Source organism: Aulonocara stuartgranti (assembly GCF_965226115.1).
Source record: "Aulonocara stuartgranti genome assembly, chromosome: 23".
NCBI lineage: Eukaryota > Metazoa > Chordata > Actinopteri > Cichliformes > Cichlidae > Aulonocara > Aulonocara stuartgranti.
Genome location: NC_138958.1, coordinates 40,816,601 through 41,104,958, shown reverse-complemented (window position 1 = coordinate 41,104,958; position 288,358 = coordinate 40,816,601). Strand labels below are relative to the sequence as shown.

At 41.5% G+C, this 288,358-nt stretch overlaps 11 protein-coding genes and 4 long non-coding RNA genes across 23 annotated transcripts; 6 read left to right on the top strand and 9 right to left on the bottom strand.

Annotated features, from left to right (window-relative positions):
* Positions 1–15,879: 15,879 nt before the first annotated feature.
* Positions 15,880–23,096, top strand: LOC309701273 (copper-transporting ATPase 2-like; the record flags this gene model as incomplete). The annotated part of the gene is made up of 6 exons (XM_082525365.1): positions 15,880–16,024; positions 17,770–19,945; positions 22,245–22,466; positions 22,543–22,706; positions 22,777–22,938; positions 23,028–23,096. The coding sequence occupies exons 2-6, from the start codon at positions 19,495–19,497 to the stop codon at positions 23,094–23,096; spliced, it is 1,068 nt and encodes a 355-aa protein (XP_082381491.1). The 5' UTR covers positions 15,880–16,024; positions 17,770–19,494.
* A 5,891-nt stretch (positions 23,097–28,987) lies between these two features.
* Positions 28,988–30,382, bottom strand: LOC309699836 (interferon-induced protein 44-like). Its single transcript, XM_082523024.1, has 4 exons — positions 30,138–30,382; positions 29,874–30,045; positions 29,642–29,742; positions 28,988–29,446 (listed from the first exon to the last, which is right to left on the bottom strand). The coding sequence occupies exons 1-4, from the start codon at positions 30,219–30,221 to the stop codon at positions 29,270–29,272; spliced, it is 534 nt and encodes a 177-aa protein (XP_082379150.1). The 5' UTR covers positions 30,222–30,382; the 3' UTR covers positions 28,988–29,269.
* On the bottom strand, positions 30,253–35,524 carry LOC309699837 (interferon-induced protein 44-like). Its single transcript, XM_082523025.1, has 6 exons — positions 34,811–35,524; positions 34,664–34,718; positions 33,985–34,023; positions 33,832–33,865; positions 32,106–32,301; positions 30,253–30,287 (listed from the first exon to the last, which is right to left on the bottom strand). The coding sequence occupies exons 2-6, from the start codon at positions 34,698–34,700 to the stop codon at positions 30,264–30,266; spliced, it is 330 nt and encodes a 109-aa protein (XP_082379151.1). The 5' UTR covers positions 34,701–34,718; positions 34,811–35,524; the 3' UTR covers positions 30,253–30,263.
* Positions 35,525–48,489: 12,965 nt separating this feature from the next.
* On the bottom strand, positions 48,490–233,940 carry LOC309700748 (interferon-induced protein 44-like). The gene is made up of 13 exons (XM_082524539.1): positions 233,903–233,940; positions 151,912–151,957; positions 151,542–151,562; positions 150,977–151,010; positions 53,601–53,697; positions 53,372–53,414; positions 53,187–53,207; positions 52,366–52,399; positions 50,012–50,213; positions 49,635–49,787; positions 49,366–49,537; positions 49,177–49,277; positions 48,490–49,017 (listed from the first exon to the last, which is right to left on the bottom strand). The coding sequence occupies exons 2-13, from the start codon at positions 151,937–151,939 to the stop codon at positions 48,844–48,846; spliced, it is 1,080 nt and encodes a 359-aa protein (XP_082380665.1). The 5' UTR covers positions 151,940–151,957; positions 233,903–233,940; the 3' UTR covers positions 48,490–48,843.
* LOC309700755 (interferon-induced protein 44-like) lies at positions 94,812–152,170 on the bottom strand. Of its 4 annotated transcripts, none has more exons than XM_082524553.1 (9): positions 152,143–152,170; positions 97,728–97,771; positions 97,539–97,559; positions 96,973–97,006; positions 96,266–96,461; positions 95,887–96,039; positions 95,619–95,790; positions 95,449–95,549; positions 94,812–95,240 (listed from the first exon to the last, which is right to left on the bottom strand). In XM_082524553.1, the coding sequence occupies exons 2-9, from the start codon at positions 97,753–97,755 to the stop codon at positions 95,073–95,075; spliced, it is 873 nt and encodes a 290-aa protein (XP_082380679.1). In that variant the 5' UTR covers positions 97,756–97,771; positions 152,143–152,170; the 3' UTR covers positions 94,812–95,072. The 4 variants fall into 4 exon arrangements, with proteins under 4 accessions (XP_082380679.1, XP_082380677.1, XP_082380676.1 ...); XM_082524551.1 differs by lacking the exon at positions 97,728–97,771 and adding an exon at positions 120,276–120,318 and having other exon boundaries at positions 152,143–152,163; XM_082524550.1 differs by lacking the exons at positions 97,728–97,771; positions 152,143–152,170 and adding exons at positions 120,276–120,322; positions 120,508–120,529.
* On the bottom strand, positions 128,287–131,875 carry LOC309701217 (zinc finger CCHC domain-containing protein 12-like). Its single transcript, XM_082525313.1, has 2 exons — positions 131,371–131,875; positions 128,287–131,067 (listed from the first exon to the last, which is right to left on the bottom strand). The coding sequence occupies exon 2, from the start codon at positions 130,082–130,084 to the stop codon at positions 128,363–128,365; it is 1,722 nt and encodes a 573-aa protein (XP_082381439.1). The 5' UTR covers positions 130,085–131,067; positions 131,371–131,875; the 3' UTR covers positions 128,287–128,362.
* On the top strand, positions 132,501–137,228 carry LOC309700772. 2 transcript variants are annotated; one of them, XR_014274743.1, is made up of 4 exons: positions 132,501–132,904; positions 134,726–134,907; positions 135,020–135,484; positions 137,147–137,228. It is a non-coding gene; the product is annotated as an uncharacterized lncRNA (long non-coding RNA). The 2 variants fall into 2 exon arrangements; XR_014274744.1 differs by having other exon boundaries at positions 134,992–135,484.
* On the top strand, positions 137,240–138,553 carry LOC309700768. Of its 2 annotated transcripts, XR_014274738.1 has the most exons (4): positions 137,240–137,264; positions 137,516–137,624; positions 137,730–137,851; positions 137,994–138,553. It is a non-coding gene; the product is annotated as an uncharacterized lncRNA (long non-coding RNA). The 2 variants fall into 2 exon arrangements; XR_014274739.1 differs by lacking the exon at positions 137,240–137,264 and having other exon boundaries at positions 137,346–137,624.
* LOC309700535 lies at positions 174,876–177,246 on the bottom strand. Of its 2 annotated transcripts, XR_014274691.1 has the most exons (3): positions 177,157–177,246; positions 176,042–176,872; positions 174,876–175,583 (listed from the first exon to the last, which is right to left on the bottom strand). It is a non-coding gene; the product is annotated as an uncharacterized lncRNA (long non-coding RNA). The 2 variants fall into 2 exon arrangements; XR_014274690.1 differs by having other exon boundaries at positions 174,876–176,872.
* LOC309700184 (interferon-induced protein 44-like) lies at positions 183,536–188,923 on the top strand (the record flags this gene model as incomplete). Its single annotated transcript, XM_082523632.1, has 6 exons — positions 183,536–183,738; positions 184,348–184,513; positions 184,608–184,773; positions 184,866–184,913; positions 186,711–186,763; positions 188,632–188,923. The coding sequence occupies 6 exons, from the start codon at positions 183,536–183,538 to the stop codon at positions 188,797–188,799; spliced, it is 804 nt and encodes a 267-aa protein (XP_082379758.1). The 3' UTR covers positions 188,800–188,923.
* On the top strand, positions 213,208–220,015 carry LOC309701228 (interferon-induced protein 44-like). The gene is made up of 9 exons (XM_082525328.1): positions 213,208–213,282; positions 213,843–213,889; positions 217,620–217,649; positions 217,763–217,796; positions 218,436–218,631; positions 218,883–219,035; positions 219,112–219,283; positions 219,383–219,483; positions 219,683–220,015. The coding sequence occupies exons 2-9, from the start codon at positions 213,862–213,864 to the stop codon at positions 219,845–219,847; spliced, it is 879 nt and encodes a 292-aa protein (XP_082381454.1). The 5' UTR covers positions 213,208–213,282; positions 213,843–213,861; the 3' UTR covers positions 219,848–220,015.
* On the top strand, positions 222,120–223,784 carry LOC309699746. Of its 2 annotated transcripts, none has more exons than XR_014274458.1 (4): positions 222,120–222,691; positions 222,758–223,010; positions 223,155–223,437; positions 223,565–223,784. It is a non-coding gene; the product is annotated as an uncharacterized lncRNA (long non-coding RNA). The 2 variants fall into 2 exon arrangements; XR_014274459.1 differs by having other exon boundaries at positions 222,120–222,736; positions 222,821–223,010.
* On the bottom strand, positions 229,576–233,727 carry LOC309700756 (interferon-induced protein 44-like). 2 transcript variants are annotated; one of them, XM_082524554.1, is made up of 7 exons: positions 233,673–233,727; positions 233,290–233,310; positions 232,724–232,757; positions 230,536–230,688; positions 230,271–230,442; positions 230,081–230,181; positions 229,576–229,833 (listed from the first exon to the last, which is right to left on the bottom strand). In XM_082524554.1, the coding sequence occupies exons 3-7, from the start codon at positions 232,727–232,729 to the stop codon at positions 229,666–229,668; spliced, it is 600 nt and encodes a 199-aa protein (XP_082380680.1). In that variant the 5' UTR covers positions 232,730–232,757; positions 233,290–233,310; positions 233,673–233,727; the 3' UTR covers positions 229,576–229,665. The 2 variants fall into 2 exon arrangements, with proteins under 2 accessions (XP_082380680.1, XP_082380681.1); XM_082524555.1 differs by lacking the exons at positions 233,290–233,310; positions 233,673–233,727 and having other exon boundaries at positions 232,724–233,023.
* A 2,094-nt stretch (positions 233,941–236,034) lies between the features above and the next one.
* On the bottom strand, positions 236,035–241,363 carry LOC309700754 (interferon-induced protein 44-like). The gene is made up of 9 exons (XM_082524549.1): positions 241,289–241,363; positions 241,109–241,144; positions 240,332–240,364; positions 239,491–239,524; positions 237,609–237,804; positions 237,216–237,368; positions 236,965–237,136; positions 236,765–236,865; positions 236,035–236,552 (listed from the first exon to the last, which is right to left on the bottom strand). Exons 2-9 carry the CDS (start codon positions 241,122–241,124, stop codon positions 236,373–236,375), a joined length of 885 nt encoding a protein of 294 aa, XP_082380675.1. The 5' UTR covers positions 241,125–241,144; positions 241,289–241,363; the 3' UTR covers positions 236,035–236,372.
* A 14,499-nt stretch (positions 241,364–255,862) lies between these two features.
* Positions 255,863–258,746, bottom strand: LOC309701272 (interferon-induced protein 44-like; the record flags this gene model as incomplete). The annotated part of the gene is made up of 7 exons (XM_082525364.1): positions 258,715–258,746; positions 258,334–258,351; positions 257,505–257,538; positions 257,047–257,242; positions 256,692–256,844; positions 256,420–256,591; positions 255,863–255,927 (listed from the first exon to the last, which is right to left on the bottom strand). Exons 1-7 carry the CDS (start codon positions 258,740–258,742, stop codon positions 255,863–255,865), a joined length of 666 nt encoding a protein of 221 aa, XP_082381490.1. The 5' UTR covers positions 258,743–258,746.
* Between the last annotated feature and the right edge of the window lie 29,612 nt (positions 258,747–288,358).

The following is a 288,358-nucleotide window of genomic DNA, read 5'->3' as shown; positions in this document are numbered from 1 at the left end:
TTCTGACACACCTGAATCAAATGAATGGCTTGTTGTCAGGCCTTTGCCAAACTTGATGCCATGCTGAAGAGCTAATTCAAGCATTTGATCCAGCTGTGTTTGAGCACGTCACACATGCTCCTGCTACTCCCCCTCTTTTAGTGGAACTAGATTCAGTGATTCAAATCGTTGGTACTCTCTGGTCTTCATGTGGTTTCACAAGTCTCAACAGACAACATAAACGCCCCCAAATAAAGTGGAGCAATAAGTACAGCGTGTTGGCTGGCCATAGTTCTGGACACTGAGTTGCCCAGAGTGTAATTTATTTTCTCAGCGTTTCTCAAATGTTCTTAAATACAGCTTCATCTTTGAACTAAAAACCAGCTTGAAACCATGGCTCTCACTCGAACCCCGAAACAACCTCCAAAGAAAGGAAGTCAAGCACTCATCTGCCCCGGTGTCCTAATGGATAAGGCACTGGCCTCCTAAGCCAGGGATTGTGGGTTCGAGTCCCATCTGGGGTGCTGTCCAGCAGAGTGGCGCAGCGGAAGCGTGCTGGGCCCATAACCCAGAGGTCGATGGATCGAAACCATCCTCTGCTATGTGCTTTGGATGGCCCGATTCTCTGAACTGTGTCCAAAAACAGACAACACTCAGGTCCTGTTCCCCAAAAATGCAGACAAGTAACCCTGTAGTACAGGCACCGAGTGAGTCAGTCATGTACCATAACTGCCCCCGATCATCAAAGGCCACTTCTTATGTCTACATAGAGCCTAGCACAGGGATTCCAAGTCCAGTCCTGAAGAGGCACTGTTCTTTTTTTCTTTAGCTTTTAGATGCATCCTTGTTCTGACACACCTGAATCAAATGAATGGCTTGTTGTCAGGCCTTTGCCAAACTTGATGCCATGCTGAAGAGATAATTCAGGCATTTGATCCAGCTGTGTTTGAGCACGTCACACATGCTCCTGCTACTCCCCCTCTTTTAGTGGAACTAGATTCAGTGATTCAAATCGTTGGTACTCTCTGGTCTTCATGTGGTTTCACAAGTCTCAACAGACAACATAAACGCCCCCAAATAAAGTGGAGCAATAAGTACAGCGTGTTGGCTGGCCAGAGTTCTGGACACTGAGTTGCCCAGAGTGTAATTTATTTTCTCAGCGTTTCTCAAATGTTCTTAAATACAGCTTCATCTTTGAACTAAAAACCAGCTTGAAACCATGGCTCTCACTCGAACCCCGAAACAACCTCCAAAGAAAGGAAGTCAAGCACTCATCTGCCCCGGTGTCCTAATGGATAAGGCACTGGCCTCCTAAGCCAGGGATTGTGGGTTCGAGTCCCATCTGGGGTGCTGTCCAGCAGAGTGGCGCAGCGGAAGTGTGCTGGGCCCATAACCCAGAGGTCGATGGATCGAAACCATCCTCTGCTATGTGTTTTGGATGGCCCGATTCTCTGAACTGTGTCCAAAAACAGACAACACTCAGGTCCTGTTCCCCAAAAATGCAGACAAGTAACCCTGTAGTACAGGCACCGAGTGAGTCAGTCATGTACCATAACTGCCCCCGATCACCAAAGGCAACTCCTTATGTGTACATAGAGCCTAGCACAGGGACTCCAACTCCAGTCCTGGAGAACTACTTTTTTTCTTTAGCTTTTAGACGCATCCTTGTTCTGACACACCTGAATCAAATGAATGGCTTGTTGTCAGGCCTTTGCCAAACTTGATGCCATGCTGAAGAGCTAATTCAGGCATTTGATCCAGCTGTGTTTGAGCACGTCACACATGCTCCTGCTACTCCCCCTCTTTTAGTGGAACTAGATTCAGTGATTCAAATCGTTGGTACTCTCTGGTCTTCATGTGGTTTCACAAGTCTCAACAGACAACATAAACGTCCCCAAATAAAGTGGAGCAATAAGCACAGCGTGTTGGCTGGCCAGCGTTCTGGACACTGAGTTGCCCAGAGTGTAATTTATTTTCTCAGCGTTTCTCAAATGTTCTTAAATACAGCTTCATCTTTGAACTAAAAACCAGCTTGAAACCATGGCTCTCACTCGAACCCCGAAACAACCTCCAAAGAAAGGAAGTTAAGGAATCATCTGCCCCGGTGGCCTAATGGATAAGGCACTGGCCTCCTAAGCCAGGGATTGTGGGTTCGAGTCCCATCTGGGGTGCTGTCCAGCAGAGTGGCGCAGCGGAAGCGTGCTGGGCCCATAACCCAGAGGTCGATGGATCGAAACCATCCTCTGCTATGTGTTTTGGATGGCCCGATTCTCTGAACTGTGTCCAAAAACAGACAACACTCAGGTCCTGTTCCCCCCAAAAATGCAGACAAGTAACCCTGTAGTACAGGCACCGAGTGAGTCAGTCATGTACCATAACTGCCCCCGATCACCAAAGGCCACTTCTTATGTCTACATAGAGCCTAGCACAGGGATTCCAAGTCCAGTCCTGGAGAGGCACTGTTCTTTTTTTCTTTAGCTTTTAGACGCATCCTTGTTCTGACACACCTGAATCAAATGAATGGCTTGTTGTCAGGCCTTTGCCAAACTTGATGCCATGCTGAAGAGCTAATTCAGGCATTTGAGCCAGCTGTGTTTGAGCACGTCACACATGCTCCTGCTACTCCCCCTCTTTTAGTGGAACTAGATTCAGTGATTCAAATCGTTGGTACTCTCTGGTCTTCATGTGGTTTCACAAGTCTCAACAGACAACATAAACGCCCCCAAATAAAGTGGAGCAATAAGTACAGCGTGTTGGCTGGCCAGCGTTCTGGACACTGAGTTGCCCAGAGTGTAATTTATTTTCTCAGCGTTTCTCAAATGTTCTTAAATACAGCTTCATCTTTGAACTAAAAACCAGCTTGAAACCATGGCTCTCACTCGAACCCCGAAACAACCTCCAAAGAAAGGAAGTCAAGCACTCATCTGCCCCGGTGTCCTAATGGATAAGGCACTGGCCTCCTAAGCCAGGGATTGTGGGTTCGAGTCCCATCTGGGGTGCTGTCCAGCAGAGTGGCGCAGCGGAAGCGTGCTGGGCCCATAACCCAGAGGTCGATGGATCGAAACCATCCTCTGCTATGTGTTTTGGATGGCCCGATTCTCTGAACTGTGTCCAAAAACAGACAACACTCAGGTCCTGTTCCCCAAAAATGCAGACAAGTAACCCTGTAGTACAGGCACCGAATGAGTCAGTCATGTACCATAACTGCCCCCGATCACCAAAGGCCACTTCTTATGTCTACATAGAGCCTAGCACAGGGATTCCAAGTCCAGTCCTGAAGAGGCACTGTTCTTTTTTTCTTTAGCTTTTAGATGCATCCTTGTTCTGACACACCTGAATCAAATGAATGGCTTGTTGTCAGGCCTTTGCCAAACTTGATGCCATGCTGAAGAGATAATTCAGGCATTTGATCCAGCTGTGTTTGAGCACGTCACACATGCTCCTGCTACTCCCCCTCTTTTAGTGGAACTAGATTCAGTGATTCAAATCGTTGGTACTCTCTGGTCTTCATGTGGTTTCACAAGTCTCAACAGACAACATAAACGCCCCCAAATAAAGTGGAGCAATAAGTACAGCGTGTTGGCTGGCCAGAGTTCTGGACACTGAGTTGCCCAGAGTGTAATTTATTTTCTCAGCGTTTCTCAAATGTTCTTAAATACAGCTTCATCTTTGAACTAAAAACCAGCTTGAAACCATGGCTCTCACTCGAACCCCGAAACAACCTCCAAAGAAAGGAAGTCAAGCACTCATCTGCCCCGGTGTCCTAATGGATAAGGCACTGGCCTCCTAAGCCAGGGATTGTGGGTTCGAGTCCCATCTGGGGTGCTGTCCAGCAGAGTGGCGCAGCGGAAGCGTGCTGGGCCCATAACCCAGAGGTCGATGGATCGAAACCATCCTCTGCTATGTGTTTTGGATGGCCCGATTCGCTGAACTGTGTCCAAAAACAGACAACACTCAGGTCCTGTTCCCCAAAAATGCAGACAAGTAACCCTGTAGTACAGGCACCGAGTGAGTCAGTCATGTACCATAACTGCCCCCGATCACCAAAGGCAACTCCTTATGTGTACATAGAGCCTAGCACAGGGACTCCAACTCCAGTCCTGGAGAACTACTTTTTTTCTTTAGCTTTTAGACGCATCCTTGTTCTGACACACCTGAATCAAATGAATGGCTTGTTGTCAGGCCTTTGCCAAACTTGATGCCATGCTGAAGAGCTAATTCAGGCATTTGATCCAGCTGTGTTTGAGCACGTCACACATGCTCCTGCTACTCCCCCTCTTTTAGTGGAACTAGATTCAGTGATTCAAATCGTTGGTACTCTCTGGTCTTCATGTGGTTTCACAAGTCTCAACAGACAACATAAACGTCCCCAAATAAAGTGGAGCAATAAGCACAGCGTGTTGGCTGGCCAGCGTTCTGGACACTGAGTTGCCCAGAGTGTAATTTATTTTCTCAGCGTTTCTCAAATGTTCTTAAATACAGCTTCATCTTTGAACTAAAAACCAGCTTGAAACCATGGCTCTCACTCGAACCCCGAAACAACCTCCAAAGAAAGGAAGTTAAGGAATCATCTTCCCCGGTGGCCTAATGGATAAGGCACTGGCCTCCTAAGCCAGGGATTGTGGGTTCGAGTCCCATCTGGGGTGCTGTCCAGCAGAGTGGCGCAGCGGAAGCGTGCTGGGCCCATAACCCAGAGGTCGATGGATCGAAACCATCCTCTGCTATGTGTTTTGGATGGCCCGATTCTCTGAACTGTGTCCAAAAACAGACAACACTCAGGTCCTGTTCCCCCCAAAAATGCAGACAAGTAACCCTGTAGTACAGGCACCGAGTGAGTCAGTCATGTACCATAACTGCCCCCGATCACCAAAGGCCACTTCTTATGTCTACATAGAGCCTAGCACAGGGATTCCAAGTCCAGTCCTGGAGAGGCACTGTTCTTTTTTTCTTTAGCTTTTAGACGCATCCTTGTTCTGACACACCTGAATCAAATGAATGGCTTGTTGTCAGGCCTTTGCCAAACTTGATGCCATGCTGAAGAGCTAATTCAGGCATTTGATCCAGCTGTGTTTGAGCACGTCACACATGCTCCTGCTACTCCCCCTCTTTTAGTGGAACTAGATTCAGTGATTCAAATCGTTGGTACTCTCTGGTCTTCATGTGGTTTCACAAGTCTCAACAGACAACATAAACGCCCCCAAATAAAGTGGAGCAATAAGTACAGCGTGTTGGCTGGCCAGCGTTCTGGACACTGAGTTGCCCAGAGTGTAATTTATTTTCTCAGCGTTTCTCAAATGTTCTTAAATACAGCTTCATCTTTGAACTAAAAACCAGCTTGAAACCATGGCTCTCACTCGAACCCCGAAACAACCTCCAAAGAAAGGAAGTCAAGCACTCATCTGCCCCGGTGTCCTAATGGATAAGGCACTGGCCTCCTAAGCCAGGGATTGTGGGTTCGAGTCCCATCTGGGGTGCTGTCCAGCAGAGTGGCGCAGCGGAAGCGTGCTGGGCCCATAACCCAGAGGTCGATGGATTGAAACCATCCTCTGCTATGTGTTTTGGATGGCCCGATTCTCTGAACTGTGTCCAAAAACAGACAACACTCAGGTCCTGTTCCCCAAAAATGCAGACAAGTAACCCTGTAGTACAGGCACCGAATGAGTCAGTCATGTACCATAACTGCCCCCGATCACCAAAGGCGACTCCTTATGTGTACATAGAGCCTAGCACAGGGACTCCAACTCCAGTCCTGGAGAACTACTTTTTTTCTTTAGCTTTTAGACGCATCCTTGTTCTGACACACCTGAATCAAATGAATGGCTTGTTGTCAGGCCTTTGTCAAACTTGATGCCATGCTGAAGAGCTAATTCAAGCATTTGATCCAGCTGTGTTTGAGCACGTCACACATGCTCCTGCTACTCCCCCTCTTTTAGTGGAACTAGATTCAGTGATTCAAATCGTTGGTACTCTCTGGTCTTCATGTGGTTTCACAAGTCTCAACAGACAACATAAACGCCCCCAAATAAAGTGGAGCAATAAGTACAGCGTGTTGGCTGGCCAGAGTTCTGGACACTGAGTTGCCCAGAGTGTAATTTATTTTCTCAGCGTTTCTCAAATGTTCTTAAATACAGCTTCATCTTTGAACTAAAAACCAGCTTGAAACCATGGCTCTCACTCGAACCCTGAAACAACCTCCAAAGAAAGGAAGTCAAGCACTCATCTGCCCCGGTGTCCTAATGGATAAGGCACTGGCCTCCTAAGCCAGGGATTGTGGGTTCGAGTCCCATCTGGGGTGCTGTCCAGCAGAGTGGCGCAGCGGAAGTGTGCTGGGCCCATAACCCAGAGGTCGATGGATCGAAACCATCCTCTGCTATGTGTTTTGGATGGCCCGATTCTCTGAACTGTGTCCAAAAACAGACAACACTCAGGTCCTGTTCCCCAAAAATGCAGACAAGTAACCCTGTAGTACAGGCACCGAGTGAGTCAGTCATGTACGATAACTGCCCCCGATCACCAAAGTCCACTTCTTATGTCTACATAGAGCCTAGCACAGGGATTCCAAGTCCAGTCCTGGAGAGGCACTGTTCTTTTTTTCTTTAGCTTTTAGACGCATCCTTGTTCTGACACACAGAATCAGAATCAGAAACTTTATTGTCATTGTCATGAGAACAACGAAATTAAGAATGGTCCCCGATCATTGCATCATCCCTAGCAATATCAAAATATAAATAAAACAATAAAATTCAATAAATAAAATAGATAGAATACTTAAAATACTAATAAGATATAACAGTAAAACATTCACATACATTCCCACACACATGCTTCAGACCGTGCATAGATTAACACAAGAGTGGCGTGATGGACATTTTTTTGTAGTATTCAGATGTGTTATTGCAGTTGGATAACAGCTGTGTTTGAGTCTATTAGTCCTTGCTCTGATTGCCCTGTACCGTCTGCCTGAGGGCAACAGTTCGAACAGGGAGTGGCCAGGATGTGAGGTGTCTTTTATGATGTTTTGGGCCTTTTTAAAACAGTGGGCGTTGTGTAGAACTTCCAGTGTGGGGAGAGGGCAGCCAGTGATCTTTTGGGCGGTGTTAATGATCCCTTGGAGTGCTTTCCTCTGAGCCCCTGTGCAGCTAGTGTACCAGATGCATATGCAGTAAGTTAGAACACTCTCAATGGTGGCTCTGTAGAAGGACACCAGCAGTCTCTGTGTGATGTTATTCCTCCTGAGAATTCTCAGGAAGTACAGTCTCTGTTGGGCCTTTTTCAGCAGCTCGGAGGTGTTCACACTCCAGGAAAGGTTCTCCTCTATATTGACTCCCAGGAAGCGGAAGCTTGCCACCCTTTCTACACAGTCCCCATTTATGAATAGTGGTTGGATCTCTGCCTTTTTCCTTCTGAAGTCTATTATGAGTTCTTTGGTTTTTGAAGTGTTGAGGAGGAGGTTATTGGCCTTACACCATGACGTCAGCTGCTCCACCTCGTCTCTGTACGTAGACTCGTCTCCCTTGGAAATGAGCCCCACCACTTTGGTGTCATCTGCAAATTTCACAAAGATGTTGCTGTGGTGGCGAGGAGTGCAGTCGTGTGTGTAGAGAGAGTAGAGCAGTGGACTGAGCACACAGCCCTGGGGTGAGCCAGTGCTGAGACTCAGGGCTGAGGATGTGTGATGGCCAACTCTGACTCTCTGTCTACGGCCCGAGAGGAAGCCATTGATCCACATGCAGGTGCTGTATGGAAGCCCCAGGTCTTGTAGCTTGGCCACCAGTTTGTGTGGAAGGATGGTGTTAAAAGCTGAGCAGTAATCCACGAAGAGCATCCGCACATAGCTACCATGCTCTTCCAGGTGAGTTAATGCAGCATGGAGTGCTGTGGCTACAGCGTCTTCCGTGGATCGGTTTGCTCTGTAGGCAAACTGGTGTGGATCCAGGCTGCGGGGCAGGGCTGCTGTGATGTGTCTGCGGACCAGCTTCTCAAAGCATTTCATTACCACTGGGGTGAGTGCCACCGGTCTGTAGTCATTCAGGCCGGTGATGTGGGGCTTCTTAGGCAAGGGGACTATGGTGGAGGACTTCAGGCAGAGTGGGACAGTCGCCTGTGCGAGGGATTTGTTGAAAATCCTGGTGAAGATCCCAGCCAGCTGTCCTGCACAATCCCTCAATATTCGACCTGGCACACCATCAGGACCCGCCGCCTTCCTCGGGTTAACAGCCTGCAGCATGCGCCTCACCTCGTGCTCTTCCAGGGTGAGGGTGGTGCTGCTATGGGTGGCGTGTTGCTGCTGTGGCTCCAATACCTCCGGTACCCTGGTCTCAAAGCGGGCAAAGAAGATATTCAGCTCCTCTGCCAGCTCCAGGTCACCGTCCGCAGCTCCGAGATTGATCTTATAGTTGGTTAGGTGCTGGATGCCTTGCCACACCTGCCGGCTGGTATTACTCTTCAAATGGTCCTCGATCCTCCTCCTATAGTCCCCCTTTGCCTCTCTGATGCCTCTCTTCAGGTTGGATCGGGCTGTGGTGTAGTAATCCCTGTTGCCAGACCTGAACGCAATGTTCCTCTCCTTCAGCAGCTGCCTGACCTCCCGGGTCATCCAGGGCTTTTGGTTGGGATAAGCCCGGATCCGTTTGACTGCTGTAACAGTGTCTATGCAGTGTTTTATATAGCAGAGGACACCGTCTGTGAACATTTCCAAGTCCTGATGTTCAAAGATATCCCAGTTAGTCCTGTCAAAACAGTCCTGCAGCTGCTGAGAGGCACCCTCTGGCCATATGGTAATATTCTTTGTGATGGTAAGAGCAGTTTTCTTGAGGGGGGCATATGCAGGGATTAGAAACAGTGACAAGTGGTCAGACTGACCCAGATGTGGCAAAGGTCTGGCCCTGTAGCCCATTTTGATGTTGGAATAAACTTTGTCCAGAATCTTGTCACCCCTAGTGGCACACTTGACGTGCTGGTGGAATTTGGGGATTGCTCTTTTTAAGTCTGCGTGATTGAAGTCCCCTGCTACGATATGTACAGCGTCAGGGTAAGTGCTCTGTTTATTATTGATGTTTGTATGCAGGAGTGCGATCGCAGAGTTAGCATTAGCATCTGGTGGTATGTAAACAGCTGTTATTATGACAACGGTGAACTCCCTAGGTAGGTAGATGGGCCTGCATTTAACAGTCAGATATTCAATGTCCGGTGAACAGTGACGGTCTATTATCACTGTGTTGGTACACCAGCTGTTGTTCACATACATACAGAGCCCCCCTCCTTTGCGCTTACCGGAGTCCACGGTTCGGTCATGTCGCTGTGTGGTATAGCCTGCTAGCTCAATAGCAGAGTCTGGAATGGATTGATGTAGCCAGGATTCAGTGATAAGAAGGATGCATGAGTCTTTGATGAAGTTATTTGCTGCTATTTGCAATCTCAATTCGTCCAACTTGTTCGCGAGGGATCTGGCATTTGTGATGAATAGGCTGGGGAGCGGTGGTTTGAGTGGCTGCCTCCGTAGCCTGGCTAGCGTGCCGGCCCTGCAGCCTCGCCGTCTCCTTCTCTCTCGACGCCGCCTGCGCCTCCACCCCGAAGGGATAACAATCCATGGGGAGCCCGGACTCCTCGCTATTTCCACCGGTATCTTGTGTAAGCGGACAAATTTGCTAGTCACGCTCTCGCGGTAGCTTACTCCAATCTTGAGGAGATCATGTCGGCTATAGATGTTATTCGCTTGGCTGGTAGAACACAAAAACAAACATAAGGCGTACAAAATTATCCAAACATAGCATCGATCGGTAGAACACTGAGCTGCTGCAACTACGTGCGCCGCCATCTTGAAAGCCTGTTAACCACCTGAATCAAATGAATGGCTTGTTGTCAGGCCTTTGCCAAACTTGATGCCATGCTGAAGAGCTAATTCAGGCATTTGATCCAGCTGTGTTTGAGCACGTCACACATGCTCCTGCTACTCCCCCTCTTTTAGTGGAACTAGATTCAGTGATTCAAATCGTTGGTACTCTCTGGTCTTCATGTGTTTTCACAAGTCTCAACAGACAACATAAACGCCCCCAAATAAAGTGGAGCAATGAGCACAGCGTGTTGGCTGGCCATAGTTCTGGACACTGAGTTGCCCAGAGTGTAATTTATTTTCTCAGCGTTTCTCAAATGTTCTTAAATACAGCTTCATCTTTGAACTAAAAACCAGCTTGAAACCATGGCTCTCACTCGAACCCCGAAACAACCTCCAAAGAAAGGAAGTCAAGCACTCATCTGCCCCGGTGGCCTAATGGATAAGGCACTGGCCTCCTAAGCCAGGGATTGTGGGTTCGAGTACCATCTGGGGTGCTGTCCAGCAGAGTGGCGCAGCGGAAGCGTGCTGGGCCCATAACCCAGAGGTCGATGGATCGAAACCATCCTCTGCTATGTGTTTTGGATGGCCCGATTCTCTGAACTGTGTCCAAAAACAGACAACACTCAGGTCCTGTTCCCCAAAAATGCAGACAAGTAACCCTGTAGTACAGGCACCGAATGAGTCAGTCATGTACCATAACTGCCCCCGATCACCAAAGGCAACTCCTTATGTTTACATAGAGCCTAGCACAGGGACTCCAGCTCCAGTCCTGGAGAACTACTTTTTTTCTTTAGCTTTTAGACGCATCCTTGTTCTGACACACCTGAATCAAATGAATGGCTTGTTGTCAGGCCTTTGTCAAACTTGATGCCATGCTGAAGAGCTAATTCAGGCATTTGATCCAGCTGTGTTTGAGCACGTCACACATGCTCCTGCTACTCCCCCTCTTTTAGTGGAACTAGATTCAGTGATTCAAATCGTTGGTACTCTCTGGTCTTCATGTGGTTTCACAAGTCTCAACAGACAACATAAACGCCCCCAAATAAAGTGGAGCAATAAGTACAGCGTGTTGGCTGGCCATAGTTCTGGACACTGAGTTGCCCAGAGTGTAATTTATTTTCTCAGCGTTTCTCAAATGTTCTTAAATACAGCTTCATCTTTGAACTAAAAACCAGCTTGAAACCATGGCTCTCACTCGAACCCCGAAACAACCGCCAAAGAAAGGAAGTCAAGCGCTCATCTGCCCCGGTGTCCTAATGGATAAGGCACTGGCCTCCTAAGCCAGGGATTGTGGGTTCGAGTCCCATCTAGGGTGCTGTCCAGCAGAGTGGCGCAGCGAAAGCGTGCTGGGCCCATAACCCAGAGGTCGATGGATCGAAACCATCCTCTGCTATGTGTTTTGGATGGCCCGATTCTCTGAACTGTGTCCAAAAACAGACGACAGTCAGGTCCTGTTCCCCCCAAAAATGCAGACAAGTAACCCTGTAGTACAGGCACCGAGTGAGTCAGTCATGTACCATAACTGCCCCCGATCACCAAAGGCCACTTCTTATGTCTACATAGAGCCTAGCACAGGGATTCCAAGTCCAGTCCTGGAGAGGCACTGTTCTTTTTTTCTTTAGCTTTTAGACGCATCCTTGTTCTGACACACCTGAATCAAATGAATGGCTTGTTGTCAGGCCTTTGCCAAACTTGATGCCATGCTGAAGAGCTAATTCAGGCATTTGATCCAGCTGTGTTTGAGCACGTCACACATGCTCCTGCTACTCCCCCTCTTTTAGTGGAACTAGATTCAGTGATTCAAATCGTTGGTACTCTCTGGTCTTCATGTGGTTTCACAAGTCTCAACAGACAACATAAACGCCCCCAAATAAAGTGGAGCAATAAGTACAGCGTGTTGGCTGGCCAGAGTTCTGGACACTGAGTTGCCCAGAATGTAATTTATTTTCTCAGCGTTTCTCAAATGTTCTTAAATACAGCTTCATCTTTGAACTAAAAACCAGCTTGAAACCATGGCTCTCACTCGAACCCCGAAACAACCTCCAAAGAAAGGAAGTCAAGCACTCATCTGCCCCGGTGTCCTAATGGATAAGGCACTGGCCTCCTAAGCCAGGGATTGTGGGTTCGAGTCCCATCTGGGGTGCTGTCCAGCAGAGTGGCGCAGCGGAAGCGTGCTTGACCCATAACCCAGAGGTCGATGGATCGAAACCATCCTCTGCTATGTGTTTTGGATGGCCCGATTCTCTGAACTGTGTCCAAAAACAGACGACACTCAGGTCCTGTTCCCCAAAAATGCAGACAAGTAACCCTGTAGTACAGGCACCGAATGAGTCAGTCATGTACGATAACTGCCCCCGATCACCAAAGGCAACTCCTTATGTGTACATAGAGCCTAGCACAGGGACTCCAGCTCCAGTCCTGGAGAACTACTTTTTTTCTTTAGCTTTTAGACGCATCCTTGTTCTGACACACCTGAATCAAATGAATGGCTTGTTGTCAGGCCTTTGTCAAACTTGATGCCATGCTGAAGAGCTAATTCAGGCATTTGATCCAGCTGTGTTTGAGCACGTCACACATGCTCCTGCTACTCCCCCTCTTTTAGTGGAACTAGATTCAGTGATTCAAATCGTTGGTACTCTCTGGTCTTCATGTGTTTTCACAAGTCTCAACAGACAACATAAACGCCCCCAAATAAAGTGGAGCAATAAGCACAGCGTGTTGGCTGGCCAGAGTTCTGGACACTGAGTTGCCCAGAGTGTAATTTATTTTCTCAGCGTTTCTCAAATGTTCATAAATACAGCTTCATCTTTGAACTAAAAACCAGCTTGAAACCATGGCTCTCACTCGAACCCCGAAACAACCTCCAAAGAAAGGAAGTCAAGCGCTCATCTTCCCCGGTGGCCTAATGGATAAGGCACTGGCCTCCTAAGCCAGGGATTGTGGGTTCGAGTCCCATCTAGGGTGCTGTCCAGCAGAGTGGCGCAGCGGAAGTGTGCTGGGCCCATAACCCAGAGGTCGATGGATCGAAACCATCCTCTGCTATGTGTTTTGGATGGCCCGATTCTCTGAACTGTGTCCAAAAACAGGCGACAGTCAGGTCCTTTTCCCCAAAAACGCAGACAAGTTACCCTGTAGTACAGGCACCGAGTGAGTCAGTCATGTACGATAACTGCGCCCGATCACCAAAGGCGACTCCTTATGTGTACATAGAGCCTAGCACAGGGACTCCAGCTCCAGTCCTGGAGAACTTCTTTTTTTTCTTTAGCTTTTAGACGCATCCTTGTTCTGACACACCTGAATCAAATGAATGGCTTGTTGTCAGGCCTTTGCCAAACTTGATGCCATGCTGAAGAGCTAATTCAGGCATTTGATCCAGCTGTGTTTGAGCACGTCACACATGCTCCTGCTACTCCCCCTCTTTTAGTGGAACTAAAAGTAATTAAAATAACAGAACTGTAGATAAATAAACATACCTTTATCCTGTCAGCTAGATACTTGTCATGCTTAATGGCAACAATGTTGCGTTTTTCATTTCTCAAATGGTAATGGTGTTATATGTTTGATGGACATGAGCTTTATGAATTTCAAACTGAAGTATTAATTAAATTACTAAAAAAAATAAATAAAAAAGAAACCAATGCTCCTCTTGCATTCTTGTTAATAACTGCAATATATTAATCACTTTCTACTAAACTGGCCCTTTTGATTACTGCACTAACAAACATTTCCAGTCCCCGTACCTTAATATTAAACCTAAAACCAATCAATGACATGAGCCTGATGTTAACAGGTAGATTACCTCAGTTGATGGATCTGATTGGTGCAACATCTACCGAGTCAATAGTGCCTGTTAAAAAAAAAACCAAAAAAAAAAAAGTCTGGTATAAGACCATGACACCTGAAAGAACATATTTACATAACATGCAGTTACGGCGTGACGCAGGTGCTCATGATGCAGGTAGGCAGCAGATTGTGCATTTTGGAATGTTAGTTTATTTAAGCTTATTCACTTAAATAAGGGTAAAATGCTTGCCTTTTCCCAAAGGGTAGAATCACCTATTTATTTATTTTTGATTAAAGATTTTTTAAAAATTGTCATTTGACAAATAACACAGTTTAACAGGTACTTGGAGGTTCTTATTTCTGCTTGAATGTACTTACATCTGATTATTGTTTATTAACTTCTCATTTAAATATCACAGAATCAAGGTTAACATGGGAATAACATTTTCCAATCCTCAGTGTCAACGTTCAAATAGTCTTCCGTATGATGCAGTTAGTATGTAGGCCTATTTACAAAGAGTAGTTATGTAGCATGTGAAAAGGATGACAACATGTCAGTTTAGTCAGTTAAATTCTCTATATTTACCAGGCAGTGAGCTTTGCATTGAGCTTAAGTAGACTGTGATACAAATGCACTTGTATATTTTTTGCAGCATGTATACAGTAATGGACTGGTATGAGAACACTGGAAATGTAAAAGATGGTGTGAAATTTGTAAAATTTCTCCTGTGTGATTTATTTCAGTGCTGTTGCACTTTGATCATGAGTCAACATTGCAGTGTTTGCTTTTGCTTTAACACAAAATAGAAGTTGAACTCAATGCACAGATTCCCACTGATTATTCTCTAAATCAGAGACATCTGTTGTGTTGTAATAGAAATTGTTGTGCATTGTGTTTGTGATGAAATGGATAAAATGATGTTAATGCAAGTGCAACTCTGCTTAATTTTCTTTTTTATAAGGGTTGGCTTTTCCCCTCAGTTCAATGAGATGTCTTTAAGCAGAGTCATGCTGGGAGGCTTAGGTGAAGGGCCAATCATGTGGTCTCCTGACATGACAGCCTTATAGTGGATTTAAAGTGTCCAGTAGTGTCTGAGCCATCTATCTAGCATCTCATTTTTCAATCCATAAATGTCTTAGATTGCACTTGAGAGGTACCAAAAACTTGTATTTTAAAGCAGTTTTCTGTGTAAAGAAGAAGCCAATTCACCCAGGATTAAACATTGACTCACATATTTGCTTTTGGAAAGTTGTTGACTCTTTTCTGACATGGCCACAATCTGAATGCACAACGTGACTAACAATAGGACTACAAATTAATTCTGTGGTTGTTGGTTTTCACTACAATGTTAAGATTGTAGTTAAAAAAGTACAAAATACACCAGGTCAGGGTCCAAGGCTTTTAGTCAAACTCATATAAATAAAACTTTGCTTTTAGGGTCTTACCCTGTAAATAATTTCTGTTAGCTTACTGGGGTCAGACAGGGGCTTTTCATTGGATTAAACAGTGGCTGGCTTTAGGAACTGTAAAGCTAAGTAAAAATTCATGTTGTTTCTCAGCTGAGGACTTAAAAGACTAGCAGAAACAGGGTTGTCATACTTACAAGTGTATTTGAGGTCTTGTGAAGTCTTTGTTCTTGAGCCACTAATACAGTCACAACAGCAACATGAATATGCAACATGAAGCACCAAGGAATTTAACATAAATGTGGCATGTCAACAAACCAAATGCAAAATGCAGCTTAATATAATGTGGTTAATACTTATTAAATACTTGATGAGTTCACTTTATCTGAGAAAATCTATATCCCAAGAAAGAACAACAAGACAAGTTCCAACAAGAATCTCATGACAGTTGGAAAACAGTTGGTATTTCCCCACATTCTGCAATGTATAAGCTGTGTACTGAACAATGCCCAGCAATGTGGCTTAATGTGTGGCCCCAGTGATCTAATGGACAAAGTAAGCCAGGGATTGTGGGTTTGTGGTTATTTGCAGTAGCATTAAAAGTAGAAGTGGTCCATGGATGGATGGATGGATATATATATATATATATATATATATATATATATATATATATATATATATATATATATATATATATATATATATTAGGGGTGCAACGATATTCGTATCGATATTGAACCGTTCGATACAGTGCTTTCGGTTCGGTACGCATATGTATCGAACAATACAACATTTGTAATTTATTTTATCAACTTTCCTTCTGACGATGCTGTCTGTGTTGAGCGCTCAGTGAATCTGCGTTCGACTACTCCGCCTAGGCTGCACTGTCGAGCGCAGATCCACTGAGTGCTCCACACAGACAGCATAGTCAGAAGGAAGAGCGCAGGGCACCTCCCCCACCCTCATTCAGATCTGGCGTTTGGAATTATTTTGGTTTTCATGTGACGTATGACCCTGAAGGTAAGCGAGTCATGGACTAAAGTAAAACAGTATGTTGGATGTGCCATGCAATGCTCAATTACATGGGTGGGAACTAGTGTGTTAGCGCAGTTAGCTCGTTAACGTGTTGGCCGTCTAGCCCCATGCACGGGGCGATCGGCGGTAGCTCGTTAACGGAGATTTGCCGTGTTGTGGTGTTAAGGTCATTTCAACGAGATTAACCTGAAAGCACTAGTGGGAACACAACGAATATGACTGCACATTTACGCCGACATCATCCTAGTGCAAAGACAAAAACAACAAGCATGCTACTAACTTTAGCCGAGTCATTTAGACAGCTGTTAGCACATGATTCTCCTTATGCTGCTGAGAATATAGCCCAGAAGAAGCGGATAGTATAGCTTTTATTTTGGAAAGAGACATTTCTCTGTAATAAACTCTCTTTTCCAAAGATGAGTGATTCCTCAATCAGATACAGGGCTTGCAATATCGCTAGCCTGACATCCTGGGGCTAGCGATTTTTTTCAGTCGGGCTACCAAAATCTTTCTCTTCCCTGCCCGTCGGGCTATTGTAGGAAAAATATATGTCAATGCTTTTGCATTCTTTCAGAAATGTAGCTGGGTAATTATGTCATTGGCATCGGTGAGCCACTGTCAATATGTGACATATTGAAATCGCGTTTGAATTTGCGCTTGTTTTTTTGCTTTCACTTTGCAATCGTGCGAACTGTGTATAGAGAGCGACAGCACTGATCTGTGAGTGATGATAATTTGTGCACCAATTCCTCTGACATCGTCTTATTAATCGTTAGCTTACTATGCAAACATGACAAGTGAAATCTCCCGCAGCAAGCTTAAACATGTGAGAGGTTGATCGCGCAGAGAATCGCTGAGCTTATGTGAGTGAGTGTGTAAAAGCATTTCAGTTCTGCTGAGCCAAACAAGACAGGTCAGGGTGAAGAAGTGACAGCCAAAGAAAAGCTTACCACAAAACGGAGAAGTTATGACAAATCAGACTATAAGGCAAAAAGAAAGTGCAGCTTTATGGTTTCATGGACAAAATAATTTCTGTGGCTGCAATATGACGAGCTAAATAACCAGGGCTGCACATAAGTGGTCCGCAGGTGCGCATTCGCTGTCAAAATAAAAAACACGCACAAGGGTTAGGGTTAAATTTAAAAACTGTACTTTTGAGTTAAAATATATATTTATAATTTTAATAAATGACAAATTAAAAATGCACGAACATTTTTTTTGTATCGAAAAAATATCGAACCGTGACACCAAAGTATCGAACCGAACCGAACCGTGAATTTTGTGTATCGTTGCACCCCTAATAAATATATATATATATATATATATATATATATATATATGTATATATATATATATATATATATATGTATATACATAACTGATATGTGCAAAGCACTTTTTAGGGGCTTTTAAATGTGTGGTGACGCTTATATGTAGAGCTTTGTGTCATCTGAATAATTTAGGTCAGAGTTGCTGTGATGTTCCAGTTCTGATGCTCACAGACGTCAAATAGCAGAAGCCTGGTAGAATTACCTTACACTACGGTTTCTGGATCTTATCCTTCTGTCTTACTACATATCTTAATAATAGCATTCTGTAAAGACGGCCTTTATTCTTAAAATATGACCTAAGATATTGTAATTTTAAGATAAATTGTAATAATTATTTTCCCTACATTTCCAAAAATAAAAAAAATGCTGAATTGATATGCTCTTCTGTTGTCCTTCCAGGAGAATGACCATGACATTGAGAAACAAGGCTTTGAAAACCTGGCCTACGAGTATGGGAGCCAAACTGAGCTCTGCCCTCCACCTAAAGCTGCCTCAAGAGCATCTTTTAAACTTCAGCGGATCACCTCTGAGCATGAGGTCCACATCATCCAAACCAGAATCTGCAGCCTGAATGGAATAATTGCTGTCACATAGAGCTGGGCGATATGAGATTTTTTCATATCACGATATGTTTTTTTCATTTCAGGCGATAACGATATCTATCACGATATAAGCCAAATAACTATATTTGTAAGATTTAAATGTGCCGTTGCTCACAAGTAAAATGGGAAATAATCAGCAGCTTGTTTTTAAATATTTATTTCCCATAATAAGTTCAACAGGGTAGATGTACTTAAGGAACATGAGACTTTTTCAGATAAATAAAGGCAAATATTGCAAACTACACAAAAGGCAGCCGCTAAAGCGTTTAAGTTTCAAAATAGAACAAACGAAACAGACTAAATTGTCAATTCCACTTAGAAACAAAATATAAATTCTAAAAATAAATCTTAGTTTGTTTTACAGAAGAACAGACAAAACTGACTAACTTTTGTCAATATCAAATAAACTGAGAACTAAAAGGAAATTCTCAATCTCTCCTTGTTGTATAGCTTAGCTTTTCAAACAGTTTTAACAGTTACTTTAGTCTGACAAAAGCCGAATGACGAATTAGCGCTTCCAGTCAGAGACTGAGGCTACGTCCACGCGTACACGGGTATTTTTGAAAACTGAGATTTTCCGTTTTCGTTTTAAAAAATAATCCCGTCCACACATAAAGGCAGAAATGAAGGAAAACGCTGCTATGAACATGCCAAAGCAGCAGGTGGCGCTAGATTCCTAACCGTGCAGAAATGTTGGCCAATCAGAAGTCTAGAAGCCTCGGTGGGAAAAAGTAAACAAAGCTGGGGCATAGAAGCAGAACCGAGTCGTATGTGTGGAGGGACAGTAACTGTGTGTATATGTAAGCATTTAAACACTGCAGAGAGTAGAATTAACAGTAACAGTATTGTAGAAATTCATTTCACCGAAACAATAACGTGGCGCACAGTGTGACGCATGCACTAGTTTATTGTATTTCCAGACTTGCTTTCAGCACAATTTACAGTGCACGCTACTCTGTTTTTTGTCAGACTTGAAATAGCCGAAATACCTTCACACTACGGAACTTCTTTGGCTCTTCCGTTCGACAATCTCTCCGGCATTGGAACCATCATCTGTTTTCTCTTCGGTCACGCTCGGTTGATTTTTCTAGTCGGCACACTCATTTCCTCCATTATGCGCTGGCTCCATTACCCGCTGGCTGCTTCCCAAACAAACACACGTGCGGCTTGGCACTTGTGCTGTACGTAGCAAGTCACGCGACGTGACGATGCGGCTGTGATTGGTTCAGCTCTGCGCTACTGAATTTGGATCGGCTGACCTTTTTTTTTTTTTTTTTTTTTTTAAGAGGACAAGAGCGGCGAGGTCTATCACGATAGCTTAATTTCTCTATCGAGTAAAAGTTATATCGCGATACATATCGTTATCGTTCTATCGCCCAGCTCTACTGTCACATGGTCTGTACCCAACAGTTTGGCCAAGGTGGACTATGATGCTTCAGTTATTCCAACCAAAGAGATTGCCCTGGAACTACAGACCTTGGGATACAGCGTGGAGTCTGTGGTGCAGATCAGGGTGGATGGTATGCACTGCCAGTCCTGTGTGCAGTCCATTCAGGGACAGATCGGAGAGCTGCAGGGGGTTTCACATATTCAGGTGTCTCTTCAGGACAAAGCAGCGCTGATTGTTTTTCAGCCTCTTCTAGTCACACATGAAGAGCTGAGAGACAAAATTGAGGACATGGGCTTTGATACTGCTTTGTTATCTGAGGACCCATCAGTAGAAGATTTAAGTTTCTGGCAGAAAAAGGAGGTGGATGCCTCCACCCAGACTGTAACCATTTTGATTGGAGGGATGACTTGCAGCTCTTGTGTGCAGACAATAGAAGGGAGGATCTCTCAGATGACTGGAGTGCGGTTCATAGCGGTGTCCCTGGAGGCGGAAAAGGGAACAATAACCTTTGATCCCTATTTGACAGAGCCAGAGCAGCTCAGGGCAGCTATTGAGGACATGGGCTTTGACGCCTCACTTAAAGGTAGGTAACAAAAATAAATGTTTGCTTAATGAAGCTTTTAAAAAATATATTATTTTAGGATTATTTCAGTTTTCTTTTTCAGTGTGTCAAATCTTAATAAATAGTGAGGGTGACAACTGACTGAACATCCAGGGAACAGTTAGCATTTGTTTTTGCCATCCTGTTTTTCTTTAACATCTTACTTGAGCTCCGCAGCACTTGGTCCAGATCACAACCTAAAGATCCCAAAACTTCTCCAACATAAAGGGACACAAACACTCAGGAATTAGATACCTTACCCATTAGTTCACATGGTAGCAGGTGTTAGCTTGACTCCAGCTGATCAGGTTTGGACAAGAAGTTGTGCATTTTAATTTATTTTGGGTAGAATTTGGCACAGGTTGGTGCATTTTTTCCCTATCCCTATCTTTCCATTTCTGAGTTTGTACATCATTTCCCCAAATCCTCTCATCTGGTCTCAGTGCCTCTCACCAGAGATGCAAGAACAGTAGCACAGCTGGATCATCTGACCAATTTTTAATTTGTTATGGCCCACTGCTGTATTGGCTGATCTCAGGTGTCAGGGCAAGACAGAAACAAGAGGTAAAAAGTAAAAAAGTAAAGTCTACATTTTATGCAATATAATAATAATAATAATAATAATAATAATAATTATAATTATTATTATTATTAAAGGCATACACAGACCAATGGGATGAACATGAAAAACAACTCTCATGCCTCAGTGGCACCTCATCTCTTCATCTGGTATTTCTGTCAGGCAAGGAGTGAGTTGGGAACTCAAGTATCTTTGAACTAGTTTTTACACCCGAGGTATAAAAGCACTCATTGTTTGATGTCCTTGGAGGGGTTTGCTTTCATTTAGGAAATGTCTGCCATTAACCGTAAAATCGTGTACATGCTATCTAAAGGGTTTCTTAGAAGAGGTATGTTGTTTAGAGTAAACCAGAAACTCAACGGTTACTCTGGGAACCAGACAACTGTACTCCTCAGTGAAACTCTGAGAGCCCTTATCCTTACCAGGGCTTTAATTGCAGAAACAGCCTGCCAAGATGAGGGATTAATGCAGGCAGATTATGAACAAATTCTTTAATTTCTCTTTATCTTGCTCAGCTCTCAGTGTCAGGTTTTATTGGCCTCTATTGGCCTCTTATTGGGATAGAAGTTATATATCATGTGGTTGTATATCATATGCCAGTGAGCTGTAAAAAAGTCTATCCAAATTTCTCAAACTAAGCAAATGCTTGGTTATTTTCTCTTCTGCATTATCTGTTTAGCAGAAGGTGTGGGAGAAGATTGTGGACTTAAAGTAAAAAAAATAAAATAAATCCAGCTTGCTTTAGAAATGCCATTCATGCTCGTTTCCAATTCTGTGCTTTGAAGCTATATGAGAATTAAACAATCAAAAATCATTCCTGTTTACTTTGTGCGCCTTATATTTCCAGTACAACAGGGAATCATGCCACCTGCAGATGTTCTCTGACGACCGAGTTGTTAGTTCCTACCATGTTATCCAATCCATTAATCCATTTGTTTCACTGTGAAGGCATACAATGTTTTAAAGAGTTCAAGCAAACAAGTAACTTATGTTCCTATTGCTTTAAAGTTTGGAGATGACCCATGGAAAATAAGGCTTTTTCCTAATTTGTGTGAACCTGACCGTTGACCTTGAAGCATTACATACTAAAGTTTTATATCTTTACCCTTGTCTTCTATAAGTTGTGAAAGTTTGACATTTTAAGATATATTCATGCATGCGTGATTTTGCAAAACTTTATGGCGTCACTGTGATGCCTCTCCAGGCCTTTTCACAGGATATATTACTTGATATTATTCCTTGAAGTGTTTTTTCCAAGGTCAACTTTGACCTTAAACAATAAATGTCAATGTTAAATACTTAGCCAACCTAGGTACTCATGTCCCACAGGGCCTAGTATATTGCTGTGAAATCTGAAAAATTATGGGTGATATAAAGATTTTACTAACTTTCACATCTGGTATGACCTTGACTTTGACCGATTTTCTTGAAAATTTAATCACCTTGAGCTGTTATTGGTATCTATTGGTTATTGCTATCTACCATCACACAAAATTCGAAAACTCTGGTTGCCACACTGCTAACAAACAGACAAAAAAAATGAATGAAAGAGATTATATCCTCCCTCCCTTCAGGAAGAGAATAGGATGAGTTTTTAAAATTTCTAGTTGGACTATGGTGATTGAAGATTCTAAGTTGAGCCTCATAAATCTGTAGAGCTACAAACTTATATGGCGCCTCCATATTTTTTTGTCCTTTCAGAACCTATAAAGAGTGTTCAGAGTCATGAAAAGTCCCAGCCTGTAAGCTTTGGACTTTCTGACATGTCGACAAACAGGCCTGTAGTCAGCAATGGGACGGGTTCACAGGCACCATCTGCAAGTTCGCCTGAGATAAAAGCACAGAAATGCTTCATCTGCGTTACGGGGATGACCTGTGCCTCCTGTGTGTCCAACATCGAGAGGAACCTGCTCAAACACAGAGGTGAGCGACTTCCAGGGATGAGGCATTTGAACTGAGATGAAGATTGTTGATAAAGTGTACTGTGTTTGTTAACCAGGAATCTTCTCAGTGTTGGTGTCGCTAATGGCCGGTAAGGCAGAGGTGAAGTATGATTCACATGTCCTGGATGCTACTGCAGTGACTGAGCTCATCAAAGACTTGGGCTTTGGTGCCAAAGTGATTGAGGATAATGCAGTAGCACATGGAAAGCTGGACCTCACTGTAAGTCTGCGGGACACCATATAATGCAGAATTTTGTGCAAATTCCACATCACATGTATTTCACATGCAGATAACAGGCATGACGTGCGCATCATGTGTCCACAACATCGAGTCCAAGCTCAACTTAACCAGAGGGATCCTCATGGCTTCGGTCACACTGGCAACCAACAAAGCTCAGGTTGAGTTTGACCCAGAGGTGCTTGGACCTCGGGATATTATCAAGCTCATCCAGGTGTTTATCACAGGACTTTTAAAAGCTATCTTAAACCTACAATTTTTTACACATGCAATTTCACACCTTGGAGTTTCTCCTCATTTCAGGGTCTTGGATTTGAGGCCAGGCTGGCTACATGGCAGCGTCCCCAGCAAACCATGTGGAAGTCAACCTGACCGCGTAGCTACTCATGCAGCAAGGTGGTTCCCCTCTCTTCCTAATCTGTCTTGGGTGTGTGAGGGCTCAGAGAAGCACTTCCAGTTCATTAAATGCCTCTCACTTCATACCCCATCATTCAAAGTTGTTAAGAATACATCACACTAAGTGTGCATTTATGTCTCATAGTGATGCATTGTACATACTAGGAGTACACTGCTGCTGCTTAGTGTAGTCTAGACCGCGGTCAGCTCCTCGACTAGATGGATGAGGTCCCGATGATACTGAGATTTTTAATTTTGATCATTTAGAGACAAAAAACCTCCACGAGGCTTGCATATTTCTGGTTCATGCTCCAAGTCACGCACATATAAAATTAAAATAAATAAGATGTAATGTTAATGGAACACCTTGAAAACCCATCAAATGTCAATGAGAAAGAAATCATGCTGGAACAAGAAGATGTCACAGCGTTAGACAGAAATGAAAATGATCATCCTACATCCCAAAAATCAAAGTAAAAAAATTACTATTAAATTTTACTTGATAACTAAATCAAAACTAATGCACGAGGACAAAAACTGCACTGACACTTTTATTAGCAAATAAAAAAACAAAAACAATCATTTTCACTTAGTTATTGGATGTGTATATGATCTGTTTTAATAAGTTATTTATTTTCATATTGTGAAATAGCCTAAAAAACAGACTAAGCATTCTAACTTTGTGCTATTCAGTCAGTCCCATACATGAACATGGACACACACTTGATCTTGTTTTATCTCATGGTTCTTCTGTTTGTTTCTGTTTTTAACGTAGAGATTTGTGATGCTGTGTTTTCTGACCACAGTCCTGTGATGCTTCAAGTTCCTCTTGCCCGTACCTCAGTTAAACCGCGCTGCTGCTCGCCGCTGTCGTATTTTTGACCCGTCCACTGCTGAGCAGTTTTTAACAGTTTTTAACCAGAACTGTAAAATCCCGGAGCTTTTGTGCAGCCAGACTGAGGAACTGAGCTCATGGTTTTATTCCACCTACCAGATTGCTTTGGACACTGTGGCTCCGTTAAGAACCAGGCAGCCTAAAACTAAATCTGACCCCTGGCTGAAGGCTGTCAGTGCAAGTGCTGTCGAGCTGAGCGTGAATGGAAACAAGCTACAAGTGTCATTCCAGATGCTAAAGGACTGTTGGCATCAATATCAAAAAACTGTAAAAGATACCAAAAGACAACACTTATCTGACATTATTTCATCAAACTGTCGCAACCTGCATGTTTTATTTAAAACCATTAACTCTGTTCTTAGTGCACCACATACTGACTGCAGCCTGTAAACGTTTTTTTAAACACTTTTTTATTGAGAAGGTCTCCTCCACCAGGGTTCAAATCTCTTGGCAGCCCTACTGAGACCCCCAATGTGTATTTAGATACCTTGACACAGTACGTTAAACCAGCTGTGACAAACATGGAGGTCAAAGTGAACTCTGACCTGAAGCTTGTCAGCCAGATTAAGGCAGTGGTAAAATCAAGCTTCTTTCAGCTCAGGCAGCTGATAAAATAAAGACATTTATTTCACAGCAGCACTTTGAGACAGTTATCCACGCCTTTGTTAGCACTCGGCTGGATTACTGTAATGCACTTTATATAGGGATCAGTGCTTCATACGTTACTCGTTTACAGTGGCGTGTCCAGCGGAGTGGCCTTGGGGGGCAGAGGCCACCCCCCCAACCAGACTGGCCACCCCAGGTGCCACCCCGAAGCTAAAACAATAAAATTTAATGAAATATCAAATGTACGATTATGGCTTCACAGTGAAGCTCAGATGTCTGAGGGTAAGTGAATGCAGCACCGGCTTCTGCACTATGAGCATCATGTTAGCAAAGGTAGGAGAGCCAAGCACGAAAGACGGCACCACAGAAAACGTTTTTTCAGCGAAAGATTAACAAGTTAACATAGCTGGACTAGCCATCGGACATTTGCACAGTGGGCTGATGACTTTTTTTTTTTTTTTTTTTTTGTAACGGCATGAACAATGAGAGGTGGTGGATTGGCCAGATGCTGGCCGATGTGTAAAAATAACTCAGTTGTTTGGTGGTGGCTATGGCGGGGCTTCCACAGAGGCAACAGATGGATGAGGGAAGGGGAGGCAGGAGGAGCAGAGACCTGAGGCGGCCGCCGGTTCGAGTATCAGGTGAACTGAACTTGAGGTAAGAAGTTATGACCTGCAGTCTATCTGGGTCAGATATAAACCAAGTTTAGGTGGAGTTTATTTTCGTTGTGCTGACTTTTTACAGTCAGTTACAATAACTCGTACTGCGTGAGCTAGCATGACGGAGTTTCTATACAGCTGGGTGGGTGCTATGATGTTACTGATAGTGAACTTTATTTTATTCATAAGGTTAGTTAGTAGAGTTGCCAACGGCTCCTTAAAAAGTGGAATGGTCCCTCATTCAGAGAAAATATTACGGGTTTCGTATTGAGCTGAGAAGAGACGCAGTTTGTCCCGGACTTTAGCTAGAATGGGAAAAGACACAAAGCTGGATTTATTCTGTCTTTACGCTGCACAGCTGCCTCTTCTCTTATCCCCCCCCCTCCCTCCCTCCCTCCCTCGTCTGTTACTACTTTAATCATGAAACTGATCAATGATCAGCTGATCGTCTCTCTTGTTTATTTATCTCCCACTTTGCGCCAGAAACAGGAAACCAGCGGATGTCGCGCTAAACAACAGCAGCACGTTTAAGCTTGATCAGCTGTTGTTAGAATTTATTTAATATTAATTTCTAGTATCAGCTGATGTTTGCTGGAGCCACAGCTGTAAAGCTGCTGGTCATGATATCGGTTTGTATCAGAATCAGAATCAGAATACTTTATTGATCCCTGGGGGAAATTATTTTTTGTTACAGTGCTCCATTTTAAACCAACATTAAGACAAGACAGACAATACGCTAACTAAGAATAGTACAATATATACATATATATACATACATACATACATAAGTCACTTATAAATAAATAGTTGGAAAAGAAACATGTGTAGCTGTAGCAGCAAACAGTGTGTTAAGTGGATGCGTTGTACAGGGAGATGGCCACAGGCAGGAATGATTTCCTGTGTCGTTCAGTGGTGCTTTTCGGTAATCTCAGTCTCTCACTGAACGAGCTCCTGTGACTGACCAACATGTCATGGAGTGGGTGGGAGGTGTTATCCAACATTGTCTTTATCTTGGACAGCATCCGCCTCTCCGACACCACCTTGAGGGAGTCCAGCTCCATCCCCACAACATTGCTGGCCTTACGGATCAGTTTATTAAGTCTGTTGGCATCTGCGACCCTCAGCCTGCTCCCCCAGCATGCAATAGCATAGAGGATCGCACTGGCCACAACAGACTCATAGAAAATCCTCAGCATTTTCTGGCAGATGTTGAAGGACCTCAGTCGCCTCAAAAAATAGAGACGACTCTGGCCCTTCCTGTAAAGTGCTGTGGTGTTTTTAGCCCAGTCCAGTTTATTGTCAATGTGTACTCCAAGGTATTTATAGTCCTCCACAATGTCAACACTGACCCCCTGGATTGAAACAGGGGTCAAGTGTTTCCTGGTCTTCCTGAAGTCCACGATCAGTTCCTTGGTCTTTGCCACGTTGAGCTGCAGATGATTCTGCTCACACCACGTGACAAAGGAGTCGACCACAGCCCGGTACTCTGTCTCATCATCCCTGCTGATGCATCCAACCACCGCAGAGTCATCAGAAAACTTCTGAAGATGGCAGGTCTCTGTGCAGTGGCTGAAGTCTGTGGTGAAGAGGGTGAAGAGGAAGGGGGAGAGGACAGTCCCCTGTGGTGCCCCTGTGTTGCTAATCACCTTGTCAGACACACACTGTGGGAGACGTACATATTGTGGTCTTCCTGTCAGGTAATCAACAATCCAGGACACCAGAGAAGCATCCACCTGCATCGCTGCTAACTTATCACCCAGGAGGGTCGGCCTGATGGTGTTGAAAGCACTAGAAAAGTCAAAAAACATGACCCTCACAGTGCTCGCCGGCTGGTCCAGATGGGTGTAGACACGATTGAGCAGGTAGATGATGGCGTCCTCAGTTCCGAGACGAGGCTGATAAGCGAACTGAAGGGGATCCAGATGTGGTCTTACTATGGGTCGTATATGTGGTGAGAGGGAAACATGAAGATGAAACCAGGAGATGTCCTTACTGAATCATCAGAGCTGAACAGTGATGGAGAAACAGGTTTACCTTTTAGGTGACATGAATGAGTTGAAGGGAAGTTATGAACTGTTTCTGAGAGACAAATAACACCAGCATCCTTTTTCTAAGTAGCTGACAGCTGGTAACTGTGCAGGGGCGGATCTAGCAAAGTGTTGCCAGGGGGCCAGGTAGGGCATTAACAGGGAGAGGGGGGCACAAAGAAATACTTTTCTTTCTTATTCTCATTTCAAATATTTAGCTTTTATTAAATAATTATCTGAATCTTGCGAACAAAGTTTTTATCTGACGTAAAATGTATAGAGATCATACATATACCAAAAAGACAGTGTACATCGCTGTCACAACAGCGTTTGTTTTCATTCAAAGGCTTTATGGCTTTAATACCTGGTGGGCTGGTCTGTAGTGAAAATGCCCAATTTTTTGTCCCAGTCCAGCCCTGCAGGTTAATACTGGCAGTGTCACCATGCCAGCTGACTGTATTTCATCATCAGCCAGTGTTGTTCTTTATACATCAATATTACCAAAGTTTACCATAAGGCAGCATAGAAAGTATTTACTTGCTTTCAGGTGTTATTCAAATGTTAGTCTTTTCATTTGTTTCCACACTTTTTTCCTGTTTCAAAATCAAACACCAGTTTGTGAGAAGATTATCTTCTTTTTTTAATAGGCATTGGTTTTGCATTGGCATTGGCTAATTTGCCAATTGTATGTTAAAATGTTCGTATTTTAATATTAAAAAATGTTTTTGCCCAAAACATATGTGCACTACATGTCAGTAAAAATACTATGCAAATATTGATGTCCTTGACTGCTGAATAAACACTGACTGATTGTATCTCTTGTACTTTATCAACGCAGTATCTAAAAACTTTGCACCGTAGTGGTTAAAATCTCATTCTAATAAGAGTTAAAAGCGCATTTGGTTATTAGGTTTATAGGGTTATTGAATTATGGTTAACGGTTGGTAGAATTTTTTTTAAACATTATCTGACAATTACATCTGCCACCCTTCTCCAAATCTGTGCCCCTACCTGGCCCCCCCAACAAAAATTTTCTAGACACGCCACTGCAGAGTGACAGAAAACAAGAAGCTCAAACATGCAAAGACACAGACGTACACAGAACAGAGGGGGCACAGAGAAACATGAAGGGCAAGGGATCAAAGCTAGAAACCATAGAATAAATCACACAAGTACAAAATACAAGAATCACAAAGAACTAAAAACGCTGGGTCAGGAGACCCAGGCTCCTGACAGCAGTGAAGTTTTCCAGCTGTGGTTAAAGAGTGTGTACTGCAAGATGTGTTTTGATTAACCCCTTCAAGTTAATGCAGCATGCAATTTGTATTTTATATGTTGTTAGAAAAGTAAGATGTTTATTTGTGACACAACTGTTGCGTTTATGTTAGTCACGTGTAATATGTCAACATTTGTAAAGGTCCCAGATTTTAAGCCAACAGACCCCTTATTGATCCTCTACCTAATCACACGAGCCAAGGTGTGAAAATGGGTGTGGATGCAGAAGATGCAGATGTAATTACAGTTCAGAAAACAAGAAATCAACTCAACAGATCACAGTCACCACCACCAAAATCAGCACACCTCCATTTACCTTCCATCTGTGCATGTGTATCTTTTTAGCTTTTTAATTTTCTTAGCAAAATTAGGATTCACTGTGTTAATGCACTGATTCACAGAGGACAGCCTTACAATGATTTATTTGAGTTACACAGCAGACAACAGGTTACATGCATATATCTGTCATTCTTCCTGCAGTTAACATTTTTGATTATACAGTAAAGAACAAAAAGTAGATGTATTGATTTTCCAGGAAGGTTATTTGGATTTAATTTGCAAAAGAAAATAAGTTAAAGAAAACAAGAACAAGACAAAAATTCAGTAGGATTAGATTTCTCATGAAATTAACTTTTTGTGTGACTTTTTTGTATAACATTTTCATTTTCTATCCCCCTCACACACTGATTATAGGTCAGGATCATCCTGGTCATTCAGGTAGTCCTCTCCATAGTCAATGATCTTTTTCAGTACACTCAGTATCAGTGAATCCACATCGTTCTCCGTCTCAATCTCTGTGTGGTAGTTCTTCACGAGGAAGATGCAGTTCAGTGGAATACCCAGGTTCATGCTCACTGTTTCCATCTAAGTTTAAACAAAATTACATTTTAAAAACTGAAACTGTATTGTTGCACTAGTGACATAATTATAAATTACTTCTTGAATTATTTGTACTGATTCCAGCTGAGGTTTCTGTACAAATATACTGAAATGTACAGCTAAATTAGAGATGTTATATTCATGTGTAAACTGTCTACATATGCATGAAAGTTACTTCACCTGCTTATTCAAGTACTTGCTCTTGTAGACGTTCTTTATGTCTTTTTTGACTTCAGGACAGGCTTCATCAATTTTAGTCATGAGAGCTATTTGTGGGATCCCTGCCAATACAGAAACCAATGCAATCAATTACATAATTTCTTAGGGATTAATAAAGTATGTTGATTAATTCTTATCTCATGTTTTTCAGGTATTTGAAATTGTACATCATATGAACGACAACTGCTCTCACCTTTGTCACGAGCTGCTGATCTGACATCTTTCATCTTCCTGACAGTTTCATCATTCATTATGCTCACTGTGTCAGCAGGAATAACTAAAACCAGAATGTGGACTTTGTCATCTAAAGTGGGAAAACTGTTGTAGCTGGAATTTGTTTCAGGCAACGGAGATGTGGGATTGAACTGGAAAAAAGCAAAGTCACTGAAACCTTTTTGCATGATACAGTTTCTGTATCACAGCACTGTGTACAAGCATCTGAATGAAGATTTCATACCCTGTAATCTTCGTTTACATGTCCTCTAATGGCAAGTTTGATGTCTTCCACATGAATTCCTTTGTCACTGGACTGAAGGCCCATGGTGTCATTGAAGACAAAAGGGTAAAACGTTCCTGGCTCTCCTTACTGAATTTTATATGTCCTGAACTGTAAATAAAAAATGTAGTGTTGTTACATTAGTTCAGGATACTAGAGACCCTAAAAAGTTTACCAAATAATTTACAGTCTAGTTGTACCTACTATCTTACTTTTTCTAGTTCAGTGTCTATATGGCAGTTACCACTGCAGTGTGTAGTGCTAGAAAATCTGTTTTTTCATGTAATGCTCTAACAGCAAATGCCATAAGAATAGATACTGTGGCTTGCAAAAGTATTCAGCCCCCTTGAACTTTCCCACATTTTGTCACATTACAGCCACAAACATGAATTCATTTTATTGGAATTCCACGTGAAAGACCAACACAAAGTGGTGCACACGTGAGAAGTGGAACAAAAATCATACATGATTCCAAACATTTTTACAAATAAATAACTGCAAAGTGGGGTGTGTGTAATTATTCAGCCCCCTTTGGTCTGAGTGCAGTCAGTTGCCCATAGACATGCCTGATGAGTGCTAATGACTAAATAGAGTGCACCTGTGTGTAATCTAATGTCAGTACAAATACAGCTGCTCTGTGATGGCCTCAGAGGTTGTCTAAGAGAATATTGGGAGCAACAACACCATGAAGTCCAAAGAACACACCAGACAGGTCAGGGATAAAGTTATTGAGAAATTTAAAGCAGGCTTAGGCTGCAAAAAGATTTCCCAAGCCTTGAACATCCCACGGAGCGCTGTTCAAGCGCTCATTCAGAAATGGAAGGAGTATGGCACAACTGTAAACCTACCAAGACAAGGCCGTCCACCTCAACTCACAGGCCGAACAAGGAGAGCGCTGATCAGAAATGCAGCCAAGAGGCCCATGGTGACTCTGGACGAGCTGCAGAGATCTACAGCTCAGGTGGGGGAATCTGTCCATAGGACAACTATTAGTGGTGCACTGCACAACGTTGGCCTTTATGGAAGAGTGGCAAGAAGAAAGCCATTGTTAACAGAAAACCATAAGAAGTCCCGTTTGCAGTTTGCCACAAGCCATGTGGGGGACACAGCAAACATGTGGAAGAAGGTGCTCTGGTCAGATGACACCAAATTGGAACCTTTTGGCCAAAATGCAAAACGCTATGTGTGGAAAACTAACACTGCACATCAGTCTGAACACACCATCCCCACTGTCAAATATGGTGGTGGCAGCATCATGCTCTGGGGGGGCTTCTCTTCAGCAGGGACAGGGAAGCTGGTCAGAGTTGATGGGAAGCTGGATGGAGCCAAATACAGGGCAATCTTGGAAGAAAACCTCTTGGAGTCTGCAAAAGACTTGAGACTGGGGCAGAGGTTCACCTTCCAGCAGGACAATGACCCTAAACATAAAGCCAGGGCAACAATGGGATGGTTTAAAACAAAACATATCCATGTGTTAGAACGGCCCAGTCAAAGTCCAGATCTAAATCCAGTCGAGAATCTGTGGGAAAATCTGAAAACTTCACAAATGCTGTCCATCTAATCTGACTGAGCTGGAGTTGTTTTACAAAGAAGAATGGGCAAGGATTTCAGTCTGTAGATGTGCAAAGCTGGTAGAGACAGACCCTAAAAGACTGGCAGCTGTAATTGCAGCAAAAGGTGGTTCTACAAAGTATTGACTCAGGGGGCTGAATAATTACACACACCCCACTTTGCAGTTATTTATTTGTAAAAAATGTTTGGAATCATGTATGATTTTCGTTCCACTTCTCACGTGTGCACCACTTTGTATTGGTCTTTCACGTGGAATTCCAATAAAATTGATTCATGTTTGTGGCTGTAATGTGACTAAATGTGAGAAGCCCTGGGGACCGAATACTTTTGCAAGCCACTGTACATCCTCATACATACTGCAATGGTGAAGCTGTCACCAGAGGTTGCTGCTGCCAAAGCTCGAGTTGCGATTTTGCCTCTTAAAACACTGTCGACAGAGTTGATGAAGCTGGACTTTCCAGCACCTGGTGGTCCATAAAGCATAATTCTGAGATGCTGGACATCTTTGTGAGGCTTGTAATCTCTGACAAGCTGCAGGTCTCGCTCTCTTTCACTGTTCATTAAGAAAATTACAATAGGATTTAGTGTGCACTTACAGTTTAACATTATACAACAGTAATATAAACAAACACAAAATAACACAATAAACTGATAACTCAAGCGTTCTGCCTCAGTGTGCGAAGTTACATAAATGAGGCATTTGATGTTTCATGTAACTCATTGGTCTGATTGTAAGAGGCGGAAGAGGAAAATGTGATGCTGATTTCTAAAGATTATAATAAGTATAACAGCAAGAGACAAACAAGTAGCAGAAAATGATTAATCTTTTGAATTCCTAATTTAATACATTTATTTTAGCACTCAGTGCACACTCAGCACCAGTGTTGGTCAAGTTACTTGAAAAAAGTAATCAGTAACTAATTACTGATTACTCCCCCCAAAAAGTAATCCCGTTACTTTACTGATTACTTATTTTCAAAAGTAATTAATTACTTAGTTACTTAGTTACTTTTTAAAAACACGATTTACAACCTGAAGAGGTGATAAAGCGATAGATCTTTCAGCCCAATTCTACTTTTTCTACATAATCCATCATACAAAATGTAATCAAATGGAAAAGTCTCTTTTTTTAACTTGTTTTATCAGTTTTAATCTTTTAACTTTATGCATCAAGCAAAACATTTAATTATATGCAACATTCTCTGACTTGAATAAATTAGTTTAACATTTAAACCTATTTTCTACACATTCCAGCACATAAAATAAAATATTTTTTGTGTTTTCACTCACTCTTTCAAACAGATGCAAGTAAAACACAGCAGAAAATAAATAAAGTCAAAGACTCAGCGGTCCTTTTGCTCTATTTTCACCTGTAAAGCAGGAGCAGGGTAGGCGGAGGGTTACCCTGGTGTAGGTGTGCTGCGGTCAGTTGAAGAATCCGCGCGAGTGTCTCTGTGAGTTTCCCATCACGTCGTAGCTACTCGGTGCTTGCTCGGAAGTTTAGGGGTTTTTTTCGCTGTAAAAAGAAGTTTTCTTCCCACGCACGATGGACGCTAATGTTTTTGTCACTTTTTATGGAATCAAACTCAAAGTAAGGTCAGTACTTCCACACTTTAAACGCTGCACGCTCATACTCTCTCCCGCACTCGATATATTATCCATTGTTGATCTGCACACAGCTGCTGTCACCAACGTCGCACTTGCTTACGTCACTGTCATGAGACATTCTCGCAAAAAAAATCACGGTTTTAGTAACGCAGTAACGCAGCGTTCCTACGGGAAAGTAACGGTAATCTAATTACCGATTTTGCAATAGTAATCCCTTACTTTACTCGTTACTTGAAAAAAGTAATCAGATTACAGTAACGCGTTACAAGTAACGCGTTACTGCCCATCTCTGCTCAGCACTGTGATTCATTGCCAACAGAACAGCTGCACATTGGAGGTCTGAAACTCTCTACCGATACATTTATACATTATATAATCTGGTCTGACATTTACATCTAATAACAAGCATGTGTAAAAAACACGAGTCACATCAAAGTTCTGGAACACAAAAAAGAACCACGCCCATAATACTCACATCCATGGTATGTTCCTTTCTTCTTTCTGTAAAACTGTAAAGTGAACATGTTAATTTTGTGAATAACAACACAAGGGAATTTTAAAAAAATAATCATGTGATGATTTAATCTTAATATTTAAACAATTTTGTATTATATTTGAAATATCTTACGAGGAGATAAAGGTGGAGGGGGAGGGGGAGGTGGAGTACCTGCAATTAAAATATGACAATGTAGCAACATTTTTGCAACACTTTTCCATATTCAGTGTTACTTATATAATTTACTTATTTCATTTTCTTATGTCAAATTAAATGTTACCATTTTCCGCGTTCAGAACAAAAGTACATGATGGTATCTTTTGCATTATAAATTCACTCTGCAAACATCTATGACTAATCCAGATCAAGATAACACGAGAATCGAGGATTTTCTTATTTTAGCAGCTTTGATTTACACACCTCAAAAAGCTATTTGGTAGGTAGGTAGGTATGTAGGTATGTAGGTATGTAGATAGATAGATAGACAGACAGATAGATAGATATAATTTTATTTCGAACATGCAAATATAATTGAAATAACAACAGAAAAAAAAAACCCAAAACGTAAATATCATCAAGCTATTTGGTAAGTCAAGTCAAGCAAGTTTTATCTGTAAAGAGCAATAATATATGAAAAAGCCCAAAGAGCTTAATATGCATGAAAACATACTGGGAGTAAATGAAAAACAGAAAACAAACAAACAAAAAAACTCAAAATTTAAGAACTTATTAAAGCAGAGCTACAAACAAACAAGCAAACCATCACAAATATTTAAGCCATAAAAATGTTACCCAAAAAAAATCTGCTTACCCCGAATAAATTTTATAAGTTTCCTAATGAAGCTCATGTTTTTTGCACTGACTACCTGTGAATAAAACAGGTAGTTGATTAAATGCCAGTTGCATTTAATAATTGTTTTTCTTACAGTACTGAAATGATAACACAATGTTAGCATACCTGAGTATCCAATTGTGATGGAAAAATAGTGGTTCTCTGGTGTTGCCTTCACTGATGTAGGCTGAGTATGACTTTGTTTTATATAAGCATGCTTTCAGTTTTATTTGAGTCATGTGACTTCTGTGAATTCCCTCCTCACTTGTCCACACTAGTCCGTTATAGCTTCTTTGTTTGTATGTGTCATACACACGTATTTCTTAGAATGGAATTATTGATTCAAAAGTAGCTTCTTAGTGTGTGGTAATTAATGACTAATGCTAATAATTACCACAGTGTACACAATACCTGGTTCTAAATGTAAGTTTTTAACCTTTGGTTGTGGAAGAAAAAAAGTATCAAAGCATCAGCTTTTTCTGGATCAGAGTTTGCATATCAGCCACTCAATCAGTTTGCTCTACATGTATTCTACAGAATCTCCATGTATTCCAAGTTCTGAACTCAAAGTAAGTACAACTTAAAATAATCCAAACTTCCAATTTACAAATAAAAAAATTGCAGAAATAAAATGTGAAGCTAAATTAACTCACATTAAAAAAAAGGCCAGAGCAAAATGACAGACCAGCAGTCATTGTTTTTCCTACAATATTGACACATTAGCATACCTGAATATCCATTATGCTATAAAAAAGTGGTTCTCTTACGTTTCCTCCACTGATATAGACCAAGTTTGTTTTATATAAGCATGCTTTCAGTTTTATTTGGGTCACTTTGATGAATTCCTTCCTCTCTTGTCCACACTAGTCTAGACCACATTAAAAAAAAAAGGCCAGAGCAAAATGACAGACCAGCAAGGTCAACATCATCAGACGTAAAACCAGGGCCAGATTTGGACAAGTTTTCCACAGCTTCACCTCCACCCTACTCTGACCGTGAAAAACAAGCTTCAAGAGCAACCAATCCCAATCTATCCCAGGCCAAACCAAAAATTGCTGGATCAATTGCACCATGTCTTTCTCCTCAAATCACCAGATTGGGAAAAGAGTTTAACCTAAGAAGGAGTGTGCACTAAAAACTGTAAAAATAAATTCAATTGAAAAAAAGAAAATGTCCTGTTAGTTTTTTGCCAGGAGATTTTTTTTTTTTTTTATCGGACTTTCACAGACTTTTCCAAAACTAGTAAAACAGAAAATTCTATAGATTGACAGTAGATCATCTGCACTATTTACTGACATTTCCTTCAAAGCCTCATTTTAAAAGTACAGATGGTATCTTTCTCCCTTTTCAGTGAGTTATTAGGATATCCTGATAATAACGAATTACAGTAGTCCAGACTAGAAGCAATAAATGCATGAACTAGTTTTTCAGCGTCACCCTGAGACAGGATTTAATTTTAGATATCCTGGTCAAAAATGACTCCAAGTTTTTTCACAGTGTTGCTGGAGGCCAAGGTAATGCCATCCAGAGTACTCAACTGATTAGATACCATATTTCAAAGATTTTTGGGGTCAAGTACAATTACATCAATTTTCTGGGCCGGTTCTAGACAGGCATAAATGAGGGGGCAGACAGAAATGTAAAGATGGCACATGGTGGCAATGGAGGCGGGAAAGGGGTGGTGTGCTCGATAACAGTATCTCACAAAAGTGAAATTTCTCACAAAGAGATACTCGATATCAGATATATTAAAACCCAACAATAACACTTCTCAGTATTGCTCATATTAACAAAATTAAAAAGGGTTGGGCTGAGTTATAAAAAAACTCAGTTCACCAAGTCTTGAAAAAACAAACAAACAGAAAAATAGAATAAAAAAATAAAATAAAATACAGAATAAAATAAAATATCCATCTAGATCTTTAAAACCAAGAACATAAAATTTATCTTAACTGGATGACCTAATTCTCAAATAAATTTGCAAAATAAAGTAAGAATAAAATAAGACTTCTCAATATAGCCAATATTTACAGGGTTGGCAATTTAAAAAAAACACAGTTCACCATGTTTCCCTACAACTGTAAAACTATTTTGTAGAATACAACAGATTTTTGCAACTGAACAGCTCCACTGTCCTTTCTCCTCAGTCCACTCTACAACAACAGTCTCCTGTTTCCCTTTCCAAAAACTCTTACAAATTCATCCAAAGTTATTCATTATGGACTTCTTATGGATCAAGATCACCAATTCCTCTTCCTTTTATGTAACATGGTGTGACAGGTTAGGACCTGTGACAAAGTTGAGAAGGAACTCTCACATGATGCTGAAGACACACCAATCACCAGGGCTGTTACACACAAGTTATGCAACTCAGGAAAGGTTTCCTTGTACTCCTGTAGGACTTTACACACAGTGGACAGGTCTGTTTCCTTTGATCATTGTTTGAGCAGCATCTGTTTTGCCACAAGAACTTCATTTTTCAGATTTACAACATCTGCTACAGTGCCAGCCATCACAGCCAGAGGGTGCAACAGGGTGGGGTCTAGAAATGTGCTAGATTTGGGTGCAAGACTAGATATGGCTCTCATCAGGTCATTATTCTTATGGTAAAATCTAGTTTCCATTTCTGAAATGGCCCCAGTCAAGGATGATGAGCAGGGATCTTTTCAGAGACTTATGGGGAGAAATGGTAAGTTCACCAGAGTCTGTATGGCCCAAAGTTCAGAGCACAATACTTTGATCCAGGTGTTTGCTCACTGTTTTCCTTCTCTTTGTTGGATGTGACTCATCCTCATCAGGAGAAGACACTCCCCAGCAGTCATCCTCACGGAAAAACCTCACGTTTCTTTAAGGTGCTGCACTAAGAGCCTCAGAAACACTGCACAGACCAACTGACTGAGAGGTCATATTTTTTCCTGACCTCTCCAGCCACTGATTGGATAATTTCATTTCGGACGTCCTTATCCAAAATTGTGTATTTTGCTTTTTTTTTGGGATACCCTTAGTAATGCTTGCCAGCTCCTCATCCTTCTCTAAGGTATATTCCATCACTTTAAGAAAAATACCTTAAGCAATGTCATTATCATTAACCCCTGCATCATATCTCAAGGGTTCTGCAGTCCCACAGAGCCCCAACTCATTTACACAGAGAAACGTTATAGCACTACCAATACTCAAGACATAGTAATGTTTTTTTTCCTCCAGGTTATAGTTTACCAACCAACACTGAATCCAAAGCAGCCCCTGTGGCCTCTCTGCTTTTATGCTCAGTCCAGATGGTTGAAGCATGCACATAGTTGTGGCTGGACACATGACTCAGCAGCCCCTTGTCTCAATCAAGTGCTGCTTTCCAGTTGTTAAAACCAGTTAAGGTAAAAACTAAATCCCTCTCATTAACAGTGCTGCCTTATTTCCGACAGGCAAAACAGAAGCATGCATCCCGCACAACAGAGTACTCCAGCCATGGTCATGTGCGGTACCAGGCAGGATTGAATGATCTTAATGTTGTACTACCAAATACACGCTTGTATTTGGTAGTACAAATGTCACAGCGTGCCGAAGCAGACTGTGTGAATAGTGGACCCAGTATGCAGACACGAAGGAACAAAACTTGAATTAGCAAAAAGCAAGCCGTTTAATGTGGCTGATGGAGAAATGCAGAGTAATGCATAAGGTAAACAAAGACAAGAAAAAACAATAACCTAAACTGGGGAAACTAAAAATAAACATGAAACTTGGCGTGGATACAAAGATACTTTGCAATTGGAGCCATGGCGCAAAAGACAAGAGAAAACCTGACCCTGAACAAAGGAGGACAGAAGACTTCAGTACACAGAAAGATAATGAGAGGACGGGGAACAGGTGGGAACACAGCTGGGACAAATTAGGGGCCTGGGCTGGCACCACCTGATCGTGCACCTAATTGTGCATGTAGGCATGTAGGAGTGGTGATTTTGGTGGTGGTGATTGTGATCTGCTAATTTCTTCTTTCTAGAACTGTAATTAAATCTGTTCAGTAATCAACTTATTGTATTAATAAAACGGACAAAACATTGCTAATATTAGCAATTTATGGTATTTCAAGTTCTTTCTAACTCCAATGTGTTCAGCTAAATACATTCACAACAAATAATCAGATTACATACAGCTCATCATTTTGATGTTTAAGGTGTGCTTCGAAGTCACATTTATTTTATAAATTATCCTCAATGACGTCTTAGCCCTGCAATCAGCTTGTGACCTGTCCATCCTGTGACAACTGGGTGAGACTCCAGTCCTCTGTGACCCTGAGTTGGATAAGCAGAAGAGGATGGATGGATGAATCAGGCTAATCTTTCATCATTCAAAGTTTACTTTCTTAGGTGATGGCAGAATGTAACAACCACAGCCTCTTAGCATGTAAAATGAAACTGAAATATAGAATGTATGAATTGTTAAAAACCCTCCTGTCAGCACATGCTTTGTCTCTGTGGGATAAGTGTGATCCCCACACAGACCAATCGGAATCGACCAATCAAAGTACTTAGCCGCCCCTTTCTTTGTCTTGGCAATTGAGAGCTATTTTCTTTTGACTTTCAGAAAGAGCCAGACTGTTACTCATGAAACTAGTAAGTTTACCCTTACGGGTCGTAACATGTAGTATTTCTCTTTGTAGCATCTCCTGTAGCTCTTTCATTTCTGAATGGAAGCTTTTTAAACCTAGGATCCAGTAATGCAGTTTCTGAGAGGACAGTGTTGAACTCCATACGCAGATATTTTCGATCCATGGTTGAACAAAGATCCGCAACCAATTCCTTTACTTTCTGCACGGTTACTGTCAGTTGGTGTTGGGCTGTCACTGGCTGAAGACCTTTGCTAAGCAGGAGCATTTTGGAGGCTGTGACATAGCTGAAGGAGAGAAAACAGCAACTTTTAAAATTAGTTTTGTTTTTTAATTATGTGGCATATTTAATTTTTCAATTTAGTTTTGTCAATCATATGTGTTGTTTCTGCAATGTATATTAGTGACCGAATAGTAGAGAAAAAAAAACTGTGCAAGGTACCTGTCTGTACTTATCTCAACGGTCACTTCCTCAAATGGTTGCAGGACGGTGCAGACGTCTTTCACCAGCTCCCATTCCTCTTGACTTAACGTATCAACAGGTGCACTGATCAGGGCCATGGTGGAGATACTGGCATCTTTTGTTTCAAGAATGCCTCAGTTCAGGTAACTCCATCTGGCGCTGTGTGGACTTTAGCCTCTTTGCAGCTACTGTGCTTCTGTGGAAAAACTCCACATTAGCCTTTACCTTGTCCACGGTTGTTTTCACCACCTTCAGGGAATCTCTTATCAACAGGTTTAATGTATGTGCTAAACATGGGTGGTGGGTCCACTTCAGAATTTTTATGGCCTTGGTGATGTTTGCAGCATTATCACTCACACATCACACCACTTTGTCCTGTACTTGCCACTCATTTGCCACTTTTAATAGCTCCTCTACCAACATTTCTGTAGTGTGTCTGTCAGTGATGTCAAAGCAGTCCAGCAGACAAAGATGTCATCTTGTAATTTTCAATAAAGTGGCAAGTGACAGACTCGAAAGAGCAGGTGGTTCAAGAGGTCCAGCAGTGAGTTGTCAGGCAAACCGATGGAGCTTTTTTTCACCCTGTCTTGCCATAATGCATGTTCTGTGCCATATACTTTTGGGATTATTGTTAGGGACCGTGTTTTCCTACTAGGTAGAGTGTATGTGAGATTTAAGGCTTTGACAAAACCTTTAAAACCTTTATCCTCCATAATGGAAAAGGGCTGGAAATCAGTGACAATCATGTTAGCCAACCCCTCATCAATACTGTGCTGTTTGGCTGAGGTCATCTGCTTTGGTATAAACTGACTTATTGTGCTTTGAGTTGCAGTAAGATGGGCTGATGCACTAGTAGCTTCTGCAGCAGTTGTTGTTGGTTTGGGACCAGACACCACAGGGTCAGTAGACGTTGAGCCAGCTTGCCCTCTATCCTCCAACTGCACTGTGGGATGGACAGTTCTGATCTGTCTGTGCAGGTTTGTGGTGGAACCTGCTCTTACTGTTATTTTCATTTTACAGTAAAAGCACTCTGCTCTGCTATTCACAATATCTTTAAACTGCAGCCAGATGCTGCTTCATTTACGGGTGTCAGTCATATTTAACCAAGTTAACCAAGCCAGACAGTTCTTTTGTAATGAAAATGTAAACACTCATTTCGCCGGTAAGTTACTGCAGTGCCAGCTGTTTAATTCACAGGACCTTATGCAGTAACTATGGTAACCACGGACACTGAGCAGCTGGATCGATGCAGGTCAGACTCTGGGAAGTATCCCTCATGTCCCTTTGAAACTAAAAAGTGGTCATTCATCAGCTGTGCAGATAGTTTTCCAGCAGGGTCCTGCTGATAAACTGCAAAACAAATGGAAACGTGTTGATGATGAAAATAGCGTGTCTGCCTCTACAGTCTTTGTGTTTCCCTGATGGGCATCAGTAATAAAATCATAGGCACAAGTTTATTTAATTTTCTCATGTTGGCTGAAAACAATTTTACATACATTTTACATCGATCTTAAAACAGGACACAGACACTGTAATTACTGACCTCATGACTTGGTAGGTCAGATCATAACCTGATTCACCTCACCCCCCGCTATGTGCCAATTGTGAGGAGGGAACCTGTGACCACCAGGACTGTTAGGAGGTGGTCAGAGGAGGCCTTAGCAGAACTACAGGGCTGTTTCGAGGTGACCGACTGGGAAACACTCTGTGAGCCTCACGCCGAGGACATCAATGGGCTTACTGAGTGTATCACAGGCTACATAACTTTCTGCACCGACTCCATTGTTCCAGCTCAGACTGTTCATTGTTACCCAAATAACAAGCCGTGGGTGACTAAGGACATCAAAGCCCTCCTCAACAACAAGAAGAGGGCTTTCAGAGGGGGCAACAAAGAGGAGGTGAGGAAGGTCCAGGTGTTACTAAAGGACAAGATCAGAGAGGCTAAGGACAATTACAGGAGGAAGCTGGAGTGGAAACTCCAGCAGAACAGCATGAGAGAGGTGTGGAGGGGCATGAAGACCATCACTGGATTCAGGCCAACCAACAGCAGGGGAGCTGAGGGAGGTGAGAATAGAGCTGACGAGTTGAATCTGTTTTTCAATAGATTCGACACCACAGTGTCTGCTCCCACCCCCACAACCTCACCTGCAGTCAGCCTGGAATCCAGAGCCACACCACTGTGCCAGCCTCTCTCTTCACATGTTGCCTCCTGTGAGATTCCTGACACCCCTCCCCCACCCATCACCTTCACTCAATACCAGGTTGAGATGCAAATGAGGAGACTTCACTCAGGCAAGTCTGCTGGACCAGACGGAGTGAGTCCCCTTGTCCTCAAGGCCTGTGCCCCCCAGCTGTGTGGAGTCTTTCATAAACTGTTTATGCTGAGTCAGAGTCTGCAGAGGGTCCCGGTGATGTGGAAGACATCATGCCTCGTCCCTGTACCAAAGACGCCTCGTCCCAGTGGCCCCCAGGATTATAGGCCCGTGGCACTGACCTCCCACATCATGAAGACCCTGGAAAGGCTCATCCTGGACCAGCTGCGACCCATAGTAAGACCACATCTGGATCCCCTTCAGTTCGCTTATCAGCCTCGTCTCGGAACAGAGGACGCCATCATCTACCTGCTCAATCGTGTCTACACCCATCTGGACCAGCCGGCGAGCACTGTGAGGGTCATGTTTTTTGACTTTTCCAGTGCTTTCAACACCATCAGGCCGACCCTCCTGGGTGATAAGTTAGCAGCGATGCAGGTGGATGCTTCTCTGGTGTCCTGGATTGTTGATTACCTGACAGGAAGACCACAATATGTACGTCTCCCACAGTGTGTGTCTGACAAGGTGATTAGCAACACAGGGGCACCACAGGGGACTGTCCTCTCCCCCTTCCTCTTCACCCTCTACACCACAGACTTCAGCCACTGCACAGAGACCTGCCATCTTCAGAAGTTTTCTGATGACTCTGCGGTGGTTGGATGCATCAGCAGGGATGATGAGACAGAGTACCGGGCTGTGGTCGACTCCTTTGTCACGTGGTGTGAGCAGAATCATCTGCAGCTCAACGTGGCAAAGACCAAGGAACTGATCGTGGACTTCAGGAAGACCAGGAAACACTTGACCCCTGTTTCAATCCAGGGGGTCAGTGTTGACATTGTGGAGGACTATAAATACCTTGGAGTACACATTGACAATAAACTGGACTGGGCTAAAAACACCACAGCACTTTACAGGAAGGGCCAGAGTCGTCTCTATTTTTTGAGGCGACTGAGGTCCTTCAACATCTGCCAGAAAATGCTGAGGATTTTCTATGAGTCTGTGGTGGCCAGTGCGATCCTCTATGCTGTTGCATGCTGGGGGAGCAGGCTGAGGGTCGCAGATGCCAACAGACTTAATAAACTGATCCGTAAGGCCAGCAATGTTGTGGGGATGGAGCTGGACTCCCTCAAGGTGGTGTCGGAGAGGCGGATGCTGTCCAAGATAAAGACAATGTTGGATAACACCTCCCACCCACTCCATGACATGTTGGTCAGTCACAGGAGCTCGTTCAGTGAGAGACTGAGATTACCGAAAAGCACCACTGAACGACACAGGAAATCATTCCTGCCTGTGGCCATCTCCCTGTACAACGCATCCACTTAACACACTGTTTGCTGCTACAACTACACATGTTTCTTTTCCAACTATTTATTTATAAGTGACTTATGTATGTATGTATGTATATATATGTATATATTGTACTATTCTTAGTTAGCGTATTGTCTGTCTTGTCTTAATGTTGGTTTAAAATGGAGCACTGTAACAAAAAATAATTTCCCCCAGGGATCAATAAAGTATTCTGATTCTGATTCTGATATCCTGAGCCCATGTTTGACGTTTCTTTTTATGTCTAAACTTTGCTCTCAAATCTTTAAACAGCAGCGAGTCTGCAGCTGAGAGAATACAAACTCAAACTTTCGGAGCAGGTTTGATCATTTCCATTATAAGCAGTGTTGGGGAGTAACGGAATACATGTACCGCCGTTACGTATTTAAAATACAAAATATGAGTAACTGTATTCCATTACAGTTACTGTTTTAAAAAAGTGGTATTCAGAATACAGTTACTTTGTTGAAATAAAGGGATTACACGCGGTCTCTTCCTGTTTCAGGAGAGGCTATCCCCTCTCTATTTTGGTAATTCCACGTCGGTGGAAACCCAAACAAAACACGCATTAAGAGGCTCAAATGCCTGTGTCTCAATCTCGTGTCTCATAATGACTTGAAGAAATATTTTTTAAAAATTATTTAATATGAAGGCAATAGGCAGAGTGTTACAGGCATCGCCCTAAAGAATGTAGCCTTATGGGCAGAGTAGTGCTGCAGGGAGAATGGACTGCCATACCTGTTATGTGTCTGTGAGCGCCAGGGAGGAACAAAAAGGAGAGTCGAAAAGTATGAGCTGTCACCGAGCAGAAACAGGAGCTGGAAGCATGTAAATAATAACCACTGCAGCTAAAAAGAGTGCCTGACGAGCCCAGTTGTAAGTAAGCTATTAAGACTCGGCATTTTTCGTGTTTTCTTCCAAAACAATAAGTTCCGTTGGAGCAGCTTTTCAATGCCTCTGTCTGTCTCTCGCTAGCAAAATTGACCCAGACAACAAAGTAAAGCTAGTTTTTGGCTACGAGCCCAACATATTAGCCAGAGGTCCCTTTACTACGGTTCGGAGCCGTGGACCTGTTTTAAAAACGAGCGAAATAGTTTGCAATACGAGATCACTGCAAAACGTGCAGCCTTACCTAATGTCCTCCTTACTGTTACTCATTTTATATTAAGATTTAAATATCTAGTTGGTATTGGTATGGCGAGTAACCTTCAGTAATACTAATAAATCACACGGTAATAGTACATTCATATAGTTGTAAAAAAGCATGATAATATGTTAAGTAATCCAAAGTATTCAGAATACGTTACTCTCATTGAGTAACCTAATGGAATACGTTACACAATACATTTTGGGGCATGTATTCTGTAATCTGTAGTGGAATACATTTTAAAAGTAATCTTCCCAACACTGATTATAAGTCAGCTGGAAGTGCCATGTTTTCACTCAGCCTTTTATTTACCGCATGTTTTGAGTGTTTAAAACTTGGGAATGTGTTTAAAATGAGCAGCATGCAGCCTGCTGTACTAAAATCACTGATTGAAGGGCAAACAGTGCGTAGCATTGTCACAGATGCATGTATTAATTTGGTGATTTATTAAATGTGGCCAATAGATGTTCTGTTTGATTCTAATCTGCTGCTGAGTTTTTTACGCTGATGGAAGTGCAGATAACTCAGAACAGACATCATGAACACCGGTTCAACCAATCACTTTCATTCCACTTTAGAGTAGGAACATACACCTTATGTCAAACCAGTAATTTATGATAAAAAAAAAGTTTACTTTTTTGACCAAACATTCCACCTTTTTAGTTTTTGGGGGGACTGTGTGTGTGTGTGTGTGTGTGTGTGTGTGTGTGTGTGTGTGTCTGCGTGCATGTGAAAATGGGTCAAGCCATAATAAAATTCTTAGTTGAACTGTTGCTTTTGTAACAGTGAAAATGGGGAGATTTGGAGGCTGCTTGCCCTGATGGACAGCTTTATTACATTGTATTTACTTTTGTTTAGGCCAGAAAAAGGAAATCAGAATCAAAGTTGGCCTTACAAACGAGTAAAAATGCGTCTTCACACATTGGGCCGTGCAGATAAATTGACATTCGCTCTGACCCCATGTTGGGTTTGTGGATTTGACACTTAAAGGTTTTGAAAGTGGGATTACATGCTTCTGGTGAGCATAAGATTTCTGATAAGAGCTTGCCATCTCAGTTATAAATGAAATTGAAAAGTTTTTTCAAAGTCTGGCAAATGTATAATTTGACTTCTAAAGTACACACAACAAGGCCAAGAAGACAAAGGGATAGTTTACTACATCCTATAAAAACACAGTCCTTAATCTTTGATCTTCCAACTGTATCTTTCTGTTCTGGCTTTAGAGTCTTTTTTTATTGAGTCATACTTTCGGAATCATCCTGCTGTGGTGCTGGGAGACATACAGCATTATACAAGCAGTATGTTTTGGCTGTATCATTAGATCTAAGAAACAAACCTGTTATTAATTATTAAAAAAAGAGTTAACTGAAGTGCAGCTTTAATTTATAATTACTGCATGAACTGACCAGGAATTACATTCAGCTTTATAGAGGAAGGGGCTGTGTGCTAAAATGCTAAAATTCTCTGAGCGTATTTGCTGTATATAACCACCATTTGTAGATCAGTAGTAATTACTCACATAGGTTTTTTACTCATTTTAAATTTGTGCAGTATTTATTTATTTATTTTTGTATTTTTCTAATATATCTCGGATTCAATTTTTCTTGCTGACCCTTGTGTTGCTGTAACATGTGAATTTCCCCAGAGTGGGACTAATAAAGTCTGTGTCTATGCCAAACCTAAAGTTTAAACCCCTTTTATAATTTACCTAGCAGCATTTCTGATTTGCAGTTAAGATTGTGACATGTGTATGTGATATGTTTTCACCATTTGCAAGCCAGAAGAGTGACCGCTCTTGAAGCCTGGTTGTTGCACAATACTAGTACTACTACTGCTACTGCAACTGCTACTGCACAAGTGCCTCAGAGGGCCATATGCCAGCAAGGGTTAGAGGTCAGACACAATGCCGCTTTGTAAAAGATTCTAACATCCAGGTGCTACGTGGTGTTGCGGCTGATAAAGAGCCATAAACTAACCCCATTGTTTAGAAGTGATTACCAGTTTGCTGCGGTTTTTAGAGACACAGAGTGAGAGAAATCATGTTCTACATTACTTTTTTAAAAACAAAAGGGATTTTCAGAGCTGTTGATATATGAAGTGGTCTTCATAGAAACATGGATCAACCCTGTTTTCGGCATTGAGTGTTAAATTATGACAGTTTTAATAAAGCCTGCAGGTTCCTGCATTTATACTGGAGAGCAAAGAAAAGTTAGATGATGTTTGTACTATTGAAAATCACTTTATCCATAAAAACCACATAGACAGACATGAAAAAGAATGTGTTTGTAAAACTAGTGGTAACGTCCAAGAACTATAAGACTATGTTTCTGCTATTAGAACAGTTTGTGTTGTTAATCCTGAATGATTCTTGGTCATGACATTTGCATCATCAGAGAAAGTTCATTTTACTCCACACACATTTGGAAAATCACATAGTTTGACCATCAAATCCCAGAATAATTAATATTTGACACTGATGCAGCAACATCACTGTGCTTTCATTTGAAAATATAAAATGTTGAAGTTTAAAGTGTAAAGCATAAAAACAAAACAGCTTAAGTTGTTAAAGTTGGAGATTATGTATCGGAATTTCAGGAGCAGGACCACACCTCCTAACACGCTCCTTCCGGTTGTCATCTATATTGGTTCCCCCAGTTCTGCAAGCTGTTCATTCTCGTTTACGTGCCCCACCCTCCCTCCCTCCTTGTTCTCAATTCTAGTACATGGGGATCTGCCAGGCCCGGGAACCGTCAACAGTCCTTCCCCAAATCATAGCTCAATTCATGTCCAATCATTCATCTTTACCTACTAAAAAGCTGTCAAACATAAAATGAGGATGTGAGCCCAGCTAGTGAAATGAAATTTGTGAATATCTAGCATTAGCGTTTTCCGTGGGAAAAATGTTTCGTCACTCATCCAAGTGATTTCTTCAGTCTCAGCTGACTGCAGGTTTCCCCAATCTTATAAACAGTACATTTGCATAATGACTGAAACCAGCCCACTGAAGGAACAATGGGCTGGGAGGTTGTTTCTCCTACGGAAAACGCTACGCCCAGATGAACAGAATCGACTTTTGGAGATTTACTCACCTGGATGACTGAGAATGCATCAAGAAGACATTACAATTGTTGCACATTACTCTAAAATCACTTTTATGAGAGTGACTTTTAGATAACAACCTGATTTAAAACAGAATCTAGCATAAACATTCTTTCCCTTGGAAATAACTCTAAGATATTAAGAGAATATAGCAAATGAGATCACAGGATGGCCAAAAATGTACTTTCAAATGAGATCTTCTTGTTTCATTGGAACAGCAAAGCACCATAAGAAAGAATAAGTAGCCCACACCTATGTATGAACAAGTATCACTGCTATGGAGTTTTCATGTTTTGCATGCAGACTCGGGGCTCCAAGTCTCCTCTTGGCATTTTCTTATTTAAACACTGATGACTTATAACCTCAAAGTTTAGCAGCACAACACAGTGTTTCCTTTTCCATCAGACATTTCTTTCAGTCTTTATTTCCTCAAATCAAAGGGCTTGTGTTTTGGTATTTTTGCTACTGAAAAGCATACAAGTAATCTAAGAAAAGCATGAGTCAGAAACTTTACGTCCTGCAGAAGTGGCAAAGAAGGATGTGCCGCTACACCGGAGACTGAATGGAAATAACTAAACAAAAAGCTGAGAAGGTAAACTTACGAGTTTCATGAATAGTAGTCCGACTCTAACTAGAAGCCAAATAATCTGCAACATCTGATTAAGCTCTCAAATGCATAGCCAAGGGGGAGACTAAGGACATATACAAGTCCTAATTTGGACTTGTATAATTACCTGGATGCTCGTATGGGTTGATAACCTAAGTCATTAAATATCTATCCATCCTCTTCCGCTTCTAAACTCTCATTACAGTTTAGAAAACAAGAAATCACTGATTCACAGAGGACAGTCTCACATCAAGGGTTGAACTGATTTATTTGAGTTACACAGCAGGCAACAGGTTACAAGCATATATGTGTCATTCTTTATGCCATTACCATTTTGAATATACAGTAAATAAAAAGTACATATTGATTTTCTGTGAAGGTTATTTGGATTTAATTTACGAAAGAAAAAAAGTGAAATAAAATAAGAACAAGACAAAAATCAGTACAATAAAGTTTCTGATGAAATTCACTTTTTGTGTGACTGTGATTGTAATGATAGCAAAGCAAAATAACCTGAAGAGTAACTGAGCATTTTCATTTTCTATCCCCCTCAAACATTTGTTACAGGCCAGGATTATTCAACCCAACAATATACAACCATTCATTCAATCATTTATATCCTGGTCATTCAGGTAGTCCTCTCCATAGTCAATGATCTTTTTCAGTGCACACAGTATCAGTGAATCTATGTTGTCATTCGTGTCAGTTTCTTTGTGGTAGTTCTTCACGAGGAAGATGCAGTTCAGTAGAATACCCAGGTTCCTGTTTAGTGTTTGCATCTAAGTTTAAAAAATATTGCATTTAAAAACTGAAACTGTATTGTTGCACTAGTGACATGATTATAAATTATTTATTGAATTATTTGTACTGATTCCAGCTGAGGTTTCTGTTCAAATATACTGAAATGTACAGCATGAAAGTTACTTCCTGGAACATACCTGGTCATTCAAGTACTTGCTCTTGTAGGTGTTCTTTATGTTTTTTTTGACTTCGGGACAGGCTTCATCAATTTTGGTCATGATGGCTATTTGTGGGATCCCTGCCAATACAGAAAGCAATGCAATCACTTTATCTCATGTTTTTCTAGTATTTGAAATCGTGACATCATGTAGAACATCTGCTCTCACCTTTGTCACGAGCATGTAGTCTGACTTCTTTCATCTTCCTCCAAGTTTCATCACTGATCATGCTCACTGTGTCAGCTGGAATAACAAAAGCCAGAATGTGGACTTTGTCATCTAAAGTAGGAGAACTGTTGTAGTTAGGATCCGATTCACGCAAGAGAGCTGTGGGTTTGAACTGGGGAAAAAAAACCCAAAGTCACTTAAACCTTTTTGCACGATACAGTTTCTGTATCACAGACTGTGTACAAGCATCTGGATGAAAAACATCATACCGTGTAACCTTCTTTGACATGTCCACTAATGGCAAGTTTGATGTCTTCCACATGTATTCCTTTCTCAGCGCCCCTCTCAAGCCCCATGGTGTCAGTGAAGACAAAAGGGTAAAACGTTTCTGGATTTCCTTTCTGAATTTTAAATGTCCTGTACTGTAAATAAAAAATGTGGTGTTGTTATATTAGTGCCAAATACTAAAGATCCTAAACAGTTTTCAGAATAATTGACACACTAGTTGTGCTGACTATTTTTCACTCTTTTTATAGTTTAATGCTCATAAAGCAGCTACCACTGCAGTATGCTCCTGTAGTCATAGAAAACCTCAAAGGAAATGAGTGTGCAACTATGATAAGGATAGATACATCCTCATACATACTGCATTAGTGAAACTATCACCAGAGGTTGCATCTGCCAATGCTCGAGTTGCGATTTTGCCTCTTAAAGCACTGTCCACAGAGTTGATGAAGCTGGACTTTCCAGCACCTGGTGGTCCATGAAGCATAATTCTGAGATGCTGGACATCTTTGTGAGGCTTGTAAGCTCTGACAAGCTGCAGGTCTCGCTCTCTTTCACTGTTTCTAAAGAAAATTACAATAGGATTTAGTGTGCACTTACAGTTTACACAACAGTGTTATGAACAAACACAAAATAACAACAAACAAGCAAAACACTTGAGGGGTGTACTACTGAGACAGGTTGACATCTGTTTTCTACTACCTGCAATGTCAGAAGCCTGAAATAACCAAATAAGCATTTCTGTGTCACCATGTGAAACTACACTGAACAAAAATATAAACGCAACACTTTTGTTTTTGCTCCCATTCCCCATGGGATGGACGTAGAGACCTAAAATTCATTCCAGATACACAATATAACCATCCCTCCCAAACAGTGGTCACAAATCAGTCCAAATGTGTGGTAGTGGGCACATCTGCCATATTGAGATAATCCATCCCACCTCACAGGTGTGCCACATCAGGATGCTGATCTGACATCATGAGTAGTGCACAGGTGTACCTCAGACTGCCCACAACAAAAGGCCACCCTGGAATGTGCAGTTTTTTGCGCTATTGGGGGTCTGGGGACCCAGAACCGGTCAGTATCTGGTGTGACCACCATTTGCCTCATGCAGTGCAACACATCATCGCATGGAGTCTATCAGATTGTCAATTGTGGCCTGTGGAATGTTGGTCCACTCCACTTCAATGGCTGTGCGAGGTTGTTGGATATTCGTGGGAACTGGTACACGCTGTCGTATACGCCGGTCAAGCACATCCCGAACATGCTCAATGGGTGACATGTCCAGTGAGTATGCTGGCCATGCAAGAACTGGGACATTCTCAGCTGCCATCTGCCCTGAACAATGTGAACCATGATTCATCCGTGAAGCGCACACCTCTCCAACGTGCCAGACGCCATCGAATGTGAGCATTTGCCCACACAAGTCTGTTACGGCGACGAGCTGGAGTCAGGTCAAGACCCTGATGAGGATGACGGGCATGCAGTTGAGCGTCCCTCAGACGGTTTCTGACAGTTTGTGCAGAAATTGTTTGGTTGTGCAAACCAATTGTTCCAGCAGCTGTCTGGGTGGCTGGTCTCAGACGATCTTGGAGGTGAACCTGCTGGATGTGGAGGTCCTGGGCTGGTGTGGTTACACGAGGTCTGCGGTTGTGAGGCCGGTTGGATGTGCTGCCATATTCTCTGAAACGCCTGTGGAGACGGCTTATGGTTGAGAAATGAACATTCAATGCACGGGCGACAGATCTGGTTGACATTCCTGCTGTCAGCATGCCAATTGCATGCTCCCTCATTGCTTGTGGCATCTGTGGCATTTTGCTGTGAGACAAAACTGCACATTCCAGGGTGGCCTTTTGTTGTGGGCAGTCTGAGGTACACCTGTGCACTACTCATGATGTCAGATCAGCATCCTGATGTGGCACACCTGTGAGGTGGGATGGATTATCTCAATATAGCAGATGTGCCCACTACCACACATTTGGACTGATTTGTGACCACTGTTTGGGAGGGATGGTTATATTGTGTATCTGGAATGAATTTTAGGTCTCTACGTCCATCCCATGGGGAATGGGAGCAAAAACAAAAGTGTTGCGTTTATATTTTTGTTCAGTGTATGTGAATTCCACATTGTGACTCAGAGGTTTGTGCTGCTGTAACAATTTGAATGTATAAAATTTATTCAGCAGAGAATCACTTCAGAATCAAAATGTAAATGTGAGAGCCACAGATGGGTTTAAAGTAAAATTGAATGGACATTAAACATAAGTTAACAAAATGATCAAACAAGTCAAAAGACTTTGATTTTCCATCCATCCATCTTCATCCGCTTTATCCGAGGCCGGGTCGCGGGGGCAGCAGCCTAAGCAAAGAGGCCCAGACCTCCCTCTCCCCAGCCACCTCCTCCAGCTTATCCGGGGGAATACCAAGGCGTTCCCAGGCCAGCCGAGAGATATAATCTCTCCAGCGTGTCCTGGGTCTGCCCCGGGGCCTCCTCCCGGTGGGACATGCCTGGAACACCTCACCCAGGAGGCGCCCAGGGGGCATCCTTGTCAGATGCCCGAACCACCTCAGCTGGCTCCTTTCGATGTGGAGCAGCACTTTGATTTTGTGATATAAAATTGTGACTCTAGGATTAACACAGAGTTGGTGAAAAGGGTTATTTCTTATTAATTCTAGTACACCTCTCTAATTAACCACACTTTTAACACTCACCCCCATGGTATGATCCTCTCTTCTGCCTTTAACACTATAAAGTAAAAATGTAAATTCTATGAGTCACATTGGAAGCATAACATTTTAAATTAATTACACATTATGTATTAAGGCTGTTACACACTGAACGCGTTGTGTTTTTGAGGACAATTCCTCCTCAATAAACGCACTGTGAAAACTAAAATTGAAGCCGACGTCAAACTATGACGAGCTGAGAAAAGTAAGAAACTAAGAAAACAGCAGCAGGGAGAATTTAACGGTTGGATCCATGAGCTGAAGCTGTGTGTTTGTACAGTTCAGGATGTCAGTGGGACAGTTTGAGGCGAGGCAGGAAATTATTTTACTGAGCCGCATTGTGTAGCTGTGTTTTTGAGGTAATTAGTATTACGTGACTATTTCCATTTGATTGTGTATTCAGTAGGCGTGCCGTGTGAGTTTAGAGGGCACTCGTTGTCTGACGCAGTTATTATATGTTATTCAGGTCATTTTATTCAGATCCAAAAAATCTGACAAATCGATCTTGAATTGCAAAAATAAATAAATAAATAATTTCATCAATTCTGCTTTTTACTCATGGATTTCAGTAACGTTGCTCTGCCTGTAACCAATCGTGCCTCGCCCAAAGTTCCAGTCCAGGAATTTTGTTTACATTTCCTGGAATTGTTCAGCTCAAACGGTCAGTGTGAACATCTGCAAAAAGAACAGATGAGTCTGAACAATATTTTTAAGATAGGAAATATTTTCACAGATTTTACACGTCCGGTGTGTAAAAGCCTCAAGTTTTGTCTTCGAGATTTTGTATCATATTTTAAATATCTTACGAGGAGGTGGTGAGCGATTTCCTGCAATTGAAATATGACAAAGTAAAAACATGTTAGCAACATTTTTCCATATTCAGTTCAGTTCTATTAGATTTTAAGTTAAATTAAATGTTTTTTTGACTTTTAAATCAAAGGACGTTATGAACAATGAACAACAATGAATATAATATGAAAAAAAAGCTTACCTGACAAGATATTTATAATTTTTTCCATTTTTTTTGTCATCAACTAATTGTGAATTAAACAAACAGAAAAGATAGTAAATTAAAAAATAGTAAATTCGTTAAATTCTTCAAGAAACTACATTCTTTTAACTTAATCTGAACCAAATGGCAGAGATGACTCAGTCCGGTCAATTTAATAATTTAATAACTGGATTTCTTGCATTGGATTATTAACACAAAGTTACCGTACCTGAATGTCCAACTGTGCTGTGAAGTTGTCGTCCCTTGGTTTATTGTTCACACTGGTGTAGATGACGTGTGACTTTGGATTTATAAATGTCCTTTCACTTTCTTTTTGGGTCATGTGACTTCTATTATTCTCTCTATCTGATGGCAGTCTAATGTAGTTGTAGCTGCATAGCTTCTTAATTTGCATGTGTCACTAACATCTATTTCTTAAAATCTAAAACTTGCTTCTGTCATAATCCTGGGATTTTTACCCAGCGTTTTCAGTTTTAGCCTTTGTTGCAGTTTTCAGTTTGAATATTACCTTTTATCATCTGCTCCAGATATATTTTCATTCTGATTTAGTATTTATAGTTTTCTTTGTTAGTTATTCTCAAGTTTTTCCTTTTCGTCTACTGGATGTTCCTGATGTTTTTGAGAATCTATTGTGTTTGAGTTTGGCTTTTTGTATATTAGGTTTGTTTAGTTTCCTTTAGAATTGATTATATCATCTGTAGTTTCTCTTTATAATGCAGTTTATCTACTTGGTTTTTATTTTTCCAACTTACCTTCTTTTATGATTCTTTTCTGTTTCCTATTTGTGTCCCTGTATCTGTCTTGTCTCTTTGTGCTCTGGTTGTCTGTTTCCCTATTTATTTGTCTCCCATTCAGTCATTTCCCCCTTCCTGTTGACTGTATGTGTGTTTGTGTTACTTCCTGCTTTACTTTGATAGTCCAAGTGCTTGATATTGAATTTTACTCCCCTCATCTAGTTAATCCTGATTTGTTCCTTGGTGTTTCGGTTTCATCTGCATTTATCGCCCTCCCCTGTCTAGTACTCCTGTTCTCCTCTATGTAAGTTAACCCCATTGTCTTGTTATTCATTCTGCAGTTATTGTCTCCATCTTCCACTGTCCTTTGTCATGTCCTATCGTCATAATTTTACGTTACTTGTTTCCAATTTTTTGCACTCCGCAATTTTCCCTAGAACAAAAACTTGGGAACACAGAGCAAGGAGTGCAAAACTATTCCTGGCTCCAGTGTTCCTCTGATTTTGCATCTGTGTTTTGATGAAACATTCAAGCTGTTAAGTTCATCTCCGGTTTCTCAAGTTCTGCAACCATTTCTGTACACAGGACTAAATGATAAACATTCAACTGTACTCCATATGGTATATAATGTATGTGAAAAGTAAAAAACATCATGTTGGCAAGTTTGTGTTAATAGGAATGAACAAAAAAAGTTATTGATTGAAATAAAATGAACTGATCTTCAAAACTGGAAAGGAACATTGTGATAAGGAATATTAATAAACTTTTTAGCAGAATGATATAATGAAATTAGCATAATTGTTTTTTATTTTCTAAAGAATATTGCAGCGGTTTGAGATGACAATTTTTAAGCTTGTAGTGTGAGTCACAAAAAAGAGAAATTCATTGAGAATTTCATATCATTATGATAACAGAATTTCATATCTGTTATCATATGTGATATCAGATATGATTGTTTTGTAATTTTTTGTTTATTAAGTTATCACATTCCTTTCAAATTATTCAATTTGAGCAGAGTTGTGCTTTAATTTCTCAAGAGTATGGCAGCAGTTTGACATTAAACAGATGAACATCTGCACAAATGTTTAGTAGGTGAGGAAGAAGAAGAAACACTTAGATTTTCATGAGAACACAAAGATTTTCACTGAATTTTTGATATGTCATCGCATTCTATTGAACCTGTTTCATTTGAGCATAAAGGTCATTTAAGTTCTCTGGAATCATGCAGTCGTTTGAGATAAAACTGCACAGATATAGTGTGGAGCACCTGGGACCCTGTTCTTGACACATACGTAGCAGGGTCTAGCAGTCTGGCATACCAGGCTTCTCATTGCCTCTTGTAAATGCTGTTAAACAATGTTCTATTTAGAGCTCATGATGTGGATGACTGATTTATCATGGATTGTGTAATTTCATGAATATGTAATTTCATGTTAAAAATGTCTTCATTTAAAATGTATATGTGTAATGTGTAAGGGCTAATGTCTCATGAGAACACCCTTAGCGAGATTATACAAGAGAGAGTACAATGAGAGAGTATATTTCTTTCTTGGACTGCGGGCGAGCAGATGTCACTCATGAAGCTCTGCTAAGCTAAACTAAAGGTTTATTGAAATCAAGGCAAAGTAACACAAAGACATCAGGACCTCTTTTCAGGACAAGCGGTCAACGAGGTATTTCTGTCTTTATTTTATGTTTGGACTAAATATATGTACTGTAAAATTGCTAATGTGTGTGTACCGTTCACTCAATTTAAACAGTTCTCACTGTGTATTGGCATAATGGTGTACTGGGGTTAAGGCCTGAAGACTCGATGGTATAACTAAAGAGCAGAGAAAGCCCAAGTAATAAACCCCTGTTTCAAAGAACCGACCTGTGTCTGTGTTGTAGTGAAGAGAGCTACACCTCTCGGCCTTTGGGACTCCTGAGAGATGTTATTGCAGTTTCCGACCCTCATTATCAAGTACATTTTGTGACAAAAACACTTGCTGCTCATGGTGGTGCTGTGTGGCAAGCAGAGGTAGGACCCAAATGCAGGACTCGGAAACAAAAGGTAGTAAACTAAAGATTCAAGAGTCAAGAAGCTTATTGTGATGTACACTGCAAAATACAGATGGTTATGCAGAGCAATGTAATTCTTACCTTGCAGGTTCCCTTCACACAACAGATTTACAGTTATGGATAATTACAGTTCGACAGTAAGTCAGAGATTTAGTAGCCTGATGGCCTGTGGATAGAAACAGTTTTTTAGTCTCGTGCTCCTCGCTTTCACATTTAGGCAGCATCTGCCAGATGGCAGGAGTGTGAACAATGTGTGCTGTGGGTGGGTGCGGTCCTTGATGAACCCCTTTTCCTGACCCAAGTGTTGTAAATGTCCTGTAGTGATGGGAGGGGTACTCCACAGATGAGTTGTGCCATTTTAATGACACGCTGGAAAGCCTTTCTGTCCTGAGTGGTGCAGTTCCCGTACCACACTGTGATGGAGTTTGACAGGATACTCTCCGTGTGGAGGATTTTTGTATGATATGTATAACTATGTAACTATATACTCTATATCTCTATGTGCACTGAACATATATATTTTAACTTTCACATAGAGTCTTAAGCACAAGACATTTTGCTTCACCGTGGTTTATTAAGGTTTTACAGTAACAGGGCAGTTGGCAAGCGGACTGAGGTATGTGATGAGAGGTGATCTGTTGTTATATTTTATTTAACTGAACTGTGTAACCCCTTGATGCTGTTTGAAGTAACCCCTTTTGTTTTATTTAATCTGTGACTGTATATCTCAGAATTACTTGTTTTGAACTTACCTGAATTAACTTAAGCTCATTGTTGTTATTGCTCATTGTTATTAGTTCAAAAAGTACTGTACGGTATCAACTTTTTCTTATTTTATAGTTTTCACGGTGCTGAATGTCAAGAGAATCAGCCGTGTGTGGAGAGGAAATAAATGGCTGCACCCGTTAGAGACTCTTCTGTCGTTCTTGATGCCAAGGCTGCTACAATCTATACCAGGGGTCGGCAACCTGCGGCTCTGGAGCCGCATGCGACTCTTTTGTCCTTATACTGCGGCGCTCCGCGTGGTTTGGGAAAATAAATTAGAAGTATTTCGCTGAAGTGTATTTTATTTGTGTTTAGTTCTTTTTTTAACTTGTAGTTCTAAATCGGAAGATTATTGTGATTTTGAAATATAAAAATAAAATTATATCTTATTATTTTTTCACTGCTCAAAATAAGTGTCACACTCGCGGAAGCCGGTGTACCCGCCGAAACGCCGTGTATTTATCGAGACTTTCGACCCCAGGTAGGCCAGTTATGGATCTTCGGATCCACATTATGTCAGCAGCTCCACCATGAACTATGTTAAAACAAACACCACTCACGCCTCACAGATGACAGCTTACAGTCCTGCGTAAAGATGAAAGTGACTTCGTACAACCCCGATTTGCAGCCGCTGTGCGCAGAGGTTCAGGAGCAGAAGTCCCGTTGTAAACATATCACGGCAGACCCGACGATGTTTGCATGAACAGGCTTTTCAGCATCTCTTTATTGACCACTTTTCACACACGGTTGCTGTACGCACACAGCCGGCTGTAGCTTTTCAGCTCACAGCCCGACAACACAACAGTATGGAACGCCAGGACTGCCATAATGAATTAATTAAATACACCATTAAATAATTAATTAAATGTGGCAATAATTAATTAAAATTGGAATTAATTAATTAAATAAATAGTTATGACACATGTAATTAATTAATTATTGACACATTTAATTAATTATTTATGTATTTCCCATTTTAATTAATTATTGACACATGTAATTAATTAATTATTGACACATTTAATTAATTATTTATGTATTTCACATTTTAATTAATTATTGACACATTTAATTAATTATTGACACATTTAATTAATTATTTAATGATATATTTATTTATTTCATTTTGGCAGTCCTGGCGCCTGGCTCTCGTCATGAAATAATTTTATCTGTCAGCCTCACCCATCAAACTCAGGGGGCGGGGTTAACGCTGCCCATGCAGCTTCTCTAACATTTGATTGGTTGCCGTGCAAAGTAAGTCAAAACAGGTCGATCCTAGATAATCGATTGCTTGTGTAGACTTGGGGCAGGCAGGTATCCCAGAATGCAGATCAAATCACAAGCAGCAATGGTGGTGGTGTAGTTTTAAAATACCCCGTTTTTCTGTCACCAGCTACACTTTTAACAGTGTTTTAGCCGCGAATGTCGCGCCGTATGTCTGGTCAGGTTGTCAACATAGAACATGTTTGCAAAAGTGCTCAGATGTTTTCAGAGATTTCACTAGCTCTGCTAACAGTTAGCATGCAGAGTGCACCGAGGGGGTTACGTTAACCGGTTTGTTTACATATTCCACTCTCCGTGTTCCACATGTTGCATTCGCAGATTCTCATTTTCACCGAACGATCGTCTCTTTCCGCCTGGTCTTGTGTCTCTGTGCTTCTGTAACATAAAGAACGAGCTGACATTTTTCTCACGAAACCAGCGATCAGCTCAGCAGACCCTCAGTTTACCTGCATGCATCCTCCTCCTCATCTGTCAGCTGTTTAACACCTGCTGCTAATTCAAGAAACACGCCTAGTTACCTGGTGATAGTCACAGTTTAACTGGGCAGCCGGTGCTCGATATAACGCAATGTCAGCGCATTTTTCTGCACAAGATAAGTAAATATAGTATTTTCCCCGAGCGCAGAGCTGCTGGAGCTTGTTTCCTTACAGAGCACTTTATAGGCGAGCCAGCTTTATCAGCGGCTGATGTCCAATCACCGGCACACAGCTTTCAAACCTCAGCTGAGTTTTAGCTCTCAGTGGTTAAACGCTGGACTTCATTCACTCAGGTTCTGTCTGTCGGGTCACGTTTACTTCGCTGTTTTATTTACAACTGAGCAAATCGGTTTGGCTGAGGTTAAAGTTACGTTTCATAACTGCATAGTTTCACAGACGTTTAATGGTTCACTGGCACATGTGTTAGACTGAACTATCATCTAAATATCATCTGTTTTTTAATAGTTATTCAACTGTATTCTAAGCACCAGCTGTCTGTTAGAATGTGATTTTTTTTCTCTCTCTGTTGGCAGAGGTATAAAAATGCGCAGGAAAATCTGACATGCATGGCAAACTTCACCGACGATATTTAGGGAGGAATAATCACATCAGACATAAATGAACCACTCTCTCTTTTTTTTGCTTTTTTTTTGCTTTTTCGGTCATGTTATGTTTACCTGTCAAAGGCTTGTTACAAACTATGAAACACATCGTGCAGACTTCTGGATGTTAGAAGAAAACTAATACTGCTCATGAATGAGACTAAAGGCAGGAAGGTGTCCTTTAAAACTAAACATGTTAATAGGACCTCCCTATTTATATCATAGTTTATGATATAGCACGTGTATTTCAGTAATAGCCTGCTGAGGCCACTATACGTGCTGGCCTCATATCAAATGTGAAGGCAGACTGAGTCTATGTTTGACGTTTTTTATATCTAATCTTCCTTTTCAAACATTTAAACAGCAGCGAGTCTGCAGCTGAGGGAATACAAATTCAAATTGTCGGAACAGGTTTGCTCGTTTCTTGGATTCATTTGGTGATTTATTAAATGTATAACTGTTATTCTAATCTGCTGCTGAGTCTCTTACACTTTTCTTTATGCTGTATATTTTCACGTCTCTGGAATAGTTGGCAGTTAGATAGTCAGCTGGGAAACTTTGTGTTAACTCATGGAGCTGAGGATATCGTGGATATGCTGACCTCGCTGCGTGGTGTACAGAGCGAGGTCAGCATGATTAATATTCACAATAAAAATATTAGCCGAACATCATGAAGTCTGTATGTGTTTCATAGTGTCGAACAACCTTTGTACAGTTAAAGCCAGCAGTTACTACATGACGGAAACACCAACGTTATCTCTTTTATGCGTTTATACACAGGTCACGCTGATTACTGAACAAAAACCCAAAGATCAGATGTTAAACAGATTTATTTGCTCTCTCTCCTCCTTAAACATGTTTTTAATGTTAGTTATAATTCAGAATTGGCGACTGAAACACGTAGGACACATAAGAACATCAGGAAATAAAACATCGATAAATATAACCTCAGTAAAAGAAGTCAGCGGGGGTTACTACAGCTGTGTACCGGGGCCTGCGCTTTGTCGGTGGGATTGCTTGCGAGGCGAGCGGGTCTATCCCACGCTTTGCCGTGAGACTGGGCAGACATCTCCGAAATCATCGAAACACTTTTGCAAAGAGGCTGTATCTTGACAAACCGACCAGACACATGAAGATTAAACCACTACATTCTCGGCTAAAAAAATATTAAAACGGTATTTGGTAACACACAAACAGGGTTTTTCAAAGCTCAGTTCTGTTAGCTTCCACATGCCGGTTGTTGTGTGCTAGAAACAATGGCCACCAGGCCAAAGCAATGGTTTTGACTCGATCAGCGTTAACCCCGCCCCCTGAGTTTGATGGGTGAGGCTGACAGATAAAATTATTTCATGATGAGAGCCAGGCGTCAGGACTGCCAAAATGAAATAAATAAATATATCATTAAATAATTAATTAAATGTGTCAATAATTAATGAAATGTGTCAATAATTAATTAAAATGTGAAATACATAAATAATTAATTAAATGTGTCAATAATTAATTAATTACATGTGTCAATAATTAATTAAAATGTGAAATACATAAATAATTAATTAAATGTGTCAATAATTAATTAATTACATGTGTCATAACTATTTATTTAATTAATTAATTCCAATTTTAATTAATTATTGCCACATTTAATTAATTATTTAATGGTGTATTTAATTAATTCATTATGGCAGTCCTGGCGTTCCATACAACAGCAGAGAGAGCACAGACTTTAAGGCGGCGAGGCGTGATCGCGGGTGCCGCTCAGGTGCGTCGCCTCCCCTGCAGCGGCGCTGCAGACCACGCCCCGCCACACACATTAACCAGGTAAAATACATATTTAGGCAGAATTTTGCAAATATATATATATATATTTGTTAGCAGCATAGAGCTTTTTTTCCAATTACTTTTTAAAAGTCAGGTCAAGGCTCCAAAAGCCCAAAGGCGATATAAGGGTGGCACACAACAGTTTTTGTTTGCTGGATCATTTTAGTTCAGCTGGGTGTCTTTCCTTTTTGTTATATTTCTTTAAGAGTTCAAAATGTGTTAATTACATAAATAAAATGTAATTTTCTCTGCAGCACTTCATGGATTTCATAAGTAACACACCTTATTTGCTCTATGGATTCTTTTAAAAAGCAGTTAAAAACTTTTCTGTTCAAACAAGCCTTTTGTTGATCTACGTATTTTATATTCTTTACATTATTTACATTTGATCTTTTACATTGTGTATAATGTCTATTGATTGTATTGTTTATTTTAATATTTGTGTACAGCGCTTTGTGACTGCCTGTCTGTGAAAAGCGCTTAATAAATAAACTTTACTTACTTACTTTAGTTGTTCACACAAAGCATAAAAGTAAAAAACAATATATACAGTGTTATCTTCATTTTAGATTTCAAAAAGTATTTGCGGCTCCCAGTGTTTTCTTTTGCGTGGAAACCGGGTCCAAGTGGCTCTTTGGGTGTTAAAGGTTGCAGACCCCTGATCTATACCATCTAGGAAAATCCCTGTATTCAATGGTGATCCTCTTCAGTACATCTCTTTCATCGGCGCGTTTGAACAAGGAGTGGAAAAAATTGTATTGTATTGTACTGTATTGTTTGGAACAGTTTACAACATGACAGCCAAGAGAGCTAGTACACAGTTGCCAATATATGGCTGCAGGAAAAGGCTATATACAAGCAAAGCAAATGCTCAAAGAACACTGGAAATGAATATAAACTCGCAACTGCGTACATTGAAAAGACATTATCCTGGCCTGCCATTAAAAAAGAAGATGTGAAATCATTGAAAGCTCATTCTCTGTTCTTACATGGGAGTTGTAATGTCATGAAAACCCTGCAATGTATGCAGGAACTGGATATGCCAAAGAACATGAAAATCATTTTATGCAAACTGCCATACAAAATGAGAGAGAAATGGAGCCTTTGCATATGATATACTGAAAAATTCTAAAAATTTTCAAATTCTTTTGGGTCCTTTATTTGGGGACATTCAGAATGTAAGATCAACAATCCCTGTCTGAAAGGTCAACAACAAACCGAAGGAAGTTACACCCAACCAAACAAATTAAAGGGAACAGCTTTGCTTCTACAGTCACACCCATGAACATGGATAAAACTTACAGCACAGGAAGGTTAATTACCACAACAAACCATGACTTTACAGTAAAGGCATCTTTTGTCTGCTGTACTCAACAACACACACTGGAGGAGTGCCAACAGTTTCAGCGGAAGAAGCACAGAGACATAATGCTTTTTCTAAAGAAGAAAGGGCTGTGTTTTGGTTGCTTATGTGCTAGGCACATAAGTAAAGACTGTACAAGTGTTTGACATGTAGGACATGTGGTAAAGGTCATCTCACTGTCCTCCATATTGATAACAGAGACACAAATAGTTTAAGTCCAGAATCCAGAATCCACACAGAAGAATATAACTCCTATAAAAACATGTGGTCATACAGGGGCCAGAAGAGACAGTGGTTTGCTTTCCATTCTGCCAGTTCAAATAAAGTCCGTTAAAGGTAGTCATGTCATACAGATATATGCAATTTTAGATTTTGACAGTTCAGCTAGTGTCTGTTCAGAGCATATGCAAAGGCTAAAACCTGTGGGCAAACTCACTGTCAGGGTTCCTGGGTCGGTGACCCAGTATTTTCAGTTCACGTTCACTGTTTATCTTCTGCCTGTTCCACTTCCTGTTTTATTGTGTTAGCCTTGGTCCATGTGCATTATGTTCCTTCCTCTTCCCGTTTATCATTAGTTCATTATGTTCAGCTGTGTACTCACCAGGTTCTAATCTCTCATCACTCAGCCTGTGTATTTATGTCCCTCAGTTCAACCAGTCCAATGTGTGTCATTGATGTTATTGTGATGTTGTCTCTCCGTCTGTATGTTCAGTTAGTCAGTCAGTGCTTCAGTCAGTCGTCCAGCCAGCCATTTTCTCCCTTTGTTCTGTTCATCCACTCCTTATAATAAATCGTCACCTACCTGCGAGTCCTGCGTTTGGGTTCCTTCTTCCTCGCCTCCACCCAACCGCTGACAGAATGACACGACCCGTGCCACGAAGACACGTTTGGAACCCAGCGGACTCGGACCTCTACGAGCGGCAGGAGGTAGCGCTCTCCTTGTGGGCGGAAAAGCTCAAGGAGAGACAGCGGCTCTACGCGGAGCGAGAGCACGTCTTCGAGGGCACTCGCTTGGCTCTGGGCGGGCCTCGGAGACGCCGCGTTCCCCCACCTGCTGCCTCACCTGTACCGGAGCATTTGCCGTGGAGAGTGGACGTTCCACGCCGCGCTTCGGCCACTCCCTCTCTCGCCACTCCGCTCCTCGCTCCCACACCCGCCGCCTCATCCGCTGGACCTCCACCATCGCCGCGGCACAACGGCTACGCCTCCCACCTCGGCTCAACGGAGGCTACCGCGCCAGAGGCTCTGCTGTTTTCCCCGGCCGCTTCCGCTTCCCAGAGAAAGCGGCGCACACGCCGCCATAGAACGGACTACTTTCAGCCACTCCCGATGGTGAGCTCCAGTGACTGTTTTTCGCACTCACCATCTGATTATTCACTTAAAACGCACAATAAACCCATCTCTCATTCATGGGATGTTTCCCTCCTGGAGGATTCTGTGGACTGGGAAGATTTGTTCTGCTCTGCTCCCCCAAAGACTGTAAATAGTGGTGGCAGAAAAATCAGAACAATCTCCAATAAACCTGCCAGTAACACACACACTGTCACTATTTCCACACCCAGTATTCAGCCATTTCCCACCAGCACAGGGGCCCAGTCTACGCCCACACCAGTGCCAGCTCCCAGGAGGAGGGCAGCTGCGACCCGGTCTACCTCCACACCCGCTTCTGTTTCTCAGGTGGGGGTGACTGGTGTCCAGCCACCTTCCGTGCCCGTCCCAGCGCCCAGGTTGAGGGCAACCAGAACCTCCCTGGAGGCTTGGAGGAGCTAACCGGTCCACCTGCTACTTCACCACTTCATCCACCTCCTGACCCAGCCTTTCACGCCCTCGCACTATCCCTAGTTAGATTAGCTGAACTGTCCCCTGCCCAGGCACCAGCCTTACGAGCCCAAGCCGTAATTTTATCTCCGTCACTAGCTCAATCTGTAGCTCAGCCAGCAGCCACGCCTGCCTCTGTTCCTCCCTTAGCATCTCCACTCCAGTCAGTTCCCTCACCTGCTGTTCAGCTTTCCCTCCAGTCAGTTCCCTCACCTGCTGTCCAGTCTCCTCCTGTCCTCCAGTCACCTCCTGTAGCTCAGTCCCCTCCTGTCCTCCAGTCACCTCCTGTAGCTCAGTCCCCTCCTGTCCTCCAGTCACCTCCTGTAGCTCAGTCCCCTGTCCAGTCAGTCCAGTCGCCCCCTGTTTCCCAGTCGCTGGTCTACCATCCTGTTCAGTTCCCGGACCTGCAGCCACAGCACCCAGAGCCAGCTGTGAGCCTTCCTGCTCCTCAGCCAGGGGCTTCCGCGCCCGCTGGCCCGGCCGCTCCTCAGCCAGGGGCTTCCGCGCCCGCTGGCCCGGCCGCTCCTCAGCCAGAGGCCCCCGCGCCCGCTGGCCCGGCCGCTCTCCAGCCAGAGGCCCCCGCGCCTGCTGGCCCGGCCGCTCTCCAGCCAGAGGCCCCCGCGCCTGCTGGCCCTGCCTGTCTCCAGCCAGAGGCCCCCGCGCCTGCTGGCCCTGCCGCTCTCCAGCCAGAGGCCCCCGCGCCTGCTGGCCCTGCCTGTCTCCAGCCAGAGGCCCCCGCGCCTGCTGGCCCTGCCTGTCTCCAGCCAGAGGCCCCCGCGCCTGCTGGCCCTGCCTGTCTCCAGCCAGCTGCCTGTCTCCAGCCAGAGGCCTCCGCGCCTACTGGCCCTGCCTGTCTCCAGCCAGCTGCCTGTCTCCAGCCAGCTGCCTGTCTCCAGCCAGCTGCCTGTCTCCAGCCAGCTGCCTGTCTCCAGCCAGCTGCCTCCGCGCCCGGTCCGGCCTCAGAGTCTTCGTCCTCGTCTGGCCCGGCCTCAGAGTCTTCGTCCTTTGTTTCGCCTGCTGCAGCTCCAGCCTGTGCTTCGCCTGGTCCGGCCCCGTCGTCGCCTGGTCCTGCCTCGTCTGGTCCTGTGCCCACCAGGCCATGGCCAGCACGCCTAACACTGGAGAGCCGCCGTTGCCTTCCGCACGGCCGGCCCCCGGACCGCCTTCGCCTGAGTGGCCGCCGTTGCCTTCCGCACGGCCGGCCCCCGGACCGCCTTCGCCTGAGTGGCCGCCGTTGCCTTCCGCACGGCCGGCCTCCCGAACCGTGTCCACGTCGCCGCCGTTGCCTTCCGCGCGGTCGGCCCCCGGACCAGTGCTGTCGCCGTTGCCTTCCGCGCGGTCGGCCCCCGGACCAGTGCTGTCGCCGTTGCCGTCCGCGCGGTCGGCCCCCTGAACTGTCTCGTCTCGGCCACGGGCCGCGTGGACGCCCACCTGAACTGTCTCGTCTCGGCCACGGGCCGCGTGGACGCCCACCTGAACTGTCTCGTCTCGGCCACGGGCCACGGGGGCGCCCACCTGAAACTGTCTCGGTGTGGACTCCGTCCCTCCGTCCTGGGCCCCCTCCGCCCGCCCTGTTCTGGTTTTTTTCTTTCTCTTTTGGCCGTCGGGTGCCGGCCTTTGGAGGGGGGGGTACTGTCAGGGTTCCTGGGTCGGTGACCCAGTATTTTCAGTTCACGTTCACTGTTTATCTTCTGCCTGTTCCACTTCCTGTTTTATTGTGTTAGCCTTGGTCCATGTGCATTATGTTCCTTCCTCTTCCCGTTTATCATTAGTTCATTATGTTCAGCTGTGTACTCACCAGGTTCTAATCTCTCATCACTCAGCCTGTGTATTTATGTCCCTCAGTTCAACCAGTCCAATGTCGTGTCATTGATGTTATTGTGATGTTGTCTCTCTGTCTGTATGTTCAGTTAGTCAGTCAGTGCTTCAGTCAGTCGTCCAGCCAGCCATTTTCTCCCTTTGTTCTGTTCATCCACTCCTTATAATAAATCGTCACCTACCTGCGAGTCCTGCGTTTGGGTTCCTTCTTCCTCGCCTCCACCCAACCGCTGACACTCACTTTCTGTTACAAAACGATGGATCAAGAAAAGGTTGTCTCTACAATTGCTTACGTAGTGCAAGTTTAGCAGCTGCCTGCCGGCTGGCTGGAGAGTCATTGACACTAGAGTTGGGTGAGACTGAAGAGCCCTTTAGGCTGGTTGGAGAGGCCTGAGGGATGTTGACCATGACATTACTGTTGGCCACATTAGCCACCCGAATGAGTCCCTGCTGAATGATCCTTGCTGGTCTTGAAATTCCTGGTTTGGGCAACAATGCCTTCTATGAACTTCCAGAAGTCCTAACACAGGAAAGGATGCCTGTCACTACAGATAACCTTGCAAAAAAACAAAAAAAAACAAACAAGATCTTATTTATTAATACTATTTGTATTTTATCTATTTTTTATCCATCATTTTATCCAGAAAGAATTTCATTGTACAGAGAAATGCTTTTTTCTTTGGACACATGACAATAAAAGCTTTGACTCTAGAATCTTGAATTTGTGGCTCAACACTGTCCTCTAGTGGACCAAAGAATACTCAAGAGGCACTTTGACAGTGGGTTTACATATGGGGCTGTCTGCGAAAACAGGTGCAGATATAGCAGCAGTAATTACAACAGATAACACTCTCTAGTGAACATCAGCTCTGAACACTGAGCACAATAAGAACAATCAAGTAATTAACTAAAATACAGTCTGTAAAGCAATGTTTTTACACTGTTTACTATTACAATGTTGCTACTCTCACACTGGCAGAAAACAAAAATGGTGTCAAATGATGATGAGCTGATAAAAGTAAGAAACTAAGAAAACAGTAGTAGGGAGAATTTCCTGGTTGGATCCAGGAGCTGAAGTTGTGTATTCGTACATAGTTCAGGATGTCAGTGGGCCAGCTTGAGGTGTTGTTGGCAGAGTTGGGACCAGATCTGAGGAGGCAGAGAAATCATTTCACAGAGCTGACTGAACCGGAGCATCGTGTAACTGTGTGTCTGTTGTAAATAATATCACGTGACTTATTCTACTTGGTTCGTCAGATCTTTTGGATCCGAAAAATGGGGCAAAACATAAATGCCGCGATTTACCTGGGATTTCAGTAAAGTTGCTCTGTCTGTAATCAATCTCACCTCGCCCAAATTTAACATAATTTAGCTTGACTTAGGTTGTGTTTTCATTCTGATTTAGTATTCATAGTTTTCTTTGTTATTTTTTTCTTTTGTTCTATGTTCCCTGTGCATAATCTATGTTTCTGTTAAGTCTCCCGTGTTTAGTCAGGAATCAGTTGTTTTTGATTTTACTTTGGTCCGTCCAGTTTGTGCCAGTCCAGTTTGTGTCTTAGTCTGTGTCTCAGTGTTTAGGCTTCCTATTTTATTTTGATAGTCTCTCATCTCATGTACGTTGTGTTCAGTTTAGCGTCCCCTCTTGCTAGTTAATTGATTCTGTTCACCTGCGCCTTGTTTTCCCCAGCTGTGTCTCTTTCCATGATTGCGTGATGTCTATTTAAGCCCTCAGTTTTCTTTAGTGCTCTGTCATAGAAGAGAAGAGGATATAATCTTGAGAGTAAGAGTTGGGCACACAGGCTTGAATAGCACACTTAAAAAGATGGATAACATGACACAGGGAATTGTGACTTCTGTGGACATGAAGAGACATTTGAGCAGTTAGTGTTGGAGTGCAATAAGTACAAGCAAGAAAGGGAAATATTGAAGTCTGAATTGCAGGAAAATAGAATTCACCTAAGGGTAAGGGACATATTTCAAAGGAATGCGGGGGATGTAATTTATAGGGCAGTGTTTGGATTTTTAAGATCGACAGGTGTGTATCCATGACTGTAGACAAACTGCTCCAACCCACACTCCAGTCCAGAAGGTGGCAGTAAATGCACCTAAAAGTTGTTTGCAAACCGCCATTTATATGTAGGAGAAGAAAAAGCTCTCTTTCATGTTGTACTGATTGTCTGCCTCAGTGATTTTGTCTCCTGTTTTCTTCAGCCACCTGGATTTGCTGCCTTTCATCAAACCAGTCTTGGAGTCTGCATTTTGGTATTAATTTCTATGCGCAAATGACGCAATGAATCAGCATTTAACTACTTCAATTGTATTGAAAATAGGTTAGCGGCGAAATGGGAGACAGCAAAACAATGTCTCAGTAATTATGTGCTGAATGTAACAATGTTTTTTATGATTGATACAAATACAATTTTGGAGAGCTGGATTGACTTGTAAGTTGATCCTTTAAACAGTTGTATTGTAGCAGTTGAAAGAAATTGTGCTGGGGGAAACAGGACGTGCTGGGATGGTAGGGTGTGCTTGTGTAATTAGGTCGGGGTATGATTATGTACATGGGACGGGATGTAAAGATTTTTAATCACAATATTTTTTTCCACTGTCTTGGGTTTTTTTTTTTTTTTTTTTTTTTTTTTCTTGCTGCCAACTTCTCCAGCTTTCAAAAATACACGTTTACGTGGGAAGCAGGCGTTACAAAGAATCTTGCATTCCGTTGCAGTAAAGATGGGTTCAACCATTCATGCGACTCAATCAGGAGACGTCATGGTCCACCTGTTTGTTTGTTGGGTTTTCCTCCTGCAGCGAAGTAAGCTCTGAAGCAGTGGTTCAAGGAAAATGCAAATTTCAGTTCAAAGTTTGTATCAAAGCATTGGTGTCATATGGCCATCACTACTAATCCCCACCAAACCATGACAGCTCCATAGACATGTTGTAGTTCATGGCTATAACAAATAATGACCATGTGGAATACAATGGCTCTTTTTAAATGTAGGTCTTTCACTACTGAAAAGTAAAAGAAGTATCTAATCATGAATTCTTTATAGGTCAGTGAAATCCAGCCACTCAGCCAACGTGCTCTACAGGTAGTACAGGACACACATTCATTAGCAGAGACATGCAAAGCCCAGCCCAGCCTAGCCTTTTACTGTTTTAAAGCACTTTAAGTAGTTTCTTAAGTACATAAAAAAAACGCAATGCAGAAGCAAGTCTAATATGCAATGGCAGCGAACTTCACAACTTAGCTGACCTGTGTGACTAGGAGGGTGAGTGCACATGTAAGAGGGTGGGGCAAGGCCAATTAAAGACTTAAAACAAACAACAGAATTTTTTTTGGACAGTCTAACATCAAGGACTGAAATGAGTTACACAGCAGACAACAGGTTATATGGATATAGCTTTCATTTTTCTTATAGTTAACATTTTTAACATACAGTAAATAACAAAAAGTACAAAAGTACATGTATTGATTTTCTGTGAAGGTTATTTGGATTTAATTTGCAAAAGAAAAAGTTAAAGAAAATAAGAACGAGACAAAAATCTGTACGATAAAGTTTCTGATGAAACTTCAAAGTATGTAAAGTATTTTTGTGTGACTGTGACTGTAATGATGGCAAAGCAAAATCAGCCAAAGAGTAAGCTGAAGCTACCCGAAGCTACTTATATTGTCATTTTCTATCCCCTTCACACATTGATTACAGGTCAGGCTATCCCTAATAGATTTTTATGAGTTTCCAAATGAAGGTCATATTTTTTGCACCGACTACCTGTGAATAAAGCAGGTAGGTGGTGCTACATGGACTATATATTGGACTATATGGTGTTAAGGTAAAATATATATTCTTTGTTCTTATATTATATTGTTTTATGTAGGGCAGTTGTATTTAATCATTGTTTTTCCTACAATATTGACACATTAGCATACCTGAATATCCATTGTGCTATAAAAAAGTGGTTCTCTTCCGTTTCCTCCACTGATCTAGACCAAGTTTTTTTATATAAGCATGCTTTCAGTTTTATTTGGGTCACTTTGATGAATTCCCTCCTCTCTTGTCCACACTAGTCTAGACCACATTGACAAAAAAGGCCAGAGCAAAATGACAGACCAGCAAGGTCAACATCATCAGACTTATATCCAGGGCCAGATTTGAACACATTTTCCACAGCTTCACTTCCACCCTACTCTGACTGTGAAAAACAAGCTTCAAGAGCAACCAACCTATCCCAGGCCAAACCAAAAATTGCTGGACCAATTGCATCATCTGTCTCCTCAAATCGCCAGACTGGGAAAAGAGTTTAACCTAGGAATGAGCGAGCACTATAAACTGTAAAAATAACTTCCATAAAAATGTCAGAAAATGACCTGGTAGTTTTTTGCCAGGAGATTTTGTGTTTTTAACAGAGGTTCACAGACTTTTCTGTGGTAAAACAGAAAATTCTGTAGATTGACAGTAAATCATCTGCAGTATTTACAGACATTTCCTTCAAATCTAAAATTGAAAATTACATTAATTCACAGTATTTTTTCTGACACATAGTGAATGGTAAATTGACTGAAGTGGAAATACTCATTGCATCATGGGAATTCCTCAGCAGCCTACAGTTATTGCAACATAACTACGGGAGGATTCAGGGTCACCTGGTCCAGCCCTAAATATATGCTTTAGCAAACAGGAAAGCCTCCTTTTAAAAGTACAGATTGTGTCTTTCTCCCTTTTCAGAGAGTTTTTAGGACATCCTGATAATAGGGATAATAGAAACGATGTGGGCTTCATAGATAATTGGCAAACCTTCTGGAGGAAACCTGGTCTTGTTAGGAGAGACGGCATCCATCCCACTTTGGATGGAGCAGCTCTCATTTCTAGAAATATGGACAAATTTATTAAACCCCCCAAAATATGACTATCCAGAGTTGGGACCAGGAAGCAGAGTTGCAGTCTTACACGCCTCTCTGCAGCTTCTCTCCTCCTGCTACCCCCCCCCCCCCCCCCCCAAAAAAAACCCATCTCCATAGAGACTGTGTCAGCTCCCAAACAGACAAAAAAACAAACTAAAAACCAGCAACAAACAACTTAAACATAAACAATTACAAAGAAAGAACAATAAAGTATCCACATCTGAACCAAAGAGTAAAACAGTGAAATGTGGATTATTAAATATTAGGTCTCTCTCCTCCAAGTCTCTGTTAGTACATGACTTAATAATTAATCAACAAATTGATTTACTCTGCCTTACAGAAACCTGGTTGCAGCAGGATGATTATGTTAGTTTAAATGAATCAACACCCCTGAGTCATTCTAACTACCAGAAACCTCGAAGCACAGGCCGAGGGGGCGGTGTGGCAGCAATTTTTCACACCAGCCTGTTAATTAATGAAAGACCAAGACAGACTTTTAATTCATTTGAAAGCCTGATGCTTAACATTCTCCACCCCAGCTGTGAAACTCAGAAACCAGTCTTACTTGTTATCATCTATCGTCCACCTGGGCCTTACACAGAGTTTCTGTCTGATTTCTCAGACTTTATATCTAATTTAGTTCTGAGCTCAGATAAAATAATTATTGTGGGTGATTTTAACATCCATGTAGATGCTAAAAATGACAGCCTCAACATGGCATTTAATCTGTTATTAGACTCAATTGGCTTCTCTCAAAATGTAAAAGAACCCACCCACCACTTTAATCACACTCTAGATCTTGTTTTAACATATGGCATCGAAACTGAACATTTAACAGTGTTTCCTGAAAACCCTCTCCTGTCTGATCATTTCCTGATAACATTTACTTTTACAATAATTGATTACACAGCGGTGAAGAGTAGACTTTATCAAAGTAGATGTCTTTCTGAAAGCGCTGTAACTAAGTTTAAGAATATAATCCACCCACTGTTATCATCTTCAATGCCCTGTACCAACACAGAGCAGAGCAGCTATCTGAACGCTACCCCAACAGAGGTCGATTATCTTGTTAATAATTTCACCTCCTCACTACGTACGACTCTGGATACTGTAGCTCCTGTGAAAACTAAGGTCTCTAATCAGAAGTACCTGACTATGTGGTATAATTCTCAAACACGTAGCCTAAAGCAGATGACTCGTAATCTGGAGAGGAAATGGCGTGTCACAAATTTAGAGGATCATCATTTAGCCTGGAGAAAAAGTTTGCTGCTTTATAAGAAAGCCCTCCGCAAAGCCAGAACATCTTACTATTCATCACTGATTGAAGAAAATAAGAACAACCCCAGGTTTCTCTTCAGCACTGTAGCCAGGCTGACAAAAAGTCAGAGCTCTTTTGAGCCAACCATCCCTTTAACGTTAACTAGTAATGACTTCATGAACTTCTTCACAAATAAAATTTTTATCATTAGAGAAAAAATTACCAGTAATCATCCCACAGATGTAATATTATCTACAGCTACTCTTAGTACCATTGATGTTAAGTTAGACTCTTTTTCTCCAATTGATCTTTCTGAGTTAACTTCAATAATTACTTCCTCCAAACCTTCAACGTGTCTTTTAGACCCCATTCCTACAAAACTGCTCAAAGAAGTCCTGCCATTAATTAATTCTTCGATCTTAAATATGATCAACCTATCTCTAATAATCGGCTATGTACCACAGGCCTTCAAGCTGGCTGTAGTTAAACCTTTACTCAAAAAGCCATCTCTAGACCCAGCAGTCTTAGCTAATTATAGGCCAATCTCCAACCTTCCTTTCATATCAAAAATCCTTGAAAGAGTAGTTGTCAAACAGCTAACAGATCATCTGCAGAGGAATGGTTTATTTGAAGAGTTTCAGTCAGGTTTCAGAGTTCATCACAGCACAGAAACAGCTTTAGTGAAGGTTACAAATGATCTTCTTATGGCCTCTGACAGTGGACTCATCTCTGTGCTTGTCCTGCTAGACCTCAGTGCAGCGTTCGATACTGTTGACCATAATATCCTATTAGAGCGATTAGAACATGCTGTAGGTATTACAGGTACTGCACTGCAGTGGTTTGTATCATATCTATCTAATAGACTCCAATTTGTGCATGTAAATGGAGAGTCCTCTTCACACACTGAGGTTAATTATGGAGTTCCACAGGGTTCAGTGCTAGGACCAATTCTGTTTACATTATACATGCTTCCCTTAGGCAGCATCATTAGAAGACATAGCATACATTTTCACTGTTATGCCGATGACACCCAGCTCTATCTGTCCATGAAGCCAGATAGCACACACCAATTAGTTAGACTGCAGGAATGTCTTAAAGACATAAAGACCTGGATGGCCGCTAACTTTCTGCTTCTTAATTCAGATAAAACTGAGGTTATTGTACTCGGCCCTGAAAATCTTAGAAATATGGTATCTAACCAGATTCTTACTCTGGATGGCATTACCTTGGCCTCCAGTAACACTGTGAGGAACCTTGGAGTCATTTTTGACCAGGACATGTCCTTCAACGCACATATTAAACAAATATGTAAGACTGCTTTCTTCCATTTGCGCAACATCTCTAAAATTAGAAATATCCTGTCTCAGAGTGACGCTGAAAAACTAGTTCATGCATTTATTACTTCCAGGCTGGACTACTGTAACTCATTATTATCAGGATGTCCAAAAAACTCGCTGAAAAGCCTTCAACTAATCCAAAATGCTGCAGCAAGAGTCCTGACAGGGACTAGAAAGAGAGAGCATATTTCTCCTGTTTTGGCTTCCCTTCATTGGCTTCTTGTTAAATCCAGAATTGAATTCAAAATCCTGCTCCTCACATACAAGGTCTTAAATAATCAGGCCCCATCTTATCTTAATGACCTTGTAGTACCATATCACCCTATTAGAGCACTTCGCTCTCGCTCTGCAGGCCTACTTGTTGTTCCTAGAGTATTTAAAAGTAGAATGGGAGGGAGAGCCTTCAGTTTTCAGGCCCCTCTTCTGTGGAACCAGCTTCCAGTTTGGATTCGGGAGACAGACACTATCTCTACTTTCAAGATTAGGCTTAAAACTTTCCTTTTTGCTAAAGCATATAGTTAGGGCTGGACCAGGTGATCCTGAATCCTCCCTTAGTTATGCTGCAATAGACTTAGGCTGCCGGGGGATTCCCATGATGCATTGAGTTTTTCCTTTCCAGTCACCTTTCTCACTCACTATGTATTAATAGACCTCTCTGCATTGAATCATATCTGTTATTAACCTCTGTCTCTCTTCCACAGCATGTCTTTTATCCTGTCTTCCTTCTCTCACCCCAACCGGTCGCAGCAGATGGCCGCCCCTCCCTGAGCCTGGTTCTGCCGGAGGTTTCTTCCTGTTAAAAGGGAGGTTTTCCTTCCCACTGTCGCCAAAGTGCTTGCTCATAGGGGGTCATATGATTGTTGGGTTTTTCTCTGTATCTATGAAGCGCCTTGAGGCGACTTTTGTTGTGATTTGGCGCTATATAAATAAAATTGAATTGAATTGAATTGAATAGGGAATTACAGTAGTCCAATCTAGAAGTAATAAACACAAAAAATTGTTTTTCAGCATCACTCTGAGACAGGATATTTCTGATTTTAGAGATATTGTGCAAATGGAAGAAAGCAGTCCTACATTTGTTTAATATGTTCATTGAAGAACATATACAGGTCAAAAATGACTCCTAACCCTCACAGGAGGCCAAAGTAATGCCACCCAGAGTACTTACCTGATTAGATACCATATTTCTAAGATTTTTAGGGCCAAGTACAATAACATTAGTTTTTTGGGCTGGTTCTAGACAGGCATATGAGGGGGCAGGCAGAAATGTAACGGAGGCAGGGAAGGGGTGGGGTGCTCTGGATAACTGTTTTTGTTATGTAACTGGATTGCACTTTGTCAGGCCTCTACCCTAAGACCTGTTCCACTTGGGTTTCCCAACTGAAGGCTAAGCTTCTGCTGGTCTAGCTGTTAAGGGGTCAGTGAGGCACACAAACCCCCTGACCACATTAAGGTGGCAATCCCTCAGGGGAAAACTGAAAAATAAAGCAACAAAAAATAAAATAAAATATTCCTCATCAGATTATAACAACTAAAAACATTTACCTTAATTCAATTACCTATATCAAATATATCCAAACCCAACAATAACATTTGTCACTATTGCCAATATTAAAAAAAAATAAAAAGGGTAGGCCAAGTCATAAAAAAAAAGTCAGTTGACCAAGTCTTGAAAAATGAATCTGAAAAATAGAATAAAGAAATAAAATAAATAAATAAAATAAAATAAAATAAAATATCGATCCAGGCCTTTAAAACAAACTCTACCGTTTGGTTCTTTTGCCATCGGAATTGCTGTCTAAAGGCAAAGAAAGATGCCCAACAGATTTACTTTACCAAATGGACCATCCCGGCCTTGCCGCATTGGTCTATTTGATCCACCTTTGGTTTTATTGTTTATTTTATTTTATTTTCACTTGCTACACACGGGACAGACATGACTGGGGGAAAGAAAAGGGAGAACGAAAGAGAGGTAGGGAAAGAAAAACAGCGGAAAAGAGGAACGGTGATAAAGAGCAAAAAACAAACCAACAAAACAAACAGACAAATACATATATCAATCACCTGGATCACCTGTTGCGAAAGAAACAAAAAGAAAACAAGCAAAAAAAAAAGAGAGCAATATAATAAACAACATCAACACGATAATCTATGTGAATATAACAGTAAATACTAAATATTAAACATTATTGTGCAGCATGTAAGATTGACAGCACACAGTGTGTGTTCGGTTATCACTAAAAGTTGTAAAATGTTGTATCACTAAAATATAATTCTCAGTCAGTTGTTATTCATTATGTGTTTACACATAATGTGGTTGCTTCAAGCAATGCACTTTAGAAACGGCTTTATTTTGAAAAAATACTTTATTGAACAGGAAGTCCGCTCAGTCAAGAAAGCGAGTGAGAAAAAAGAAGGGAAACATATTGGCACGCAGTTTATGGTGTCCTGTTGGAGAAAATATTGTCCACATCTCCTGTTATGGTTGTATCGCCAGTATGTACTTGAAGTATAAGTTGCAACTTTGTTTTTGTGCAATATGTTGCCCGCTAATGCAGTATTTGGCTGTAAAGCTAGTTTTTCTGTGGAAAAATTGTTAATCAAATGGAAAAGTCTCTTTTTTTAACTTGTTTTATTAGTTTTAATCTTTTAATGTAATCTAATGTTTTTGTCACTTTTTATGGAATCAAACTCAAAGTAAGGTCAGTACTTCCACGCTTTAAACGCTGCACGCTCATACTCTCTCCCACAATCGATATATGATCCATTGTTGTCACCAACGGCGCACTCGCTTACGTCACTGTCATGAGACATTCTCGCAAAAAAATCACGGTTTTAGTAACGCAGTAACGCAGCGTTCCTACGGGAAAGTAACGGTAATCTAATTACCGATTTTGCAATAGTAATCCCTTACTTTACTCGTTACTTGAAAAAAGTAATCAGATTACAGTAACGCGTTACAAGTAACGCGTTACTGCCCATCTCTGGTTAGGACCCATTGACAAAGTGGAGAATAAACTCTCACACAATGCTGAAGACACGCCAATTACCAGGGCTGTTACACACAATTTAGGAAAGATTACCTTGTACTCCTGTAGGACTTTACACACAGTGGACAGGTCTGTTTCCTTTGAATATTTTTTGAGCAGCATCTGTTTTGCCACAAGAACTTCATTTTTCAGATTTACAACATCTGCTACAGTACCAGCCATCACAGCCAGAGGGTGCAACAGGGTGGGATCTAAAAATGTGCTAGATTTGGGTGCAAGACTAGATATGGCTCTCATCAGGTCATTATTCTTGTGTGAAAATCTAGTTTACAGTTCTTAAATGGCCCCATCAAGGATGATGAGCAGGGATCTTTTCAGAGAGTGATGGGGAGAAATGGTGGGGTTACCAGAGTCTGTATGGCCCAAAGTTGAGAGCACAACACTGTCCCAGGTGTTTGCTCATTGTTCTCCTTTTCTTGGTTGGATGTGACTCATCCTCAGGTAAAGTAAAAATATTGTCTGTATCTATATAAATAGATAAATAGGATACTGAACTATATGCCAGTTGCATTTAAGTGTTACACTACTGAAAGTGAAAGAAAAAAGTATTTAAACACGATTTGCTTAAATAATTTGTATAAAGTTTGCATATCAGCCACTGAACCTAAATGTTCTGCAGGTCTTGTTGAATTCATTTTATTAGAGAAGATAAAGAAACTCAAAGTATAAATTTTCCTCTATTAATTAAACGATTGAAGGTTCAAATTAATAACAGCACTATGTCTCTTCCTCCGTTCAACAAACTGAATGAACACAAGAACACCACACCCAGGGAGTAAACACTTTTATTATGTGTCATAAAAACACACTATTAATGTGATTGGTCAATATAGCTGGGAGAAGGCCTACGGTTTAAACTTGGTCCTCCATTTTTGACCTTAGGTCTGTGTCTGGCAAGCGAAAGCAAGGCCGACCAAAGACCACATGGCGTCGAACATTTATGGACGATCTGAGAACTGTCGACATTGCCTGGGACGAAGCTGAAGCAGTCGCTGCTGACCGACATCGATGGAGATCACTAGCTGCCCGATGCGCCGCTCGGCGTAGGAGGAACTAAGTACTAAGTAAGTACTGTGTCTGGCTCATATTTCATCTTCTGCACCTTCTGGACATCTACCAGTAATAGGAGATAACTCTTCCAACTTCACTATGACAACAGTCTCTTGTCCTCCTGTCAAGCCTGTAGAAGTAAAGAGAGGGGAAAGAGAGACAAAGAGAGGGATAGAAAGAGGGAGAGACAGAAAGAGCTCTACCTAACACCAGAATTTATAGGCCTGTTTTTCCTTTCGTGAGGACAGACTGCAGAAAGGTACAAAATCAGCCAAGTCCCATGCTTAATTTCCAGCTTTGGCAGATTTCCCATCTAAAATATGCATCTATTGACATTGCTGATGTCTATAAACAGTACATTAAATTCCATTTCATATAGCTTTTAATTCCTGTCAGAGGACAAAGGGTGACAAGTGAAGGGAAACCTGGTAGGCACTTGGGAGAGCAAGCAAAGTACTAATATGAAAAGCAGGATTAGTCAAATGAACTGCTGGCTGGATTTAAAGGGAAAATGAAACGCACATAAAGGTTAATTTACATCACTGAGCCCTGCTCTTAAAAGCTGACAGAGATGTAACACTGTCTGTGTTTTTCTTAAATTCATGTGTCATGTGTAGGATTTAATTTCCCCTTTAAGAGAGAACAAATATAATTAAGTGATACAAATTCTAATTTTTATATATATTTGTATTATTGTTATTATTGTATTATTATCATTTCCCAGTAATTACAAAAGCCCACAACATGGATATGTTACTGAGCTATACCCCTCAGCTGAATGATTTGTTAAAGCTTGCGTAGTTGATTGAAAGTAAAACTATCTTAAAAAGTGTTCAGTTTAAATAGCAGTAACTCATCTGACAGTACATGATATAGGGGCAGTTTTATTCGACTGACACATTAAGTAAAGTGCGTCTGGGCAAGATAAATGGTTACAAATGACAATAACCAAATAAAGAAATTACCAAACAAAACAAACAAACAAGCAAGCAAAATAAACAAGAAGCACTTTGAGAGTGAAATCCCTTGCCCAGGTAGTCTAATTCTATATCTTGGGATACAGCCAGAACAGATGAGCTATCCAGGGTGTATCCCAACTCTATGACAACTGGGATAGGCTCCAACACCCCTGTGACCTGTGGGAATTTTGCTTAATCACTGAAAATTAATGGGAGATGCTTAGATGAACTTTACATATTGCTCTGCTAACAGAATGATGTGCTCCCTGTTCAGAAGGATAAAAACAGCAGTCTCACGGTGTGAAAGACTGCATAAAAAAGATACAGGTGGAAAAGGAAAGACACCGCTCACACTTACAGAGCACATTAGAAACTAGATTAGAGAAGAGGCAACAAAGAAAATGTATCTAATGGACGGAACAAAGGACAAAAGAAGAGTGTATGTGCGTTATCTTGTTTTGCAGGCAAGTGTCCATGTGAGGTGAACCCAACACAAAGAAGACCGGAGACTATTGCCTTATCAGTAAATACCCAAGAGACAACCAATCACAACATTGTGGGGCGATCGTGGCTCAAGAGTTGGCAGTTTGTCTTGTAATCGGAAGATTGCCAGTTTGAGCCCCGGCTCCGACAGTCTCGGTCGTTGTGTCCTTGGGCAAGACACTTCACCCGTTGCCCACTGGTGGTGGTCAGAGGGCCCAGTGGCGCCAGTGTCCAGCAGCCTCGCCTCTATCAGTGCGCCCCAGGGCGGCTGTGGCTACAATGACTAAACGTGTAAAGCGCTTTGGGGTCCTTTGGGGCCATTTACCATAACAGTATACTGGCTTCCACATATCATAAAAATGTTGTATCTGTGTAAGGGGCTATACGCTGCATACACACTGTCTGATGCAGTGAAAGCCTGGCGCTTCATTGTTTCAAATATCCATCCTGTTAGTAATATTCTTTCTCTCAGTCTCTGATAACATTACGGTAACAAACACAACAGACCTTGAATGAGAAGACAAGTGGAAAAAAATACATATTAAAATGTTGATCATAATGTCTTGTATTTCACTGTGACATATTTCACTTACTGGTTTTTATCAAGTCTTAAGACATTCGTTCAGATTTTTGTTACAACATCACACTACATTTTCTGGTCCTAGCATGGCTGTGTGTGTGTGCTTTAAAGTGGTACTTTTTGTGTTATTGAATGTTACTCTTTTTAGAATTAGCCCCCAAATCCATAGAAAAGAAAAATGTAGGGATCTGAGTAGGTATGACCCCCCCCCCCCCCCACACACACACACAAACACACACACGTAAAAAAAAAAAAAAAAAAGACATCATACTGTTCTAGAGATTGTACTTTGTTTGTATTTTGTATTTTTCTTTATTTCAAACTGTCATGAAAAGAGCATGTGGTGTGCAGAGAGCAGACCCAAATGCAGAACTCATGAGACAGAGGTTTAGCTAAAAACCACAGCTTTTATTTGCTGGAAAAAGGCTTAGCAACAAAAGAAAAGCACACACTGGGGCGTAAATTGCACAAGTGAACTCGACAAAGGAAAAACAGAAACACGAAAGAGAACAAATGTAACATATAACAAAACAAAAACCGGGAACTAGAAAAAACAAACTCAGATGCACTAGAGAACACAGACTTAAAGACAGAACTAATACAGAACCAAACTATATGAAAATCTCTTAAAATAAAAAGAATGAATCACAATACACTGTAAAACCCTGCTGAAGACCCAGGACTATGACACAAACCAGTCACCTTTAATGTGTCTTCACTTTGTAGCATGGGAGAGAGGAGACCCACCCATGAATAAATATCTCAAACCATACTGGATTTATCTTCCTCATTGTCTCCTTCCTAACTCAGCCATCATCATTACACAAGCCAAAGTACTGGATACTCAAAATTAAATTCATTGTGTGTTCAGATATTATAGCAGTGAAGATTATTACAGTAGTTGCTGTGACTAAAATCACCCCACCCTCCTATTAATTTCACCCATTTGTCTGAGTGAATAAAATGTTGAATCAGATTTTTCCAGGTAATTAATATCTCTGCCGTCAATAAGTTATATGAGTCAATTTAATGTTTTAGCTGTTAGGAGTACTAAAAAAATCCCACCTTCCTTAAATTTGTTATAATGGAGGAAATTGTCCTCAAAGTACAAGAGTTTTTTTTTTCTATCAGGTGTTTAACGTGCTCTTTAATGCTGTAAAATTTGACACTTTTGGAATAAGCCTCAAGAGGTCATTGGGGGTACTGCAATTTTTTGGCACTTTGGCATTGGCTTTACTTTTCAGCACAGTATGATGTGTCTTTGACAAACAAATAATTCTAAAAGTTCCATCAAAAAATGTTTGTTGCTTAGTGCTCAAATTTGACAGCTTTATATGAGGGCAATTCTGTAAGTTTATAAAATTAAATACTGTAAATTCATTTCTTTTTCCTTTTTGCTTGTTTGTGTTGTTATGGTCATTAAAAAAAATACTTTTTAAATTTTTTCTTCAGCCTGTACACTGCTTCCACTTTTCTTTCCCCAAGAGCTTTAGGTCGCCTGCTTCACAGAAAAACAAAATGTGTACAGTGAAAATTACTCTGAGGACATATAGACAGGATAAAGCAATCAGTTGCTATCCTCAAAGCTGAGAAAAGTTTATTTTAGTATTTGCATCACTAACGTTTGTTTGTTGTTCTTGTTTGTTTTCCCCCCCTTGCTCTAAGTTGATTAATTCATTGACCTTGTGTGGTTCTGGTCACCACCCTAAAGGGCATGTCTCAGGACTTCTTAAGCACAGCTGTTCCCTCGCTTTGTTGCCATCCAACTACAATTCTCTTGTACGAATGACATTCCAGTGTTGTTGCTGTACATCTTAGTGGTGTTCATTAGTAAATCAATGTCACATTTACTCCTGTCATCCATATAGAAGAGGTGGGTAACATTTCTTTCATTTTGTAGTTGGTATCTGTAGCCAGTCTTGTCAATGATTTGGCTGACATGGTTTAGGCCTTTGCACCACATCCCAGTCGATGAAGGCTCTTACAGTATGGTCCTGTTGATCTTGTATAGTTCGAGGCATTCCATGTGTGAGGCATTGAATCATAGGCTTTTCAGTGATCAATCATTGCACAGGTTGGTCAGTCTGGTCTTGCAGTTTCAGGTAACTGCTCTATCTACCAGTAGCTGGTGTTTTGCCCCTCTGGTGTTTCTACCATTTCCTTTCTGTTCCATGTTCATGACATAAGTCTACTATGATGCTTGACAGGACCTTCCATATGGTACTGAGGAAGGTTGTTGGCTGGTAGTTGGATGGGACCGGTCCCTTCTGGGGTCCTTAACGATCAGGACTGTTCCGGCCTTTAGTTAGCCATTCTGGGTATCGCTCATCAACTAGCAGCTGGTTCATTTGTACTGCCAGACACTCATGGAATGCAGTCAGCTTCTTCGGTCAGTAGACGTTGTTGGGATTTAAATATATATTCTTAGTGCTTATTTGCTGATTATATTGTTTTATGTATTTTAATAAGAGAGAGCCAACTTTGAGTGTAAACTAGGTCGCAGGCTGACAGGAAACTGCATGCTTTTGCAGAGCACAGGAGGTGCAGACAGAAAGTGAAACTAAGCATAGTGTTTTGATCGAAACTATATGTGACGTAGCAGAACTATATATACACATTGTTAAATTCAGTTCTTTGCATTCTTTTGGCGGCGAAGAAAAACACGGCTAAAAGTGGTCTAACTCAAAAAAGGATCTTTATTTTACATTCCCGGGAATAGGGAGCTGCTAGGCGCTCTCATGCCCCAACAGCTCTGTAACAAATCACCAAAAAGAATCTGTATGTTCGTTTTTTTCTCAAGGGTCGGAGCTTCACCGCGTACGTTGATCATAAACCCTTGACATTCGCGATGTCCAAGGTCTGATCCGTGGAGCGGGCGCCAGTTGGCAGCCATTTCCGAGTTCACAACTGACATTCAGCACGTGGCTGGTAAGTCTATCCCGCGTGCTGGTTTCTCCCGTTTATGTTGGCATAGACTTTGAGGCTATGGCCGCTGACCAACAGGCCGACCCGGACGTCCTTGCCCTTCGGTCTGCGCAAACGGGCCTTGTACTGGAGGACAGACCCGTGTGGAACGGCGGGCCTAGCCTACTTTCTGATGTTTCCACCAGCCGTCCACGCCCTGTAGTTCCCCTTTCGTGGCGTCGTCGCGATTTTGACTCCATACACGCCCTCTCTCATCCAGGCGTCCGGGCCTCGGTCAAGCTGGTCAGCTCTAGGTTTGTTTGGCTGGGCCTTCGTAAATCGGTGAAAGACTGGGCTGCCGCGTGCATCCCATGCCATCGTGCTAAGATCCATAGGCACACACAGGCGCCCCTCGAACCCTTCCGCGTTCCAGGGAGGCGTTTTAATCATGTGCATGTGGATCTGGTTGGTCCTCTGCCGCAGTCACAAGGTTTCACGCACCTTTTGACTGTAGTGGACCACACAACCCGCTGGCCCGAGGCAGTGCCTCTGGCGTCCACTACAGCAGCAGCAGTGGCCAGGGCATTTTTGTCAACGCGGGTTTCGCGTTTCAGTCCCCCCGCCGACATCACCTCAGACAGGGGCCCCCAGTTCGTTTCCAAGCTTTGGTCTGCCATGGCTGACGTCCTGGGGGTCAAGGTCCACCGAACCACTGCGTACCACCCGCAGGCCAACGGGATGTGCGAACGTTTCCACCGGTCGCTTAAGGCCGCGTTCCGTGCTTCTCTCACAGTTGGCAACTGGGTTGACCGCCTTCCATGGGTTTTACTGGGGTTGCGCTGCGTGGTTAAAGAAGACCTCAGGGTTTCCCCGGCTGAACTTGTCCTCGGTAAGCCCCTCTGGGTCCCCGGGGAATTCTTGCCCGAGAGCCCACCCCCTGTGTTTACCTCCACAGTGTCAGATTTCCAGTGCAGCTTTGCACTAACTTCCCCTTTTCTCTACTTCCCCTGTCTAAGGGGCAACTTGTCATCCTTAACCTAGTTCTTGTCTCATCTGGGTCTGGTTTATAAAGGCCTACACAAAACAATATAATCAGTAAATAAGCACTAAGAATATATATATATTAAATACAACATGCAGCTTGTGATTTTTTTCAGAACTGTGGGTGCATGATAGCGCCTGTGGCCATCTCCCTGTACAACGCATCCACTTAACACACTGTTTGCTGCTATAACTACACAGCTATTTATTTATGAGTGACTTATGTATGTATGTATGTATATATATGTATATATTGTACTATTCTTAGTTAGTGTATTGTCTGTCTAGTCTTAATGTTGGTTTATAATGGAGCACTGTAACAAAAAATAATTTCCCCCAGGGATCAATAAAGTATGCTGATTCTGATTCTGATTCTAAAAGCTCTCTGTTCCCGGGAATGTAAAATAAAGATCATTTTTTGAGCTTTGACCACCCTGAGCCCAGGCTTTCTTTTCCGCCAAAAGAATTAAAAGAACGAAATTTAGGCCAGGGCCTGATGCTGGTGATAGTTATTGGATCCTGTTCAGGGAAGTTGCTGTGGTCCCTTTTAGATCCACTGAGCATTGCCTAATGGGTTGCACCATTCAACCATATAATCTTCCAGTATTGCTCTCCAGCCTTGGTTGTGTTAAGTTCAGCACACAGTTCTGGAGGCCGACCGCGAAGCCAGCAGTGGCAATTACACAGTTCAGGGGCCAGCCATGTGCAAAGCGAAGCAGCAGTGGTGTGGGCAAAGAAAATCCGGTGGCTGAGTGCCCGGAAAGTACCAGTGATGTAATAATGGACTGCATTTATATAGCGCTTTTCTAGGCACCCAAAGTGCTTTACAATTCCACTATTCATTCACGCTAACATTCAGACACTGGTGGAGGCAAGCTACAGTTGTAGCCACAGCTGCCCTGGGGCAGACTGACAGAAGCGAGGCTGCCATATCGGCCATCGGCCCCTCTGGCCATCACCAGTAGGCAGTAGGTTAAGTGTCTTGCCCAAGGACACAACAACTGTCACGGCAAGTGAGAAGAGCCGTGTGAAAAAAAGGAAAAAGAGGATCCAAGTGCAGGCAACAACTCAGACTGAAACCGTTTCGGAGGCCTGCCGTGCGGAAAGCAGTGGCAACAAGAAGACAGGTCCAGAGGTCAACCGTGTGGGAAATGGCGTAGGACAAGATGACGCAGAGCCAGACAAAGCAGGACCAGATGGTGGCAGAGCAGCCCCTGGCACCTGAACGGGTGACGACATGGCTGCTGTAGGTGGATAAGGCTGTTAAGCTGGCGATTGAGCTGACGCTGATGGTGGCACTGATGGCTGGATGGACCCTCCTGAGCCTCCTGAGAACAGAAGAAAACTTGGCAGGTTCATCAGAGCCCCCAGCCAGCACTGATGGCGGCGTGGAAGCCATGGACAGCTGTAGTGAGTATTCCGTGACCCCAACAGAGACAGATGGCTGGAGCGGCTCTCTAGTGTCTCCAGCGGCAACAAACGACTAGCACAGCTCTCCAGAGCCCCCAGCAGGAACAGAAGCAGGACCAGTACCTGCGAGACCTCTGGTTGAGGTGGAGTTGGCTGGAACTGTGCAGACCATTTGCTCTGTTCAGGCAGCAACAGCCAAAAAAAAAAAAAAAAAAAAAGTCCGCTGCTGGCTGAGTAAACTCACTGGAGCTTCAAACAGAGAATGGAGGTGGCTGGGTTGGCTCGCCTGCACTCTCAGCAGAGACAGGGAGCTGAGACGGCCGGCTGAGCTCCCAGGTGAAACAGGCTGTGCAGATACCTCCAGGGGTGCAGAATCAGCTGAGTTTGGCAGCTCTGCCTCTGGGGAAGCGGTAGGGGAAGTTTCAGTCTTTCTAAAAACCATTTTTTTGGCAACAGAAACAGTCTAGGTAGAAAGGGTTTCTTGCTCAGAATGACCAGGTGTCCTGGCAGATTTCTTTTATTTATCGATCACTTTAGTAATTGTAACATCACTTTCTCACTTAGTTATATGCATTTAGAATAACACCACAAATGGGCCTTATGCTGTATCACATACACACACACAGTGGGGCCATTGTAAGTTCATCCCAGCCAAACACCCTAGCGTTTGCCTCAGTTACATAAAAGGCTCATTTGACATGTCACATAACTCACTGGCCGGACCGTCAGAGACAAAGAGGAAAGAGGAAGAGGAAAATGTGATGGTGATCTATAAAGATTATAAGAAGTATAACAGCAAGAGGCAAGTGAGAAGTGGTAGCAGAAAACGATTAATCTTGTAAATTCATAATTTCATACATTTAGTTTAGCACTCAGTGCATGATCAACACTGATTTATTGCCAATAAGACAGCTGCACATTGGTAAGGTTTAAATCTTTCTACTGATAGATTTACACATTTTATAATCTGCTATGACACTGACATCAAATAACAAGCACGAGTCAATAATATAAGTCACATCAAAGTTAAGAGATGGAAAATATGATTGGAGGGGGTCTTATAAGTTTGAAATACCTAAAGTGAGAACCAATGTTAAGTATAGATGTGTGTCAGTTTGTGTTTTTCTTTGTCATCTTTCAGGAAGAATTTAAACATTTGTATCATTCAACGTTACGGAAATTTGGCTTGATGAATTACTTTGTGTTGATTTAATTTGTTGATTTATCATTGATTTCTTTTCAACCTGTTATATAACTTATTTGGTTAAGGATTTGATTATTCCTATGGGGTAAAGGATAGGATAATTATTGTCATGGTTGGCGAAACAAAACACCGAAGCACAAGAAAGCCCCAAAACAAAACATGAGTCCAAAAAAGAACAGTTCAGGGGGCCGGCCGTGCGGACGGCAACGGCGGCGACGTGGAAACAGTTCAGGCGGCCGGCCGTTCGGGCGGCAGCGGCGGCGACGTGGAAACAGTTCAGGGGGCCGCCCACGACGATGACGCCCGACCAGTAGCCTGGAAGGTGGCCGATAAACCGCAGATCCAGATGAGGCTGGATCAGGCGACGCTGAAGGCGAAGACACGGAGGCAGAGGCTGCAGCTGGCGAGGCAGAAGCAGAGGCTGCAGCTGGCGAGGCAGAAGCAGAGGCTGCAGCTGGCGAGGATGAAGAGGCTGCAGCTGGCGAGGATGAAGAGGCTGCAGCTGGCGTGGATAAATCAGAATCAGAATCAGAATACTTTATTGATCCCTGGGGGAAATTATTTTTTGTTACAGTGCTCCATTTTAAACCAACATTAAGACAAGACAGACAATACGCTAACTAAGAATAGTACAATATATACATACATACATACATAAGTCACTTATAAATAAATATTTGGAAAAGAAACATGTGTAGCTGTAGCAGCAAACAGTGTGTTAAGTGGATGCATTGTACAGGGAGATGGCCACAGGCAGGAATGATTTCCTGTGTCGTTCAGTGGTGCTTTTCGGTAATCTCAGTCTCTCACTGAACGAGCTCCTGTGACTGACCAACATGTCATGGAGTGGGTGGGAGGTGGGAGGTTGCAGCTGGCGTGGGTGATGACTCGGAGGCTGCTGAAGGCGAAGGCGTGGAAGCCGGAGACTGAGGCGCTGCAGGCGGAGGCGTGGAAGCCGGAGGTGGTGGCTCTGCCGGCTGGACGGATCCCTCGGACCCTCCAGCGACGACAGGAGACAAAGGCCGGAGCGGTCCCTCGGACCCTCCAGCGGAGACAGGAGACAAAGGCCGGGCGGTTCTTCGGACCCTCCAGCGGAGACAGGAGACAAAGGCCGGAGCGGTCCCTCGGACCCTCCAGCAGAGGCCAAAACAAAGCCAACAGGCATGAAGTCCTTTGGCTGACATGAGGACAACTGGCGCTGCAACGAGCACTGACTCTGCCCAGCCAATGCTAACATGGTGCAGTTCTTAGGGGGCTGCTTAAACTTCAGGGGTCCAGAATCAGCTGGGGACTGAGACCTAGCCTCTGGGGAAGCCCTGGAGTGGCAAACTGTGCCAACGGCGGCTAAACCATGAAGAGTACCCTGAGTAGAAATTAAGTTACCTCCCTGCATAGAGTGAATGAGCAAAACTGGCGACACAGGAGACTGAGCAGAGAGTGGGAGCTGAGCTATTGGAGACACAGGTGAGAGTGGGAGCTGAGCTACTGGAGACACAGGTGAGAGTGGAAGCTGAGCGACTGGAGACACAGGTGAGAGTGGAAGCTGAGCTTCTGGAGACACAGGTGAGAGTGGGAGCTGAGCTACTGGAGACACAGGTGAGAGTGGGAGCTGAGCTACTGGAGACACAGGTGAGAGTGGGAGCTGAGCTACTGGAGACACAGGTGAGAGTGGGAAATGAGCTACTGGAGACACAGGTGAGAGTGGGAGCTGAGCTACTGGAGACACAGGTGGGAGTGGGAGCTGAGCTACTGGAGACACAGGTGAGAGTGGGAGCTGAGCTACTGGAGACACAGGTGGGAGTGGGAGCTGAGCTACTGGAGACACAGGTGACACTGGGAGCTGAGCTACTGGAGACACAGGTGACACTGGTGTGGTGGGGTGAAGGTAGCAAGGATGCAGTCTCTTTCTTAAGGGAGGATCGAATAATTTAGTGATAAATATTGATGGGAAAAAATGCTGATGCTGAGAATACCAGGCGGTGAGGGCTTCCAGGAGGGCAGCTGACCCTTCCTTGCCTGGACCGCCCATGCCAAACAGTTCGAAGCAAATCCTGGCTCTCAGAGCTGTTATTAGTTGTTTTAATCTTTTAATGTACAAAAAACCAGCTGTGCAGAGGGTGGAAGACAAAAAGTTGTCAAAAAAGACTACCTGGATGAGTCTCTTGGGAGTGTCCTCAGCGTGGATTACGCCCCGGCAGTAATCCCACAACTGTGCGAGATACAGAAACCGTGAGTCCGCTGGATCCATTTGATGGTCGCGTCGTTCTGTCATGGTTGGCTGTGTGGCAGGCAGGCAAGCAGGAGTGGTGGATCCAAAATGCAGGACTCAGACACAGAAGTACAACTTAAAGCGGAGCTTTATTGCTGGGAAAAACCTCTTACTAAACTAAACTCACCAAAAAACAAACAAAAACGCTGGTGGACTAAAACACTGTAGCAGAAATACTAAACTGGAGCTGGAGACAAAACACTGGAAACACGGAGCCAAAACACACAGCTTGTTGAGGGTACGACGCGACACTGACTCAGAGAAACACAGGGTTTAAATACACTGGGAAGTAACGAGGGGAATGAGACACAGAAGGAGAGCACAGCCGGGGGAAATAAGAACTGACGAGACAAGGAAGCGTAAACTGAACACATTCAAATAAGACACGGACCTTCAAAGTAAAACAGGAAGTATGACACAGAGACGCGAACTTGACATGGTAGAGACAGCAACTAAGAAACACAGAGACATAACCAGTAAGGCAGAGGACTCGATGAACCAAAAGACACAGAGGGAAACTCAAACCTGCAGACACAGACTTACACAGAACAGAGGGGACACAGAGAGACATGAAGGGCAAGGGATCAAAACTAGAAACCCTAGAATAAATCACACACAAGTACAATAATACAAAAATCACAAAGAACTAAAAACGCTGGGTCAGGAGACCCAGGACCCTGACAATTATAATCCACAAGGCTTCAGCCTATTCCTTTTTTGGTTACTGTATGATTGAGTACTTATATGTAAAATGATAATCTGTGTTGTTGTTGTTGACCCAAATAAATTTCACTTCACTTTCACTTTCAAAGTTCTATAACTCAAAGAAGGAAACACGTCCGTAACACTAACATCCATGGTATGTTCATTTCTTTTACCTCGAAAACTGTAAAGCAAACATGTTAATTGTGTGAATCCCAACAGAAGGAAATGGATTCAAATTCATTATACATTATTATGTGTTGGTTTAATCTTAACATTTGAACAATTTTGTTTCATATTTTTAATTTCTTACAGGGAGGTGAAGGGGGAGGTGGAATACCTGCAATTAAAATATGACAATGTAGCAACATGTTAGCAACACTTTTTCCTATTCACTATTACTTTATATGTAATTTATTTCCTTATGTCCATGTTCACATCCAAAGTACATGATGGTATCTTTTCCATTATAAAATCAAATCATCATAAAAACAAATCTGCTTACCCCAAACAGATTTTATATTTTTCCAAACGAAGCTCATGTTTTTTTTGTACTAACTACATGTTGGTAATAAAAAGCAAGCTGAAGAAAATAGTGAAGTCTTTAAATTCTTCTAGAAATTAAGTCTTTTAACTTGACACATACTAGTGGCTTGTTACACATGCAGACTTCTGGATGTTAGAAGGCAATTTATATTGTTTATGAATAGGACTAAAGGCGGGAAGGTGTCTCTTTATAACTAAAAATGTTAATGTCGGGTTGCAAATTTTGAAACCAATATGATAAGCTATTAAAATCAAATCACTCAAAGAAATCCTCTGGAATAGGAGTAGAATTCTTAAAACAGGATTTATTAAACAGTGGCCTATGAACAGTAAACAGTACAGCTGGCTCTTCTGATTCACTGCAAAGCACATTTGCACATGACACATCACTAGTGAAGATGGACAGAGCCCCAGGCGCATCCTCAGCAGGGCCAAGTTTATTTAACCCTATGTTTGGACTTGTCACCACAGGCCATAACACGATCAAAGGTTACTTATTGATCCTAATTACTATATTTCAAACAGTATGGATCAGCAGGTGCTCATACAACAAGTGGCACAGACTTTATTAATATAATTGTAGATAATATCTGGCCTAAATATATGGGTCTTGTGATTTGAACATGTAGGTTAAATGCTTAACACAAAGATTCCAATATATAAAACACTCCGGTGTAGGTGTATGTTGTGTATACCAGTATATATGATTACATAGTACATATGATTACAGTATGTGGTATATATGTATATATATGTCATAGAAAAATCCCCAACATTAATAGCACCTCTAGATTTCTATCATAGTTTATAATATAGCATGTGTATATTGGTAATAGCCTATTTATTTTAGTATAGTGGTGTTCTCGGAAAGTCCACACGAGGCCAGATTTCAGAGATCACGTGGGCGTTATCTGTGATACCCCTAAAGTATAAGTTGTCTAAGTTAACTTGAGGTAACCAAGTAAGAGAGTTTTTTTGTAATGAAAATGTAAACAATTATATTGCCGGTAAGTTACTGCAGTGCCAGTTGTTTAATTCACACAACCTTATGCTGTAACCATGGTAACCACGGAGCAGCTGGATCAACACAGGTCAGACTCTGGGAAGTATCCCTCATCTCTCTTTGTGTCACGGCACTGGGTCAGCAACCCATTGTTTTGTGTTTGTGTTTAATTTATATTCCTTGATTATTGCTATTCATAGTTTTGAGTTCTCTTGATGATTTTCTGTTCATGTTATATTTGTTGTTCCTGCTTTTAGTTAAAGTCACTGTATCTTCCCTGTGTTCCATGTGTCATATTCATTCAGCCTGTGGTTGTGTCCAAATTCATGGGGCATCCTCCTGAGGACCCAGCCTTCGTGGTCTACGTTTGCCGAGTAGTAGGCCGGAAGTAGACGGCTGGGGAAATTGGACGGTCTAGCCTTCTGATTAGCGTCACCGCTATCTCGGTGGAGTTTAATAAACTCGGCCGTCTGCTCCTTGCTATCTAAAATATAACAGGACACTGGCGTAAATTCTCGACCGTCTCATACTTCTGTTTAATCAGTTTTCTGTTTGATGTTTATTCAGCTGTGTAAAAACCAAGGAGGAACCCACCAGGGGGATTAATAAAGTTTTCTTTTATCTAATCTAATAACTTTAATCTCAGCCAAACCGATTGACTCACGAACAAATAAAACACTGAAAAAAGCCCAACAATAACATTTTTAGGTTATCTAAGTGACTTATATATTACGTTTAACCTGAGTAGCGAAGGTCCGCGGTGATCTGAAAATAATGTACCGGGAGTTGTGCCGTTCTCGGCGGCTTCAGTGACCCTCAAGCTCCCGACTAGCTATTGAGCTGGTGGGTAGCAGACGTCTCCGAAAACGTCGAAACAGTTTTGCAAATATACGATATCTTGATAAACCGAGCAGATATTTGATGTTTACACAGCTACTTTCTCGCCTGAAAATATGTTAAAAGTTTATTTTGTGACCCAGAAAGATTAGTAAGAGTAATTTTAAAACTTAGTAGCGGCCGCCATTGTTGGAAACTGGAGTTTGGGATATGGTAGGCCACGAAGGACACACCCGACCCATCCTTCAAATTCGGGGAAAAGGAGGACGCATTTGTCGGCTGCATTCGGAGGAGTCTATGAATTTGGACAGCCTTCGGCGCGTCGCTGTGACGTAATCGGTCTACAAATGCGGCCTCAGGAGGATGCAGCCCATGAATATGGACACGCTATGTGTCTCAATGTCAATTCTGCATCTTTGTGAATTCTGTCATGTTTCCTGTTTTACTTTGAAAGTCCGTGTCCTGTTAATTTATTGTAGTGATGGGATTTCCGGATCTTTTTAGAGAACCGGTCATTTATGGGATCAGAACGATGCCACCTTGAAATGAAACCGAAAAAAAATATAGTAACTGAAATAAATGTACTGAAAAATCTTATATTGAAACTGGAAAAAAAAAATGATAGTGAAAAACAATTAATTGAAACAAATTTTTTTGTTTTCACTTATAATTTTTTTTTTCAGATTCATTCCAATTTTTTTCGGTTTCAATCAATTTTTCGGTTTCAAACCGTTTTTCGGTTTCACTCTGCTGGCACCGTTTTGCCATCCGGGCGCGCTGGGGGGGGGATTCCGACCCGTATGTATTTGCAGACATTATAGAGGCCACTAGTGCTGACCAAGCTGCCATCCTTCTTTCTTCCCGTCTTTCAATGGCTGCTTCAATTTCAGCTTGACCCTCTAAACCGCGGGTAAGTAATCATTTTTTGTTATCTTTCTTTGCTGTCCCACTGAACTGGACATTAGTTTAGTTTTTTTAACTACATCTGGTGAAGTTATGGTAAAATACTGGTATTAGCCTATTTGTCGTAGCAAGCTAGCCTGAAGCTAATATTTGCTAAATTTAGTGATACCGTGTCTCTTTAGGAGTTGGAGGCCGGTGTTTTAGGAGCGGCACAAGATCTCATCAACAGGCAGTGTTAAATACAAAATATGAGTAAATGTATCCGTTACAGTTACCGTTCAATAGGTGATATTCAGAAGATATACAGTTACTATGCTGAAATATATGGATTACATGGCGGTAATTTCCTGTTTCATATGTTAGGCCAGACCTTCCCAAAGTGTGGGGCCCGCCCCCTGGGGGGGAGGGGGGGCTGAAAAGGATAAAATAAAAAAAAAACAAGGCTTGGACACTGCTAGCATGGGTGCCCACACAAACGCAAAGCAGGTGATGAAGCATAGCTGAATATGTTTCCAAACCAACTTCATTTTAAGCCAAAGACTAGAAAATATGGTGAAGCATTTCTTCCCTTTGGGTTCCATATGAACCAACGCAAAATCCCAACACAATTAAATATAAATTAAAATATGAAAACAAAAAGAACATGCCGTTCTCTGTAATAATGGTAAATGGACTGGTTCTTATATAGCGCTTTTCTACTCTTCTGAGCACTCAAAGCGCTTTGTACAACTTGTGCATTCACACAAGCACATTTATCTAAGTGCTTCTTTTAGCTAACATTCACACACATTCATACTCCGATGGATGCATCGGAGAGCAATTTGGGGTTAGTATCTTGCCCAAGGATATTTGGCATGCAGACTAGGGGAAGCCAGGAATTGAACCCCCAACCTTCTGATCAGTAGGTGACCTGCTCTACCACCTGAGCTACAGCTGCCCCACCAATATGGGCTGCATGAATAAACTTTTTGAATCCTTTATCATCTGCAAATGAAAATAGTTGTGGATGATTACTATACCTTTCTAATGTGACCTTGTTGTCCCTGGCTCCCTTTCTCTCTCTCCCTCCCTCCCGCTCTGTTCCTGTGCTACTGCCAGTGTAACTACTGCCCCTCCCCCCTCTGCCCAGCGCAAAGCACAAGGCTCGGTGTGGAGTGAAGCGGCAAAAGTGCGAGAGAGAGGGTGAGAGAAAGAGAAAAAGACCCACAGCTCGCGTTATTCACTTCAAAGATCCGGCTCTAAGAGCCATTTCGTTCGCGACCGACACATTACTAATGTATTGAGTTTTGCTTCCCCTTGGTCTCATCATGTTTGATTACTCCCAGCTGTGCTCTCCTCCTGTGCCTCATTTCACTCGTTCTCTCTCTGTGTACTAAAGCCCTGTGTCTTCCTGCTTGTTGTCACTTCTTCCGCAGTTGCTGTGTAAGCGCCTTGTTTTATAGCCACGTCATGTTATGTCTCGCCTAGCCATTCATGGTTTAGCGCAAGATTCTTAGTTCTCATTTCATGTTTGTTTCCTTTTTAGTGTTCATGTACTTAGTGCTAGCATGTATTTTCCAACAATAAAGCTGCTGCCTTTCATTAATTATTCTGTGTCAAAGCCCAGTATTTGGATCCTAACCAAGCCTCCCACACAGCTCACTTTGTCTTTCCCTGATGAGCATCAGTAATAAAGTCATAGGCACAACTTTATTTAACTTCCTCATGTTGGCTAAAATCTATTTTACAGATATGATCTTAAACCAGGACACAGACAGTGTAATTGCTGACCTGATATCAAGTGTATACGTAGACTGAGCCCATCTTTGATGTTTGTTTTTATATCTACTCTTTCCTCTCAAACTTTTAAACAGCAGCGAGCAATACTTATACACTGTTTATTCCTACAATGTTCTTACTCTCACATTGACAGTAGTAACAAAGTATCAGTGTGGCTGAGTTTACTGTAAATGGAAATAATTAAACAAAAAGCTGAGTAGGAAAACTTACTAGTTTCATGAATAGTAGTCCGACTGTGACTAGAGGACAGATGATCTGTACCATCTGATTAAGCTCTCAAATGCATAGTCAAGGGGGGGACTAAGCACATATCCTGATTTGGACTTATATATCTAACTGGATGTTTATATGGGTTGAAAACCTAAGTAATTAAATATCTATTCATCGATCCTCTACCACTTATCCAACTTAAATTACAGTTCTTTAAACAAGAAATCACTGATTCACAGTGGAGAGTCTTACATCAAGGGTTAAAATAATTTATTTGAGTTACACGGCAGATAACAGTTTACAAGCATATATGTGTCATTCTTCATGCAGTTACCATTTTGAATATATAATATATATATATTTATTTGGATTTAATTTGCAAAAGAAAGGACGTTTCTTTTCACACCCTTTTTGTGTGACTGTGACTGTAACGATGGCAAATGAAACATGAGCAAAATCACTTGAAGAGTAACTGAACATTTTCATTTTCTAGCTCCCTCACACATTGATTACAGGTCAGGATTGTATGTCATTCAGGTAGTCCTCTCCATAGTCAATGGTCTTTTTCAGTACACTCAGTATCAGTGAATCCACATCGTTATTCGTATCAGTTTCTTTGTGGTAGTTCTTCACGAGGAAGATGCAGTTCAGTGGAATACCCAGGTCCCTGTTCACTGTGTCCATCTAAGTTTAAACAATATTACATTTAAAAAACTGAAACTGTATTGTTGCACTAGTGATATAATTATAAATTACTTATTCAAATATTTGTACTCATTATAGCTGAGGTTTCTGTTCAAATATACTGAAATGTACAGCTGAATTAGAGATGTGACATCCATGTGTAAACTGTCTACAAACTCGTGAAACTTATGAAAGTCCTGGAACATACCAGCTGATTCAAGTGCTTGCTCCTGTAGGCGTTCTTTATGTCTCTTTTGACTTCAGGACAGGCTTCATCAATTTTAGTGATAACAGCTATTTGTGGGATCCCTGCCAATACAGAAAGCAATGCAATCATTGTATCTCATGTTTTTCTACTATTCTACTTTCTGCTCTCACCTTTGTCACGAGCATGTAGTCTGACTTCTCTCATCTTCCTCCATGTTTCATCATTGATTATGCTCACTGTGTCAGCTGGAATAACAACAACCAGTATGTGGACTTTGTCATCTAAAGTAGGAGAACTGTTGTAGTAAGAATCTGATTCACGCAAGAGAGATTTGGGTTTGAACTGGGGGAAAAAAAGCAAAATCAATTAAACCTTTTTGCACGATACAGTTTCTGTATCACAGACTGTGTACAAGCATCTGGATGAAAAACATCATACCGTGTAACCTTCTTTGACATGTCCACTAATGGCAAGTTTGATGTCTTCTACATGAATTCCTTTCTCAGCGCCCCTCTCAAGCCCCATGGTGTCAGTGAAGACAAAAGAGTAAAAAGTTTCTGGATTTCCTTTCTGAATTTTAAATGTCCTGTACTGTAAATAAAATAAAAAGTGGTGTTGTTATATTAGTGCCAGATACTAAAGATCCTAAACAGTTTTCAGAATAATTGACACACTAGTTGTGCTGACTATTTTTCACTCGTTTATAGTTTAATGCTTATAAAGCAGCTACCACTGCAGTGCGCTCCTGTAGTCATAGAAAACCTCAAAGGAAATGAGTGTGCAACTATGATAAGGATAGATACATCCTCATACATACTGCAATGGTGAAACTGTCACCAAAGGTTGCTGCTGCCAATGCTCGAGTTGCGATTTTGCCTCTTAAAGTACTGTCCACAGAGTTGATGAAGCTGGACTTTCCAGCACCTGGTGGTCCATGAAGCATAATTCTGAGCTGCTGGACATCTTTGTGAGGCTTGTAATCTCTGACAAGCTGCAGGTCTCGCTCTCTTTCACTGTTCATTTAGAAAATTACAATAGGATTTAGTGTGCACTTACAGTTTATACAACAGTGTTATGAACAAACACAAAATAACACAACAAACAAACAAAACACTTGAGGGGTGTACTACTGAGATAGGCTGACATCTGTTTTCTACTACCTGCAATTTCAGAAGCCTGAAATAACCAAATATGCATTTCTGTGTCACCATGTGAAACTATGTGAATTCCACATTGTGACTCAGAGGTTTGTGCTGCTGTAACAATTTGAATGTAAATATTTAATACTTCAGCAGAGAATCATTTACAGTGACATCAGAATGAGCAAAAATGTGACACCCACAGATGGTTTAAAGTCAAATTGAACGAACATTAAACATAAGTTACCACAATGATCAAACAGGTCAAAAGAGATTGATTTTGTGATATAAAATTGTGACTCTAGGATTAACACAGGTGAAATTAAATGGTTAATCTTAATAATTCTAGTACACCTCTCTAAGCAACCACACTCTTAATACTCACCCCCATGGTATGCTCCTCTCTTCTACCTCTAACACTGCAAAGTGAAAATGTTAATTGTATGAGTCACACTGGAAGGGCAACGTTATAAATTAATTACACATTATGTATTAAGGCTGTTACAGACTGAACGCGTTGCTTTTTTTGAGGAAAATTCTTCCTCAATAAACGCACTGTGAAAACTAAAAATGAAGCCGACATCAAACGACGACGAGCTGAGAAAAGTAAGAAACTAAGAAAACAGCAGCAGGGAGAATTTAACGGTTGGATCCAGGAGCTGAAGCTGTGTGTTTGTACAGTTCAGGATGTCAGTGGGACAGTTTGAGGCGAGGCAGGGAAATGATTTCAGAAAGCCGCATTGAGTAGCTGTGTGTCTGAGGTAAATAGTATGACATGATTACACTTCCTGGAATTCTGCTGCTCAAACTGTCAGTGTGAACAGCTGCATTAGCTGCACTAACAGACGAGACCAGAAAATATTTGCGCAGATTTTATTTGTCCAGTGTGTAAAAGCCTCGAGTTTTTTCCTCAGGACTAAATAATTTTGTATCATATTTAAAATATCTTACGAGAAGGTGGTGAGCGATTACCTGCAATTGAAAAATGACAAAGTAAAAACATGTTAGCAACACTTGTGTAGCTCAATATTATATGTTAAACCCACGAGGGCTTCACAAACATGACAATATAGGGCAAATCAAAAGAGAAGCATGAAGAAAACCACCAACAATGAATATGAAATGAAAAAAACTGCTTACCAGAAAAGATTTTTTTAATATTCAACATTTTTTTTTGTCATCGACTATCTGTGAATTAAACAAGCAAAAAAAGACAGTAAATTATAAAACAGTAAATTCTTGAAATTCTTCTTGAAATTAAATTATTTTAACTTGACACATGTCAACCACATGTGAGATGACTCAATAAAGGTCAATTTAATAATTTAATAACTGGATTTCCTGCATTGGATTATTAACACAGTGTTACCTTACCTGAATGCCCAACTGTGCTGTGAAGTTGCCGTGTCTTGGTTGTTGTTCACACTGATGTAGATGATGTTTGACTTTGGATTTATAAATGTCCTTTCACTTTCTCTTTGGGTCATGTGACTTCTATTATTCGCTCTATCTGATGCCAGTCTAATGTAGTTGTAGCTGCATAGCTTCTTAACGTGTATGTGTCACTTACACCTATTTCTTAAAATTAAAAACTTACTTCTGTCATAATCCTGGGTTTTGTAACCAGCGTTTTCAGTTTTAGCCTCTGATGTAGTTTTAATGACTTTTTTACCTCCACTCCAGTTGTGTTTTCATTCTGATTTAGTATTCATAGTTTTCTTTGTTAATTATTCTCAAGTTTTTCTTCTACTGTATGTTCCTGGTGGTTTTGAGAATGTATTGTGTTTTGGTCTGGCTTATTCTCAAGTTACCTTCTTTTATGATCCCGTTCTGTTTCCTACTTGTGTCCCTGTCTCTGTCTTGTGTCTTTGTGCTCTGGTTGTCTGTTTCCCTATTTATTTGTGTCCATTGTTTTCCCATTCATTCCCATTTTATTATGGTGGTACAGCTTTTATCTTGCTATTACCCATGTGCTGTAGTCATTCTTATTGGTAGCTTTTATCTATGAACATAACTCGTTATTTTTTATTTTTTTTATCCGTTATCAATGTTTGAACCTTTTATTGTTTTATGTAAAGCACTTTGGTATGCCCAAGGCTTTTAAATGTGCTCTATAAATAAAGATTGTTGTTGTTGTTGTATTCAGTCATATTTCGCTTCCTGTTTGCTGCATGTGTGTGTTTTAGTTCATGCTTTACTTTGATAGTCTCATGTGCTTGATATTGACCCCCATGCTTCCCCCTCTAATACTGATTTGCTCCCTGCTGTTTCGGTCTCATCTGTATTTATTGTGTTCCAGCATCAACGCTTTATTGGATCACATTGGTCATTTGAGGCTCAACACTGTCCTCTAGTGGACCAACGAATACTCAAGAGGCACTCTAACAGTAGGTTGACATATGTTTGCAAAAACAGGTGTACATATTACAGCAGTAATTACTACAGATAACACTCTCTGGTAGACATTACCCCTACACAATAACACAATAACATCAACTCCTTATTTGGACTTGTATATCTACCTGGATGCATGTATGGATTGATAACCTAAGCCATTAAATATCTATTAAATATCATCCTCTTCCGCTTATCCAGCTCAGGGTCATGGGGGTGGTGGTGCTATCCCAGCTGTAATAGGGTGGACAGCAGGGAACAACGTGGACAGGTCAAAGGTTTATTACACGGCTGACATGCTTCACAATGATGGCTTTATAAAATAAATGGGACTTAAAAGCATACCCTAAAAATGAAAATGATGAAATGAAAATAACTATGTATGTGCTATTTATTCTGATTATTTATTTGGGAACTTATTTACCTGAACACATTGGAGTTAGAAAGATGGGAGAAGTCCTAAAGGTGGTGTCGGAGAGGCGGATGTTGTCCGCGGATGTTGTCCAAGATAAAGACAATGTTGGATAACACCTCCCACCCATTCCATGACATGCTGGTCAGTCACAGGAGCAGGTTCAGTGAGAGACTGAGATTACCGAAAAGCAACACTGAACGACACAGAAAATCATTCCTACCTGTGGGTCTGTGAAGGTTCTCAGTCATCCAGGTCATCGTAGTCAAAGGAGCTTGCAAAGAAAAGCGTCTGGACTTCTTTAATTGGCTTGAACACGCTTCACCTCTCATCCGAGAAGCTTCTTCTGTCACGGATTGCCAGGGCAAGCCGTGTGGAATTGTAGAAAGGGACCAAAAAGGCGGCAGCTCTGGTGCAGGTGAGTGTTTATTTACAGAAGTGGGTAAGTACAAACAACGGTGGCGACAAAACATGAAACGGAGGGCCCGAGGCAAAACAAAACAGGAGCACCAGAAGGTCAAAAGACAAAAAGAAAAACAAAACACGAGTCCATAACCAAAAAAACCAATGAACGAAACACACCATAGCCCAAGAAAAACGGAGTCCAAAACAGAAGAGCTCAGGGGGCCGGCCAGGGGGCCGACAGCACAGGAGTCCAAACAGTTCAGGGGGCCGGCCGTGCGGAAGGCAACGGCGGCCGCTCAGGCGCAGAGGGTCCGGGGGCCGACCGTGTGGAAGGCAACGGCTCAGGCGAAGAGGGTCCGGGGGCCGGCCGTGCGGAAGGCAACGGCGGCCGCTCAGGCGAAGAGGGTCCGGGGGCCGCCCACGACGGCGATGGCGCCCGGCCAGTGGCCTAGCCAGCGGTCTAGAAAATGGCCGTTTAGCTCCAGACCCAAACGACGCTGGGCCAGGGGAGGCTGAAGGCACGGAGGCTGGGCCACGCGAGGCTGAAGGCACAGAGGCTGGGCCAGGCGAGGCGGAAGGCACGGAGTCTGGGCCAGGCGAGGCGGAAGACTCGGCGGCTGGGCCAGGCGAGGCGGAAGACTCGGCGGCTGGACCAGGCGAAGATGATGAAGCTGCAGCAGGCGAGGATGATGATGAAGCTGCAGCAAGCGAGGATGATGATGAAGCTGCAGCAGGCGAGGATGATGATGAAGCTGCAGCCGGCGGCTGGACGGGCTCCTCGGGCCCCCCAGCTGATGAGGCAGGAAGCTGGACGGGCTCCTCGGGCCCTCCAGCTGACGAGGCAGGAAGCAAGGACCCTCCAGCGGAGACATGAGACGAAAGCCGGAGCGGTCCCTCGGACCCTCCAGCGGAGACAGGAGACGAAGGCCGGAGCGGTCCCTCGGACCCTCCAGCGGAGATAGGAGACGAAGGCCGGAGCGGTCCCTCGGACCCTCCAGCGGAGACATGAGACGAAGGCCGGAGCGGTCCCTCGAACCCTCCAGCGGAGACTAGAGACGAAGGCCGGAGCGGTCCTACGGACCCTCCAGCAGAAGTCATCACTAAGCCAGCAGTCATGGAGGCCACTAGCTGACACAAAGGTGACTGGCAATGCACTGAGCACTGGCTCTGCCCAGGCAACGCTGACATGGTGCGGTTCTCAGGTGGCTGCTTAAACTTCAGGGGTCCAGAATTAGCTGGGCACTGAGACCTAGCCTCTCAGGAAGCCCTGGAGGGGCAAACTGTGCCAATGGCGGCTGAACCATGAAAAGCACCTTGAGGTGAAATTAAACTTTCTCCCTGCATGGAGTGAGTGTGTGAGACCAGTAACACTGGCGCTACGGGGGCCTGAGCTGCAGGTGGCACTGGCGCTACGGGGGCCTGAGCTGCAGGTGGCACTGGAGCTACGGGAGACTGAACTGAAAGGGACACGGGTGGCTCTGGAGACTGAACTGAAAGGGACACGGGTGGCTCTGGAGACTGAACTGAAAGGGACACGGGTGGCTCTGGAGACTAAACTGAAAGGGACACGGGTGGCTCTGGAGACTGAACTGAGGGTGGCTCTGGAGGCTGAACTGAGGGTGGCTCTGGAGGCTGAACTGAGGGTGACTCTGGAGGCTGAACTGAGGGTGACTCTGGAGGCTGAACTGAGGGTGACTCTGGAGGCTGAGCTGAGGGTGACTCTGCAAACTGAACTGAGGGTGGCTGCGGGGGAGCTAACCGAGCTGAGAGTGGCTGTGGGGGAGCTAACCGAGCTGAGAGAGCAGAGTGTGTCTGCGGGGCAGCTAACTGGGCTGCCGGTAGCTGCACAGGCGATAAGCAGGTCGCATTGACATCCGCCACACAAAACACAGCCCCTGAATGAACAGTCACAAAGTCTGGAAAAGACACAGAGTCCTCACTCACCACAGCCGGGGAATTAGAAGTCCGAACATCCGGCTGTGGGGTGGCGCGCCGGCGGCGCGATCTGCGTTTCCTCCCCGCAGACAGCTCCGACGGGCCGGGCAAGATCACATCCGGCGAGTCGGGCAGCGAGGCAGGAGCGGCTGAGAGAAGGTGGGGTGTGTGCCGGAGAAAAGCCTGCACGGTCGGAGGAAGCGAAGTTAGAAGCCATGGCAGGCCGGAAAACAGCCGTTGTAGCCGACTTTCCACGGCGCGGCGAAGCTCCTCTGGAGGGTCCTCAAGCCACAGCCCGAGGAGAATCTCCACGTTATATGTAACGTCGTCCCGGAGCTCCTCGGACGGATTTACTGCCGCTGGATCCATGGTGGCTGGTTCGTACTGTCACGGATTGCCGGGGCAAGCCGTGTGGAATTGTAGAAAGGGACCAAAAAGGCGGCAGCTCTGGTGCAGGTGAGTGTTTATTTACAGAGGTGGGTAAGTACAAACAACGGTGGCGACAAAACATGAAACTGGAAACCTAAACTGGGTAAACTAATAAGACAAACCAGAAACGAGGATGCAGGGAGGCCCGGAGAAATACATACGGGAAGACGCAGGGAGACCGAGGGGAAACAACACAGACGAACCAGCAACTACCATGACAGAAGACACAACTTAAATACACTCAGAGAACACAGGGAGATTACACACAGGTGGGGAACACAGCTGGGAGTGATTACGTGACAAGAGTAGGGAGACAAACTGAAACCACTCACATAAGACGCAGACCTTCACAATAAAACAGGAAACACATACACGCAATGACACAACACACCAACTTAACACAGACTGGGGGACACAGAATATAGGAACATGAACCATGAAACAGAAGAGTACAAACACCCAAGGTAACCAAAACCACAGAATACTAATACACTAAACATAAACACGGAGTCGCAGACTCCGGACCATGACATCTTCAGTTCTAAGGTCAAATGGTGGAGAGTCCCAGATATAACCTAGTGGGAGTAACCCCCCACAGAGGGACAAAAGGACCCCCTGATGATCCTCTAATTGCCTGAGCCAAGGTGTGAAACTGGGTGTGGGTTCCAATCAGCCAGAGGTGTGTTCATTGTGAAACCTGGCCCCACCTTATCATGCGAATTCCTGAGGTCAGATGGCCCAGGATGTGAGTGGGCGTTAAGGCGTCTGGGAAGGGATCTCAAAACTGGATTATAGATGGCAGAGAGTTGGTGTCGTAAACCCCCGCCTCTGTTCAAAGATGGTCGCTCACAGTGGACATAGATGGCTTCTTTCACTCCTCTTTCAAACCATCTGTCCTCTCTGTCCAAAATGTGAACATTGGCATCCTCGAAAGAGTGTCCTACCTGTGGCCATCTCTGTACAACTCATCCACTTAACACACTGTTTACCGCAATAGCTACACCCTTCTTGCACATGTTCTTCCTTTTTCAGCTATTTATTAATAAGTGACTTTTATATGCATGTTGCCGTCCGCACGGTCGGCCCCCGGACCCCCTTCGCCTGAGTCGTTGCCGTCCGCACGGTCGGCCCCCGGATCCCCTTCGCCTGAGTCGCCGGCGTTGCCGTCCGCACGGTCGGCCTGCTGAACTGTCGGCTCGTCGTTGCCATCCGCACGGTCGCCCCCCTGGACTGTTCGGGCTCCTGTGTTGTCGGCCCCCGGGCTGGCCTCCTGAAGTATTCTGTTTTGGACTTTGTTTTCTCGAGCTACGGTGTGTTTCTTTTTTGTCTTCTTTTGGTTTTGGACTCGTGTTTTATTTTATGACATTCTAGTGCTCCTGCTTTGTTTTGCTCCGAACCCTCCTTCCTGGACCCCCGCCGCCCACCCTGGTCGGGTTGTTTTCTGTTTTTTCTGGATGTTTTTTTTTCTTGTGCTGTCTGGCGCTAGCCTTTGAGGGGGGGGTTATGATCTAGAGTCTGCGACTCCGTGTTTATGTTATCATTATTCTATGGTTTTGGTTACCTTGGGTGTTTGTACTCTTCTGTTTCATGGTTCATGTTCCTATGTTCTGTGTCCCCCAGTCTGTGTTAAGTTGGTGTGTTATGTCATTACGTGTATGTGTTTCCTGTTTTACTTTGAAGGTCCGTGTTTGTTCTCAGTGTGTTCAGATTACTTTTCCCCTGTCTCATCAGGTCAGATTACTCCCAGCTGTGCCCTCCTTTTGTGTTTCATTCCCTCGTTATCCTTCTGTGTATTTAAACCTCGTGTCTGCCTCTGTTAGTTGCTGGTTCGTCTGCGTTATTCCCCTCCGTTATTCCGTGTTTGTTCCTCCGTGTTTGTTCCTCCGTGTTTGTTCCTCCGTCTTCCTGGTGATTCTCCCTGCAAGGTACCCTCGTTTGTGTTCTGGCTTTGTGTTCAATTTTAGTTTTCCCAATTTAGAGTATTTTCTGTTCTGTTCCTCGCCCCCCTTCCTGTTGTGCTGTATTTCACCTTTTGTTAATAAAGCTCACTCACTACTTAGCAATCCCCATCTTGGGTCCTTATCTCCATTCCACACGTCTGCTACGCCAGGCGTGACACAAAGAGTTGGCTCTAAGAGCCATTTCGTTCGCGACCGACACATCACTAATGTATTGAGTTTTGCTTCCCCTTGTAGTGATGGGATTTCCAGCTCTTTTTAGAGAACCGGCTCTTTCGGCTCTGAACCGGCTCTTTAGGTTGTTTTGTTGCTTTAATTAATTTATTATTAACAACAACATAAAATTATGCACAAAAGGAATTAGTAATGTTTAAAAAAAAAGTGGTTTTAGTTATATATGTTTATATATAAATATATGCGGTGGCCCCTAGAGACAAAGCATGTACAAACTCCAAAAAGCACATACAAACTCCAAAACACATTTCTAGCGTTAACTGAACTTCCAAAACAGAGGTACTTAGATCACTTAAATTACACAAATGAAAGCATATGTGTATTGTTTGTGTATTTATACACAAGCACTCATATATATTCAAATGATTAAAAAAAAAAAAAGTTAATTTACCTGTTACTACCACACACCAAATCCGGTCATTGGTACTTGCGGGCTTGTGTAGCCACTAGGTAACAAAAGCTGGCGTCCACGACAGCGGTGACGGTGGCCAGAGCATTTTTGTCAACGTGGTTTCACGTTTTGGTCCCCCTGCTGACATTACCTCGGACAGGGCCCCCCAGTTTTTTTCTGAGCTTTGGTCTGCTATGGCTGACGGCCTGGGGGTCAAGGTCTGATAGGTTTGTAGCTTGAAACTATCCGCTGGAACGTTGAGAACAATATAATTACACTGCAAAGCAAGACACAAGCAGGCAAAGTTCTTCATGTTTCTCGTGCACGGGAGAGAACCGGACAGACGCCGTTCCCTCGTCTGACCCCAGTTGCTCTCGTCCGTTCTCCCGTACCACTGTTCTTTTATTGAGGTTACATGAATATGCATAGGTTCATTAACATATGACGTCTACATTCACACAAAGAGTACCTTGCCTGTGTGTGTGTGTGTGTGTGTGTGTGTGTGTGAGGTCAAGATGTGACCCTGTGAAGACTCCCCAAAGCTGGTGCCAGGACGTCTGGGTCCATCTAACAAAAGGCTCTTATACTTAAACAGATATACGTGTGCTTGCTATACCATAAATCAATAAAAAAAGATAAACTCTTGTGATTTATGCCAGAACACACTCTGTACAGAGGAGTGAACGCACCCCCCTCTTCAGCTACACAGAGTTCTTACAGACCTCTTTAGGATGAGACATTCTTTCAATCTACAATTGATTATACACTTCTAAGCATATATGAGTAAATATTTCTAAGCATAAATGACAATCAACAATACAAATCTAACAAGGTCCACTGCACCACAGCATACCACCCGCAAGCTAACGGGATGTGCGAACAGTTTCACTGGTCACGCTCCGGGCTTCCTTAACAGGTGGCGACTGGGTCGACCATCTTCCGTGGGTTTTGTTGGGATTGCGTAGCGCGGTTAAAGAAGTCCTCGGGGTTTCCCCAGCTGAACTGGTCCTCGGCCAGCCCCTCCGGGTACCCAAGAGCCCTCCCCCATGTTTCGATACGTCTTTGTTGCCTTTTCGCCCCCCAAGAGACTCATTTCCTGTTCCTGGTTCTGTGCACCACTGCCTGCCTGACACTTTTGTTCCGAGTTCGTTGGACTCTGCTCGTTTCGTTTTCGTCAGGCACGGTGCCCATAGGACTCCGCTGCGTCCACCATATGACGGGCCATACAGGGTTCTTAAACCAGGCAACAAACATTTCATTTTGGACTTTGGCGGTCGGCAGGAGGTTGTCTCTGTTGACGGACTTAAGCCTGCACATGTTATGCAAGAGGATCAGGTGGTCCCGGCCCAGGCCCCTCACCGCGGCCGCCCACCTGCCACCGGGCTGATGGATTCTGTTTTTTCCCCAAGGAGCAACCCACAATCAACGGAGTCCGAGTCGTCTGCAGCTTTTTCTGACCGCCAGTGCCAGCCTCGCTCCCGGGCTGGGTTGCCCTCTGTCAGTCCCCCCCCCCAGTTCAGCCGTTCAGGCCGTTTGCTTAAGCCCCGGGTCCTGGACTAGTTCTGCTGGGTGTTCGGGGGGGGGGGGGGGGCATGTGTGGTGGACCACTAGAAGGCTCCACTCACACCCAGTGTTGAGGAAGTGTGTTCCTGTGTTTTGTGGCGCGATATGTGCAGTTGATGTTGGAGAGGAACAAAGAAGGAGTGAGAACTGAGAGCTCTGTGTCGTTAATGCTTACCTCCACAAACCGGCTCTTTCGGTTCGACTCACTGAAAAGAGCCGGCTCTTTTGGCTCCAAACCGGCTCTTTAGGTTGTTTTGTTGCTTTAATTAATTTATTATTAACAACAACATAAAATTATGCACAAAAGGAATTAGTAATGTAAAAAAGAAAGTGGTTTTATTTATATATGTTTATTAGGGGTGCAACGATACACAAAATTCACGGTTCGGTTCGATACTTTGGTGTCACGGTTCGATATTTTTTCGATACAAAAAAATGTTCATGCATTTTTAATTTGTCATTTATTAAAATTATAAATATATATTTTAACTCAAAAGTACAGTTTTTAAATTTAACCCTAACCCTTGTGCGTGTTTTTTATTTTGACAGCGAATGCGCACCTGCGGACCACTTATGTGCAGCCCTGGTTATTTAGCTCGTCATATTGCAGCCACAGAAATTATTTTGTCCATGAAACCATAAAGCTGCACTTTCTTTTTGCCTTATAGTCTGATTTGTCATAACTTCTCCGTTTTGTGGTAAGCTTTTCTTTGGCTGTCACTTCTTCACCCTGACCTGTCTTATTTGGCTCAGCAGAACTGAAATGCTTTTACACACTCACTCACATAAGCTCAGCGATTCTCTGCGCGATCAACCTCTCACATGTTTAAGCTTGCTGCGGGAGATTTCACTTGTCATGTTTGCATAGTAAGCTAACGATTAATAAGACGATGTCAGAGGAATTGGTGCACAAATTATCATCACTCACAGATCAGTGCTGTCGCTCTCTATACACAGTTCGCACGATTGCAAAGTGAAAGCAAAAAAACAAGCGCAAATTCAAACGCGACTTCAATATGTCACATATTGACAGTGGCTCACCGATGCCAATGACATAATTACCCAGCTACATTTCTGAAAGAATGCAAAAGCATTGACATATATTTTTCCTACAATAGCCCGACGGGCAGGGCAGAGATAGATTTTGGTAGCCGGACTGAAAAAATCGCTAGCTCCGGGACGTCGGGCTAGCGATATTGCGAGCCCTGTATCTGATTGAGGAATCACTCATCTTTGGAAAAGAGAGTTTATTACAGAGAAATGGCTCTTTCCAAAATAAAAGCTATACTATCCGCTTCTTCTGGGCTATATTCTCAGCAGCATAAGGAGAATCATGTGCTAACAGCTGTCTAAATGACTCGGCTAAAGTTAGTAGCATGCTTGCTTTTTTTTGTCTGCTTCCACTTGTCTTTGCACTAGGATGATGTCGGCGTAAATGTGCAGTCATATTCGTCGTGTTCCCACTAGTGCTTTCAGGTTAATCTCGTTGAAATGACCTTAACGCCACAACACGGCAAATATCCGTTAACGAGCTACCGCCGATTGCTCCGTGCATGGGGCTAGACGGCCAACACGTTAACGAGCTAACTGCGCTAGCACACTAGTTCACACCAATGTAATTGAGCATTGCATGGCACATCCAACATACTGTTTTACTTTAGTCCATGACTCGCTTACCTTCAGGGTCATACTTCACATGAAAACCAAAATAATTCCAAACGCCAGAACTGAATGAGGGTGGGGGAGGTGCCCTGCGCTCTTCCTTCTGACTATGCTGTCTGTGTTGAGCGCTCAGTGGATCTGCGCTGGACAGTGCAGCCTAGGCGGAGTAGTCGAACACAGATTCACTGAGCGCTCAACACAGACAGCATCGTCAGAAGGAAAATTGATAAAATAAATTACAAATGTTGTATTGTTCGATACATATGCGTACCGAACCGAAAGCACTGTATCGAACGGTTCAATATCGATACGAATATCGTTGCACCTCTAATGTTTATATATAAATATATGCGGTGGCCCCTAGAGACAAAGCATGTACAAACTCCAAAACACATTTCTAGCATTAACTGAACTTCAAAACAGAGCTACCTAGATCACTTAAATTACACAATTGAAAGCATATGTGTATTGTTGGTGTATTTATACACAAGCACTATTAGATTATTCTGTTATTATATGTTACCTTATATATGTAATCAAAGTAGTTGAATTAGAATACTGCTGTAGATCATATTATACCCTTTAATATAGAGTGTGTGAGCTGTATGTAGTTTAGTTCTCATTATACTTTTGAGTTAACAGAACATATTCACATATGAGTTCATTAGATAAATGTGCATCACTCTGTATCCTTGATCTGCTGGGAATGTGTTACACTGTTTTCTTGACATGCTTAATTGTTGAATCATGAAGAGAAGGTTGTAAGCAGGAGACTCTGTGTCTAAAGACAGGGGAGATAGACAGACCACATTCCATACCCCCACCTTATAGAAAGCAGAGAAACAACTGTCGAGGTCATAACTTAGGCGCTGTAAGAGAGAAAGAATGTTAATGTTTGGTCTTTTACGACTAGGTGGGGGCCACTAGAGACTATAAAAAGCTGAGCAACCCGTCACCATTTTGAGACATGCTGTCGAACCTCTGCAGGCATCTCTCCCGTCCGGACGTTGTAATGCTCTGACTGTTGAATTGTATGGAAATAAATGATTGTTGATTGAGCATTTATACACCGAGTATTGTCCTTCCTTCAGCCCAAAGATTCAAAGAATTGGGTGATTTCAACAGCACTCATATACAGGGAGTGCAGAATTATTAGGCAAGTTGTATTTTTGAGGAATAATTTTATTATTGAACAACAACCATGTTCTCAATGAACCCAAAAAACTCATTAATATCAAAGCTGAATGTTTTTGGAAGTAGTTTTTAGTTTGTTTTTAGTTTGAGCTATTTTAGGGGGATATCTGTGTGTGCAGGTGACTATTACTGTGCATAATTATTAGGCAACGTAACAAAAAACAAATATATACCCATTTCATTTATTTATTTTTACCAGTGACACCAATATAACATCTCCACATTCACAAATATACATTTCTGACATTCAAAAACAAAACAAAAACAAATCAGCGACCAATATAGCCACCTTTCTTTGCAAGGACACTCAAAAGCCTGCCATCCATGGATTCTGTCAGTGTTTTGATCTGTTCACCATCAACATTGCGTGCAGCAGCAACCACAGCCTCCGACCCTGTTGACTATTTTGAATGAAACGCTTGATTGTTCGATGATCGCGCTTCAGAAGCTTTGCAATTTTGAGACTGCTGCATCCCTCTCCACGATATCTCACTATTTTTGACTTTTCTGAGCCTGTCAAGTCCTTCTTTTGACCCATTTTGCCAAAGGAAAGGACATTGCCTAATAATTATGCACACCTGATATAGGGTGTTGATGTCATTAGACCACACCCCTTCTCATTACAGAGATACACATCACCTAATATGCTTAATTGGTAGTAGGCTTTCGAGCCTATACAGCTTGGAGTAAGACAACATGCATGAAGAGGATGATGTAGACAAAATACTCATTTGCCTAATAATTCTCCTGCCTGGGGCGTCTGTATCCAGTAAGGGTCCTAAGGCTAGACCCCCTATGCTAAGCGAGCCTACCGCAGACATGAGCGAGACAAATAAATATGAAGGCATGCCGGCTCGGACGTCACCCGGATCAACAAGGTCCGCGTCAGGTGTTGAGGAACCAGGGCACCCTGACGAAAAGTGGGCTACTGGAACAAGAAGGCATCGGTGGGCAAGAGACGAAAACAGGGCGTTGTTGGAATGCTACTACGCAAGTAACCCCGGCGGAAGGGGCTACATGAATAGGATGAGGGACCTATGGATTCTTCGATACCCAAAATCCACAATGACGGCGAAACAACTAGTAGCTCAGTGTTCCAACATTCGAAAGAAGGGACTGCTCTCACAGCTAGAGATTGACGAGGTACAATACAAATGCTACGGCAAGGAGGAGTCAGGACGCCAGGTCAGGGGGGCGATATCATCACCCCCACCAGAGATTGGGTACATAGTCCCAAGTGCGATAGGAGAAGGATTGTTGAGTGCAAGAGGAACTGACCTGAAAAATAGGATCATGGCCAAGCTTGAAACCTGGATCCCCCGTAGCCGGTTACCAAGATTACGTGAAGTACCCTCAGAAGGTCTGCTAGATGATGTTAATGCAGCACTACGGGCAATACCTACAACCACGATTACCGACACTAACAAGCTGATCTACAATACGGCAGCAGTGATCAGTGAGATGCTTGGCTACAAGTTGAACAGCGACAAGGGGCAGTACCCTCCATGGAGAAGGAGGCTAGAGGGCAAGATCAAAGTAGCACGGAGGGAGGTTAGCCAACTAACGGAGTTGCAGCAAGGTGCGACAAATAAGGTGCCTAAGAAATACAGCAAGCTGTCCATACCTGAGGCCTTGGAAACTGCCAAGCAAAGACTCACAGCCTTGGCCAGCCGCTTGAGGAGGTACACCAGAGAGATAGAAGGCAGGAGAATAAACCAGCTGTTCTCCACAGAACCAGCAAAGGTGTACTCTCAGTGGCAAGGGAACAATAAGAGAACAGCACCACCAAGGCTGGAGACGGAGCAATACTGGAAGAGCATATGGGAGAAGGATGCAACCCATAACGGCAATGCTCAGTGGCTAGAGTATTTAGTATTTATTTATTTATTGTCATTGTCAAGAACAATGAAACAATGAAAGAGGATCTGAGGGCAGACCACAGCGACCTCCCTGAACAGGGTCCAGTAACCATCACAGTGGCAGATATCCAAGAAAGGGTCTCCAGTATGAAGAGTTGGACAGCACCAGGGCCCGACATGGTTCACGCCTACTGGCTGAAGAAGCTGACTGCACTCCACGAGCGTCTGGCAGCACAAATGAACCAGCTGCTAGTTAACGAGAGACACCCGGAATGGCTAACTGAAGGCCGGACGGTCCTGATCCCCAAGGACCCCAAGAAGGGACCGGTCCCCTCCAACTACCGACCAATAACCTGCCTCAGTACTACATGGAAGCTCCTGTCAGGCATCATATCGGCTAAGATGAACAGGCACATGGGTCAATACATGAGCGGGACACAGAAAGGAATTGGCAAGAATACCAGAGGCGCAAAACACCAGCTACTGGTAGACAGAACAATCAGCCGAGACTGCAAGACCAGACTGACCAACCTGTGCACTGCCTGGATTGATTACAAGAAGGCCTATGACTCAATGCCCCACAGCTGGATACTGGAATGCCTAGAATTGTACAAGATCAATGGGACCCTAAGAGCCTTCATCAGGAACTCAATGGGGATGTGGCGTACAACACTAGAGGCCAACTCCAAGCCCATAGCACAAGTCACCATCAAGTGCGGGATCTACCAAGGAGATGCTCTGTCCCCACTGCTGTTCTGCATAGGCCTGAACCCCCTCAGTGAGATCATTAACAAGACTGGCTACGGATACCGACTACGGAACGGAGCAGTTGTCAGCCACCTCCTGTACATGGATGACATCAAGCTGTATGCAAAGAGTGAACGAGACATCGATTCACTGATCCACACTACCAGGCTATACAGCAATGACATTGGAATGTCGTTCGGACTGGAGAAGTGTAGTCGGATGGTAACAAAGAGAGGGAAGGTAGTCAGAACTGAGGGGATTGAACTACCAGAAGGCAACATTGCAGACATAGAGGACAGTTACAAGTACTTGGGGATCCCGCAGGCGAATGGGAACCATGAAGAGGCCGCTAGAAAGGCTGCAACCACCAAGTACCTGCAGAGGGTCAGGCAAGTCCTGAGGAGTCAGCTGAATGGTAAGAACAAGATCCGGGCCATCAACACGTACGCCCTGCCCGTGATCAGGTACCCTGCTGGGGTAATAGGCTGGCCAAAGGAGGAGATAGAAGCCACTGACATAAAGACAAGAAAGCTCCTTACCATGCATGGAGGGTTTCACCCCAAGTCCAGCACCCTGAGGCTGTACACTAAGCGGAAGGAAGGGGGCCGGGGACTGGTGAGTGTCAGCACCACAGTCCAGGATGAGACAAGGAACATCCAAGAATACATTGGGAAGATGGCCCCAACTGACCGAGTGCTCAGTGAATACCTCAGGCAGCAGAAACCCAAGAAAGAGGAGGGAAACGAGGAACCATCATGGAAGGACAGGCCCCTGCACGGTATGTACCACCGGCAGATAGAGGAGGTGGCTGATATCCAGAAATCCTACCAGTGGCTGGACAAAGCTGGACTGAAAGACAGCACAGAGGCACTAATCATGGCAGCACAAGAACAAGCTCTGAGTACAAGATCCATAGAGGCTGGGGTCTATCACACCAGGCAAGACCCCAGGTGCAGGCTGTGTAAAGATGCCCCAGAGACAATCCAGCACATAACAGCAGGGTGCAAGATGCTAGCAGGCAAGGCATACATGGAACGCCATAACCAAGTGGCCGGCATAGTGTACAGGAACATCTGTGCCGAGTATAACCTGGAAGTCCCGAGGTCAAAATGGGAGATGACCCCAAGGGTGGTGGAGAATGACCGAGCTAAGATCCTGTGGGACTTCCAGATACAGACGGACAAAATGGTGGTGGCTAACCAACCGGACATAGTGGTGGTAGACAAACAGAAGAAGACGGCCGTAGTGATCGATGTAGCGGTTCCGAATGACAGCAATATCAGGAAGAAGGAACACGAGAAGCTGGAGAAATACCAAGGGCTCAGAGAAGAGCTCGAGAGGATGTGGAGGGTGAAGGTAACGGTGGTCCCCGTGGTAATCGGAGCACTAGGTGCGGTGACTCCCAAGCTAGGCGAGTGGCTCCAGCAGATCCCGGGAACAACATCGGAGATCTCTGTCCAGAAGAGCGCAGTCCTGGGAACAGCTAAGATACTGCGCAGGACCCTCAAGCTCCCAGGCCTCTGGTAGAGGACCCGAGCTTGAAGGATAAACCGCCCGCAGGGGCGTGCTGGGTGTTTTATATATATATATATATATATATATATATATATATATATATATACTTATATATACTTATATATTTTATTTATTGACTATTTAATTTGTAAAATATGTGTATACACACACACACACACGTAGAAAAACATTTAGTATACACATCCAGAATTTTTTATTTTTTTTTTGCATATACTATTATATATTGTACATATACTTATTAGTTTCAGATTTACCCATTCGTATATTTTGCCTGTTTATGTTATTGTATTTTGCACAACTCTGTTGCTTGTGAAGCTCGCACACAAGAATTTCACTCGCATGTGCTGTACCAATGTACCTGCACATGTGATGTGACAATAAAAAGTGATTTGATTTGATTTACTACCACACACCAAATCCGGTCATTGGTACTTGCTGGCTTGTGTAGCCATAGGTAACAAAAGCTCAACACTGCGCCTAGCATGCTGGAGCACTTGTGTTGTGTTTTGTACGTGTTTTGGAGTTTTTACGTGCTTTGGAGTTTGTACGTGCTTTGTCTGTAGGGACCACCGTAAATATACTTTTATTTATTCACTCCACATTAAATGTAATAAATAAATCATATAATACAAAAACCAACTATTCACATTTCAACTTTTAACTATTTAAATTTTCATCTTTTTCCTTTTAAACAAAGTTAAAGTGAAACAACACAAAAAACTGCAAACCACAACACAATTAAATATAAATTAAAATATGAAAACAAAAAGAAGATGCACATTCTCTGTCATATGGGCCTGCATGAATAAACTTTCTCAAATCAAATCAAATCACTTTTTATTGTCACATCACATGTGCAGGTACATTGGTACAGCACATGTGAGTGAAATTCTTGTGTGCGAGCTTCACAAGCAACAGAGTTGTGCAAAATACAATAATGTAAACAAGCAAAATACAAGAATGGCTACATCTGAAACTAATAAATATATGTACAATATATAATAGTATATGCATTTCTGGATGTGTATACTAAATATTTTTCTATGTGTGTGTGTGTGTGTGTGTGTGTGTGTGTGTGTGTGTACACATATTTTACAAATTAAATAGAGTAAACAATAAATAAAATATATAAAAATATACAGAGTTGAGACATGTGCAAAACAGTGGCATTACTGTACAGTATGGAGTGCATAATGTTAAAGTTCCAGTAGTAAAGCTGAGGTGTCTATGACGTGTTCAGCAGTCTGATGGCCTGGTGTAAGAAGCTGTCTCTCAGTCTGCTGGTACGGGACCGGATGCTGCAGAACCTCCTTCCTGATGGAAGTAGTCTGAACAGTTTATGGCTGGGGTGACTGGAGTCCTTGATGATCCTCCCCGCTTTCCTCAGGCACCGCTTCCTGTAGATGTCTTGGAGGGAGGGAAGCTCACCTCCAATTATCCGTTCAGAGCACCGCACTACTCGCTGGAGAGCTTTGCAGTTGTAGGCGGTGCTGTTGCCATACCAGGTGGTGATGCATCCAGTGAGGATGCTCTCAATGGCACAGTGATAGAAGGTCCTGAGGATGCGGGGGCTCATGCCGAATCTTTTCAGTCTCCTGAGAAAGAAGAGGCGCTGCTGCGCCTTCTTCACTGTTTTGTTTGTGTGTACTGACCACGTAAGATCCTCAGCCAGATGTACCCCAAGGAACCGGAAGCTGCTCACTCTCTCCACAGCAGCGCCGTTGATGGTGATGGGGGTGTGTCAGGGACCAAGCAGTAAAGCATAAAGGACACAGGTGGTTTTAATTCAAAACGGGTTTTATTGACCCAAAAATATGAAAATATATTTAACAAAGCCAAAACTCAAACAGGCAGACCAATAAAAGAGGTCAACTCAATAGACTAAACTCAAGATAATAATTAACAAAACCTCAAACAAACATATGGTAAACTGACCTCCTGAAATGACACACAGGGGAACTTAAATACCGGTTTAGCTAAACCAAATGACACACATGGGGGAAAACAAGATGGCTGCCATATAACCCACTAATACAAAACATTTAAACAAACATGAAACACCCCCCAGGCAATGAAGCATGTGGTGCAATCCAATTAGGCTGTCAGTAGTACTTCAGGTCTCCCAGCCCTTTGCCACACCTTTTGCCAGACAGGAGGAGACACCAACCCCCAGGTAACTCAAACAAAGAAAGATGTATTAATATAACCTAAAACAGAACTTTGACCTTGCAAGGTTAATATGTGTGCACGCCATATAAACATTGGAAGGTGTGATGGAAAAATGAATACATTTAATAAAGAAACGATATTGAACAATAAATAGAATATTTTAAAGTAGTGACTGTAAATTAAACTAAAGTGAATCAACGGGTGGTGAGGTGTGGAGCTTACCATGTGTGGCATGCCATCACAGGGTGTGTACTTCTCTGCACCTCCGGAAGTCCACTATCAACTCCTTTGTCTTTGCGACATTGAGGGTGAGATGGTTGTCTTGACACCAGTGGGTCTTGACACTGGATACAGACACTTTCTGTATCCTTTATTATCTGCAACTGAAAATAGTTGTCTAAAGTGATGTTGTCCCTGGCTCTCTTTCTCTCCCGCTCTGTTCCTGTTTCTGCGAGTGTAACTACCGCCCCTCCCCCCTCTGCCCAGCGCAAAGCACAAGGCTCGCCTACAGAGTGAAGTGGAAAAAAGTGCGAGAGAGGGTGAGAGAAAGAAAAAAAAAAACCCCACGGCTCGCGATAAGGAGCTGGCTTGCGTTGTTCACGTCAAAGATCCAGCTCTAAGAGCCATTTCGTTCGCGACCGACACATCACTAATGTATTGAGTTCCCCTTGGTCTCATTATGTTTGATTACTCCCAGCTGTGCTCTCCTCCTGTGCCTCATTTCACTCGTTCTCTCTCTGTGTACTAAAGCCCTGTGTTTTCCTGCTTGCTGTCGCTTCTTCCGCAGTTGCTGTGTAAGCGCCTTGTTTTATAGCCACGTCATGTTATGTCTCGCCTAGCTATTTGTGGTTTAGCCCAAGATTCTTAGTTCTCATTTCATGTTTGTTTCCTTTTTACTGTTCATGTACTTAGTGCTAGCATGTATTTTCCAACAATAAAGCTGCTGCCTTTCATTAATTATTCTGTGTCAAAGCCCAGTATTTGGATCCTAACCAAGCCTGCCACACAGCTCACTTTGTCTTTCCCTGATGAGCATCAGTAATAAAGTCATAGGCACAACTTTATTTAATTTCCTCATGTTGGCTAAAATCTATTTTACAGATATGATCTTAAACCAGGACACAGACAGTGTAATTGCTGACCTGATATCAAGTGTATACGTAGACTGAGCCCATCTTTGATGTTTGTTTTTATATCTACTCTTTCCTCTCAAACTTTTAAACAGCAGCGAGCAATACATATACACTGTTTATTCCTACAATGTTCTTACTCTCACACTGACAGTAGTAACAAAGTATCAGCATGGCTGAATTTACTCTAAATGGAAATAATTAAACAAAAAGCTGAGTAGGAAAACTTACTAGTTTCATGAATAGTAGTCCGACTGTGACTAGAGGACAGATGATCTGTACCATCTGATTAAGCTCTCAAATGCATAGTCAAGGGGGGGACTAAGCACATATCCTGATTTGGACTTATGTATCTAACTGGATGTTTGTATGGGTTGAAAATCTAAGTAATTACATATCTATACATCGACCCTCTACCACTTATCCAACTTAAATTACAGTTCTTTAAACAAGAAATCACTGATTCACAGAGGAGAGTCTTACATCAAGGGTTAAAACGATTTATTTGAGTTACACGGCAGATAGCAGTGTACAAGCATATATGTGTCATTCTTCGTGCAGTTACCATTTTGAATATACCGTAAATAGCAAAAAGTACATGTGCTGATTTTCCTTGAAGTTTATTTGGATTTAATTTGCAAAAGAAAAGAAGTTTCTTTTCACACCTTTTTTGTGTGACTGTGACTGTAACGATGGCAAATGAAACATGAGCAAAATCACTTGAAGAGTAACTGAACATTTTCATTTTCTAGCTCGCTCACACATTGATTACAGGTCAGGATTGTAGTCATTCAGGTAGTCCTCTCCATAGTCAATGATCTTTTTCAGTACATTCAGTATCAGTGAATCCACATCGTTATTCGTATCAGTTTCTTTGTGGTAGTTCTTCACGAGGAAGATGCAGTTCAGTGGAATACCCAGTTCCCTGTTCACTGTGTCCATCTAAGTTTAAACAATATTACATTTAAAAAACTGAAACTGTATTGTTGCACTAGTGACAATTATATAATTACTATAATTACTAATTATATAATTACGATAATTATAAATTACTTATTCAAATATTTGTACTCATTATAGCTGAGGTTTCTGTTCAAATATACTGAAATGTACAGCTGAATTTCAGATGTTACATCCATGTGTAAACTGTCTACAAACTCACGAAAGTTATGAAAGTCCTGGAACATACCAGCTTATTCATGTGCTTGCTCTTGTAGGCGTTCTTTATGTCTTTTTTGACTTCAGGACAAGCTTCATCAATTTTAGTGATAACAGCTATTTGTGGGATCCCTGCCAATACAGAAAGCAATGCAATCATTTTATCTCATGTTTTTCTACTATTTGAAATCGTGACGTCATACATGTAGAACATCTGCTCTCACCTTTGTCACGAGCATGTAGTCTGACTTCTCTCATCTTCTCCAAAGTTTCATCACTGATTATGCTCACTGTGTCAGCTTGAATAACTAAAACCAGAATGTGGACTTTGTCATCTAAAGTAGGAGAACTGTTGTAGTCAGGATCTGATTCACGCAAGAGAGATTTGGGTTTGAACTGGTAAAAAAAAGCAAAATCACTTAACCCTTTTTGCACGATACAGTTTCTGTATCACAGACTGTACAAGCATCCACATCATACCGTGTAACCTTCTTTGACATGTCCACTAATGGCAAGTTTGATGTCTTCTACATGTATTCCTTTCTCAGCGCCCCTCTCAAGCCCCATGGTGTCAGTGAAGACAAAAGGGTAAAGAATTCCTGGATTTCCTTTCTGAATTTTAAATGTCCTGTACTGTGAATAAAAAAATGTGGTGTTGTTATATTAGTGCCAGATACTAAAGATCCTAAACAGTTTTCAGAATAATTTACACACTAGTTGTGCTGACTATTTTTCACTCGTTTATAGTTTAATGCTTATAAAGCAGCTACCACTGCAGTGCGCTCCTGTAGTCATAGAAAACCTCAAAGGAAATGAGTGTGCAACTATGATAAGAATAGATACATCCTCATACATACTGCAATGGTGAAACTGTCACCAAAGTTTGCTGCTGCCAATGCTCGAGTTGCGATTTTGCCTCTTAAAGCACTGTCCACAGAGTTGATGAAGCTGGACTTTCCAGCACCTGGTGGTCCATGAAGCATAATTCTGAGATGCTGGACATCTTTGTGAGGCTTGTAATCTCTGACAAGCTGCAGTTCTCGCTCTCTTTCACTGTTCATTTAGAAAATTACAATAGGATTTAGTGTGCACTTACAGTTTATACAACAGTGTTATGAACAAACACATCAAACAAACAAAACACTTGAGGGGTGTACTACTGAGACAGGCTGACATCTGTTTTCTGCTGCCTGCAATTTCAGAAGCCTGAAATAACCAAATAAGCATTTCTGTGTCACCATGTGAAACTATGTGAATTCCACATTGTGACTCAGAGGTTTGTGCTGCTGTAACAATTTGAATGTATAATATTTAACACTTCAGCTGAGAATCACTTACAGTGACATCAGAATGAGCAAAAATGTGACACCCACAGATGGGTTTAAAGTCAAATTGAACGAACATTAAACATAAGTTACCACAATGATCAAACAGGTCAAAAGAGATGGATTTTGTGATATAAAATTGTGACTCTAGGATTAACACAGGTGAAATTAAATGGTTAATCTTAATAATTCTAGTACACCTCTCTAAGCAACCACACTCTTAATACTCACCCCCATGATATGCTCCTCTCTTCTACCTCTAACACTGCAAAGTGAAAATGTAAATTGTATGAGTCACACTGGAAGGGCAACGTTATAAATTAATTACACATTATGTATTAAGGCTGTTACAGACTGAACGCGTTGCTTTTTTTGAGGAAAATTCTTCCTCAATAAAAGCACTGTGATAACTAAAAATGAAGCCGACATCAAACGATGACGAGCTGAGAAAAGTAATAAACTAAGAAAACAGCAGCAGGGAGAATTTAACGGTTGGATCCAGGAGCTGAAGCTGTGTGTTCGTACATAGTTCAGGATGTCAGTGGGACAGTTTGAGGCGAGGCAGGGAAATGATTTCAGAAAGCCGCATTGAGTAGCTGTGTGTCTGAGGTAAATAGTATGACATGATTACACTTCCTGGAATTCTGCTGCTCAAACTGTCAGTGTGAACAGCTGCATTAGCTGCACTAACAGACGAGACCAGAAAATATTTGCGCAGATTTTACGTGTCCGGTGTGTAAAAGCCTCAAGTTTTTTCCTCAGGACTAAATAATTTTGTATCATATTTAAAATATCTTACGAGAAGGTGGTGAGCGATTACCTGCAATTGAAATATGACAAAGTAAAAGCATGTTAGCAACACTTTTCCATATTCAGGCACAGTTATATTAGATTTTACAGGCAGTTGAAATGTTACTTTTTGCCAAACCAAAGGACATTATGGTAACTTTTCTGTTGTAAAATAATTTTGCAAACATCTATAACAAATTCAGATCAAGATCACTCGAGTCTCCAGTATTTCCTGATTTCAAAACTGTTCAGTCCAGTCAAGCCAGTTTTACTTGTGTAGCTCAATATTACATGTTAAACCCACGAGGGCTTCACAAACATGACAATATAGGGCAAATCAAAAGAGAAGCATGAAGAAAACCACCAACAATGAATATGAAATGAAAAAAACTGCTTACCCGAAAAGATTTTTTTAATATTCAACATTTTTTTTGTCATCAACTATCTGTGAATTAAACAAGCAAAAAAGACAGTAAATTATAAAACAGTAAATTCTTGAAATTCTTCTTGAAATTCAATTATTTTAACTTGACACATGTCAACCAAATGTGAGATGACTCAATAAAGGTCAATATAATAATTTAATAACTGGATTTTCTGCATTGGATTATTAACACAGTGTTACCTTACCTGAATACCCAACTGTGCTGTGTTGGTTGTTGTTCACACTGATGTATATGATGTTTGACTTTGGATTTATAAATGTCGTTTCACTTTCTCTTTGGGTCATGTGACTTCTGTTATTCGCTCTGATGCCAGTCTAATGTAGTTGTACACAGCAACTTCAAAAGTGTTAAATGTTTTGGTGTTAGTGGTCTTCTTGCAAAAGTAGATTAATTTTACTCTAAGTAGAGTCACATTCTTTTAATGTAACTCTGAGGTGTAAAATGATAGTAGTTAAAAATGAGTGTTTCTAGGTCAAATCTGGAGGTGTTACAATGGAAACATTGGTCGTGTCCAAATTCATGGGCTGCATCCTCCTGAGGACCCGGCCCACGTAGACCGCGAAGGCCGGGTCCTCAGAAGGTCTGGTAGGCCGGAAGTAAACGGCCGTGAAATTGGACGGTCTAGCCTTCTGATTAGTGTCACCGCTGTCTCGGTGGAGTTTAATAAACTCAGCCGTCTGCTCCTTGCTATCTAAAATATAACGGGACACTGGCGTAAATTCTCGACTGTCTCATACTTTTGTTTAATTGGTTTTCTGTTTGACGTTTAGTCAGCTGTGTAAAAACCAAGGAGGAACCCACCCGGGGGATTAATAAAGTTTTATTTTATCTAATCTTATCTAATAACTTTAATCTCAGCCAAACCGATTTACTCACGAACAAACAAAACACTGAAGAAAGCCCAACAGTAACATTTTTAGGTTGTCTAAGTGACTTATATATTACGTTTAACCCGAGCAGCGAAAGTCCACGGTGATCTGAAAATGATGTGCCCGGAGTTGTGCCGTTCTCGGCCGCATCAGTAACCCTCGAGCTCCCGGCTAGCTATCGAGCTGGTGGGTAGCAGACACCTCCGAAAACGTCGAAGCACTTTTGCAAATATGCGATATCTTGATAAACCCAGCAGATATTTGATGTTTACACAACTACCTCCTCGCCTGAAAATATGTTAAAAGTTTATTTTGTGACCCAGAAAGATTAGTATGAGTAATTTTAAAACTTAGTAGTGGCCGCCATTGTTGGAAACTGGAGTTTGGCTGGGCCGCGCTATGAATTCTGGGATATGGTAGGCCACGAAGGACACACCCGACCCATCCTTAAAATTCGGGGAAAAGGAGGACGCATTTGTCGGCTGCATTCGGAGGAGTCTACGAATTTGGACAGCCTTCGGCGCGTCGCTGTGACGTAATCGGTCTACAAATGCGGCCTCAGGAGGATGCAGCCCATGAATTTGGACACGACCACTAACTCTCGACCTCCTAACTCTGAACTCCTACAGGGGCTATGACACCAATAGAGTAAATTCACAGACTCCACCCCCAGCACCATAGGCTCCAATCGAAGCTGAAGTGAAGCCTTTTCAGAACATTTTGCTCTACATATTTGAGTTGTTTGCCATGCTTGGTAAGTCATTTTTTCAAAGATTGTTTCAATTATTATTATTAGCTTTTACTTCTGTGGCTCTTTGGAGTTGAGACAAAGCTGTGTGAAAGGCATTAGCCGTGTTGCTGGGTGATAGTGTAACACTTCTGGAGTCGTTACAGTATACTAGGACCAGTTAGGTTCGACTACTAGAGCAGTAATGAGCGTAGCATGTAATAAAGACCACAGACCAGTAAATACGTTTAAATTGCCGGCTTATTATTTTGTGAAGACAGAGAATAGACAGTTATAGACACATTACATAAAACATTCAACATCACACATTTAAGGAAAACAAGATGTTTTCTTTCCCCTTCTTAGTTCAGTATGTTCTGTCAGTTCATCCTATTTATCTCAAAACCTTTTATTTGGCTTTAGAAGGATGTTATTTTCAACCTAGGTTATTGTTTTATTTATTTCAAGTTCTAAGTTCAAGTTTATCCTTTGATCTATTTGCATTAACACTGTGTTATTTTAAATCAAGTTCAGTTCTTTAGGCCCAAGATTTAATTTAATCTTGGTCTAGGTTCACCTTTAAATTCTCAACCAGTTCTTATTTTGTTTTAACCCAACAAAATTATTTACATTTCCATTAACACCATTACAGCATTAAAATGTAAGGTTGACCAAAATAAATTACAAAAATAAATGAATAAATGTAAAACTGAAAACAATTCAGCAAAAGGCTGAATAAATCCCTTAAACAAACAAATAAACAAAAGAAAGTTGTCTCTGTGTCCTTTAACTATTAATCCTGGGATTACTCCGAATGATTATCCAGTGCTTTGAAAAGTCCGCTGTTCTTTTGCAGAGGTGTATGGATTAATCCTACCAGTTTTTTCAGCGAAAGAGCTCAACGTCCAGCAGGGGGCGTTTTCCTTTTTCCTGCTCGGTACAGTTCAATGGGTCTGTGGGTGGCTCGCCATCTTGTTTCTCGCTCAGCGGATCAAACTCCGATTCTAGCTCAGCATTTCCCGATCCAAACCTTAATGGCCTACCATAACAACAAAATAAAGTGCATAAACATTCGAAAATAACACACGGGTAGCCCTTAAATAACAGTAAAAGTCCGTTTTTTCCAGCTTATTTAGCCGTAAATGAGGTGACGCCAATATGGCGCGCTGAAACACCTTCAAAGGCCTTTGAACTGCAGCCTGTGTGTCGTTTAAGCACGAATCCACCGTTTTTAACATAAAACAACATAAATCTGCTACCTTGGCTCTCCATTTGCATGAAATGAGCAATATAATACAACAAAAATTTCTTGCATGAAATAAAAGACAATTTCTGAACTCACCAAGTCCCGTTCGGTTATGTTCACAACGTCACCAAGGCAAGGACAGGTCGGAAAAACAAAAATACATTCTCCAGAGTACAAAAATGGCTTTAAGTAGATTTTTGGCTTATTTTTACTATTTTTTCACTCATTTAAGCAGCAGCTCTGCAAGGACTGTCTGCATTTCTCCCTCTCGAGCATCAAAAAAAAGGAACAACCCGATTGGGTGTGGCTAATCACAGGAGTCACGCTGCAGCGTGCCCTTTCACAATAAGAGTCTCAACACATATTTTAGCCATTTTACCTGAATTAACATAAAACACCATGAATTAGCAAGTTCTGTACCCTTTTAACATGTTTTTAAACACAAATGAAATCCTATACCATGAATTATATCATTGCTGATGTTTTTAATGAATTTTCTAACCATTATGATCTATTTATTGACTATTTATCACCTGTAATATATTTCTTATGACTGTTTTTACTAACAGGCTTTTATTTGTTGTTAGCTATGTTAACCAGGGTTACACCCTCCCCTCTTAAATGTATGCAAGCCCCTTTGCATAATGCATACTCAGACTACCTGGATATCATGGATTTCAATAGAGCCTGTGACAGCTTCACTTAAGCTTTGGAACAAAGACTGTACTATGCCAACAAGAGGGTTGCCTAATTGAGGGTATGTTAAGTGCTTGGGCTTTGTTCTCTCTCGGGATGATCTTCTGACTGATTGCTCTGCTTCGGGGTCATTTCTTTCAGTTTCACTGTTTACAGGTTCAGTTTCATTCACGTGAGTTTGAGTTGCTTCCTCATCATTAGTTTTCGTTGAATCCGATGCATTGTCCTTTTCATTTTGTTGAGTTATCTGAGCTCCTTCCTTTGCAGGTTCAGGCAAGTTTTCCATTTCACGTGGTTTCTCCATTTCAGGTATTTTGTCATTTTCAGGTAAGTTTTCCATATCCGGTAGGTTTCCACAATCAGGTAAATTTACAGTTTCCGTCATGTCCATGTGCTCTTGAGCAATATCAGGCACTGTCACATCTTCTGAGACTTGAGAATTGTCTGATTTGGGTTGCTCATTAGCATGGTTTGACTTAGCCTTGGGAGGAAAAACTACCTCGTATTCCTCAATCGACCTTGAGATCTCCTTGGGAGGAAGTGGAGGGTAATACAGAGGGTAGTTATCCTCCTCGGAGTGGTATTCAAGTTCAGGTTCATCAGGATCAGTTGTTGGGTGTTGACGTGTGCTTGGCCGATGAGGCTTTACTTGGACTGCTGGAGGATTTTCAGGGGCAGTTGGCAAAAACCCACAAGGTAACAAAAGGTCTCTGTGGAGAGTTCTAGTGGAACCTTGGTGATGCTCGGGTTTGACTGTGTATACTGGGAGGTTGTCTTTTTGGCTTACAACCACGTGGACGACGGACTCCCACTTATCAGCCAATTTGTTTTTTCCCCTAATCCGAACATTCCTTACAAGCACGCGATCTCCGACACCTAAGACAGATTCGGTTACATGTTTGTCATATCTAGTTTTGTTACGTTCAGCAACTTTGCTTACATTTTTGGTAGCCAGTTGGTAGCTCTCCTGAAGGTGAGATTTGAGGGCTTTAACATACTGTGAGTGAGATTGCTGCTGGCGATGGTTCAGGGGGACATTGAAGGCAAGATCAATGGGTAACCTAGGCTGTCTGCCAAACATTAACTCGTACGGCGTAAACCCTGTACTTTCATGTTTGGTGCAGCTATACGCGTGAACGAGTGGCTTAACAAAGTCACGCCAATGTTTCTTGTCTTCGTCTTTGAGTGTACCCAACATGTTTAGCAGGGTTCTATTAAACCTCTCCACAGGGTTTCCCCTGGGATGGTAGGGTGAAGTTCTGACCTTCTGAATCCCAGCTAGGTCGCATAACTCTTTGATAGTTTTTGACTCAAAGTCTGCTCCCTGATCGCTATGCAACTTCTCGGGAAAACCGTAGTGGATTATAAAGTTTTCCCACAGGGCCTTGGCTACAGTTTTAGCCTTTTGGTTGGGAGTTGTCATTGCTACAGCATACTTCGTAAAGAAATCTGTAATAACTAAGACATCTTTAGTGTTGCTGCGATCTGGTTCAATTGTCAAGAAATCAATACACACCAACTCTAGAGGTCTGGTGACTTGAATGTTTACTAGGGGCGCCGCCCTCTCTGGCAGGGTCTTTCTGCAAACACACCTGCTACAGCTTTTGATCTTTTGCTCTATGTCTGAGGCCATTTTTGGCCAGAAAAATCTGGTTCTGGTTAAATCAAGGGTCCGGTCAAGACCAAAATGACCCATGTCATCGTGAAGGCTTTTGAAAACCATAGATCTTAGACTTTCAGGAAGAACCAGCTGGTACTGTGTCTCTTCACCTACTTGTCTTTTTCTGTACAAAATCCCGTTCTGCAACTCAAGTTTGTTTAACTCACGCAGAAGGATGCTAAGTTGTGGGATCTCGTTGCTTACAGTAGGAGGAGATGTTTCACCTGTTTCAAGCTGGTGTATGATTTCACTGATAGCAGGATCGTTTGTTTGACTTTGTCTTATCTCTTCTTCTGACAAGCTTGGAAAGACAGGAAAAGCATCACACTGGTCGAAACTGTCGGGAACAGCATCAACGGACGTAGACAGTGAAGTTACGAGTGGGCAGGCGAGAGCATGGTCTGTGTCAAGAGACTGGACTAGATGTTTCTCACATATTGCACTGACAGCTTGAGTGGGAACGTGAGTGAAAGGATCGGTGCCAGGCAAGTGGTGTTGCACAAACTGACGGATCCGCTCCTGTTCCTTCAGGGAGACAAGGTCATTTAATGGCTCGAGATGCGGACGACGAGATAGGCCATCTGCGTCCATGTTTTGTTTGCCTGCTCTGTACCTAAGCTGGAACTCGAAAGAGGACAGGGCGGACAACCAGCGATAGCTCGTCGCGTCTAACTTAGCGGTGGTCAAAATGTAAGTTAGAGGGTTACTGTCAGTTATTACTGTGAAAGGACTGCCATATAAGTAATCACAAAACTTTTCCGTTACAGCCCATTTGAGGGCAAGAAACTCAAGCTTATGAGCAGGATAACGGCTTTCGCTTTTTGATAGTCCTCTGCTTGCGTATGCAATTACTCGCAACTCTCCCTCCTGCTCTTGATAAAGAGCTGCCCCTAACCCGATTATGCTTGCATCTGTGTGTAATACATAAGGCAACTTGGGATCGGCAAAGCCTAGAATTGGGGCAGAAGTCAGTTTGTCTATAATAGTCTCAAACGCTTTCTGACAACTCTCTGTCCATCTCTCCCCGAAAGGAGCTTTTGGCTGAAAGTATTGGACGTAGTTGGACTTAGAGCTATTGTTTTTTCGCAGTGGGGGGTATCCAGCAGTTAGGTTGGTAAGGGGTTTTACGATCTTAGAAAAGTCCTTAATAAACCGCCTATAATACCCCGCAAACCCTAAGAAGGAGCGGAGTTCTTTCAAGTTCTTGGGACTTGGCCATGTTTTTAACGCTGCTACTTTCTCGGGGTCTGTTTCTACACCGTTTTGGGAGACAATGTGCCCCAAGTACCGAACTGACGTCTGAAAAAACATACATTTTTCAGGCGATAGCTTCAGACCGTATTCTTTGAGACGATTAAGCACATGGAGAAGGCGGGTCTCGTGTTGTTCGAGGGTTTCGGAGTAAACTATAAGGTCGTCTAGATAGACTAGGACTTCCTTAAGGTGGATGTCGCCCATACATTTCTCCATCAGCCTTTGAAATGTGCTGGGAGCGTTTGTTATGCCTTGAGGCATCCGGTTGAACTCAAAGAACCCCATCGGACATACGAAGGCTGTTTTGTGCTTATCTGCCTCATCGACCTCAATCTGGTAGTACCCACTTTTGAGGTCAAGGACCGAGAACCACTTCGATCCTGTCAAGGCGGAGAACGCTTCTTCCAAGTTAGGAAGCGCGTAGGCGTCTTTGATGGTGTTCAGATTCAACTTACGGTAATCTACACAGAGTCTTACGTCTCCATTCTTCTTCCTTACCACCACTATCGGTGAGGAAAATGGCGACTCGGATTCGCGAATGACACCTGCATCGCTTAGCTCCTGCAAATGCCTCCGTACGGCGTCAAGATCTTGTGGTCGTACGGGACGGGGTCTGTGCTTAAAAGGGGTTTCATCGCTCAGTTTGATTTGGTGTTTTACTTTGTTAGTGCAACCAAAGTCTGTATCGTGTAGTGCAAAAACCTCCGACATAGCACTTAACTTTTGTGTGATTCGTTCTTTCCATTCAGCAGGGACTGGAGAATCAGCAAAGTTAAGATTAAGCTCAGCAGGGTTTGAGCTGGGAGTCTGTTTGGACTGCTCTGTGATCTGACTGTTTGGTATGATCTCTTGAATAGCATGCATTTCAGCAATGACACTTTTCGCAGGGATAACTATGTCATGCTTACTTTCATTTCGCAGGACCACTGGAAGCTTTTGTGAGGGTTTCTCAGCAAGGGTAAGTAGACAGTTGGTGACCAAGACTCCACCTGGCAAGGAGGATGTAGAGGGGGTCTCGACTACTACCCACCCGCCTGAGTGTTCAGTTTTTGCGTGGACTAAACCCTCTAAGACTCGACTTTGGCCTGCAGGAATGACTTCAGGCTCTTTCCCTGACAAAGTGACAAGACCAAGGCTGTCGTCCTCTTTTTGCTTGTGTCTTTGTTGTAACACGCTCAGCATTACTCTATAACCATAAGGCAGGATACTGAGGTCTGTATTAGCCAAGGAGAGGCTTTCAAAGACAAGGTCAAGAGTGTTAGTGCCAATTAAGAGAGAAGACTGAACACTAGAGCGTGTGTCTGGAACAATTAATGCAAGAGAAGACACAGTAAGTTCAGTACCAAAACAGTTCTTTGGAAAGGTAATGTCGACACAAATATAGCCTGAATATGGAACATTCTGACCATTTGCAGCTTCGACTTCTAGCAGGTCCTGTATTGGATGGATTTCAAGGTCTGCAAGATTGTTTTCATAGAACGATCGGGACACTGTGGTCACTTGCGATCCGTTTTTTGGGTTTATGTGAAGGCTCGGTGGGACTAGTTTTGTCCGTAGCACCCATTTGTCCCGCAATGAGGGCTCCCTTTAGTTTAAAGGCTGTGTTTGCTTGTTTTGTCTATCCCACAGCAACTGTTTTTCTTTCAACTGTTTCCTTTTGTCAGTGACTAAAGACGGGTTTGGGTCATTTGGGCACACAGAGGCAATATGGCCGTCTTCGCCGCACTGGAAGCAGTAACCAGGCCTGGGCCTACTCTTCGCAGCTTGGGATGTCAAAAGGGTTCGTTCGGGTACTTGAGAGTTGGTCTTAGCAGTAGCTTTTGGAGGGTTAGACTTTTTCCTAGGAGGGTTCGGGGTTAATGTTGCGAGATGGCTTTGAAGCTGACTGATTTGTGCCTTTAATTCTGTGACCAGATCCTTTTGAGCATCTACTGGTGGGTCTACTTTCTGGGGTTTCAATCTCATCAGTTCACTCTGCAGCGCAGTTATTTGTGTTCGCATTTCAGTGAGATCGTCTTGCATGGTGAGCGCAGGAAAGTCAGCATTTGCAGCAATAGAGTGAGAGGCTACTTTTGGTCTGGTGGCAGCAAAATGTTTTTTCATTCGGCTTTCTTTTGCAGTATGCTTGTCCTCTTCCACTCTCAACTGTAGCAGCAGCTCGGTGAATGAGGGGGGTTTATCTTTTTTCTTTTCGAGCTGAAGATCTGTTAACAAGGCATTATCCCAACACCCCCGACAGAATTGACGCAGAAGGTGTCGGTCTGCTTCACTAGCTACGACACCGCCTCTTTTCAGAGCTTTTGAGAGAGCTGTTTGCAAGCGATGGAGGTAGTGTGAAGGCTTTTCACCTGCATCTTGTAATGTGTTGAGGAATTTGGCGAAAAGCTCGTCGCCATCCTCCACAGTGCCAAAAGCTGAATGGAGTAGTTCAAGATAAGCTGAGGGCAAGGCTTCAGGGCCCAGAGGTTTCACCACGTTGGCAGCAGGCGGTACAAGACTGTCTACGATTTTCCGCGAGCGTTGCAAGTCAGACAGATTGGGATCTTGAAGTATGAGCTCTACACTGTGGCGCCATGTATCAAAGTCCACCTCATGACTAGGACAGGGCAGTTTGCCTGAAAAATTTCTGAGGCGGAAGGAGGCGCTCACTGGTGAGACAAGAGCTTCACTTCGCACTATGTGCTCTACTACAACCTTTTGCACATCAGGGTGTGTTATAAAGCTCTGTGGAATGGTAGTTTGTAGATCTGGCTGTGTCTGGTTGTCTGACTCAGAATCGCTGATGCATATGTTAGCTTTGATCAGTTCTGCAGTTTCACTTTGGATAGGTTGGTCATTTGCTTGTACTTGGGTTGTTAGTTCACTATGTGCATCTGGGGTAGGAGCTTCTGTGCTGTGTGTGACTGACTGAGCACATTGGGAAAGGTGTTCATGCAGAACAGCTTCAAAAGATTTGCCACTAAGTCTAGCAATGTTTTGCAGTTCATTGAAAAAACTGTTGGTGGCGACGTTGATAACAGCTGCGATGTACTCAGGTGACAGGGCTCGTATCTGATAAGTGACTTCATTCGGACATTCAAGTGTGTAGGGTAGTAAGGGTTCAAGTGTCGACAGAGCAGATCCACTCTCATACTCTACAATAGCATTTTTGTGGTAAGAAGACTTAGGGTCATCTATCTTAAGGGTTCTTGCTGTTCGACCATATCTGCTTAAAAAGTCTTTTAAAGCTTCATCAGCGTCTGTGCCTGTAATCCCACTAACAATAACTGAGTTTGGGATTTTAACATTTTCTCTGTCAACTATTTCCATTTTGCCGGACTTGGCCTATTTTTGAGGTCTGGGTCAGGAAAAAAGCTTGAGGGATCAATTACTACTCCTGGCTGGCTCGCCACTTCTGTAACACTTCTGGAGTCGTTACAGTATACTAGGACCAGTTAGGTTCGACTACTAGAGCAGTAATGAGCGTAGCATGTAATAAAGACCACAGACCAGTAAATACGTTTAAATTGCCGGCTTATTATTTTGTGAAGACAGAGAATAGACAGTTATAGACACATTACATAAAACATTCAACATCACACATTTAAGGAAAACAAGATGTTTTCTTTCCCCTTCTTAGTTCAGTATGTTCTGTCAGTTCATCCTATTTATCTCAAAACCTTTTATTTGGCTTTAGAAGGATGTTATTTTCAACCTAGGTTATTGTTTTATTTATTTCAAGTTCTAAGTTCAAGTTTATCCTTTGATCTATTTGCATTAACACTGTGTTATTTTAAATCAAGTTCAGTTCTTTAGGCCCAAGATTTAATTTAATCTTGGTCTAGGTTCACCTTTAAATTCTCAACCAGTTCTTATTTTGTTTTAACCCAACAAAATTATTTACATTTCCATTAACACCATTACAGCATTAAAATGTAAGGTTGACCAAAATAAATTACAAAAATAAATGAATAAATGTAAAACTGAAAACAATTCAGCAAAAGGCTGAATAAATCCCTTAAACAAACAAATAAACAAAAGAAAGTTGTCTCTGTGTCCTTTAACTATTAATCCTGGGATTACTCCGAATGATTATCCAGTGCTTTGAAAAGTCCGCTGTTCTTTTGCAGAGGTGTATGGATTAATCCTACCAGTTTTTTCAGCGAAAGAGCTCAACGTCCAGCAGGGGGCGTTTTCCTTTTTCCTGCTCGGTACAGTTCAATGGGTCTGTGGGTGGCTCGCCATCTTGTTTCTCGCTCAGCGGATCAAACTCCGATTCTAGCTCAGCATTTCCCGATCCAAACCTTAATGGCCTACCATAACAACAAAATAAAGTGCATAAACATTCGAAAATAACACACGGGTAGCCCTTAAATAACAGTAAAAGTCCGTTTTTTCCAGCTTATTTAGCCGTAAATGAGGTGACGCCAATATGGCGCGCTGAAACACCTTCAAAGGCCTTTGAACTGCAGCCTGTGTGTCGTTTAAGCACGAATCCACCGTTTTTAACATAAAACAACATAAATCTGCTACCTTGGCTCTCCATTTGCATGAAATGAGCAATATAATACAACAAAAATTTCTTGCATGAAATAAAAGACAATTTCTGAACTCACCAAGTCCCGTTCGGTTATGTTCACAACGTCACCAAGGCAAGGACAGGTCGGAAAAACAAAAATACATTCTCCAGAGTACAAAAATGGCTTTAAGTAGATTTTTGGCTTATTTTTACTATTTTTTCACTCATTTAAGCAGCAGCTCTGCAAGGACTGTCTGCATTTCTCCCTCTCGAGCATCAAAAAAAAGGAACAACCCGATTGGGTGTGGCTAATCACAGGAGTCACGCTGCAGCGTGCCCTTTCACAATAAGAGTCTCAACACATATTTTAGCCATTTTACCTGAATTAACATAAAACACCATGAATTAGCAAGTTCTGTACCCTTTTAACATGTTTTTAAACACAAATGAAATCCTATACCATGAATTATATCATTGCTGATGTTTTTAATGAATTTTCTAACCATTATGATCTATTTATTGACTATTTATCACCTGTAATATATTTCTTATGACTGTTTTTACTAACAGGCTTTTATTTGTTGTTAGCTATGTTAACCAGGGTTACAATAGCATAATATTCTGTTTTAGCTAGCTGAAAGGTGTTTGCAGGCAAATGACACAGCCTTGAAAAAAAGCTTGCGTGTGAATTTTCAGTCAAATTCTTGGTCAAATACACCTAAAGCAATGTCTAGAATGTGAAATTTTGGTATAATGGTGCTACTTGAAGCCTGAAAATGATCTCCCATAAAAAAAACGAGCAAACAGCAGTAGCAGATGTCCTGACTGGATGCTACGTTAGCATTTAGATCCCTCCAGAGTTTTGTGCACACAGTTTAGGTAAAAATGAAAAAGGTTGAGGTTTTACATTTAGTTCAGTATTACCTGTTGTCTGTGTCCTTGTCTTTTGGGAAAATACTTTACACAAGTAATGGCTCAAAAAGGATTCCTTCTTTTTACTGTGCTGCAATTGATAACTGGATTATTTGTGCCATTAATTAGTGTCAACTAATTTTTATTCAATCTCCACATAGGATATGCTTGTGAAGATGGAATATGGGGAGAGCCAACACGTTCTCACTCCCAACTCGTCAAACGTGTGACACATGGTCAGGCTCCCTCTGCTTCACTTATGGACGCGCAGGGTACCCCCCTCGCGTCGAGAATTGACGTGCAGGGTCCTCCGATTGAAGAGATTGCAGCGGAAGTGCCTGTTGTCAGTATATTTAGACATTTTCCAAATCACATTGTAGTGACGTATACAGAACACAATAAATTATATAATGTAAACAACTACCTGAAAAACAGGTAGAACGATACTTTTGTATCGTTTATTGCATTTATGGAGGGAGTGATGTATGCTGGGTAATGGCACAGCTAGCTACTGGGTGACTTTATTCACCCGCTTCGGCTGTTATCAGTCCATACAATGGGCGTTATTAGCACAAATCAGTCCCATAGATATGGGCCATCTCCTGCTAGATTGTTCAGAAGGTTGTTCTCATCCATCCAGATGGAGGATCACTAACAGGAGCGTGGAAGACTCCAGAATCCACTCTGGCTGGAATCTGGTGGATATGCAGTGTGTACAGGTAAGACCATTTAAACGGACAGCATTTATAGAATGACTGTTAAAAGTCAGCGAGTGTCAGTAATGTTAATGTGGTTATGTTAGTAATACACCGAGTGCTAATATAACAGCTTTAAGATGCATTTGTAGATATTATTACGTGTTTTACCGTCTTTATGGTGCTAGCTTAAAGTTACGGTGTAAACGTTAGCTTATATTGGAGTAAAGCTGTTACTGTTTAAACGATGTTAGCACAGAAATATTAGCTTCTGTCATGACTGATGAAGTTACTAGTTAATAAAGTTTTCAGTAAAGTGTTTAATCGCAGCCACAGATTGACAGTAAATATCTCGATTAGCTTCAATGCATCTATAATAAATATGTGCAAGTTTCAGTGCTTCGTTTAAACTGTGATACTTATACTGACCCAGGGTCAGTGTAAAATACAATCCTAGCTGTGTGAACAAAGCCTGGCTCCTTTAATCCTGCATGACAAACCTCAGGATGCAGGTTATTGTTACTCTTTCCTGCTGGCACACCTGTCACACCTGAGAGTCAGCTAGAAACTTACAGTGACATGGACATCATGCAAAGACTGCCAGACTCTGTAATACTGCAAATGATCAGTGACTCAGGTTATCACTAAACTTTAAACGGCACCTCTGTGTCTCTGTGTGCTGAACATTTAGGATTGAGTCAGGCTGCATCAGCTGAAGCTGTTATTTGTATATATCAGTATTCTTTATTCAGGTGTGGGGAAAATACGTAAGACTGCAGTGAAGCGATGCACCAGATTAATCCCTGGCCAAAGGTATCGTACTTAAATCAGACTACTGATCCAGCCACATCAGCCGTTTGTGAGGTCTGTTTAAAGTAGACTAAAAGTGAACTGCAGGTTCCTGAGAGGTGGACTGTGAGCACAGAAACACATGTTCATACATACAGCTGCAGCAAACTTACATTAATTTTAAATAGATTTGTTACTCTGATGTCTGTCTCTGTGTTAGTCCTCTGACAGACTGGTGACCTGTCCAGGTGTGCTCTACCTATGACTACTGGGACAGGCTCTAGCCTCTGTAAAAGAAATTTTCTGTTGTTCTCATTTAAAGTATTTAAGTGCTTATGCATATGCTTAGTTGTGACACTGTTATAGACTGTTCAGTGAAAGTTTCTAAAACTAGATGAACTTACTTCAGCATCAGCAGTTTGAGAAAACAACTCCCTTTACAGGTGCTGATAAGGCCAAGGGCACAAAACAGCATAACCATTGATCCTTTATGTTTCATAGCGAGACATGTGAAGTGTGGTAAGATCAGTTTGTAACTTCCTCCCTCTTCCTTGGAATGCATAAAGGAGGAGGAGCACCACTTCTGTGGCAGCGCTGACGTTTGATGTGTGTTGGTGCAGTAATAAATAGCTGGATCACAGCTCTTTCTGTGTTGCAGACTTTATTTTAAAAATTCCACGACACCTCCCCACCCTCTCACTGTGAACATGAATTGAATATTCAGAAGTCATTTGTTTAAATAGTTCTAGAAATCTGAGCTGTTGGTGTGTCCTTGGATTGTGTGGTAATAATATTAGAGCCTGCAATCTTTCTTACTGAATCTCTACTATGAGTCATGTTACCAGAGATTAATTCTATGTTTACCTGTCAGCCTGGACGAATGTGCTGTGTGAAGGAAATTAAATTAAATCAGATCTGAACTGCGTACATTTGAGGAACCTGTTCATATTTAATTGAAATATGAACCAGTGATTTTTTGATTGCTGATTCCAAGAGAGTCTTTGTGGAAATCCTGTTTGGCTTTTTGTTATTTTAATTCTCTTTTCTGTTTTCCAGAACAGTTCTCCACAGTCACTGTCCACATGGGTCAGTGGGACCAAGAAGCACTCTGCTAATGTGTGGACCCTGACCAGCAACATCCAGCAGGACCCAGACAGCGTTTTCTATCTCCCAGCTGGAGTTTTTTGTTTGTCTGTGATGGGAGAGTCAGATTTTTGTTGAGCTTCACACTTGCAGAGGTAAGTCAGTTTGCAGAGATCCCTCCCATCCTGGCTTTCTTATCTGAAACTGTAATATTTCAGTGACTGCTGCTTATACCACAGGTTAATACACTCTACTGATCCCTGATAGGAGAATCATCATCTCTGCCAACAAAGAAGCCTGGTGGATGTTTGTTTACAGTCTGATGATGGGACATCATGCTCTGCATCTTCAAAGTTTGCCTCCTCATTATTATTCATACCCAGTAATGTGAAGTATGCTCATATCTACTATAACTGAACCAACCTGGTGCTCTTCATTTATGGAGGCTGTTGAGTGTGAATGTTGGATGTTGTGTATCTCGTGTTCTCTGGGCTTTGTTGTCCTCATTCTTTTCGCAGGATCAGAAAACAAAACCAGGAGGCGCGTAAATGTTTCTTCTCCATGATGTTTCTTCAAATGTTTCTTCTGGATGATGATAAGACTGTGACACGGGATGCCACTTTTGGTCTTGTGATGAAGCAAAGCTCAGGAAGAAGTGGGATTAAATGGTACCCACATGTGTGCTGCTGAGAAGGATGTACAGGGGCACCTGTAGCCAAATCCAAGCTTCAGGTTAGTTGTAGTTGCAGAACGCTATAGACTGAGACATCTAAGGCATCAAATGTTTGATTAAACGGATGAAAAAGAGAAGTTTCTTCCCTATAATTATCACGTCTTAAAATCTGTAGCAACTTCAAGTCTGTCAGCATGCTGAGCATGCTCAGAATGTGACAATATATTTTTGTTCAATATTTAATTTCTTTCAGTTGCAATTGTTAAATGAAAAAAAAATATATATATATATTATATTTGCATGTTCTCCCCGTGTTTGCGTGGGTTCTCTCCGGGTACTCCGGCTTCCTCCCACTGTCCAAAGACATGCAGCCTGTGGGGATAGGTTAATTGGATAATCCAAATTGTCACTAGGTGTGAATGTGAGAATGAAAGTGAGTGCGAATGGTTGTCTGTCCCTGTGTGTTGGCCCTGCAACAGACTGGCGACCTGTCCAGGGTGTACCCGCCTCTCGCCCTATGACAGCTGGGATAGGCTCCAGCACCCCCTGCAACCCTGAAAAGGATAAGCGGAAGTGAATGGATGGATGGATAAAAATATATTCTTATAATTTAGCAAACTAATTTGTCAAAAAAAATATACATATATCCGTATTAGTTTTAATAAATTAATTTGACACCTGTATTGAAAATACCATATTGTCACTGGACAATCCAGCTGGTCACTCAGGCACAGCTGGGGGCCGGCGGAGCTCATGGGCGCGTCACTGCAACTCCCCCTGGCTTCTGCTCCGCGGCTGCTGAGTGAACCCTCATCTGGGACTCTCCTCAGCTCTTACTGGAACAGTGGCGCGGCTGCCCCTCTGTTGGTCTTCCATGGTCTCTTGTGTTCTGGGGGCCTCTGGATGTCTGGAGTTTTGATCTCCTCCATACCCGCTTCACACCCTGGAGGACGGGGCTGTGGCCCCCCACACTCCCTAGCAGATCGTTACATGGAGAAACCTTTGGAATACAAGCGCGCTGATCCACACAGGTATGCACACGGGTGTTCACTGCTCATAGACCCAAATTACACCTTTCTTGGCTGCTACTTCGAAGCACATCTGTCCTGCGTGCTGCACAACAACATTGAATATTTAGTATTTACTGCTGTTTACACTTAGCTAGATTAATGCGATGGTGTTGTGTTTATTATGTTGCTTTGGTTTTTTTTGCTTGTTTTCTATTCTTCTCTCAACAGGTGATCCAGGAGATTTTTATTTTTTTTCTCCCCCCCTTTCTCACTGTCCCTCTCCCCTTCTGTTTTTCCTTTCCTTCCTCTTTCTTTCTCCCTTTCCTATCCCTCACTCATGTCTGTCCCGTCTGTAACATCTGAAAATAAAATATAATAAATAATAAAAACAAAGATCGACCAAATGGACCAATACGGCAATGCCACGATGATCCATTTGGCAAAGTAAATCCATTGGGTATCCTTGTTGGTCTTCAGACAACAATTCTGATGGCTAAAGAACCAAATGGGACAGGCAGAAAAAAAAAAGAAAAAAAAAGAAAATACCATATTGTATTCATACAGAATCAGTTTGGTATCATTGTTTGTCTGCTCACTGATTGCTGAAACTAAGAGCTACTTTGATCTGTTTAGATCTAAAGTATCCAAAGTTGAGTTCTAATGTTTCTTCACCCCTGTGTGTGTGATATGTGATTTCCTACATGCTTGCAGAGCAGAGCAGCAGTTTGTGCTCACAGATGGTGACGGTGTGGAGAGACGGTGGTGTTTCCTCAGAAGAACCAGCAGAGTCACTGATATTCGTCTGCACAGAGGAAATCAACTGACCGAGGTTTGTCCAGTGACATGTTATGAAATGTATATTTGTTTTATGCTTACAGTATGTTTTTCTTGACAGAGGCTCTGCAGAGGTTAGACAAAGCAGAGAAAGCATGTGCTTTACATTTTACTGTGATTTATTGAGATATTTGTTGCCTGATGTTCAGCAGGAATGGAGAAATAGAATCAAAGGGAGATGTTTTTGCTGTTTTTGTAATGATGTAAGTAAATCTTCAATATTATTTATTTGCTTGGTTATATTAGGAGTGTTTCTGAGTGAGGGGGAGAGGAGTCATCATCCAGGTAAAGTGACGTAGATCAGTGGATACACTTGTCTCCCCTTTAAAGGAGACGATCCAAGTCATCCTTAAATGTTAGTGCTTTCAAATACACAAACATTTTTAAAGGACAAAAATGAACATCCAACTTTGACTGTAATACAAAATAAATCTTTGCATGTGTGTTTTCAAACTCTCAGATGGGCAGCATATCAGTCTTGGACTGTCTAACCTGCCGGAGCAGCACTGAATGACCACCACACATGAGCATGTTCCTGCAACATTCAGCATCTGATCCTTCATCTGTGTGCTTCTGCTTTTGGTAAGTAGAGTTACCCAACTCCAGTAACTCTAAACACATGCCATCCATTTCTAACGGCCTGGTTACTTCCTGTCAGTTACTTTAGAAACCATGTGGTCACCTGACCTAACACTGTTTCTTCTTCTTCCCCTTAATGTTCAAGTGTCACATGTCAAACAGCTGGAGAGGAAACTACACCAGTGTACTGGGATGTTTCAGCAACACATGCCAGATGCTGTTCCTTCGTGGTGACATCACCAGAGACAGCCCCGCCCACCTCAGGACCTCACCATTGATCATGATGATTATAATGATGACAGCGAGCGGAACTGAGACTGTAAAAATCCACGACCAGAATGTTTCTTTCTAATTATTAATGAATACTGAGAGCCTCTTTCTGTGTTTTGTCTGTTTTGGGGTTGTTTTTTTTTACCTCATTTGTTACTAACAAAGTTCACAAACTCACACAGTTTACATTCTGTATGTCTCCATCTTTACCAGCCACACTCTAACTGCATTTAAGAAAATAATCCTTAGAAATCGTTGTTTTTCTCTTTTGTAATTGATGATAATTCAGTGAATATACTGCGCTGCTTCCTTTTATTGCGTCTCACATTGCTTTAAGTTTTTCAGTGTCCAGTTATTTTTTACTGCTGTTTGAATTCTCTGTATGTTTGACCCTGTAGACTGTTTGATGGACTGCTTGTCTTCCTGTTTGTTACCGCCGCCTGTTTTTGACTAAAGATTTGGATTTCTGACTTCAACACAGCCTCTGCGTGTCCTCCCTTTGTGTCCTCTTCCTCTGTGAATGTGTTGCATGTGTCACAGATTCATTTTATTAACAGCTTTCCCACAGTGAGTTGCATCAGCATTCATTCACAGCACATTGCAGAAGGATTCAGATTAATACAGTGATCTTACAGTCAGAATGATCCTGACAGAGTGCCACTGTAAATGATCTTTCATCAGGTCAATTTTAAAGTTCAGTATTTCAAAGCAGGAGTTATGAAGAATCATACTGGCATTAGGACTAATAATATGTACTTACAAAGTCAAAGATTTTAGTTATGCTAGAATATTGGAAGACAATCAACTTTTATTGTTTTCCGCATATTAATTATTCTGAAATAGAGACGGTGACCCTAACTGTACAGAAGCACTAAACAACTGACAATCTAAAAGACATCATTGGCCTGAGCTGTCATGCACAGTGAGTCTGATCCTTTGCTGTGAGAGTCTGACAAGCATGTTTCTGGTCAGTTTGGAAGAAATAATATCACAATGTTGATCTTTCTTTCCAATATTCCTTCTCTTTTACAACATAAACTGTGATCAAAGCTACTTATGTTCACAGCATGTAATAATACTGACAGTCCAGGGCATTGTGGTCTGTTGAGCTAGGGTTAGGGTTAGTGTTGCGGCTCAACCAACCAATGGCCGCGGCAGGCTAAACATGAGGACACAGATGACGCGCAACAATAAACGCATAAAATACACTTCTGTATCATTTGCTCCTTTTATTCCATATGCAACTGTCCACTATACAAATCGAGGACATGGGATTAACAAATGCACAGACTGCACAAACAAATAACTGCAACTCAATAATAACTGCACTAACTACTAAATCAAATTACAACTTGGTCTATGGTATCAATTAGTGCACAAATATACAAAACCATCAAGTTACAGTTAAAATACATCAAATCATTCAAGCTGCGCTCAAGCTGCGGTCAACAGAAAGTTTTGCCTCATGCTCACCCTACCTTTCTGCTCATCAACATCAGGTGCCGTGAACAGGTGAGTGCAACCACATTTATCATCTACCACACCCATGAGACACGCCCCACACCCGTGCACCAGTACAGTGAGTCCATTTAAACCAACCCACTTAGTCAGAAGGAACAACTCATATGGCTCCTACAGTTAGGGTTAGCAATTCAGACATATGTAATCAATATTAAACGTCTCTGACGTGGGCCACTGTCCGCAGTATTGGGAAATCCATACCAGGCTGGAACGAGTCAAGGTAGGTGAGCATCCACGAGAAGACACAGCAGATGCATCCTACTAATACTGACAGGACCAGGAGACTCCAGAAACCGAGCATCCCCAGGGCAGCTGTGGCTACAACCGTAGCTTGCCTCCACCAGTGTGTGAATGTGAGAGTGAATGAATAGTGGCATTGTAAAGCGCTTTGGGTGCCTTGAAAAGCGCTATATAAATCCAATCCATTATTATTATTATTATTATTATTATTATCTTCTCTTCAGTGCCATCCTTTCCTGTCACCCTCTCTGCCCGCAGCTCTTTGAGTATGGGGTAGATAAGGGCGCAGAGAAACCCTTATTACTAATTTGTATTATAATTCAATTTTCATGAAATATTCATATTCAGTATTGGTCCTTTTATATTATAACCACGTATCCACCCAGGCTCATGGTGGGGCAGGGCTCTGTCCTGGGATGCTTGAGTACAAGGTAATGTAGACCTGGCCAGGTATCCAGTCTGTCAGAATTGTTTTCAATATTTGGTTCAAAAACATGAGTGACAACAAAAATCCAACTAGGATTCTTGCATATGATGAATGAAGTCTGTCTTTGACTGTATTGTCCAGCTGATCATTCATGACATAACACGGCAACAATGTAAAAAATGAAACAGCAACAGTCTAAATGTAAAGTGCACTCTAAACTCCTTTTCAATAAATCATATGCAAAGAGTCATTCAGGACTGTAAAACGTGAACTACAGAACCCAGAGTCTTCATCATTAAATCTCTGGTTGCTTCATTTTCTATCCTATATCAGATACTTTAAGGTTAGGTTAGGTAAACTTGCATTCTCATGGTGAGGCAAAGTGCTATATGTGTGTGTGGCGGGGGTGTGGTCCGGGGCGCGGCTGCAGGGGAGGAGTGAGAACAGCTGATGGCGATTTTGGACTGATGGTGGTTTTCCTTCCCTTTATATAGTGAGGTGGAGAGGAGCGGAGGAGGAAGACTCTGCGGGAACCGACCGCTGTCAGACGGTGTTCTGTTATAATTCCGTGGACACTCGCAATAAATGTGGAATCTGATGATAACAACCTGTGTGTGGGTGTATCTGTGCATAGCGTACGTCACAGTATGTGTGTGCGTGTCATGAACGGCTATAAAAGGCCTATAATTAAAGAACAAAGCGGGGTTTGAGTTTGAGTTACGGCAGACTGTCACTACTTGTAAATGGAACGCAGCCTTCCAGCTAATAACAGGAATCAGACGCGGTCCACCCAAGTCCACAGCAACCACCATAGCAACTGCCTACCATGACCTTAAAAACATATTCTGTCTTCATAACTATCAAAAACATGAAATAATTTGCAAAGTGTGAAAGTGTGACAGCTGCCGAGAGCTATGGCGGTATCTTTGGAAGCTGTTTACATAGCTAATAATACACGATGTAACCATGGAGACAGTCAGTCACGTGAGCTAGCGGTGCATGTTTACTACAGTGAATAAGGTGATTGTGTGCACAGCGTCCACACGCTGCAGAGGGTAAAGACATTACTTCAATATTGTTTTATATTGATATATATTTGCCTTCTGTTGACCATCACCTCAGGTTCACCATTACAGTTTCAGCATACAGATGCACACTGTGTAAATATGAACACATTCAAAAACTCATGTCTCAGAAATAAGCACAGCTGTTCATGTTTGTCATTAGTTTTATTTGTAAGAAAATTATGAACTTCATATTGTGTATCAAATAAAAGAACATTTCACAACTCTGAGTCAACAGAAACAGGAAACAGAAATGTCTCTAATGTGTACAGTGTAGTTTAAGCATGAAAAGATCATAAAGGAAACACTAACATTTATGTGAAACTAATTGTAATATAAAAATGAACAGGTGCTTTATAGATGTAAAAGAAAGAATTTGAAAACAACACTTTTTTGGTCTAAGTGATCAAAGTAGAAAACAGAACTGATGTTCAAGAATAAACCGTAGCTGCACTAATATTACACATCTCCATTGTTGTGGTGAACAGACATGTTGCTTTTAAAACCACATGCAGTGTGTGACCATGACTGTTCACTGAGACCATGAACAGCATTTTGCTGAAGCCTTTGCCTTCTTCTTCTTCTTCTTCTTCTTCTTCTTCTTCTTCTTCTTCTTCTAAAATGGAAGCAGAAGGAGCACGAGCTGCTCTGATCTACTGAAAGGAAAAAGCAGAACATCTGAGCTGAAACCAGTCAGCTGAAATCATTAAGACAGGAACAAATTCAATGCAGTGTCTCAGGTGGCTTAGCCTGTTACAACTGTTGACACAAGCTAAATACGGTTAACACACAGTGTCAGGGAGCTCCAGTGTGGGAACTAGTGGCTTTAGGTTTGTAGTCATTTAACTTTCATCCATTCATTCATTTAAGCTAGCACCATAAAGACGGTAAAACAGTAATAATATCTACAAATGCATCTTAACCCTCCTGCCATCCTTTAAAAAACTCACACCCATCACCCTAGGGACCATTCTCAGCCACGCCATAAAAAGACCATATATCCATATTTTATTCCACTTTAAATTAGCCAACCTTGTAAAACTACTTCTCCCTGAAATATTCATGTAAAGTTTTAATTATATTTTCGTTGTTTTAACCCTTCAAATCCCAGTGTTATTACATGAGCGCCCTGTGTTATAAGCCCCAAAAACCAAAAAACGAAACTAAATATTTCCACAAAAAACCAGTTGAAGTAATATGTGATTGTCATTATAAGTAGGCCTTTAGATGGACCAAAGATTGGCACCAACATACATTTTGACCTGCCATTATTTTTTTTGCAATTTAAAAATTAAAACTTCAAGGCCCTGAGTCTTCATTGACATCCAAGAAAAGAAGAAAAAATAAAATCATATGATGATAATTTGGGGTTGAAAAATAGCGTTTATAATGGAAGTCAATGGGCAGAAAATGGTCCCCAGGGTGATGGGTGTGGGGATTTCTGCTGCTCAGCCATTTTAGGCTGATTTAAGGAATTCACACTGGAATATTAACATTGACAGGTAAAAACTATCCTGTGGCAAGTTTGGTTATATTCCACTGAACACAATGGAAATGGCAGCCATTTAACACATAGCAGTGGCACAAAAAGGTCCCAAGAAGGCAGGAGGGTTAAAGCTGTTATATTAGCACTCGGTGTATTACTAACATAACCACATTAACATTACTGACACTCGCTGACTTTTAATAGTCATTCTATAAATGCTGTCCGTTTAAATGGTCTTACCTGTACACACTGCATATCCACCGGATTCCAGCCAGAGTGGATTCTGGAGTCTTCCACGCTCCTGTTAGTGATCCTCCATCTGGATGGATGAGAACAACCTTCTGAACAATCTAGCAGGAGATGGCCCATATCTATGGGACTGATTTGTGCTAATAACGCCCATTGTATGGACTGATAACAGCCGAAGCAGGTGAATAAAGTCACCCAGTAGCTAGCTGTGCCATTACCCAGCATACATCACTCCCTCCGTAAATGCAATAAACGATACAAAAGTATCGTTCTACCTGTTTTTCAGGTAGTTGTTTATATTATATAATTTATTGTGTTCTGTATACGTCACTACAATGTGATTTGGAAAATGTCTAAATATACCGACAACAGGCACTTCCGCTGCAATCTCTTCAATCGGAGGACCCTGCACGTCAATTCCCGACGCGAGGGGGGTACCCTGCGCGTCCATAAGTGAAGCAGAGGGAGCCTGACCATGCGTCACACGTTTGACGAGTTGGGAGTGAGAACGTGTTGGGAGAGCAGAAGTGCGTTGCAGTTCCACAAAGTGATGAATGAAGGACATGCATATTGTATTTTGTATTTATTGAAATAAGTGATGAGAATGCTGTTATTTGCATTTACCAGCTCACCTATGTCAGACCTTTTGATAAACAAAATTCTAATGAAATTGAGAACATGTACACTGTTACATCTTTCAGAAAATGTTTTTGAAATTGTGGTGCACAGTTCAGAATAAATGTTTTTCAAAAACCATTGCATCTTTTTAGTAAATGTTTATTTCCAAGAGAAATTTCTAGAAGTTCAGAATAGTAAAATTCCCGCTTTTTAGAATTAATTAGAAGATAACTCTTACATAGTTAAACTAAAATACTCTTTGAGAGTTAATATATAAACTCTTAACACCTAGTTAGCATTAGTAAGTGTTAAATTATCAACTCCAGACAGATTTGGTGTTTAACACTAAATCAGAGTTAACGTACCAACTCTCCAAATAGAGTTAAATTAACACTCTCTGGTGTGGACCCATATAGACACTTTAATAGTGTTGAAATCAAATCTGACAGTGTTAATTTGGACATGCTGGATTTGCTGTGTAGCTGCATAGCTTCTTAACGTGTATGTGTCCCTTACACCTATTTCTTAAAATTAAAAACTTACTTCTGTCATAATCCTGGGTTTTGTAACCAGCGTTTTCAGTTTTAGCCTCTGATGTAGTCTTAATTACCTTTTTACCTCCACTCCAGTTGTGTTTTCATTCTGATTTAGTATTCATAGTTTTCTTTGTTAATTATTCTCAAGTTTTTCTTCTACTGTATGTTCCTGGTGGGTTTGAGAATTTATTGTGTTTTGTTCTGGCTTTTTGTATATTAGTTTTGTTCAATTTCCTTTAGAACTCATTATATCCTCTGTAGTTTCTGTTTATAAGGTAGTTCATCTACTTGATTTTATTATTCCAAGTTACCTTCTTTTATGATCCCTTTCTGTTTCCTACTTGTGTCCCTGTATCTGTCTTGTGTCTTTGTGCTCTGGTTGTCTGTTTCCCTATTTAGTTGTGTCCATTGTTTTCCCATTCAGTCACATTTCGCTTCCTGTTTGCTGCATGTGTGTGTTTTAGTTCATGCTTTTCTTTGATAGTCTCATGTGCTTGATATTGACCCCCATGCTTCCCCGTCTAATACTGATTTGCTTTCTGCTGTTTCGATCTCATCTGTATTTATTGTGTTCCAGCATCAACGCTTTATTGGATCACATTGATCATTTGAGGCTCAACACTGTCCTCTAGTGGACCAACGAATACTCAACAGCAACTCTAACAGTAGGTTGACATATGTTTGCAAAAACAGGTGTAGATATTACAGCAGTAATTACTACAGATAACACTCTCTGGTAAACATTACCTCTACACAATAACACAATACACAATAACATCAACTCCTTATTTGGACTTGTATATCTACCTGGATGCATGTATGGATTGATAACCTAAGCCATTAAATATCTATTAAATATCATCCTCTTCCGCTTATCCAGCTCAGGGTCATGGGGGTGCTGGTGCTATCCCAGCTGTAATATGGTGGACAGCAGGGAACAACGTGGACAGGTCAAAGGTTTATTACACGGCTGACATGCTTCACAATGATGGCTTTATAAAATAAATGGGACTTAAAAGCATAGCCTAAAAATGAAAATGATGAAATGAAAATAACTATTTATGTGCTATTTATTCTGATTATTTATTTGGGAACTTATTTACCTGAACACATTGGAGTTAGAAAGATGGGAGAAGTCCTAAAGGTGGTGTTGGAGAGGCGGATGTTGTCCAAGATAAAGACAATGTTGGATAACACCTCCCACCCATTCCATGACATGCTGGTCAGTCACAGGAGCAGGTTCAGTGAGAGACTGAGGTTACCGAAAAGCACCACTGAACGACACAGAAAATCATTCCTACCTGTGGCCATCTCTGTACAACTCCTCCACTTAACACACTGTAGCTACACCCTTCTTGCACATGTTCTTCCTTTTTCAGCTATTTATTAATAAGTGACTTTTATATGCATGTTGCCGTCCGCACGGTCGGCCCCCTGGACTGTTCGGGCTCCTGTGTTGTAGGCCCCCGGCCTGGCCCCCTGAAGTATTCTGTTTTGGACTCGACTCTGTTTTCTCGAGCTCCGGTGTGTTTCTTTTTTGCCTTCTTTTGGTTTTGGACTCGTGTTTTATGACCTTCTAGTGCTCCTGCTTTGTTTTGCTCCGAACCCTCCTTCCTGGACCCCCCGTCGGGTTGTTTTCTGGTTTTTCTGGATGTTATTTTTCTTGTGCTGTCTGGAGCCAGCCTTTGAGGGGGGGGGGGGGGGGGGGGGGTGTCCTGTCATGATCCGGAGTCTGTGCCTCCGTGTTTATGTTATGTTTATGTTTATGTTATGATTTTCTGTGTCGTTCAGTGGTGCTTTTCGGTAACCTCAGTCTCTCACTGAATCTGCTCCTGTGTTTGTACTCTTCTGTTTCATGGTTCATGTTCCTATGTTCTGTGTCCCCCAGTCTGTGTTAAGTTGGTGTGTTATGTCATTACGTGTATGTGTTTCCTGTTTTACTTTGAAGGTCCGTGTTTGTTCTCAGTGTGTTCAATTTACTTTTCCCCAGTCTCGTCAGGTCGGATGACTCCCAGCTGTGCCCTCCTTTTGTGTTTCATTCCCTCGTTATCCTTCTGTGTATTTAAAACTCGTGTCTGCCTCTGTTAGTTGCTGGTTTGTCTGCATTAATCCCCGGCCCAGGCCCCTCACCGCGGCTGCCCACCTGCCACCTGCCACCGGGCTGATGGATTCTGTTTTTTCCCCAAGGAGCGACCCACAATCAACGGAGTCCGAGTCGTCTGCAGCTTTTTCTGACCGCCAGTGCCAGCCTCGCTCTCGGGCTGGGTTGCCCTCTGTCAGTCCCCCCCCAGTTCAGCCGTTCAGGCCGTTTGCTTAAGCCCCGGGTCCTGGACTAGTTCTGCTGGGTGTTCGGGGGGGGCATGTGTGGTGGACCACTAGAGGGCTCCACCCAGTGTTGAGGAAGTGTGTTCCTGTGTTTTGTGGCGCAATATGTGCAGTTGATGTTGGAGAGGAACAAAGAAGGAGTGGGAACTGAGAGCTCTGTGTCGTTGATGCTTACCTCCACAAACCGGCTCTTTCAGTTCGACTCACTGAAAAAAGCCGGCTCTTTAGTTTGTTTTGTTGCTTTAATTAATTTATTATTAACAACAACATAAAATTATGCACAAAAGGAATTAGTAATGTAAAAAAAAAGTGGTTTTATTTATATATGTTTATATATAAATATATGCGGTGGCCCCTAGAGACAAAGCATGTACAAACTTCAAAACACATTTCTAGCGTTAACTGAACTTCCAAAACAGAGCTACTTAGATCACTTAAATTACACAATTGAAAGCATATGTTTATTGTTGGTGTATTTATACACAAGCACTCATATATATCCAAATAAGTCGAAAAAATGTTCATTTACCTGTTACTACTACACACCAAATCTGGTCATTGGTACTTGCTGGCTTGTGTAGCCATAGGTAACAAAAGCTCAACACTGCGCCTAGCATCCTGGAGCACTTGTGTTATGTTATGTACGTGTTTTGGAGTTTGTACGTGCTTTGTCTGTAGGGACCACCGTAAATATACTTTTATTTATTCACTCCACATAAAATGTAATAAATAAATCATATAATACAAAAACCAACTATCCACATTTCAACTTTTAACTATTTAAATTTTCATCTTTTTCCTTTTAAACAAATTTAAAGTGAAACAACACAAAACACTGCAAACCACAACACAATTAAATATAAGTTAAAATATGAAAACAAAAAGAAGATGCACATTCTCTGTCTGGACCTGCATGAATAAACTTTCTGTATCCTTTATTATCTGCAACTGAAAATAGTTGTCTAAAGTGATGTTGTCCCTGGCTCTCTTTCTCTCCCGCTCTGTTCCTGTTTCTGCGAGTTTAACTACCGCCCCTCCCCCCTCTGCCCAGCGCAAAGCACAAGGCTCGCGTGCAGAGTGAAGTGGAAAAAAGTGCGAGAGAGGGTGAGAGAAAGAAAAAAAAACCCCCCACGGCTCGCGATAAGGAGCTGGCTTGCGTTGTTCACGTCAAAGATCCAGCTCTAAGAGCCATTTCGTTCGCGACCGACACATCACTAATGTATTGAGTTCCCCTTGGTCTCATCACTTTTGATTACTCCCAGCTGTGCTCTCCTCCTGTGCCTCATTTCCCTCGTTCTCCCTCTGTGTACTAAAGCCCTGTGTCTTCCTGCTTGGTGTCACTTCTTCCGCAGTTGCTGTGTAAGCGCCTTGTTTTATAGCCACGTCATGTTATGTCTCGCCTAGCCATTTGTGGTTTAGCCCAAGATTCTTAGTTCTCATTTCATGTTTGTTTCCTTTTTAGTGTTCATGTACTTAGTGTTAGCATGTATTTTCCAACAATAAAGCTGCTGCCTTTCATTAATTATTCTGTGTCAAAGCCCAGTATTTGGATCCTAACCAAGCCTCCCACACAGCTCACTTTGTCTTTCCCTGATGAGCATCAGTAATAAAGTCATAGGCACAACTTTATTTAACTTCCTCATGTTGGCTAAAATCTATTTTACAGATATGATCTTAAACCAGGACACAGACAGTGTAATTGCTGACCTGATATCAAGTGTATACGTAGACTGAGCCCATCTTTGATGTTTGTTTTTATATCTACTCTTTCCTCTCAAACTTTTAAACAGCAGCGAGCAATACATATACACTGTTTATTCCTACAATGTTCTTACTCTCACACTGACAGTAGTAACAAAGTATCAGCATGGCTGAATTTACTCTAAATGGAAATAATTAAACAAAAAGCTGAGTAGGAAAACTTACTAGTTTCATGAATAGTAGTCCGACTGTGACTAGAGGACAGATGATCTGTACCATCTGATTAAGCTCTCAAATGCATAGCCAAGGGGGGGACTAAGTACATATCCTGATTTGGACTTATATATCTAACTGGATGTTTATATGGGTTGTAAACCTAAGTAATTAAATATCTATTCATCGATCCTCTACCACTTATCCAACTTAAATTACAGTTCTTTAAACAAGAAATCACTGATTCACAGTGGAGAGTCTTACATCAAGGGTTAAAATGATTTATTTGAGTTACACGGCAGATAGCAGTGTACAAGCATATATGTGTCATTCTTCGTGCAGTTACCATTTTGAATATACCGTAAATAGCAAAAAGTACATGTGCTGATTTTCCTTGAAGTTTATTTGGATTTAATTTGCAAAAGAAAAGAAGTTTCTTTTCACACCTTTTTTGTGTGACTGTGACTGTAACGATGGCAAATGAAACATGAGCAAAATCACTTGAAGAGTAACTGAACATTTTCATTTTCTAGCTCGCTCACACATTGATTACAGGTCAGGATTGTACGTCATTCAGGTAGTCCTCTCCATAGTCAATGGTCTTTTTCAGTACACTCAGTATCAGTGAATCCACATCGTTATTCGTATCAGTTTCTTTGTGGTAGTTCTTCACGAGGAAGATGCAGTTCAGTGGAATACCCAGGTCCACGTTCACTGTGTCCATCTAAGTTTAAACAACATTACATTTAAAAAAAACCTGAAATCGTATTGTTACAGCAGTGACATAATTATAAACTACGTCTTGAATTATTTGTACTGATTATAGCTGAGGTTTCTGTACAAATATACTGAAATATACAGCTGAATTAGAGATGTTACATTCATGTGTAAACTGTCTACAAGCTCATGAAAGTTACTTCTTTGAACATACCAGCTTATTCATGTGCTTGCTCTTGTAGGCGTTCTTTATGTCTTTTTTGACTTCAGGACAAGCTTCATCAATTTTAGTGATAACAGCTATTTCTGGGATTCCTGCCAATACAGAAAGCAATGCAATCATTTATCTCATGTTTTTCTACTATTTGAAATCGTGACGTCATACATGTAGAACATCTGCTCTCACCTTTATCACGAGCATGTAGTCTGACTTCTTTCATCTTCCTCCAAGTTTCATCATTGATTATGCTCACTGTGTCAGCTGGAATGACTAAAACCAGAATGTGGACTTTGTCATCTAAAGTAGGAGAACTGTTGTAGTCAGGATCCGTTTCAAACAAGTGACATTTGGGGTTGAACTGGGAAAAAACGGAAAATCACTTAAACCTTTTTGCACGATACAGTTTCTGTATCACAGACTGTGTACAAGCATCTGGATGAAAAACATCATACCCTGTAACCTTCTTTTACATGTCCACTCATGGCAAGTTTGATGTCTTCCACAAGAATTCCTCTCTCAGCGCCCCTCTCCAGGCCCATGGTGTCATTGAATACAAAAGGGTAAAGAATTCCTGGATTTCCTTTCTGAATTTTAAATGTCCTGTACTGTGAATGTAAAAAATAGTGTTTATAATGTCATATACTAAAGACCCTAAACAGTTTTCAGAATAATTTACACACTAGTTGTACTGACTTTTTTCACTCTTTTTATAGTTTATTGTGAACAAAGCAGTTACTACTGCAGTGCACTCCTGTAGTCCTAGAAAACCTCAAAGGAGATGAGAATGTTTTCATGCAAGCATCTAATTATGATAATAATATAATCCTTATACATACTGCATTAGTGAAACTGTCACCAGAGATTGCGTCTGCCGAAGCTCGATTTGTGATTTTGCCTCTTAAAGTACTGTCCACAGAGTTGATGAAGCTGGACTTTCCAGCACCTGGTGGTCCATAAAGCATAATTCTGAGATGCTGGACATTTTTGTGAGGCTTGTAATCTCTGACAAGCTGCAGTTCTCGCTCTCTTTCACTGTTCATTCAGAAAATTACAATAGGATTTAGTGTGCACTTACAGTTTACACAACAGTGTTATGAACAAACACAAAATAACACAACAAACAAACAAAACCCTTCAAGGGGTGTACTACTGAGACAGGCTGACATCTGTTTTCTGCTGCCTGCAATTTCAGAAGCCTGAAATAACCAAATAAGCATTTCTGTGTCACCATGTGAAACTATGTGAATTCCACATTGTGACTCAGAGGTTTGTGCTGCTGTAACAATTTGAATGTAAATATTTAATACTTCAGCTGAGAATCACTTACAGTGACATCAGAATGAGCAAAAATGTGACACCCACAGATGGGTTTAAAGTCAAATTGAACGAACATTAAACATAAGTTACCACAATGATCAAACAGGTCAAAAGAGATGGATTTTGTGATATAAAATTGTGACTCTAGGATTAACACAGGTGAAATTGGTTAATCTTAATAATTCTAGTACACCTCTCTAAGCAACCACACTCTTAATACTCACCCCCATGGTATGATCCTCTCTTCTACCTCTAACACTGTAAAGTGAAAATGTTAATTGTATGAGTCACACTGGAAGGGCAACGTTATAAATTAATTACACATTATGTATTAAGGCTGTTAAACACTGAACGCGTTGCGTTTTTGAGGAAAATTCTTCCTCAATAAACGCACTGTGAAAACTAAAAATGAAGCCGACATCAAACGATGACGAGCTGAGAAAAGTAAGAAACTAAGAAAACAGCAGCAGGGAGAATTTAACGGTTGGATCCAGGAGCTGAAGCTGTGTGTTTGTACAGTTCAGGATGTCAGTGGGACAGTTTGAGGCGAGGCAGGGAAATGATTTCAGAAAGCCGCATTGAGTAGCTGTGTGTCTGAGGTAAATAGTATGACATGATTACACTTCCTGGAATTCTGCTGCTCAAACTGTCAGTGTGAACAGCTGCATTAGCTGCACTAACAGACGAGACCAGAAAATATTTGCGCAGATTTTACGTGTCCGGTGTGTAAAAGCCTCAAGTTTTTTCCTCAGGACTAAATAATTTTGTATCATATTTAAAATATCTTACGAGAAGGTGGTGAGCGATTACCTGCAATTGAAATATGACAAAGTAAAAACATGTTAGCAACACTTTTCCATATTCAGGCACAGTTATATTAGATTTTCCAGTCAAATGAAATGTTACTTTTTGCCAAACCAAAGGACATTATGGTAACTTTTCTGTTGTAAAATAACAAATTCAGATCAAGATCACTCGAGTCTCCAGTATTTCCTGATTTCAAAACTGTTCAGTCCAGTCAAGCCAGTTTTACTTGTGTAGCTCAATATTACATGTTAAACCCACGAGGGCTTCACAAACATGACAATATAGGGCAAATCAAAAGAGAAGCATGAAGAAAACCACCAACAATGAATATGAAATGAAAAAAACTGCTTACCCGAAAAGATTTTTTTAATATTCAACATTTTTTTGTCATCAACTATCTGTGAATTAAACAAGCAAAAAAGACAGTAAATTATAAAACAGTAAATTCTTGAAATTCTTCTTGAAATTCAATTATTTTAACTTGACACATGTCAACCAAATGTGAGATGACTCAATAAAGGTCAATTTAATAATTTAATAAATGTATTTCTTGCATTGGATTATTAACACAGTGTTACCGTACCTGAATGTCCAACTGTGCTGTGAAGTTGGTGTGTCTTGGTTGTTGTTCACACTGATGTAGATGATGTGTGACTTTGGATTTATAAATGTCCTTTCACTTTCTCTTTGGGTCATGTGACTTCTATTATTCGCTCTATCTGATGCCAGTCTAATGTAGTTGTAGCTGCATAGCTTCTTAACGTGTATGTGTCCCTTACACCTATTTCTTAAAATTAAAAACTTACTTCTGTCATAATCCTGGGTTTTGTAACCAGCGTTTTCAGTTTTAGCCTCTGATGTAGTTTTAATGACTTTTTTACCTCCACTCCAGTTGTGTTTTCATTCTGATTTAGTATTCATAGTTTTCTTTGTTAATTATTCTCAAGTTTTTCTTCTACTGTATGTTCCTGGTGGGTTTGAGAATTTATTGTGTTTTGTTCTGGCTTTTTGTATATTAGTTTTGTTCAATTTCCTTTAGAACTCATTATATCCTCTGTAGTTTCTGTTTATAAGGTAGTTCATCTACTTGATTTTATTATTCCAAGTTACCTTCTTTTATGATCCCTTTCTGTTTCCTACTTGTGTCCCTGTATCTGTCTTGTGTCTTTGTGCTCTGGTTGTCTGTTTCCCTATTTAGTTGTGTCCATTGTTTTCCCATTCAGTCACATTTCGCTTCCTGTTTGCTGCATGTGTGTGTTTTAGTTCATGCTTTTCTTTGATAGTCTCATGTGCTTGATATTGACCCCCATGCTTCCCCGTCTAATACTGATTTGCTCCCTGCTGTTTCGGTCTCATCTGTATTTATTGTGTTCCAGCATCAACGCTTTATTGGATCACATTGATCATTTGAGGCTCAACACTGTCCTCTAGTGGACCAACGAATACTCAACAGCAACTCTAACAGTAGGTTGACATATGTTTGCAAAAACAGGTGTAGATATTACAGCAGTAATTACTACAGATAACACTCTTTGGTAAACATTACCTCTACACAATAACACAATAACATCAACTCCTTATTTGGACTTGTATATCTACCTGGAAGCTTGTATGGATTGATAACCTAAGTCATTAAATATCTATCCATACATCCACTTTTGCTTATCCAGCTCAGGGTCATGGGGGTGCTGGTGCTATCCCAGCTGTAATAGGGTGGACAGGAGGGAACAACGTGGACAGGTCAAAGGTTTATTACACAGCTGACATGCTTCACAATGATGGCTTTATAAAATAAATGGGACTTAAAAGCATACCCTAAAAATGAAAATGATGAAATGAAAATAACTATTTATGTGCTATTTATTCTGAATATTTATTTGGGAACTTATTTACCTGAACACATTGGAGTTAGAAAGATGGGAGAAGTCCTAAAGGTGGTGTCGGAGAGGCAGATGTTGTCCGCGGATGTTGTCCAAGATAAAGACAATGTTGGATAACACCTCCCACCCATTCCATGACATGCTGGTCAGTCACAGGAGCAGGTTCAGTGAGAGACTGAGGTTACTGAAAAGCACCACTGAACGACACAGAAAATCATTCCTACCTGTGGCCATCTCTCTGTACAACTCATCCACTTAACACACTGTTTACCGCAATAGCTACACCCTTCTTGAACATGTTCTTCCTTTTTCAGCTTTTTATTAATAAGTGACTTTTATATGCATGTTGCCGTCCGCACGGTCGGCCCCCTGGACTGTTCGGGCTCCTGTGTTGTCGGCCCCCGGGCCGGCCCCCTGAAGTATTCTGTTTTGGACTTTGTTTTCTCGAGCTCCGGTGTGTTTCGTTTTTGTCTTCTTTTGGTTTTGGACTCGTGTTTTGTTTTATGACCTTCTAGTGCTCCTGCTTTGTTTTGATCCGAACCCTCCTTCCTGGACCCCCGCCGCCCGCCCTGGTCGGGTTGTTTTGAGGGGGAGGAGTCCTGTCATGATCTGGAGTCTGCGACTCCGTGTTTATATTATTATTATTCTGTGGTTTTGGTTACCTTGGGTGTTTGTACTCTTCTGTTTCATGGTTCATGTTCCTATGTTCTGTGTCCCCCAGTCTGTGTTAAGTTGGTGTGTTATGTCATTACGTGTATGTGTTTCCTGTTTTACTTTGAAGGTCTGTGTATGTTTTCAGTGTGTTCAATTTACTTTTCCCCAGTCTCGTCAGGTCGGATTACTCCCAGCTGTGCCCTCCTTTTGTGTTTCATTCCCTCGTTATCCTTCTGTGTAGTGATGGGACGTTCTGTATCGAGGCTTCGGAGCGTGTGTCGAGTAATGGAGGGGGCGTTTCCGCGAAGCGCGTATCGAGGCTTGCTTCATTTATGGGAGGAGCTGAAAATGATGACGTCCGAAGCCTCGCTGCCCGGCTGTACCACGTGACTGGTTCATGAAGCGGTTCGAACTTTGCCGCAAATAATCATTTTCCATACTGCCAGCATAAATATACACAGTATACTGCCATCACTACACTATAGGTGTTTTACACACTCCTTTTGTTGTTGACATTTACAGGCTGTGTGCAAAATGCCACACTCTTCAAATTCATGCCAGCTATTATTTTTACGTCCAGTAGGTGTCCTGCTAGAGCAAATGAAGCTTCATGAAGCTTCGCGTTGGGGTGAACCAATTGGATGAAAAGCTTCAGTGCTTCATGGGGCTTCATCTGCCCATCACTACTTCTGTGTATTTAATCACACTCTAGATCTTGTTTTAACATATGGCATTGAAACTGAACATCTAACAGTGTTTCCTGAAAACCCTCTCCTGTCTGATCATTTCCTGATAACATTTACATTTACAATAATTGATTACACAGCAGTGGAGAGTAGACTTTATCTGTCATGGTCTCTCTGTCTCCTTGGTGGACCTAGGTTTCAGGCTACATGTTGTTTTTAGGTTCTCTCTCTCTCTCTCCCTTTCCTGTCTCTTACCTGTCTGTCTGGGCGGAGCTCAGCTGGGCTCCCGCCCTTGGCCCATGCACCTGCTGTGAATTTACCTGATTACTTGGACTCCTGGGCTATTTAAGCTGAGGACTCAGAAGGCTTCTTTGCTGGATCGTTGATTTACTCTTGTCAGTACAGCCCCAATAAACTCTGTTTCTCGTGTGATTAATCTGTTTATTCTAACTGCAGTTCTCTTGTGCTTATGTCTGTGAAGGTTCTCAGTCATCCAAGTCATCGTAGTCAAAGGAGCTTGCAAAGAAAAGCGTCTGGACTTCTTTAAGTTGCTTGAAGACGTTTCACCTCTCATCCGAGAAGCTTCTTCAGTTCTAAGGTCAAATGGTGGAGAGTCCCAGATATAAACCTAGTGGGAGTGACCCCCCACAGAGGGACAAAAGGACCCCCTGATGATCCTCTAATCGCCTGAGCCAAGGTGTGAAACTGGGTGTGGGTCCCAATCAGCCAGAGTTTCGGGTGAGCTCATTGTGAAACATGGCCCCACCTTATCATGCGAATTCCTGAGGTCAGATGGCCCAGGATGTGAGTGGGCGTTAAGGCGTCTGGGAAGGGATCTCAAAACTGGATTATAGATGGCAGATTGTTGGTGTCGTAAACCCCCGCCTCTGTTCAAAGATGGTCGCTCACAGTGGACATAGATGGCTTCTTTCACTCCTCTTTCAAACCATCTGTCCTCTCTGTCCAAAATGTGAACGTTGGCATCCTCGATAGAGTGTCCTTTATCCTTAAGATGCAGATGGACTGCTGAGTCTTGTCCTGTGGAGGTGGCTCTTCTGTGTTGTGCCATGCGCTTGTGAAGTGGCTGTTTGGTCTCTCCAATGTAGAGGTCTGAGCATTCCTCGCTGCACTGTACAGCATACACCACATTGTTAAGTTTGTGTTTTGGCGTTTTGTCTTTCGGGTGAACCAGTTTTTGTCTGAGCGTGTTGCTGGGTCTGAAATGCACCGGGATGTCATGCTTGGAGAAAACTCTCCTGAGTTTCTCTGATACACCGGCTACATAGGGGATGACAATGTTGTTGCATCTGTCCTTCTTATCCTCCCTCGCTGGTGTCTGGTCTTCTTTTCTGTGCCTCTTTGCTGACTTTAAGAACGCCCATTTAGGATAGCCGCACGTTTTGAGTGCTTCCTTTACATGTGTGTGTTCCTTCTTTTTCCCTTCAGGCTTAGAGGGAACATGTTCTGCCCGGTGGTGTAGGGTCCTAATTACTCCAAGTTTGTGTTCCAAAGGGTGATGGGAGTCAAAGAGGAGGTACTGGTCCGTGTGTGTGGGCTTCCGGTAAACTTCGATGTTGAGTTTGCCGTTCTCTTCAATGTGCACAGCGCAGTCCAGGAAAGGCAAACAGTTGTCCTTTGTGTCTTCAATGGTGAACCTGATGTTTTTATCCACAGCGTTAATGTGCGCAGTGAAGGATTCCACTTCTTGTGTCTTGATTTTGACCCAGGTGTCGTCCACATATCTGTACCAGTGGCTGGGTACTCTTCCTTTGAAAGAGCCTCTTGTGCTTAGGTTCTCAGACTCGTCTGTACCCCCGATCTGTTTCCCTGGTGGCATGGTGTGGAGTGGAGTGAGAGTATGCAAACAAACGTGTGTGAAAACACATACGAAAGGAGCGAGTGAGGGGAGCGTGTTTTGTATTTTTTCCCCTTTTCCCTTGGACAGTTGCATACCCCTGCCCTGTCCACTGTACATACTTTCACATGGTGATTTGTAAATAAATTGACGACTGCTATTCTAGATCAGCTGGTCTGCACCTGAGTCCATTTGTGCCTGTGTGACATTATCACAGTAGATGTCTTTCTGAAAGTGCTGTAATTAAGTTTAAGAATACAATCCACCCACTGTTATCATCTTCAATGCCCTTTACCAACATAGAGCAGAGCAGCTATCTGAACGCTACTCCAACAGAGGTCGATTAACTTGTTAATAATTTTACCTCCTCACTACGTACAAATCTGGATACTGTAGCTCCGGTGAAAACTAAGGTCTCAAATCAGAAGTATTTGACTCAGTGGTTTAATTCTCAAAGACGTAGCCTAAAGCAGGTGACTCGTAAGCTGGAGAGGAAATGGCGTGTCACAAATTTAGAAGATCATCATTTAGGCAAGGCAAGGCAAGGCAAATTTATTTGTATAGCCCAATTCAACAACAAGGTGATTCAAAGTACTTTACTCTGACATTAGAAACAAAAACAAATAAAAAGTATGATTTAAAATTGATTAAAACAAGCAAACAAACTAACTAAACACACACATTTCACACCTGTTCGCGCGATCTGAACCCTTATCGTAAGGGGAGCTACCAGTCCTTCTGTGGACGAGCTACTTTCTATTTTAAAATCCCTGAATTTAAAATACTCTCTAGACCCAGTCTAGACCCAGCTGGGGAGCTACCCAGAGCTCTAACCCACTTAACAAACAAACAAACAAAACAGTATGTAAAATCAAAACAGATAAAATCAGAACAGTAGATAAAATCAGTAGTTAATGTAAGTTTTGAAATTTAAGCTTAACTAATTAACAAACAAACAAAACAGTATATAAAATCAAAACAGATAAAATCAGAAATAGATAAGATCAGTAGTTAATGTAAGTTTTGAAATTTAAGCTTAAAAGTGTGGATTTGGTGCTTTATTCAAATGCAGCTGAGAATAGGTGAGTCTTCAACCTGGATTTAAATAAACTGAGTGTTTCAGCTGATCTGAGGCTTTCTGGGAGTTTGTTCCAGATATAAGGAGCATAAAAGCTGAATGCAGCTTCTCCGTGTCTGGTTCTGACTCTAGGAACTGATAAAAGACCGGATCCAGATGACCTGAGGGATCTGGAAGGTTCATACTGGGTCAGGAGATCACTGATGTATTTTGGTCCTAAACCATTCAGAGCTTTATAGGCCAGCATCAGAACTTTAAAGTCTATCCTCTGACAGACAGGCAGCCAGTGTAAAAACCTCAGAGCTGGACTGATGTGGTTCACTTTTTTGGTCTTAGTGAGGACTCGAGCAGCAGAGTTCTGAATGAGCTGTAGTTGTCTGACTGATTTTTTTAGGTAGACCTGTAAAGATGCTGTTACAGTAATCAAGCCTACTAAAGATGAATGCATGGACTAGTTTTTCCAGGTCCTGTTGAGACATCAGATCTTTTATCCTAGAAATATTTTTGAGGTGATAGTAAGCTGATTTTGTTATTGTCTTAATGTGTTTCTCTAAGTTTAGGTCTGCATCCATCACTACACCCAAATTTATCGCCTGGTTTGTGGTTTTTAGATGTATAGATTGAAGTTCTCTGGTGACCTGTAATCGTTTTTCTTTGGCGCCAAAGACTATTACCTCAGTTTTGTTTTTGTTTAGCTGGAGAAAATTGTGGCACAACCAGTCATTGATTTCCTCAATGCATTTACCAAGAGCCTGTACAGGGCCTCGGTCTCCTGGTGACATTGTGATATATATTTGTGTGTCATCTGCATAGCTGTGGTAGTTTATTTTGTTGTTCTTTATAATCTGTGCCAGTGGGAGCATGTAAATGTTAAACAGAGGGGGTCCCAAGATGGAACCTTGGGGAACTCCACATGTGATACTAGTCTGCTCAGATGTGAAGTTACCTATTGATACAAAGTATTTCCTGTTTTCTAAGTATGTTTTGAACCAGTTTAGTACAGTTCCTGAAAGACCTGCCCAGTTCTCCAGTCGTTTGAGTAATACGTTGTGGTCAACTGTATCAAATGCTGCACTGAGATCCAGTAAAACTAAGACTGACATTTTTCCACTCTCTGTGTTCAGACATATGTCATTAAACACTTTTGTCAGAGCGGTTTCAGTGCTGTGGTTCTGTCTAAAACCTGACTGGAAGGCATCGTAGCAGTTATTCTGTTTTAAGAAGTAATTGAGCTGTTGAGAAACTGCTTTTTCAATGATCTTACTTAAAAATGGGAGATTTGAGATCGGCCTGTAGTTTTTCATTTGTGTCTTGTCAAGATTGTCCTTTTTCAGTATAGGTTTGATTACAGCAGTTTTTAGTGGTTCTGGAAACACACCTGACATTAAGGAAAAGTTGACGATCTGTAACAGGTCTGACTCTAAAGTCTTTGAGACCTTTTTGAAAAAACTTGTTGGCAGGACATCTAAACAGCAGGAGGAGGAGTTCAGTTGACCTAAGATGTCCTCCAGGTCTTTGCTGTTAATCGGGTGAAACTGTTTGATGGTGTTTAAACAGTTTTTCGGTGGACACAGTACATATCCTGGATCTGCTGTTGATGTACCAACTGCTTGTCTAATCTTTTGGATTTTGTCTGTGAAGAATTTGGCAAAGTCATTGCAGGCCATGGTTGAATGAAGTTCAGCTACTACTGGCACAGGAGGGTTCGTTAGCCTGTCAACTGTAGAAAATAAGACCCGAGCATTATGGCTGTTTTTAGTGATGATGTCAGAGAAGTAGGACCTTCTTGCACTCCTCAGTTGTAAATTATAATTGTGAAGTTTCTCTTTATAGATGTCATAGTGAACCTGGAGGTTTGTTTTTCTCCATCTGCGCTCAGCTTTCCTACACTCTCTTTTTTCATTTTTCACTAGTGTGGAGTTTCTCCATGGAGACTTTTTCCTTCCAGAGATAACCTTCACCTTAATGGGGGCAATAGTATCCATTACATTTAACAGTTTTGCATTAAAGCTATTGACGAGCTCATTGACTGAACCTTTGGACAGGTCAGGTGTTAATGGGAAGACCTGGTTAAAAATTGCACTACTGTCTTCAGTTATACACCGTTTTGTGATCACTGCTGTTGATATATTTGTGTGGGCTGAGATTTTACTTTCAAAGAAAACACAGTAATGATCAGAAAAGCCCACATCAGACACAGTAATGTTTGAAATGCTCAGGCTCTTGGAGATCAGTAGGTCAAGAGTGTGTCCTCTATCATGTGTGGCCTCTGTTACATGCTGAGTCAGTCCAAAGTTGCCCAGAGTGTTACTCAGGTCTTTAGTCCCTTTGTCCTGAGGGTTGTCCACATGGATGTTAAAATCCCCAACAATAATTACACAGTCGAAATCAACACAGATCACAGACAGCAGTTCACTGAGGTCATTAAAAAAGTCTGTGCAGTATTTGGGAGGCCTGTAAACATTAAGAAACACAACTTTGGATGGGGCCTTCAGCTGTAAAGCCACATATTCAAAAGACTGAAAACTTCCAGGAGATAGCTGCTTACATTGAAATGATTCATTAAATAAGACAGCGACCCCCCCCCCCCCCCCCTCCTCTCCTGCTCACCCTGGCCTCACTGATAAAACTGTAGTTAGGAGGGGTCGTCTCGATGAGAACAGCTCCACTGTTACTTTGGTCCAACCACGTTTCAGTTAAAAACATAAAATTAAGGCTGTGCTCAGTGATTAAATCATTAATTAAAAATGTTTTCCCAGCTAGAGATCTAACGTTTAATAAAGCCAACTTAAGTGTTTTAGAGGTATTACTTGTCCCCTCGTGTTTGGGAGCAGTCTGTGGCACACAAGGTATGTTTACTATATTTAAAGATCTTTTAGAGTGCAGCTCTCTGTGTTTTGACCAGGCCACATGTCTCCTTCTGTCACCTAAAAGTACAGAGATTTTAAAACCTTCTAGTAAACAGGGTCCCAGCTTCTCCTGGGAAAAGTCACCACTGCCATAATCCTCGCAGCTCGGACCCTCCACACATCACACATCAGACTGCGGAGACAAAGCATGAAGGTGGTAAGGAGGAACTAAGGGGGGCGAGGCTGGGCAATGTGACTTTGATTGCTCTGTTGAGTGGCGAACCTTTGGCTGCTTTGGTGGGGGGTTTATGGGGGACAAGGAGGGATTGGGCCGGGGGGTAGATCTGAGCCCAGCATTGACCCGCTCCATCATCTCTTCAGTGAATTTCAGGTGTGGGGAGGAGGGAGAAAGGGAGGGGGAGGAGGGTGATGGGGGTGATGGCCTGTCAGGGGTTTGGGGGACTGGGGAAGATCCTGGTCCTGGTCGTTGGTGTTGTTGAGAGAGTTGGAGGCAAATAGGGACCCCTCTTCTTGCCTCTTCTTGCCTCAGATGTCTCTCCTTTCTGAGGCTCTTCCCGGGTGGGGGTAAATGGAGCTCCTCCTCAAGGTTTCTGCTGGGCTTTGTCTGTACTTGGAGTACTGTTTGTTCCTCTTTATGAGATAATTTATCTCAGCCTTGGCACCAAGCACAGATGGATGACGTATGGAATAAAATAAGTTGTCGAGGAGCGTGTCAGGCTACATTTCACTGTGTGTTATACTTGTATAACTATGCATGTGACAGATAAAGAACCTTGAACCTTGAAACTGTTCACCTCCAACTTATTTTATTCCATACGTCATCCATCTGTGCTTGGCTGGCTCGCCAGCAGCTGGATAGCGTAGTGGTTAAACTACACGCCTTTGGAACAGAGGATCGCAAGTTCGATTCCTGCCTGGGGCGTCTGTATCCAGTAAGGGTCCTAAGGCTAGACCCCCTATGCTAAGCAAGCCTACCGCAGACATGAGCGAGACAGATAAATATGAAGGCATGCCGGCTCGGACGTCGCCCGGATCAACAAGGTCCGCGTCAGGTGTTGAGGAACCAGGGCACCCTGACGAAAAGTGGGCTACTGGAACAAGAAGGCATCGGTGGGCAAGGGACGAAAACAGGGCGTTGTTGGAATGCTACTACGCAAGTAACCCCGGCGGAAGGGGCTACATGTGCGGTGACTCCCAAGCTAGGCGAGTGGCTCCAGCAGATCCCGGGAACAACATCGGAGATCTCTGTCCAGAAGAGCGCAGTCCTGGGAACAGCTAAGATACTGCGCAGGACCCTCAAGCTCCCAGGCCTCTGGTAGAGGACCCGAGCTTGAAGGATAAACCGCCCGCAGGGGCGTGCTGGGTGTTTTTCTTATATATATATATATATATTAATATATATATTAGAGATGGCACGATACCACTTTTTTATGTTCCTCTTTCTGGTGCAAAGTAGGCCAAAAACAAACAAGACAGACGGACTCGCGACAGAAAAGCCGATCAGCTGATCATTATAAGCAGTTTCATGATTGAAGTAGCAGCAGGAGAGGCAGTCGCTTGTTAAGCTTAACGCAGGAATGCTTTACATTCAGAGATGGACTTACCAGAGGTGTGGACTCGAGTCACATGACTTGGACTCGAGTCAGACTCGAGTCATTAATTTTATGACTTTAGACTTGACTTGAAAAAATGTTGTAAGACTTGTGACTTGACTTGGACTTTTACACCAATGACTTGGGACTTGAATTGGACTTGAACCGGTTTACTTGAAAAGACTTGATATTTTACCCCAAATATAAAATTTAACATGCATATTATATAGAGATTGGAAATGTGACGTCATTCACGGGTAGAACCGCAAAGGATTCTGGGAACTCGTGGCAAGCGGTACTAGCGCACGCAGGCTTTCAATTAAAATCAGTTAAACAGCGATAAAAAGAAACACAAAAATGTCAAGAAGCTGTTGTATTATTAACTGCAATAGCCGGTCGCATGACAGCCACGGGAAGCCGACGGGTAAAGAGATCGGTTGTTATTGGATTACGTCGTTGAAGAGAAATTGTTCGAGCCATGTTTCCGAAGTGACAAAGACGCGACGGGTGTCCTGGATTGCAGCCATTCAAAGATCAAATATAACGTCCCAGAACACTCCAGCTCACAGGTTAGTCTGCTCCAAGCATTTACACAAAGGTCAGTCTGCTGTTGTAGTTAATGCGTCATTTTCATAACATAATTGGTGATATAGGTTACAAGCAAGTCTGGCGCTGAACAGAAATTGTCGCGCTATGCTCCTTTGTTTATTGTGCATAAATAGTGAATTGTCCTGACACAATATTGCGTTTCACTTCTGTTATTATGGTACATTGACAAAAACATATACTTTTATTCACAGGATAAAACAGGTTTTTTGTATCACTAATTGCCCAGTACGATTACAGCATACAATATTGTTGTCACTGCTACATTTCTGTAACGCTACCAGAAATTATTTCCACTACTAATTAATTACCGTTGAGCTCAAAGGTCCTATTAATAAACGGTTAAGGAATGTGTATTTATGACAACAATTTGTGAGACTGGTAAACTTATGATACGTACGATGGTCTTTCGTTCTACACGGTGCATTTCAAGGTCCTGCACCCATCCGTCGGTAAACTGTACCTGGGCTTGTTGCAGTGACCTGAAGTTACTAAACTTCATGAGTGTGTGCACTCACTCCAAGAACCGTATGATTATAAATATGCATATAAATATGCTACGATGAGATAGCTGACTTCATCTAACTAGCAAATGTTTTCCAGGCTACGTTGGTGATGCAGTTTTTTTTAATGTGTATGATATTTTTGTCATGCGATTTTAAAGCTGGTCCTACAACCGCATCCAAGAATAACATGCAGCTTATCTCAGAACTGTCGGTGAAAATTATTCTTGGAGCTAGGTTTAATTGAGCTGCATTTTAAAGAGGTGCAATTTCACAATTTGTGTATATTTTCTAAGTTCACTATTTTGTCATGTGTTGAGAAAAACACAGATTAAAAAATTACATGGTCTAATATTTACATTTAGCATAACTGCAACATGCTTTTTTTCGTTTTTTTTTTAAAGACTCGAAAGGACTTGAAATTCAAAGTTTCAGACTTGTGACTTGACTCGGACTTTTACACCAGTGACTTGAGACTCGACTCTGACTTGCCTGACATTACTTGAGACTTGACTTGAGACTTGAGGATAAAGACTTGAGACTTACTTGAGACTTGCAAAACAATGACTTGGTCCCACCTCTGGGACTTACACACTTGCTTTACTTCTCTCGGGGATAACTTTGTCGGAGATGAAATGCCGGGTTGCTAGCGAAGCTCCACATGCTATCCAGACCACCGACAGGTCCTGCATGCCACAGCCGCTCTATCACGTGATGCATACTGCTCCGACGTGCTAACGTTCTGAGGCGAGTTACGGCGTGTTGCAAGTTTTGTGAGGTGCTTTCGTGATATTTAATGGATCGGATTACATTTTTTATTTTTCTCCGATATCCGATCCAGTAATTTAGGTCAGTATCGGACCGATACCGATACGTAATATCGGATCGGTCCATCTCTAATATATATATATATATATATATATATATATATATATATATATATATATATATATATAGTATATATAGTATATACATTGGGTGAATGTGCAGTAGTAGCAGCAAGCAGGTGAATTCTGTACATTAATATGGATAGACATCTGACTATTTTACAGGATAGACAATATAAACATATTTAAAATTAAAGGTATTGAAATGTACATTGTGCCTGCGTTTAGAGTGTCTGGAAGAGAGTCCTGTCTCAGTCAATTATAGATGATGTGAGTGGGCGGGTGTGTGTGTTTAGGGCACGGATGGCTTGGGGATAGAAGCTCCTCTTGAGTCTCTCTGTCCTTGCCCGGAAGATACGGAACCTTCTACCAGATTGCAGAAGTTGGAACAGTTTGTTGCCAGGATGGGACGGGTCCTTCAGTATCTGCGCTGCTCTAGTCCGGCATCTCCTGGTGTAGGTGTCCTGAAGCGGGGGCAGAGCAATCCTGCAGCAGCGTTCTGCTGTACGGATCACTCTCTGGAGAGCTTTTTGGTCCTTCACACAGCTGTTCCCAAACCACGATGTCATGTTCTGTGTGAGGATGCTCTCCACAGCGCCTGTATAGAAAATCCTGAGGATCTTTGGAGAGACCCTGAACTTCCTCAGTTGTCGTAGGTGATACAGGCGCTGCCTAGCCTTTTTGGTCTGGACCTGAATGTGGGCAGCCCATGTCAGGTCTGAGGAGATGTGGACACCAAGATACTTGAAGGACTGCACCCTCTCCACTGGAGCTCCATTGATGATAATGGGCTTGTAGTCTCTGTGCTGACCCCTTCTGAAGTCCACCACCAGCTCCTTGGTCTTGCTGACGTTCAGCTGGAGGTGGTTGTCCTGGCACCAAGATGCCAGATTCTTCACTTCATCCATGTAGGCCGTCTCATCGTTGTTGGAGATGGCACCCAACACCACTGTGTCGTCAGCAAACTTCACAATGGTGTTGGAGCCATGGGTGGCCACACAATCTGAAGTGTAGAGGGAGTAGAGCAGTGGCGAGAGGACACATCCCTGAGATGCTCCTGTGTTGATGGTGATGCTGTTGGAGAAGCACCTGCCCACCCTCACCACCTGAGTTCTGCCAGTGAGGAAGTCCAACACCCATGCACACAGACGGCTGTTAAGTCCCAGATCCCTCAGCTTTGTGAACAGTCTGCAGGGCACTATTGTGTTAAACGCTGAACTGTAATCAACAAATAGCATTCGCACATAGTTACCCTGTTTCTTGTCCACATGGCTGAGAGTGGTGTGTAGGACGTGGGCGATGGCATCCTCTGTGGATCTGTTGGATCTGTAGGCGAACTGCAGCGGATCTGTGGTGTCTGGGATGGAGGAGGAGATGATGTTCTTCAGCAGCCTCTCAAACACCTTCATTACTACCGAGGTCAGTGCAACTGGCCAGTAATCGTTCAGGGATGAGGGTTTGCTGTTCTTGGGCACAGGGATGATGGTGGATCTTTTGAAGCATGTGGGGACCACAGACTTCGCCAGGGACTCGTTGAAGATGTAAGTCCTTTGTTGTTCTCCGCGCCGCGTAGAATCTCTGACGGCCAGGAAGGGTCGGGTTTAAAAGTGTCCAAGATTAGATGTGCAACCTTGGCACCGATGTTTATAAGTGATCCGCTGTCGTAAAATATAAGACTAGAGGATTTTGGGATGAAAACCACAGCAAAAAATAGGTAAAAAACAAGAAAAGTAGATAGTCGGAGCTGAGTGGTCAGGAAGGCGTCTGGACGTGGCCGCGCCATCTTATTCACCCCTGACTTGTTAAAATTAAATCCATTTGCTTTAAACAGATGCCTGCATTCCCAAAAAATATTAAAGTTGTTGATAAAATGCACTGAGTGGTCAGCACATGCTGATATAAGCCATTTATTCAGCGTAAACAACCTGCTGAATCTCTCGTCTCCTCCTCTGAACGGCGGTACGGGCCCACTGATGAATACAGCTGCATTCCGAGAGTTTACAGTGTTTAATAATCCAATAAAGTCCCGTTTCAGAACCTCCGATTGTTGTTTGGACACATCGCTTGACCCTGTATGCAGAACAATGTTTGTCAAAGTTGGATATTCATCTGCAATTTGAAGAATTCTCTCCTTCAGGTTGTTGACCATATCGTTAGGAAAGCAGAGGACTTTAGTGTTCTTACCGCACATGCTTTGTACATCCTTTACGGCAGAGTCACCCACAATCAGCGTTTCAGGCCTAGCCTTTAGTTTTCCCTGTGGCCTTTCACTTTTCAACAGATTTTCAGACCTTACTTCGCTACTTTTAGATGGATGGTTGTCCGATATAGATTTAGCCTGGAGAAATAGTTTGCTGCTTTATAAGAAAGCCCTCTGCAAAGCCAGAACATCTTACTATTCATCACTGATTGAAGAAAATAAGAACAACCCCAGGTTTCTCTTCAGCTCTGTAGCCAGGCTGCCAAGAAGTCAGAGCCCTGTTGAGCCAACCATCCCTTTAACGTTAACTAGTAATGACTTCATGAACTTCTTCACAAATAAAATTTTAACCGTTAGAGAAAAAATTACCAGTAATCATCCCACAGATGTAATATTATCTACAACTACTTTTAGTACAATTGATATTCAGTTAGACTCTTTTTCTCCAATTGATCTTTCTGAGTTAACTTCAATAATTACTTCCGCCAGACCACCAACGTGTCTTTTAGACCCCATCTCTACGATCAACCTATATCTAATAATCAGCTATGTACCAAAGGCCTTCAAGCTGGCTGTAGTTAAACCTTTACTCAAAAAGCATCTCTTGACCCAGCAGTCTTAGCTAATTATAGGCCAATCTCCAACCTTCCTTTCATATCAAAAATCTTTGAAAGAGTAGTTGTCAAACAGCTAACAGATCATCTGCAGAGGAATGGCTTATTTGAAGAGTTTCAGTCAGGTTTCAGAGCTCATCACAGCACAGAAACAGCTTTAGTGAAGGTTACAAATGATCTTCTTATGGCCTCTGACAGTGGACTCATCTCTGTGCTTGTCCTGCTAGACCTTAGTGCAGCGTTTGACACTACTGACCATAACATTCTATTAGTGCGATTAGAGCACATTGTAGGTGTTACAGGTACTGCGCTCCAGTGGTTTGTACCATATCTATCTAATAGACTCCAATTTGTACATGTAAATGGAGAGTCCTCTTCTTCGGGACCAATTCTGTTTACATTATACATGCTTCCCCTAGGCCAGGGGTGTCGAACTCCAGGCCTCGAGGGCCGGTGTCCTGCAGGTTTTAGATCTCACCCTGGGTCAACACACCTGAATCAAGTGATCAGTTCATTACAAGGCCTCTGGAGAACTTCAAGACATGTTGAGGAGGTAATTTAGCCATTTAAATCAGCTGTGTTGGATCAAGGACACATCTAAAACCTGCAGGACACCGGCCCTCGAGGCCTGGAGTTCGACACCTGTGCCCTAGGCAGTATCATTAGAAGACATAATATACATTTTCACTGCTATGCAGATGACACCCAGCTCTATCTGTACATGAAGCCAGATAACACACACCACTCTACAAACTCCTGAAGAGCGGGCTCGTGGTGTTGAGAGGGGCCTGACAGCAGTGACAGGAGAACTGTGTCGTAAGCATATTTCACCAGTTGACAGTTGGGCTGTGTGGATCTGCATTCATCGGTGTAGAGGATGAAGAGCAGGGGGGAGGGCACACAGCCTTGTGGGGAGCCAGGGGGAGCCATTTATTTTTAATTGAGGCCCATTATACTCTCTTTTAGATGGTTAGCTTTATTTAATTTACATTTTCTATCACGTTGCAGTTTTGTCCAGTTTCTAACAAACAAACACCACTGAGGGGTTTATTGCGAGGGTGACGGGATGCCACTGGTATGAATGAACTTAAGGGGCAGGGATAGCTCAGTAGGTAGAGTGGTGGCCCCATGATTAGAAGGTTAGGGCTCTACTCAGCTCTTCTCAGGAGGGTGGCACGGTTCCCCCCCTTTTGGTGGCCCTCCTCGGGTCCTTGTACTCTGGCGCCTCTGGATATCTGGGGCCTGGATCTCCTCCATACCTGCTTCATACCCTGGTGGATGGGGCTATGGCTCCCCACACTCCCTAGCAGATTGTTACATGGAGAAACCTTTGGAATACAAGCATGCTGATCCACACAGGTGTGCACACAGGTGTACACACAGGTGTTCACAGACGCGGACTACACTTTTCTTGGCTGCTGCCTCAAAGCACATTGTGCACTGTCTATCTTGCGTGCTGCACAATATCATTTAATATATACTGTTATCTACTGCTAGCTAGTTTATTGTGATGGTGCTGTTTCTATTATGTTGTTTGCTTTCTCTTCTGGTTTTTTTTCTCCATACAGGTGATCCAGGTGTTTTGTTTGTTTTTCTTTCTTTCTTCCCCCCTTTCTCACCGTCTCTTCTCCCCTTTGGTTTTCTTTCTCTCCCTCCCTCTCTTTCTTTCATTCTTTCTCCCTGTCCTATCCCCCAGTCATGTCTGTCCCGTTTGTAGCAACCGAAAATAAAATAAATTCATAATTATAATAAAGGTCGATCAAATGGACCAATATGGCAAGGCCATGATGATCCACTTGGTAAAATAAATCCGCTTGCCATCTTTCTTGGCCTTAAGACAACAATTCTGATGGCTAAAGATCCAAATGGGACACAAAAAAAAAAAAAAAAAAAAAAAAGAAGGTTAGGGGCTCGAATCCAATGAATGGCTACTCTGAGGTACCTCTGAGCAAGGTACCGTGCCTACACACTGCTCCCTGGGTGCCCAGTGGCTGCCCATCGAGTGAATGGGTGAGAGGAATTTCCCCACTGGGTTCTATAAAGTCTACATTATTAAACTTGTTACAGTCCAGTAACTCCAGCCGTACTTAATTTCTTCATTTTGAATCTTTATTCCACTTCCATCAATTTAATTTGTTTTCAACAGTTCTCTTTATTCAACGCTATATCATAACAGCGCTGCAGTCACAAACTGTTTGCTACTTCTGAACAACAACACACCTGCTGCTAATAACGCATGTCTCCCTGACACACCATATCCTAAAACACAAATGGTGACCCCTAGCGGCATACTTATGGTACCAACAGAAAAAATGGCTCCTACACTGTATATATGTTCCACTGCATTTGCCTCTGGTGATGCAGAGGGCTACAAAAAAGGCCAGATATGACCTATGAAGATCCATCAGAGAAGTCAAGAGGCAGTACAGACTGAAACTAGAAGGATACTGCAACAACTCAGATTCCAGATTCATGTGGCAGGGCCTGCAACACATTACTGATTTCCTGCATAGGAGCAGCAGGGTCACAGTCAGCTGCAACATGCTACCAGATGAGCTGAATGAGTTCTACGCTCTTTTTGACACCCTCAAAACCAACCAACACAGGGATTCTACCAGCAGAGGCAGCACAGAGCCCTTCACTCACTGTGACTTCGACTGAGGTATGCAAGCTTCTGAAGAGGACTAACCCCCAAAAAGCGGCTGGCCCTGGCAACATGGCACCACCATGTTGACAGTCATATACCATGTCAAAGAAGCCATCCCGGACACATTAGACCCTCTGCAATTTCTTTATTGGAGGAAACGTCCTACTGAAGACACCATTAATGCAGCCATCCACACAGCCCTCTCACACCTTGAAAAGCAGGACACCTATGTTTGAATATTCTTTATAGACTACAGTTCAGCATTCAACACCGTCATCCCAAACAGATTGATGGGGAAGTGAAGCTCTCTATTCTTGGACTAACACCCCCCGTCTGTTGCTGTGTCCTGGATTTCCTCACAGGCAGACCTCAGGCAGCCAGAGTTGGTACCAGGACATCAGATACAAAGATAGTGGGCACAGGGACATGGCAGATCCTCAAGAAGGCTCAACAACAACTCTTCTTCCAAAGGAAGCTGAGAAAATTTGGATTAACCTCCAAACTTGTCAGCAACTTTTACAGATGCACAGCGGATGTGGTCGCAAGTTTTGAAGCCATCCTGATACCTTCTCCCACCAACGATGTGGAGATCCAACCTCTTTAGATCCAATTAAAATCAAGACAGTCAAAAAGATGCTCTGGAAAAGAGTAGAATTCTTGGAACAGAGTTTAATACACCGAATCATATGAACAGCAGGAAAAATACATACAGACATTTAGCAAGAAAATTACAAACCAGAAAACAAGCAAAGCAAAACCCCGGGGTGTACAGCCTTAATCACAGACAGTAGAGAAACACAGAGACGGACAGAGAGAAACAGCAGAGGGAAAAAAGTGCTGGGGTGTCCTCTGGTCCCCTAATATATAGGGACCAGTATCCCCGCCCCCTGGTGCTGGGTAACTTTCCCACCCGTCCTCCAGCCAAACACAGCTGCAGGGGTCAGGTAGCGGCCAAGGTCTTGGCCAGAGGCCAGTCAGGACTCCGGCTACCGTTTAGCTTTGGCTTATCACAATAGGTCATGACACGGTTAAACATCACACATTAATCCTAATTATTAAATCTTACACAGCAAGTGGCACAATCTTATAATATATAATCTTATAACTACATAGGTTAAATGCTTTCTCATATATAAAAACACTTCAGTGTAGGTTCAAAGTATGTGTGTGTGTGTGTGTGTGATTATATCATATGATATTTTATCGTGATGTGTTCAGGATTAGGGATGGGTATCGTTTAGGTTTTATCCGATACAAGTACGAAACCGGTACTTTTGAAACGGTGCTGGTGCTTAAACGGTGCTCGAACCGGTGCTTAAGAATGGAGAACAGAAAATTGGTCCAAAAACCTCTCATGTTCAGCTGATTTTTGTAAAAAGATAACAATGTTAGCCTTTTCTGCAGCTATAGGGGATTTATGGCATCACTCTTGGCTGGAAGCAGTGCTTAATCAATGGAAAAAAAACACAAACTTTGTCCAAAAACCTCTCATGTTTAGCTGTTTTCCAGTTTTTCTTTGGTCATTTTTGGCCAGGGTGAAGGGAGTATCTACCATAAAACAAGAAGACAGCCGCATGTAACTACGACGGTGTTTGCTAGTTCACCTTATGTGCATTAATGTAATAATGTGGTTAGCCCACTCAACGTAAATTACACACAGACAACATTAAACTACTCACGGAGAGAAGAACGGCTGCTGCTGCCATTATTATCCGTCATCATTTCTGCTACACTGGCAGGGCTAGGGGCCAGGACTCTCCTCTTCGGGTTCTTGGGGGATGTTGCTAACTCCGGGTCCGATAACAGGCACCACACCGCAGTAGATGTGCCCGGTGTGAGGTCTCGCAGCAAGCTATTAAATACGGTGCATTTCTCGGCTTTAACAAAATGCTACACATCGCCAGGTGTTTCATCAGATTCGAGGAGTTACCTCCTTTGCACAGTATCACCTTAAAGCAGGCTGCTGAGTTTGCATCTTTTTCTGTGAAGTACAGCCAGACTTTTGACTGCTTCGCCTTGGGTATTTTTAATCTGTAGCTCTGCTCTAAAAGAACGTACGTACCTGGGCCCGCCTACTACGCTTGCAAAGGTAAAATGATTGGCTAGAATCAAAAGTGTATGCCATTTCAGGAAAAAAAGCACCAAAATAAAGCACCGAAATTTCGGTCTGGTTACTACCGTTTGTGTCAGAACCGGACCGGTACCCATCCCTATTCAGGATCTCTGTTACAATGTTACTGTTTTGGTTGTGCTTCATGAAAGACGTTGAGTGTGTATTGGGGAAGGTTAGTTACCGGAGCTGGAGAGTGAGTTATTCAGGAGAACTCTCAACAGCATTAACTGCCCTGCTACTGTAAAACCTTAATAAACCACGGTGAAGCAAAATGTCTTGTGCTTAAGACTCTATGTGAAAGTTAAAATATATATGTTCAGTGCACATAGAGATATAGAGTATATAGTTACATAGTTATACATATCATACAAAAATCCTCCACACGGAGAGTATCCTGTCAAACTCCATCACAGTGTGGTACGGGAATTGCACCACTCAGGACAGAAAGGCTTTACAGCGTGTCATTAAAATGGCACAACTCATCTGTGGAGTACCCCTCCCATCACTACAGGACATTTACAACACTTGGGTCAGGAAAAGGGGTTCATCAAGGACCGCACCCACCCACAGCACACATTGTTCACACTCCTGCCATCTGGCAGATGCTGCCTAAATGTGAAAGCGAGGAGCACCAGACTAAAAAAATGTTTCTATCCACAGGCCATCAGGCTACTAAATCTCGGACTTACTGTCAAACTGTAATTATCCATAACTGTAAATTAGTTGTGTGAAGGGAACCTGCAAAGTAAGAATTTCATTGCTCTGCGTAACCATCTGTATTTTGCAGTGTACATCACAATAAGCTTCTTGACTCTTGAATCTTTAGTTTACTACCTTTTGTTTCTGAGTCCTGCATTTGGGTCCTACCTCTGCTTGCCACACAGCACCACCATGAGCAGCAAGTGTTTTTGTCACAAAATGTACTTGATAATGAGGGTGGGAAACTGCAATAACATCTCTCAGGAGTCCCAAAGGCCCAGAGGTATAGCTCTCTCCATTACAACACAGACACAGGTCGGTTCTTTGAAACAGGGGTTTAGTACTTGGGCTTTCTCTGCTTTTTAGTTACACCATTGAGTCTTCAGGCCTTAACGCCAATACACCATTATGCCAATACACAGTGAGAACTGTTTAAATTGAGTGAACGGTACACACACATTAGCAATTTTACAGTACATATATTTAGTCCAAACATAAAATAAAGACAGACAGTCTTTGTGTTACTTTGCCTTGATTTCAATAAACCTTTAGTTTAGCTTAGCAGAGCTTCATGAGTGACATCTGCTCACCTGCAGTCCAAGAAAGAAATATACTCTCATTGTATAGGCAGCACGTTGGCACGGTGGTTAGCATTGTTGCCGCACAGCAAGAAGGTCCTGAGTTCAATTCCACCATCAGGCCGGGGTCTTTCTGTGTGGAGTTTGCATGTTCTCCCCGTGTTTGCGTGGGTTCTCTCCAGGTACTCCGGCTCCCACCGTCCAAAGACATGCAGCTTGTGGGGATAGGTTAATTGGATAATCCAAATTGCCACTAGGTGTGAGTGCGAATTGTTGTCTGTCCCTTTATGTTAGCCCTGCGACAGACTGGCGACCTGTCCAGGGTGTACCCCGCCTCTCGCCCTATGACAGCTGGGATAGGCTCCAGCGACCCTGAAAAGGATAAGCGGATGGATGGATGTATACTCTCTCGTTGTACTCTCTCTTGTGTAATCTCGCTAAGGGTGTTCTCATGAGACATTAGCCCTTACACATTACACATTGTAAACATACACGGCAGACCCAGTGGCATTTTGATGCTTTTTATTAATACTTAGCCGGTTGCTGTTTACAACGCACACAGAGCTGAAGCTCTCCCGCTGCCCGCTCAACATTACCACAACAACCCCATACACAGGACCCAGTACAATATTTAATTCGGCGGGGCGTGATTGCAGATGCCGTGCAGGTGCGTCCGCCTCCTCTGCACGGCACCGCAGGCCACACCCCGTCACATACCCCCATCGCCCGACTGAGGCCGGGGAACCATCCGGCCGAACGTACTCCCACCACCGCGAGCGGGAGAGGGGATCAGCCCGGACCGTCGGCGCCCCCGGGCCCTGGCCAAGCGACGGGGAGTTGTGAGTTCAGGTGGCTGCCTGCGAACCCAGCAGCGTCGGCGAAGCTGGTCCGGAGGTCGGCCGCGTGGCAGGTGGACGCGGCGCTGTAGGTACGGTCGTGCGCCCCAGCTCGCAGGCGGCTGGGCAGATGTCCGGCAGGCACCGGCCTCTGGTGGAGGTGAGGCCGCTCTGCTCACCCCGCTAACCTCGGGCTTCGGTGGCGCGGACTCCCTTAGCACGGGCACCACCGACTTATCCCGCGGCTTCTCCGCCCCTCCCGGTGGGAGCAGCTCACGCTGCACCTCCACCGCTGCCGGCTGGAGCAGCTCCCCTCGCTGCGCCTCCGGCGCTGCCTCTACCGGCTGGAGCAGCTCCCCTCGCTGCGCCTCCGGGGCTGCCTCTACTGGCTGGAGCGGCTCCTCGGGCGCCGCCATCGCCGCTGCCGGCTCCGCCGCCTTCTTCCGGGGCGCAGGAACGGGCACCAGGCCACCGGGCACCGGGCCCCACGCGAGGTGTGGGGACAGGCGCTGTGGCAGGCTGTGTGCTAGCTGGTCGCAACCTGGGGGCCGGCACGGGCGCCTGCTGGGACTGGATCTCCTCCACTCCAGCGCCATTGGGGAGCGCCGGTGGGGGTGGCGGTGGTGTCGGGCAGGACCGGATCAGCGCCGCCAGATTCTCCATCCTCTGCAGGTGGCGTTCAGTCTGGTCCTGCAGCTCTTCCCGCCTGCGGCGCCACACCGCCGCCTGCTCCTGCTGCGTGGCCGCCAGCCCGGCCACCATTCTCGCCAGCTCCTCCCTCTGCTGGCCCACTCCTGGCTCTGCCGTGCCTCCCGTCCTGGGTTTCGGCACCACTGTAAACATACACGGCAGACCCAGTGGCATTTTGATGCTTTTTATTAATACTTTGGCATGGTGAAATGGAAGTAAAGGACTGAGGTGCGAGACTTCTTGCAGAGTGACAGTGAATTTATTCACAGTGAAAAGGTGAGTCAATAGTTCGAGTCTGTAATCCAGAAAGAGCAGTGCAGTAATAACCCATTTCAATGCGGAGAAACTCACTTACAACAATTTTCTCGCCGACGTGTAATGCTTGTAATTTCCGATGTGCAGATCTGCTTAAAGAAAAGATTCACAAACAAAAATCAGTGCACTGTTCAAAATATAAAACAAAATAAAATGAAAGAGAACAAAAACAAAAATACCAACGCCCGGGTCTTAGGACTTGTCACTGAATATTCCTCCCATCAATAAAAATACCAACCTAAACCTACACAGAGTCAAATCAACACCACCTCAACCTTTTCATATTCATAAACCTATATGTTTTGCGTTCGTGAAACAAAATAGAACCGTTTCCATATTGAGTAATTTGAGCTCTTGAAATGTTTTAATTCTCTTAATTCTGCCAGTTTATTTCAACACTTATTCAATAACTTTTATTCAACTGCTACTTGGTCACTCAAATTTTACCTGTTCAAATTGCCTAGGGTTCAACAAAGTCTAGATCCCCGTTATCATGAAACTTGAACGGGTGTACGATGATTTACTTACAGTAATTTAGAATCATCACTCAACCTAGCTCTACTACTGGCACTGCGTGACTTTTCTCACACTGGAAACCAGAATTTAGTACAGAACTTTAATACCTCAGGCAATCGTGTTCAAGGGCTGCCCCCCCCTTTCTCTTCTTCTTTGTCTGTGTGTTCCTCCTTTTATTAAGTCTCCATCACAATGATGTGGCGCTCTGAAATAAGACTCACACTGTTAATTCATCGTTTTCACTCTGCATCACTGCTCAGGCTGTTTTCTTTTCTTTTTAGTGTACAGTAAACAATTAAGTCGAGGCCTTAAGCCCCAGATATCTCGCACAGGCATCGTTTTCATAACCAAACCGCTCCGGACTCTGCTCCCCAGACCACACAAATGCCCTCTGGGCTTATTATTATAGCAAATTCTGTATTTGACGTTGTCGTGTGCAGCATTGAGCCTTTGTCAGTAAAGCATTCTTCATTGCAGCAGCTGGAGCATTATGTGTCACTTCTTAGTGAATTAAATCAACATTTTGATTTTGGTGCATGGGTATGTATCAGTTTTCACTCCCTCAACGAGTGCATAAGTGTTCATGTGTGTGTTCCTCTTCATTCTAAGTCGGCGCATGCAGAAGTGTGTGTTTGTGGGTTGGTGTATGTTTGTGTTCATCACCTTCCTGTTCTGTAGTTTAGGTAAACCAGCGGCCTGAAGCATGCCTTGGGGTCCTCCCCTCCTCTTTGGGTCTGTTTTCATCCGTTGTTGCAGCTGCCTGCATCTTCTCCTTGTAACTTGACCCTTTTGCTTCTGTAGCTCTTTCAGGGTTTACTCCTGCTGTTGGAGCTTTGCGTCAAGTCTGACGACCTCCTGCTCCAGCAAGCTTCCGCCTGATTACAAGTCCTGTACGTGAAACTCCAAGTCTGACTGATGAGTTCAATTAGCAGCCAGCTCCTCCGGAGCCATGCTCAATTTCTGCTCTGATGCCTTGAGCTCTTACTGAGGGCAAAAACCTCAGAGTCTTTTCCTTCCACGTCAGATCAGAGTCTATTTATGTTGTCTTTCCTTTGCTCCACGGCCTTCTGCAGCTCTTCTGTTCGGCTCTTCTCAGAGGTCAGCATTCTTCTGCTCACCCTCCCTTTTTCTCCGGGCTTAATGCGCGTCTCGTCCCAGCTCTGTCAGCTGACGCAGTCTGGGAATTTCCCCCGTGTAGTGAAACGGGCTTTAGGTTTAGTGCTCTCCGTCTCTGCTGCATGAGATCGCTTTTTTGCAGCACTGTTGACATCCTCAAGTTGTTGTTGTGAGTCCAGCTGCTGTGGCCTTCAGGGGTCAAAGGGTCAAAGATGGTCGCGGAGAGGGCAACGATGGTAGAGGGGAGGGTAGGAGTCCAGGTCAGCTTCGGCTTTCAGAAAAAACAAAAACAAAACAAAACAGGCGAACAGGAAAATGATGTTGTGTTGGCTGTGCTGTGTTGGCTGTGTTATCCCGAGAGGGGAGAAACAACGAGGTCTCCTTTCCCCCCTTTTTTGTTTTTTCTCACCACATAATCAACTCATGACCCCCCAAGTTGACAGGACAACACAGATACGTGTTACTCCACTGAGTGAACATTTAATTTAGCGCTCAATTTCCAATTCGGCACCTTTGGAGATCCATCAACAGGCGGTGCTTACCTCTCATATTTCGGGGCCCATCACTCAGTGGAGTAACACGTATCTGTGTTGTCCTGTCAACTTGGGGGGTCATGAGTTGATTATGTGGTGAGAAAAAACAAAAAAGGGGGGAAAGGAGACCTCGTTGTTTCTCCCCTCTCGGGATAACACAGCCAACACAGCACAGCCAACACAACATCATTTTCCTGTTCGCCTGTTTTGTTTTGTTTATATTTTGAGACGGCTGAAAGATCTGGTGCCTTCACTTGAGCCGCTGGAGTCAGGGGCAATAAACTGGGCACCGCTGCATGTAAACAATGTTCATGGCACCACTCGCTCCATCCTGTCACGCGTCCCTGAGCCCAGTCGATCTGTGGGTTGTGTTGTGTGAGCCATGGGAACCCCAAGACCAATGGTGTGCCGGGGGCTCTAAACAGAAACAGGGAAACTTTCTCGACATGGTTACCAGAAAGAACTAAGGTCAGATCGGCTGTGCGATGAGTTATTTCCGCTAACGGGCTGCCGTTAAGAGCCGACACTTGAAGAGGCTCCTGGAGAGGAACTGCAGGAAAACCCAACCTCCTAGCGAGCGATTCGTCCAGAAAACTCTGTTCGGCCCCAGAATCCACTAACGCACTACACAGATGGGTGTGAGATTGAAAAACCAACTTAGCAGAACAACTCAGATGGGAGGCAGCGTTCATGGTCTCACCCGTCAGTATTCCCACAGCTACTGACGGGCTGGGTCGTTTCCCCGAGAGGGGCATGCGTCAGCAAAATGTCCCTTCTTCCCACATGCAAAACACTCCCCCGTCTGGCGTCTCCTCCTCCAATCTGCGGAGCTCAATCGTGCTCCGCCTAGCTGCATAGGCTCCTCCACCTCCGTAGGTCACGGGTCCGTCCCTCTCCATTCCAGAGCCGGCAATTCCGCCCGCCACCTAGCGCCTCCCGGCGTCCGCCTGCCGAACTCCTGCAGGTGGTCGTCGAACCTAATACATAAATCAATCAACGTACTCAAAGTGGTAGGCAAGTCTTTTGTAGCCAACTCACGCTTCAGTCCCTCATTCAGACTGTTCAAGAAGGCGCCCCGGAGCACCGTTTCCTCCCAACCAGTCTCCTCAGTGAGGATTCAGAAGTCCACCGAGAAGTCAGCGACGCTCCTCCGGCCCTGCTTCAAGGTAAACATCCTATGCGCAGCACTGTCAGGGTTAGTTCCTTTATCAAAAACGCTACGAAACTTGCTCAAAAACTCAGTGTAAGAAATCTGAGGCTGGGAGTTCAGGACCGCTTGCGCCCACAGCAAGGCTCGGCCCGTCAACAGCTCCACCATCAAGGCTATTTTAGAACCATCAGTGGCGTAGGCCTGAGCCTGCTGCCTAAAGATGAGGGCACACTGCGTCAAAAATCCCCTACTCTTGTCTAATTCCCCAGAAAATTTTTCTGGGACAGGCAATGAATGTTCCCGTGGTGGCGGAGGAGGGGAGGGAGGCAGTGGGCAAGCAGCAGCGACGCTGATTGGGGGTGGCGCTGGTGAAGGGCCCCCCGCAGCTCCAGACGGAGATAGCAGCATACCTTTTAGCGCCGTCACAACCTGGATTAGCGCTGATTGCTCCCTGGAGACATGGTGTAACATTTCCTCGTGGCGTTCTAATTGCCCCGCCTGGAGCGACAGCTCGCGCCGCCAGGATGACGAGTCTGCTGAGTCCGCTTGGCTGGAACGTTCTGTCATGGTGAAATGGAAGTAAAGGACTGAGGTGCGAGACTTCTTGCAGAGTGACAGTGAATTTATTCACAGTGAAAAGGTGAGTCAATAGTTCGAGTCTGTAATCCAGAAAGAGCAGTGCAGTAATAATCCAAAACCGCTCCTATGACTTCTCCCCTCAGTGACAGTGCTGTAATAATCCAAAACCGCTCCTTGACTTCTCCCCGCAGTGACCGTGCTGTAACAATCCAAAACCGCTCCTTGTGCCGGCTCCTCCTCCGATCTCTGAATCCTGGGGGCAGATGAGAAAAACACACGCACTGTAACTCAACCGTTCTCTCTTTCACAAGCTGAGTATGCTAGCCACGATTACGCTACCCGGTTTAGTTCAACGTTCCAGCGTTGGTTGTGACTCGACTGCACCGTTAAATAGGGCTGCTTCAGATCAGCTGTAGCCGGCGAAATAATTACGTACAGGTGCGACGCTTCCAGCTCCGGACCCTCCCCTCCGGTCAGCTGCCGTGCCGTGCCACGGCTTCCGGAGGTACATGTCTCCGCAGCAAAACACAAGCACAAGATGGAGAGGAGAACACGACGCAGTACACACAAACACCCCCAAAAGGTGGCAAGGTAATCGGTGAGGACCACCTAACCGTGACATACTTAGCCGGTTGCTGTTTACAACGCACACAGAGCTGCAGCTCTCCCGCTGCCCGCTCAACATTACCACAACAACCCCATACACAGGACCCAGTACAATATTTAATTCGGCGGGGCGTGATTGCGGATGCCGTGCAGGTGTGTCCACCTCCTCTGCACGGCACCGCAGGCCACGCCCCGCCACACACATATACATTTTAAATGAAGACATTTTTAACCTTAAATTATATATTCATGAAATTACACAATCCATGATAAATCAGTCATCCAAATCACGAGCTCTAAATAGAACATTGTTTAACTGCATTTACAAGATGCCGGACTAGAGCAGCGCAGATACTGAAGGACCCGTCCCATCCTGGCAACAAACTGTTCCAACTTCTGCAATCTGGTAGAAGGTTCCGCATCTTCCAGGCAAGGACAGAGAGACTCAAGAGGAGCTTCTATCCCCAAGCCATCCGTGCCCTAAACACACACACCCGCCCTCTCACATCATCTATAATTGACTGAGACAGGACTCTCTTCCAGACACTAAACCAAGGCACAATGTACATTTCAATACCTTTAATTTTAAATATGTTTATATTGTCTATCCTGTAAAATAGTCAGATGTCTATTCATATTAATGTACAGAATTCACCTGCTTGCTGCTACTACTGCACATTCACCCAGTGTACATACTATATATATATATATATATATATATATATATATATATATATATATATATATAATGTTCTTCCTCTACACCCCCCCCCCAATTTTTTGCACATGTCGAGGAGCGTGTCAGGCTACATTTCACTGTGTGTTATACTTGTATAACTATGCATGTGACAAATAAAGAACCTTGAACCTTGAACCTTGAAGAGGCAATGAGAAGCCTGGCATGCCAGACTGCTAGACCCTGCTATGTGTCAAGAACAGGGTCCCAGGTGCTCCACACTATATCTGTGCAGTTTTATCTCAAACGACTGCATGATTCCAGAGAACTTAAATGACCTTTATGCTCAAATGAAACAGGTTCAATAGAATGCGATGACATATCAAAAATTCAGTGAAAATCTTTGATAATTCTCATGAAAATCTAAGTGTTTCTTCTTCTTCCTCACCTACTAAACATCTGTGCAGATGTTCATCTGTTTAATGTCAAACTGCTGCCATACTCTTGAGAAATTAAAGCACAACTCTGCTCAAATTGAATCATTTGAAAGGTTTGTGATAACTTAATAAACAACAAATTACACCACAATTATGATATCTGATATCACATAAGATAACAGATATCATAATGATATGAAATTCTCAATGCATTTCTCATTTTTTTGACTCACACTACAAGCTTAACAATTGTCATCTCAAACAGCTCAAACAATATTCTTTAGAAAATAAAGAACAATTATGCTCATTTCATTATATCACTCTGCTGAAAGGTTTATTAATATTCCTTATCACAATATTCCTTTCCAGTTTTGAAGATCAATTCATTTTATTTCAATCAATAACCTTTTTTGTTCATTCCTATTAACACAAACTTGCCAACATGATGTTTTTTACTTTTCACATACATATATAGGATATGGAGTACAGTTGAATGTTTATCATGTAGTCCTGTGTACAGAAATGGTTGCAGAACTTGAGAAACCGGAGATGAACTTAACAGCTTGAATGCTGGAGTTTCATCAAAACACAGATGCAAAATCAGGGGAACACTGGAGCCAGGAATAGTTTTGCACTCCTTGCTCTGTGTTCCCAAGTTTTTATTCTAGGGAAAATTGCGGAGCGCAAAAAATTGGAAACATGGAGAAAGTAACGTAAAATTATGACGGTAGGACATTACAAAGGACAGTGGAAGATGGAGAAAATAACTGCAGAATGAATAACAAGACAATGGGGTTAACCTACATAGAGGAGAACAGGAGTACTAGACAGGGGAGGGCGATAAATGCAGATGAAACCGAAACACCAAGGAACAAATCAGGATTAACTAGACGAGGGGAGTAAAAATCAATATCAAGCACTTGGACTATCAAAGTAAAGCAGGAAGTAACACGAAGACACATACAGTCAACAGGAAGGGGGATATGACTGAATGGGAGACAAATAAATAGGGAAACAGACAACCAGAGCACAAAGAGACAAGACAGATACAGGGACACAAATAGGAAACAGAAAATTATCATAAAAGAAGGTAAGTTGGAATAATAAAAACCAAGTAGATAAACTGCATTATAAAGAGAAACTACAGATGATATAATCAATTCTAAAGGAAACTAAACAAATCTAATATACAAAAAGCCAAACTCAAACACAATAGATTCTCAAAAACATCAGGAACATCCAGTGGACAAAAAGGACAATCTTTAGAATAACTAACAAAGAAAACTATAAATACTAAATCAGAATGAAAATATATCTGGAGCAGATGTTAAAAGGTAATATTCAAACTGAAAACTTCAACAAATCCCGGGATTATGACAGAAGCAAGTTTTAGATTTTAAGAAATAGATGTTAGTGACACATACACATTAAGTGATATGGTTTCCGAAAGAGACTCAGGCGCAGGCCAGGGTATTCCTTTAAGCGAAGAACAGTGCGTTTATTCACAGTGAACACAATCACCAAGTGGCTATATACAACGTGCGGGGGAAACGGGTCCGGGTCGCCAGGGTCCGTGGGAAACAGGGTTAGGGAGAAGGGTGCTCCACACTTTCTGTATAAAAGTTCCTCCTCAGTCACTCCTCTCAGAATCGGGTTCCAAAAAAATGATCTAAACACAAAATGTCGGGGTAGCGGGATAATTCCAAAAGATTCTCAAAATACAGGTTGGCAGATACACAAGTTTAACTGACGCTGATAGCTCAAAGATCCAGCGAAGACTAGTGCAGACTCGCCATCTAAGTAGTGCAGTAATCAGCTGGGATCAGCGGCCAGTGCGGTGATGAGCAGGTGTGTGGGCCAGCAGCGGGAGCCCGCAATGAGCGTCGCCGCGGCGAGAGAGAGAGTGAGAGAGAGCAAACAAACCACAAACATATTGCCCAATAGAGGATCGACCAGCGGGGCACAGGGACCATGACATTAAGAAGCGATGCAGCTACAACTACATTAGACTGCCATCAGATAGAGAGAATAATAGAAGTCACATGACCCAAAAAGAAAGTGAAAGGACATTTATAAATCCAAAGTCACACATCATCTACACCAGTGTGAACAATAAACCAAGGGACGACAACTTCACAGCACAGTTGGACATTCAGGTACGGTGACACTGTGTTAATAATCCAATGCAAGAAATCCAGTTATTAAATTATTAAATTGACCGGACTAAGTCATCTCTACCATTTGGTTCAGATGTGTCAAGTTAAAAGAATTTAGTTTCTTGAAGAATTTAAAGAATTTACTAATTTTTTAATTTACTGTATTTTCTGTTTGTTTAATTCACAATTAGTTGATGACAAATGGAAAAAATTATAAATATCTTGTCAGGTAAGCTTTTTTTTCATATCATATTCATTGTTGGTGATTTTCTTGCCACCCTTTGCCCTTAATATATTGTCATACTTATACATAGATACACGTAGTACTGAGCTACACGAATAAAACTGGCTTGACTTGACTCAACAGAAATAAGGAAATGCTGGAGACTGGAGTGATCTTGATCTGAATTTCTTTTAGATGTTTATAAAATTATTTTATAATTTAGTAGTTACCATAACGTCCTTTGATTTAAAAGTCAAAAAATCATTTCATTTAACTTAAAATCTAATGGAACTGAACTGAATATAGAAAAGTGTTGCTAACATGTTTTTACTTTGTTATATTTCAATTGCAGGAATGTAAGTGTGAGATCTGTGGATTTCACACTTACACTTTGATTCTGAAGTGATTCTCAGCTGAATAAATTTTATACATTCAAATTGTTACAGCAGCACAAACCTCTGAGTCACAATGTGGAATTCACATAGTTTCACATGGTGACACAGAAATGCTTATTTGGTTATTTCAGGCTTCTGACATTGCAGGTAGTAGAAAACAGATGTCAGCCTATCTCAGTAGTACACCCCTCAAGTGTTTTGTTTGTTTGTTGTGTTATTTTGTGTTTGTTCATAACACTGTTGTGTAAACTGTAAGTGCACACTAAATCCTATTGTATTTTTCTGAATGAACAGTGCAAGAGAGCGAGACCTGCAGCTTGTCAGAGATTACAAGCCTCACAAAGATGTCCAGCATCTCAGAATTATGCTTCATGGACCACCAGGTGCTGGAAAGTCCAGCTTCATCAACTCTGTGGACAGTGCTTTAAGAGGCAAAATCGCAACTCGAGCATTGGCAGATGCAACCTCTAATGCAGTACATATGAGGATGTATCTATTCTTATCATAGATGCACACCTTTGAGGTTTTCTATGACTACAGGAGCGCACTGCAGTGGTAGCTGCATTATAAGCATTAAACTATAAACGAGTGAAAAATAGTCAGCACAACTAGTGTGTAAATAATTCTGAAAACTGTTTAGAATCTTTAGTATCTGGCACTAATATAACAACACCACATTTTTTATTTAATTAATTCAATTCAATTTTATTTATATAGCGCCAAATCACAACAAAAGTCGCCTCAAGGCGCTTCATAGATACAGAGAAAAACCCAACAATCATATGACCCCCAAGGGGCAAGCACTTTGGCAACAGTGGGAAGGAAAAACTCCCTTTTAACAGGAAGAAACCTCCGGCAGAACCAGGCTCAGGGAGGGGCAGGGCCATCTGCTGCGACCGGTTGGGGTGAGAGAAGGAAGACAGGATAAAAGACATGCTGTGGAAGAGAGACAGAGGTCAATAACAGATATGATTCAATGCAGAGAGGTCTATTAATAAATAGTGAGTGAGAACGGTGACTGGAAAGGAAAAACTCAATGCATCATGGGAATCCCCCGGCAGCCTACGTCTATTGCAGCATAACTAAGGGAGGATTCAGGGTCACCTTACAGTACAGGACATTTAAAATTCAGAAAGGAAATCCAGAAACTTTTTACTCTTTTGTCTTCACTGACACCATGGGGCTTGAGAGGGGTGCCGAGAAAGGAATTCATCTAGAAGACATCAAACTTGCCATTAGTGGACATGTCAAAGAAGGTTACACGGTATGATGTTTTTCATCCAGATGCTTGTACACAGTCTGTGATACAGAAACTGTATCGTGCAAAAAAGTTTAATTGATTTTGCTTTTTTTCCCAGTTCAAACCCACAGCTCTCTTGCGGGAATCAGATCCTAACTACAACAGTTCTCCTACTTTAGATGACCAAATTCTGGTTTTTGTTATTCCTGCTGACACAGTGAGTATAATCAATGATGAAACTTGGAGGAAGATGAAAGAAGTCAGACTACATGCTCGTGATAAAGGTGAGAGCAGATGTTCTACATGTGTGATGTCACGATTTCAAATACTAGAAAAACATGAGATAAAATGATTGCATTGCTTTCTGTATTGGCAGGGATCCCACAAATAGCTCTCATCACTAAAATTGATGGAGCCTGTCCTGGGCCCTATTTCAGGAAGCCGGTTTAGAAAACTCAGAGTGAAAAACGATACTCAGGGTTGAGTAACCCCGAACTGTCCAACTCGGAATATTCGGTTTCAGAAAGGCTGATAACAATTAGTTCAGTCAACGCGGAGTTGCTTTAACCCCAAGTTAAGCGCGCGCACGAGGATACATAAAGCCCTGATTAGTGGAGCACAGATTAAGCGAGTCACCATGGAGACGGAGGGAAAGAAGGCGCGGTCAATGTATCTTACAGCGCTTGAGGCCGAAATTCTGATGGCAGTATATGCCGATAACATGCAAATTGCGCGGAAAAAAAGTAACAAAGCCTCAGCTGCAAAAGAAAGGGAGCATGCATGGCAAAACAAAGCCAACAGAGTCAATGCGTGAGTGTTAATTTAAACATTGATCTAGGGATTTCCACCCATTTAACACGTTATTTTATTATATTTTATTTTATTTTTTATTTCATACATTTTATTTTGTGATGTGATGTGAGCGCAGGTGCAACCCAACAGGCCCCAAACGTTCCTGGCAGCAAGTAAAAATGAAATATAAAAATATAGTCCAAACAGGTAAGGTGTAATTGTATTATGAGCCATAGTGCTTGGTCTGTTTGTCCGATGTAAATCAATTGCAGTTAGAGGCTACATTAATTTCCCCTCTGTAAGCACTTATTGAAATTATCTGAGCACATTACAAGTACATATTTGCTTACTCTGTATGCTCAAATGTGACCCGTTATAGCCAACATAAAAAAAGCGGAGGCCTGAAAAACAGGTGGGGGTCCTCCTCCACCACCACTCACAGAGGCTGAGCAGTTGGCTTCCACATTTGTGATAATGTTGGCAGCATCATATATGATCTTCACAGTGCAGAGAACACAAATTAGCATCCATTACTATAATGAAATAATTTGTTAGTTTGAAATGCTACAGGGAACTATGTACCTGTACATTAATGCTGTGGAAAGACTTCCTGTTCACATAGTCTCCTTCATTTACTGAAGGAGCAATGATTGGAATGCGAGTGCCATCTATACAGCCAATCACGTCTGGGAACCGTGAGAATAAATGTAAAATTTAAGTAGTAGTTCAAATATCACCACATCATAAATTAAGTTTTGTTCATCCTGATACCTGCAATTTTGTGGCATCCCTCTTTGATAAATCTTGTGGGTCTATGACCGGGGAACACCACAGACGAGTGCAGGAGACGTTTCAGTGCAACTGTAACATTCCTGACTGCCCGACAGACGGTAGCCTTGGAAACGTGCTCAGCGTCACCAATATTATACAGAAAGCTCCCGTTTGCAAAAAACCGAAGTGCAATACGAATAATATGCAATGAACTGAGAGCATGTCCGCGATGTGTCACATGCGTAATATATGGCCTGAGGATGTTATCCAAATAACTTATAGATTGTGCTGAGAAACGGTAACGTTCACACAGAAAATCATCAGGAAATGATAAAATGTCCGAACGCGCTCTAATCACTCTCTGCGGAGAGCTCTGCGGAGAATTTGGGCTTCAACATCTACTGGCTCTTCAAGGAAGGAGCACGCCATGTCTGACACTTCCTACAGTCAGGTTTCTGACAAAGAGGCGGAGAAAGTCAGGGTTAGTTGAAGTAAACCTGCTAGGGGGCAGGTTAGCTTCACGGAGTGTGTCGTCATAGTAACTCACTCAGAATTAATCTAAACTCGCTTTGTGAAACCGAAAACCCAGAGTTTTTGTTAACTCAGGGTATACTTACTCAGAGTTTGCACTAAACCGGCTTCCTGAAATAGGGCCCAGAAGTCAAAAAAGACATAAAGAACGCCTACAGGAGCAAGCACTTGAATCAGCTGGTATGTTCCAGGACTTTCATAAGTTTCATGAGTTTGTAGACAGTTTACACATGGATGTCACATCTGAAATTCAGCTGTACATTTCAGTATATTTGAACAGAAACGTCAGCTATAATGAGTACAAATATTTGAATAAGTAATTTATAATAATCGTAATTATATAATTATTAATTATAGTAATTATATAATTGTCACTAGTGCAACAACACAGTTTCAGTTTTTTAAATGTAATATTGTTTAACCCTTGTATGGTGTTCGGGTCTGTGAGACCCGTTTTCAGTTTTTCTCAAAAGAAAAATTAAACAATTAATTATTTTTTCAACCTGAAATTCATTGGCTTTGGCTTATTTTCTGTGAAGAACATAAATCCGAACTAATTTTCAATGACCTCATACTGTACCTCCCCCCACGCATCTACATTACATACAAGGTGTTCGGGTCCACTGGACCCAGGTCTAATAAAAGTGTTGAAAGTGTAGGTCCTGTGTTCCCACACTCTGTCTTCCTCCTTTCTGGTGCTGCTGATAGTGTTTTCTTCCCCTCCTGCTCCGCACAAAGTTGCAACATTGTTGAAAATTCAACTATCGACACCGTCTGCTCTGACATTCCCACACATTTTACCCTCTTTCTTGAGGGATCCAAATTTTATTTTCTCATACCCTGTCCCACCTGCAAATTAGGGGCATAATACTATAAATAAGACTTTGCCAGTGTGGTTCTTTATCACAACTGATCAAGATGGCAAAAGGTTATCTGCTGCGAGGGCCATCCAATTGATTTTGGAAGAGAGAGGGGCTTCAGATGATGATGTTGACAAAGAGGTTTCAGAATATTTCACATTTCTGAAAATTCAGAGTCTGACAGTGAAGAAGAGGATGAGGTTGAGCACCATTTAGTAACAAAACAAAGACGAGCACCCCATCTGCTGCCAGCTCCAGGACCAGAACAAGCCCACCAGACAGCAAGTGAAGAAATATGGATGTCAATAACTGGTGAAATTGAATGGTCTTCTTGCCCAAGAAATGAGCCACCCTACAGAGCTGTTACTGTGATAAGCCAGGACCAACACGGCTGACAGTTACTCATGTGCAGGACATCAAGTCTTCATTTTAGCTTTTCATCCCAGATTCCATCCAGAAAATTATTCTGGATTGCAGTAATCTAGAAGGACGGTGTGTTTTTGGAGAGAGGTGGAAGGAGATGGACCAAATTCATCTAAGAACCCCAAAGGCCTACTTTGGGGTTCTTATCCTTGCAGGAGTTTTGAGGTCCAAAGGGGAACCCACAGAATCCCTGTGGGATGCAGAAACCGGCAAGAACCTTTCCATGCATCAATGTCTCTGGAAAACTTCCACAAAATTTCCAGGATTATCCGTTTTGATAACCGAGACGACAGACCAGCTCGACGGCAGTGAGACAAGCTAGATCATGCCATCAAGACAGTGTGGGATAAGTGTGTGCACCACCTGCCCCTGTTTTACATCCCTGGGCCTAATGTCACCATTGATGAGCAGCTGATCCCATTTAGTTGTGAAACATATTGCTTCACATGTAAATGTGTTGTCTTTCCACTCACTCCACTTGATTACAACTGATTTATTTTTTTATGACATTTTATAAAAAAAAAAAAAAAAACGAGAAGCACATTCATTCATAAATGTGATCTAACAAAGTTAAAGGGAAAAAATTAACCATGTTTACTGTTCATATGGTTTGTAATTGGGATGAAGTAAATATCTGTTGAGTAATTTAACATAAAATTGTTTGATAGTGTTAATTTGGAAAGCCAAAACTCTAGCGGGTCCACCAGACCCATGAACACTGGCTGAGTAACAAAAATATGAACACCACACAAGGGTTAAACTTAGATGGACACAGTGAATGTGGTCCTGGGTATTCCACTGAACTGCATCTTCCTCGTGAAGAACTACCACAAAGAAACTGATACGAATAACGATGTGGATTCACTGATACTGAGTGTACTGAAAAAGACCATTGACTATGGAGAGGACTACCTGAATGACATACAATCCTGACCTGTAATCAATGTGTGAGGGAGCTAGAAAATGAAAATGTTCAGTTACTCTTCAAGTGATTTTGCTCATGTTTCATTTGCCATCGCTACAGTCACAGTCACACAAAAAGGGTGTGAAAAGAAACTTATTTTCTTTTGCTAATTAAATCCAAATAAATATATATATAATATATCTCAAAATGGTAACTGCATGAAGAATGACACATACTGTATATCGTTAGCTTCATAGCATAATTGCCTAAGTCATTTGACTAAGTCAATGACTTAGGCAATTATGCTATGAAGCTAACGATATGCTTGTACACTGCTATCTGCCGTATAACTCAAATAAATCGTTTAGTGAAGAACTACCACTGTCAGGGCTCTGTGTGCGGGCAGGCAGAGAGGAGGATCCAAACGCAGGACTCAGACACTAACTTGAAACTCAAAGACCTCAGCTTTATTGCTGGTACGAAAGCAAAACATGAAGTGAACATGGAATATGGAGAACAGAAACACACAGGCATAATCTGATGGTACGACGCGACACTGAGCATGGGAAAACACAGGGCTTAAATACACAGGGTAGTAATGAGGGAATGGGCAACAGAAGGAAGACACAGCTGGGGGAGATCAGGGCTAACGAGACGGGGGCGCTAAGCTGCACACTAACATAAGACAAAGACTTTCACAATAAGACAGGAAACAAGAAGTACTAAACCAGATGCAGACATGACACTGAGAGACAGACTAGACACTGAACAGAAACTGTAATACACATGAGAACCCAAAACCTAAGAACTGATCCCTCACCAAGAATAACAGAAACAGATCTATAATGATAATAATAAACAAAGCACCAGAACATCAGAAAACAATCCATAATGCAAAAATAAACCAAAACATAATAAACTCAAAATACTGGGTCCAACGGACCCAGAACCGTGACACATCTCAAAGAACTACCACAAAGAAATTGTGACAGATAACAACGTGGATTCACTGATACTGTGTGCACTGAAAAAGATCATTGACTATGGAGAGGACTACCTGAATGACCAGGATATGAATGATTGAATGAATGGTCCAGGAGGACGATATTTCGTCCCACTATATACTTGAGTGTATATTGTTGGGTTGAATAATCCTGGCCTGTAACAAATGTTTGAGGGGGATAGAAAATGTAAATGCTCAGTTACTCTTCAGGTTATTTTGCTTTGCTGTTATTACAATCATAATCACACAAAAAGTGAATTTCATCAGAAACTTTATTGTACTGATTTTTGTCTTGTTTTTATTTTATTTCACTTTTTTTTCTTTCGTAAATTAAATCCAAATAACCTTCACAGAAAATCAATATGTACTTTTCGTTATTTACTGTATATTCAAAATGGTAACTGCATGAAGAATGACACATATATGCTTGTAACCTGTTGCCTGCTGTGTAACTCAAATAAATCATTTCAACCCTCGATGTGAGACTGTCCTCTGTGAATCAGTGATTTCTTGTTTTCTAAACTGTAATGAGAGTTTAGAAGCGGAAGAGGATGGATAGATATTTAATGACTTAGGTTATCAACCCATACAAGCATCCAGGTAATTATACAAGTCCAAATTAGGACTTGTATATGTCCTTAGTCTTAGTTGCTTTCCCAGTTTAGGTTTTGTTAGGTTAGTCTTTGTTTCCCTTTTCTTTTTTGCATTGTTTACCATAAATAAAGGCTCGTTTTTATTTCCATTCAGTCTGCGGTGTAGCGGCACATCCTTCTTTCTGACGTAAAGTTTCTGACTCATGCTTTTCTTAGATTACTTGTATGCCTTTCAGTAGCAAAAATACCAAAACACAAGCCCTTTGATGGAAATAAAGACTGAAAGAAATGTCTGATGGAAAAGGAAACACTGTGTTGTGCTGCTAAACTTTGAGGTTATAAGTCATCAGTGTTTAAATAAGAAAATGCCAAGAGGAGACTTGGAGCCCCGAGTCTGCATGCAAAACATGAAAACTCCATAGCAGTGATACTTGTTCCTACATAGGTGTAGGCTACTTATTCTTTCTTATGGTGCTTTGCTGTTCCAATGAAACAAGAAGAACTCATTTGAAAGTACATTTTTGGCCATCCTGTGATCTCATTTGCTATATTCTCTTAATATCTTAGAGTTATTTCCAAGGGAAAGAATGTTTATGCTAGATTCTGTTTTAAATCAGGTTGTTATCTAAAAGTCACTCTCATAAAAGTGATTTTAGAGTAATGTGCAACAAATGTAATGTCTTCTTGATGCATTCTCAGTCATCCAGGTAAGCAAATCTCCAAAAGTCAATTCTGTTCATCTGGACGTAGCGTTTTCCATAGGAGAAACAACCTCCCAGCCCATTGTTCCTTCAGTGGGCTGGTTTCAGTCATTATGCAAATGTACGGTTTATAAGATTGGGGAAACCTGCAGTCAGCTGAGACTGAAGAAATCACTTGGATGAGTGACGAAACATTTTTCCCACGGAAAACGCTAATGCTAGATATTGGTAAAATGGTAAATGGCCTGTATTTATATAGCGCTTTTCTAGTCCCTAAGGACCCCAAAGCGCTTTACATATCCAGTCATCCACCCATTCACACACACATTCACACACTGGTGATGGCAAGCTACATTGTAGCCACAGCCACCCTGGGGCGCACTGACAGAGGTGAGGCTGCCGGACACTGGCGCCACCGGGCCCTCTGACCACCACCAGTAGGCAACGGGTGAAGTGTCTTGCCCAAGGACACAACGACCGAGACTATTCACAAATTTCATTTCACTAGCTGGGCTCACGTCCTCATTTTATGTTTGACAGCATTTTAGTAGGTAAAGATGAATGATTGGACATGAATTGAGCTGTGATTTGGGGAAGGACTGGTGACGGCTCCCGGGCCTGGCAGATCCCCATGTACTAAACAGGAGTGAAGAAGTTAAAGAATTGAGAAGAAGGATGGAGGGAGGGTGGGGCACGTAAACGAGAATGAACAGCTTGCAGAACTGGGGGAACCTAGATGACAACCGGAAGGAGCGTGTTAGGAGGTGTGGTCCTGCTTCTGAAATTCCGATACATAATCTCCAACTTTAACAACTTAAGCTGTTTTGTTTTTATACTTTACACTTTAAACTTCAACATTTTATATTTTCAAATGAAAGCACAGTGATGTTGCTGCATCAGTGTCAAATATTAATTATTCTGGGATTTGATGGTCAAACTATGTGATTTTCCAAATGTGTGTGGAGTAAAATGAACTTTCTCTGATGATGCAAATGTCATGACCAAGAATCATTCAGGATTAACAACACAAACTGTTCTAATAGCAGAAACATAGTCTTATAGTTCTTGGACGTTACCACTAGTTTTACAAACACATTCTTTTTCATGTCTGTCTATATGGCTTTTATGGATAAAGTGATTTTCAATAGTACAAACATCATCTAACTTTTCTTTGCTCTCCAGTATAAATGCAGGAACCTGCAGGCTTTATTAAAACTGTCATAATTTAACACTCAATGCCGAAAACAGGGTTGATCCATGTTTCTATGAAGACCACTTCATATATCAACAGCTCTGAAAATCCCTTTTGTTTTTAAAAAAGTAATGTAGAACATGATCTCTCTCATTCTGTGTCTCTAAAAACCGCAGCAAACTGGTAATCACTTCTAAACAATGGGGTTAGTTTATGGCTCTTTATCAGCCGCAACACCACGTAGCACCTGGATGTTAGAATCTTTTACAAAGCGGCATTGTGTCTGACCTCTAACCCTTGCTGGCATATGGCCCTCTGAGGCACTTGTGCAGTAGCAGTTGCAGTAGCAGTAGTAGTACTAGTATTGTGCAGCAACCAGGCTTCAAGAGCGGTCACTCTTCTGGCTTGCAAATGGTGAAAACATATCACATACACATGTCACAATCTTAACTGCAAATCAGAAATGCTGCTAGGTAAATTATAAAAGGGGTTTAAACTTTAGGTTTGGCATAGACACAGACTTTATTAATCCCACTCTGGGGAAATTCACATGTTACAGCAACACAAGGGTCAGCAAGAAAAAATGAATCCGAGATATATTAGAAAAATACAAAAATAAATAAATAAATACTGCACAAATTTAAAATGAGTAAAAAACCTATGTGAGTAATTACTACTGATCTACAAATGGTGGTTATATACAGCAAATACACTCAGAGAATTTTAGCATTTTAGCACACAGCCCCTTCCTCTATAAAGCTGAATGTAATTCCTGGTCAGTTCATGCAGTAATAATAAATTAAAGTTGCACTTCAGTTAACTCTTTTTTTAATAATTAATAACAGGTTTGTTTCTTAGATCTAATGATACAGCCAAAACATACTGCTTGTATAATGCTGTATGTCTCCCAGCACCACAGCAGGATGATTCCGAAAGTATGACTCAATAAAAAAAGACTCTAAAGCCAGAACAGAAAGATACAGTTGGAAGATCAAAGATTAAGGACTGTGTTTTTATAGGATGTAGTAAACTATCCCTTTGTCTTCTTGGCCTTGTTGTGTGTACTTTAGAAGTCAAATTATACATTAGCCAGACTTTGAAAAAACTTTTCAATTTCATTTATAACTGAGATGGCAAGCTCTTATCAGAAATCTTATGCTCACCAGAAGCATGTAATCCCACTTTCAAAACCTTTAAGTGTCAAATCCACAAACCCAACATGGGGTCAGAGCGAATGTCAATTTATCTGCACAGCCCAATGTGTGAAGACGCATTTTTACTCGTTTGTAAGGCCAACTTTGATTCTGATTTCCTTTTTCTGGCCTAAACAAAAGCAAATACAATGTAATAAAGCTGTCCATCGGGGCAAGCAGCCTCCAAATCTCCCCATTTTCACTGTTACAAAAGCAACAGTTCAACTAAGAATTTTATTATGGCTTGACCCATTTTCACATGCACGCAGACACACACACACACACACACACACACACAGTCCCCCCAAAAACTAAAAAGGTGGAATGTTTGGTCAAAAAAGTGAACTTTTTGTCAAAAAAGTAAACTTTTTTTTGTCATAAATCATAAGGTGTATGTTCCTACTCTAAAGTGGAATGAAAGTGATTGGTTGAACCGGTGTTCATGATGTCTGTTCTGAGTTATCTGCACTTCCATCAGCGTAAAAAACTCAGCAGCAGATTAGAATCAAACAGAACATCTATTGGCCACATTTAATAAATCACCAAATTAATACACGCATCTGTGACAATGCTACGCACTGTTTGCCCTTCAATCAGTGATTTTAGTACAGCAGGCTGCATGCTGCTCATTTTAAACACATTCCCAAGTTTTAAACACTCAAAACATGCGGTAAATAAAAGGCTGAGTGAAAACATGGCACTTCCAGCTGACTTATAATCAGTGTTGGGAAGGTTACTTTTAAAATGTATTCCACTACAGATTACAGAATACATGCCCCAAAATGTATTGTGTAACGTATTCCATTACGTTACTCAATGAGAGCAACGTATTCTGAATACCTTGGATTACTTAACATATTATCATGCTTTTTTACAACTATATGAATGTACTATTACCGTGTGATTTATTAGTATTACTGAAGGTTACTCGCCATACCAATACCAACTAGATATTTAAATCTTAATATAAAATGAGTAACAGTAAGGAGGACATTAGGTAAGGCTGCACGTTTTGCAGTGATCTCGTATTGCAAACTATTTCGCTCGTTTTTAAAACAGGTCCGCGGCTCCGAACCGTAGTAAAGGGACCTCTGGCTAATATGTTGGGCTCGTAGCCAAAAACTAGCTTTACTTTGTTGTCTGGGTCAATTTTGCTAGCGAGAGACAGACAGAGGCATTGAAAAGCTGCTCCAACGGAACTTATTGTTTCGGAGGAAAGCACGAAAAATGCCGAGTCTTAATAGCTTACTTACAACTGGGCTCGTCAGGCACTCTTTTTAGCTGCAGTGGTTATTATTTACATGCTTCCAGCTCCCGTTTCTGCTCGGCGACAGCTCATACTTTTCGACTCTCCTTTTTCTCCCTCCCTGGCGCTCACAGACACATAACAGGTATGGCAGTCCATTCTCCCTGCAGCACTACTCTGCCCATAAGGCTACATTCTTTAGGGCGATGCCTGTAACACTCTGCCTATTGCCTTCATATTAAATCATTTTTAAAAATATTTCTTCAAGTCATTATGAGAAGCGAGATTGAGAGAGGCATTTGAGCCTCTTAATGCGTGTTTTGTTTGGGTTTCCACCGACGTGGAATTACCAAAATAGAGAGGGGATAGCCTCTCCTGAAACAGGAAGAGACCGCGTGTAATCCCTTTATTTCAACAAAGTAACTGTATTCTGAATACCACTTTTTTTAAACGGTAACTGTAACGGAATACAGTTACTCATATTTTGTATTTTAAATACGTAACGGCGGTACATGTATTCCGTTACTCCCCAACACTGCTTATAATGGAAACAATCAAACCTGCTCCGAAAGTTTGAGTTTGTATTCTCTCAGCTGCAGACTCGCTGCTGTTTAAAGATTTGAGAGCAAAGTTTAGACATAAAAAGAAACGTCAAACATGGGCTCAGGATATGAGGTCAGTAATTACAGTGTCTGTGTCCTGTTTTAAGATCGATGTAAAATGTATGTAAAATTGTTTTCAGCCAACATGAGAAAATTAAATAAAGTTGTGCCTATGATTTTATTACTGATGCCCATCAGGGAAACACAAAGACTGTAGAGGCAGACACGCTATTTTCATCATCAACACGTTTCCATTTGTTTTGCAGTTTATCAGCAGGACCCTGCTGGAAAACTATCTGCACAGCTGATGAATGACCACTTTTTAGTTTCAAAGGGACATGAGGGATACTTCCCAGAGTCTGACCTGCATCGATCCAGCTGCTCAGTGTCCGTGGTTACCATAGTTACTGCATAAGGTCCTGTGAATTAAACAGCTGGCACTGCAGTAACTTACCGGCGAAATGAGTGTTTACATTTTCATTACAAAAGAACTGTCTGACTTGGTTAACTCAAGTTAACGTGGATAAATCTGGACTCGTGTGGACTTTCCAAGGACAAACTGGTAAGAACTGTACACCATTATACTGAAATAAATAGTCTATTACCGAAATAAACGTGCTATATTATAAACTATGACATAAATCTAGAGGTGCTATTAATGTTGGGGATTCTTATGACATATGTACTATATAATATAATCATATATCCTCACATATATACTATGTAATCATATATACTTGTATACACAATATACACCTACACTGGAGTGTTTTATATGTTGGAATCACTATGTTAAGCATTTAACCTACCTGTTCAAATCACAAGACCCATATATTTAGGTCAAATATTATCCATCCATCCATTCGCTTCCGCTTATCCTTTTCAGGGTCGCGGGGGGCGCTGGAGCCTATCCCAGCTGTCATAGGGCGAGAGGCGGGGTACACCCTGGACAGGTCGCCAGTCTGTCGCAGGACCAACACACAGGGACAGACAACCATTCACACTCACATTCACTCGCACATTCACACCTAGTGACAATTTGGATTATCCAATTAACCTATCCCCACAAATATTATCTACAATAATATTAATAAAGTCTGTAACACTTGTTGTATGAGCACCTGCTGATCCATACACATCACTAACCCCTCAGTCAGTGAGTTAGACGGTAGACAGCGGTGAGGAGGAGAGCGCGAGCCCGTTGCAAATACACATAAATATGACTGACACCCGTAAATGAAGCAGCATCTGGCTGCAGTTTAAAGATATTGTGAATAGCAGAGCAGAGTGCTTTTACTGTAAAATGAAAATAACAGTAAGAGCAGGTTCCACCACAAACCTGCACAGACAGATCAGAACTGTCCATCCCACAGTGCCCATATGGAAAAGATATATATAAATCTTATAAAGTTTTTATCTGTCTTGTATGAAACTTGTATGAAAAGCATACAAGAGTGAAAACACATATAAGATCCCTTGAAAAATTATATAATGAAACTTGTATGTTTTGTATACTTACTAAAAAAATATATGAAAGTAATGAGAAAGTGGCCACTTTCATGAGTAAATCATATATGTTTTTACTATTTCTTTTCCATATGGGTGCAGTTGGAGGATAGAGGGCAAGCTGGCTCAACGTCTACTGACCCTGTGGTGTCTGGTCCCAAACCAACAACAACTGCTGCAGAAGCTACTAGTGCATCAGCCCATCTTACTGCAACTCAAAGCACAATAAGTCAGTTTATACCAAAGCAGATGACCTCAGCCAAACAGCACAGTATTGATGAGGGGTTGGCTAACATGATTGTCACTGATTTCCAGCCCTTTTCCATTATGGGGGATAAAGGTTTTAAAGGTTTTGTCAAAGCCTTAAATCCCACATACACTCTACCTAGTAGGAAAACACAGTCCCTAACAATAATCCCAAAACTATATGGCACAGAACATGCATTATGGCAAGACAGGGTGAAAAAAAGCTCCATCGGTTTGCCTGACAACTCACTGCTGGACCTCTTGAACCACCTGCTCTTTCGAGTCTGTCACTTGCCACTTTATTGAAAATTAAAAGATGACATCTTTGTCTGCTGGACTGCTTTGACATCACTGACAGACACACTGCAGAAATGTTGGTAGAGGAGCTATTAAAAGTGGCAAATGAGTGGCAAGTACAGGACAAAGTGGTGTGATGTGTGAGTGATAATGCTGCAAACATCACCAAGGCCATAAAAATTCTGAAGTGGACCCACCACCCATGTTTGGCACATACATTAAACCTGTTGATAAGAGATTCCCTGAAGGTGGTGAAAACAACCGTGGACAAGGTAAAGGCTAATGTGGAGTTTTTCCACAGAAGCACAGTAGCTGCAAAGAGGCTAAAGTCCACACAGCGCCAGATGGAGTTACCTGAATTGAGGCATTCTTGAAACAAAAGATGCCAGTATCTCCACCATGGCCTTGATCAGTGCACCTGTTGATACGTTAAGTGAAGAGGAATGGGAGCTGGTGAAAGACGTCTGCACCGTCCTGCAACCATAAGGAAGTGACTGTTGAGATAAGTACAGACAGGTACCTTGCACAGTTGTTTTTTTCTCTACTATTCGGTCACTAATATACATTGCAGAAACAACACATATGATTGACAAAACTAAATTGAAAAATTAAATATGCCACATAATTAACCCTTGTGTGGTGTTCGTATTTTTGTTACTCAGCCAGTGTTCATGGGTCTGGTGGACCCGCTAGAGTTTTGGCTTTCCAAATTAACACTATCAAACAATTTTATGTTAAATTACTCAACAGATGTTTACTTCATCCCAATTACAAGACATATGAACAGCAAACATGGTTAATTTTTTCCCTTTACCTTTGTTAGATCACATTTATGAATGAATGTGCTTCTCGTTTTTCTTTTATATAAAATGTTATAAATAAATCAGTTATAATCAAGTGGAGTGAGTGGAAAGACACAACACATTTACACGTGAAAAAATAATTAATTGTTTAATTTTTCTTTTGAAAAAAACTGAACACGGGTCTCACAGACCCGAACACCATACAAGGGTTAAAAAACAAAAACAAAACTAATTTTAAAAGTTGCTGTTTTCTCTCCTTCAGCTATATCACAGCCTCCAAAATGCTCCTGCTTAGCAAAGGTCTTCAGCCAGTGACAGCCCAACACCAACTGACAGTAACCGTGCAGAAAGTAAAGGAATTGGTTGCGGATCTTTGTTTAACCATGGATTGAAAATATCTGCGTATGGAGTTCAACACTGTCCTCTCAGAAACTGCATTACTGGATCCTAGATTTAAAAAGCTTCCATTCAGAAATGAAAGAGCTACAGGAGATGCTACAAAGAGAAATACTACATGTTACGACCTGTCTAGGGCCAGGCAATAACATGAGTGAGGCACTCCCCCCAAGACCCAAGCAGCCACAGGAAACAAATTTGTTCGTTATAATGTGACTTATTTACAATGTGGGAAATGAAGAACAGCAAAACGGGAGTGTCAACACTTCAGGGTGAGCCAAGGCCAAAATAATAAACAAAACAAATCTACACAAATCCCGCACCCCTGACCTTACCAAAACAAAGTCAAAAATAAAGACAGAGTCTGACCTCCTTAACCAATTCAAAACAGGAGAAAACGGGTGATCAAAAGAAACGCAGTTCACCCCTACCCACTCCACTTCCACAACTTTTAAGCCCCACTGCAGCCAGCGGCTGCCACAGGTACACTGCTGGGTCATGAGGAGAAACACAAGGACCTCTCCCGGTGTAGCACTCCAGCCTCCTTTTAATGGGCGGGTCCTCCAGCTGGAACCAGTCACGTCGGGGCAGTGTATCCACGCACCAATCAGAGCAGGGCCCTGGCACAGCTGAATTAACATAAAAAGATATATCACCTGCACAAAACAAACACATGACCATGCAAGTTCATAACATACAGCTGATGTTATAATGGAGATGCGATCTTGAGTACCCCTTCATCCAATGTGGAGAAGACCCGCTGAGTTGGTGGCAGGCCAAGGCCACAGTCTTTCCATGCCTGGTGAAGGTGATAGAGGGGAGACTGTGCATAGTGGCAACATCTGTTCCTTAGGAGAGAGTCTTCTCAAAAATAGGGCAGATACTAACTGACATGGTCCAGGTGAGTGCCGGACTTTTCCATTGTGCCGGTGAGTCCACCTCTGGGTGAAGTGAGTAATGTGAGTAATTTGGCTGCCGGCTTTTAAGACCAGACTAACAATGGCTAGCAGATGATCTGGCTAGGAGTGATTGTGAGTGCTCTGCTGTTGTAGTTAATTTAACGTATCATAGTATTGCTCGTACTCACCTGTTTACCCTCTCTGCTCACAGTAATTCTCCGGACGCCATTTTCCATCCAACTAACCTCTGTTCAGGTGCTGGTCTGTTCAGCAGCTTCACCTCTTTACTCACTTGCCTGCCTCCCTGCCCTGCTTCCTGTAAACACTTGAATCTCTGCTCTGGACATATATCACTAACGGCTCACCCAGACCACTTACTCTTCCACACTTCGCCTCTGCCTGCGACAAGTAAGACTCTTTACAATTTGACTGTTCACTCTGGATCTAACACCTGGAATCCCACTTGACACCTTTCTCTCTTGTTTCAGTGACTCCGAGAATCCTGGCACCATTCTCCTGTCTAGCCTTCCCCTTTAGTCCCACACCACAGGGTTCCTGTACTGGCTGTTACCCCTGGCTCCTGCTTACACCAGCTTAAGGGTTTGTTCTCTGGGCTCTCTCATAGCATGCAGTGTGTTCACAGCTCATAGTTCATAGTTGTATGTTTTTATGATAACATTCACGATGCTGTTCTAGCTAATTATACATCATAGTATTGTTCTAGTTGGCTTTATTAACTTTCAGTCATAGTTCATAGTTTAACTCACCAAGCTCCTAAGTGCATAGTTTTGGGAAACATTCGGTTGCACATTTTCACTCCTTGTAAATAAAGTCTTGCTAACACTTATTCTCCATGCCTCTGAGTGCTGTCTGCATTTGAGTCCATTCTCCTGGGTTGGCCACTTGGCTGTGACACTAGCTGAGAGACAAACAACATCAGCCAGAAGAGCCAGCTCTCTGAAAAGAGCCAAACTTCCCATAACTAGTCTTCTCTGCCCAAAGTTGTGAAAAACTCTTCTGCATAGTGCATGCATAGTAGCCTACCTTTGGTAGCAAACCTGACAAGGTTGTCAGGAGGATTAATTGTTTTTACTCTGCAGTTGGACTGGCACCTGTTGTTTTGCAGACTTTTGTACTCACTTTGGCCTTAAAACTTTCAAAGGGCCCCAATTAAAAATGATGGATGACAAGGTCTGGGAATAGCACCCGGAAAGTTGTGTAACACAAGTGTCGGAGATTAAAAAAGGAACAAAGCACAGGTAGGATTGACGACTGCCTGGGGAAAAGTATTGACAAACATATTACATCCATAATTGGGGTAATATTAACATTTGTAGAGTTGAGAAAATACTTATTAGTTCAAATTTAATATGGACCAAGTAAAAGACAAGGAAGGGAAAGTTGCTCAGCAGCTGGACGAGGGGTTGTGGACTCCTAAAAGGAGTGTCAGATTTGCCCCGACCAGCTTTTTTCCAGTCTGTCACTTTGTGAGTCTCTAATGTTTGTGCTTTAAGGACACTTTCCTGCCTTTAGTCCTATTCATGAGCATTATTAATTGTCTTCTAACATCCAGAAGTCTGCATGTGTTTCGTAGTTTTTTTTTTTTGTTTGTTTTTTTGTCCCGTTTGGATCTTTAACCATCAGAATTGTTGTCTTAAGGCCAAGAAAGATGCCAAGCGGATCTATTTTACCAAGTGGATCATCATGGCCTTGCCATATTGGTCCATTTGATTGACCTTTATTATAATTATGTATTTATTTCATTTTTGGTTGCTACAAACGGGACAGACATGACTGGGGGACAGGACAGGGAGAAAGAATGAAAGAAAGAGAGGGAGAGAAAGAAAAACAGACAAAACACCTGGATCACCTGTATGGAGAGAAAAAAAAACAGAAGAGAAAGCAAACAAAAAAAGAGCAACATAATAAATACAGCACCATCACAATAAACTAGCTAGCAGTAGATAACAGTAGATACTAAATATTAAACGATATTGTGCAGCACGCAAGATAGACAGCGCACAATGTGCTTTGAGGCAGCAGCCAAGAAAGGTGTAGTCCGGGTCTGTGAACACCTGTGTGTACACACCTGTGTGCATACCTGTGTGGATCAGCATGCTTGTATTCCAAAGGTTTCTCCATGTAACAATCTGCTAGGGAGTGTGGGGAGCCATAGCCCCGTGCCCCAGGGCATGAAGCAGGTATGGAGGAGATCCAGGCCCCAGACATCCAGAGGCCCAAGAATACGAGGACCCAAGGAGGACCACCAAAAAGGGGGGGAACCGTGCCACCCTCCTGGGAAGAGCTGAGTAGAGCCCCAAACGAGAGGTCACCCAGCAGCTACGGAGCAGAGGCCAGAGGGGGTTGCAGTGGCGTACCCAGCTGTGCCAGAGAGGATTGAGCTTCAGGCCCCGAGGCCAGAGGCCTGAGGGCGTCCCACCCCCCGGAAGGGGCCCAGCCAGGCCACAGGCACCAGGCCCCACCAATCGGCCACCAGGAGTGAGCTGGTACATACATGAGTGCCCAGCCCCAATCGACAAGAACCACCAACACACCAACGTCTGAGGGCATCAGCCACCGGCAGGGACAAACAGGCGCACGCGGACACAAACGTGCATTCCCACCCCCATATACACAACCAAATACTCGGCACTCACCCAACGTGTAGACAGACACAAATAGACACTGCACAGACAGTCGCACTCCCCAAACATACTCTATATCCCAGGTCCAGGTATCCCCGCCCCCAGAGGGGCAAGCCGCACCTAGACCCAGGAGATGTAACCCTTCTCTCTGGGGTGGAGGCAAGCGGACCACCTCCTTATCTGCAGTAGCAGGGAGGCCCCGCATCCCAGACCCGAATCTGACGGCCAGCACCTCCTCCCAGCCCCCCAGCCCTGACGGCTAACAGAACCGGGGTGAGTGAAGACCCCAAACCTCCCTACGCCCGCTCATATGTAGTGTTGCTGTGTGCTGTTCTAAAGTGCATTTAAAACACAGGAGAGCATGGTTCCTGCTTCCTATCAGAGAGCAGCACGGCTCCTCCAGAAAACCCTTAGTGTCTATATGCATTTAAAATTGAGAGTAGGGCACCAGCGCCAGAGGTGGGTTGGAATACACCGACCATCCTCTGGAGCGGGAATAGGGAGGCAGCTGAGGACGGGAGGTTTCGTAGTTTCTAACAAACCATTTACAGTTAAACGTAACATGACCGAGACACCAACATCAGAGAGAGAAGATAAATACACTCAAATGATCAGTTTTCACAATTTATTATCAAACGGTGAGAATTTTACATTAGTGTTGCATGGTGCCATGGACCTCCGTTTCTCCAGCTCAGAGACAAAAGGCTTCCACACCTAGGCAGTAAACACTTATATTGCATGTGGTAAAAACAGAATGTTAACATGACTGTTCAACAGTTAAAGGAAAACCTTCAGACTCCACGTCCAGCTCACGTTTTGTCTTCTGCACCTTTCAGACATCTTGCTATGAGGAAACTTTCCTTCTCACATCACTATGGCAACAATTTCTTTTCCTCCTGTCAGGCCTATATATAGAGAGAAGGGGGAAAGACACCAGAATTTACAGCCCTGTTTTTCTCTAGGAGAGTCAGCTTCAAAGTTTTCTACCTTCAGGTGCCATCACGCATTCAGGCAGATCATCCTCCTCACACATTCCTCAGAGAAGAAGTCTTCTCGACTATTGGCGATCGTGGCTCAAGAGTTGGGAGTTCACCTTGTAATCGGAAGGTTGCCGGTTCGAGCCCTGGCTCGGACAGTCTCAGTCATTGTGTCCCTGGGCAAGACACTTCACCCGTTGCCTACTGGTGGTGGTCAGAGGGCCCGGTGGCGCCAGTGTCCGGCAGCCTCGCCTCTGTCAGTGCGCCCCTGTGCCGGCTGTGGCTACAATGTAGCTGCCATCACCAGTGTGAGAATGTGTGGATGACTGGATGTGTAAAGCGCTTTGGGGTCCTTAGGGACTAAGTAAAAGCGCTATACAAATACATTTACCATTCTCTCTGTTTATGTCTGTTAGTATCTAAGTGTAGCAGTCTAAATCCAAAACTATTCTACAATGCATATCTGTGTACAATAATGGATGAAACATAAATGTGTGATACAAATTATGAGGTAATTGTATAATGGGGGTATACTGGCCTTAAGGATAAAAAAATTAATTCTAGTATGTCTCAAGTTAAAAGAATTTAATTTCTAGAAGAATATAAAGACTTTTTTCAGATTGTTTTTATTAACATGTAGTTGGTACAAAAAACATGAGTTTGTTTGGAAACAAAAAAAGTATTTGGGGTAAGCACATTTGTTTTTATGTAACATTTTTATGGCTTGCATATTTGTGATGGTTTGCTAGTTTGTTTGTAGCTCTGCTGTAATAAGTTCATAAATGTTGTTGTTGTTTTTCATTTGCTCTCACCATGCTTTAAGCATGTGAGGCTCTTTGAACCTCTTCATATAATATTACTCATACAAATTCTGGATTCTCATGTTATCTTGATCTGGATCAGTCATAGATGTTTGCAAAGTTATTTCACAATGGAAAGATATCATTATGCACTTTTGATCTTAACGTGCAAATGGTAACATTTCATTTGAGATAAGGGAATAAATGATATAACTGATGTTGAATATGGAAAAATGTTGCTAACATGTTGCTACATTGTCACATTTTAATTGCAGGTACTCCCCCTCCACCTCCTCATAAGAAATGTAAAATATGATACAAAATTGTTTAAACCTTAAGATAAAATCAACACAATAACGTATAATTAATTTAAAACAATCCACTTCTGTTGTGATTCACATAATTAACATGTTCACTTCACAGTTTTCGAGGTACACGAAAGGAACATAACATGGACGTGAGTATTACGGGTGTGTTTCCTTCTTTGTGTTCTAGAACATTGATGTGACTTATATTATTGACTCATGCTTGCCTTTTGAAGTCAATGTCAGGCCAGATTATAAAATGTGTAAATCTATCAGTAAGAATATTTAAACCTCCAATGTGCAGCTGTCTTGTTGGCAATAAATCACATTGCTGAGTGTGCACTGAGTGCTAAAGTAAATGTATTAAATTATGAATTTACAAGATTAATCATTTTCTGCTACCACTTCTCACTTGCCTCTTGCTGTTATACTTCTTATAATCTTTATAGATCCCCATCACATTTTCTTGTGTCACATCTTATGTCTCTGACAATCTGGCCAGTGAGTTATGTGACATGTCAAATGAGCCTTTTATGTAACATCACACACTGAGGCAGAAAGCCTGAGTTATCAATAATAACCACCATCATGCATCATGATGGTGGTTATTATTGATAACTCTGTTTTTTGGTAGTATCAAGCCAGGCAATGCAACCATGTGTCAGTCTGGTTTGGCAGTACACCCCTCAAGTGTTTTGTTTGTTTATAGTGTTATTTTGTATTTGTTCATAACACTGTAAACTGTAAGTGTAAACTATATCCTCTTGTTTCCAGATTAAAGTATGTATAAGAATGGGTCTCTTCTTATGACACGCTTGCATTTAAAAAAAAAATTCCTAGGACTACAGGAGTGCACTGTAGTGGTGACTGCCTTACAGACACTAAACTACAACAAGTAGGATAGTAGATACAACTGTAAGTGTAAACTATTCTGCAAATGAGAGACTGTTTGGGATCTTTAGTATCTGGCACTAATAAAACAACACTACAGTGTTATTTACAATACAAGAAAATTAAGAAAAGAAATCCAGAAACATTTTATCCTTTTGTCTTTACTGACACCATGGACCTTCAGTGCAGTGACAAAGGAATTCTCGTGAAAGACTTGCCATCAGTGGACATGTAAAAGAAGGTTACACAGTATGATGTCTTCATTCAGATGTTTGTACACAGTCTGTGATACATAAACTGTATCATGCAAAACGTTTTCAGTTTTCTTTTTTGTTCTTTCTAACTCCAGTGTGTTCAGGTAAATACGTTAACAACAAGTAATCAGATTACACACAGCTCATCATTTTGATGTTTAAGGTGTGCTTCGAAGTCACATTTATTTTACAAAGTCCTCTTTAGTGTCACATGTTAGCTCTGCAATCAGCTTGTGACCTGTCCAGGCTGTACCCTGCTTTCCATCCTGTGACAACTGGGAGAGACTCCAGTCCTCTGTGACCCTGAGGTGGATTAGCAGAAGAGGATGGATGGATATTTCATCACTTGGGTTATAAATCATGAAATTAGGCTAATCTGTCTTCGTTTGAAGTTTACTTTCTTAGATGGCAGATTGGAACAACCATAGCACCGCAACTTAGCATGTAAAATGAAACTGAAATATAGAATGTATGAATTGTTAAAAAGAAAAAACCCTCCTGTCAGCACATGCTTTATCTCCGTGGGATAAGTATGATCCCCACACCTTTCAAAGTACTTAGCTGTCCCTGCTTTTCTCAGCAATTAAGAGCTAGTTTTTCTGACTTTCAGACAGAGTCAGACTATTACTCATGAGACTAGTAAGTTTACCTCCTCAGCTTTGTGTTTAATTGTCTCTATTCAGAGTAAAGTCAGCAATCCTGATACTTTGTTCCTGCCAATGTGAGAGTAGCAACACTATAGCAGTAAAGAGTGTAAAAGCATTGTTTCACAGACTATATTTCAGTTAATGAATTGGCTGTTGTTATTGTGTAAAGCTAACGTTTAAGCTGAGTAGTCGAGCAGATTGTTGTTTTTGTGAAGCATATTTTCAATAAAATCCAAAAATAAATTAGGCAACTGACCAAAATCTTATTATTTTTCTATATCGCAGCCTCATTTACTTTGACACAGAAACATCTGCTGTAATATTTACACCTCTGATGAAGTATCACAGGTGTTAACTTTATTTTGATACCACGACTTCTTACAAAGAGTTTGTAATCGCAGAGAAATACACTATTCAGTTTGAGCATCCCATTTTTGAGCAGGAACCTCAGAGAGACCGAGGCTAATGTTTACCAGAGAGTGTTACCTGTTGTAATTACTGCTGTACTATCTACACCTGTTTTTGCAAGCAACTCCATACGTAAACCAACGTGTCAGAGCGGCATTTGAGTGAATTCTTTGGTCCACTAGAGGGCAGTGTTGATCCACAAATGAGCCATTTCATCCAATTTAGCTACAATTCAGTGTTCATATAATATTGTATTATCTGCTTCAGTCCCATGGTTGAGATTGTATTTTATTGTGTTCACATGTAACTTTTATCTGTTTATTTATTGTCATTTGTGTTATTTCAGGTATTCCAATATATTCCAGTTATCTGCTCAATTACTCAACTTAAACATTAGCTCTACACAATAACAACAAGCAATTCCTTAACTGAAATATAGTGTATGAAGCAATGCTTTTACACTCTTTACTGCTGTTGTTACTCTCACATTGCCAGTAGGAACAAAGTATCAGCACGGCTGACTTTACTCTGAATAGAGACAATTAAACACAAAGCTGAGGAGGTAAACTTACTAGTTTCATGAGTAACAGTCTGGCTCTTTCTGAAAGTCAAAAGAAAATAGCTCTCAATTGCCAAGACAAAGAAAGGGGCGGCTAAGTACTTTGATTGGTCGATTCCGATTGGTCTGTGTGGGGATCACACTTATCCCACAGAGACAAAGCATGTGCTGACAGGAGGGTTTTTAACAATTCATACATTCTATATTTCAGTTTCATTTTACATGCTAAGAGGCTGTGGTTGTTACATTCTGCCATCACCTAAGAAAGTAAACTTTGAATGATGAAAGATTAGCCTGATTCATCCATCCATCCTCTTCTGCTTATCCAACTCAGGGTCACAGAGGACTGGAGTCTCACCCAGTTGTCACAGGATGGACAGGTCACAAGCTGATTGCAGGGCTAAGACGTCATTGAGGATAATTTATAAAATAAATGTGACTTCGAAGCACACCTTAAACATCAAAATGATGAGCTGTATGTAATCTGATTATTTGTTGTGAATGTATTTAGCTGAACACATTGGAGTTAGATAGAACTTGAAATACCATAAATTGCTAACATTAGCAATGTTATGTCCGTTTTATTAATACAATAAATTGATTACTGAACAGATTTAATTACAGTTCTAGAAAGAAGAAATTAGCAGATCACAATCACCACCACCAAAATCACCACTCCTACATGCCTACATGCACAATTAGGTGCACGATCAGGTGGTGCCAGCCCAGGCCCCTCGCTGCGGCTGCCTCCTGCCTAATTTGTCCGAGCTATGTTCCCACCTGTTCCCCGTCCTCTCATTATCTTTCTGTGTACCGAAGTCTTCTGTCCTCCTTTGTTCAGTGTCAGGTTTTCTGTTGTCTTTTGCGCCATGGCTCCATGTGCAAAGTATCTTTGTATCCACGCCAAGTTTCATGTTTAGGGTTTTTCATGTTTATTTTTAGTTTCCCCAGTTTAGGTTATTGTTTTTTCTCGTCTTTGTTTACCTTATGCATTACTCTGCATTTCTCCATCAGCCACATTAAACGGCTTGCTTTTTGCTAATTCAAGTTTTGTTCCTTCGTGTCTGCATACTGGGTCCACTATTCACACAGTCTGCTTCGGCACGCTGTGACATTTGTACTACCAAATACAAGCGTGTATTTGGTAGTACAACATTAAGATCGTTCAATCCTGCCTGGTACCGCACATGACCATGGCTGGAGTACTCTGTTGTGCGGGATGCATGCTTCTGTTTTGCCTGTCGGAAATAAGGCAGCACTGTTAATGAGAGGGATTTAGTTTTTACCTTAACTGGTTTTAACAACTGGAAAGCAGCACTTGAGACAAGGGGCTGCTGAGTCATGTGTCCAGCCACAACTATGTGCATGCTTCAACCATCTGGACTGAGCATAAAAGCAGAGAGGCCACAGGGGCTGCTTTGGATTCAGTGTTGGTTGGTAAACTATAACCTGGAGGAAAAAAAACATTACTATGTCTTGAGTATTGGTAGTGCTATAACGTTTCTCTGTGTAAATGAGTTGGGGCTCTGTGGGACTGCAGAACCCTTGAGATATGATGCAGGGGTTAACGATAATGACATTGCTTAAGGTATTTTTCTTAAAGTGATGGAATATACCTTAGAGAAGGATGAGGAGCTGGCAAGCACTACTAAGGGTATCCCAAAAAAAAAGCAAAATACACAATTTTGGATAAGGACGTCCGAAATGAAATTATCCAAACAGTGGCTGGAGAGGTCAGGAAAAAATATGACCTCTCAGTCAGTTGGTCTGTGCAATGTTTCTGAGGCTGTTAGTGCAGCACCTGACTCCTAGAAAAAACGTGAGGTTTTTCCGTGAGGATGACTGCTGGGGAGTGTCTTCTCCTGATGAGGATGAGTCACATCCAACAAAGAGAAGGAAAACAGTGAGCAAACACCTGGATCAAAGTATTGTGCTCTGAACTTTGGGCCAAACATACTCTGGTGAACTTACCATTTCTCCCCATCAGTCTCTGAAAAGATCCCTGCTCAACATCCTTGACAGGGCCATTTCAGAAATGGAAACTAGATTTTCACACAAGAATAATGACCTGATGAGAGCCATATCTAAGTCTTGCACCCAAATCTAGCACATTTCTAGACCCCACCCTGTTGCACCCTCTGGCTGTGATGGCTGACACTGTAGCAGATGTTGTAAATCTGAAAAATGAAGTTCTTGTGGCAAAACAGATGCTGCTCAAACAATGATCAAAGGAAACAGACCTGTCCACTGTGTGTAAAGTCCTACAGGAGTACAAGAAGCTTTTCCTGAGTTGCATAAATTGTGTGTAACAGCCCTGGTGATTGGTGTGTCTTCAACATCATGTGAGAGTTTATTCTCCACTTTGTCACAGGTCCTAACCCCCTATTGTCACACCATGTTACATAAGAGAAAGAACAAATAACTTGGATATGTAGGAGGTTTTGGAAAGGGAAACAGGAGACTGTTGTTGTAGAGCGGATTGAGGTGAAGGAAGAGTGGAGCTGTTTAGTTGCAACCACAGAGTTCAGTTTCTTGTAAAATAAACAGTCATAAAACAAGACAAATGTTCTGTTCTTTATCTGCTCTCTAAATCGGTGTTCTACAAATTACTTTGAGAATTGTAGGAAAAAACATGGTGAATTGTGGGATTTTTTTTCCAATAAATGCCAACCCTTTATAGTTTTGTAAATACTGGCTTATATTAAGATCTTTTTTTATTCTTACTTTATTTTGCAAATTTATTTGAGAATTAGGCTATCCAGTTAAGACACACTTTATGTTGTTTGTTGTAAAGACCTGGATGGATATTTTATTTTATTCTTTATTTTATTTTTTTTAATTCTACTACTTGGTGAACTGACTTTTTTTTATAACTTGCTCTACCCTTTTTAGTTTTTCTAATATTGGCAATAGTGACAAATGTTATTGTTCTGTTCGAATATATTTGATATAGGTAATCCAATTAAGGTAAATGTTTTTAATCGTTATAATCTGATGAGGAATATTTTATTTTATTTTTTGTTGCTTTATTTTTCAGTTTTCCCCTGAGGGGATTGCCACCTTAATGTGGTGAAGTTATTTTTACAGGTTATAGTGCTCACGCATTCCGAGGTTAAACTCTTTTCCCAATCTGGTGATTTGAGGAGACAGAGATGATGCAGTTGCTCCAGCAATTTGTGGTTTGGCCTGGGATAGGTTGGTTGCTCTTGAAGCTTGTTTTTCACGGTCAGAGTAGGGTGGAGGTGAAGCTGTGGAAAATTTGTTCAGATCTGGCCCTGGATATAAGTCTGATGATGTTGACTTTGCTGGTCTGTAATTTTGCTCTGGCATTTTTTGTAAATGTCAGTTAATTTTACATTTTATTGCTGCAATTTCTAACTGTTTTTTATTTATAAATTGAATATTTGTATTATTTTAAGTAATACTTAATTTAAGTTGTGAAAATGTGTATATGTGCGTATGTGTGTATATACGTATGTATGGATAGATAGAAACATATATGTGTATATATTTTAAAAAATAAATAAATAAAAAAAAAATTACACATAACATATAATGTAATTGCAAGGAGGTATTTCTGTAGTCTATTGATACTAGATAGTGGAAAAGGGGTGGGATTAAATAAGCTTATGCTTCTTCCTGCTCCTTTTTGAACATGGACGTTATTTGGAGTTGTGGTTGCTCGTTTTCCTTTTGTTTGCTTTGTTCATTTGTCTCTTTTAATTCTATTTTTTTTTTATACTTTTTCTTTTTTTTTTTTTTTTTTTTTTTTTTTTCTGTTATTGTTTTTTAATAGTCCAAAAGCCACACTTTAACAAACACACTGCAGTCAGGGCTTCACCTTAAACATGTGATCACAATCTGCAAACACATATTAATGTTTGTAATCTTTATAAACTGAGCGTATGTTGATTGATTGTCCTGGCACAAACAAAGGCTTAAAAGAAGAGTCTGCTGATTTCATTTCACCAAAGTTCATAATGTTGAATAAGTCCGGGCCTCCTGAAATAGGCTGTTTCAGTTTTGGCTGTAACAGTGAGCCATGCTCAGCCTTGTAGATCTCCAGCGCCCTCGTGTAGTGAAAAAGCTGCAGTGCAGCTCCTCATGTGGCTATTTTGTCTCTGTAAAGCTGGCAGTGCTCTAGGTTCCTTCTCTCATCAAAGACTATTCAGTCCAAACACCAAAGGCAGTCACTTCACTGGGGATCAAATATTCATTGTTAAGATCTGTGGATCAGCTGACTGACCTCCACAGCACATGACTGGAAGTATGTTTCAGTAGATTTTTTTTTAAATACCAGAAAAGATATTTAAAAAAAAAAAAAAAAAAAAAAAAAAAAAAAAAAAAAACAGGAAACATGAGACACAGACATGACAGTACAAACTTGATAACATAAGACAGCATGACACATAAAGAGTGAGGAAAACTTAAATACTGGGGAAGAGAACACAAGGGGAATCTAATAAACAAATAAACTTCGCGAACCAACATCAAAATAAACTAAATGTAACTTTAACATGAAGACATGTTGGCTATGTAAAAAAAAGCTAAAGGGCTAAAGACACACACCTTTGATGCTGCGAGGCAAAATATCAATTTTTCACACATAGAAATGCAGAAACTAAGAAAAAACAAAAGTTTTCCTGGCAGGAGTTCTTTCACAAGCTCTACTTCTAGTGATTCAACTTAACAAGTTGAAAAAACAGTGTGATGACAGAGCAGCTCAAAGAAAAAGCGACATTTACTAAAATATCAGGATATTATCAGCCTTGCTGTACCCTTTATTAGTTCAGTCTAATGTGTATTATGAGGATTCATGTGACCCAGTGCAGGAAGAAAGCGAACGTGAAGAAAAGAGAGCTCAGCTTTTACATGTTGTTTTACGGGATGTTTCTAACTGTAACTGATGAAAGAACTAACAAAAAACAAACTACCAGGAAATTCAGAATCTCCAGGAAACTGTGCGTAACAGCACAGATTTAGCAGACACAACGGACACAACTTAGCAAAAAAGCCAATGGAGTCATTTTGTCCTCTTGGCTTTTTAAAAATCATGTAATTCTGGTCAAATCTATTATATATTATATATTTATGACTTTATATTTCATGACTTTTCCTAAAATTGGCTTATTTATCAAAAAGTGAATTTTGGGTTATGTAGGACTTTAAAAAAAAGCAAAGATATTATGATCACTTCAGGCAGATGTGGCAGATGTGTATGAGATGATAAGTTCAGTGTTAAAATGAGTAGTCATCTATTGTGATGCCTCTCTTTTTAAATGTTCTTTACGTTATCCAAAATTCCTTTTTAGCTTTTTGTAATGTTCTTCTGCAATTATTAAATTACTGAGATTTGTTAGATGTTGTATTATTTGTTGTAATCTCCATTCATTAATTTATTTTTCTTTAATCTGTAATTAAATTATGTATAAAACTAATAAAATCCCCCAAAATTAGTCTTAAATCTTTTTTTGTCAAATTGTACTTAAAATTTACAAATTTTTAAATATCTTTGCCATTAGCACAATTGTTCCAGGACAGGGTCACAATAACTCCTCCCTTTGGTTCCAGCGGTTTTGGAATTCCAGTTCCAAAAAGAAGAGGAACTATTTATGAAGCAGGAATTGTCTATACTAACGGGGTTGCACACAAGCCTAAAAATGATCAAAGTTTTCAATCCCTGTTTTGCACAATTGCAGTTAATTTTTTTGTGCACAATAAAAGTACAGTTGTTTAGCAGTAAATATCTTTTTTATACTTTTTCAACATGTTCAAAATAAAGATTCAATCAATCAATCAATCAAGTTCAGAACTTTGAGCTTGCTGTATTAGTTCCTGGCAGTATTCACTTTTAATCCCACATACCCAATCTTTAGCTCCTCAGTGACAACCACGTTTGCACTTTTGGTTCAAACATACAGTTAAACTCCATGGTTTTGTTAGCACATGGAGATACTGTAGAATACATGTAGAGCGAGTTGGCTGAACTATAAAAAAAAAGCTCATGCTCAGATACTTTTTTCTTTCACTTCCAATAGTTCAAAACTTACATCTAGAACCAGGCATCGTATACACTGTGGTAATTATTATAGCATTAGTCATTAATTACCATGTATCTAAGAAGCCACTTTTGAATCAATAATTCCACTCTAAGAAATACAAGTGCATGACACATATAAACAAAGAAGTTAAAATCGCCTAGTGTGGACTATTTAGGGGGAAATTCATAGAAGTCACATGACCCAAATGAAACTGAAAGAATGCTTATACAAGAAAAGTCATACTCAGTCCGCATCAGTGCAGGAAACACCAGAGAACCAATATCTTCAGAGCACAATTGGATATTCAGGTATGCTAACATGTGTTATCATTTCAATACTGTTGGAAAAGTATGATTAAATTTATATTAATGCATATATAGGCATATAGTCCAATATCCTAAGTATCTATCTATATAGATACACAGACACAATGGTTTTAACTTGACGTGGCATTTTGAAGAGTCGCAGGGTGACTCAAGGCACTGCTCCTGGGTCACCCCTGACTTTGTGTTAAAGTAATACTAAAATTATAATGGAATTTCTGACCATCGGTATACCACAACTTAGTCCTTTCAACAGCCACTGAAAGTTAAAGGACCTAACTTATATGAGCCTTTTGAGATCTTCAAAACGTATTACTTTTCCAGGAACAGGAAGCTCAGTAAAGCGCCCCTCCGACAGCCAAGTATCCTTGGGCAAGATACTAACCCCAAGTTGCCTTCATCGGAGTGTGAATGTAGTTTAGTTTGCACTTGTGTTTAGAAGTGCTTGGGTGAATGAAACGTGTTATATACAGCGCTTTGAGTACTCCGGGAGTAGAAAAGTGCTATGTAAGAATCAATCCATTTACCATTTGTTTTATTCACAGGTGGTTGGTACAAAGAAACATGAAGAGATTATATAACTATGTTATGGGTAAGCTAATATCGTTTTTAATGTGACATTTTATGGATTAAATAGCTTTGATATTTTGGTTGTTTGTTTGTAGCTCTGCTTTAATAAGTTCATAAATGTCATTTTTATCATTTCCTCTCACTATGTTTTCCAGCATGTAAAGCTCTTTGGGCTGTTTGGCATATTATTGGTTTATACAAATCAAACCTGCTTGACTTGACTTACCAAGTAGCTTTTTGAGTGGTGTTCATAAAAGTTGCTAAAATATCAACTTTATTTGTAAATTGCCGTTTTTACGGAAGTGCGCGCCGTGTTTACCATAAAGCAGTGGCGGTCCTAGCCTGTTTGGCGGCCTGGGCGAACACTCCCTCTGGCGCTCACCCCCTCCCCCCACCTACACACCCACACATACATTATGGATTGTACATTAACATAAAACTTGCTGGAACCATACTGAATTTCACCAGAGAAACACACACATACATGAAGAGAGAGAGTATGCATACTATGCAAACGGCTACCAAACAGCCATCATAATTCGCCATACAATGAGAACAGGACAAATAAAGAACTGACAATGACTAATTAATATTGTGCTGAACACATGCTCTTTTCTGGAATATTCTCACTAATTTTCTTGATATTTATTTATAATCACCTCTGTTAAACCTTGATACAGTGGGGCAAAAAAGTATTTAGTCAGCCACCGATTGTGCAAGTTCCCCCCCCCCAAAATGATGACAGAGGTCAGTAATTTGCACCAGAGGTACACTTCAACCGTGAGAGACAGAATGTGAAAAAAAAATCCATGAATTCACATGGTAGGATTTGTAAAGAATTTATTCGTAAATCTGTATATATTAGTTCTATTTCTTAAATGTGTAAAATCTGTAACATAATGTATTGTTTGGAGTTTAGTCTGTTACTGTTACTATTTTTACCATTTCTTCTTGGAGCAACTGTAACTCAAGTTATTTCCTTAGGGATTAATAAAGTATTCTGAGTCTGATTGTTTCAGGATGACCTGCCATTATCCAATGACACATCTGCTTACCTGTATCTTTTGCTCGTTTCTTCTCCTCTTCTTTTCTCTTTTTTCTAAACTGAGGACCTGATGGCTTTGAACTTTTCTTGTCCATCTTGGTTTTAATTTTGCATTCCAGTATGAACACCCATCCCCCAACCCGAGGATCACCACAACATAACCTAACAGACCTACACCTTAGTTCACAGATTTGCTTTGTCTAGGGTTTATTTCTGGGATTCAAATCATGAATACATAATGGGCTTGGATTTACAACGTTATGAATGAAATCTGCTCTATTTAGAAGCAGTTGGCCCCACTCCCCTTTCGATGGGTTGTGTGTGTAAACTCAAACTGTAAATTATAAATTTTAAATTGTTATTGATCCCTTTACCCCGAGTCCTAAAATGTATATTTATTTTCTTACTCTTCTTATATTTATAGTTTGTTTACTTGCACTGCTGTAACTGGAGCCTCGTCGTCTCGTCTCTCTATATACTGGACTGTATGTAGCGGAGATGACAATAACGTTTACTTTGACTTCAGCAGCGAGCAGGCGCACCGAGGGCTCTCGCGCTCACTTTTCGCGTATAGAATTTCGAAAGAACATCGGTGCAAATTATAAGTCTGTATCATAATGTCTGGTGTTTTCGTGTTTGTTGGTTTGTTGGTTTGTTTTAATTTTGTTTTATTTTGCGAGTTGGTTATTAGATGCTGCTCCAGCCAGCCAGAGAATCCCCCGGAGAGGGCGCACCTCGCAAACGGAGGGCGCCCTTACTCCCAGCGAATGGGCGATAGAAAACCGATCGGTGCCTATGCCACCCCCACTATGCGCTGGCATGACGTCGGGGCAGCATGAGTACTAGTATTTTTTTTTTTTTTTTTTTGCCGATGCCCGTGATGCCGCCCCCACCACGATGCTGCCCCGGGCAACCGCCCGTGTCGCCCGTATCAAAAACCTGTATATAACACAGCTTCGTAGACAGGGAAGAGAGACAGAAACGAACACACACACATCATGTACTTTTGATCTGAATGAGGCAAATGGTAAAATGCAGTTGGGCAAGTTACTAAAAAAGTTTTAACCCTCTGGGGTCCAAGTTATAATTGGCCATTTTTCACTACTTTTGATTTTACCTCAACATTTCACTGTTAAAAAATTACTTTGCCTTGTTTGGTATCATCCTTTTCAGCACAACCTCGCGTGTCTGAATTTACAGTTATGTTCTCATTTTGACAAACTGTATTAACACAATAGATCTAAAATCAGACAAAAAATATAAATTCCAAGTAGAAAAGGTTTTTACTGTAACAACCACAAACATGTTTATTGAATCATATTTCATAACTTTAAATGCAAATATAAATTGCCAGTTTTAAAATCATATGCACAAGTTTTGCAATCAAAGTTATTTGCATCCATTTACCCTTTTTTAAACAACCATTTCAAACTATTTACAGAACAATCAGCTGTTCTGCATTCAATAAGATGCTACACAAATTGTTTGTACCATTCCAAAAAAACAGTTTCTGTCCACTATAAAGGAGAACATCACAGCCTGATACCTGGAGACAGCAGTCACCTCATTGTTCTGACACACAACACAAAAAAATTAACTACACACTCCAAACATCACAAATCTCTCACATCTCAAAACTTGCTCTCTCTTTTTCTGCTCTCTCTCTCGCCACCACTCCTAAAATAACCCCCTCTTTCTAATTAACCAAATGTCATGTTGCCATAACATTTTTTGATTGGTCAACATGGTACATTTTTCCACCAACACGAAAGGGCTGTTTTTTGTTTTTTTATTTTTTGGTCATAAGCAGAGAGTGCTTGCTAGCGCTGTCCTTAGACAGTAAACTTGAGGAAAGTACTCGGAAAAAAAACACCGCATATATATTGTTTATCATGACTCTGGTTTTGTCACGGTCTGGGAATATGGGGAATGAGGACCCAGGCGCGGTGCTCTGTGTATGAACAGTGCGTTTATCTACAGTGATGGAAAAACATGACAATAAATCCCGTGCTCTCCCGACTCCCGTGACGTGTCCTCTTCCCAGTGTTAGTGCTCCTGTCTCCGCTTCTCTGTGATGAGCACCCCGTGCTCGCTGCCCTCTTGTCTCCCGCTACTCCTGGGGACATAAGAGAGAGGCAGCTGTCAGACACACAATAATGCAGGAGACTCAAACTAAGAACTGGTCGAGAGACTAACGTGAAGCCACGCAATGATCCAGCATCGGAGAGATTGGCTTACCACGACTACTTTATTCTTTCTGAGTCAAACAGCAGCACTCATGCGATTGTTTTGCCCCCTTAGCTCCAGGTGTTAGAAAGTGATCGTCGGGCAGAAAGTGATTACCGCCTGCGGGAGCGCGCAGCTGCTTAAAGCTGTAGCGCCCAGATTACTTATAGCCTCTTATGTGCGAATGATATAAGATGCAGTAAGCTGAAGACAGCTTCAACCGTCTGTTTGTTGAAAAATAGTAACGGACCGCATTTTCTTGTTAGTAACGGTAACTGCGTTGTAACGATAGGAAGTAATTAGTTAGATTATTCGTTACTGAAAAAAGTAACGCCGTTAGTAACGCTGTTACTTGTAACGCCGTTATTCCCATCACTGCTAAGATGTAATTTCATATATTGGAATAAAAAATAAAACTGACACTGAATATGGAAAAGTGTTACTAGCATGTTGACATGAACATGTCATATTTTAATTGCAGGTACTATTCCACCTCCTCCTTCACCTCCTCGTAAGAAATAATATAAAATTGTTTAAGCATTAAGATAAAACAGACACATAATAATGAAAAATTAATTTAAACAATTCCCTTCTGTTGTGATTCACACAATGTTCACTTTACAGTTTTACAGAAAGAAGAAAGGAACATCCCATGGACGTGAGTATTAAGGCTGTGGTTCCTTCTTTGTGTTTTACAAGTTCAATGTGACTTGTGTTATTTATACATGATTGTTATTAGATGTCAATGTCAGACCAGATTATATAATATATAAATGTATCAATAGAAAGATTCAAAACTCCACTGTGCAGCTGTCTCGTTAGCAAAATATCATAGTTCTGAATGTGCACTGAATGCTAAAATAAATGTATTAAATTAGAGATTTAAGATTAATCATTTTCTGCAGTTGTTTCTCACTTGCCTCTTGCTGTTATACTTCTTATAATCTTAATTTATCACCATCACATTTTCCTCTAATATAAAGGGCCTTGAGGCGGCTGTTGTTGTGATTTGGCGCTATATAAATAAAACTGAATTCAATTGAATTAAATCAGGCCAATGACATGTGCAAAGATGCCTGAGTTATCAATAATAACCACCATCATGATGCTAATTTTTTGTGACTCTGTTTTTAGGTATTATCAAGCGAGCCAATGCAAACCTGACCATTTTCAGTCTGGCTTGGTAGTACAGCCCTCAAGTGTTTTGTTTGTTTGTGTTATTTTGCGTTTGTTCATAACACTGTTGTGTAAATTGTAAGTAACAAACTAACTGCTATTGTAATTTCCTAATGAACAGTGAAAGAGAGCGAGACCTGCAGCTTGTCAGAGATTACAAGCCTCACAAAGATGTCCAGCATCTCAGAATCCTGCTTTATGGACCACCAGGTGCTGGAAAGTCCAGCTTCATCAACTCTGTCGACAGTGTTTTAAGAGGCAAAATAGCAATTCGAGCTTCGGCAGACGCAATCTCTAGAGATAGTTTCACCATTGCAGTAAGTATGAGGAGGCATCTCCTCTAAAGACAGTTGCTGTTAGAGGCTTGCATGAAAAAAAACCTTTCCTACAAGATTTTCTAGGACTACAGGAACGCACTGCAGTGGTAACTGCTTTGTAGACTATAAAGCTAACTATAAAAAGATTAAAAAATAGTACAACTAGTGTATAAATTATTATGCAAATGAAAGCTGTTTAGAGTCTTTAGTATGTGGCGCTAATATAACAACACCAAATTTTTTATTTACAGCACAAAACATATAAAATTCAGAAAGGAAATCCAGAAACTTTTTATCCTTTTGTCTTCACTGACACCATGGGCCTTGAGAAGGGCGCTAAGGGAGGAATTCATGTAGAAGACATCAAACTCACCATGAGTGGACATGTAAATGAAGGTTACAGGGTATGGCATCTTCATTCAGATGCTTGTACACAAACTGTATCATGCAAAAGGTTTTAGTGATTTTTCTTTTTACCAGTTCAATCCCACATCTCCATTGCCTAAAACGGATCCTAACTACAGAAGCTCCTCCACTTTAGATGACAAAGCCCACATTCTGGTTTTAGTCCTCCGTGCTGACACAGTGAGCATGATCGATGCTGAAATTGTGACAAAGATGAAAGGTGTCAGAGCAGCAGCTCATGACAAAGGTGAGAGCAGATGTGGTTCTAAGAGCATGTATGATGTCACCAATTTAGATGCTATAAAAACATGACATAAAATGATTGCATTGGTTTCTGTATTGGCAGGGATCCCACAAATAGCTCTCATCACTAAAATTGATGAAGCCTGTCCTGAAGTCAAAAAAGACATAAAGAACGCCTACAAGAGCAAGCACATGAATAAGCTGGTATGTTCAAAGAAGTAACTTTCATGCATTTGTAGACAGTTTACACATGAATGTAACATCTGTAATTCAGTTGTAGTATATTTGTACAGAAACCTCAGCTGGAATCAATACAAATAATTCAAGAAGTAATTTATAATTATGTCACTAGTGCAACAATACAGATTCAGTTTTCTTAAAATGTAATTTTGTTTAAACTTAGATGGAAACAGTGAGCATGAACCTGGGTATTCCACTGAACTGCATCTTCCTCGTGAAGAACTACCACACAGAGATTGAGACGGAGAACGATGTGGATTCACTGATACTGAGTGTACTGAAAAAGATCATTGACTATGGAGAGGACTACCTGAATGACTTAAAATAGATAGAAAATAAAAAAAATGTCAGTAGTTTCAGTTATTCTTTGGGTGATTTTGCTTTTCCATTGTTACAATCACAGTCACACAAAATGTAAATTTCATCAAAACCTTTAGCATACTGATTTTTGTCTCATTCTTATTTTATTTCACTTTTTTGTCTTGCAAATAGAATCCAAATAAACTTCAGGGTGTTTATTTTTGTGTTATTTACTGTATATTCAAAACATTAATTCTAGGAAGATTGATAGATATATGCATCTAACCTGCTGTGTAACTCAAATAAATCATTGTGAGACTTTACCCTGTGAATATGTGCGTTAACACAGTAAATCCTAATTTTGCTAAAAAAAAAAAAAAAAACAAGGTCAAAAGCTAAAAAGATACATTCATAGATGGAACCGTCTCACCTTTTTTTCATCTTGGGACGTGGGCAGGATGGGATGGCTGTCGTTTTATTCATCTGCGGATGCACCTGCCTGCTGCCCAAGTGGTACAACAAATACTGTACCTCCTCCTGTCCATCCACACACTTCTTTGGGTCGGCCGTGAGTCCTGCCATGAACAGTAAAAAGGAAACAAACATGAAATGAGAACTAAGAATCTTGCGCTAAACCACGAATGGCTAGGCGAGACATAACATGACGTGGCTGTAAAACAAGGCGCTTACACAGCAAGTGCGGAAGAAGTGACACCAAGCAGGAAAACACAGGGCTTTAGTACACAGAGGGGGAACGAGGGAAATGAGGCACAGGAGGAGAGCACAGCTGGGAGTAATCAAAAGTGATGAGACCAAGGGGAAGCAAAACTCAATACATTAGTGATGTGTCGGTCGCGAACGAAATGGCCGGTTCTTTGACGTGAACGACGCAAGCCAGCTCCTTATCTTACCCTCTCTCGCACTTTTTTCCACTTCACTCTGCATGCGAGCCTTGTGCTTTGCGCTGGGCAGAGGGGGGAGGGGCGGAAACACAGGAACAGAGCAGGAGGGAGAGACAGAGAGAAAGAGAGCCAGGGACAACATCACATTAGACAACTATTTTCAGTTGCAGATAATAAAGGATACAGAAAGTTTATTCACTCAGGCCCATATGACAGAGAATGTGCATCTTCTTTTTGTTTTCATATTTTAATTTATATTTAATTGTGTTGTGGTTTGCAGTGTTTTGTGCTGTTTCACTTTAAATTTGTTTAAAAGGAAAAAGATGAACATTTAAATAGTTAAAAGTTGAAATGTGAATAGTTGGTTTTTGTATTATATGATTTATTTATTACATTTTATGTGGAGTGAATAAATGAAAGTATATTTACGGTGGCCCCTAGAAACAAAGCACGTTCAAACTCCAAAACGCGTAAAAACTGAAAAACACGTAAAAATTCCAAAACACGTACAAAACACAACACAAGTGCTCCCGGATGCTAGGCGCAGTGTTGAGCTTTTGTTACCTAGTGGCTACACAAGCCAGCAAGTACCAATGACCGGATTTGGTGTGTGGTAGTAACAGGTAAATGAACATTTTTTTTTAAATTATTTGAATATATATTAGTGCTTGTGTATAAATACACAAATAATACACATATGCTTTCAATTGTGTAATTTAAGTGATCTAGGTAGCTCTGTTTTGGAAGTTCAGTTAACACAAGAAATGTGTTTTGGAGTTGGTTCGTGCTTTTTGGAGTTTGTACATGCTTTGTCTCTAGGGGCCACCGCATATATTTATATATAAACTTATATAAATAAAACCACTTTTTTTACATTACTAATTCCTTTTGTGCATAATTTTATTTTGTTAATAATAAATTAATTAAAGCAACAAAACAACCTAAAGAGCCGGTTCGGAGCCGAAAGAGCCGGCTCTTTTCAGTGAGCCGAACCGAAAGAGCCGGTTCTCTAAAAAGAGCTGGAAATCCCATCACTACAAGGGGAAGCAAAACTCAATACATTAGTGATGTGTCGGTTGCGAACGAAATGGCTCTTAGAGCCAACTCTTTGTGTCACGCCTGGCGTAGCAGACGTGTGGAATGGAGATAAGGACCCAAGATGCGGACTGCTAAGTAGTGAGTGAGCTTTAACAAAAGGTGAAATAAAGCACAACAGGAAAGAGGGAGAGGAACAGAACAGAAAATACTCTAAATTGGGAAAACTAAAATTTAACACAAAGCCAGAACACAAACGAGGGTACCTTGCAGGGAGAATCACCAGGAAGACGGAGGAACAAATACGGAATAAAGCCGACGAACCAGCAACTAACAGAGGCAGACACGAGGTTTACAGTTTTTCTCGATTGCTTAAACACTATAACCAGGCTTTTAAACTAAAATTTCAAAACCGTAACGCTATTTTTCAAAAAGCTCACCCATTTCCCTGAACTATAAACACTATTCCCTGCTTTGACACATGAGTCAAATTTGGTGAACTGTTACTGCAAAACTCTACACACAAATCCCTACATTTTTCAGTGCTTACACCATGTAGTCATTTAGAAAGCACTAGCATTCAATAATGTTAACTTAAGTCAGCATAGCTTGAGCTCAATTAGCACACAATTAACCAGGTGGAAACACTAGGAGTCAAAATTTATCACACACCAATCAGAACCTTCGATGGATAGATAAAAGGGCCAAAGTCAGCTCATTCAGGTTTGAAACAATGGATCCAAAGAGATGCAAAGGAAGAGGACGTGGTGGAGAAAGAGGATGTGTTGAAGGAGGAGGACGTGGTGGAGGAAGAGGACATGGTGAAAGAGGAGGACGTGGTGAAAGAGGAGGACGTGGTGAAAGAGGAGGACGTGGTGGAGGAAGAGGACGTGGTGAAAGAGGAGGAGGAGGAGGTGGTCTAGGACAACAGGAAGGTGGTGGAGGAGGAGGAGGACGTGGTGAAGGAGGTGGAGGTGGAGGTGCTCTAGGACAACAGGAAGGTGGTGGAGGAGGAGGGAGAGGTGGAGGAGGAGGAGGACGTGGTGAAGGAGGTGGAGGTGGAGAACGACGGCGACAAGGAAGGGGAAGAGCAAGGGCAAGAAGACAGTCAGTCTCGGATGAAATTCGAGCCACTTTAGTTGACCATGTCCTTGTCCATGGGATGACTATGAGGGAGGCTGGGCAACGAGTACAACCAAATTTGAGTCGCTTCACTGTTGCCTCCATCATCAGAACCTTCAGGGAGGAAAACAGGTAGGTGTACTTGCAGTAAGACTGCTTTGTACAGTAACTTTTAAGTTACTGAACTTATGTTTCTTGAGTTTCAGTATGTTTCCATTATTTGCCTGTAAAATGAATGTGTGACAGTTACAGTAATGAGTGCTTCTATTTTTGTAGGACACAGAGACGACCACCTGGTGGAGGCAGGTTAAGGCTTTTGTTGGAGGAGCAAGAGAGGGAACTTGTAAACATGGTAATTGCAAATAATGTAATCCGCCTGCAAGAGATTCAAAGGAGAGTGATTGAGGATGATCATCTTTTTCGAGGCATAAATGCCATCAGCCTCTCCACAATTGACCGCATCCTCCGAAAGAATCAATTCCGGATGAAACAGGCATACCGAGTCCCTTTCGAACGAAACTCTGACAGAGTGAAAAACCAACGTGTGGAATATGTTCAGGTATGAGTTTTGATACTGTATAAAGTATTGTGTACCATCACAGCATGGCAGTTTATGCTGCCATTTCAGCACTCTTGAACTGTGGTTCAGGGTACCGATTGACTCTACTGTGTTATGTGTTTTGCAGAGAATCTTTGAGATTGAAGGACGGCCTGTTCCCCATGAAATAATCTTTGTGGATGAGGCAGGTTTTAACCTGACCAAAAGAAGGAAAAGGGGGAGGAACATAATTGGCCATCGGGCTATTGTAAATGTCCCTGGTCAGCGTGGAGGGAATGTCACTATGTGCGCAGCCATCAGCCAACGAGGGGTACTCCACCGCCATGCCGTACTAGGACCCTATAACACTATGCTTCTCCTTGCTTTTCTTGATAGTTTAAGACAACATATGTTCCAGCTGGACTACAGGGAACCAGCACAGCCAGAGCAGCCTCACTACGTTGTTGTGTGGGATAACGTCAGCTTCCATCGCGCTGCTCTGGTTCGTGACTGGTTTACCAATAACCCAAGGTTTTCTAATATCTTTCTGCCTGCATACTCTCCCTTTCTAAACCCGATAGAGGAGTTATTTTCGGCATGGCGGTGGAAAGTGTATGACCGAGAACCTTATGTCCGTGTTCACCTCCTTCAGGCCATGGAAGAAGCCTGCCTAGACATATCAGTAGATGCATGCCAGGGGTGGATCAGGCATGCAAGAGGATTTTACCCCCGCTGCCTGGCTAGGGCCAATATAGCCTGTGATGTGGATGAGATTCTCTGGCCTGACCCAGACCAAAGACAAGATGCTGAGGTGGAATAATGTTTTTTGGTGTGTGTTGTACTGTATAGTACATGAATAAAAATGTGCCACTGTACATACATTGGTTGCGTCTTTTGTGTTTATCATGTGAAAAGGTTTTTGAAGGGGAGAACCATAAGCAACCTAATTGTTTTGGAACTATTGTTTTGAATTAATTGTACCAGTGTGCAAAACTCTGTTGTAGTGTGTGTGTTTTTGAGGGCTTGTGTTTGATGTCTGAGGGCAAAGTTTGGTTTTTCAGCAAGAGTGAATAGTTTTGAGTGTAGAGCTTTATTTTGACCTGAAAATAGGATATTTGGGAAATTGAGTGAGATGTTATGGATTTGTGTTTACTGTTGTGAGAATATGAGGCATAGTTTCAAGAAATGTGTTTTAGCAATCGAGAAAAACTGTAATAGGCTGGTGTGAAAAATTGCGGCCACGCCGCCCCCTCGGCCTGTGCTTCGAGGTTTCTGGTAGTTAGAATGACTCGGGGGTGTTGATTCATTTAAACAAACATAATCATCCTGCTGGAACCAGGTTTCCGTAAGGCGGCGTAAATCAATTTGTTGATCACATGACCACTTTAAGATGACAAAGCAACAAGGTGATATATACCAGTTTTTAAATTGTGTTGATAGGCCAAGTAAAACCAGAGTCATGATAAACAATATATATACGTTTTTTTCCTGAATACTTTCATCATGTGTAGTGTCTAAGGACAGCGCTAGCAAGCACTCTCTGCTTATCACCAAAAAATGAAAAAAACAAAACAAAAAACAGCCCTTTTGTTTTGGTGGAAAAATGCACCATGTCAACCACTAAAAAAATGATATGGCAACATAACATTTGGTTGGGAAGTTTTAGGAGCGACTGTGAGAGAGAAAGAAAGAAAACAGAAAAAGAGAGAGAGCGCGAGTTTTGAGATGTGAGATATTTGTGATGTTTAGCATGTTTGGAGTGTGTAGTTAATGTGTTGTCTTGTGTAGTTAGTGTGTAGTGTTGTGGATAGTTTTGTGTTGCCTTGATTGTATTTATTCTTTTAAAAAGCAGCTTAAGACTCATTTATTTAGATTGGCTTTTAATTAGATTTGTTCTGTGTGTTTTATTATTAATGTATTTTATGTATTTCTGTTTTATATTACTGTGAAGCACTTTGTGGTTTTTATCTTGTGAAAAGTGCTATATAAATAAATTGATTTGATTTGTGTGCAAGAACAATGAGGCGACTGTTGTCTCCAGGTAGAAAACAGGAGTGACACACCTGCTGCTCTCGGACCTGCAGGTATCAGGCTGTGATGTTCTCCTTTATAGTGGACAGAAATTGTTTTTGTGGAGAGGCACAAATAATTTGTGTGGCATCTTATTGAATGCAGAACAACTGATTGTTCTGTAAATAGTTTGAAATGGTTATTTAAAAAAAAGGGTAAAAGGTAAATGGCTACAAATAACTTTGTTGTTTGCAAAACTTGTGCATAGGATTTTAAAACTGACAATTTATATTTGCATTTAAATTTATGAAATATGATTCATTAAACATGTTTGTGGTTGTTACAGTAAAAAAATATAACTTTCTACTCAGATGTTATGTTTTTTGTCTGATTTTAGATCAATTGTGTTAATGCAGTATGTCAAAATGAGAACATAACTGTAAATTCAGACACGTGAGGTTGTTCTGAAAAGAATGATACCAAACAAGGCAAAGTAAATAGTTTTTAAAGGTTAAATGTAGAGGCCAAATCAAAATTAGTCAAAGTCAAAGTGGCCAATTATACCTTGTACCTTTGAAAGTTAAACAAGTAATGCAATAGTTGCTTTTCAAGTAACTAGTAACTATGATTAATTACTTTTTCAAAGTAACTTGCCCAACACTGGTGGTGGGTGGCCGCGGTCCTGGAATCCCTGAGGTAGGCAGATAAGGACCCAAGAAGACCCTGAAGGTTCTGATGATGGAGGCAACAGTGAAGCGACTCAAATTTGGTTGTACTCGTTGCCCAGCCTCCCTCATAGTCATCCCATGGACAAGGACATGGTCAACTAAAGTGGCTCGAATTTCATCCGAGACTGACTGTCTTCTTGCCCTTGCTCTTCCCCTTCCTTGTCGCCGTCGTTCTCCACCTCCACCTCCTTCACCACGTCCTCCTCCTCCTCCACCACCTTCCTGTTGTCCTAGACCACCTCCTCCTCCTCCTCTTTCACCACGTCCTCTTCCTCCACCACGTCCTCCTCTTTCACCACGTCCTCCTCTTTCACCACGTCCTCCTCTTTCACCATGTCCTCTTCCTCCACCACGTCCTCCTCCTTCAACACATCCTCTTTCTCCACCACGTCCTCTTCCTTTGCATCTCTTTGGATCCATTGTTTCAAACCTGAATGAGCTGACTTTGGCCCTTTTATCTATCCATCGAAGGTTCTGATTGGTGTGTGATAAATTTTGACTCCTAGTGTTTCCACCTGGTTAATTGTGTGCTAATTGAGCTCAAGCTATGCTGACTTAAGTTAACATTATTGAATGCTAGTGCTTTCTAAATGACTACATGGTGTAAGCACTGAAAAATGTAGGGATTTGTGTGTAGAGTTTTGCAGTAACAGTTCACCAAATTTGACTCATGTGTCAAAGCAGGGAATAGTGTTTATAGTTCAGGGAAATGGGTGAGCTTTTTGAAAAATAGCGTTACGGTTTTGAAATTTTAGTTTAAAAGCCTGGTTATAGTGTTTAAGCAATCGAGAAAAACTGTAAACCTCGTGTCTGCCTCTGTTAGTTGCTGGTTCGTCGGCTTTATTCCGTATTTGTTCCTCCGTCTTCCTGGTGATTCTCCCTGCAAGGTACCCTCGTTTGTGTTCTGGCTTTGTGTTAAATTTTAGTTTTCCCAATTTAGAGTATTTTCTGTTCTGTTCCTCTCCCTCTTTCCTGTTGTGCTTTATTTCACCTTTTGTTAAAGCTCACTCACTACTTAGCAGTCCGCATCTTGGGTCCTTATCTCCATTCCACACGTCTGCTACGCCAGGCGTGACACAAAGAGTTGGCTCTAAGAGCCATTTCGTTCGCAACCGACACATCACTAATGTATTGAGTTTTGCTTCCCCTTGTAGTGATGGGATTTCCAGCTCTTTTTAGAGAACCGGCTCTTTCGGTTCGGCTCACTGAAAAGAGCCGGCTCTTTCGGCTCCGAACCGGCTCTTTAGGTTGTTTTGTTGCTTTAATTAATTTATTATTAACAAAATAAAATTATGCACAAAAGGAATTAGTAATGTAAAAAAAGTGGTTTTATTTATATAAGTTTATATATAAATATATGCGGTGGCCCCTAGAGACAAAGCATGTACAAACTCCAAAAAGCACGAACCAACTCCAAAACACATTTCTTGCGTTAACTGAACTTCCAAAACAGAGCTACCTAGATCACTTAAATTACACAATTGAAAGCATATGTGTATTATTTGTGTATTTATACACAAGCACTAATATATATTCAAATAATTTAAAAAAAAATGTTCATTTACCTGTTACTACCACACACCAAATCCGGTCATTGGTACTTGCTGGCTTGTGTAGCCACTAGGTAACAAAAGCTCAACACTGCGCCTAGCATCCGGGAGCACTTGTGTTGTGTTTTGTACGTGTTTTGGAATTTTTACGTGTTTTTCAGTTTTTACGCGTTTTGGAGTTTGAACGTGCTTTGTTTCTAGGGGCCACCGTAAATATACTTTCATTTATTCACTCCACATAAAATGTAATAAATAAATCATATAATACAAAAACCAACTATTCACATTTCAACTTTTAACTATTTAAATGTTCATCTTTTTCCTTTTAAACAAATTTAAAGTGAAACAGCACAAAACATTGCAAACCACAACACAATTAAATATAAATTTAAATATGAAAACAAAAAGAAGATGCACATTCTCTGTCATATGGGCCTGAGTGAATAAACTTTCTGTATCCTTTATTATCTGCAACTGAAAATAGTTGTCTAATGTGATGTTGTCCCTGGCTCTCTTTCTCTCTGTCTCTCCCTCCTGCTCTGTTCCTGTGTTTCCGCCCCTCCCCCCTCTGCCCAGCGCAAAGCACAAGGCTCGCATGCAGAGTGAAGTGGAAAAAAGTGCGAGAGAGGGTAAGATAAGGAGCTGGCTTGCGTCGTTCACGTCAAAGAACCGGCCATTTCGTTCGCGACCGACACATCACTAATGTATTGAGTTTTGCTTCCCCTTGGTCTCATCACTTTTGATTACTCCCAGCTGTGCTCTCCTCCTGTGCCTCATTTCCCTCGTTCTCCCTCTGTGTACTAAAGCCCTGTGTTTTCCTGCTTGCTGTCGCTTCTTCCGCAGTTGCTGTGTAAGCGCCTTGTTTTATAGCCACGTCATGTTATGTCTCGCCTAGCCATTTGTGGTTTAGCCCAAGATTCTTAGTTCTCATTTCATGTTTGTTTCCTTTTTAGTGTTCATGTACTTAGTGTTAGCATGTATTTTCCAACAATAAAGCTGCTGCCTTTCATTAATTATTCTGTGTCAAAGCCCAGTATTTGGATCCTAACCAAGCCTCCCACACAGCTTACTTTGTCTTTCCCTGATGAGCATCAGTAATAAAGTCATAGGCACAACTTTATTTAACTTCCTCATGTTGGCTAAAAACTATTTTACAGATATGATCTTAAACCAGGACACAGACACTGTAATTGCTGACCTGATATCAAATGTATACGTAGACTGAGCCCATCTTTGATGTTTGTTTTTATATCTACTCTTTCCTCTCAAACTTTTAAACAGCAGCGAGCAATACATATACACTGTTTATTCCTACAATGTTCTTACTCTCACACTGACAGTAGTAACAAAGTATCAGCATGGCTGAATTTACTCTAAATGGAAATAATTAAACAAAAAGCTGAGTAGGAAAACTTACTAGTTTCATGAATAGTAGTCCGACTGTGACTAGAGGACAGATGATCTGTACCATCTGATTAAGCTCTCAAATGCATAGCCAAGGGGGGGACTAAGCACATATCCTGATTTGGACTTATATATCTAACTGGATGTTTGTATGGGTTGAAAACCTAAGTAATTAAATATCTATTCATCGATCCTCTACCACTTATCCAACTTAAATTACAGTTCTTTAAACAAGAAATCACTGATTCACAGAGGAGAGTCTTACATCAAGGGTTAAAATGATTTATTTGAGTTACACGGCAGATAGCAGTGTACAAGCATATATGTGTCATTCTTCGTGCAGTTACCATTTTGAATATACCGTAAATAGCAAAAAATACATGTGCTGATTTTCCTTAAAGTCTATTTGGATTTAATTTGCAAAAGAAAAGAAGTTTCTTTTCACACCCTTTTTGTGTGACTGTGACTGTAGCGATGGCAAATGAAACATGAGCAAAATCACTTGAAGAGTAACTGAACATTTTCATTTTCTAGCTCGCTCACACATTGATTACAGGTCAGGATTGTACGTCATTCAGGTAGTCCTCTCCATAGTCAATGGTCTTTTTCAGTACACTCAGTATCAGTGAATCCACATCGTTATTCGTATCAGTTTCTTTGTGGTAGTTCTTCACGAGGAAGATGCAGTTCAGTGGAATACCCAGGTCCCTGTTCACTGTGTCCATCTAAGTTTAAACAATATTACATTTAAAAAACTGAAACTGTATTGTTGCACTAGTGACAACTATATAATTACTATACTTACTAATTATATAATTACGATAATTATAAATTACTTATTCAAATATTTGTACTTATTATAGCTGAGGTTTCTGTTCAAATATACTGAAATGTACAGCTGAATTTCAGATGTGACATCCATGTGTAAACTGTCTACAAACTCATGAAAGTTATGAAAGTCCTGGAACATACCAGCTGATTCAAGTGCTTGCTCCTGTAGGCGTTCTTTATGTCTTTTTTGACTTCAGGACAGGCTTCATCAATTTTAGTGATAACAGCTATTTGTGGGATCCCTGCCAATACAGAAAGCAATGCAATCATTGTATCTCATGTTTTTCTATTTGAAATCGTGACATCATACATGTAGAACATCTGCTCTCACCTTTGTCACGAGCATGTAGTCTGACTTCTTTCATCTTCTCCCATGTGTCATCATCGATTATGCTCACTTTGTCAGCTGGAATGACGAAAACCAGAATGTGGACTTTGTCATCTAAAGTAGGAGAACTGTTGTAGTTAGGATCCGATTCACGCAAGAGAGCTGTGGGTTTGAACTGGGGGAAAAAGCAAAATCACTTAAACCTTTTTGCACGATACAGTTTCTGTATCACAGACTGTGTTCAAACATCTGGATGAAAACATCATACCGTGTAACCTTCTTTGACATGTCCACTAATGGCAAGTTTGATGTCTTCTACATTAATTAATCCCTCATCGCCGTTCTGAAGCCCCTTGGTGTCAGTGAAGACAAAAGGGTAAAACGTTTCTGGATTTCCTTTCTGAATTTTAAATGTCCTGTACTGTAAATAAAAAAATGTGGTGTTGTTATATTAGTGCCAAATACTAAAGACCCTAAACAGTTTTCAGAATAATTTACACACTAGTTGTGCTGACTATTTTTCACTCGTTTATAGTTTAATGCTTATAAAGCAGCTACCACTGCAGTATGCTCCTGTAGTCACAGAAAACCTCAAAGGAAATGAGTGTGCAACTATCATAAGAATAGATACATCCTCATACATACTGCAATGGTGAAACTGTCACCAGAGGTTGCCGCTGCCAATGCTCGAGTTGCGATTTTGCCTCTTACAGTTTTTCTCAAATGCTAAAACACATGTCACAAACGTTACCACCAGGTCCCCCAATGTCCAAACACAACACCCTTCTCTAAAGCTACATAAACACAACCACACCTTCCCACTGCAAAACTCAAACTCCCACACCAAGAGAGCAGCTCGAAGCTGTCAAAACTGTAAACACTATACACAGCATTACACACTACAGCAAAACAATTGAAAACACAATGCTCAATTTGTGAGAAGGTTCTTTGTTTCATAACTGCCAATGCATATTTTAGAAACTATACAGTAACGGATCGTCGTAGATCTCTGCAGAGGATTAGGCATTTAGATTTGTGAGTTTCATATGAGTAGTATAAATCTATAGAAAATCCTGCATGTACGTACACTACTGTAACACAACTCAATGCAAAAACAGAATCTATTGCACACAACAGTAATCTTGAAAACATGAACAGGGTGTGAAGTTTTTTTATTTACGTTATTCACACCACACACACACCACAATCACTGTGCGGCATCATGTCGCTGAGCTGTTGCTCGCATCTCGTCCGTAATGATGGTGCGAGGTTGTCTTGCTCTCCCTCCTGGACCTTCTCCTCTCCCATGTTGGCCTTCTCCTCTTCCTCATTGGCCTGCTCCTCTTCTTCCAGGGCCAGCTCTTCTCCCTCCTCTGCATCAAATTCCTCTTCCCCTGACTCTGCCTTCATCCATTGTGTTTGTTTGGACTCTTCAGCATACTGTGCACTCTGAACTTGCTTTTACATGTGGGTACAGCATTAGCAACAAGTGTCTTCAATTTTGAGTCATTGTGTGTAGTGAATGACGCCAGGTGTGTTCCCTGTGTTCAAAGATTGGTGACTGTGGCAAGCATTTTGCATCACATGGGCTTTCATTTGAGGATATGAGCAGAGTTGTTTTGCAACATGTGTTTTAGCAAGGAAAAATGTGTTTAGATTTATGAGTACAGAGGGTTGTGTTTTGTGAATTGTGTCTTCATGTGACATGTGTTTATGGTACTGGAATATGGTGGCTACATTTAGTAAATGTGTTTAGACTACTGGTCATTTAGGTTACAGGATTGGCTTTTGTGTTTTAACATTTGAGAAAAACTGTAAAGTACTGTCCACAGAGTTGATGAAGCTGGACTTTCCAGCACCTGGTGGTCCATAAAGCATAATTCTGAGATGCTGGACATCTTTGTGAGGCTTGTAATCTCTGACAAGCTGCAGGTCTCGCTCTCTTTCACTGTTCATTTAGAAAATTACAATAGCATTTAGTGTGCACTTACAGTTTACACAACAGTGCTATGAACCAACACAAAATAACACAACAAACAAAACACTTGAGGGGTGTACTACTGAGACAGGCTGACATCTGTTTTCTACTACCTGCAATTTCAGAAGCCTGAAATAACCAAATAAGCATTTCTGTGTCACCATGTGAAACTATGTGAATTCCACATTGTGACTCAGAGGTTTGTGCTGCTGTAACAATTTGAATGTAAATATTTAACACTTCAGCAGAGAATCACTTACAGTGACATCAGAATGAGCAAAAATGTGACACCCACAGATGGGTTTAAAGTCAAATTGAACGAACATTAAACATAAGTTACCACTATGATCAAACAGGTCAAAAGAGATGGATTTTGTGATATAAAATTGTGACTCTAGGATTAACACAGGTGAAATTAAATGGTTAATCTTAATAATTCTAGTACACCTCTCTAAGCAACCACACTCTTAATACTCACCCCCATGGTATGCTCCTCTCTTCTACCTCTAACACTGTAAAGTGAAAATGTTAATTGTATGAGTCACACTGGGAGGGCAACATTATAAATTAATTACACATTATGTATTAAGGCTGTTAAACACTGAACGTGTTGCTTTTTTTGAGGAAAGTTCTTCCTCAATAAACGCACTGTGAAAACTAAAAATGAAGCCGACGTCAAAGGATGACGAGCTGAGAAAAGTAAGAAACTAAGAAAACAGCAGCAGGGAGGATTTCATGGTTGGATCCAGGAGCTGAAGCTGTGTGTTTGTACAGTTCAGGATGTCAGTGGGACAGTTTGAGGCGAGGCAGGGAAATGATTTCAGAAAGCCGCATTGAGTAGCTGTGTGTCTGAGGTAAATAGTATGACATGATTACACTTCCTGGAATTCTGCTGCTCAAACTGTCAGTGTGAACAGCTGCATTAGCTGCACTAACAGACGAGACCAGAAAATATTTGCGCACTTTTTACGTGTCCGGTGTGTAAAAGCCTCAAGTTTTTTCCTCAGGACTAAATAATTTTGTATCATATTTAAAATATCTTACGAGAAGGTGGTGAGCGATTACCTGCAATTGAAATATGACAAAGTAAAAACATGTTAGCAACACTTTTCCATATTCAGGCACAGTTATATTAGATTTTCAAATGAAATGTTACTTTTTGCCAAACCAAAGGACATTATGGTAACTTTTCTGTTGTAAAATAATTTTGCAAACATCTATAACAAATTCAGATCAAGATCACTCGAGTCTCCAGCATTTCCTTATTTCAAAACTGTTCAGTCCAGTCAAGCCAGTTTTACTTGTGTAGCTCAATATTACATGTTAAACCCACGAGGGCTTCACAAACATGACAATATAGGGCAAATCAAAAGAGAAGCATGAAGAAAACCACCAACAATGAATATGAAATGAAAAAAACTGCTTACCCGAAAAAAAATTTTTAATATTGAACATTTTTTTGTCATCAACTATCTGTGAATTAAACAAGCAAAAAAGACAGTAAATTATAAAACAGTAAATTCTTGAAATTCTTCTTGAAATTAAATTATTTAACTTGACACATGTCAACCAAATGAGAGATGACTCAATAAAGGTCAATTTAATAATTTAATAACTGGATTTCCTGCATTGGATTATTAACACAGTGTTACCGTACCTGAATGTCCAACTGTGCTGTGAAGTTGCCGTGTCTTGGTTGTTGTTCACACTGATGTAGATGATGTGTGACTTTGGATTTATAAATGTCGTTTCACTTTCTCTTTGGGTCATGTGACTTCTATTATTTGCTCTATCTGATGCCAGTCTAATGTAGTTGTAGCTGCATAGCTTCTTAATGTGTATGTGTCCCTTACACCTATTTCTTAAAATTAAAATCTTACTTCTGTCATAATCCTGGGTTTTGTAACCAGCGTTTTCAGTTTTAGCCTCTGATGTAGTCTTAATGACCTTTTTACCTTCACTCCAGTTGTGTTTTCATTCTGATTTAGTATTCATAGTTTTCTTTGTTAATTATTCTCAAGTTTTTCTTCTACTGTATGTTCCTGGTGGTTTTGAGAATTTATTGTGTTTTGTTCTGGCATTTTGTATATTAGTTTTGTTCAATTTCCTTTAGAACTCATTATATCCTCTGTAGTTTCTGTTTATAAGGTAGTTCATCTACTTGATTTTATTATTCCAAGTTACCTTCTTTTATGATCCCTTTCTGTTTCCTACTTGTGTCCCTGTATCTGTCTTGTGTCTTTGTGCTCTGGTTGTCTGTTTTCCTATGTAGTTGTGTCCATTGTTTTCCCATTCAGTTACATTTCCCTTCCTGTTTGCTGCATGTGTGTGTTTTAGTTCATGCTTTACTTTGATAGTCTCATGTGCTTGATATTGACCCCCATGCTTCCCCGTCTAATACTGATTTGCTCCCTGCTGTCCCGGTCTCATCTGTATTTATTGTGTTCCAGCATCAACGCTTTATTGGATCACATTGATCATTTGAGGCTCAACACTGTCCTCTAGTGGACCAACGAATACTCAAGAGGCACTCTAACAGTAGGTTGACATATGTTTGCAAAAACAGGTGTAGATATTACAGCAGTAATTACTACAGATAACACTCTCTGGTAAACATTACCTCTACACAATAACATCAACTCCTTATTTGGACTTGTATATCTACCTGGATGCATGTATGGATTGATAACCTAAGTCAGCGGTCCCCAACCTTTTTTGCGCCACGGACCGGTTTATGCCCGACAATATTTTCACGGACCGGCCTTTAAGGTGTCGCGGATAAATACAACAAAATAAAACTAGTACCGGTACCGAAAAAAGAAGATTTATTCATAACACACGTGAAAAGACCCAACGATAAAAACGATAACAAAATAACGCTCAAAACCGAAAAAAACCCCTGAAAACCACACATTTCACACCTGAGCCTCAACTCTCGCGGCCCGGTACCAAACGACTCACGGACCGGTACCGGTCCGAGGCCCGGGGGTTGGGGACCGCTGACCTAAGTCATTAAATATCTATCCATACATCCTCTTCCGCTTATCCAGCTCAGGGTCATGGGGGTGCTGGTGCTATCCCAGCTGTAATAGGGTGGACAGCAGGGAACAACGTGGACAGGTCAAAGGTTTATTACACGGCTGACATGCTTCACAATGATGGCTTTATAAAATAAATGGGACTTAAAAGCATACCCTAAAAATGAAAATGATGAAATGAAAATAACTATTTATGTGCTATTTATTCTGAATATTTATTTGGGAACTTATTTACCTGAACACATTGGAGTTAGAAAGATGGGAGAAGTCCTAAAGGTGGTGTCGGAGAGGCGGATGTTGTCCAAGATAAAGACAATGTTGGATAACACCTCCCACCTATTCCATGACATGCTGGTCAGTCACAGGAGCACGTTCAGTGAGAGACTGAGATTACCGAAAAGCACCACTGAACGACACAGAAAATCATTCCTGTGGCCATCTGTCTGTACAACTCATCCACTTAACACACTGTTTACTGCAATAGCTACACCCTTCTTGCACATCTTCTTCCTTTTTCAGCTATTTATTAATAAGTGACTTTTATATGCATGTATATATTGTGCTATTCTTAGTTAGTGTATTGTCTGTCTTTGTTAATGTTTGTTTATAATGAAGCGCTGTAACAAAAAATTGGGATCAATAAAGTATTCTGATTCTGATTAAAATATCATTAACTGCCAACGTTATCAATGTTATTTCAATATAATAAATACAATGAACAAATAAACACACACTCTCTGGTCAGTCGTCATTATTTTCAGTGAACAGATTTAATTACAGTTCTGGAAACAAGAAATCACTTACTCAGAGAGGACAGTCTTACATCGAGACTTGAAATCAGTTATTTGAGTTACACAGGAGGCAACAGGTTACAGGTATATAGCTGTCATTTTTCATACAGTAAATAACAAAAAGTACATGTATTAGTTTTCTTTGAAGTTTATTTGGATTTAATTTGCAAAAGAACAAAAAGTTTAATAAAATAAGAACAAGAAAAAAATGAGTTTGATAAAGTTTCTGGTGAAATTAACTGTTTGTGTGGCTGTGATTGTAATGATGGTGAAGCAAAATCACCTTTTTCTATCCCCCTCACACATCATCTGGATCATTCTGGTCATTCAGGTAGTCCTCTCCATAGTCAATGATCTTTTTCAGTGCACACAGTATCAGTGAATCCATGTTGTCCTTTGTGTAAATTTCTTTGTGGTAGTTCTTCACGAGGAAGATGCAGTTCAGTGGAATACCCAGGTCCACGTTCACTGTGTCCATCTAAGTTTAAACAACATTACATTTTTAAAAAACCTGAAATCGTATTGTTGCAGCAGTGACATAATTATAAATTACGTCTTGAATTATTTGTACTGATTCCAGCTGAGGTTTCTGTAAAAATATACTGAAATGAAATGTACAGCTGAATTAGAGATGTTACATTCATGTGTAAACTGTCTACAAGCTCATGAAAGTTACTTCTTTGAACATACTAGCTTATTCATGTGCTTGCTCTTGTAGGCGTTCTTTATGTCTTTTTTGACTTCAGGACAGGCTTCATCAATTTTAGTCATGAGAGCTATTTGTGGGATCCCTGCCAATACAGAAAGCAATGCAATCATTTTATCTCATGTTTTTCTAGTATTTGAAATTAAGACATAATAAATGCTCTTAGAACCACATCTGCTCTCACCTTTGTCACGAGCTGCTGCTCTGACTTCTTTCATCTTCCTCCGAGTTTCAACACTGATTATGCTCACTGTGTCAGCTGGAATGACTAAAACCAGAATGTGGACTTTGTCATCTAAAGTAGGAGAACTGTTGTAGTCAGGATCCGTTTCAAACAAGTGACATTTGGGGTTGAACTGGGAAAAAACGGAAAATCACTTAAACCTTTTTTCACGATACAGTTTCATAGATTGTGTCTGAATGAAGATGTCATACCCTGTAACCTTCTTTTACATGTCCACTCATGGCAAGTTTGATGTCTTCCACAAGAATTCCTCCCTCAGCACCCCTCTCCAGGCCCATGGTGTCATTGAATGCAAAAGGATAAAAGGTTCTTGGATTTTCTCTGTGAATTTTATATGTCCTGTACTGTGAATGTAAAAAATAGTGTTTATAATGTCATATACTAAAGACCCTAAACAGTTTTCAGAATAATTTACACACTAGTTGTACCGACTTTTTTCACTCTTTTTATAGTTTATTGTCTACAAAACAGTTACCACTGCAATGCACTCCTGTAGTCCTAGAGAACCTCAAAGGAAATGAGAGTGTTTTCATGCAAGCATTTAACAGCAATTATGATAAGAATAGATACATCCTCATACATACTGCATTAGTGAAACTGACACCAGAGGTTGCGTCTGCCGAAGCTCGAGTTGCGATTTTGCCTCTTAAAGTACTGTCCACAGAGTTGATGAAGCTGGACTTTCCAGCACCTGGTGGTCCATAAAGCATAATTCTGAGATGCTGGACATCTTTGTGAGGCTTGTAATCTCTGACAAGCTGCAGGTCTTGCTCTTTTTCACTGTTCATTTAGAAAATTACAATAGGATTCAGTTTACACTTACAGTTTACACAACAGTGTTATGAACACACACAAAATAATAAAACAAACAAAACACTTGAGGGGTGTGCAACCAAGCCAGACTGACATAGGCAGGTTTGAATTGTCTAGTCTGATAATATCAAAAACCAGAGTCAGAGAAAATTAGCATTGTGATGGTGGTTATTATTGATAACTCAGGCTTTTTGCCTCAGTGTGTGATGCTATATAAAAGGGGCATTTGACATGTCATCTAGCTCGTTGACCTGACTGTTGGAGACATTAGAGCAAAAGGTGCTGTGGATCTATAATGAAAATGATTCATCTTTTGAAATCACAATTCAACACATTTTTCTGCTAGCACAGTTCTTCAGTGGAGGATTAAATCTTTGTATTGATACATTTACACATTATCTGCTGCAATCTGTTCTGACATTAACATCTAATGGCAAACCTCTAAATTACATAAGCCACAGCAAAGCTTTATTAATTTTATTGATGGATTCTCTGTGATAAATATCCAAATAAACCAATCAGTGTTCTAATCTGTTTTCTACTACAGTGGTACCTTGCTATAACGCGGCTTACCTTTTCGTTTTTGTGCAATTTTGAATGCTTTTTTTGTTTGTTTGTTTTTTTACAACGTCTTGTTTTCTGTGAACTGATTGGCTTAGATCATCAATCAATCTCGTCCCGTGTCTCGTCCCAGTACAGAATGCGTTCAGCTTTCCAAATTTACTTAAATCTTCGATCGCTAGCAGTGTGACTCTGAAGTGCTGTACTGTATGTTTGTAAGTTTTCTCTCCAACATTGTCGACTAAACGTTTCGCACCGTCAAAGGCACCTGCGGTAGCACCCAAAAGGCAGAGGAAGATGCTAACATCGCACAAAAGTTGGACTTCTGGACAAAGGAAGGTAGAAGTTAATGTATTTTTCGGACCATAAGGCGCACCAGATTATAAGGTGCATTAAGCGAAACAAAACAGATAAGTCAACCTTTACTCAACTCATTCTTCTTGCTTCCTCTACTTTCGTACCATTGATTCATTAATGTTGAATTCTCTCGCAGCTACTCTATTCCCATGTTCTGGACCTGAAAACAGGGTTTGATCTTTGGTTTCATTCTATAATACTGGACTTATTTTTTTTCGAAGGCCTTAAAACATCTATAATAATTGTAAAAAAAAAAAAAGATGAGCATTTCTGCATCACCATGTAAAAGAATGAAAATTATTATTATTGTAGTAGTTGTGGGAGTCTCCTAGTGTGTGTGAGTATAGTGGCAGACGTTTCATGCTGCTAGTGTGTCTGTTCCGAGAGAAACCATTCATAACATAACATAACAGGCTGGCACCGATGCCCCCACATGTATGTACGGGCGGAGTAGAGCCTTGGAGACCTAGCCTGTATGGTCTTATGTTGCTAATGTCAAATAAAGGTCTGTTGTTCGATTTAACTGACTGGCTCCCCCAACAACATGCTCGGTGGACCTGCTAGCCGCTCCTTCCTCGCCAGACTGCTGTTATAACAAGTTGAAACAGATCAATTTCGTGATATAAAAATTGTGACTCTGGGATTAACAGAGTCACAGAGAGTTGGTGAAATTAAAGAGTTATTTTTTAATAATTCTGGTACACCTTTCTAAGGAACCACACCCTTAATACTCACCTCCATGGTATGATCCTCTCGTCTACCTCTAACACTGTAAAGTGAAAATGTAAATTGTATAAATGTCACACTGGAAGGGCAACATTTTAAATGAGTCACACATCATGTGTTAAGGCTGTTACACACTGAACACGTTGCGTTTTTGAGAACAATTCCTCCTCAATAAACGGACTGTGAAAACTAAAAATGAAGCCGACATCAAACAATACCAAGATGAGAAAAGTAAGAAACTAAGAAAACAGCAGCAGAAAGAATTTCATGGTTGCATCCAGGAGCTGAAGCTGTGTGTTCGTACATAGTTCAGGATGTCAGTGGGGCAGCTGTTGTTGAGGTGTTGTTGGTAGAGTTGGGACCAGATCTCAGGAGGCAGCGAAATCATTTCACAGAGCCAACTGAACTGGATTATCATGTAACTGTGTGTCTGATGTAAATAATATCACGTGACTATTTCCATCTGGTTGTGTATTCAGTACAGGTGTCATGTGAGTTAAGAGCTGCCAAATGCAGTGGGCTTGTTGGTCAGGTCTTTTTTATTTAGATTCAAGAAATCGGAAGAATCGGTTGGTCTGAAAAAAAAAAATGCCGCGATTTATTCAGGGTTTCAGTAACGTTGCTCTGACTCTAATCAGTCTCACCTCACCCAAAGTTCAATTACTGAATCTTTTTTTTCTAAACTTCCTGGAGTTCTGCTGCTCAAATGGTCAGTGTGAACAGCTGCATAAAGAACAGATGAGTCCGAAAAATATTTGTAAACCAGGAAGTATTTGCACGGATCCGGTGTGTAAAAGCCTCTTGTTTTGTCTTCAGGTTTGAATTTTGTATAATGTTTAAAATATCTTACGAGGAGGTGAAACAGGGCGTGCTGGCCGTTTAACTGCAATTGAAATATGACAATTTACAAACATGTTAGCAACACTTTTCCATATTCAGGCACGGTTACATTAGATTTTCCAGGCAAATGAAATTTTACTTTTTGCCACTTTCAAATCAAAGGACATCATGGTAACTATTCCATCCATCCATCCATCCATTCGCTTCCGCTTATCCTTTCCAGGGTCGCGGGGGGCGCTGGAGCCTATCCCAGCTGTCATGGGGCGAGAGGCAGGGTACACCCTGGACAGGTCGCCAGTCTGTCGCAGGGCCAACACACAGGGACAGACAACCATTCGCTCTCACATTCACACCTAGTGACAATTTGGATTATCCAATTAACCTATCCCCACAAGTTGCATGTCTTTGGACGGTGGGAGGAAGCCGGAGTACCCGGAGAGAACCCACGCAAACACGGGGAGAACATGCAAACTCCACACAGAAAGACCCCGGCCTGATGGTGGAATTGAACTCAGGACCTTCTTGCTGTGCGGCAACAGTGCTAACCACCGTGCCACCGTGCTGCCCCAGTAACTATTCCATTATATAAAATATTGCAAACATCTGTAACAAATTCAGATCAAGATCACTTGAGTCTCCAGCATTTCCTCATTTCAAAACTATTTGTTAAGTCAAGCCAGTTTTATTTGTGTAGCTCAATGTTACATGTTAAGTCCCAGAGGGCTGAACAAACTGTGTTAAGGGCAAATCAACAAAGAAAAAGAAGAAAGTCACAACAATGACTTACACTGAAAAAGTTTCATGTCTTTTTGTTACCAACTACCTGTAAATAAAACAAACGGAAAAGAAAAGTAAACTCTTTTAACTTAACACATCTGAACCAAATGTGAGATGACTCAATCCACTCAAATTAATAATTTAATGACTGGATTTCCTGCATTGGATTATTAACACAATGTTACCGTACCTGAATGTCCAATTGTGCTGTGAAGTTGGTGTGTCGTGGTTGTTGTTCACACTGATGAAGATGATGTGTGAGTTTGGGTTTTAAATTGTCGTTTCACTTTCTCTTTGGGTCATGTGACTTCTGTTATTCTTTCTATCTGATGGCAGTCTACTCTAGTTGTACCTGTATAGCTTTCTTTAGTTCTCTGTCATGTTGTACTGTTTGTCTGCCTCAGTAATTTTGTCTCCTGTTTTTTTCATCCACCTGGATTTGATGCTTGCGCTGTAAAATGGTAAATGGCCTGTATTTTACTTTACTTAGTCCCTAAGGACCCCAAAGTGCTTTACACTACATTCAGTCCTTCACCCATTCACACACACATTTACACACTGGTGATGGCAAGCTACATTGAAGCCACAGCCGACCTGGGGCGCACTGACAGAGGCGAGGCTGCCGGACACTGGCGCCACCGGGCCCTCTGACCACCACCAGCAGGCAACAGATGACGTGTCTTGCCCAAGGAAACAACAGCCGAGACTGTCGGAGCCGGGACCAAACCGGCAACCTTCCAATTACAAGAAGAACAGCCAACTCTTGAGCCATGATCGCCCCACAAAGGTTTATTTTTCATTTCCTCAAATCAGTCTTGGAGTCTGCATTTGCCTCTTAATTCCTAGTGATGCGCAAATGAAGCAATGAATCAGTATTGAACTACTTAATGAATTGTATTGAAAATAGGTTTTAGTGGCAAATTAAGACAAAGCAAAACAATGTCTCAATAATCATGTGCTGAGTGCAATAACGGTTTTTATGATTGATACAAATACAACCAAAGCAATTGCATTGTAGCAGTTGGAAGCAGTTGGAAACAGGATGTGGTGGGATGATAGGGTGTGCTTGTGTAACTAAAGCGGGGTGTGACTAATCTTACATGGGACCGGGATTTAAAGACTTTTAATCACAATTATTTTTACATTGGTTTGTTTTTGGTTTTTAGTTTCTTGCTAGCAACTTCTCCAGCTTTCGAAAACACACATTCACATGGGAATAAAATGTTACAAAGAATCTCGTGTAGCAGTATCAATTGCTTCAAGCAGATTCAAGGTGGAGTAGACGTGAGGAGACATCACGGGCCAAGTGTTTGTTTGTCTGCCCTCCGGCATTAAAGTAAGCTTTGAAGCAGTGGTTCAAGGAAAATACAAATTGGAGTTGGAGGCTTGTATTGGAGCATCGGTGTCATATGGCCATTACTACTAATCCCCCCTAAACAATGACAGATTCATAGACATGTTTTAGTTAATGACTATAACAAATGATTACCAAGTTGAATACAATGATGTTTTTTAAATGTAGGTCTTTCTGAAAAGTGAAAGAAGTAGGTGAGCGTGAGTTGTTTATACGTCAGTGAAATCCAGCCACTCAGCCAACTTGTTCTACAGGTAGTACAGGACACACATTCATTAGCAGAGACACGCAAAGCCCAGCCAAGCCTAGCTGTTTTTTGCTTCAAAGCACTTTTTATAAAGTGCTTTAAAACAATATGCTGGCTAAAATGCTCATCATTAAGCTCACAATAGAAATTCAAATTCATTAATAATAATAAAAAAATTTTAAAGTCAACTCTCTCACTGTGGCCAATGAAAAAAGGTGGGCTTTAAATAGTTACTTAAAAAACGTCAGTGCAGAAGCATGTGTAATATGCAAGGGCAGTGAATTCCACAACTTAGCTGACATTTGTGACTAGGAGGGTGAGTGCACCTGTAAGAGCTCAGAGAGTGGGGCAAGGTCATTTAAAGACTTAAAAATAAACTACAGAATTTTAAAATGAAGTCTGGAAGATTGTGTTTGACCAATTGTATATGGTAAATAAAAAAGAAGACACTCGCTCTCACCACAGCACTGAATTGCTTTTAATCACTGTCCATTTTGACACCCAGGTTAGTGACAAAATGTTTTGTATTGTGTAAGAAGGCCCAAATCTAAAGGAGGAGACCCACCAGTAATAACTTTTACTTTATCAAGACATTTAAGGTTTTTCTAAGTTAACGGGCATATACACCTGACTGTTACCAGCATAAAACTGGGAAGCACATTTATGCTTTCTAAACATGGAGCACAGGGGAAGAAGATTTAATAAAAATAGCAGGGGCCCAAGGGTTGAGCCCTGAGGTACCCAACATGACAAGGAGAACATGATGACTTAAATCTATTAAAGATAACAAAATGTTCTTTCAGCCAGGTAGGACTTACACCAATTCAGGGTAGTGCCATTAATGCGTGCAAAATGTTCCAAACAAAATATCAGAATAATGTGAGCCACTGTAGCAAAGGCTATTAATCTAGTAAAAACTAGGATCAAATAATTCCAACCATCTGTAGCTAAAAGAATGTCATTAAAAACCCTTAGTAGTACAGGTACTGTCCTATGAAAAAAATTTAAACCAGACTAAAATCTCTTAAAAAGATATTATAATAATATAATATAATATATAATATAGACTCTTTTTTTTTTCCAAAATGTTTGAAATAAGGTAGCTTGGAGATTGCTCTAAAATTGGACATCATGTTGGAAGCCAGGCCAGACTTTCTAATTAGGTTACATGATAAAATAAAATAATGAAAATACAATTTTATTTATATAGCACCTTTCTCGACAGAGTCACAAAGTGCTGCACATAAGCCTAAAGTCTTTTGGAGTTACAGTCAAGGACAAGCTGCTGTTGCTAACAAGAACTGGCCCCAAAGCAGAAATCACCTCTTTTAAATAGTCAGGGTGGGACTGCATCTGTGGGGAACCCGAGGACTTCTGTTGACCAACAACCTCATATAAAAAAGGTAAAGTCACAGGCTTAAAAAACTGATAAAAGGCAGCAGAGCAGGGAAAAGAAGATGATGGGTAAATGGCATATGGTGATATCTGAGTTCTCATATTAGACACCTTATCCACAAAGACATTTGAAAAGTTTTCACATACTTCAAATACAGATTCAGTGCAGTCTGTGGAAAATCAACAACAGCATCTAAAGTATTAAACAATATATGATGCTTATTGCAGTTGCAGAGACACGGCCTTATAGAAGCATTTGGCAGCTTACAAAACCTGCCAACTGTTTTTTTTTTTAAATAAAACTGCAAACATATATAACACAGCTATAACATAGTTGTGTTATATCTGTTATAAGCCTCTTTAGAGTTTCTCAGCAGTATCTCATTTTAAATGTCCTTAATTTTTGTGGCAAACAATCCAACACATTTCAAACACTAAAGTTACTGGGAGGGAAATCACATGCTATACACATGCTTAAATTCTAGCTTCAACGATTTGCCATCTAAAGATGTATTTGTGGCTCTAGAACTCAACGTATTCTTCAACTTGGCAACTTACAGTACAAGCTGGTAAGGTTTTCTTAATATATTAATTTTTCATATAAGGATATAATATACATGGAAGCAGAAAACATTTATCAGGGAATCACCCAACATGCTTTTGATTCATATTATAGCAGATCCAATATAACCCATTGTCTCTGGAACGTGGTTCAGTGCTGTCCCATTGTAGTAATGTACGGTCATAATATAATGACACGGTATTGGAGAACTGTGTTTATCACTGCCACACTTTAGGCACACACCATCACTGGCAAGTAGAAATATGAAATTGGTATAAGTAGGAAATAGTAATATAAATATATTCATATATTCAATTATTCAGGTAAAAAAACAAGAAAATATCATCTTAACTGTGAGACAGAGGCAGATAATACAATATGGTATAAACCCACAATCATAGTTAAATGTGATGAAATTGTCATTGTTGTATAGAAACTGCCCTCTTAAGAATACACTTAAATACATTTAAATACATGTGACACGTGGGCTCACATATGTGGCTTTTTGCAAAGACAGCGTAGATATTACAGTACTAATTACAACACACAACAAGCTCTACACAATAACAACAATCAACTGAAACAGTCTGTAAAGCAATGCTATTACACTGTTTACTGCTACAATGTTGCGACTCTCACACTGGCAGTAGTAACAAAGTATCAGCCTGGCTGGCTGAACTTATTTTAAATGGAAACAATTAAACACAAAGCTGAGAAGGTAAACTTACCAGTTTCATGAGTAACAGTCTGACTAGGGTCGGAAAGCCGGACATATTTGTGTACAGCATCCAACCTACATCTCAAGTTCCTGGCATTTCTTTCTGAGTTTGAGATGTCCTGTACTGTAAATGTACTTATAGTTCATCTACAAAGCAGTTAACACTTCATTGCACTCCTGTAGTTCTAGAAAATATTGCAGGAAATGTGTTTTTCATGCAAGCCTCTAACAGTAACTGTAATAATAAGAAATGTGACTCTAGGATTTATAGAATTGGTGAAATTAAAGGGTTAGTCTTAATAATTCTAGTACACCTCTCTCTAACCACACCCTTAATACTCATCCCCATGGTATGCTCCTCTTTTCTACCTCTAACGCTGTAAAGTGAAAATGTTAATTGTATGAGTCACACTGGAAGGGTAACATTTTAAATTAATATTTATTAAATATTATGTTTCAAGGCTGTTACACACTGAGCTCCTTGCGTTTTTGAGGACAATTCCTCCTCAATAAACGGACTGTGAAAACTAAAATGAAGTCGACGTCAAACGATGGCAAGCTGAGAAAAGTAAGAACCCCCCCCCCCCAAAATTACTTTCCAAAATATACAGAATACTTTCTAAAACAGATGAATCAATATCACTTCCTATTGCGAAATGGGAAGCAGATTTATCAGTTAACTAAGAACAAAACGTCTGGTCTCAGACATGCTTAAAAACCTTTCATTTAATTAGAAAGCCCAGTCTTCAATTAATTCAATACAAAATACGACATAGAGTACACTCTACAGGTCATCGGATGTTCAAGATAGGCTTTACGTCTACCAACAACTGCTCACACTGTCAAACCAATACACCAGACAATTATATCCATGCTCTCTTGGTAGCCTGGCTGCCCATGGGTGGGTCTGGGGGTGCTCCGTCTCTGGGCTGGGGCCCTGGCTGGGCCTTGGGAGTTTGAGTCCTGGTTGGTGTGTCGCCTGGGTTGTGGGCGGGTGGGTGTAAGGTGGCCCAGCCCTGGCGCAGGGTGCCGCCAGTGCATCGAGCCACCTGGGGGGCTCTTCGACTGGTGGGGGAGGCTGTTACATCTTGCAGGAGGTCTCCTCTCTTCAGAAACTCACTCTGCAGGAGGGGGAAATATAGGAGATCTCAGTCTGGGTGTCTATTGTCTTGTGTAGTCTGGAAGATGAGTGGATGACGGGGTGAGTGCAGTTTTCTCTGTGGTGGAGCGGGTGGGCTGTCCCGGGCTTTGTGGAGCCAGGCAGTGCTGCTGAACTGGGCCCTGGTCCGGATGGGCCTGGGCCTTCTTTCCCTGGTGGGTTGCAGAATATGGGGGCGCCTACTGGGGTCAGCAGGGGAGCTCAACACTACATATGAGCAGGTGGAGGGAGGTTTGGAGGCTTCACACACCCCCGTTCTCTGTTGTCTGTTGGGGCGGGGGGGCTGGGAGGTGTGAGTACTATTGTTTGCACGTGCTTTTTATTTTACTGCTTGGCAATGAGTGAAGCGACCACATTGTTTTAGGTCCCAACGCACCCGAGCCACGACTCAGGCCTGCAACGAGGGGTTTGCTAGCAGAAAGACTGTATCACTTGAGGTGTGTGTGTGCTGGTGAGAGTGTGTGTGGGCCCACAATATTATTTGATTATTTTGTTTCTGTTGAGGTAGATACCTTACCATTGTTTAACGAACTTTATTAATTTTACTTATTGTCTTTTGTGTTGTTGTTAAGTAATCGTTCACTAAAGTGGAGTTAACTTTCTAATTGACTTGCTTGTGTGTGGTTTATTTCCATATAGCATAGTTTTATTGCATATTTTATACTATAAGTATTAAAAAGGGAGTATCAGTAGGAGAGTAACAATGGGAACCCAGGGCCCCTCTCAATAGAATGTGGGACGGGTGTTGCAATCATTACAGAAACTTTTTTTTTCCAAACTTCCTGGAATTCTTCAGCTCCAACAGTTAGTGTGAACAGCTGGATAGAGAATAGATAAGTCAGTAAAATATTCTTTGTGCAGGATTATTTGTATGGATTTTACACATCCAGTGTGTAAAAGCATTTAATTTTGTCTTCATGATTAAATATTTTGTACCATATTTTAAACATCTTACAAAGAGGTGAAGCAGGACTTACTGAGCGATTTCCTGCAGGTGGAGGGGGGGTACATGCAAAAAAGACAATGTAGGAAGTTGTTGGGTCTGTGTTTCCACAAGCCCCGCTAATTCTAGAGACTTATTCGTCATGAAGAAAACAAGACAGTCGATCAATCGATTACTCGCGCAAGGGAGGCCTCGTCTGTGTCCACCAAAAAAATGACCCCAAAGCTGCCTTTTATTGAGAGACAGTTCACACAAAACACATCACAGCAAAGCAACGCCCAGACAAGGCATCGTATGTATATGTGTGAACTTCTGTAAGAATGTGTGTGTGTGTGTGTGTGTGTGTGTGTGTGTGTGTGTGTGTGTGTTACCTCCTGCTGACCAAAGGGTCATAAAAGCAGGAGCAACATCACAAGAAACAGATCTTCCAGATAGGATGTATAATATAATAATAATAAACTTTATTTATAAAGCACACTTAAAAACCAAGGGTATACCAAGGTGCTTAACAAGTAAAATAGAGTATAGGAGGAGGATAATAGAAATAGGACCAAAGCAAGTACTAAATATGCAAGCAGATAACTGTCACTAATACATAGGAAAGCAACAGGTACAGAGCAAACAAGAATTTAAATGAGCATAAAAGTGCATGATATAAAATCATAAAAGAAATATTAACTAGAGGGAAAGGCAAGATTGAATAAGTGGGTTTTTAATCGTGATTTGAACAGTGCAATGGAATCAGATGCGCGGAGGTCGAGAGGAAGGGTGTTCCACAGTACCGGGGCAGCCAGAGCAAACGCACGGTCACCCCGAGACTTCAGTCGAGATCTGGGTTGGGTCAGAAGTAGTTGAGTGGCAGATCTGAGTGTTCTAGCAGGAGTATGTGGTTTGAGAAGTTCACTAAGATAACTTGGCGCTAATTTATTAATAGTTTTGAAAGTAAGAAGTAATATTTTAAATTGAATACGGTACTTTATGGGCAGCCAATGCAGGCTAGCTAGGACAGGGGTAATATGGCAAAATTTCCTGGTACCAGTTAAAAGGCGGGCTGCTGCATTTTGGACTGTTTGCAGTCTAAGAAGAAGAGAAGAGGGAAGACCATAGTACAAGGAGTTACAATAATCCAACCTGGAGGTCACAAAAGTGTGAATAAGCTTCTCCAGGTCCTCATGCGGAATATAATGCCTAGCCTTAGAGATAAGGCGCAGTTGGTGGAAGCTAGATCTCACTACAGCAGACACTTGCTTATCGAGTTTGAGCGAGCTATCCAGCAGTACACCCAAGTTACTGACATAGTCACAAGAAAAACTAGCAAAGGAACCCAGGGCAGCACAGAGTTGGGCACGAGGGATTTTACTGTTGAACACCACAATCTCAGTCTTCTTATCATTTAAAACGAGGGAATTACTCAGGAACCATTCTTTGACCTCCCGCATGCATTCTTGAAAGTAGTGCAGGGACACAGCAAGGTCGTCAGTAAGTTCAAAATAGATCTGTATGTCATCGGCATAACAGTGGAAGGCGATATTGTATTTTTCAAAGATTGCACCTAGAGGGAGCAAATACAATGAGAAGAGAATAGGGCCTAAAACTGATCCTTGAGGCACACCACAACAGACCGGAGCGGAGGAAGAGGAGAAGGTGCCTAAGTGAACTGATAAGGATCTATCAGCGAGGTATGATTTAAACCAGTCGAGGGCAGTGCCTCTAATACCCACAGTGTGCTCAAGTCTTAGTAATAAAATGTTATGGTCTACCATATCCAAGGCCGAAGAGAGGTCCAGTAAAACTAGGACCATAGAGCGTCCAGTATCAGTGATTACAAGAATATCATTAAGAACTCTAACCAATGCTGTTTCAGTGCTATGCAATGGCTTAAAGGCAGATTGAAATTTCTCAGCAATATTGTTCGTGTCCAAGTACGCCTGGAGCTGGGAGAGAACTAGTCTCTCCAGGATCTTGGACAAGAACGAAAGCTTAGAGATCGGTCTATAGTTTGAAAGGTCATAACAGTCAGAATTTCTTTTTTTTAGAATCGGGTGGACTACAGCATGCTTAAAGGACAAAGGAACACAGCCTGAGAGCAAGGAAAAGTTCATAAGAAATAGGATACTAGGTCCGATTACATCAAAACAGTCCTTAGCTAAACAAGATGGAAGAATGTCAAGCACAGTATTGGTGTTATTCATTTGAGCAACTAGCCGCTTAAGAGTCAAAAGTGACACAGGCTCAAACTGGTGGAAAGTTGAAATGCACTCAGGAATGGGGAGAGGATATAAAGCAGGGGGAAGGGAGGACTTAAGAGATGAGACCTTTTTTTAAAAGTGAGTTTGAAATCGCTCACAAAGACCCTGAGAATGAATTAAAGGCATGTCCGGAGAAGGGTTAACCACAGAGTTAAAAATTTTAAATAAGGTACGGGAGTTATGGTCATTGTCCAGGATGATTTTGGACAAGAAGGACGCTTTGGCCGTTTTAGCAGCACTTTGGAATTTTAAGCGGCTAGTCCGTAGCATGTCATGGGAAACCTGAAGTTTATCTTTTTTCCACCTTCTCTCAGCGCGCCGACACACGCGACGTAAGGCGCGCGTAGTGTCATTAAGCCAACACTGAGAGTAGGTTCTAGGGCGCTTCATCTTAATGGGGGCAACAGTATCAAGGATTGAAGAAATCAGCGATAGGAAGGAATTAGCACAGTCATCAACCGAGTGAAAAGAACAACAGTCGAGAGTGACAGATGCAGAATCCAAGAAAGACATAGAGAAGTTTGACATCACTTCAGCATTAATTACACGTAGCGGGCGAAGGGGAGCCGCAGGATGTAGTTCATTAGTGCATAAGCCAGTATCAAATATAACTGGGAAATGATCCGAGATCCCAGTGTCACTTATATCCTTGATACAAATGTCCAGACCATATGAGAAAACCAAGTCCAAAGTATGTCCTTTAACATGCGTTGGGTCATTAACCCACTGAGCCAGGTTAAAAGAGTCCGTTAAGGCAAGGAAGTCTTTAGCAAATGAGTCATCCTTACAGCAAGTGTGTATGTTAAAATCACCGACAATGAGAACACAACCATACTTAAAAAGAACGGAGCCTAGGAGATCAGCAAAGTCCGTGATAAAATATTTGCTATATTTAGGCGGTCGATAAACCACCACGCAGAGTGTGGTCGTGGATGCAGTCATCTCCAATAATTAGACTTCAAAGCTAGAGTAGGTAGGCGAGGGTAGCTGCCGAACTGCATACGAATTCTTAAAAACCGAGGCTACGCCGCCACCCCTACCAGTAAGCCTTGGTGAGCTAAAAGCAACACAGTCCGACGGAAGAAGTTCAGTAAAAGGGATGAACTCACCAGGACGAATCCAGGTTTCAGTCAGGAATAAGGCATCAATCCCATTAGTGGAGATGAAGTCATTTAAAAAAAAGGTCTTATTGACCAGCGACCTGACATTAAGCAATGCCATCCGTATCCTAGGGGCTAAGTCGCCACGGGTGGTGCGTCGTAGGACACTTAGGTTGTTTCGGCAAACGCCGCGTCGGAGCGATGTTATCCAAACCCGAGCAGGAGAACATGCCACAGGAATCGCAGGGTAGACTTCGTGGTCGGCCAAGCAGATCCAACGGTGGGTGAGCAACTTAGCATCAGAGCGCTCCTGGGAAGGAGGGAAAGAAGATAAGATATCCAGGCTGGCATGTGGGTAGCCAGTGGCTCTGGCTTTAAAGTAGAGCCTGAAGCGAACGCGACGGCCGCTCCTTCTACCGCGTTTCCTATAGCGTTTCTTGTGTAGATTCGGAATAGATAGATGGAGGAAGCCGGTCGGAGGGACCGGTCGGAGGGACCGGTCAGGGCGCGGTGGCGTCACTCAGGTTCCAGCAAGGATCAGGCCGAGAGGAATGAGAGAGTCTTAGATTTAAAAGTGTTTGCCTGTCGTATGTAATCAGTGCACAGCCATTAGATGCGCATACAACTAAAAGGATAAAAAAATACAATGCCAAGGTCCATAAAGAGCGTAGAGAGGGTAAGAAGCAGCGAAGCAGATGTAGCCGAGGACGGCAAGCCACGTACACCGGCGCCATCTTGCTACAGGAACTGGGCGAATAACACACTCGCTCATTCAGCAGACCTCTCTCCTGGGGCTGCGACCTGGCCAGGTATCTGCAATAAAACATTACAGCCCCCCAACCAGAACCTCGAGAATCTGGGGGGAAGGACAGTGGAATTCCTTTCATCAGAGTTGGCAAGCATAAAATGACAACATTTAACAATTCACTCTAACAGAAGTCATTTGATTTTTTCCTCACGTCAAATGAAATATTAAGTTAGCCACTTTCAAATCTAAGTAAATTATGGTAACTATTCCATTATAAAATAATTTAGCAAAGATCTATAAGTGTCCAGAATTCCCTTATTTCAAAACTGTTTGTCAAGTCAAGCTAGTTTTGTTTTTTTAGCTTAATATTACAAATAAAGCCCTGCTGGCTTCACAAATATGACAATATATTAACTCGTTAGCTTGATAGCATAATTGCCTAAGTCATTTTTTTGTGTTTTCGGAAAACAAGAAAAAACTAATTTTCTAAATATCACATGCATATTTTTAATTGATATTTTCACAGAACATTTAAGTATATGTGAGGAAAAGTATGGAAAAAGAACAAAACCCAACATCATTTCTTTTGTCTAATAAAAGTGACTTAGGCAGATTATGCCTATGACTTAGGCAGTTTTTCTTCAAACTATAAAATGAACATGACATACTATAATGTAACCATAACACACTGTAACTTTTCAATTTTAATCACAAAATGGCAGCTAGAGTAAGGAGACTTACTCACTTCACCTCACCCACCCATTAATTTGCAGAGGAGGCCTGTAGGCTCATAAAAGAGGTGTGCGTGTGTCTATGTGTGTTTGTATCTGTCTGTGTGTGTTTGTCTCTCTCTTCTCTCTCTTTCTCTTCGTGTGCGGGTGTGTGTGTGTGTGTGTGTGTGTGTGTGTGTGTGTGTGTGTGTGTGTGTGTGTGTGTGTGTGTGCGTGCGTGCGTGTGTGTGTGTGTACTATTTGGTAGGCTATGTATACTACTGATGAGGAAGATCATCATAGTACTTGTGGGCCACTCTTGGTAGTACATTTTTCATTGACTGTAAGTCACTGTATTTCCTCAGGGTGATGGGCAACTGAGCAGGAAAGAGTGGGATCCACTTGAATGGCTTGTTGTCGGGTATGCTGATGCGCCGAGGCAGGTCTTCCCAGTCAGATTCAAAATCCAGCTTGTACCTGATCCGTCCATCAGTCAAGTACTGCAAAGCCCGGAGGTCATGGACTGTGGGGTCCCCAACTTTTTTGCCGGGTCGAATATTGGTGACATAGGTGCCAGATAACTTCATGAAGTCATTGTGGTATAGTTGAGTCACCCTGTATGGGGATGGATTAATGCGTGCAGCCTCAAAGATGACAACGTAATCTCGTGGAGTGTAAACGTCTTGCACAATGCGCCGTTCAATTAGACTGTGCATGGAGTCACACTCCATCTGTGTGTGGCCTGCAACTAGAAATTTCTGCTCAATGCTGACACCATGCTTCATGGCCAGGTAAAGGTAGGCGTTGCTGATGGTAGCACACCGGTTCTGATACCCGCAGCCATCACTCCAGACAATGACTTTCTCAATGTTTCTGTTGGCCTGTAGGACAGACTCAAAGTGGTTGGACTGCAGATGTGCAAAAACCTCACTGCTGAGGGAGCCTTCATGTTCTTCCCAAGCATAACAGTACCCATCTCTGTTGTTCATGTTGAAGCAGGTAAAGTTGTGCATCTGTAATTTAGTTTTGTAGTACATTGTACTTGCTTTTGTCTGGGGGCAAAGAAGAACGCGTTGAAGGTCCATTGTCCACACTGAAAGTGTGTCACTGGATTCATTTTTGTCTGCAGCCTTTTCAGCTTGAGCCTGACTCTTCAATCTCAAGTGTGTAGCAAGAGCATCCTCATCTGTATTTCCTACCTTGGCGCTTACACAGATGTCACATTGGTCTTTTTTTGGAATGAACACAGAGTAATCCTGCTCTCCAAAAACCTTCCGAAAGTATGTCTCACTCACAGCACGCTTTCCATTCTCATTGGCAGCATTCTGGTATTCCTTGTGAAGCTCTCTCAAAACTGTTCCTGGCTCCAGGAACTTCTTGTTCTGATAAGAGGGAACCTGGCGGCAGTAATGGGATGGGACTGTAGGTATTCCAGAGAGCCACTCTTTCAGGAAGGCCTGGTCTCCATCTGATATTGGCATATGAGGACCAGTCTTGTTGATCTTGGGGTTGGGCTGGGTATGAGTGTTGGGTTTCATGCCTGCAGTTAACCATGATCCAATGGTTCTCAGGGCAATACCAAGTGTGGAACAGAAAAGACTTTTGCACACAGGTATTTTGCATCTATCTGAGAGTTGCAGGTGGTATAGCAGAGATGTTGTTCTCCTTGAATCAACACCACCTTTCTTCTGTTTTATGGGCACATTTTCAACAACAGTCTGGATATACACCTTGCGTGTCTCCCAGGAAGGCATGGACCAGAAATTGTTGAAGATTCCTCTTCTCTCAACTTCAGTCAGTAGCTCACAACTTCTTTTCGTTGACTTGAAGCAGTGCTGTGATGTGCATGGTGGGCCCATGGCCTTTGGTGGTCTCTCCTGTCCCATTGTATTCTTGTAATTCTCTCCCTTCAGACGCTTTTCTTTGATGACATTTTTCTTCCACGTATGGGGCAGTGGACGCTTGTGACGAACAGCAGAAGTGCTGGGGGTTGGACTGGCTTCCTCTTCCTCTGCTTCCACCTCCCCTCCTTCCTCTTCCTCCCCTTCATCTTCGTCTCCTTCCCCTTTCTTTTCCTCTCCTTCATCTTCCTCTCCTTCTCCTTCCTTTTCCTCTCCTTCCCCTTCCTTTTCTTCTCCTTCATCTTCGTCTCCTTCCCCTTTCTTTTCCTCTCCTTCATCTTCCTCTCCTTCTCCTTCCTTTTCCTCTCCTTCCCCTTCCTTTTCTTCTCCTTCATCTTCCTCTCCTTCCCCTTTCTTTTCCTCTCCTTCATCTTCCTCTCCTTCCTCTGGCTGCTTATCAGTCTGTTGCCCCATATCAACATAATTTCCTCCTTCTCCCTCATCTATATCCACCAACTCCTCTAAGTTCACATCAACTTCCTTTCCTGATGATACAACAGAAAATAAAATGCTGTTGGAGTATCTTAAAATGGTAAATCAAGATGACATCTAAATCTACTTGTGTAGTCAAAATGTCTGCTATGTAAAAAAAAAAAAAAAATCAATTTGTACTATTAATATCAAATCAAATCAATTTATTTTTGTATAGCCCAAAATCACAACAACAGTCGCCTCAAAGGGCTACATGAATATTACTGGCAATAGAGTTCAACCAGTATCAGTCATTTGAACACAGTCAATATAAAGTCCAATTTAACAATTAACAATGAACCCAGGGCGTCCCCCGTCCTTAGACTCTCCTCCTAATAAAAAGCAAATGTTTGAAACATAATATAATTTGCAAACTTGCTGAAAATGCTCAAATTGCCTTTGAAATTGCCAAAGATTTACTCTGGTAGCATGCTGCTGTTAGCTAGCTGCTAGCTTGTACTACATTACTATGCTAATGCTACACTACTAACGCTAATGTTAGCTAGCCATCATACTTTGTTTGCAACAAAAAAGTAATCTTTTAACATAGTCATAACCTCTTTGATTGAATGAAAATACATTTAGTGACCAAAAAACTAAAAAAATATGAACTTTTACCAGATGTAAATGAATCAAAAAGAAGAGCAAGGGCTTCACTTGCGGTCAACCTCTTCTTCTTATCAGCCATTTTGCATACATCAAAACTGCCTAAGTCAAATTGATTGTAGCAAAACTGCCTAAGTCCAATGGTAAAACTGCCTAAGTCAAATGAATGACTTAGGCAAGTATGTTTTTTGACTCTTATGAGTGTTGTGATTGGCCAATGACATAGGCAGACGGACAGGATGATGCAGCAGTGGTAGGGGAGTAAAGTTAGGCAAAAATCTCAATTTGACCAAAAAATGACTTAGGCACTTATGCTATGAAGCTAACGCTGCAAATCTTTTACAGTAAAAAAAGATAAAACAACAAAAAACAAAAAAAAAATGTCATACTCAGATTTGATGTGTTTTGGGTGATTTTTTAGATCCTTTGTCTTAAACACCACTCTCTGCAATTGGATCTTGGACTTCCTAACTGACAGACCCCAGTCTGTCTCTGTAGGAAATAAAACCTCCACAGACTGAGTACAGGATCGCCGCAGGGCTGTGTGCTTATTCCACTGCTGTTCATCCTGCTAACACATGACTGTACTGCACAGTGCAGCTTAAATCACATCATCAAGTTTGCATATGACACAACAGTGGTGGGTCTCATCACCAACAACAATGTCTGAATACAGAGAGAAGTAACTGTTAAATTGATTGGCTTTTCAACCAATCATACATTTGATATTTTAGTTACAGGTAGCACTATAGTTGTTCCAATCTACCATCACCTAAAAAAGTAAACTTAGAAGGATGAAATATTAACCTGATTTGGACTTTCATATCTGGATACTTCTATGGGTTTAAAACCTCAGTCATAAAACATCCATCCATCTATTCTCTTCTGCTTATCCAACTCCGGGTCAGAGGGCTAGAGCCAGCTAACACATTAAATTAAGGATGGCTTTAGAAAATAAATGTGACTTGAAAGCAGACCTTAAAAATGAAATGATGAACTGAAAATAACTTTATGTGTTATGTATTCTGATTATTTTTTGTGAGTTACTTAACTGAACACACTGGAGTTATAAAGTTCCTCAAATATCATTAATTGTCTCATGTTTTTCTACTATTTCAAATTGTGATATCATACATGTAGAACAACATCTGCTCTCACCTTTGTCACAAGCTGCTGCTCTGACATCTTTCATCTTCATCACAGTTTTATCATCGATTATGCTCACTGAGTCAGCACGAATGACTAAAACCAGAATGTGGGCTTTGTCATCTAAAGTGGAGGAGGCTCTGTAGTTAGGATCCATTTCAGACAAGGGACATTTGGGATTGAACTGGGGAAGTAAACAAAAATCAAACTCACTGAAACCTTTTTGCATGATATAGTTTATGTATCACAGACTGTGTACAAGCATCTGAATAAAGATGTCATACCTTGTAACCTTCTTTGACATGTCCATTCATGGCAAGTTTGATGTCTTCCACATGAATTCCTCCCTTAGCTCCCCTCTCAAGGCCCATGGTGTCAGTGAAGACAAAAGAGTAAAATGTTCCTTGCTCTTCTCTCTGAATTTTATATGTTCTGCACTGTAAATAGCAAAATGTGTAGGTGTTACAGTGCCATATACTAAAGTCTCAGAGAACAGTTTTCTGAATACTACTTATAGTTCAACGTCTACAGAGGAGTTACCACTGCAGTGCATCCCTGTAGTCCTTGAAAACCTCAAAGGAAATGAATGTATTTTCATGCATGCATCTAAAAGCAATTGTGATAAGAATAGATACATACTGCAATGGTGAAACTATCGCCAGAGTTTGCTGCTGCCAAAGCTCGAGTTGCAATTTTGCCTCTTAAAGCACTGTCCACAGAGTTGATGAAGCTGGACTTTCCAGCACCTGGTGGTCCATAAAGCAGAATTTGGAGATGCTGGACATCTTTGTGAGGCTTGTAATCTCTGACAAGCTGCAGGTCTCGCTCTCTTTCACTGTTCATTCAGAAAATTACAACAGCATTCAGTTTACACTTACAGTTTAACATTTTACAATACTAATATGAACAAACACCAATTAATAAAATAAACAAACAAAACCCTTCAAGGGGTGTACTACTGAGACAGACTGACATCTGTGTTCTACTCCCTTGCAATTTTAGCAGCATGAAATTACCAAATATAGATTTCTGCATCACCATGTGAAACTGTGAATTTCTGTGGCATTGTAACCTCAGCAGTAACCCTTAATACTCACCCCCATGGTATACTCCTTGCTTCTACCTCTAACACTGTAAATGGAAAATGTTAATTGTATGAGTCACACTGGAAGAGCAACTACACATCATTATGTGTTAAGGCTGTTACACACTGAACACGTTGTGCTTTTGAGGACAATTCCTCCTCAATAAACGAACTGTGAAAACTAAAAATGAAGCCGACTTCAAACAATGACAAGCTCAGAAAAGTAGGAAACTAAGAGAGCAGCAGCAGGGAGAATTTCATGATTGGATCCAGGAGCTGAAGCTGTGTGTTCGTACATAGTTCAGGATGTCAGTGGGACAGTTTGAGGTGTTGTTGGTAGAGTTGGGACCAGATCTGAGGAGGCAGAGAAATCATTTCACAGAGCCGACTGAACCAGAGCATCGTGTAACTGTGTGTCCAAGATAAATAATATCGTGTGACTATTTCCATCTGTGTATTCAGTACGAGTGCCATGTGGGTTAAGATCACAGTTGTTGTCAAACCCAGTGGCCTGATCAGGTATTTGGATCTGAAAAATAGGACAAAGAATTAATTCCACTATTTACTCGGGATTTCAGTAAAGTTGCTCTGCCTCTAATCAATCCCACCTCATCTAAAGTTCCATTACAGAAACCTTTTTTTTTTTTAAACTTCCTGGAATTCTTCAGCTCAAACTGTCAGTGTGAACAGCTGCGTAAAGAACAGATGAGTCCGAAAAATATTTGTGACCCAGGAAATATTTGCATGGATTTTACTTGTCCAGTGTGTAACAGCCTCAAGTTTTGTCTTCAGCGCTAAATAATTTTGCATCATAATTTTGCATCATAATTTAAATTTCTTACGAGAAGATGAACGATTTCCTGCAATTGAAGTATGACAAAGTAAAAACATGTTAGCAACACTTTTCCATATTCTGGGCAGGTTTTTTTTTTCTTCAAGTCAAATATAATGTTACTTTTTGCCACTTTCAAATCAAAGGACATCATAGTAACTATTCCACTGTAAAATAATTTAACATCTATAACAAATTCAGATCAAGATCACTTGAGTCTCCAGCATTTCCTCATTTCTAAACAGTTGAGTGAAGTCAAGCTAGTTTTATTCATGTAGCTCAATATTACACTTGAAAGCCTTGAGGGCTTCACAAGTATGACAATATATTAACGGCAAAGGGTGGCAAGAAAACCACCAACAATGAATATGATATGAAAAAAAATGCTTACCCCAAAAGATATTTTTAATTTTCTCCATGTTTTTTTTTTGTCATCAACTAATTGTGAATTAAACAAACAGAAAAGACAGTAAATTTAAAAAACAGTAAATTATTTAAATTCTTCTAGAAACTAAATTCTTTTAACTTGACACATCTGAACCAAATGGTAGAGATGACTCAGTCCAGTCAATTTAATAATTTAATAAATGTATTTCTTGCATTGGATTATTAACACAGTGTTACCATACCTGAATGTCCAACTGTGCTGTGAAGTTGGTGTGTCTTGGTTTTGTTTCAGCTGATGGATTTGTATGACTTTCAAGTATGAGTTTGGATCTATAAATGCTGTTTCACTTTCTCTTTGGGTCATGTGACTTCTATTATTCCCTCTATCTGATGGCAGTCTAATCTATCTGATGGCAGTCTAATCTAGCTATGCAGCTAGATTAGATGTAGCTGCATAGCTTTTTAGTTTGTATGTGTCACTAACATCTATTTCTTAAAATCAGAAACTCACTTGTATCATAATTCTGGGTTTTTTACAGCTCAATCAGTTTTAGCCTTTTTACCTCCGCTCTGTTGTGATTTAGTATTCATAGTTGTCTTTGTTTGTTATTCTCAAGTTTTTCCTTTTCTTCTACTGTATGTTCCTTGTGCCTAGTCTGTGTTTCTGTTAGGTTTCCCGTGTTTAGTCAGTTTTTGAGTAGGCTTCCTGTTTTATTTTGATAGTCTCTCAACTTATGTACTTTACAGTAATAATAGTAATAATAATGATGATGATGATGATGATGATGATATTATTATTATTATTATTAACTTTATTTATAAAGCACTTTCAAACAAAGTTGCTTTTGTATTAATGGTTCTAATGGTTCAGCTTTATAGACATGCTGTAGTTAGTGGCAACAACAAATATTTACCATGTTGAATACAATGACTTATTTTAAATGTAGGTCATTCACTAATGAAAAGTGAAAGAAGTATCTAAATAGTTGTTTATAGGTCACTGAATTCCAGCCAGCTTGTTCTACAGGTAGTACAAGACACACATTCACGAGCAGAGATACACCAAGCCCAGCCGAGATACTTTATTTATATGGTCCTTTGAAGTTCTGACTAAGGTGCTTAACATTAAGAACACAATACAAATGAAAAGAAGGCGTATTGCAGCTGCAGACAGCCCTATAGAAGTGGCTAACAAAACCATGGCGTTCAGCTATGTTTGAACCAAAACTGCAAACAGATACAACAAAACTCGAACATAAAAAGGAAAGGTAACACCTTCTTTAGAATTTCTCAGCACTATCTCATATTAAAGGTTCTTGTTTTTCCTTGCAAACATACACATTTCTAGCACTGCTACTGGGGGAAGAAAAATCACTCAAGCCCCTCGCTTAAATGACAAAATCTTGTGTTTGTTGATGTAGTTGTCCCTCTTGGAACTCAACACACTCTTCTTTGCAACTCACACTACATGTCTGCACTGTTTTGTTAGTTGATTTCTTTTTCACTGACTTTTTTTTGTGATTCCCTGTATTTTTGAGAATCTATTGTGTTTTAGTTTGACCATACTTTGGTTAAGAGTTTCCTTTAGTATTTATCATATCCTCTGTAGTTTCAGTTTGTAATGTAGTTCGTCTACTTAGTTTTATTATTCCAGTGAATAACTCCAGTGACTCATCGCCAGCTAGTCTTCTCAGACACCTCCCCGGCAGGGTTGGGTACCACTCGGTGCCTAAATTCTTGTTATCCAGTGTGCATTTATTGTCTCCATCTTCCACTGTCCTTTGTCATCTCCTACCATCATAGTTTTGCACTCCTTGCTCCATGTTCCCAAGTTTACGCACTGCGTAGTTTTCCCTAGTACATAAACTTGGGAACACAGAGCAAGGAGTGCAAAACTATTCTTGGCTCCAGTATTTCCCAGATTTTGTATTTCATACTTGTACCAACACAAAGCAGCTGCCTGACTTCTACTCCTACAGAGGTCAATAATGTTGTTCTTGTACCTATCTTGTACTTATATTGTAGCTCCTGTGAAAAAAAGAGTTTCAAATGAGAAGTACTTGACTCCCAGGTATATTTCTCAAACGCGCACTTCAGGCAGATAACTCATAAGCTGGAGAGGGAATAGCATATCACATATTTAGATGATCATCATTTAGCCATGGAGAAATAGTTTGCTGCCTTATGAGAAAGCCCTCCGTAAAGCTAGAACATCTTACTATTCATTATTGAAGAAAAAAACCCTGGGTTTCTCTTATAATCTGTTTATAATCTGGGTGTCCCAGAAGAGAATTTAGTTTACTTTAACTGCTAGTCTGCTTGCAAGAATGCTGCAGAGTAGGGGTGATGCAGTAGGGGTGATGCAGTGAGCTCACAGAGCGGAGTGGAGGCGGGGAAGAACAGGTGTGCTGAACTGGTTTGATGAAGGGCAACTCTTTTTGTCTTGCAGTGAGACGTAGCAGAAGAGAGTGACAGTTGCAGAGGAGTGCTGGCGTCCTGGGCAGAAGCCCGAAACCACAGTAATCACTACTGTCAATAAAGGCACTGCTAAACGACAAAGCTGAAGCGTCAATCCTTGGGTTCTGTGTCAAATTACACTTTACTAAAGTGATTATTTAACGTAAAATAAAAACACTAAATATGCATTACATGTGCTTGCACAAAGGGCATTTAGCGTTGGTATTCATGCTTGGTCCAACATGATATACAAAGAATTGGAAGCGACTGAGGTGAAATGGAAAGCTGAACCTCAGAGTGGCTGATGCAAGCGTCCCTGCATTTAGCCTCACTTAAGCTTGTGAAAATATTGTGTCCCAGCAGTACATCACTGCCCTCTGCCAAGGCAAAGAGTGGAGGTGACGCTATTGATTTAATTTCATTCACTCGGATTCACTCGCAATTGGACATAGATGATCATCAAGGACTCACCTTCATACTCAGCTTTTCCCAGCCTCCACCACAGGGTGAGACTTGTTTCAACGTAGCTGTTACACAATGTGCCACAGCACACCTGGTTTGTGTCTCTCTGGGATCTCCAAGTTTTATTTCACAGGAGTGGGAATAGCCTGGGGCTGCACAGGTATGTTTTGAGATTAATTACAGCAGGTTTCATCAAAGAGCAAAGAGTCCTGATAAAGATCAAAATGCGTCCCAAGCAAACATCTTAACTGGACACAAGGTGTGACGCATTCAGTGTGGATGTTAGGGAAAAATCTCTGCCTGAGTATGAAAACCAGAAACATCAACTGGGTAAAAAGTTAACTAACCTCATCCTCTCCAGACTCCATGGCACAGACAGAGTTTATTTACTGATTATCAGTGGTTTCATTGAACTTCAGGAAGTCAGAGAAAAGATATTTACCATACACAATTTGTATGCAGAGCCTCTGTGAAGACATTTTTGTTGAAGCTGATCACCAAATATGCATTTTCTGATGTTTCACAACACATTACTGACAGTGTGATGGTTTCCATGGTAGATACCTGATATCAATGCAATCAATAACATCACATGGCCAGATTGCCAAGAGGTTTTGGCAGGACACCAGCGTAAAGCATTATTCCCATAACAACAGACAAGAAAGGAGTCTTTGTGGAGTTGTCCTTACGAAATTGACAAGGCCTTTTACAGCCTTTGATACAGGCTGGCTGCCTCACACAATAGAAGGCATATAAATTTGCAGATGTCGTCTGGAAAGCTCAAATGTCAACGCTTTTCACAACAGCACCCAGGCTCTGCGAGAGGAATAATTGATCGGCTCACCTTTTGTCTTGAGCCAAATATTCATTCTGCAGGACAAAGCCGGAGGCAAAGTGAAAGATGAAAGAGAATCTTCAGTTTCACAGTGTGTGCGGATAGTGTTCATCTATTCTCTTTGAAAAACAAACAAACAACAAGTCTAGCTTGTAAAATACCAGAATATTTGGTGCTCATGTGCTGACTTAAGTGTCAGTTCAGAAAACTTCTGACTTGCCCTCATTAAACTATGCCTTCCAAAATTATGTTGACGTTGAGGAATACTGAATGTTAATATCTAAAACATTAAAATCACGGCCTAATATCACATGGGCTGCTTGTTCGTTTACTTGCTTGGTTATTGCCCTGAGATGCTGACAGCTGGGCCTGTGCCTCCTGTGAGATGCTGGCTTTGGGGCTCCATGGATGCTTGTTCGTATGAGGATCGTCACCAAGTTCATCTTTGCTACATGTCATCACTTGCACCCAACCTTCTCGGTAATAGCTCACTTATGGATGTCTTTCTTTTTCTCATTCATGCAGTAAGTTTCTCATCTTGTGCCAACTGACCAGGTCATACTTACGTGAGCCAGTGAAACGTATCACTAGAATCAGCTTTCGTCACCTTGGCTTTTTCAACCCACGCCTAATTTTTGTCTGCCTTCTTGAACAGTATTGTTTGAATTCCTTCAGTCTGCTTTTTTTTCTCCCTTACAACAGCCCCATCACTATCTCTTTAACATACCACAAAGTAAACATTTACTTATATAGAAACAAGGGTGCATGACAGACCTGTGATTCAAATCTCATTCACTGATGCACGCGACAAAAACAAAACTGGCTGATGCAGATATTTTATAAAGCTGATGCGTGTTCACTTGTTTTGCGTCTAAGTCTAAGAACATTTCAGTTTAGCTTCTGTTGTAGTCAGAGCGTGCCATTGCCACTGGGTGTGTGTGTGTGTTTTCAACTAAGATTAGGTGGTTGGTAATACCACAACCCAGCAGAGAGAACATTGCTTTGTAAGAAGATGACCAAATAACTGCAGCCCCCTTCATTCACTTAGTGTATGAGTGGCAATCTTAAACTAAAGGTAGTTCTGTGGAAATATTACATAATGTTCTTCTTTCTTCACAACAACTTAGACAGAAAAGCTTCAGCAGCATTAGCACTTTTGACTTCTTTTTCAGTGGTGTCAGCGGTTTTGTTGCCCATACTTGTCTAACTCCAAATGTAACTTAGTTAAATTTAGTCCATTAACAAGCATCACTGTTCACAGATCAGTCGACAGGCGACTGGTGGCAGAGGAAACTAATAATCAGGAGCTAGACTGCAGTGTGAGTCCACACATGCATGCAGGATACTGACTAAGAGTGAAAGGAATCACTGGAGTTTTATTGTTTTCGTCCAACAGGTGTCTGCTTTGTGAAAGGTACTCCCACATGCACACAGGCAAAGTCCTCTGGAGCCGTACAGTACCTTTCTGTCTCTTCATTGTGCTGAATAGCTTGTGATAATTTCTATTTGACTTGTATTGTTGCATCGTGTCCCCCTCTTTCTTTCTCACTCTTTCCTTCCAAAAGCCTCACCATTAATTTTCAGCCTCTGCAATTTTCCTCTCCAATAGCAGAAAGGAGCGAAAGAAAAGGGGGAAAGAAAGATGACAAAGACAACACAGGACTCCTCTCTTCCCCCGGCCCTGTTATTGTACAAAATAGCCCAGCAATAATTTTTGTCATTGGTTTACTCCTAAAAGCCCATTTGACGTCGATCCTGAAAAGAAAGCAATAAAGAAACCTTTTCAGTGGAGTTGAATGAGCGAGAGAAGGAGGAATGAATCCCTTTGGGACGCTGCGACCGGAGAGGCCTTTTTATTTTTCTTTGCTCTGGTAATCAAATGGAGCTGAAATGAAAATGGAGTTTTCTATGAAAATAGGGGCCTTTGTTGGCTTGGAAGGCTGGTAATTCATAAACAATAAGCCGACTCCTTTTGTTTGGGTTATAATATATTCCTGCTGCTCTGAAAGAGGTCTCTCTCTCTCTCTCCCTACACACACACACACACATATACTGAAGCCAGGGTAAAAGCCAAAGTGAGGCAGCAGGGGAAGAGAGAAAGAGAATATAAAGGGAGGCAGAGAGGCAGGCTTTCCATTCATCCTCCTGGCTGAGAGACGACAGGATGCTCGCCTCCTCTCTCCATCCTTTACCCCGTTTCTCTGCTGTCTCTGTTGGAGAAATGACGGTGTTGGGGCTTGCTCTTCTTTGACTTGTTGCTAGAAAAACATTAGCTTGACTGGGGTTTTCTTGGCCAGGCAACAGGTGTGGAAGGATTACTTTTCTCTGAGCACAGCCTACTTGCCAATTTGAGGAAGGTTTTTCTTCTTCATTAAATTAAAAGTGGATTTGCAATTTTTTCACCTCTCTGGTTGCTAAATTTGTTAAATCTGCTGAAAGTTGGAAGACTTTAAGCAAAATAAAAAGAAGACAAGGAGGTGCAGGTTGAGGGGTGATGACAAACCTCAGCATCAGCAGTATGGCAGGACCACAGCGATGTACCAATGAGCAAAAACGCGTCTCTTTGCTTAAAAACTAACAAAATGGCAATTATACAACTTCAAAAGACTAGGACTTCAGTGCTTGGAGAATAATTTATCTGAACGTTTAACCCTTTAACAGAGAGGGAACAGTGACATCATCATCTGCTCCTGCATGGAAATCCACCTGCTGTGTTACAGTGAAGACATCCAAGAAATAAGGTACAGTTTAAAATCGGGACCAAACTTTTTGACAAAAGATCTGTTGCAAGTGCTGCTTTTGCATATTTTGTTTGTTTGGAATCGAATGTTTTTTTTAAGTCTTGTTGCACACGGAAGGAATATTTCAGTGTTTTTCTTGATGTTTCTGTTAGTTGTTAAGTTGTTAAGCAACAGCCCAAGCTTAAAAAACAAAACAAAAAAAACAACAACAACCCATATTTATGATCAGAATGAATTTGATAGAAAACATAATTAAGCTGGTTTTTGCCCATGAAACAGGTTATCACAGCTGACATTAAAGATGACACCAAAAGCAGGATAAGAAAAGCTTCATATTCTTTGCTTTACCCACTGTATACAAGCTTAAAGCTGTCTGATTATCCTCATACAAAGCTGCGACATTCTGGTCGGTTGTTCCAATTATTCTTACTCTGTCCATGTTTGGCTTCTCTGTCTGTGTAGTCCCTGTGTAAATCTAAGCTAAGAAATAAGATGATTCATTCCTTCATTGGTTCACTTTATTACATACTGTTTAATTAGTAATGGCCTTAAAGTTCACTAAATAAAACATTCATCATCCTATTTTGGGAAACAGATTTAGGTTTTCCTGATGCATCCATGTCTGTGTGTTTGTGAAGCTAGTTAAAAATCATTGCTATATTACAGTCACAACATTTTTTGTGTTGCAAGTGTAGCACATAGCCATGAATAAGCAAAGCACACAGAGAGAGCAAAGGCAGACTTTTATTAAACATGTGCACTTATAAAGCAGTTCAGATGCATCAGACAGAACTGATCTGTTCACAGCTGTGTGTTCGCTCACTCTAAAGTTATATGATGTTCATAAAAGTTTTTAAGGGGATCCTTGAAACTAAGGATCGAACATGTTCCCCTGCAGCAAAATAAGGACAGAACAGACTCAGATAGGTTGCATCTTAATCGTGACTGAACAAGAGATCTTGTATTTAGTCACATGACTTATCGGCACTATTGGTACTAACAAGAACTCAACACGAACTCAACATGGTGAACAAATCAGAGTGACTGCTTTAGGTGAAGCAACTAACAGTATCCCAACAAAGAATCATTTTCTCCATTATTATTTACCTGCTTTTCTTCATGCTGGATCCTTCCTGGTACCAACCTTTCACATTAAAAGCTTTCTGTGGCTACTTTTGAATCTGATTATATCAGGAGACTTTGCAGACATCAGAGCTATAGCAGTGTTGACATACAGATGTTCATGCGTGTGTTGGTGAAATGTTTAAATTAGAATGAACACTCTGAATTGTTTATGAACCATATTCATATTACACAGAGTGTAGATGATTGCATTCATAAAACTGATGGTTAATATAGTTGTTTTGATTCTGAGTATCCTGGAAGCAAATCTGTCCTGGCCTGCATGAAAGTTGTTATTAGTCCGTTAATAATGGTTTATCGTTAGTGTAGTGTTCAAATGAAGTGTGAATTTCATTTTATTTTAATGATGCAAATTTACTGTATGGTTGTTTTGCACTTTTGTGCAATGTAGCTACACAGTCTTTCAATCCTGCTGCTGCTGTAAAGCATTTGAATGTTAAAAGTTTCTCACTTTGCTGGATAGCCAGCATCAAGCTGTTCAGGCCACAAGTGTAAAAGAGGAAAGAACTTCAAAAACTGACTCTAAAAAAAGGGTGTTTCTGATATTCAATGTAACCAATTATATAAACAACAACAAATTATACAGCATATTATTTTGTTTTAATACAAACTTTGTAAAAAGTTTCAGATTTAAGTGCCAGGCTGAGGCTAAAACCTTCAGGATGAATTTAACTGTTCAAAATGACATCACTGCTTCATTAAGCATATTTTGAAACATTGGTTCTTGTGATTGCTGAGGCTTCCTGGTTTCTCTTTAATTACAGATCAACATTAGTCATAACAGAGCGCAGCATTAAAGACCTCGTATATTTAAGTGTACACAGATCTGATATGATTTACTGTATTTCAATTATTGCTTATTACTTTTTCTAAACTGGACTTCCTGTCAGTGAAACAGTCTCATATTGGTGGCTGCTGGTGTTTGGATTTCCAGTGTATGTGAAGATGAACCATACTGAATCATGTTCGTCTTGACAAGACGCTTCAGGTCAAACACACCAGAAGGTTAAAGTGCACCACTTCCTGTGTTTTATCTTTAAAGTGATCCTTTGCACAGATGATGACGAGTGGTTCTTTTTCAAACAAGGAACATCGTTTGATCTTGTATTGCATGACTTCAGACAGTTTTCTAATGCTTAGGATGTTTTAGATGATTTAAAGTGCAGATGCATCCAGTGGAATTTTACCCAGAAGAGATCAATTTGCCATCAAATAGGACAAACAGGAAATGAAATGAGTGCAGTATATTTAAAGTTGATCTAAATCTAAAACACAATTATTAAAGGAATTTTTTAACAAAAGCTGGAAGAGAACAGACTGGTGAGATTAGATTGCTCTGTTTGAGTTGACAGATGGTGTGAACCTTGATCAGATCACTAGATGGCAGCACAGTCTAACAAACAGGAAGACAGTGTCGGCACACTCATGCTGGACAGACTTACTCCTTTTGGCAGGTAACTGCAGTTTTACAGTTTTAAGTTATTCTACAGAGTTAGACATTCAGTTTTATCAGAGCTATCAGCTTAAACGTTTCAGTTTGTGAGCATGTTTTATTTTATCTGACAGAGCCTGATTTGAACAATTAAACTAGCAGCATGCCAGTGTCCTTTTTTAAATGCTTTTTTCTTTAAGAGGAAAAAGCCGCTAATTGCTCATTATGGTGAACTAAGACAACAAATTTAACCATAAAGACATATAATTACCACCAATAACCTCTATAGTATTATTTCTTCATGAATTTTGTTAGCTTAACAGTCATTTACAATACACATTCCTGTCAAAATTACCAGTGTTTTGAACTCATTTAGGTCAGAATACTATCATAAGACATCATAATAAGTCTGAAAATGGTGTTAAAAATGTGGAAATGTTGATATAAATGGAAAATCATCTTTAGGTTATTCAAGTATACGATCACTGCATCTTTTTCTGGCTCTTGTTAAAGTTGTGTATGAGCTGAACATTTAAACTTGACTTTCTTTCTCTGAAGTATAGATATATCTGTTTCCCATGCTAAGCTAAAACACCAATATTTGCATTTAGTTTAATTGATTTTTCTCACAACAGTGGCACAGCACAGATTAAAATGCCATTTTTGTTATTTATATAGCCCAGTAACAAGAGTTTTGCACTCTGTTTGGTACATGTAGCATATGTAACATATAGGAATAAGGACCTGTTGCACTGAGCGTCTGAGAGAAAAGCTCAATATAGATTCTTTATTGCTACGATGAAGAGGGTAGACACCCTCCACTAGAGGGAGCTTGACATCCGCCTCAAAACTGCTCATTGAAACCACCAACCGGCCTCTGAAGTTGTGTTAACCCGAGCTGCTTGTGTGTACTAAACTCTATAATACTATATATAACTATAATGTTAACTGACCAAGAGAAGAAAAATGAAAGCCTTCTGAATTGGTATTCATAGCTGGTTGTTGTGCCTCTAACAGGCTGTGCAGTGTGAAAAACGACTGTAAAATCCAATAAAGTTTGTCACACTGTAAGTCAAAGTTCAGCTAAGAGACAGCTTAATTTGAGAGAATGCCATCTCTTCATAGCAGTACAAGGCATCACATTACAATAGTGTTTGTTTAATATTTGCTTTTTTATAATGAAAACATTTTTATATTCTGGGGAGAAAGGACTGACCCCTGTGATTAAACTGAAAACACAGAAGATGACATTTTAATTTTCCAAATAAGAAATGAAATACCCCACAAAATTAGCATCACAGTCTCATTAAACATGCAGTTTCGGTTCAGTTTGAGGTAGACCTTTTTAGCATGGCCTCCAAATGTCTCCATTTAAGATTCAAGTGCATCAGATTAGAGCTAGAACAGAGAAATGGTCACATCACCACAGGCTGCGCAGCTCAACCACAGTGTGAGAATAATTTAGATTATTTATTTATTTAAAATCTGCAATTTTAGTTCATTAAAACACTGTAAAATATTAATCCACAGTTTCTGCTCATACACAGGAGAACCTTTCATTGCGCCTGTTTTTTTCCAGAGGCTCGGAGATTAAAATATGAATAGGTGGGTAGGAAATATCACTTCTCCTCACTATGTGCGCATTATGCCATTTCTTCAGCTGTTATTTAGACTAACTGTACCATAATGGCCAAACGAGCTTGAGTGGAATAAAGCCTGCCATTATGTGAGCTCGGAGCCTCGACCTGTTGCTGCGCCATTAGCTTCAGTTCTCAGATGTGACTGGATTGTGAAACTGTTGTTCACTCCTCGCTGAGACCGGGGTTAACTGGGTACGAAGACTGGAGAAAAACAACAGGTGGTTTGACTCTAAATGCTGCAGGAAGTCTGATGTGTAAAACTAAACACAAACTTTCTGTGAAAGAACTTATCTGTTTAGATGTGCCATAGCTGATAAGTCTGATGTAATTAATTTGTTTATATTTGTCATTTTTATCCTTGTGCACAGAATTTAAACAGGTTGGGTTAAAACTGTAAGTGTCTCCAAATATCAGGAAGGTCTGTTGAGCTAATTAGTTCATAAGTCTTTATTGTCATCAACAAGCATAATGAAATTAAGACAATACTCCCTCAAATGTTGTAAAAGAAAAAAAAAAGACTCTAATAACATAAATATACTCATATAATGTAAATCCAAATAAAATATTTAAACACAATTTATTGATTTTAGCTGTCTTTAAAAAAATCTGCACTCTTGAACTGAAGCATGTGAGCTCCTTTAATCCCAGGTTTGACCTGTAGGCCCAAAGTCAAACTTTACAGTTCCTCCCCAGTCCTGTTGGGCTTGTGGGGAGTGCTGAAAGCAGGACGTCATGGTCAGCCGATGGTTATCGCTGCTTATAGGAGAAATACAAGGTGACCAGCACTCGTATCACAACACACATTTCTTTTTAAAATATAATCTGTTTATTTCTTTGGTGACTGACTCGTCATTCTACTATATTAATAGTATAGACATTTTGAAAACATTTCCAAACACTATTTTAAACAATTATATAGTTGTAACTTTATATTTCATAGTTACTTTCCATGATTACACAAGTGCTGAATGTCCACCACTACATTAAACACACAGAATGCATTTAAAGCACATCTAAAGCTCTGATTGTGCACACAGTTAGCTTGTTCTTGGTTTTACTTTAAAATATTATGATTTCTTTCTATAGCTGAAAATGCCACAAAAATATGTTGAATTTAAGGTGGAAAACTATTTTACAGACAGTAATTTTAAATGTATTTTTACATATTTATATATATTTATTATATATGTTCTCAGTCATGCTCATTTTGCTTTACAATTCTCCAAACAACAAAGACACATTCAGAGGAGGCTTTTAAATTTTTGCCGCTTCTATTTTTTGTCTTCAAGTCTGAATTCAGGTTAGGTATTCGAGTTGCTCGTCTTACAGTTTTGTACTGGTTGTTTCTGAACTCTGGTCCAAATCTAAGATTTTTTGCTCTGAAATGAGTTTTAAAAGCTTTGTCATATATATAGATCCCAAGTAGCAACGGGCAAATAGGTCTGACCACAGAATGTACAGTTTACAGTAAGACTGTAGAAGTGTTGGATCTTCTCAGTCTAATCTGTTTGCCGTCTTTAATGATGTCAGACCTCCAGCTCTTAGCGTGCCCTGGTTGATGGCCGGTGAGTCTTTGGTCGTGGCTGCTGGCTAATGGTGTATTGGCAGTTCAAACCACTATCATTTTAACATCTTTGATAAAAATGATTTTATGACAACATCTTATTGGTGATGTCCTTTGTCCTCTAATTTTACATTTGATGTTTTGCCATTTCTACTTTTTCTTTTTAGTTATTTTCATTTGCAAATCTCACAGAATAAAGGCTATAGAAGGCATGCATGAATGGCCAATGTAAAAATGTCTGGTTGCAGTTGAAAATGAGGAGAGATTTGCTCTGTGTCAACATTTAAACATAAGTTTAGAAACAGTCTGCAAACTCGAGTAGGTATTTCACTAAAAAAAGGAGGTGAGAGCTATAGAAATGAAGCCAAAATAAATAACTTTACTGCAGAATTCAATAAAACAGCCAAAATCTACCAGCAACAACTACACTGAAATTGATTTTAAAAAAGAAACCTGTGAAATATAAGTGGTGTGAAGCTTTCCAAACCATTTGCAGAAAAAGCAGGGACCAGTGGGATACGAGAGTCTTCCTGTGGACTGAATTGCCTCAAAGTGCCAGCCTGCTATCAAACCGTGCTAATGTGATGGATATCCGAATGCATTCATTCTCGACGCAGTAAACATGGGAGCTGACAAACAGATCCTGGTGAGAGGGCCTCCAGCACAGAGCGACCGCCTCTCCGCCTCTAATGCATCAACAAATATAGCCTGGGTTCAAGTACATTTTACATAAAAATACAAATACAAACAGACACACGTTTCCTAAACCCAGTCTTTCCAAAAATCCAGAGAACAAGCAGTTTCTTTCTCCTTATCTTTCTTCTTTTTTTACAATAGAACAAAAACAGCTGTTGCTTTTATAAGAAAGAGGGGGGTACGTTCATGGTGCTACTGCGTGGAGCTTGCAGCTACTTTCAGTTATTTGTCTTAATATTTGGTCTTAATATTTTAAATTAACCGAAAGACACATTTGTGCTGCATTGTGAAGAAAACAAAATATTGGGTAAAAATCCTGACTGCTGAAAGCTGAAAGTGTAATGGTGATCACCTGATTCAATTAGGAAAAAGGGCAGCAGGAAGTTATGCATTCCTCAACTTAAAATTTTTCTAATTGTTTATCTTAATACTATGAAATGGATTTTATTTTCTAGTAAATCTTGTAAATTAATATTGCTGTTTGGTGAAGATGATCAGATTTAGAAGAGACAGTTAAATAACTGCAGACCCAAGTGTACTGTTGGTCAGTCTAAAAAATTGTATTATCATAATCCAAAAGCCCATCTAGCCTAATAAATGTCAACGTTTCAGTTAACCTGAAAAAGGGGCACTTTTTGTGGAATTATTTTGGTGTTTCTAAAACTGAATCTCAAAGTGCAGACTTGTGAGGAGAAAACCAAGCTCTTGTCATTCATGCCCACATGGCCAGTGCTTACCTGATGTTGATTACTGCCCTGCTGAAACCATATAACCAGCATGTGTCTGCAAACACTGTCACAGTAAGTTTTCACACCCCAGTGAGGCGAGCGGCAAATTGTGTTCAGAGCTGGAAAGAGAGTCAAACACCAGGGTCTTCATAACTTAAACAAACAAACAAAAAAACCAACAGGAAACTTTAATTTCTGCCTTACAGTTGGGGTATGTGAGGGTAGCGCTAAAGTGCCCTAAACTTGCAGTCTTTCTAATAGCCAGTAGGTGGCGACTCTGACTCTTAAGGCCATTTCTTTATATTAAGTTTATTGGGGGGAATTACCTTACTTCTGAGTTTATTTACTACTTGAGTACACATTTTCCTGGTGATTTTATTTCTCGGGAGGTAGTTTGATGTCTTTTTCAATAAATAGTTATGTTCATTTTGAAAAAGTTATGGTCCGAGTTAGAGTAAAATAGATAATGAACGAGTGTATGGGTTAGGCAAAGTGTAATGTATAAGTTGTTGTGTCTTTGCGTTCTCACTCAGATCCAACCCTCATTTTTGAGATCCAGGTTTTTAAAATCCAAAATGGTAACTTGAAGGTACCCAAAACAGACTCCACGAGCAAATGAGTGATGGCACATTGGTCACATCCATCTTTTGCATACAGTTTATGGCTTAGACTTGGCCCAGGTGATTTTGCTGTTGGTTGTGTGTTGTTCCTGTAGTTTGGGGTGTATATCAGCACAGCTTTGTCTTCCTGTCCCATTACATTCACTGCAGGGGCAACACACTCTCAAGCAGCACAGTTGGCTTCATTTTTGAATCCACATTTTTAGGAATAATAAGTATTTCCTGGTTCTATTACTCTCCCCTCTATCATTGCTGTGATCCCGTCTTCCCCAAAACATGCGCTGTTCTCTGTTGATCCATTGTTATTACTGTCTGAGACCTAATTTGTGCTGCCATCATATAAGGGGAAACTGCAAGGTGGGTCCCATCAGTTTAGGCTGATTTGATATTTGAATCACGGGGAAGTAAATGACAAATGACACTCTTAGAAACTACCTAAGCAAGATTTTTTTTATGCTTGGCTTTTTATCAGTGAAACGTAGCCACACTTATACTATAAATCTAAAAAAAACAACGTGGGATTAAAGCTGCTGTGTGAACTGTTGACAAGCATCATAAATGCAAATCTGCCTGTGTATATATTTAAATAGACTCCCCAATCATCCATGCTGGTGTCCCCCCCACCGCGCCCTACTTATACCCCTACACGATGAAGGAACTACACCGCCATCATCACTCTACTCCGAGCATTACACAAGATATTCAGTCTAAGTAAATGGCTGGGCCAATTACATTGATTTTAGAGGAGCTATGTTGTTTGAATTAGTGGAGGAAAATGGACTGCCATTTTCCATGTTGTTGAGAATTGAGCTCTTTTCAGGGTCTATAATGGACAGGATACCAATCAGCGGGCTGATGTAACGCTACACGCTCCTCCTTTTTTTCCTCTTTTTTCTCTTTTTTTAAACCGTGTATCACATTGGGTACTTACACCATTAGAAAGTCTTTTCAATATATTTCTAATTACATGAGCAAATGTATTTTTAGCTTTGCTAGTGAGTGCACAGGGCAGGAAAGTAGGCAGCACAGGGGCTGGAGTGATGCTGGTATCCAAACATGCTGGAGGGGAATGTTTAGTGTGACGTGTCCTATTTTTTTCACGCTGCTTACTTTCATAGAGGAGACATGTTTTGCAATCAAAATGGGGATCCATCTTTTCGAACCAGCACTCCCCACTATGACTGTTTTGATACGCTAAACCACTTTAAAAAAGTTATAGATTTTGAAATTCAGGCTTCAGAGTGACAAGATCTTTTTAACATAAAAACTCTCAAAATGAAATTAGTTTTATGCACATGCTTGCAGATAAAGTACAAGCTGTTATTACAACTTGTACAATAATGAAAGTTAAGTAGTGTCTATCGGGTGTTTTAAGAAATGCCTGTAAAATGTGTGCTGTTGTGGGAATGCCAGGCAAAGAACAAAACAAAAAACAACACTGTTACTAATGTGTAACATCACTTTGTGGTAAGCAGTTGAAGTGACTACCAGTGACTTTAAAAGATGCTGTTACTTCATTCAAGGTGGCTAACACTAACCTGACCAGCGCTAGCTACAAAGCAATCAAATCTTATTCGAGATGAATTCTAAAACTCAATCTATCACTAAACTTGAATCTCCTGATTCAGTCATGTGCATTTGGCTCCTAATGCAGACTGTATCAGTCCTCATACTTTGAAAAACTTCAATAACACAAGTTTTCCATAGGTAGTATCAGAACTTAGCAATTTTATTGACCAATATTAGTTAGCTTCTAACTAAATGATTATATTAGTTGGTTGAGATAATTGCTCTAAACTGGACAATTTCAGGTGGTTGATGGTCCATCCATCCGTTTCCGGTTATTCATTTCAGGGTCGCGGGGGGCGCTGGAGCCTATCCCAGCTGTCATAGGGCAAGAGGCGGAGTTCACCCTGGACAGGTCACCAGTCTGTTGCAGGGCTAACACACAGAGACAGACATCCATTTGCACTCACATTCACACCTATGGGCAATTTGGATTAATCAATTAACCTATCCCCACAAACTGCATGTTTTTGGAAGGTGAGAGGAAGCCGGAGTACCTGGATGGAACCCACGCAAACATGGGGAGAACATGCAAACTCCACACAGAAAGACCCCGGCCTGATGGTGGAATTGAACTCAGGACCTTCAGCGACAGTGCTAACCACCATGCCTCTGTGCTGCCTGACAATTTCATCCATTTATCCTTTTGAGGGTCGCGGGGAAAATTTACAAAAAAAAAAAAAAAACAACAATAAAAAAACCCTGAACATTTTGGGTAAACACAGGGAAACATTACCTTGGCCTCTGGAGAATGTTAAGAGCCACTTTTGAGCATTTTTGCCTTTTAGAGAAGCCTGACCAGAAGAATAGTCCCTCAGCAGCATATTAGCAAACAGCAATCGCAAAATACATTTTTAACATCAGCCATATTTCCACAAAAGACCCTTCTGTTCCAAAAGCCGTTGGTTATACAGTCAGTGGGGCTGTTAAGAACAGTCAGAAACTTATTATATTTCCTAATGTAAAAATAAAAAATAAAAACACGTCATTGTACAGGCATGAATAGGGTTAAAGCAACCACCCCACCTCCCCCATGTAATACACACACAGACACACTCCCATGCACTCCTAAACCAGAGCACCACTAAGTAAGAAATCAAATGTCATTCTCGGGGGCCAAGTCGATTTCAATCTCTATTTTCACCTTTTCCAAAAACCCATAAATGCAGCTCTTAACACAGGGCTGAGAGCTGGGAGAGCAGAGGGTTAAATTGGGGTCCAGGGCTCTGTCAGGCTTGGGTTAACTGCCGTGTCATAGTGGCTTTTGTCCTCTGAACCGCGCAGCGCTGATTGTGCGTGGCGGACAGCACAGCCTGAAGTGATCTGGAAGGTTGTCGGTTTGAATCTACACAGTGAATTGGCCCCAGCACTGCTGCTCGAGAGTCTCCGATATGGCTGCCAGAGAGTGTTTTATGTGAACCTTTTCAGAGGGACCGAGCTCTTTTTCTTTGCTTTAAATAGAGCAGAGGGATGTCTTATGGGCCTTGTCACTCAGCAAAGACAAATATCTTGTTGTATATGTTGCTGCTGTATGATCAAAAAGCTTTCGGGCCTTATAGCTGGCAATAACCACAAGAGAAATGCCTCTCCAGCCACGTATCATAGCTGTCTCACAACAAGCCTCGCCTCAAAATAATTTCTTAATCCATTAATTGGCGTGGAGCAGCATTCGGGGCAGGGCTTTTTGTTCAGTATGTTTTTCAGAGATGCATACTAATCATATAAAGTGATCCTTTGTGCTCAGGTTGACAGCAACAGCAAGGGCTTTTAGGCGCACGCGCGCACACACACTCAGCGAGGCATGTGTCTGGGAGCGCCGACGGCAGAACGAGTGTATTATTTTCCCTGAAGAGTGTTATTTTCCTGTCAAGGCTTGATGGCAACGTGCCAACAGATGTGACAGGGAGCGATCATCCCTCCTTCATACAGTACAGAGAGAGAGGGGAAGTGAGGAGGGATGGATGAGGACAGAGAGAGTAAGACAGACACAGCCGCGCTAGCTGGGTTTCCATGCGGGCACATTTTTATGCAAATTATGATGTATCGAATTTGAAAAGCAGCATGAAAAATGGCTAATTCTAATGAAATTTTCTCAGGAAAAACTTTTTCTGCTGGAGGCCAGGAGTTTGATTTAAGACTTTAGATTGAAGCCCATGTTGTCACCAACATGGGGATACGATCCGTTCACCCTGAACTCCCAGCTGCTACCACATAGAGTCATACATCCACTTATGCTAAATCCTAAAGTTATTTCTTTACAGCAACCGACTGTAGCTAGCATACTTGCAGTTTTTATGGGTATTAAGACTTGCGTGTGTTCCTTGTTTGTCAAGCTGTGGCTGTGTACTTTCTTTTCTTCTGCCTTTTCCCCTCCTCACTGATTTTTGAGGTTTTTAAAGTTGACTATTCAGTCCTTTTTACTGCCTACTCCATACTTGGCTTTTCAGAGTGCTGACGTTTTTTTCCCACCAATTTGAGAAGCATTTGTGGTGGGCATACAACACTTAAAAAAGACTTTTGAATGTGCAATCAGAAGAGCTTAAAATTCAACAGTTCTTCCAATAAACAATTAACGTTTTAGCAGCTCCACTGTAGTCTAGATTGCATATAAGGCTTTTAAAGGCTATTCACCTAATATCAAAAGTATTTTTTCTTCTTTCTGATTTGCATCAAGTGACTGCTGTAATTTTATCATGATATTTAAATGTGGATTCAGACACTTTTTTTGCTGCAGCTTGTTGTAACAGTAAAAGTTAACAGCATGTCACTGTGACTCTGTGCTGATTTCACATATTCACCTGCTTCTTTTCAAAGGAATTGGTCAAAGTTCCAGGTTGGTAGGAAAGTCTTACAATTATGCTTTGTAGACCTGGCTGTCTTTCATCTAATCATATGATATTTTCCCATTTGTGAATTTTAATTGATAGAAGACAAATACATAAATACATAAACAATTTAAAAATATTGCAATGTAAATATTAGAAAGTTGTGCAAATGATTAGGATTGGACTAGGTCAAATAGAGTATATAGACAAATAAGTGAAACATCTGTATGTAAATGGGTCAGTATACTTTATCGGGATGTATGGGCACAGATGTATTACTGAACCGGTCTGCTCAATGCAGGCCTATCCTAGTCTTTTTCTTTGAGGTGGTGGTTAACATTTATTCCTGGCAAGTCAAACAATGACAAAGAGACACAAAAAGGTTGTTGTTTTAATGTTTCCCACAGAATTAGATTCACATGTGTACACATGCAATAAATTACTCTTTCATTTGGGTAATTAGCTGGATCTCCAGCAGTAAGTCCAACTCCAGCATCACAGGTGCCTAAGCCAATTAACCCAAGGTTGCAGGTTGTGGTAATTAAGTTACAAAATATACCTTGGTAGCCTACCTAGCTAAAGGCAAACTAATGTAGGACATGTGGGAACTTTCTGCACGTTTGGGTTCACTCTTGTTGCCATGCATGTTAAGGTCAACAAAATAAGACGTTTCTGAAGGGATGAGGAAGTTCTATACCTAAAAGATGGTTGCGGAGCGTTAACTATATTTTTGCCCAGTGGTCTTTAGCAGGATCGTTATCAGGTGCTACAAATCTGTGGGAATCTCTGCTTCAAGGAACCCACTTGAATCACTGCTGGATGTTGCTCCTGCAGACTAAATTTGGATTTCCACTCCAGATCTTGCCTCAGTAATCTGATCTCCTGAGCCAGCTTTTCCCGAGATGCACACAGTGAGACTCGCTGATGAGCACTGCTATTCAGAGCTACCTGATAAATAACAGCTGCAGCAGATCAAATTATAGTGTGTGTGTGTTAATGGCACTGTTCTCCTTTGTCATCTGGTAAAGTCTGTAACTAAACTGATTCTTGCCATTATCTCCCTCTCTTTCTGTGCTCCTCAATATCGCTCTCTTTGCTCTTTTACCCTCTTCATTTACTACTTCCCTAACTAAAAAACAAAGAAAAGCAAAACAAAGCATAAGAAAACAAAAGGAAAGAAAGAGGAACATGTCATTACTGGTTGTGTTTCTACAGCCGCACAATACCCTGACCACCCTCATCAAGTGATAGAAGGAGATCGCGTGCACGCGGGCAAGTACGAGAGAGCGATAGAGCCCCCGTGCGACGAAAGGCAGTTTAATTTAGATAATTATCTCACAAATTAACCACAAACTCCTTCCCTGTTAATTACCTGTCCTGGGGAGCGGCGCAGGAAAACAAAAAGCAGAGCCAGGGAGGTCTTTGTTCAGATCTTCTTGGGGGGGCCATAAATTGCTTACGCCCCTGCTGAAAAGCCAGATAACCCTTTTGAAGGAACAACCACTAAAGCATTTGATAGGCTAATGGGGAATACTGTTAGCATCCCTGCTTGTAATTGGACGTCATAAATCTGGCCCAGGTGATGGGGGGAACAAAAGAGGGGTTTTGTCTGGGTGTCAAGGCCACAACGCGACTTGTAAATCCTTCTCCCTGCTGAATGGCACTATCTGACGTTCCACATAGAGCTACAAGACGAGATCTCCCGGTGTTTACATGTGCTCACATACGCACAACAATATATACACTTTATATGTATATATGTCTGTGTACGTGTGTGTTTGTATCTGCTCCAGCGTGCTAATAAAAAGACCTTTTCTTATCTCGGTGTCTGCTGAAGGTGATTCTGTCAGCTGCTATTAACCTTGCCTTTATAATGACAGCTCAGCTGATTAGATTCGACACTTAAAGCCCTGACATTTCCAGTTTCACTCCGTTATTTTTCTTCTTCGGGTCTTTGTGGCTGTTACAAACATGCTCTCCACATCTTTATCTTCTTTAATAATGACTTGTGTTGTTAGGGCTCCTCATTAAAAACCAACATTAAAGCCTTGGTTTTTTTTTAAGCTTTCAACAAACAGCACCAAAGTATTTTTCCATAAGTAAGCAATGTGCTTAGAAGAAAATCAAAAGGTAAAACTGTAATAAAAAGAAAACACGTTTAAATTTAATAAAACTTTAAAGTAAAAAACAAAAACAAAAAAAGCACAGTAGGTAGTCCAGCTGCTTAAAAAATATCTTGGAAACAGATTATATTTTAGCTCGTGTGGAAAAATTTGACAAGGTTAGTGTTTTTAACAAAAGCCGCTCAGCTTAATTTCCCTCTATGTCTCCTTAAGTGCTAATAAAAATAACCGTCTTTATCTTTGGTCAGTGTCAGGGAGGCATTTTGTTATCGCCTCATTTCAAAGTTGGTGGAGCTTTAGTATGATTATCAGAAGTTTAGCTGCCTGACACTTTTTCTCGCTCCTAGCTGGAAGGTCAGACAGCGGTCATTGCATGAGTAATGTCTAAACTATACAGTTTTTAAACCCTTAGCAGACACCATGGCAGTCTGCTTCACTAGTAGAGTCATGCTTATAACTTTGTTAACAAGGTTAAAGAGCATTTAATGTTGAGTGCAGCTGAATCTGATGATTGCATTCTCACACACATCTCAGTGTAGAAATGTTCAGGGCTGCAGTTCACCTGCGATATTGGCTTTATTGATTTAGTAAAAATAATGCCAACTGATGGCTGCTTTTGAAGCATCTCAAGTTCCAGAGATCCATTCTTGTTTTGGTTTGAGTTTGGACTACTTTTTCTTTTTGCTGGGTGAAGTTTCAAGTTACTCTTGTTCTTCTACCTAACCTGTACCTCTTTTCAGCCCAAGGAGGCTGAGTACCATCTTCTTTTTCCTTCATTTTCCTGCCCAGTAGCAAGGCTAACGAACAGGTGTCAAAGTGCAGACAATGTCCATATTCAGTTGCCACCACAAACAAGTTAAAGCAAAAAAACGTTCTCAATTTCCAGTTTTTGTTGCACTTTTTAAAGTTTTAGTACCGCTCAGCTTGCAGTCAGCATGTTTTTAAAGACAAGCATAAAAAACCACAGGTAACAGTGACAATCTGATAGCAATCGAAGCAATCACTGGGAGGTTTTTGGTGCAGTGCCTTCTTTGCAACTGATTTCACCCAGCGAGAGCCAGCAAGCTCCAGGAACAACTTCCAACCAGTCACCCAATATGGTGGACAACTCTCAAGGAATTTGCACATGACATCACATTGTCATAATATTATACATTAACTAAGGGCAGGTAGAAGCTGGGTTGAATTTCTTTAGCCACAGCCAGGCCGGATTATTGCCACATCTGTTCTCAAAAAAGAAATCACTGAAATAGGGCCTGCCTGACAAAGCGGAGTAGACCAAAAGCTCCTCAAAAGACAGGCATCATGCCGCGATCCAAGGAAATTCAGGAACAAATGAGAATGAAAGTGGAGCCAAAATCCACAAATGGCAAAAACATGGAACAGTGACTGGCCAACCAAAATTATCCGAAGAGCACTGCAACGACTCATCCAAGAGGTCACAGACAAAGACCCCAGAACAACATCCAAAGAACTGCAGGCCTCACTTGCCTCAGTTGGGAGGTTTAAGTCCCATTACATCTGATGTAAAAGTAACAAAGCATTGGAGAAACGGAACATCACGCCAACAGTAAAATATGGCGATCGTAGTGTGATGGTCTGTGGCTGTTTAGCTGCCTCAGGACCTAGAAGACTTGCTGTGGTAAATGGAACCATGAATTGTGCCGTCTACCAAAACATCATGAAAGAGAATGTCCAGCTATCTGTTCTGACCTCAAATTGAAGCACATTTGTGTGTTGCAGCAGGACAGTGATCCAAAACACATCCGTTAGTCCACATCTGATTGGTTTAAGAAACACAAAAGTGGCCAAATCAAAATCCTGATTTGAATCAAATCGGAAGCATGACCATAAAAAGGCAGTTCGTGCTCGAAAACTCTCCAACGTCGCTGAATTACAACAATTCTGCAAAGATGATTGGGCAAAAATTCCTCCACAGCACTGCGAAAGACTCACGGCCAGTTATCGCTAAGGGGTAACTTAACTTCATTGAGGGGGGAAAGCATTTTTTCACACCACTGTATATTTTACTTGTGATGATTTTTACTCCCTTTTTCTTCTTCACTCATCTCTTTTCACTCTCTGTGTTTATACACCACTCTGCATTTAATTATTAGTTATCATTAATCTCTGGCTCACCTCCACCTTACCCCTAACTGGTCATTGCACATGTTCTAGAGTTTTCTTCCTGTTAAAAGGGAGTTTTTCCTTCTCACTGTCCCCAAGCACTTAGTCAAAGGAGGTTGTGTAATTGTTGGGGTTTTCTCTGTATTGTTGTAGGATCTTTACCTTACATTATAAAGCTTCTTATGATGACTGTTGTTGTGATTTTGCACTATTTAGTTTAAACCGAACGGAATTCAATTAAACTGAAAAGTCTGCAGGAGTAGCACTTAGCTTGGATTATCACCATGATTTAACAAGACCAACCTTTTCTGGCTAGAACAGATACATTTGGGCAATTTTTAAACTGTTGTACAGGAGCCCCCTCCAAAACATGGTCTTGTGATATTATCGAAAGAAGTTGAAAAACTCGTAAGCATTTGGATTGAAATGATTTTGACCACAGTTTTGTGACTCACATGGATGAAAAAAGAGAATACGGTTCAAGTGCTTTTACATACCTGCTTATGTAGTCCAGTAACATTAAAACAAATCTTCATCCTACAACTTACAGTAGAAGCAGAAAGATCTCCTTTATTTGTATGGAAACTATTATACATAAAGAAATATGAACAACTAAAACAAAAGCAGACTCAAAAGCAAGGACTATCCACTTCAAAGCTTTCTATCCTTGCGAGTACATTCTAAATAAATGAACATACACACACCAATACACACAACACTGTTGTTGAGCTGTAGCTATGTTCTTCAAACCAGGTGTGAGAGACATGAGAGTCCACACAAACAAATACACACACACACACACACACACACACACTGCTCATACTTAACACACACCATGAAGGGGAACATCGGAGCTGCACCAATATTTGTGTTTTCGCGGCTGTCACGTATTTGTCCAAGTCCTTGTCGCTGCTCTCCACAGCTACCGGCAGCAGGTGTGAACAACTCTTGTGCTGAGAGAGACGCACTCTGCTGTCACCCTGTCAGAGAGAGAGAGAGAGACATAGGCACACACATTCTCAGGCTGGGGGAGGAGGAGGGAGAGATCAATAGTAGTGAGTGTGGAGTTTGGATAATTACAGTTGTTAGCAGGGAGAGGAGAGCAGCTATAGTGGCCTCTCCACTCAGAGTCTCTTATCACTCTCTGGCCTGTCATTACAGCTTTAAATGCTGCTGTGGCAAAGTGGCAACTCCATGTGTGTGTGTGTGTGTGTGTGCGTGTGTGTGTTCTTTTTCCTCTCATCTCCATGTTTCCTCTCCTCTATATCTCCTTTCCTCTCCTCTTTATAGTTCCTCTCCACATCTTGTATCTTCTTACCTTTTCTTGTTTTTTTAATCTCTCATCTCTGCCCTTCCTCTTGTTTGAGTTCCTCCTGCTCTTCTGTTCATTGTCTTTGCCTCGCCTCACTTTTTGGCTCTTCTTGCGCTCTTTTCACACCACCACCTCCATCATTTTTCTTTCACTAATCTCTTTTAATCTCCATTGTTTTTCCTGCCGTGCCCCTCCTCCTTCCCTCTGCACCAAAACTACCGACCATTTGTACGGTCTGAAGAACCTAAGCAGACGATCCTTGTTTGCTTTCAAGTGTTGGAACCCAGATCATCCCCGTAAGGCAGCTGGAGATCTCAGTGCAAGCCTCCTCATCTTGATTTCATGGTAAATCTTTTCTGACTGAAAGTGGCACCTTAACCCAAACCACGATCTTTTCCTAATTCTCACTGAGTAGATTTGTTAGTTAAACCTAACCAAGCAATAAGTAATAATTGTTTTTTAATGTCACAGAATATGTAGAAATATTTGTCTGCTAGCTTCCATGTGGGGACGTTTCAGAGGCCATGCACAGAGCCCTGCTTCACAAACATGCCTCACATTTCTCTCTGCAGCATCTTGCTCAGCTCAACTGTTTTTGTCTGCTGTTGTGAAGTTCTGTGAGACAGTTTGTTCATGTTCAAGAATATTGCACAGTGCTGCAAATGGTAGGAGTCTTTCTGCTAGAAACGTCAACAGGAAGAATTGCCGGTTTGCCATTTTCAAAATTCTGTCCAAATTGGGGATGTGGGAGTTTGCACTGTGGCACTAAGTTCAAAAACACTCATGTCTTTGTATAAACTAAAAGCATTGGATGAATGTCCTGGAAGGGTTTGTGTTAAAGTTTTCTTTCATCATTGCATCCTTCTTGCTTTTCTATCTTATTCCCTTTTGTCTGTATATATATATATATGTCCCTCATCCTATTCATGTAGCCTCTTCCGCCGGGGTTACTTGCCCACTGATGCCTTCTTGTTCCAGTAGCCTACTTTTCGTCAGGGTGCCCTGGTTCCTCAACACCTGACGCGGACCTTGTTGATCCGGGTGACGTCCGAGCCGGCATGCCTTCATATTTATCTGTCTCGCTCATGTCTGCGGTAGGCCTGTAGGGGTCTAGCCTTAGGACCCTTACTGGATTACAGACGCCCCAGGCAGGAATCGAACTTGCGATCCTCTGCTCCAAGATGCTAGCAAGATGCTAGCAGGCAAGGCATACATGGAACGCCATAACCAAGTGGCCGGCATAGTGTACAGGAACATCTGTGCCGAGTATAACCTGGAAGTCCCGAGGTCAAAATGGGAGATGCCCCCAAGGGTGGTGGAGAATGACCGAGCTAAGATCCTGTGGGACTTCCAGATACAGACGGACAAAATGGTGGTGGCTAACCAACCGGACATAGTGGTGGTAGACAAACAGAAGAAGACGGCCGTAGTGATCGATGTAGCGGTTCCGAATGACAGCAATATCAGGAAGAAGGAACACGAGAAGCTGGAGAAATACCAAGGGCTCAGAGAAGAGCTCGAGAGGATGTGGAGGGTGAAGGTAACGGTGGTCCCCGTGGTAATCGGAGCACTAGGTGCGGTGACTCCCAAGCTAGGCGAGTGGCTCCAGCAGATCCCGGGAACAACATCGGAGATCTCTGTCCAGAAGAGCGCAGTCCTGGGAACAGCTAAGATACTGCACAGGACCCTCAAGCTCCCAGGCCTCTGGTAGAGGACCCGAGCTTGAAGGATAAACCGCCCGCAGGGGCGTGCTGGGTGTTATATATATATATATATATATATATATATATATATATATATATATATATATATATATATATATATATATATAGATAGATAGATAGATAGATAGATAGATAGAACATATATAGTATCTTCTCCTTTATTCAGTCACCTCTTTTCTCTTCCTTTTCTCCTAATTTTATACATCCCTTTTCTCTCCCATTCCTTCTTATGCTTCACCTTCCTTTCTCTTTCATCCAATTATCTCATTTGTTCTTCCTGTATTTCTTCTCCCACTCTGTCTCATTTGTCTCTGCTCTTCATCTCCAGTACCTTCTTGTCCAGTCTTTATCACCTCCTCTCTTATGGCTATATATGTCGTTCAGTAATCCTTCTCCATGTTTTCCTAATTTGTTCCCTCCACCCTGCTGCTTTCTCCACCTGATCTCCTCTCACATCCTTAATCTCTCTTCATCTCCAATCGCTTTCTCCTTGCTCCTCTTCCCTTCTCCTCCTTTCTCTTTCCTTTCTTCATGCCATCAGCTGCGCCAGGAAGTGGCATTTATTCTGGAGAGATCCACGCTCTAATTTCTCAGAAGGAGACAGTGAGAGGTTTTGACTGTCCAGCCAGACATTTTCTTAGTTGTCGAGTCTTGACACGCGACACCAAAATAGGCCTGGAGAAACTGGAGTTAAATCCCCTTTTGGATCGCCGTGGTTGTTTCACCATTCTTGGTTTTCGTTGATCTCCACTCATGGTGAGGAGCCTTGTCAGACATAAGAAGGAGATGAGAATGATGGAGAGAAGGATTAGATGGGTGCAAAACAACAGCGGTTTGTCCCCTCCGGGCTGTTTGTTCTGATTTAGATGGAGCAGGATTAGCTGAGGATGAGGAGATCAGTGTGTGCAGAGTGTGTTTGCATGTGTGTGTGTGTGTGTGTGTTGAAGAGAAGTGGGCTGGTGATACGTAGACGCTTGAGGCAAAGCTGTCAGATATTCGACCGATTTTTCTTGTGTTCCGTAGGTGGTGCATAGCATACCATGCAGGATATACACACACACGGATCCTGCACTGCATCAAACCCTGCAGATCACGACTAAAAACTAAAGTAAAGTTTCAAATATCCAACCCAGATGTTGTTGGTTATATTTCAAAAAGTGTGCAAAATTGACACAGGACTGTTTTTTCTCCATTAGACTTAATAAAACGTACTTTTTCTGTGTCATCACACTTGCAGATGGTCCAAAACTCTATGAGTAAATAGTGTGATGCTGATGGCGGAAGCGGAACTATATGAATGTGGTTCTGATTGTAAGGAAGCGCTAACATGGCCACTCATGCAACCAGACTGTCAGCTGTCTCTCAAATTCTCTGTCTCTGTGTGTGAGTGTGTGTGTGTGTGTGTGTGTTACAAGCACTGAGTCGGGTATCACAATGAAACAGGAAATCACTGCACGGACAAAAAATTCTCTCTCCCCTCCTCATACAAAAACACTCACAAATAACCCGCTAATCTCTGCCCGTGCCCGCGTGCCATTCAAGGCTTCCTCCAATTAAAAAGCATCAGGGAGTCGAAGCCGCCATCTTATTTATCATATTAATTAGAAACTCCCCTGACAACAAAGAGAGGCCTACAGCTGTGGAAGCAGAGGAGAGGCCTGGGAAATGAAGGTTGGTTTGATTTGTTGTCTTGCTAATGTGACACCTATTATACAGGTTGGACCACGAATACAAAGACGCACAAAACAGCATATGGTAATTGTGAGTGTGCACGTGCAGGCAGGCGGCTGTGCGGCGAAGGATCTGCTTGAGCTGAGGAGTTTGGCGCTTGGTTATCCACAGTTTGCTGCGTTTCATGAAGGTAACGCTTTAATGACTGGTCACCATTCAACCACCTGTAGCTTTGACGGACTCAAAAGCATCACATTCATGAGGCTTGTGCATCAACTACCTACAAAGCAGTGCTATCTGTACTTAGTTTTAGTAAACAAGATACAACTAAAGGTGCCGATTTTATTGCTTTGAATCTACCCTGTTCTCAGTCTTTGCATTGGTAGGACAGCCAATTAAAGTCAGTTATAGGAAGGATCGATGTGACCACATGTGTGCCATACAGCTGTGTGGCCCTTGGCTTTGGAATGACTGCTTAAGGAGAGAAGGTGACAAAATTTGTGATTTCACTCGAGTCCATTCGAAAGACCTTTTTATATTTGTTTTCATGTGATGTTTTCTCTCTCCATCTCCCTCTTGTTGGCCATCTGTCATTTGATAATTCCTTGTGTATCAATTCGTTTTTTTATGTACTTTTTTACCAGTTTATAATTAGCTTTTGTTTTGGGGGGATGTTTTTCCCTGGTATCTTAACTGTTCTTGAATTTTATCCTGTTTTATTTCTGTCTTTTGCATGAAATGTGTGTTTGGTCAATTATTTCTTGGTTATATCACTGCTTCTACGTTTAGAATAAAGAATAAAGTTTCTCAAGTTGAGCATTTGTTTATGCTCTAACCTATAACTTTAGCTGCAATCTGAGGCAGAGAGTTGTGGGCAGGAATGTGTGTGAAGTCTCGTATTGTGGGAAGTGGTAAATAAGCTGTATTAGTAAACATAGTCTTTATATATATAAAATTATATATGGAAAATCAGAGTAGCAGGTATGCAAATGATGTAAAAGCCCAGTTCATACAACTTTAAGACATACTCTCACCCAGCCTGGCCCCCTCATCGATGCAGGCCTGAATGGTAAAGGTCTGAGCAAGGTTAAGCATGTGCTTATGTACCATTATGCAACTATCAGCAGCACCAGCCATAGTTAAACTGCTTAAAAGTAAGATCATGTATATATAGGATGTTAGGTCAGCCAAAGCACTAGCATGATTTAGCATGACACACATGAAGCCCAGCTAATTATTCTGTCAGTTCCACACATTTAAAAAGAAAGTTAATCATAGTGAACTGTTGAGTCTGATTCCACTGACAAAATTTGTATTTGGGGAAAGCCCGAATGCTAAGATAGCTAGCCAGCTGCAGACTCCATTGTCATATTAAAAATTGGACAGATATGAAAGTGCTACCGACTTGAATCCAGGAGTCTAGAGTCAACTTAACAAGAGAACGATGACAGCTCAAATCTCCGAGTGAATCACGTTTTCTGTGAAAGGAAAAGAAAAATGTGGGTGAATGAAATCTTTTGGAAGAAAACGGCTTTAAGACCTTGCTTCTGTCAGTTCATTAATGGAGACTTTGCAAAGAAAAGCGTCCGGACTTCTTTAAGTTGCTTGAAGACGTTTCACCTCGTTACACCACGTTTCACCTCAGGTTTAAATCTGGGACTCCCCACCATTTGACCTTAGAACTGAAGAAGCTTCTCGGATGAGAGGTGAAACGTCTTCAAGCAGCTTAAAGAAGTCCAGACGCTTTTCTTTGCAAGCTCCTTTGATTTATTAGTGTGGTAGATTTGGAGAATATATTTTTGCAATACTTGTAGAAAATTGTATCGTATTTGGGAAAAAAGCGGGGTATGGACTGCAGAACAAGTGAGGCTGAATTATGGAGGTGTTTCACGAAAATCTATTTAAATTGAAAAAGGCAAAGGCACCACCCCCTCAAGTCAAACAGAGTGCAAATTTAGACAGGCATGCAGAAAAACCACAAA

What these genes read in the sequence shown, in the direction of transcription:
- LOC309699836 (XM_082523024.1), bottom strand. Translation starts at nt 30,221, where the DNA reads ATGGGCCTTCAGTCCAGTGACAAAGGAATTCATGTGGAAGACATCAAA. An exon ending in ATCAGCAGCTCGTGACAAAG is followed by an intron (nt 29,743 to 29,873) that starts GTGAGAGCAGTT and finishes CTGTATTGGCAG; the next exon opens with GGATCCCACAAATAGCTCTC. An exon ending in GCAAGTACTTGAATAAGCAG is followed by an intron (nt 29,447 to 29,641) that starts GTGAAGTAACTT and finishes GTTTAAACTTAG; the next exon opens with ATGGAAACAGTGAGCATGAA.
- LOC309699837 (XM_082523025.1), bottom strand. Translation starts at nt 34,700, where the DNA reads ATGAGCTTCATTAGGAAACTTATAAAATTTATTCGGG. An exon ending in ACTTATAAAATTTATTCGGG is followed by an intron (nt 34,024 to 34,663) that starts GTAAGCAGATTT and finishes TTTTAATTGCAG; the next exon opens with GTACTCCACCTCCCCCTCCC. An exon ending in GTGACAGCTTCACCATTGCA is followed by an intron (nt 30,288 to 32,105) that starts GTATGTATGAGG and finishes TTTTATTTACAG; the next exon opens with TTCAGGACATATAAAATTCA.
- LOC309700755 (XM_082524551.1), bottom strand. Translation starts at nt 120,315, where the DNA reads ATGACAAAAAAAATGTTGAATATTAAAAAAATCTTTTCGG. An exon ending in ATGTCAAAGAAGGTTACACG is followed by an intron (nt 95,791 to 95,886) that starts GTATGATGTTTT and finishes TTTTTCCCCCAG; the next exon opens with TTCAAACCCAAATCTCTCTT. An exon ending in ACTACATGCTCGTGACAAAG is followed by an intron (nt 95,550 to 95,618) that starts GTGAGAGCAGAA and finishes CTGTATTGGCAG; the next exon opens with GGATCCCACAAATAGCTGTT.
- LOC309701217 (XM_082525313.1), bottom strand. Translation starts at nt 130,084, where the DNA reads ATGGAAATAGTTGACAGAGAAAATGTTAAAATCCCAAACTCAGTTATT.
- LOC309700748 (XM_082524539.1), bottom strand. Translation starts at nt 151,939, where the DNA reads ATGTTGAATATTAAAAAAATCTTTTCGG. An exon ending in GAGAGGATCATACCATGGGG is followed by an intron (nt 50,214 to 52,365) that starts GTGAGTGTTAAA and finishes AATTTTCTTTAG; the next exon opens with AAACAGTGAAAGAGAGCGAG. An exon ending in ACTACATGCTCGTGACAAAG is followed by an intron (nt 49,278 to 49,365) that starts GTGAGAGCAGAT and finishes CTGTATTGGCAG; the next exon opens with GGATCCCACAAATAGCCATC.
- LOC309701228 (XM_082525328.1), top strand. Translation starts at nt 213,862, where the DNA reads ATGAAGAGATTATATAACTATGTTATGG. An exon ending in GAGATAGTTTCACCATTGCA is followed by an intron (nt 218,632 to 218,882) that starts GTAAGTATGAGG and finishes TTTTATTTACAG; the next exon opens with CACAAAACATATAAAATTCA. An exon ending in AGCAGCAGCTCATGACAAAG is followed by an intron (nt 219,284 to 219,382) that starts GTGAGAGCAGAT and finishes CTGTATTGGCAG; the next exon opens with GGATCCCACAAATAGCTCTC.
- LOC309700756 (XM_082524554.1), bottom strand. An exon ending in ATGTCAAAGAAGGTTACACG is followed by an intron (nt 230,443 to 230,535) that starts GTATGATGTTTT and finishes TTTTTCCCCCAG; the next exon opens with TTCAAACCCACAGCTCTCTT. An exon ending in GCAAGCACTTGAATCAGCTG is followed by an intron (nt 229,834 to 230,080) that starts GTATGTTCCAGG and finishes GTTTAAACTTAG; the next exon opens with ATGGACACAGTGAACAGGGA.
- LOC309700754 (XM_082524549.1), bottom strand. An exon ending in GTGTCAGTTTCACTAATGCA is followed by an intron (nt 237,369 to 237,608) that starts GTATGTATGAGG and finishes TTACATTCACAG; the next exon opens with TACAGGACATATAAAATTCA. An exon ending in AGCAGCAGCTCGTGACAAAG is followed by an intron (nt 236,866 to 236,964) that starts GTGAGAGCAGAT and finishes CTGTATTGGCAG; the next exon opens with GGATCCCACAAATAGCTCTC.